Source organism: Pristis pectinata, chromosome 4 (assembly GCF_009764475.1).
Source record: "Pristis pectinata isolate sPriPec2 chromosome 4, sPriPec2.1.pri, whole genome shotgun sequence".
Classification (NCBI taxonomy): domain Eukaryota; kingdom Metazoa; phylum Chordata; class Chondrichthyes; order Rhinopristiformes; family Pristidae; genus Pristis; species Pristis pectinata.
In genome coordinates, this window is record NC_067408.1 from 111,635,357 (window position 1) to 111,909,308 (window position 273,952).

At 43.0% G+C, this 273,952-nt stretch overlaps 3 protein-coding genes across 6 annotated transcripts; all 3 read right to left on the bottom strand.

Annotated features, from left to right (window-relative positions):
• Nucleotides 1-15,124: 15,124 nt before the first annotated feature.
• LOC127569394 (amyloid-beta precursor protein-like) lies at nt 15,125-160,593 on the bottom strand. 4 transcript variants are annotated; one of them, XM_052013995.1, is made up of 17 exons: nt 160,319-160,589; nt 110,829-110,999; nt 86,201-86,330; nt 77,125-77,237; nt 74,832-75,022; nt 62,427-62,602; nt 55,070-55,237; nt 42,589-42,722; nt 42,307-42,381; nt 41,837-41,995; nt 40,198-40,326; nt 37,287-37,386; nt 29,700-29,921; nt 25,039-25,092; nt 24,535-24,635; nt 19,969-20,115; nt 15,125-16,234 (listed from the first exon to the last, which is right to left on the bottom strand). In XM_052013995.1, the coding sequence occupies exons 1-17, from the start codon at nt 160,400-160,402 to the stop codon at nt 16,133-16,135; spliced, it is 2,256 nt and encodes a 751-aa protein (XP_051869955.1). In that variant the 5' UTR covers nt 160,403-160,589; the 3' UTR covers nt 15,125-16,132. The 4 variants fall into 4 exon arrangements, with proteins under 4 accessions (XP_051869955.1, XP_051869956.1, XP_051869957.1 ...); XM_052013996.1 differs by lacking the exon at nt 25,039-25,092 and having other exon boundaries at nt 160,319-160,590; XM_052013997.1 differs by lacking the exon at nt 55,070-55,237.
• An 18,985-nt stretch (nt 160,594-179,578) lies between these two features.
• cyyr1 (cysteine/tyrosine-rich 1) lies at nt 179,579-205,821 on the bottom strand. Its single transcript, XM_052014493.1, has 4 exons — nt 205,815-205,821; nt 201,609-201,711; nt 183,514-183,671; nt 179,579-179,812 (listed from the first exon to the last, which is right to left on the bottom strand). Exons 1-4 carry the CDS (start codon nt 205,819-205,821, stop codon nt 179,676-179,678), a joined length of 405 nt encoding a protein of 134 aa, XP_051870453.1. The 3' UTR covers nt 179,579-179,675.
• Nucleotides 205,822-224,790: 18,969 nt separating this feature from the next.
• adamts1 (ADAM metallopeptidase with thrombospondin type 1 motif, 1) lies at nt 224,791-236,231 on the bottom strand. Its single transcript, XM_052013992.1, has 9 exons — nt 235,460-236,231; nt 234,565-234,990; nt 234,223-234,355; nt 232,983-233,150; nt 232,005-232,291; nt 230,771-230,957; nt 229,736-229,914; nt 228,189-228,364; nt 224,791-227,325 (listed from the first exon to the last, which is right to left on the bottom strand). Exons 1-9 carry the CDS (start codon nt 235,961-235,963, stop codon nt 226,587-226,589), a joined length of 2,799 nt encoding a protein of 932 aa, XP_051869952.1. The 5' UTR covers nt 235,964-236,231; the 3' UTR covers nt 224,791-226,586.
• Between the last annotated feature and the right edge of the window lie 37,721 nt (nt 236,232-273,952).

A 273,952-nucleotide genomic window follows, 5' to 3' on the forward strand; every position in this document is an offset into this window, starting at 1 on the left:
GTTGGTCACGGCTAGAATTAACTTCTGCCTGAGCAAGGACCTGGACCTGCTGCAATTTGCCTACTGCTACAACAGGTCTACAGGAGACACAATCTCACTGGCTCTCCATTCTGCTTTGGAGCAACTAGACAACAGCAAAACATATGTCAGGCTGCTGTTTATGGATTACAGCTCGGCATTCAACACCACCATTCCCTCAGTACTAATCAACAAACTTCAAAACCTGAGCCTCTGTACCTCCCTCTGCAACTGGATCCTCGACTTCCTTGTCAGGAGACCTCAGTCAGCGCGGATTGGTAGTAACATCTCCTCCTTGCTGACAATCAACACAGGCGCACCTCACGGATGCGTGCTTAGCCCACTGCTCTACTCTCATGACTGTGTGGCTAAGCACAGCTCAAACGCCATCTATAAATTCACCAATAACACCACTGTTGTTGGCAGAGTCTCAGATGGTGATGAGGAGGCGTACAGGAGTGAGATAGATCGGCTGGTTGAGTGGTGTCGCAATAACAACCTTGCACTCAACATCAGCAAGACCAGGAAATTAATTGTGGACCTCAGGAAGGGGAAGTCGGGAGAACACACACCAGTCTCTCATTGAGGGGTCAGCGGTGGAAAGGGTGAGCAGCTTCAAGTTCCTGGGCGTCAATATCTCAGAGGATCTTTCTTGGGCCCAACACATTGATGCAATCATGGAAGAAGGCATGCCAACAGCTCTATTTCATTAGGAGTTTGAGGAGATTTGCTACGTCACCAAAGACCCTTGCAAATTATGACAAATGTAGGGTGGAGAGCCTTCTGATCGGTTGCATCACCGCCTGGTATGGAGGTTCCAATGCACAGGATCACAAGAGGCTGCAGAGGGTTGTAGACTCAGCCGGCTCCACCACAGACACAATGCTCCCTGCCATCGAGGACATCTTCAAGAGGCGGTGCCTCAAGAAAGCGACATCCATCATTAAGGACCCTCACCACCCAGGACATGCCTCATCATATGTTACTACCATTGGGGAGTAGGTAACGGGAGCCTGAAGACCCACACTCAATGATTCAGAAACAGCTCCTTCCCCTCCACCATCAGATTTCTAAACAGTCCATGACCCCATGAACACTACCTCGTTATTCCTCTTTTGCACTATTTATTTATTTTTGTAACTTATAGTAATTTTTATGTCTTTGTCTTGCACTGTACTGCTGCCACAAAACAACACACTTCATGACATATGTCAGTGATAATAAGGCTGATTCTGACTCCTCTAGACAAGGTAATACTGAAGAGAGACACAAGACACTGCAGGTGCCAGAATCTGGAGCAACAAACAATCTGCTGGAGGAACTCAGCAGGTCAAGCAGCATCTGTGAGGGGGAAAGGGACTGTTGAAGTCTTGGGTCGAAATCCTACATCAGGACCAGATTCCAGTATCTGTAGTCTCTTCTGTCTCTGTAAAATCAGCTAATGTATTGGTGATATTAGGGAATTCTCCTGCTCAACATACTCAATGATTCAGGAACAGCAGAGGGTTGTAGACTCAGCCAGCTTCATCACGGGCACAACCCTCCCTACCATCGAGGACATCTTCAAGAGGTGGGTCCTCAAGAAGGCAGCATCCATCACTAAGGACCCTCACCACCCAGGACATGCCCTCTTCTTGTTACTACCATCAGGGAGGAGGTACAGGAGCCTGAAGACCCACACTCAACGATTCAGGAACAGCTTCTTCCCCTCCACCATCAGATTTCTGAACGGTACATGAACCCATGAACACTACCTTGTTTATTCTTTTTTCTGCACTATTATTTATTTTTGTAATTTATAGATTTTTATGTCTCACACTGTACTTGCTGCTGCAAAAACAACAAATTTCACGTTGTATGTCAGTGATAATAAATCTGATTCTGATTCTGCTCCTCCTCAGAATAAGGAGGGACCTTCTGAGTTCACAGAGAACAGGCAGAGCTTGGCTTAATGTATGATCCAAGAGATGGGATCTCCAGCTGGAGGTAGTTGATGGAGGGTTTCGAGCTGAAAACGTCGACAATTCCTCCCCCACAACATTCCCACCAAGTTCCTCCAGCAGATTGTTTGAAGGTGATATTAAGCTGCCTTTACCAACAACTACAGTCCAATAAGATGATTCCTTATTAAGCATTTTCCTTTTTAACTCAGCCTCTCCTCCCCTCCCCTCCCCTCCTCTCCTCTACTCCCCTCCTCTACCATCTCCCCTCCCCTCCCCTCCCCTCCTCTCCTCCACTCCCCTCCTCTACCATCTCCCCTCCCCTCCCCCTCCCCCTCCTCTCCTCCCCTCCCCTCCTTTCCCATCTTCCCTCCCCTCCCCTCCCTTCTCCTCCTCTCCTCCCCTCCCCCTCCTCTCCTCCCCTCCTCTCCCATCTCCCCTCCCCTCCCTTCCCCTCCTCTCCTCCCCTCCCCCTCCTCTCCTCCCCTCCTCTCCCATCTCCCCTCCCCTCCCCTCCCTTCCCCTCCTCTCCTCCCCTCCCCCTCCTCTCCTCCCCTCCTCTCCCATCTCCCCTCCCTTCCCCTCCTCTCCTCCCCTCCCCTCCCCTCCCCTCTCCTCTCCTCCCTTCCCTTCCCCTCCCCTCTCCTCATTGCTCAGTTTGCAAGTACACCCGTGATGTACCAAAGAAGGTCTTTACCTCCAGTCCTGATGCAGGGTTTCAACGTCAATAGTTCCTCTCCCCCCACAGATGCTGCTCGACCCGCTGAGTTCCTCTAGCAGATTGTTTGTTGCTCCAGATTCCAGCATCTACAGTCTCTTGTGTCTCCAAGGTCCTTACTTCGTCCCTGAGCCTGCACTGGGTTAGAGATTCCCTGTCGGAATATCTTGGTTTAGGGATGGGACAGGGAAGGGGTGCTGTTGGTTGGGAGGGGCAAAGGTTAGGTAGTGGGTATGGTTTTAGATATATATAGGGTTGGTGTGGTGGGGCAGTGAGATGAGATGGTCTCGACTTTACAACCTACCTTGTTGTGACCTTGCACCTTATTGTCTACCTGCAATGCACCTCCCTGTAGCTGCGACACTTTGTATTCTGTTATTGTTTTCACCCTGTACTACCTCAATACACTGTGTAATGTACGATCGGTGTGCAAGACAAGTTTTTCACTGTAGCTCAGTACAAGTGACAATAATAAACCAATACCAATACCAAGTAGTGCAGCTGCCCCACAGCTCTGGCAATCCAAGTTTGACCCCGACCTCTGCGTGGAGTCTGCACGTTCTCTCTGTGGCGGCTTGGGTTTCCTTCGGCTGTTCCCGGTTTCCTCCCACGTCCCAAAGACTTGCAGATTGGTGGGTTAATTGGCCGCTGTAAATTACCCCTCAACGTGGGTAACTAGCTACGAGAAATCAAAGGGGGAGTTAATGGATCTGCGGGAAGAGAAAGAATCAATTCCAAGGGAACAGAGAAGTAAAAAAAAAGGGATGGGGGAAATGAGAGTACTGAGAGCTGGCATAGACCTGACGGACTGAATGGAAGTGTTGTCGTAATAATTCACAGGATGTAGATAGCAACGCCAGCATTTATTGTCCACCTAATTGTTCCTGAAGTAAAAGCCACAGTAGGGACATCAATTCCTATCCTCAAGGGCACAATCAAGTATTGTCATGGTCCCCATTACCTTGATTCAAGATTCATTTTATTGCTTGAATTTAAGTTCCCCAGCTGTCAAGGTGGAATTTGAACTCATGTCTGCAGATCAATGCCTGAAGCTCTCCTTACTAGTCCAGTAACTTATACCACTGTGCTACTGCACCTAGAACATAGAACATTACAGCACAGTACAGGTCCTTTGGCCCACAATGTTGTGCTGACATTTTATCCTGCTCTAAGAACTATCTAACCCTTCCCTCCCATATACCCCTCCATTTTTCTATCGTTCATGTGCCTACCTAAGTCTCTTAAATGTCCCTAATGTATCTGCCCCCACAACCTCTGCTGGCAGTGTGTTCCACACACCTACCACTTTCTGTGTAAAAAAACTTACCCCGGACATCCCCCTTATATCTTCCTCCGATCACCTTAAAATTATGTCCCCTCGTGTTAGCCATTGTCGCACTGGGAAAAAATCTCTGACTGTCCACTCGATCTATACTGGTTATCATCTTGGTACACCTCTATCAGTCACGTCTCATCCTCCTCCTCTCCAAAGAGAAAAGCCCTAGCTCGCTCAACCTATCCTCATAAGACATGCTCTCTAATCCAGGCAGCATCCTGGTAAACCTCCTCTGCACTCTCCACTGTTCATCACAATGTCATCAGACTTAGAGTCATAGGGAGCCATAGAACAATACAGTACGGATACAGGCCCTTTGGCCCAACCAGTCCATGCCAACCACAGTGCCCACCCAGCTAGTCCCAATTTCCTGTGTTCAGCGCATATCTCTCCAAGCCCCGCCCCTCCACGTACCTATTTTGTACATTTGTTTTCGCCTCCACCTTCCTCAACACTCCTCAACACTAATTCCTCCCCACGTAACACTATTACAGCGCCAATGACCCGGGTTCAATTGCATCCGCTGTCTGTAAGGAGTTTGTACGTTCTCCCCGTGTCTGCGTGGGTTTCCTCCGGGTGCTCCGGTTTCCTCCCACATTCCAAAGACGTACAGGTTAGGAAGTTGTGGCCATGCTATGTTGGTGCCGGAAGCGTGGTGACACTTGTGGGCTGCCCCCAGAACACTCTATGCTAAAGATGCATTTCACTGTGTGTTTCGATATACACGTGACTAATAAAGAGATCTTTATCTTATCTCATGTACTGTCGTCAACTAATCTAAAACTGGAAAATGCTGGCAAAAATCCACAGGTCAGGCCACATCTGTGGAAAGAGAAAGAGTTCATGTTTCAGACCAAAGCCCCTTTGCTCAAACAGATTGCCACGGGGGTCTTTGCATGTCGGGGAAGGCGAGGGGAGTGTTGGTAATTGGCTGATAGCAAGGCTGGAGAGAAGGAGTTGGCAAGAATTCCAGCTTCAGGCTGCAAGTCATTCAGGGGCACCAGTGACTCTCAAGGCTTGCACAGACAAGGAGGCTGACAGACACATACATCGACACATCGACACATGGAGTGTAGCAGAGCAAGAAGATAGTCATTTCTCCAGGGTAATTAGGAAGGGGTAGTAATTACTGGCCTTGCCTATGACACCTGGGTCCTGTGAATTAAAAACAGAATTAAATGCTGCTATCTTCAGTCACTTCACAAAGAAATTGTGAGCTCCTAGTGTTTCAGCAAGACTCCCACAACTTGAGCAGAACCACTAGACCCCCCCACCAAGTTAAGATATCTTTATTAGTCACGTGTACATCGAAACACACAGTGAAATGCACCTTTTGCGTAGAGTGTTCTGGGTGCAGCCCGCAAGTGTCGCCACGCTTCCGTTGCCAACATAGCATGTGCCCACAACTTCCTAACCCGTACGTCTTTGGAATGTGGGAGGAAACCAGAGCACCCGAAGGAAACCCACGCAGACACGGGGAGAACGTGCAAACCCCTTACAGACAGCGGCTGGAATTGAACTCGGGTCGCTGGCAGTTCTCAGTGGGCTTTCAGACAATGCTACCTGACTCTAAAGTGCTGGGGTCAACCAAAGTCAAAGTCAAATTTATTGTCTTATGCACAAGTCTATGTGTGCACAGGTGCAATGAAAAACTTGCAGCAGCATCTCAGGCACACAGCACCAGATAAGCAACATTCACAAGAAAAATATAAATTAAACACAATTTTTACAAGGAAGAACACAATAAAACAAAAAAAATCCATCATAGTGCAAAAGTGGTCATAGTGTTGCTACACTGAGGTAGTGATTAGGGTTGTGCAGGCTGATTCAAGAACCGAATGGTGGGTGTGGGACTTCAGGCTTCTGTACCTCCTGGCCCGATGGTAGCTGCGAGACGATGGCATGGCCCGGATGGTGGGGATCTTGATGATGGATGTTGCCTTCTTGAGGAAGCACCTCCTGTAGATACTACTGATGGTGGGGAGGGATGTGCCCGTGATGTATTGGGCAGACTCCACTACTCTCTGCAGCTTCTTACACTACTGTGCATTCGAACTGCCGTACCAGACCATGATGCAACCAGTCAGGATGCCAAATTCCACCAGTCTGTGTTACATAGAACATAGAACGTTACAGCACAGTACAGGCCCTTTGGCCCACAATGTTGTGCCGATATTTTATCCTGCTCTAAGATCTATCTAACCCTTCCCTCCCACATAGCCCCCCCAATTTCTCTATCATTCATGTGTCTAAGAGTCTCTTAAATATCCCTAATGTATCTGCCCCCATAACCTCTGCAGACAGTGCGTTCCATGCACCCACCACTGTCTGTGTAAAAAACTTACCCCGACGTCCCTCTTATACCTTCCTCCAATCACCTTAAAATTATGTCCCCTCATGTTAGCCATTGTCACCCTGGGAAAAAGTCTCTGACTGTCCACTCAATCTATGCCTCTTATCATCTTGTACACCTCTATCAAGTCACCTCTCATCCTCCTCCTCTCCAAAGAAAAAAGCCCGAGGTCGCTCAACCTATTAGTTAGCTGACTGCAGTAAATAAAAATCAAAAAACACCAGAGATGTCAGAAACCTGAAATGAAAACAGACACTGCTGGGAAATCTCAGCAGGTCAGGAAAGTGAAAACAGTCAACATCTCAGGTCCGGAAAACTGCATCAATCTGTTTGAACAAAGGGGCTTTGATCTGAAACATGAACTGTTTCTCTTTCCACAGATGTGGCCTGACCTGTGGACTTTCGCCAGCATTTTCCAGATTTAGATTAGTTGATTACAATACATGGGGAGGAACTGGGTTTGGGGAGTGTTGGGGAAGGTTGAGGCGAGAACATAACTCCTGCACTAGAAAGAGAGGGAACTTGAAAGTACAGCCAATGTTTGGAACTTGGCATTGCATTCTTCTTTCAAGCCACTGTTGGAGGGGGAAGGAAGAACAAACATGTGCCAGTGTCCATTGGGGGATCAGGGTGGACTAGTCAGCAGCTTTCAGTTCCTGGGTGTTACAATATCAGATCACCAGTCCTGGGCCCAGCACAGTGATACAATCACAAGGAAGGTGCACCAGTGTCTTTACTTTCCTAGAAGGTTAAGGAGGTTTGGCTTGTCATTGAACGCGACAAACCTCTACAAATGTACTGTGGAAAGTATCCTGACTGGTTTTCATCATGGTCTGGTACGGCAATTCGAATGTGCAGGATAGGCAGCAATACCTCTGGCAACGATTATTCTCAACACTGGTGCCCCACATGCTGCGCCCTCAGCCCTCTACTCTACTCCCTGTACACTCACGACGGTGTGGCCAGATTCTGCTCTAATTCCATCTACAAGTTTGCAGATGATACCACCGTTATAGGCCGTATCTCAAACAGCAATGAGTCGGACTACAGGAAGGAGATAGAGAGCTCAGTGGAATGGTGTCATGACAACAACCTTTCCCTCAATGTCAAAAAAACTAAAGAGCTGGTCATTGACTTCAGGAAAGGGGGCGGTGTACATGCACCTGTCTACATCAATGGTGCTGAGGTTGAGAGGGTTGACAGTTTCAAGTTCCTGGAGTGAACATCACCAACAGCCTGTCCTGGGTCAAATCACGTAGAAGCCACGGCCAAGAAAGCTCACCAGTGCCTCTACTTCCTCAGGAGGCTAAAGAAATTTGGTTTGTCCCCTTTGACTCTCACTAAACTTTTACCGATGCACCAATAGAAAGCATCCTATCTGGATGTATCATGACTTGGTACGGCAACTGCTCTGCCCAGGACCACAAGAAGCTGCAGAGAGTTGTGGACACAGCCCAGCGCATCACGGACACCAGCCTCCCTTCCTTGGACACAGTCTTTACCTCTCGTTGCCTTTGTGTAGCAGCCAGCATAATCAAAGACCCCACCCACCCGGGACATTCTCTCTTCTCTCCTCTTCCATCGGGTAGAATATACAGGAGCCTGAGGGCACGTACCACCAGACTTAAGGACAACTTCTACCCCACTGTGATAAGACTATTGAACGGTTCCCTTATACAGTGAGGTGGTCTATGACCTCACGATCTACCTTGTTGTGACCTTGCACCTTATTGCACTGCACTTTCTCTGTAGCTGTGACACTTTACTCTGTACTGTTACTGTTCTTACCCTGTACTACCTCAATGCACTCTGTACTAACTCAATGTAATTGCACTGTGTAATGAATTGACCTGTACGATCAGTTTGTAAGACAAGCTTTTCGCTGTACCTCGGTACAAGTGACAATAATAAACCAATACCAAAAATCTGCTCAATACATCACAGGCACATCCCTCCCCACCATCAGTAGTACCTACAGGAGGCACTACCTCAAGAAGGCAACATCCATCTAGCCCATGCCATCTTCTCGCAGCTACCATCGGGCAGGTGATACAGAAGTCTAAAGTCCCACACCACCAGGTTCAAGAACAGCTACTTCCCTTCAACCATTCGGTTCTTGAACCAACCAGCACAACCCTAATCACTTCAGTTTAAGCACTACTATGCACTATAATGAACCTTTCTTTTTGTTCTAATTTACTTCTTTCTTGTAAAAATTGTGTGTAATGTATATTTTTCTTGTGAATGCTGCTTATCTGGTGCTATGTGCCTGTGATGCTGCTGCAAGTAAGTTGTTCATTGCACCTGTGGATACATGGACTTGTGCAGATGACATAAAATTGACTGGTGACTTACTGCCTGCACTTGGGGTGAAAAATAGAGAGGGGAAGAGAGTGGACAGTGGAGCAGAGGCCTCAGACACAAGCTGGGATCTCTCAGGGTTTGTTTGAAGGTGGAAACTGTGCTCTTAAATCTCCAGTTTATTCAAGGTCACAGCACTCACAGACCTGTGGTCCACTGTGGAAACATTTTTCAATTCAGAGCAGGAAGGACTGTTTGCCATGCAAGGCTCATTCAGGCGATACCGGACAGGCACCGCGGGTGTACTTGCTCCGACTAATTTCACGGTACGTTAACCACAATCACTGCGGGAACTCTGACCTGAACCTCTGTTCTGTGCACACAGGACCAGTTTTCATAGAATCATAGAACAGTACAGCACAATACAGGCCCTTCGGCCCACAATTTTTGTGCTGACCTTTAAACCTCACCTAAGACTATCTAACCCTTCCTCCCACATATCCCTCTATTTTAAATTCCTCCATATGCTTATCTAGTAATCTCTTGAATTTGACCAGTGTACCTGCCTCCACCACCGCCCCAGGCAGCGCATTCCATGCCCCAACCACTCTCTGGGTAAAAACCTTCCTCTGATATCTCCCTTGAACTTCCCACCCATTACTTTAAAGCCATTGGGTGCCCTGCGAAAGAGGCGCTGGCTGTCCACTCTATCTATTCCTCTTAATATTTTGTACACCTCTATCAATGTCTCCCTTCATCCTCCTTCTCTCCAAAGAGTAAAGCTCTAGCTCCCTTAGCCTCTCCTCATAATGCATACTCTCTAAACCAGGCAGCATCTTGGTAAATCTCCTCTGCACCCTTTCCACGCTTCCACACCCTTCCTAGAATGAGGCGACCAGAACTGGAGTTTTTGTCCTGTAAGCCGGCTGTCCCCAATCTGGGATCCATGAACCCACCTCCATGGATGCAAGAAGTTACAGGGATATGCGAAGTTTCAATAATATCGAGCTAATTGGAAAGTTCACAAAAAAAAGGTAAAAATAAATGAAAATATAATTCTGTTGCACTGGCCATAAGGCTAGCATTTGGGACACTTCCAGCTCCTGAAAAGGAACAGCCTAAAACATCACCAGGTATTATTGGAAATGGAACTGGAATTGGTTTATTATTGTCACCTGTACCACAATACAGTGAAAAGCTTTTGTTTGTGTGCCATCCAGACAGATCATTCCATACTTTGAGGTAGTAAAAAGAAAAACAGAATGCATAATATAGTGTTACAGTGCAGGTAGAGAAATAAAGTGCAAGGGCCACGACGAGGTAGATTGGGAGATCAAGAGTTCATCTTTTAGCGTATGAGACGTCCGTTCAAGAGCCTCATAACAGCAGGATAGGAACTGTCCTTGAACCTGGTGGTACATGCCTTCAAGCTTTTGTATCTTCTGTGTGGGGCATGTAGCTTACTCATTGATCAGTCACGTTTTCCCACTGTTTCACTATAGGCGTTATTTTCCCACAAGTGCCCATCCAATTCCCATTTGGAAGCCCTGATTAATCCCGTTTCCAGCACCCCTTTCCAGATCCTGACCACTCTCTGCACAAAAAGGTTTTATCCCACATAAATCTTTCCTTCAAAAAGGTTGGGAATCACTGCCTCAGGTGACGTTACATATTTCATCATGGCGTTTTGAGTTCATAACCCTGTCCCACCGTAACTAATATCTGTAGAGGGCCTTCCTCACTCTGAAATCGCCTTCCATCAAGTTCAGAGGTAGTGAATGGAATGATCCTGGTCAGAGATTTCAAATCTCAACTAGGTCAGCTTTTCACCCTGGTTGATGCTTCACCACCCAACGAGTGTTCACAAAGGAGAGAACGCATTAAATGTGGCATTCGGAGGGGAGTCACTGGTAGTAGGACACCCAGCCTCTGACCTATTGTAATTACAATTCAGATTGTGATTTTCACTTGATTCACGGTGAGTGTATGCCACTCAGAACAGTAGGAGACCTGGTTGGATCCCAGTGGTTAATCTTCTAAAAAATGTATTGGATGATTATAATACATTGAATCTGTTACTGGTTTTAGAACAGATCTCCTGCCTGAAACCTAATGCAGACTCATCTCCAACTGGCAGCATCTGCCCACAGTCCTTCACCCCTCCTCGGTCCACTAATCATCCATTAGCCCCTGTTTCACACCCCCCCCCCCTTTATACCAGCTATCGTCTCTCTTCACTCTCAGTCCTGATGCAGGGTTTTGACCCAACACATCGATAATTCCTCTCCCCCCCCACAGATGCTGCTCAACCTGCTGAGTTCCTCCAGCGCTCTGTGTGTTGCTCCAGATTCCAGCATCTTTCGTCTTTAAAGCTCCTCCTTCATTCACATCTCCAAATGCCACATCAGTATCTTTGAAACCGTTTGTATTGAGAAACTTTTTTTTAAAAGACAAACTAAAAATGGTGGGAATGCAGAGGAAGGGTGGAGAAACGGGTGGAGAAGCGGTTCCAGGTTCGGGTCGGAGAGTCTTCATCAGTTGCAACTCCCAATAAAGAGGCATTGGTCACAATGGAGTTATAGCCCTGCAGAAATTGGCGGTGTCAACAACCACAAGACCGGGGACTATGGCAGGCAGGAGAATAAAATCATAAAATATAGTTTTTAAAGGATTAACTATTAGGAAGCTTTGCATCATCGACTTTCACGGATGGACTGAGGTGATCTCTGTAGCACTGTTGCTAATTTGCTCTGAAGTTAATGGAAGAGTTTAATGAAATGGCTTGGGATAGAGTTACTGGACTGGATACTGCCTGGAGTCAAACAAATCCCTCCCCCGCAAGGATCTGGATGAACCTTTGCCTGGAATAGACTTTCATTCACTCTTTCAAGTTCTGCCACTTGGCACATGTGCTGCATCTGATCAGAGTGGTGGGGCTTGGCTCTGACAAGCAGCCAAATGTCTCTGGAGCAAAACTTTGCAGCTGACACCCGAGCCAGAGAGAGGCAAGTTCTTCCCCTGGATTGCTGACCGCCAAAGTCTAGGACTTCACAATCCTGAGGTTGAGTTTAGTTGGTCTCATCCCACAACCCACCCAACCCCATCAGCACAGCTCCAGAACATTGCATCTTGCGTCTTCGTCATTTCCACTCCTCCCCAAACTGCCAAAAATAATCCCTGCATTTGTACAGAGCCTTTGATAACCTTGGGATGACTCAAGATTTAACCAAATCAATTCCAAGTGCCACCACTGAGCAGATTTTTAATTCTCCCTTAATCCTTTGTACAAAGCCAGTGATGGTGGCTGCACTTTGAGCCCTCGTCAGACACACTCATTTTGCATCTCTCCATTGAATGAACTTCCTCTATCTGTACTTTTGGTTCTCCTTCAGTATCACACTAACACAGACACCACCCACAATCATCACACGCTGCACCCCCGCCACAAACAACAATCCTTGATGCGAAACACACTAGATGAAACGCACTTGGAGGTCAGTTAGCTAACGCAAATATAGAATCCTAGAACTTTCATCTGTTGCACACAATACGCTTCAGACATAGCAAACTATCTGCTGGAGGAACTCAGCGGGTCAAGCAGCATCTGTAGGGGGGAAAAGAATTGCCGATGGCTGTGTCTCACCACTCCTCCCTCTCCTCTGTATACTGTCCAACACGGTAGTGTAACAGTTAGCGTAACACTATTACAGCGCCAGCTACCCGGGTTCAATTCCGGCCACTGTCTGTAAGGAGTTTGTACATTCTCCCCGTGTCTGCGTGGGTTTCCTCTGGGTGCTCCGGTTTCCTCCCACATTCCAAAAGACGTACAGGTTAGGAGCTGTGGGTATGCTATGTTGGCGCCGGAAGTGTGGTGACACTTGCAGGCTGCCCCCAGCACATTCTCAGTAACGCAAAAAGATGCATTTCACTGTGTTTCGATGCACATGTGACTAATAAATATCTTATCTTATCCTCCTGCTCCATACTCAGTCCTGATGTAGGGTTTCAACCCAAAATGTTGACAATTTCTTTCCCTCCACAGATGCCGCTCAACCCACTGAGTTCCTCCTGTAGATTGCAGCATCTGCAGTCTCTCCTGTCTCCATGCTTTGATGGTTTTGGACACAGCCCAGCACATCACAGAAGCCAGCCTCCCCTCCATGGACTCTGTCTATATCTCTTACTGCCTCAGTAAAGCAGCCAACATAATCAAAGACCTCACCCACCCTGGACGTTCTCTCTTCTCCCCTCTCCCATTGGGCAGAAGATACAAAAGCCTGAAAGCACGTACCCCCAGGCTCAAGGGCAGCTTCTATCTGCTATTATAAGACTACTGAATGGTGCCCTGGTACGATAACATGGACTCTTGACCTCACAATCTACCTCGTTATGGCCTTGCACCTTATTGTCTGCCTGCGCTGCACTCTCTGTAACACTTTATTCTGCATTCTGTTATTGCTTTTCCCTTGTACTACCTCAATGCACTGATATGATGAAATGATCTGCATGGATGGCAGGCAAAACAAAGTTTTTCACTGTACCTCAGTACATGTGACAATAATAAACCAATTTATTACTTATTCTGCTTGGGAAATGGTAAGCTACAGTGCTGAAGTTTCAACTTTTCTTCTGCCCCCCCCCCCCCCCAACCATTTATAAAGATGACATGGATGCTAGCACACAAGGTGTGGTTACTAAGTTTGTCGATGACAAAAAGTAAGGTTAACAAGTGGGGGTGACACAGTGGCACAGCTGGTAGACTTGCTACCTCACAGTTCCAGAGATCCAGCTTCTATCCTGACCTCAGATGCTGCAAGTGTGGAGTTTGCACATTCTCCCTGTGACTGTGGACTGCAGGAGCTGGGAGCTGAGGCAAAAACAAACTGCTGGAGGAACCAGTCTGCTGCCTGACCCGCTGAGTTCCTCCAGCAATTTGCTTTCTGCTCTCTGTGACGGTGTGGGAGTTTGCATGTTCTGCTTGTGATTGCGTAGGTTTCCTCCAAGTGCTCCAGTTTCCTCCCACGTCCCACAGGTGGGCTAATTGGCCGCTGCAAGTTGCCCCTAACGTACAGGGGACTGGTAGAATCTGGGGGAAAGTGCAAAAGGCTAATATTTAGGTACGACAAGTAATTAGGAAAGCTAACAATGCCATTGCTCATCGATGGAGGAACTGGAAACTATAGTAGGGAGGTTATGTTTCAGTTCCATAGGGCATTGATGAGAGTTGATGAGATCACATGGAGTACTTATTTAAAGAATGTTAATGCATTGGATGTAGTTCAGAGGTTTATAAGACTGATACTTGGAATGCACAGGTCATCATAGAGGCAAGGTTGCATAGGTTAGTCCTGTATACATTGGGAGTTTTGCAGCACCAGAGGAGACTTGCTTGAAACATACAGGACCTTGAAGAGTCTAACTGGGAAGATGTGCAGAGGATGGTTCCTCTTGTGGGAGAATCTAGAATTAGGGGTAACATTAAAAATGAGTGGCCCATTTAAAACAGAATTTCTCTTCCTCTCAATCTTTGGAATTCTCTTTCTCAAGGGGCCATGGAAGTAGGATCTTTGAATATTTTTCAAGCAAAGACCAAATGATTTTTTTTTAAAATGAGTTTGGGAGTGAAAGATTACCCTGGGCACAGTTGAGGTTACAATCAAATCAGCTACTATCTTATTAAATGATGGAGCAGGTCTGAGTGGCCTGTTTATGCTCCGGGTTCATAGGTATTCTCCTATGCAAGATTTTTAAATCGATATAATGGAGAGCGAGATTAGAACCTGGCCTTTCACTCCACTCCACTCCAACTGATGGGCTGCTGTTGAGGCCAGAAGTGAAAATTTGTCCAGTCTGAATGCAGCCAGTTGATGGAATGGGACCTGTTGCTAACACATGCTTGATAGGGTAAAGATTTAGAAGAGACTCGAGGGGCATCTTTCTCCACAAAGCAGGTGGTGGGTATATGGAACGAGCTGCCAGAGGAAGGTACAATCGCAAAGTTTAAGAGGTAGTTAGACAGGTTCGTGGAAAGAAAAGGTTCAGAGGGACAGGTAACAGCTTCTTCCCCATTGCTATTACACTTCTGAATCAATCACCTTTCACATCCCCTTCCTGGTGGTGCTGCCACATTCTCGGTCTCTTAATTCTACCTTCCTTGGTTATTCCATTATTGTTACTTTAGTTTTTCTTTTTGCACTACAATCCGTGCACCATTCTGTTGTTTGGCACTTGCTGTATTTATCATTACCATACTGTTTACTGTGAACTTCACGCGAGCAAGGAATTTCATTGCATCTTGGTGTATATGACAAACTAAACTAACAAATGCAGGCAAATGGGACTAGCTCGGAATGATACCTTGATCGACATTCGTCCAAAGGGCCTGTTTCCATGCTGTGTAACTGTTTAACATCAGCATGATGCACAAGTTGTTCACAAAAGAACTATTCAAGCTAGGGTTCATTAAGAATCGTGTTAAATTTATTTATGTAATACATTGTAGAAAGCCATTCTTAAAGCTACATCTGTACAACCCATCTTAGCACTGAGAGCACATCTCAGTATATACATCTGTTTCAAGCATGACCCCATGAAGGTGATTCCTCTGCCATGGGAGTATGCAAGTTACAGGGACTCACTAATACAGTTACATTCAGAAAAAAGAATTGAAGGTTAACATGGGTAAAAGATCCTTAAGTGAATGACATTGAAAATGGCACACTAACCACAGGCACAGGATCCAGCCATTTCCTTTATTCTGTAGCTCACAGACACTGTACAGCATCAAAGAAGGGTCAGCTCAACAGCAGTTCTCTTGCAAAGAAAAAAAATGTTCCGATGTATTACCTGGAATATTCATCAACACTAACACTACAATTTACTGCATAGTAAGCCTGCTTTTTCTCATCTCGCTGTCATTTTTCACCCCAGCCCACCCTCCCAGAGTAAAATGAAAAGAAAATACCAAACCAGCATGGTATCTGCTCACTGGCGAAGCAGCTTTAAATAGACCAAGACAGAAGCACCTACACAATCCCTACCCCTCGCATCATTCAGCACAAATATGTTAAAAGCATGTCGCAATTTAAAAAGGACTTCATAATCTGCACAAAATCACAAGATTACAATACAACCTGCTAACAAACTACATGATAAATAGCAATCGGGTAGGAGACACATCATGCACTAGGGTACAGAGAAATCCTAACAATTCACAAAAAACATTCATTAATAATCATGTAGTGAAACAGTTAAAATGCTCATCAAGAATACACATTTTGATTCTTAATTTTCGCTTCTTCCAGTTCAGGCATCTACTTGTGTTACAGCACAGCTGTTCAAAAAAGGCGAGGACGAGCAGAGTAATGATACACTGAGTGTCTCAGGCAAACTGGACACCACACGGTAGGGGCTATCATATGCTGTCCAGCTTGGGAGATCAGACTACTGTTTAGGACGAGCACTCTTTAGTTTTGCATCTGTTCAAAGAACTTGTAGGTGGGGTTCTCGTACCCATTCTGCTGCATCTTTGAGAGGTGGCGCTCCTCTGGAGTTACAGCAGCGTCAACCTGCAGAGAGGAGAGAGAGGTTGCTGAGAGTACAAAATATAATTTGGGATATTGTGTTCAGTTTTGGTCACCCTGCTATAGGAAGGATGCTACTAAGCTAGAAAGAGTGCAGGAAAGATTTATGGGGACATTGCCGGGACTCGAGGGACTGGGTTATTGAGAGAGATTGAGCAGGTTGGGACTTTATTCATTGGAGAGTAGGAGAATGAGGGGTCATCTTAGTCAGGTGCACAAAATCATGAGGGGCAGATAGGGTCAATGTACTTGGTCCTTTTTCCCTAGGGTTGGGGAATCTAGAACCTGAGGGTATAGGTTTAGGTGAGGGCAGAGAGATTTAATAGGAACCTGAGGGGCAACATTTTCACCCAGAGTGTGGCCAGTATATGGAACAAGCTGCCAGAGGAAGTGGTTGAGGCAGGTACATTAACAACATTTAAAAGACACTTGGACAGATACATGGATAGGAAAGGTTTAGATGGGTATGGACCAAATGCAGGAAAATGGGACTAATTTAGATGGGCATCTTGGTCAGCATGGATGAGTTGGGCTGAAGGGCCCGTTTCCATGCTGTATGACCAAGACTAATTGCATGATACATCAATTTAGCCCTAGTGGAAATAGATTGAAGCCTGGCCTAGTTTCTCATTTTATAGTTACTTTGCTTATTGCTTCCTGATATTTCCAATCCAGTCAACAGAAACTGCACCAAGTACAAGAATGACAGTAAAGTGCACTCCCAAACTCAGTGTCCAAGATACTGAGCAGCTCCCCTATCTTTTCGATTTGTCCAACACCTTTCCTGAAAGTACCAAGTCTAGCTTGGATTTAGCTCTACTGCTGACTGTCTCCTTCATTATCCTGCTCCAGTAACCACTCTCACAGAGCGAGAACATTCAATGACAGACCATGAAGGGATCACAATCTCCAATAGGTCAGGGCATAGAATGGAAAAGTTGGGATGTTATCTTGCAAAACACTGGTTAGACTGCATGGGGAGTACTGTGCTGTTCTGGTCACCACACTATAGGAAGGATGTGGTTGCGTTGGAGAGAGTGCAGAGGAGATTGGAGGACTTTAGTTATGAGGAGAGATTCAATCGGCTGGGTTTGTTTTCCCTGGAGTGAAGGAGGCCAAGGTGTGACCGGATATAGAAAATCATGAGGCGCAAAAACAAGGTAGATGGTCAGAATCTTTATCTGTTGGTAGGGGTATCAAAAACAAGAGGGCATAGGTTTAAGGTGAGATGAAGGAGTTTTAAAGGAGATAAGGATTTTTTTTAAATACACAGAGTGGAACATGCTGCTGGAGGTGGTGGTGGAATTAGATACAATCGCTGTTTAAGAGGCATTTTGACGGGCACTTGAATAGGCAAGGAATAAGGATATGGTGCTAACACAAGTAAATGAAATTAGTATAGATGGGAAAAAGGTCAGTATGGATGTAGTGGCTGAAGGGCCCATTTCTGTGCTGTATGATTCTAGTACGTGGTTGTCTGGGTTCTTTCTAAAGCATGGGTTGTACTTCCAGCAAGAATAATTGGACAAAACTGAGCCAACACTGACAAAGCAGGCAACCGTAGGACATAGAACAATATAGCACAGGAAAAGACCCTTTAGACAATGATGTTTGTGCCAACCATGATGCCAATCCTTCTGTACCCCAAGATCCCTCATACATCATCTTCCCATTTACTGTATACTTTCCTTGAACTCCCAAAGTGCAACACCTCACTTGTTCAGATTAAACTCCATCTGCCATTTCTCGGCCCACATTTCTAACTGGTCCATGTCCTGCTGAAGCTTTTGACAACCTTCCTCACTATCAACAACTCCTGCAATTTTAGTGTGATTTTACTAATCAGCCCACCTACATCTTTGTCCAGATGTTTTCTATATATCACAAACAGGGGTCCCAGCACTGGTTCCTGCAGAACACCACTGCTCAGAGACCTCTGGTTAGAATAACACCCCTCCACCGCTATCTCTGACCAAGGGCATCGATTCCCATTGAACACTTCCAACCTAATAATGGACTCATTTAAGATTAACACTAACACAGAATACAGTAATTGACCAATGCTGAAACCAAGGGGCTTGTTCAGGCTCCTTCACAGGGAAAGCCTGTGGGTTAACAAGTGAGATAATGTCAATCTGATAACTCCTTCCCCCAACGCCCAAGCACACTTGTTGTCAAAAAGTATTCATGGAGACTTCTGTGGGTTTGGCATTAATATAAAGAGACAACATTAAGGCAAGGGACAGGGGATTTGGGCAATTATGTTAAAGCTTTCTAGTGCTCAGTTAAAGGCTTCTGTGCATTGGTGGCTTTTTTGAAGAAAAATCTTGCAGTAAACTAATTTCTATGAAAGATCCAAACACAATATAAAAATATTAGAACAATGTCACTACATAGTGCACCACAGTTATTAGCAGCTATAACAACACATTCTAAACCTCTGCTGCTGTTGTGTATTTGGATAGAGCACTGAACTTCTAAATGATGTGTCGGATATGTATTCACTTATTCATGCTTCTTACAGAATCCCCAGAGATACTTGTTAATAATATGAAAAATGTATTGCTTGGTTCTGCACTTAATCACATTGAAAGAGCCATGGTAGAATCCCTGCTCTGAATACGGGTGTCTGACTTCAGTTGAGATGGTAGTAAGGGGAGAGTGTAACTGACAGGACTGGGTTCAAGTAGAGGGCTCTGGTCATGAATAGGAATGAGAAAATGTTAACTGTTAAAAGTCCAAGTCCTTCCACCTCATTTCTACCAGCACAGAAAGGTGCAGCTAGAAGATGTGCTGCCTCACAGCTCCAGTGCCCTGGGTTCAATCTGAACTTCTGGAGGAGTCTGTTTTGAGTTTGCATGTTCTCCCTGTGACTGTGTGATCCCTCCTCCTATGTCCCAAGATGCTGGTTGGTAGGTTGGTTGGTTGGTTTGGGAACAAGCAGGGAAATGGGATTGATCTGAGCTGGCATGGACTCGATGGGCCAAATGGCTTCCTTCTATGTTAAAATCTGGCGACTTGGGTGAACATAACAGATCTATCAAGTCAAATGACCAGTTTTTACACTGTATCCTAACACAGTCATGTATGGTGGCCAAGATAGGTCACACCATGCCCTAAGTGTGATGCCTTGCTGAGTTACTATTTAGGCATGCACTTGAAAAATGGTGCAAGGTACTGGAGAATTTCTAGCAGACATGAAAACGTCACAGCAAGTAATCGAAGGAAGGATGCAACCCTAGGAAACTAGAGACTTAGCTAATTGTTCCTCGACTTTGAGACCAGTGCTTGGTTAGCTACTGAAACACATTCACTTCCCTCAAGAATGACCCCTGCTGTAAGACTCAGCCGTAAATGGGGGTGACAATTTGTGACTAATTCCCACATTTAATGCGCTCGGCACTGTTTGCTAACCCTGTACTGCAGTTCTGCATCGAGAACCCTGGAAGCAGCGAGAATGATGATCCGAGCTGCTACGAGTGATGAAAATTGCCAGAACAAATCACTTGCACGACGCACAAGAAAAATGTTCACTAGGTCCAGCATCAGACAGAATGATAGCTCAGCGATAAATCAAAACCATTGGTGGCGGGGGGAGGGGGGGGGGGTGGTGGAGAAGAAAATTGCTGATAGAAAAAAAAAGGGAAAGTGAATATAAAGAGCAAGATTCCAGTGATTCCAGTGCTTCTTTGGGCTTAAGTGGCTGATTAATTACTTACCTCAACAACCCCATGATGGATGGATGTATACTGCTTCTTTTTCAGCATCACCAGAGTGATGACAATCACCGTTGCTATGACAACACCTCCAACCATGAGACCAATGATAGCTCCTTTATTTGATCCAACATCCTCTGGGAAAAACACCTACAAAGAAACACATAAATATAACCCAAAACCCAACACTTCCTGCATACCATTCATGAGACTGTGACTTACCTCACAGAACTGTAACCAGAGAAATCTGTGTCGCATCTTACAGCGAAGAAAGGATCTTATAATCCCTGCATGTGTGCCATCCGTGTACTGAAAACGTAGCCCTTTATATCATTAGCAAAACAGCTGCTCGGCTATGTTTCATTAAGCTTCAAACATACAAGGTACTTAATCCTTTGAGAATTGTTGTGACATTTCACAAAACCCATATGACTGCAATTTATTTGAAAAGTACTGTGCATTTGCAAACATTTCTTAAAACTGCCTAGAAATTTAAATTGCTGTAATGTAGACAGGCAGAGGTATTTTTTTTAAAGTGGAAGTACTCTCACTGAAAAGCAATGTGTTCTGGAAGACACGCCCAACTATGACTGATTGACAGTTAGGTTGACATTGAAAGGGGCAATCTTCCGAAATAATTTAAATTGACACAATAACCAGATTACATTTATTCCTGATTGCATCAATTAAATTAGCATCTCTAGGTCTTAAGAAAAAGGCATGCAATCATGCCCATTCTGAATTCTTGGCAGTCTGTTTAATAATTAAAATTTAACATAGGGGGCTGTGTTTGGTGCCAGTAAACAGTTTAAAAAGCATCCAGCTCTCCAAACCAGAACAGCCACACTTAAGGGCTCTGGGAGACAACACCTTTACCTGCTACAAACTCATTCCTTTAAAATTAAAACAATGATGCAAGTGGAAAATGTCCATTTTAAGGCTACTTTTTTTTCTTTAAGCCACATCTAAATTCCAACAACTAGTGCATGTATAGCACCTTTCATGTAGTTCTTATGAAAGAGGGGGAGTGGGAAAGAGAATTGAAAAAGACAGGTAACTGGAAGCTCAGGGAGGGCGAGGGCCTGGTGATGGCATCACACTGAAAGCGACGGAAAACTATGATGATTGTCAAATGTGGAGCACAACGGGATGGAAGGCAAAGACAAGGGGAGCACTATTGTTTTGGATAAGTGTGGGCAATGGAATAAATAGAACATAGAACAGTACAGCGCAGAACAGGCCCTTTGGCCCACAATGCTGTGCTAACATAGCTAATCCCTCCTACCCAGATCCCTCCTGGATATAGTTGAGAGCTGTCAGCTGGTCAATGAGATACTATGCTTAGAGGAACACTTAGTGTTGAAGGCAAGTCTTCTGAACAGATACGTTGTTGCTGGAGAAACTGGGAGAATGTAATGGAATCCTTACAGGAATTGGGGGGACGGGAGGTGTAGTCAAGGTAGTTGTGGGAACCTGGATTTGCTGGTTGCTAACTATCCTGAGATGGCGATAGAGAAGTCAATGAAGAGAAAAGTCAGAGATGGACCATGTGAAAATGAGGGCAGGCTGGAAGTTGGCAGAAGTGAAGAAATTTTCAAGTTCTATGCGCGAGCAGGAAGCAGCACAAATACAGTCATTAATACATTGGAAAGGAAGTTAGGGAGGTGGACTGAAACAATCACTGCTGCACATATCCCAGAGACAGGTCCTACATGGGCTCCCATACCTGCGGCTTGAAGGAGGTGGGCTGGAGGTAAAGGAGTTGTTCAGTGGAGGTGGAGAAGTGGACGCCATGCTCAAAATTAACCCATTGGTACCAGAAAATGTCAAAGTGACAGAGAGCATCATATTATCACAGATTTAAGTGGCATCTGGACAAGGGGACAAAGAACAGAATCACGGTAAGAAGAAATCAGTACTGTGGAGCAAGAATAGAATCGAGGGACGTTCCTGCTTGGGGTTCTTGAGGAGGAGGTAGAAGAGGCCTGAGGTGGTCAGTGTCAAACTGGCAGTTAGAAATGATTAGATTTAGAAAGGACAAGAAACCAAACTATTCTGGATGCATCAGCAATTCTGCAGACAGGAGAAAGTTTCCAGTCTTGGGTGAAGACTCCCAGCCAAAGAAATAGGCACAGAGGTGAAGACAGAAGAAGAGCTCAACACCATTTGGGTTTGGAACTCATTCAGATGGGGCTGATGCTGTGGCCTCTGCTGAGGATTAATTGTTTGGGCTGAGAGGGGAAGATCAGAAGGGGAAGTGAAAACATGGCAAGGATAAGACTAGGGTGGGCGATGGGGTTAGAAGAAAGTAGAGGGAGAGAAAGATCCAGAGAACTTTTACAGTTGGAGAGTTGAATTTTGCGATCTTTGATGCCTGAAAGCAAAGATTTATTGAAGCATCAAATGCAAAGGGTAAGTGGGACTTTCTCTCCACAGATACTGAGTGACCTGGTGAGCATCTGCAGCATTCCCCTCTATTTCAGACTTCTACCAACAGCAGTGCTTCGTCTCTCAATTCCCACATTTTGTTCCTCTTTCATCTGGTCCCCATTCGTTTTCCCTACCTGCACTTACTTCACTCCTGCTTTCAGCCAGCCAGCACTTGTATCATTCAGTCTCTCATCATCTCCACCCTATCACAGATGGTCCCCTTGTTTTGGAATTGATCAATTGGTTTATTACTGTCACATGTACCGAAGTACAGTGGAAGAACTTGTCTTGCATACCGTTCATGCAGATCAATTCACTACAACAGTGCATTGAGGTAGTACAAGGTATAACAATAACAGAATGCAGAGTGAAGTGTCATAGCTACAGAGAAAGTGCAGTGCAGGTAGATAATAAGGTGCAAGGTCATGAGGTAGATTGTGAAGTCAAGAGTCCATCTTATCGTACAAGGGAGTCGTTCAATAGTCTTATAATAGCAGGATAGAAGCTGTCCTTGAGCCTGGTGGTACGTGCTTTCAGGCTTTTGTATCTTCTGCCTGATGGGAGGGGAAAAGAGAGAATGTCCGGGGTGGGTGGTGTCTTTGATTATGCTGGCTGCTTTACCGAGGCAGCACGAAGTGTAAACAGATTTCATGGAGGGGAGGCTGGTTTCCGTGATGCGTTGAGCTGTGTCCACAACTCTCTGCAGTTTCTTGTGGTCCTGGGCAGAGCAGTTGCCGTACCAAGCCATGATACATCCAGATAGGATGCTTTCTATGGTGCATCAGTAAAAGTTGGTGAGAGTCAAGGGGGACATGCCAAATTTCTTCAGCCTCCTGAGCTTTCTTTACCGTGGCATCTACGTGGTTGGACCAGGACAGGCTTTTGGTGATGTTCACTCCTAGGAACTTGAAGCTCTCAACCTCAGCACCATTGCTGTACTGTTTTCTCCACCCTCCCTCACCAATTCTCTACAACATAGATTTTTGATTAAAAAGATACTTTTCCTAGCTATGATTAACAGTCATCAGCCTAAAACATTAACTGTTCTCTCCACAGATCCTGCCCGACCTGCTGGGTATTTCCAGCATTTTCAGTTCAATTTCTATTAGTTGAACCTAATCATAAGCTCACCTTACATAACTTTCCAGCAGGACTGACGTTATTAACTTCTGTTGCTCCATGAAGAACGAAGACCAAACATGACTCTCACCCCCAGAATTATCTCCCAGACAGTTGCATTGACCATATTAAGATAGACAATAGATTTGATCCTGGGGCACTCCGGCTTAGTATTAAACAACATGACAACGAATTTACACACTAAACAAGGAGCTTCCAAGCTTTATATCATTCTGCTTATGTATTCTTAAGTTTAGTGGAGGGGAATGTTCATCAATGATTGCACATTGTTCAATTCCACAACAGTGATGGTGTTGGGGAATTCAAAGATCCTGACAATGTATGCCTGCGTCACAGTCTAAGGAGACTTGGAGGTGATGGTTTTTCTTTTAAAAACAGCACTGCTGGAGGTGGCAAGGAAGGAACTTTGAGTTACTGCAGTGCTTCTGCAGAGCAGCAACGAGAGTGCTCCCAGGTTCACTGGCTGGGACATCGATCAAATTGACCATTTTGTCCAGAATGGTATTGAGCTTCACAAGTTACTACATCCACCATGGTACATAATCCATCACCACACTATGTGTGATGGTTGTACAGTTCTCTCATTAATCTGCATATATCACAAACTGACTTGAGTTGGTGTTCTAAGTATCCATCTACTACAAGGCTGAAATAGATTTGTAGTTGAAACCACAATTTTCCAAACCTCTAGCTCACAGCACTGAAGAGATCAAGGAACAGGGAATAAAACCATCAGAAGCAGGGTGCTCGAGCTTCATGCTGATATCTCCAGAGTTACAAGTGACACAGTGGCTGGCTAATATCCACAGTGGTGAGAATGAGAACAGAATGTGTATGATTCATAAAATGGTGAAGACATTTAGTTCGCCTGCCGTCTTGCACTGACAATGCTATTTCAGGACTAAGCTGGCATAATTTGATGCATCCCTTAAAACTTGTTAAATTACTTGTAATATCTTATAAATATTTCACTAACATCCATGTTATAAACTTACTCACCAGCTTCTGATGGTGTACCTCATACCCAGAGTCCTGCCGGAATTCAGTTTCCATCTTTACTTCAGCGATTTCCTCGGTCTTAATGCCAGTGAGTCCAGAACCTGAGTAATAATACAGAGCCATTAAGGACCTTTTTCCTCCAAAGAAAGCCCGATACAGATTCTGTAGGCAAGTTACTTATCAACCAATGGATGCTACGACTGGCCTCAATTCCAAGGCTCGGAGGAGAAAACGATTTGTCAAGCTAAGCAGTGTTCAAACTAGAGGGTGCAAGAGGCAGGCAAGGGATGTGGCAAGGGCAAGAGATGCAGAAATCCAAGAGAGAAGACCCAGAGATAACCCACTTTTTGGCTGATACCACCATACCAAGAATTTCTTCCAACTTAATTGGGCATTTCATCCTTGTTATCAAGAGCAGACTATGCAGTTTATAAGTAGAACCAAAAGGAGAAAAGTATTCTGATAAACCACACAAAATTAGTCAAAAGCCAAGCCAATGGATACCTGGTCGTGTGGTAAGTCCTCTGTCTGGTGCTGGCCTTGCGTCAACTGGTTCAACTGGGCATGGTTATTGAGAAATAGAAACAAAAAAGCAAGTAAAAAAATCAGCAATTGGCGAGGGAGACAAATTAGCAGCAACAAATGGAAGCAGGAGCAGCGTATTAAAGGCCTTTCCAACAACCACAAGTCAAAAATCTTCGACAATCCAAACAGGTGGAATCGTGATGTGGCCAAAAGACTGGAACCATTAACTGGTTCAGTACCTGCATCAGTGTTATTCTCTCACATACCTTCGTAATCCAAAGGACAGAACAACATAAACCAGACTCTCCAGTTAAACTTGCACCCATGTTGATTATTAATAGAAAAAAAAGTCACTTATTTGTTTCTTGGTTTAAAAATTAGTTGGTAGTTCCAAATATAAAATTTCACCACAAATGTAGTCTACAAGAGTTTATATATAAAAATACAGCAAGAGCATTAAAAAGCGAGAATCATGACATTTTAGGAATTGCTGTTGTCATATGTAGAGGGGGTGGCGGAATCAAACTTCAGTATTCTACAGGAAGCTGGACATGCAGGAGAAGGGAATTCATTTATAGAAATGACAGGGCAAAGTTCTTAAACAGCTTGTGCATGTGCAAAGAAATGAAAGCCTCCAACCATGGAGTTGGATTCTATGATGATAGAACAATACAGCATAGGAACAGGCCCTTTGGCCCACATAGTTGTGCCAAACTAATTATGCTAATAATACTTAATTGAACTAATTCCCTTCTGCCTGCACATGGTCCATATCCCTCCAACCTATGCATATTAAATGCTTATCCAAGAGCCTAAGCACCCCTATTGTACCTGCATCCAACACCATTCCTGGCAGTGCATCCCAGGCACCCACCACTCTATGTAAAAAAAAACTTGCCCCACATACCTCCTTTGAACTTTCCCCCTCTTACCTTAAATACATGCCTTCTGAACTACAGAAAATAGATTCTTGACACTGGTTTTGGGGAGAGTTGGTGGGGAGTGTGGGAGGAGGGATGTGAGTGTACTGGTAGGAAAACTAATCAGAAGGCAGAGTACAGAAATCCAGATTAAGCATGTTTAATTGAGGTGCAGATACTTAGTATTGCTTTAGGGTGTATCAGCTAAGCTGAAATAAAACGTATAAACCAGGCAAAATTTTAAAAATAAAAAAGTAGGAAAATTCAGGGTCATTGATTGCAAGGTCTGCACAATATTCTGGCCTCGGTGAGCAGAGGAACTGATGAGGGCTGAGGAAACAGTCTCAGTTCGAGGAGGAGGGGTACCTGCCAGTAACCCACATCATAACAAGTATATTAACACATTCTTCACCTTCCATTCTATCATGGAAGACGCTGTGCTTTGTGAGCAGCTTAGATCTGATATGCAAAGTAGCAGCCATTACTTCTGGAAAATACTGCAGTTTACTTGCATTTTTAACCCTCAACGGAAACACTACCTTTAAACTCCCTTCTGCTTTAAACCATGCTTGCTCTTAGTGGGAAAAAAACTATGCTGTGAGATTCTGGCCAAAAGCAAGCATCAGCATTTGGTAGCCCTCCCAATGACTGTGTGATGCTGTGCCAGCACCCTGCAATCGCCTTCCATTATCACGGCCAGCTGCCAATCCTTACACATTGCGGCACTGCATTGCTGCTGAGCAATCTGTTCGAGTGGAAGTGGAGGAGCGTAATCACTTTGCCGAGGGCCGTAATAATAGGAGGGAACAAAAGCCTGGAACCAAGTAAGGGCAACATGAAAAAACACGTTCCATGTTAATTCATTCATTTTTAATTATTTTCTGAGCTCAAAGAGAAGGAAGATGGAGGCAGGGAGTGATCAGATGGGACAGCATCTGGTAGCTCTTGTCCCATCTGATCATTCCCTGCCACCATCTTCCTTCTCTTTGTATTTGTAGATCTTTTTAATGGAAATAGAATCACATCCACTATCAATGTGACTCAATTTCCATCAAAGAAATCTACAGTTCTTCCCACTTTAGGGAGTGCCAGCATCAAGGATTCAGTCCAGTTCATGCAGGGTAAAGCTCCCTCTTTTCTCCCTCAACAATGTGCACATGTCCAAACGTATTGTCACGCTGACATTGTAAAACTTTGCATTCATTTCCATATCTGCCAGTCTGCCATTTGTGTCATGCCAGTGTGTCATGTAGGGCCAGACTGAGTCAATGTTGAGAGTCACATCACAGAATGAGTCCATTTGGCCCACTGTTTGTATGCCAGCTGCAAGACTGCTAATCCACCTTTGGTCCACCTGCCAGTATTTAGACTGCACACTGGTCAGTTATAGCACCACCTTCATCCAAATCCCCTCTAATCATTCTATCCATTGCTTTAAATCTAAGAGGCCAAAACTCCAGGACAACACTCATCAGATCCAACCCGAAACATCGACTGTTTCTCTTCCCATAGAAGCAGCCTGACATGCTGAGTATTTCTAGCATTTTCTGTTTTCGTTTTAGATTTCCAGCATCTGCAGTTTTTTTTTGATTTTCACTTTCTAAAACTCCAGGCATTGGATTAAGTTTCACCAATGACAGCCCTCGTATAATCCTGACAGAGTGGACTTTAACTCCATCAGTTCGAGGTGCACTTGAACTGAGAGTCCCGAGGCAAAAGATTAGTCTAACCTACTGCCACTCACTTTCACACTTAACTGCTACAAATATTTTTTCTTTTAAAATTTACTGAATTAGACAACTGCTTTCTTTCTTTCACACTGAATCTCACTTGACAGCATGTTTAACTGCGCAACTGAAAATGATTAAAATGACAAAAGTATTAGACTGGCAATCAAATTTTCAGAAGCTAATTATGCTTATTAGAGCAGAAAGGGCTGGGTTGCATATCACACTGTTAATAATAATTAGGTTCAAGTTTTAAGCACTTTTTTTTTGCTGTAGGTTCCTTTGCCTCATCTGTGCAGCCTTTTTTTAAGCTGTTTGTTGCAGTTAGGCACACAGGTAGATTAGATCTATTCAATTTAATTCAATTCAACATATCCTGCAAACCGGGGCATCGTTTCCATTTAGCTAACAGAGATAAAACAGAACTGCATATTCAATGAGGGAGAGTGAAACAAGTAGTGAACAAAAATACAGTTCCAGTGAGAATAAGACATACTTTCTTCAGCTCCTTCCACTTTTATGGAAAGGAATTCCAGAGTTTTGGGCTTTGGCAAGCTGAAGCGACCAAATATGGGAACGACTGAGAGGCCAGAATTGGAAGAATGCAGATGTATTGGAGGGTTATAGGGCTGGTGGTTATTAGAGGGGTATGGAGGGGCATTGTCATGTGGCCATTTGGGAAAAAAAACCTCTTGAATAAATGGGCGAAAGGTTAACTGCAAGACCATATGAAGTACAAACTACCAAATTTCTAATCACTAGATTGATTAGCTGATCTTGGTTGAAGGACTGCAATTAGACCTAGCACTTCCAGGCTGGAATCATAGAATCATGCAGCAGTACAGCACAATACAGGCCCTTCGGCCCACAATGTTGTGCCGACCTTTAAACCTCGCCTAAGACTATCTAACCCCTTCCTCCCACATATCCCTCTATTTTAAATTCTTCCATATGCTTATCTAGTAATCTCTTGAATTTGACCAATGTACCTGCCTTCACCACCACCCCAGGCAGCACATTCCATGCCCCAACTACTCTCTGGGTAAAAAACCTCCCTCTGATATCTCCCTTGAACTTCCCACCCATTACTTTAAAGCCATGCCCTCTTGTATTGAGCATTGGTGCCCTGGGAAAGAGGCGCTGGCTCTCCACTCTATCTATTCCTCTTAATATTTTGTACACCTCTATCATGTCTCCTCTCATTCTCCTTCTCTCCAAAGAGTAAAGCTCTAGCTCCTCCAGGTGCTCTGGTTTCCTCTCACATTGCAAAGACGTACGGGTAGGTTAATTGGGTTTAAAAAGGGCGGCGCGGACTCATTGGGCCGGAAGGGCCTGTTACCACGCTGTAAATAAAATTTAAATTAATTTAATAGGGAACGACATGGAGAAAGAAACGATTCAGGACTCCCAACCAAGTGGCCTTTGCCCACTCATCCCAGAATAAAGTGTGCTTTAAAGTCTAGCAGTTTCTAAGAGAAGAGGGAGAGGAGCAAGAAATCTGCTTTGGGCCATGAACAGAAGGGACAGCTCTTGTATTGGTTTGTGGAGAAATTTAAAATAAAAAAAATACAAAGCACCAACTCCTGCAAATGGAACTATGAAGAAACATGTGCCAGATTCAGATAATATTTTCCTAAAATTAATTTTACACCATATTTCCTGAAGGTCAAAAGAGACGAGCAATTACAGAGTCGTTCTTCCAACACCAAAGGAAATTCTTATCCAGTTTACTGCTACTCGATTACTTTGGGAACAAAACAACCATTTCCCCCTGTCAGTGGTTTAATTATGATATTAAAATGTTATTTTCTACCAATATGAAATGCACACAGTTAAATAAGTAAACCATTTCAAATGCAGTCACCAATACCTTATCCTAGCAAAATTATAAAGCACATCACTTCAGTTTAACTACCTGAAACACTGCATTTCTGCTCCCAACTATTCTCTCCTACATCAGTGTTCAGTTCCTGCTCCCTTATTGAGCCATTACCTTCATTCTCTGTGTTGGCAGGGATGGAGTCAATAACAAATGGGTGTGGAGGTTGAAGGTCATCCAGACTGAACTCCCCGTCATCCGGTAGAAGTTCTATTGTTGTTTTTGTCTCGGAGAGAGAAGGGACCAGGGCATCGTTGCCATAGCTAATTCGTGTGTCACTGACCGAGTTTGCCATCATGTCATCCATGTAGCTTCGTTCCTTCTGCAGTAGTTCATCTGTAGTAACATAAGACATGGCTTTGGAATGTTGCGATAGCAATGACTCAACAATACCATCTGCGTGCAGAAGATTCTTCGCTATTTAATTTCAAAGTAAGTTGCTTCAAACATTACCAGTTTTAATAAATGGGGGAGGGAATAAGGAATAAGCAATGTTTCAACTTTATTTGTCGAGACTTCTCTGTGGCAGAACTACATTTTACATCCGAGTCACCGACAGCAATTCTGCTCAACAATATTGCTGTTTTTTGGGCTAAGGGCAGCAGAGTAAAAGATCTTGCAGATCTATAACTTTCATTTAGTATTGGGAAGACCAAAGCCATCACAACCTCCATTCCCCAGCTACCAACTCTATCATTATCTCTGTAACCTCTTCTATCCATCTCTCTGAAACGACCACGTGATACAGTTGAGTTTTGGACCATACATCTATGTAATCACAAGGACTGTCTATTTTCACCACCACTAATACTGCCTTACTGTCTTTATCTCACCCAAATCCCTATTTCTGCCACATCTAGGTTTGACCAATCCAAACCACAACTGTCTACTTCCAGTAGAGTCAAGGTCATCCAAAGTTCTGATGTCTGTGCCTTGCTTAAGATTCACTGTCGGACTTGAACAGGACCTTGTTAAGCAATGCCTCAGTTTTAAAATCTTCATCTTTGTTTTCAAATCAGTGATTTTGCTCTACAATCTCCTCCTGCTGTAAACTGTTCGTAGATTTGAGCTTCTTAAATTATCTCACCTATGCTCGGCCCCAGATTTAATCATTCCACTAGTGGTGGCTGTGCCTTCAACCACCAAGCCTCTCAGCACTGCAATTCCCTCCCCATCTCTCTGCCTCATTTTCCTCCTTTAAGATGCTCTTTAAAAATTACATTCCTGTCCAAGCTTTTGGACATTAACCCCAAGATGTGATGTGGTTCAATAATTTTGTCAGAAAGTACAGTGGCACAGCTAGAGTCCTGATCCACAGCTCCAGCAGCCCAGGTTCTGGTGCGGAGTCTGCACGTTTTCCCCGTGACTGCGAGACTTCCTGAGTGCTTCGGTTTCCTCCCATATCCCAAAGTCTCGTGGATTGATAGGCTAATTGGTCACTGCAAACCATCCATAGTGTAGGTGGGTGGTAAAATGCGAGAATAGGTTACAGGGAAAATTGGTAGGGGAATGGGATTTCTCCGAGGTCCAGCACAGACCCAATGGACCAAATGCCTTGCCCCATGTGATAAGGAATATGGAAACCTGCAAAACACCTCAATTGTTATTGCAATTTTACGCAGTTATAAAAATGGAAGCTGTTACTGTTGCAGTCTCTACTCTAATTGTAGAAAAAGTCTGCAGAAGGAAAGATTTAAAACAAAACTAATCACATGAGAGTTGTGCGATAGGGTGATCTCTCCCAGGATATTAATAAGCCAACATTTACTGCTTTCAAAGGAAATTCAATCAGCTGAAGGTGTGACCAACCAATTACAGCAGAAGGCTCAACATTAAAAATAAGGGTGCTTCTTGGTCAGAAGCAAAGGAACTGTTGGTCTGTGTATCACATGGTCTCCGAACCTGATTCAATAAAACATTCAGGCTCTTATTTCCCACTACTATCCAGAGGCAATCTGCTGGAACATGTGCTATGTACATGTCACATGAGAGCATTAAAATTTGACTCAGCAGCTAATTGTTAAATGAGTAACCCGTTGATGCTCATTGTGAAGTGACATTCAAACCCAAAGGTGCGCAAACATCATAGAACTGTTCACTTATCAGAAATGTCAGGATGAGAATTAATAAATTGGAAAACAAATGCAAGGTCAGAGTGGAAAAAAAATTGGATGTTCACAATGTACCCACGTCAATGAGTCAGAAGCCACAGACTCCCATACATCAACCAGCTGTCACTACACAGTACAGAAAAGAGGCAGCATGCATTGCCAAAGTGTGGTGTCTCACATGAGATGCTAAGTATTATATTGGTCTGCTGGATACAGAGCCAACATTTATGATGGATCTTTCATCAAAATTGGGAAAAGTTAGAAATGAGAAGTGTTATACAGAAATGGGGTTGGGGGGAGGGAATGAAGAGGAAGGCCAGGAGATTGAATGAGATGTGCCAGTAGTTCTGTCTGAAAGTGGGTGCTGAGGATGTACCGTACATGTGTAAATTGAAATCTGGAATTCTAGACAAGGACAAAAATAAGATACCTGAGATACACATCTCACTGATTTTTTTCCCCCTATTTTGACTATTCTTTCCTCCCTTGTCCAGTCTCTTCCCACTTACATCCGTAGGACTTTGGGCATCCTTTACCACTAACTATTTCCAACTTCTTCATACTTGCAGCCTAATTTTCATATTGAACATCCAGTCAGTCCCTCTGCTCTTTCATCTTAGACCAGGATTGTCTGAGGGCCCTTTGCTTCTTCCTTGAACAGAGGATCAATCAGTGCTCCTCCATCTCCTACTTCTTTCACCTGGAACTTCTCACGATGAACAAGTTCTCCTTTAGCTGTGCTACTAAAGCTGTACTAACTTCTTGCAAATCAGATGTGTGGCTGAAGGAACCCATATGGATTCCTTCTGAAGAACCCATATGGGGGCTATGAGGGAGGTAAGGGTTAGATAGATCTTAGAGCAGGATAAAATATCTGCACAACATTGTGGGCCGAAGGGCCTGTACTGTGCTGTGATGTTCTATGTGCTGTGGAGTTCTATGTTCTATGGACACAAAGTAAGCCTGTCTCTCTCAGGGATGTGTGGAACATTCCTTGTTTCAGTCCTACTCTTATTCTAGTTCATTGGTGCTCTTGAGACACAAGAGACTGCAGATGCTGGAATCTGGAGCAAAAAAAACCAGTCCAGATGAAGGTTCTCGACCTAAAACGTTGACTGTCCATTTCCCTCCACAGATGCTGTCCGACCCACTGAGTCCCTCCAGCAGTTTGTTTTTTTTGCACTGGTGCTGCTACCTGCTCTCATACAGGAGTTGAAAGTTTAATTACTTTTGTTGCCATTTCCATCCTGCTCCAGTGGTTCAGCTTTGACTCCTACCTCGACCTATTCTATCTTATTATCCACATCAAGGGCAAAGACTCCCACAACTACCCTGACTGCACTACCTCTCTCTCTGCTTTCCTGCAAGGACTCCATTCCATTCTCCCAGTTCCACTGGTCCTGTCACATCACCTTCCAAGTCAGTGCTACCGACACGTGGCTTTCCCCCTCCTCCCACAGTTAACAGAGCTTTCAACTACATTTATTCCATTTTCTCCATGTCTGCTCTCACCCTTCTCTCATCCCACCTGGAAGAATAGAGCTTCTGTAGTCCTCACCAACTTCCATATTCTATCGACTGTCCTCTGTAATTATTGACACCTCCAATAAGATACGCCCATCAGATACCTTCACTCCCCTCTCCTCCCATCATTCTAAATGGCAGTTTCCTCCACTATGTTCTGATCCACTCACCCAGCTGCAGAGAAAGCAGCAATTTTGTTTGTATTACTTTCTGCATTTGGTACACATGTAGATTCCTCTACAGTGGCAAAAAAAAAATCATAGGTGGGATGTCTACTTTGCAGGATACCTCTGCTCTGTCTGCAAGTGTGATTCTGAGCTTTCACTTGCCTGTCACTTTAAAACATCCCCACTCCCAATCTGTCCTGTCTTTGGCCTCCTACACTGTGCTAATAAAGCATGAACAGAACCTCATCTGACCTGGCTCATTACAGACCTCAGAAGTCAACACCAAATTCAACAACTTCAGGTGATCAGCCCACATTTTCAGCAGTTTGCCTTTCCCCCTCTCTCCTCTTTTGTTGTTTCAGATTTCACTTGTCCTTTCCATCTTACAACTTCTCCAGATACATCTTTCACTTCAACTGGCAACAGCTTTTATCCTTCAATCTCACCTAGCCTACAGCTTCCCTTCTGTCCTCTCCACCCATGCGCCTTTCATGGAACAGCATAGCACAGGAACAGGCCCTTCAACTCAAAGTTGTGCCGAACTAATTAATCTAATGACACTTAATCCCTTCTGCCTGCATATGGTCCATATCTCTCCATCCTATGCACATTCATGTGGCTATCTAAGAGCCTTGTAAACACTATATATCTGCCTCCACTGTCACTCCTGGTAGTGCATTCCAGGCACCCACTGCTCTATGAAAAAAAACACTTGCCTTGCACACCTCCTTTGAGCTTTCCCCCTCACCTTAAAAGCATGCCCTCTAGTATTAAGACTTTTTGACCCTGGGAAAAAGATACCGGATGTCCACTAATCTATGCCTCTCATAATTTTATAAACTTCTATCAGGTCTCCCTTCAGTCTCCAATGTTCCATAGAAAATAACCCAAATTTATTCAAACTCTCCTTATAGCACATGCACTCTAATCCAGGCAGCACCCTGGTAAACCTCTTCTGCACCTTCTCCATAGTCTCCACATCCTTCCTATAATGGGGCAACCAGAAATGAATGCAGTGCTCCAGAGGCAGCCTAACCAGTTTTATAAAGCTGCAACATAACTTCCTGACTCTTGAACTCAATGCCTCGACTAATAAAGGAGGCATGCCATATTCCTTCCCTTGTACCTTAAAACTTGCTTCATTTTTAACTTTTACCAGCTCTGATGAAGGATCAAAATGTTAATCCAGTTCTTCTCTTCACAAACACTGCCTCACTTGCCAAGTATTTTGACCATTTTCTGTTTTTACTACTATGTGCAAATTGCCCATATTTCCCTGCCCAAGTATACAATGACAGCTCAACTTCAGAAGTAGTTTCATAAAAATGTTTTGGAAATTCCTGAAATATGAATGGAGTTTACATAAAGCAAGCCCTTTCCTTTCAGACTGGATTTACTATAATCAAATGAATGATTTTGGGTTAGGGAATTATTGATTTTTTTCAATTTCAGATAAATACCTGAATGAAGCCGATTACCTAGAGCTGGTTTACTTTCAGATCCTTTCAGGGCAGTAATTGAGAGAAACTTATCCAAAACTCAGCATTGATTGGTCTTTAAGAGCATCATTGTTATCTGGCCAGTCTGAGTTGACATAGCTATTTGTGATTCTGTAGACAGCAACCAACTCCAAAAAGCAGATCTTTGGAAAAGTATCCTGGTTAGACTCTGTTCACTGTGTTAAATCAGAAAGAAAACCTCATGGGTTTTGGACTTTTGAATTACATCTAGATATTCTTCTGAAGACACTTACAACATTGTAATTGCAAAGGGAAATGTAGTAAGCTCACTGCAGCAATCTCTCCACTGAGACTTTTCTTAGTACAGCACTAAGTTCAAAGCAGAATTATTTTCAACATTTCAGGCTTAGTTTAGAATGCGATGTCGGTGCTGCAGGCAACAATTAGTTTATCCCATCACAGCTAGCACTCATCTGCACAATGATAAGGTGGTGTTTCAAAATACTAAGCAATAATAATGGCATTGTAAATTTAACACACAAATTACAATCATGAAAAATTCAGCACATTTGACTTTTGAAAAATTTAATACATTTACCTGTATTTAAAATACAAGCTTCACTTTGTGTTCTGTCACATTATTGGTGCAAAGCCATATTCAAAGTGAAGAGGCATTTAATAAAGTGCAATAAATGCTCACGCAATTTTTGCAGCAAGCCAAGAAATGGGGCAATGTGCTCATGGAAGCCAAATGTCTAGCGTCTTAAAGACTTGGCAGAAGCCACCGAGTTTGTTCCATTTGGTAACCTTATTAATTTTACTTAATGTTCCTTTAAAAGGATTTTATTTATTGATTGGATCTGCCATTTTGGCTTCGATTTAATGTGGCACTAAACTTAAATCGATGCAATGCTGAAGTTTTTTTTTTATTAGGTTTAACTAGGCTTCTAAATATTCTTTCCTCTAACTTTCTCTTCCTGTATCCACTGATTCAGGATCTTGTTGAGGTGGCAAACATCAGCAGCTCTCTATTGCCCAAGTGGACATTCCATACACAAAGGCTTAACATTGGAACCAGCTGTTCAACTTTGGAGAATACTAGCGAACCAATCCTGACCCCACCCAATCAATAGTACACATTTTCAGCCAGGACCATTGAACAATGACTAGGAGGACTGGCTTGGTTTTTCTTCTCCTTAACCCAGGCATTTCCAAATCAGTTAATTCTCCCAAACTGCCCTGAGACATCAGCGATCAGCATGGACTGGGGAGTAAACCTGGGGTTTTCTGGCTTGCTGACATAATTGACAATTTTCCTTCTTTTTGGTCTACCCAGATAGTCCTGATTGTGGATAGGCAGGAGGCAGAAGCAGGCTACACCAGGCTGGAACATTTCAAGGCTGGAAATTGTGGATGAAAGATCTTCTGAGAAAATTAGATCTGTGACTGTTTAAGAGACAATAGCCTGATTTCAGTGATGGAGTCATGGTCCAGAGGGAAGTACGAAGTGCTGTTCTGAGAGTTATGTTCCACCTCGGTGCCAGCAGTTTGCTAGGTCACAATAGCATCACCCTTGGTGGATTCGTTGACAATATCAGGGTTTCTTTGCTAAAATCTGTATTGGACCTGCAATTTTAATTGTCCATCCCACTCTGACCTATCTGTGGACTCCTGCATTGTTGTGATCCCTGCACAGTTATACAAAAGCCCAGCTTATGCTAAAGGAACATCACCTCAGTCTCCTCCTCAGCACAGTGTAGCCTTCCAGACTCAATACTGAATTCTGCAACTTTGGGCAACTTGCTTTCTCTGTATCAGAAGTGGACAGTTCTGCTGCAAGTTATTCATCTGTAATATTGTTTGTTTTTCCTCTCTCCGCCACCAGGGCCTGATCTGCCTGACGTTTCTTAGAGCTCTACATTTTGCAGATTCTACATTCTTTTTTTCTCTTGCCTCATTTCAGATTTTACATTCATAGTCATACAGCATGGAAACGGGCCCTTCAGCCCATCTCGTCCATGTGGACCAAGCCCATCTGAGCCAGTGCCATTTGCTCGCATTTGGCCCATATCCCTCTAGGCCTTTCCTATCCACATGCCTGTCGTTTTTTTTTTTAAATGTTGTTAATTGATTGTTCATGCTTTGTTCATGTTCTTTCTCTTTCCAACTGCCCACATTAACATCAACCAGAGGACTTCATCTACCACTTACCCTCCACTCTGGCCTCATCTCACAGATATCTCCTTTGTCCTATCCATCCCTCCACAAGCCTCTCTGCAATTTAAAACCAAATCGTTTCCTCTCTCTGATCAAGGGTCTTTGATATGAAACTTTAACTGCTTCTCTTTCTACAGATGCTACCCATGTATCCACAGATGCTGCCTGACCTGCTGAGTGTTTCCAGCATTATCTAGTTTTGCTGTATTTCAACAAACATACCAACTTCATCCTGGATCTCTTCCGCAACTGATGGAACCTTGTAAAGCAGCGAGAGGCTCTGGTTCATGCGCTCGTCAATCACATGCAGGTGAGTCATTACCTATAAAGGAAAGGTGAAAGGTGGAAATTTTTGTCTGGATACCACAGGGCAGATGGAAACACTTGTTCTCATTATTGAGAAACACCTTTACTAGGAAAGTGGAAAGCACACAGTAGGATCCAAGTGTCACTTGTGAATGCAATGATTTAGAAACCATCTTCAACTCCAGATGACTACAATGATAATAGTAATAGAGGCAGTAATCTGATGGTAAAAAAAAAAATCCCCCGAGAAAGATTGATAACAACATGACGAATTTAAGTTTGAGGGCAATGTGGTTAGGTCCAAAACTAGGATCTTAAATGCAAACAAAACCAATTGAGGCATGAAAGATAAACCAGTCAGGTAGATTGGGAAATTAATGGAACCAAATGCTGGAGCCCCCAGAACTGTTGGCCTACAGATTAGGGATTTAAAAAGTGTTTGCAGAGAGAGAGTGATGAATTGGTTTTGATCTTCCAAACCTTCATGCATGTTAAGAAATCTCTATGAACTGCAAGGTAGCCAATTACTCTTAGTTTTAAAATTAAAAGCACGAGGGATCAGGAATTTTGGCCAATTAGCCCAATAAGTAGCAGGTGAAATACTAAAATATATTATCAGCAACATGGCAATAGGTTATGTGGAAAATCACAATGATCTTAGAAAGCATCAACAGTTTCATGAAAGGGTAATTACATTTGACAAATTTGAGTTTGATGATGTTTCTAGCAAGGTAGACAAGGGGAAAATGAGTAGATATAGTACATTTACATTTTAGGAAGAGAAAAGGAGCTACATAAAAGATTAGGATTCCTAGGACTAGAAATTGAAATTAGCAACATTAGCTGAAATTTAGGCAAGTTTAGAAAACAGTAGGAATAAACAGGAGGTTTTTAAGATGGCAGGATGCAATCAGTGAAGTGCCACATGGATCACTGCCACAATCTCTAGAATTTACAATTTAATGCTCTGAATTAATGATTTAAATAAGAGGACCCAACGTACTGCATTGAAATATGCTGACAATATGCTAGGTGGGAAAGTAAACCATTAAGGGAATGTGAAGAGGTTGCAAAGAGTACTTAAGATTGGATAAGTGGGGAGATAGAAAAGAAAGTGGGGAAATGTGAAATTATACACTTTGGCAGGAAGAATGGAAAAGCAGATGTCTTTTGAAAAAAGGCACTAGACTAGTAAATGCTGGAATTCAGAGATACTTGGGGTGCTTTAAATAAATTACAGAAAATTAATATGCATATACAATAGGCATTGTGAAGACACATGGTACGTTAGCCATTGTTGCGAGGGGGTTCAAATTATGCAGTGACAGAAATTATACATAAATTAGATGCAGTGAGCAGACCACTCAACCCCTTGGCTTTGGCAAGAACACATTTTGTCTTCTTATCCAAGGATACACTTACCTCAGAGGAGACACTTCTAAACTGTAAAAACTGATGAGCTTAAGTCAGCAAATGTTTATCCTGTGCCATAACTGTTCAGGCTACCACCAATTTTATGGAATTTTTTAGTATCAGAACAGTAGACATTTCAGAACAAATTAGACTAAAAAGTCACTTGTTCTATTTCTTTATAAAGTGAAAACAGCTTTATATATTTCCTGTCACCACCATAGTTTGCATTGTCTAAAAGCAACAATCTATGTTACAATAGAAATCATTGGGTGAAATCCAAGGTAGACATAAAATGTACCACAAAATGTTCAATCACTGCACTCAGGGTAGCCCACTGCTGCTGTCATTATATTCCCTCGTTTTATCCTTTTGGTACCACAGCTTTTCTAAGAGGAGATGCCACAATTGATTTTCAAGATAATAAAAGCCTATGAATGCATTAGAAGACACAAGCAGTTTTCAAACTATCCATATCATGAACTTGCCCATAGCTGGGTACCGATGTGTCTTAAATTCGCTTATCAACTCTCTCTCTCCCCCCCAACATTTCCGATTCACAAATGAGTGACCCTAGGTTGCTCAACTAGTGGTCTTACAGCATGGAAACAGGCTCTTCAGCCCAACTGGTCCATGCTGACCAAGATGCCCACCCATTTGCCCGCATTTGGTCCATTTCCTGCTAAACCTTTCCTATCTAATGTACCCGTTCCAAGTACCCTTTAAATGTTGTTAATGTATCTGCTTCAACCATTTCCTCTGGCAGTTCATTCCATATATGAATCACCCTCTGGGTGAAAAAATTGCCTCTCAAGTTCCTAGTAAATTTCTCCCCTCTCACCTTAAACCTACAGTGTCTTTTAGAAGTTTTTATTTTACCTGCCTCAACCACTTCTTCTGGCAGCTCATTCTAAATAAATACCACCCTTTCTGTAACAAAAAAAAATTGCCTCTGAAGTTCCTATCAAATCTCTCCCCTCTCACCTTAAACCATGCCTTCTAAGTTCTTGATTCTTCAACCCTGGGAAAAAGACTGCACGCATTCACCTTATCTAAGCCCCTCATGATTTTGTACACCTCTAAGGTCACCTCTCATTCTCCTACCTCCAATGGGAAAAAAAATCTCTCTATCATCAACTCTTTGGCAGTTCCACTTGCAAAAAGGGAATGGTGAAGGAGAGGGAAAAGACCAAAATATATCTGATCAAAAACTTCAGACCTTGACCAAGCCAATGAAAATCTTGTTTGGATAACATACCCTGTGAAAGTAATTCTTTCGGTCTTGTATATCACAAGTTAACCTGGAACTTAATTACTGCACAATTTTCTTCAACTGGCTTAAAGTCAGAATCTGCAAAGGAGGTTTAACTGTGGTATCCACAACATCACTCAGCTACATTTACAATCGGGCTCTTACTTGCGATTTGATCTGAGCGGCCTTCTCAGGATCGACCACACGGACGTGGTCAAAGTGTTTCAGGGTGTGCTGTCTGTCTTTTTGCTCAGCACGGCTATACTTCTTCAGCGCATTAAGGACATGTCGGGGCTAGAATGAAACAGAGGAGTTATTTCAGTTGGATTTTCTTTTGCTGCTGAAAACCTTGCACAAATTAGCACAAGATAAAAGCTTTAAGTGAAACCCATATTCAAGAGAATGCATTTGATTCTTTTAAATAAAGTCATTACTCAGTTTAAACCAGGCCTTTAACATTTAATGAAGTAGAATCTGATGCAGATTTCACAGAATTCAACTAACCGCAGTTACCCACTACACTTCGTCTCCCAGGCACATACGAGCTCAAATCAGTCATTTCTATTTTACACTCGGCACTTCTTGGGCTGAAGAGAATCAATTTCAGGAATGTATAGTTCACAAACCCAACCAAGTAAATCCCACCCTTTCCCCAAGGGTATGCACAGAAGGGCAAATTGACCAGCCTCAAATTCCTGAAATACCAAAAAGAAAAGCCTGAGATGGGTCAGGATTGAGAATAAAATGAAAACATTTGGTTAGTAGCCTTGGCTTTAAAAAGGTGTCTATGAATTGATATTCTCCTTCACCTGTCAAGTTACTCAGATCTTCCTCCTCCACTTCAAAAGCGTTATTTCTGAAGCAATGGACAGGAGCCACAATCTGAAACAGCTACCACTCTGCTAACCAGGAAATCAATGAGCTTGGTCCGCAATAACCGGACCTCTCCGGTCCTTACCCTGGGCCGCAAGTCTGAACCTTCCAATGACATCTTTTTCTCAGGAGAGTTGGAACTAGACCAAGAATGCATAAAGAAAGTACAGGGACTATCCTACAGATTTGTGATAGTGTAGCTGATTACCTGCACCGTTCCTTAAAAATCAGAGCACTGGACAGACCATACGGCCCACGATGCTGTACCATTCTTGATGCCATTTTATGCCAAATGTCCTCCTCCTGTGTATCATCCATATCCATGTGTCTATCTAAATGCCTATTAAACTCCACCAAACTGCCTGTTTCCACCACTACCCCGGTAACCCATTCTGGGCACCTACTGCTCTCTGCATGAAAAAAAAACTTGCCCCTCACATTGCCTTTAAACTTCCCACCTCACTTTAAAAGCATGTCCTCTGGTGTTTGATATTTCAACCCTGGGGAAAAGATTCCAACTCTTTATTCAATCTATGCCTCTCATAATTTTAAAAACCTCTATCACTTCTCCCCTCAGCCTCTGACGCTCCAGGGAGAATAACCCAAGTTTGTCCAACCTTTCCTTATAACACATACCCTCTAATCCAGGCAACATCCTGGTAAACCTCTTCTGCACCCTTTCCACATCCTTCCTATAACAGGGTGACCAGAACCAGGGTGATCATACATTTAAAAAAGAGGCAGGTTATCTTACTAAGCTAATACAAACTTCTAAATAGCAGTGACATTTTATTAATTCTTTTAAGATTATATTCCAGAAAGTACAAGTCAAAGGCTTCAATTCTCTAGAACTTGGTGCCCTTGGCTGTCTCCAGCAATATGCCAGTTCCTATTGGACAGTTTTGCTCTCTCCATAGAGTTCCACACTTACCCGTGGAGGGTCCGCCTGGAGTGCAGCGAGGTAATTCTCCAGTGCAATACGACGTCTATCATTCAGCATGGCCTCCACTCTTGCCATGTGGGTTTCTACCAACTGCTGTCTCTCGCTTGCTGCTTCCTGCTCTAGCGATTCCACCATCTCCTGGAAGCGCTTGAATATCACAAGAGGTTCCCAATAAAATAAATGTCAATGACTTCCAATTTTTAATTCGAGGGGTTGTAAACTGCAGGCAGCAATTTACAGTAACAGCCCAGGCTGCAAGCTTTAACGTACAAAGGTGCAATTGTGTCGTGCCGGTTTCTAATACACATATGCAGAATAAATCTCAGCGATTTAAAGTATTAAAACAAGTCATGCATTTAATTCTCTTTCAAAGACGAACTCCATGCTTTAAAAGAAAAGCAATGCCTATTCAAACAGATGAACTCTGCAGCAAGGAGAAGGAAAAGACACACATTTACCTGAATGACAGCTTTTTTGTCAGCTTTGGGCAGATTCTTTGCTTGACGTTCAGCTTCTTCCCATTCCCTCATTATCTAAAAAGCAATAATGCATTTAGAAAAAGTTTGCAATTTCCACTTCTCAAAATTTAAAACTAGACATCCTTTAAGAGGGCTTGAGTACACATTCGTCTGTGCAAGCACACTGGACGTAGTTAATACAAACATGCTAAAATTGGTGACATCAACTAAACCCAATATGCACCATTAATAAATCGCAGATTACAAAGCAAAATACACTACCTTCGACATACGTTCTCGATGCTTGGCTTCCAACCTCTCCTTGGCCTTCTGGAAATAAGCATGCTCGTTCTCATCACCAGGGGTTTCGAGATATTTGTCAACAGCATCTGGAGTGCTGGCAGCTGTTGTGGGGACTAAAGGCAAAGGTGACAAAGAAATGTCTTCACCCAGAAGTGTTCCGACCCTATAAAACCCAAGCTGAAAGCCCAACTCAATCCAGAGTCTTAATACCAGTATCATATATTGGGGGGCTCTTACACTTGTCATTCTGCAATACAAGGAACAAATTTCCTTTGATCTATATTCAAGTTCCTCAAGAAGAAATTTTGCAGTATTTCTTTGACCAGTTTGGTTATGGTTTGGTGCTCCATTGGGGCATCCGTTTCTCCTTAGCTCCAAATATACCATTATATTAATTCCAGCACATACATACGCAGTGTTGAAAGGGACACACGGCTCCCTTTCCCAGGAATTCTTTATCTCCCTCAGTTCTGTCTAATCCTTTTATAGTGTAATTCTCCTTTAAGATCATTTTATTGCTTTCCTTGGTAACACTGACATGGTGGTCAAAAAGCACGCCATTCTGACCCATTTTGTTATGAAGGATTAAAATAATTTTGTGTCCTCTAATAAAGTCAGCGTTCCATACATTATCTAAAGCTTGCACTTAGTAGGTGCATCTGGTATTAATTTTAGCTCTCCTCCAAAACTTGCACTGATTTAAGTTTATTTGCATGCTTATTGCCTGCAATTCAAACTACCGACACGTAGTGTTAAATTATTAGCTCAATTTACTGTGAATTCACATTGAAAAGGTCTTTTTGTTTGGAACTGTCAAAATCTTTCCAAAAACCCATATCAAAGATTGCCATTCACCACACTATCACAAAGTTCAAAACGTGTGATGTTCACATATGCCTCCATCGAAACTCGCAAGCAATTTCCCATTCTTATGATACAAATATTTCACACATGAATAGCATTCACATCAGCTCCCAGCCTCACTAAAAACACGAGTTTCTCTTTCAGCACACATGCACATATATTATCCAGACAGGAGTGCAAAGGGAAGTGGAAGCATCCACCACATGGCTTAGTTTGAATGCAAGGTGCAGAGTAATATTATCTCTTTGATCAATATACTTGCATCCTATACTCGGGGAATTTACAGCTCTGCAGAGCCCACCTTCAGAAGAGCAAAGCTTCAGGCTAGGTTCAACATTAAAAGCACAGCATCAATGCAGACTGCTGTTTGTGGGAAAATAAATGACGACTGGCAGATACTGCAAAAAAAAAGTCACCTCACGGCTTTAGCTGATGATCTGACCCGAAGCAAAACACATATTCTGATCTGAGAAAAAGGCAGATTGTACACATATTTTGGAAGTTAGATAGGCTGATAAGGTTATATGTTCCATGAGACAGTGAATCTATCATTGCTTTTGCTGAAGTACATTACTTTTGCTACGTTGCTTCCCTTTTGCAGACCATAAAATAAATATTTGGTATCCAAACTGCCTGTTAGACCCAACATCTTCTGGAATTAGTGCAGCTTTAGTCCATTAAAAAATGGAAGATTTGTAATCTTAATAACCCCTTACAATAATGACAAAAAAAAAGGGCATGTTAAAAAATTGAAAGAATTAGGTATTGTTTATCTCCCCCCTCCACGACGAACAAGATTAGAAATCAAATGAGAATGAGCTATAAACGTAAAGTGGGTTGAGGAAAAGACAAGATGCTAAACATCTCTGGAATACTGATCCTTGCCAAGGAACCGAGCCAACAGCAAAGGAACCAGTCAACTACAAAAAGGTAACTGAAGTGTGACGTGGGGGAAAGAAACAAAGAACGCATGTACATCCCACGTGACAAGCCTAATCTCTATGATTCAAGAACGTTTTCAGTAAAACATTTTCAGGCATTCCACTTGGGCAGGGATGCGAAACAATGCTAGCTTCTACAAATCTACCATTAATGGCAGCTTAGAATTCCTAGGGGGAACAAAAAAGGAAAAATCCTGCAGGTATTTTTCAAGGAGACAGTACCAATCCTGCAGAAGAACAGAGAAGTTTTGTAGATGTCCAGGTAAGCAAATAATCGGGATCATGCAAGAACAAAATGTAGACAAAATAAATTTTAGATAAGGAATTTATAGAAAGAGGCACTGAGGCTTGAAAAATCGAGAGAAAAAGAAAATGGACCCAGTAGAGAATGAGTGTCAGGGCATATCAAGGGATGAATAAAGGAAAGGGAGCATATGGTAGGTATAGAGAACTGAAAACAGGCAAGACCTTTCAGAAGTATAGAAAGAAAAGTATAAATGTATAGAAAGAGGGCAAAACAAGGGGCACAAAATATCACCTGGCCAAGATCAAGGATAAACCCAATGCATTTTAGAAGTACATTATGGGAGAGAGGGTGAGAATATGGCCCATTATGAACCAATGTGTCTGTGTACATGGACCCAGAAGGCATAGGTGAGGTCTTAAATAGTTCTCATCTGTATTCACTGAGGATGTTGGAGAATTCTTAGAAATTTGGGGGCAGAGGGGGTGGGTGTGGGAAAAAGAAAGGTTAAATGCCACAATACATGACAAAGGAGGTACTAAATGTCTTAGCAGGCTTGAAGGTGGATAATTCCTCAGCAGGTGATGAGATCTACTTTACGCTGCAATGGGAGGTAAGGGAAGAGATTGCTGGGCCCTGAAAGGGGTTTTTAAACCTTGCAGACCAGAGGTGAGATACCAGATGACAGGAGGACAGTCATACCAGAGGGATGGAGAGTGTCACTTATGACTAGAGACTGGGTAAGCTTTTTTCCCTTTGTGTGGAGGTGCCAGATTGTGGTATACAAAATTACAAAGGACAGAGATAGGATAGATAGTAGGAAACCTTTCTCCAGAGCAAAAGTGTCTAAAGCTAAAGGGCATAGGTTTAAAGTAAGGAGTAAGAGGATTAGAGGGGATCTGAGGAGGAAATTTTTCCACTCAGAATGGTTGTGGTTTGGAACACACAGCCCCAGTGGGTGGTGGAGCCAGGTACTCTCATAACATTTAAGTATCTAGATGAGCACATGAATCACCAAGGTGTGGAAGGCTAAGACCAAGTGCCGGTAAATGGGATTAGTACAGATGGCCACATGACGGCTGGCAGAACGTGACAGACTGAAGGGCCCGTTTCTGTGCTATGTTACTATGACACAATGGCTGGCATTGCATACTGGTTTTCAAATGAAATTTTAAAACCTCAACTGGGCCAATGTTTCTTAGCTTTTTCATAAACCCTACCTGCTAGCAGGCCTATTTTTTCTGACATCATATTCCCAAAATTAATTTGAATGCTGCACTCTGAGCCTTTGAAGCTGCAAAGTGTTTGAAGCTGTAATGGAGACAAATCACCGTCTCAGGTCAGTTATAAATTTGAACATCTGCCAAAAATCTGAGATCGAGATTAAACATATCTATCGTTTGGGATATTTGTCTGCAGAACCTCTTTCCCTTCTAGGAAAGAAAAAGGAAACCAAATTTCACCTCAGAGAAAAACTGTGTAGTGAACCTTGAGGCAAAATTGTCTCATACCATTTGATTTACAAACTAAATAACTGGGCTTGGAGATAACATTACACGACTTACTCAATACCTTTAGCAATATGCAGGCTTATTTGTTTTTTTTAAGTCACTTGAGCTCTCTTGCCCCCGAAACAAATTTGGGTCTGGTGCTTTCCTTCAACACCAGAAAACCAGGGGTAAAGGGGGATCTATTGGCCACATTCTGGATTGTTTACATTTAATGGCACATTCCTACTGTGCATGAGTGCACTTTGTTGTGACAGCTTCGTTCAGTAAAATATGGAACTTTGTTATTTGCTAGTCAATTCTATCAATCACAACTTGTATGGATGAGTCATTGAGTCAGAGTTATACAGCACAGAAACAGGCCCTTGGGCCAATCTGGTCCATGCCAACCAAGATGCCCCATCCAAGCCTGTCCCATTTGCCAGCATTTGGCCCTTAGCCTTCTGAACCTTTCCAATCCATGTACCTGTCCAACTCTCTTTTAAATGTTGTTATTATACCTGCCTCAACCACTTCCTCTGGCAGCTCAATCCACATAGATAGTACCATTTATGTAAAAAAAAGTTGCCCTTCAAGTTCATTTAAGTCTTTCCCCTCTCACCTTAAACCTATGCCCTCTAGTTCTCAATTCGCCAACACTGGGAAAATGACAGAGTACATTCACCCTATCAATGACCTTCATGAGTTATGGTAGACTGGAATATATTGTATCACTTCTCCATTATGCTTCCAACAACCATGGTGTTATATGGACCCATTGTCAAAGACAAATGAAGAATAGCTCTACTGCATGGACAGGGCATTGCATGCAAGTGTTTCTCAACACATACACATTCATGCACACACTTGCACGAGAGGGCCAAGGGTTAGAGGAAATATTGAAGGACATTCTCAAAAGGCGCTTTGAAGAATTATAGCATCCTCAATGACCTGTGCAAATCCTGAGCTCATGGTTGCTTAAAATGGAGAAGAACATTGCTCTGTGATTGAGAAACTCAAGAACATGTGTCAAATAAATAGTAGAGGAGAGAGCCAAGTACCTCGTTACCCACATTGGGCTTCATCAGCCACCTCTTTACCCAGAGGGACTGTCTAATGAGAATGTGCAACATATTTAAGGACCATACTGGTAATAAACCTTATCTGAAGAGTATTGTTTATCTTCTAAAGATAACGCTCAAAATTAAGAGTCATTTATAAGGAGATTTTAAATCATGAAGCAGGCATACTATGAAACCCATGCATTAAACACTTAAATATTTAAATTTATTTGCATTTAGTGATGTGGCTAAAACTAGCAGTGGTGCATTTTTGTTCACATCTCATTCCTGTTGCCAAAGAAACTGAATGAGGTTGTTGAGTAATTTCCAGAGACTAAGGAGGCAACCATTTAGTTTGGGAACAGTCAAGTAGATAAATTGGGTAGGGGTAGGTTTCCTTTCTTGAAGAACACTAGTTGGACTTTTTAAAAAATATATTGATATATTTATTTTAAAGAGGTCAAACTAGAATAAGATCCAAATTATTAATTCAATATCACAACCATTGTAGAAAGGACAACATGATGGTGCATTCGTTAGTGTTGCTGCCTCACAGCTCTAGGGACCTGGAATAAGCATAGCAAATTTTCACAAGGTAAGAATAGGGTAAGGCAAAAAACTAAAACAAAATGGCAATGTATAGATGTTGTAATGTTCAACAACAGTCTTTAGATGTAACTTGATTAAAAACTGACCATTCACTATCAAATGAAGTACCGAAAATATCCAAAACAAAAACACTGGAAGACTGGAAGAAGATAAGTGGTCAATGTTTTAAGTCAGAGACCTTTCATCAGAAAATATCTGAACTTTGAGGGAGAATTGGGTAGTAGGTACAGGACGAAGAACTTGGATCTGCCACAAGTTGCCAATTTTAAGGCTACACTAAAGTTATTGAGCAACAGGTACAAACTGTCTAGTTACACACTAGCAACATGCAACCCAAAGAGTGCCAGAGGTGCCCAGTCCTCAGTGAGAATTAGTTAGCTGCACAAGGTCACTTTATTCTGGTTTAGTCGTTATCGTAACATTGAAATTTCTTCTAAGCCAGCCGAGATGCTTACTTTATCTGGACCGCAGGAAAGGATGAACAATTTGGGTTTAGTATTATTTGAACCACTATGTAAAATGGATTCGAAAACTTGGCTTGTTAAATGTACAATTGTACATCTTTGAAGATTCCAAATGAACTGTATTTTGGATTCAGCCAATTTTCCTCATTTGAAAAAAAACTCTGCATTCCTGTATTTAAATGCATATTTTACTACTCTGTGATGGTTTAATACCCACTGTGAATGGAACTATCTAGCAAGATAATGTCAGCAGTTGAAATTATATTAAAAGGGGATTTAAAATACTGCATGCATTCTTAAGTATAGTAGCTGAGTATCAGCTACAAGTGTATTGGGATTCTTAAGGTCAATCTCTAATGGGGTTTACAAGTGATTAAAGATTAATTGCGATGAATAGAACTAACTATGGGTTAACTGTAACTGTTCAGTTAAATGTTTTTTGTGTTTTGGTGCTTGGATCTTCAATATTTTTAATGCATTCATTTTTAATCAATTTTTAAATTATAGCACAGGATTGTGGAACAGTAACATCATATTTGCAAAGTGGACGGGTTTCTAATCAATGACGTGATCAGTACACAGACTGGGAAGAGCAGCAGACCACGGATTGATCCCAGACTCTTAGAGGCAGCTGTGTGGGGATGGCAGCAGAACTACAGCCAGGCAGGATCTGGGTACAATTGAATAAATGAGTGGAAGTGAATGATAGGATTCATTGGACAATAGAGAAAAGAATCACCGGAAGAGGACGCAGATGAATAAAACTAAACATGGACGTATCTAACGACGGCCGCAGAGAATGCCAGTGGTATGTTAGATGAGGGCTGCTCCTGTATTCTATATATCCAGGGCAGAAACTGGGCAAATATCAAAAGACAAAGTTTCCTGTGAAGAAAAGCAGCAATGATAATATGTTGAATGATGCAGACTAATTTAGGGTCTCTCAAATTTGAAGGTTAATCACTAGATGTTAATGAATTAAGGAAAATGCATCTCAAGCTTATTGGAGTATGTCAACACAAGTGGAAAAATGATCAAGTCAAAGGAAGACTTGTACGATTAAGCCAAGGCTCTAACTGCTATAAATACAATGGGCACACATTGGAAATGACCCTGTATCCTTGACTTCTCCACATTAGCATTTTGATATCAGACACTTCTTTCTGAAAGTGAAGTCTTCTACTGACTGTTCAAGTGAAGGTTAGTTCGCTACATCTACATATATGTAGATTAAGTATTTTAGCTGGGTCATGTTATGTCCTTGAATGGACAGATTAACATATTCACTCAGTGCTGCCTAAAGAATCAAGTTACTTTAAAATGTTATAGTTTGAGCACTGAGACACACTTTGAAACCACCAAAATGTGGCGCTACTTTGGGGGGAAAAAAAAGTCGGTGGCCCATTTTCCCAGTAGCCTTATGTTCAAGTGACTGGGGTACGAGAGCAGGGACATGGAACAAGTAGTCTAATATTGCAAGCCCAATATCACAAGTTTCCAAATGCACTTTCTATTGTCAATGTTGCACCTTTGCTCACGTCATCTGTCATTACTACAGCATGAAATCTTCATTTCTCAACCACTACCCATACTGTCACTCTTAAGATTTTAACCTGGTTTATATAAGGGAATGGTAGCATCATGGTTAAGTTATCACACTAGCAGCCAGAGTTCTGGACCATGAGCAGGCTGGAGAATTTAAATTCAAGAACTGAATTTGGAGATGAAAAAACAAGTCCTAGTAAGAGTAAACATGATTTTCATTAAAAACTGAAGTCTTTCAGGGAAAGAAATCTGTAATCTTTAGCCAATCTGGTTGCTTGGGCAAGAGGCAATTAGGGAAGGACAATAAATGCCAATGATATCCACATTCAATGGACAAATAAAGTTCTCATCTGTCCAGAAAGCCAGGTTCACACAAGTTAATGCCAAACAGGATTCGAGCAACAAGTAGATATTCATCTCTTCACAAATGGATCACTTCAGGACTGTTTCATAAATATCAATTACATTAACTAATACATCCCTTTGGAAATTTCTTCCATTTCAAAAGCACTGAAGGGACAATCTACTGTAAAGCAATATTCTTTCAAGCCTGCAGTTTTCCTCATATGATCAGAAATGAGATTTGTAACAAAAAAAACATTGGGCTCAATTCTGGCACAAGACAGCCACAGTGGTTTCCAAGTAGCGATATATCCCTAGCCTGACAAAGGAGCCAAAAAAAGGGATGGACAAGCTGCCACGGTAACTGGAATTCTGATGTTATAGCAACACACACAAAATGTGCTGGAGGAACTCAGCAGGTCAGGCAGCATCTATGGAGAGAAATGAACAGTCGACATTTCGGGTCGAGACCTTCCATCAGGACGAAAAGGGCAGAAACCAGACTAAGGTAGTTGGGTGAGGAGCACACACTTATGTTATAGGACCCATTTTGCATTACTGCAATTTTCAGAATTTCTGGTGATTTTACCTTGACACATTATCAATAAGGTTACTATCAGATTAAATTCAGCTCAAAATAATTAAAATTCCCCATCACAACTCACATGGAATAAGGAAAGAATTCTCAACAAAAAAAAGAGCTTTATTAACAAGGAAACCAACACACACACACACACACACACACACACACACACACACACACACACACACACACACACAGAGGCAAGGGCTGGAATGTCTCATTTACAAACAGGACAATGCTTTAAGGGCTCCTTTGTTTGCATGAGGGAGAGTAGCTCGGGGCAGGAATTAGCTCTTCTAAATAGTATACATAACAACCCTTCTGCTGAAACACTTGATAGGGAAGAGGCCAGGACTGACATGGGGAAAAAGATCAAGGAAACATATGGTATAGATCAAACCCAGCAGGGATTTGAGAAAAATCAGACAGGGGGAATGTTAATTTAGTACATTAATAGTACTAGTATTCAAAAAATTCTATCGGGCAAGAAATATTACAGATTTGTCAGAGTGAGGTGACACTCACTATAAATGTTAACGTACTCGCTCTTAGTGCAGAAAATTTAAGAAATGTTGGGTTGCACTTAGTTCTGTGTCACTGAATTATTAATCAGATAGCTTTCGAACAAAGAGAAAGCATGTGTGGGTTTGTGAGAGAATTAAGTATCCAATTCAGTTGATATTTTGGCCCCAGTCATGCTACAGAGTAATAAGATATGAGGCAGTGAAGGGAATCATCTGAGTACAAGGACCTGCAATCTGTCACAATTTCGATGCCTAAGAATGCAAATTCAGCTGAAAATGCTTTGGCCCACAGTGTTTGTGGATGGAAGTGAAATACCTGCACACATACAAACGTGAACAGCCTCCAATCTTCTCTCCTTTTGCTCCCATTCAAGATGTTTCTCCCCCTGGCCGACGATTCTTAACGCTAAGATATTAGACTCTTTAAAGAAACATACCTTTATATTTTCAATGTTCTCTTATTGAGCAGAAGTGAAAACACACCCAGCATGGGAACAGTAGGATGGTTACATTCAGGTAAAGTGTTTATCTTTTGTCAAATAATGCTATTGGATTGATACATCTGATTTTAAATTTGTACCTAATTAACATCTGCATAGGGCAATTTCCTATTGACTTTGGTGTGCTGTAGTACTGCACTCTGCAACACTTTGGATACATCCTTGCAAAGGATTCACGTAAATTTTTTGCTCTTTTCCAGATCTAGTAATGACCCAATTTCAAAAATTAGGAAGATTAGCAAGATCCGACAGCAACGTGATCTCAGTATCTTGTGAATTATCTATTTACCCCCTCTCCTACATGTGGAAACATTTAAATGGGAGACTTCTGTGGACGTGGAAGCATTGAATGCATTTAGAAGATTAGTCCTTGAAGTTAACTGGTCCACCCAGCCAGACTTAATGAGCCAACAACACACATTACATGTTGCCAAGCTCAAAGAGAAATGTCACGAAAGCAGAAGTAATCCTGAGTGATAGAGCAAATGGCCACATACACAACAATCACTGATTAAGAATTAATCTTAGTAAGTGATACTTTAGATTCTCAAAAAATTTGTGTGATCCTGCAGTGAGGGCAACGGTTTTTTAAAAAAAAGTGGGTGGTAGATATATGGAACCAGCTGCCAGAGGAAGTAGTTGAGGCAGGTACATTAGATACATTTAAATATGTGGACAGGTATATGGATGACGAGAGCTTAGAGGTACATGGGTCGAGTGCTGGGAAATGGGATTAGCTTGAATATACATCTTGGTTGGCATGGATACACAAGGGCCAAAGGGCTTTTTTTCTGTGCTGTAGAACTCTGTGACTATGTCAATAAAAAGGTAGCATACACCTGCTTGTGGTTCTGTAACCCTTGAAGTTCATAAATATGAATAGTTTACCTTGTATATAATTACCTAACAGCACACGTGCTTTCTACTTTCTAAACAGGCAGGCCATCTCGTGCAGCCTTCTGGCAACAACTTATTTTAGTCATGGAGTTGTACAGCACTGGAACAGGCCATTCGGCCCACCATCAACCATTTGAGTGAGCTGACTAATTGTCATGGATTGTACAAATTCACTGGGGCAGTCAGCAACTCCAACGTGAAATTTAAAGCTTGAAGCTTATAAAAGATAAACATTCAGATATTTCACACAGAAAGTGCACATTATTCAAAATGACTCTAAGGAAGACCATTAACACTGATGTCAGGAATTATTTCTTTTAAAATTAGTTCAACATTTATAGATAGATAGATCCACGTCATGTTGATAAATCTGTAATATTCAGGAAATTTAGAAGTTAGACAAGCATTGAGAAAAAAGATCAGCTAGCAAACTCTGTACTTTGCATTTGAAGGCATGTCAGTTTAAATTTACCAAAAAAAAAAATCACCTTTTCAAATTCTGTACTTTTAAGTTCTTAAGAGTGATTATATTTTTCTAGGGTAAAATGACCGATGACAGTCTCCAAGAGAAATGGAAAAGGCACCAATTATTATGCTCAAATCGTCAGGGCAATGAAACTCCATCAAACACTTAAGCCTGGACTCTAGAAAGTGTGATTTCCCAAGAGGTCCTTTATCAAATCATAATTTTCAAATTTCCACCCTTTGGAATTAATTCACACTCACCTTTAATTGAATGGGGACTTTTAGCTAAACAGATGGAAGTCTCTACCCCAGCACACACTCAAAATGAAATTGCTAAGCTTAAAAAAACATTGGGCTAAAATTTGCATCAACATTGAGGGTCATCATTATAAAGGAGGAACAACTCTCAGGAACCTGAGTTTCTCAAATGCACAGTTAAAATGTGGAAATTCAGAAATTGGTGTTATACCATCTCCTGTTGTCCCTTAGGGGCAACTGCTGCGGTCTTTGCTAAGAAGTTAGAATCAGGTTAATTCAAGAGATTTTCAACTTTGAAGAAAACCATTCTTGCTGTAAAAACACACTGAAAATGTTATTCTTTTTTAGAAATCTAATTTTAAAACAAAGCACCAACAATTACTGAATAACCTCTCAGGCCTTGAAAATTGCACGTGTATGTGGAATGGCAGGCCTTTAGAATAAGTATTTGAAGATATTTGCGTTTTTAAGCTTTGATAATTCAGCTTCTACCTCAGTGTTCCAACTTTATTTCACCCTCTGCAAACAAAGTCAAAAATGAATCATTTTTGTTCCCATTGAAGCCCTTCTGTAAACACTGCAAACAAAGTCAAAAGGTTTTTGCCATCTGCATTGTTCCATCAGTATTCTTCAGTCTGACTGGCTACTCACCCAGCTTGGTGAATTCACTGCTCCCAGATGCCACATACCTGGTACCACTTTGTAACTGACTTCAAAAGGGAAAACTAATGAGACAGACATTGCTGAACCTTTGTTGAAAGATTTCTCCTCTGTTAGCAGTGGAATGCTGACTGCAGAATCTGGATCAGATTCAGAAGGCTATACCTGCACTATTGGGACTGTGCAGTTTAAAACCAAAATGTTAGATATTCATTTCCTACAATAATTTGTTTGACGATCATCAACATTTTCAAATTAAGAAATTTAAAAAAACATGTTTGTGGTTATATTTTTAAAGAAACTGGAAGAAACTGAGATGCACCAATATAACACTTAAAAGGCTGGTAAATTAATATCCGCTGTTACTGTGTTTTTGAAACAGTGGAAAACAGGAAAGGATTTAATGAAGCTGTCGTGCTAGTGCTGAAAGTCAGACTGTGTTATCCATACCAAATCTTTTACTGTGGCAATAGGACTGTAATATGTGCTTCAAAGCAGCACAGAAATGTTCAGCAGTTTACAAGAGTATAATTTCACCTAATCACTTATGTACATTTGTGAGGTTTGCATTGCAATTTCCTTTTGTCTCTTCACATTCCAAATTCTATCCAGCTGGTCATCTAATCAAAGCTAGTTGCTACAATTGCACTTAGCTTTTCAAGCAGAGTTAAGCTCTCCCAAGTACTTTGAAGAGTATGCATACATATCAAATCTCAATGCACAACATGTTAAGGAAATGGAGAAAATCTTTAGCAACCTAGTAATAATTTGACAAGTTCCAAGCCTAAGCAAGCAGAGAGTTTTGAAGCATGTAAGCCAAGTTAGGACAGACAGAAAGCAGTTAGTGCACAGCAATTAAATGGGTTAAGAAGAAAACAGCTTGTGTAAATTTCACTGCAGGAATTAACTTGGCAAGTTGCAGCACTTGCCCTACAGCTAGACAGCAGAGAGACTGGTTGAGGCTTTCAGTGCTGAGCGACACAGAAAGACTGCAATCAGCTGGAGGTTTCACTTACTGACGCTGTTACAGACGGACAAACAGTACTCCTTGGAGTCAAAATTGTTTCTGTTCCCTCCGCAGCCTCCATAAATGAACTGTGCACATTTTCCTTCACTGATGTCAAAGTACCATCGAGGCATCATAGCATGGCAAGGCCCAGTTTCCGCTTGCTCAGAACAAACTTCTGAATGTGAAAGATGCGAGGATTTTAATCAGGAGAGGAAAACAAATTTACAAGAAAAACTTTGCTTTAAGCCCAGAGCAAATCAAGTGAATTTGCTTTAGAAACCTTGATAACTCAATTCTATTTCAGATACCTTTGATATCTTAGTAGCTTTGAATCATTGATTGAAACCCTTGTAAAATAGAGTGCTTTAAGTTCACTAACAGTTTGGTTCAGTGGCCAATCGAATGGATAATGCTGTGTAAAGAAAGTCTCCTTTGAAGTCACAACTGGAATGAATGGTTCAATGGGTTAGAACACAATGAATTTCTGTGCCCTGGGTTTTGCAATGGTTTCACTTAAAAAGATTTTGGACTTATCTACTCATCTAGATTAGGAGACGGCTACAAAGAATTGTGTGATGTTAAATTAGCAGTTTTACTAAACTGGGCATTAGCTGACTAATAATTTCCCTGCTTTGTGGTAGTGCCCGACTACTGCAAAAAGGAACCAGACTGATGATTTGTTGGTAAGGAGAAAATAAATGCACGGCACCACTATTCTGCTAGCACAACTTATAATTTTCTTCTCTCCCCCCCAACTCCCGAAGTCACATGAGATTAGAAGTTCTTGTCAGGGTATAGAAGCATTGTTTTTCCTCTTTCATTTATGAGATGTGGGGCTTCGTGGCAAGGCCAGGAATTCTCGACTGTACTTAATTACCCCCAGGAAAGGGGGGCGGGGGTGGGGGGAACTGCATTTTTGAACTGCTACAGTCCTTGAGTACAGGCTGAGAGCTTGGAGGTGCTGTCAAAATAGTCTTGGCAACTACCTGCAATGCCTTATATGAATGTCACACAACGCAGCCATACATGTGGGGCTGTGGAGGGATTAAAATTTTGGGGTGTTGGATGGGTTGCTGATCAAGTCTTTATTCTAGTCCATAATGCATTGCTAAAATGATCATCCTTCCTGTCACCCAGATAGTGAACATCTAAAGATCATTCACAGCTGTATGACCACAGCCCATCTGGGAATAAGAAAATTAAATCCTGGATGACAGCATTCCTTATTCTTGGCTGGAATCAGCTTATCCTCACTTGCTGCCTAGATGAGTAGCTCATTTACCAGCAAGACTGCTGCATCAACTATCAAGACTTGGGTAGAAAATTCATGGCACTCACTAATACATTTATCATTTCTTCAGATTTACCAAATTAAACTGGAAGAACCAACTTTGAAAGTTACTGAGGTTTACTTCTAGTAAATTCTTACATGGTTCATATACTTAATGGCTCAAATAATTACATGCTGCATCTCAAAGCATCGAGGATGTTTATTTGACTGCACAAATCCCTCCAAATCTATTACAAGGCTTTGTTTTGGCAGAGCAATGCGATTTTCCTGTTGGTACTAGTTTAAAAACTGAATGCCCAGCTGCCTTAGAGCCAGTGAGCAAGTTAATGAGTTTTGCTGAAGTGTTTCAGCAAGAATGTCACGTTCCTTTCCCATCAGATATAGTCTGCCGTCGGCTCTACTCCTGTAAAACAAACGTACCAGGTTTGCCGACAAGTGAGCAGAAGGCTCTGGCAAGTGAAAGGTAAGCCGGGGGCAATGTCATTAACAGGCCTATTCATGCAGGTCTGCGAGTACCAAAGTGTTAAGACAATATTCGACTATGATGCTGCCCCTTCAGAGCTACACAAACTCAAGTTCTGATCCATTCATATGATCTAATGCTTAAGGTTATGGAATCTGTTGATTTATTTCTCACAAATATTGTTCTCCCCCACCATCCGCCCCCCCTCCCAATTTTCTGAGGAGGTAACCCACTCCAGCACCATGGCAACACTTCGTTTGCCTGTCATGTGCTCTGGTTGTCGTGTGATTCTGGAAAGCACCACATTAAATGCAAGTCTTAAAACCTTGCACAAGATTATCTTACACTTACGTAGGGAGGCTGGTAACTATCCTTAAAAATGTATTATTACACGGTACTTTCAATAGGTTATCAAATTAGGAGAAAAAAATTTGTCACCTTGCAAACAGCTTGGAGGTATTGAAATTGGTTACTGTACAACTACTCCATACTGACTAAAACCTTTTAAACAAGTAGATTGATAACAGAACTCAGTTTTTCCAATGTGCAAGGAGTTTGTACGTTCTCCCCGTGTCTGTGTGGGTTTCCTCCCACAATCCAAAGACGTACAGGTTAGGAGCTGTGGACATGCTATGTTGGTGCCAGAAGAGTGGCGACACTTGCGGGCTGCTCCCAGTACTTTCTCAGTAACGCAAAAAGACGCGTTTCACTGTGTGTTTCGATGTATGTGACTAATAAATATCTTATCTTCACATCAAGCAGTGTATTTAATTCTAAGGGCAACTTCACAGATGGACAAACTGAACCAAAGGCAGGTAGTTTTTTTTTTCCATCTGTTTCCTTCTTTTTAAATGTTTAAAAATAATTTTGGACCTAGCTCAGTAGTTTAAACATTAAATGTGGAGGAGTAGAATTCCATCTTGTTGCTTTGGAGATTACCATCTTAAAACTGTTAATTTTAAAATTCAAAGTATGATGCAATCTGATTTGTGGTTGTCCTTAATACATTTTGCTCAAAAACAGCAATAGCAGGGAGAGGCAAAGGAAGGCTGCAGAGCCTGCTGTACATGCTCAATAAATTTTAGTGCTGCTGCCTGCCACCAGCTGGAGTTTTAATAGTTATTCCACTTAGAGAAGCTTTATGAGCAACTGCACAAGAAGCTGGAAATTTCATCAGGTCAGGGGCTTGTAAAGGTCATTTTAACAATGGAAAAAAAAAATCAGTGTCCAGATGTACTTTCATCTTGTTGTGCAGCTTTTAATTGTAGCTTCAATTGCAATATGCACTGTTCAAGGGATTCAACAATTCAGTGGAGACTTCCAGCCAACAATATCCAGAACTGAGCAAAAATCCATCCTTTCCTGCTGCAGAATGCATTTCTTTTTTATGCTTTGTTTTTCATGTTTATACCTTCAGTTATTTCGGTTAGAAGTCTGTTGTAAACAGTGAAATTACTAACATTCCGCTGATCTTCGCAAGGCCTCAGATCGAATGCATGGAGAATTTAAACACAACCACCAGAAATGAGATCAAGTGCTTTCTCAAATCATTGTACAAGCCAAATAATAACACATCTAGCTATCCATTTTATTTGACATCATTAGCCACGTGATGCATGTGGGTTGGGTTGGTGCATTTGAAGCACTGAACGCATTTTAAAAGGGAACAAAAAAGATAACATTGCAAACAGCTAAACACAAGCTTTGAAAACTGCTCACTGATGTATGAAATTTGCTCCAACTGTGCTTATTGACATCCATTCCATTACAAAAGCTTATTGATAGAAACTAAATGGTCAAATGCTGAATGAGGAAATTACATTCTTGGTATTAAAGGTTAAAAACTCAGTGTAATCTGACTTGACACATAGTGCATCGTGTCCAAAGGGCAAACAGAGCAAAGCCACGGCATGGTGAATGGTTTATAGTCTAAATTTAATCCAAAGCTGAAATTTGTTATTCTGCCATTTCATAGAATCTTATAGAATGGGAGAAAGCCACCATTTGGTGCAGGTGTTCTCCTGCGGTTCTATGAGAGCTCTTCAACTTCATTGGACACTAGCTCATCCTACACACCCTAACTAATCCATTAAAAAGATCCTATTTCCATCGATGCATTCCAGATTTTGATAATTCATAAAGGAAATTTTCATTTTCCCCTCTGGTGGTACTAGCCAATTATTTTGAAATCTTTGTCTCCTGATTATTGATCTACTTAGCAAAGGAGATGGTTTTAAATTGCATCATAATTCTGAAAACACTGATTAGGTCTTGCTCGTAATCCTCTCTGCTATGAGAGAAACAAGCTGAGCTTTGCCAATCTCTCCAGAAAATAGAAATCCCTCACCCATGGTACACAACCTTTGTACCTGGTCCTCGGCCCAACAGCTGTCCTGCTTGTGGTGCCCGGAATTGTATGCAAAACTCCAGCTGCAGCCTAACCCAAATGTTTAGCATGATCTCACGTCTTTGTAATCAAAGATCTAACAAAACTAGGTTGTTCGCAATGAGGAAGATGCAGATCGTTGATCACTCGGGCAGAAAAATTGCAAATGGAATTTAATCCAGACATGTGCAAGATGATGCATTTGAACAGGTACAAGACAAGAGAATATACAATATATAGCAGAATATTAATGTGTTTGGAGGAACAAAGGGATCTTGAAGTATATATACATAGATTAAGGATAGAAGAATCAATTAATAGGGTTCTTAATAGGGGCAAAGTGTAGAATATAAGCAGCGAGGTTATGCTAGAACTGTATGCAACAGCAGGTAGGTTAATTGGTCACTAAAATCACCGTGTGTGTGGTGGAATGTGGGGAGAATAAAAATGGGTTATGGTATGATTGGTGTAGATGGGTGCTTGATGGCTGGCATGGACACCATGGGTGGAAGGGCCTATTTCTATGCTGTGTATCTATGTATGGTGGAACGTATTCTGACTGGTTGCATCACAGCCTGGTAATGGGACCGCCAATGCACAGGAACACAAGAGTGGTGGACTCAGCCCATTCCATCATGAGTACAGCTCTCCCTACCAGAGGACATCTACAAGAGAATGTCTCAGGAAGACGACATCCATCATCAAGGATCCTCACCATCCAGGCCACACCCTCTTCTTGATGCTGCCATCAGGCAGGAGGTACAGAAGCCTGAAGACCCACACCTCAAGGTTCAACAACAGCTTCTTCCCCACTGCCATCAGGTTCTTGAATTGACCTGAAAAATCTTAACACTGCCCTGGACTATACATTTTTCTCTGTTAATCTTACACTAGTATCATTTATTTTGCACACGTTATGTATAATTTGTTAAGTTTATATTAACTTGTTTGTCTTTGTCTTGTGATGTACTGTGCTGCCGCTGCAAAAAGCTAATTTTCATGGCATTTGTACCCTGGGTATGTATGCCTAGGACAACAATAAACTTGAAAGTTCTCTGTAAATTACCCACATGCTTTCATCACCATCTTCCCAACTTGCTCTGCCACCTTCAAGTATTTTGGAATTCATCAGAAGTATCGTTTCATTCACTAAAATAACTATTACTCTCTTTCATACTGGCTCATCATCAGCGAAGGAACAGGTTGCTTTAGTCATTGTAATTTGGCATGTGATGTTTAAAACAAACCTATATTCCACCACAAACTAGTGCCTCATGGAAAGAAATAGGACAAGACTCACCAGTAAGCAGTTGCTGGAAATACAGTCCAAATTAGCACACTGTTTAGCCTGTAATCACCAACTTCCTGAAAATAGCTGCATCAAGTCAGTTCAAGTTCCTCTCCTCATTTCTCTAGTATTTTGCTCACAACAGTGGAGTCTGAGCAAAACCTCAGACTGAGCCGCTGTGAGGCATTACACCGATAAATCCATCTGTCCAACTCGAGATGACAGCCCCTTACACATCCCTAATCAACAAATAAATCAGAATAATTCTTAAAAAAAAGTGACTAATTACATTGCAAATTTTAAATAGTCAAGAACCAGTGTAGGGGATTAACAGTTCTTTGAAGCCTGAAAGGATAAATCCCATACCCTACCAGGGCCAAGTCAGATGCAGACAGGAGAACCAGATCTGCATTCAGCCTTAAGAGAACCATACAGGCCAGCAACAGTAAATATTTTTAAACATTTAACTGAGCCTCTAGCCAGGAAAGTACAGGATAGCTTCTAGCTGCACTTTGAAACCACATGCATATACTTCATCTCCACTCTCCTCAATAACCAAAGATGTCATTAAGCTGGAAAGACTGCAAAGAAGTTTTAAGAGAATGTTGCCAAGACTCAAGGGCCAAGGGCCTGAGTTATACGGAGAAGTTGGGCGGCTAGGACTTTATTCCTTGGAGTGTAGGAGACTGAGGAGTGTTTAAAATCATGAGGGGCATAGATAGGGCAAGTTCACTCAGTGTTTTTCCCCAGGGTTGGGGAATCAAGAACTAGAGGTGTATAGGTTTAAGGTGAAAGGGGAAAGATTTAAAGGGGACCAGAGGGGAAACTTCTTCATGCAGAGGTGGTATGTATATGGAATGAGCTGTCAAAGGAAGTGGTAGAGGCAGGTACAATAACAGTTAAAAAAAAACATTTGGACAGGTATATGGATAGGAAAGATTTAGAAGGATATGGGCCAAATGCTGGCAAGTGGGACTAGCTTAGACAAGTTGGGCTGAAGGGCCTGTTTCCGAGCTATGACTTATCTGAACTTGTATTGTGAAAGCCCTTATCCCCACCATCAGGATCACCCAAGATTTACCAACTACCAGCAATATAGTGACAGACATTTAAATAGTCCTTGTAGTTAGCTGCTGGGGGAGATCCTCCCCACCATCCCCACCTGCCTGCCTGATGCAAGTCAAGTCCTGATTCCAATATTGGGTACCCTTTGGAATACCTTGCACTGGTGCAAGACTTTTACTGGTTAGTGCAAAACAGAGCACCAGGAAACAAATAGATTATGACATCAGAGTATTTAGTTTCTCAGAATAGCCCGAGGATGAGAACCCTGCAAATCAACTATTTAAATTCAATCTGCTATGAACTATACATAGACACAATCCGAATGTCACGAGTGAAACATAACCAAAGATATCTCACTACTTCTTCAGTTCTAATGGTATTCTGAAGCTGGCCAAGTTAAGTTAGCCAGTTGTCTGTTAAATATACCTCATTTAAACTTGCCCCAAACAGATCTATGGCTCTTCCAGATTGTATTCTATTAAGAATGCTGAAACACAAAATATTAATTAGACATTCAAAATCCACAATAACCTCAATGTCAGAAACAGGCATCGTTCAACAAAACATGACTACTTCCAACATTTCCCCTTATTCACTTCTAAATAGTCCATTTTGAAAGAGTGCAATGGTAAGGAAGAATGTTGTACTTAACTGCAAGAAAACTGCCACTCCTGCCCCCTTGTTCCAAGCTGAACTCCACTGTTGATAGATTTCAGTGGATGGCAAACTTCAATGAGCAAACTCTTAACCAGTACCATCATTCTGCATTACCAATGCATTTAAAACCATCTAAACCAATTCAACCTTGTTACAAAACTGAGTGCGTTTAAAACTTTACATACAGTGACTACATTAGTATTGTCAAGATTACCTCTCACAACTTCTTCAATTGCCTCTGTGGTGGTAGTGGTGCTACTGGTTGTATGCTCGGTAGGATCTTCATACTGATCCTCAACTTCGACGTCATCAAGGTCATCATCGTCTTCATCATCAATATCACTTTCCTCCTCTTCCTCCTCTATAGGCTGCTCTTCAACAACTTTATCACTGAAATTAAGTATGGAAGTGTTATTGAAGGTGGAGCTTTGTATCAATATACATTTGTGGTATGAATGCAAAGTCTCTGGATAATCTAAAAGGCAACTTCTCAGAAAAAGCTACTGAACACAAACTTCTACAGATACTGTTGAAAGTATCCTGACTGATTGCATCATGGTCTAGTACAGCAATTTAAATGCACAGGAATGCAAGAAGCTGGCACATCCCTCCCCATCATTAGTAGTATCTACAAGGCAACATCCAAAGATCCCCACCATCCTGGCCACTCCAGCTTCTTGCAACTACCATCAAGCAGGAGGTTCAGAAGCCTGAAGTCCCACCACCAGAGTCAAGAACAGCTACTTCCCTTCAACCATTTGGTTCTTGAACCAACTGGCAAAACCCTAATCACTACCTCAGTATAGCAACACTGACTACTTTGATCATTTTTGCACTACAATGGACTTTTTTTGTTCAAATTGTCTTTTTTTGTATAATTTATGATTAATTTATGTTTTTATGCAGCTTATATGATGCAGCAGCATCACAGGCATGTAGCAAGTAAGTTTTTCATTGCACCCATGCATACATGTACTTGTGCAGATGACAATAAACTTGATTTTGGCAAGAGTGAAGATTAGGTCCAGGAAGAAATTTGCAGGTTGCGGTATTCTTGTGCACATGTTGCCCGTTACCATCCTTGGCAATCGACGTTGTGGGTTGGGAGACATTGTTGAAGAAGCTTTGACAAGCTGCCATCTTGTGGATGGTGTAGAATGCAGTCCTGGCTCCTGGAGTGAAATGTTTAAGGCAGGATTGGGTGCAAATTATTTGGGTTAATTTGTCCTTGTTGTTGAGATGGTAAATATAGAGGATTCCATATTGTTCTCCTAATGTGGACTTTTTAGGCAGTGGAATGAATCCAAGTTAGGGGGTGATTCACTCACCACAGGATTCCCAACCTCTGACTGATTCTTGCAGCCACAATATGTGTGCAGCTGATCCAGTTAGTTTTCTGATTAATGGTGACATCCCCTCAGGATGCTGTTGGTGGAGGAGGCAACAGTGGCTGTACTAGTGAATATCAAGAGAGGAGCCCTAGATTTGTTCTTCTTTGTTCATAGTTTGGTTCTTGTGTGGTGCCAATATTACTCATTACTTATCAACCAAGTCCAGATGCGTCCGAAGGATGGATAGATACTCATTACATGAGGAATTAAAATTGAACAAATCAATGCAGTTATCAGAAAACTTCCCATTTCTCACTCAGTGACAGAAACAGTGATTAGATAGTTGGAGCTGGGCCTAGAAACTGGTCTGAGGAACTCCTGTGGACATGCCCAGGGCCGAAATGATTCACAACTGCAACTTACCTGTTTGCTAGGCTATAAACTTCTCCTAAATTTCCATTAATAATAGAAGTAGGTCACTTAGTCCCTTGAGTCTGTGCCTCTATTCACTAAGATCATACTTGGCTACGACCTAACTTCTTTGCCCTAAATCCCTGAATATCTTTTTGTTTTGAACATCTTGATCCAAACAGCAATGAGGTTTACACCTAAGCATCAGTAATGAGGTTATTGGTGAGTAAATACCACTTAATAACACCACCGATCACTTCGTTGAAGATTGAGAATATATTGATGGGCAATAATTGGCCATGAGATACGACTTCTTTTGCTGAAGTAACATACCTGGCCAGCTCTGATCTACTGTTGTACTTCACATACCCACCAAAATGCAGAATTAGAATGAGCATGTTTAATTTTTATTTTTAAAAGTGTACTTCAAGGATGAGTACAGTATATAGACAGACATCTAATGTGCACAAAATAGATAAATGACCAGGAATTCCATTTAAGTGTGCAATACATCCACATTTGTTGATAATACAAAGCTAGCTGGGTGCAAGGAGGATGCAGAGAAGCTTCAAGGGGATATAGACAGGTGAAATGAATGGGCAAAGACAAGAAAAATTGAATGTTGTGGGGATAACCCCCCAGAAATAGAGTACTTTTTAAATAGTAGAGATTGAAAGATGTTCAGACACAGGTGTCCTTGTACACAAACCACAAAGTTAACATGCAGGTACAGCAAGTAATTGGGAAGCTAAATGGCATAATTGCAAGAGGATTTCAGTGCAAGTGTAGAAAGTAAAGGAAAAGTCCCCCATGACCTTACTGAATGGCAGAACAGGTACTTTAAATACCCATGTATGCAGTCATACAAAGAGGGGCCAAATGGCATTTTCCTGCCTCTATTTTGATTTAAAACATACCTTTTTAATATGCTCAACTTTTCCTCTTAAGGCAACCTCTTCATCTTGGGAATAAACCTAGTGAGCATTCTCTAGGAAATGCCACCGGTGCAAGTATATGCCTTCCAATTAAGACCAGAACTGCATGCAAAATCCCAGGTGGTCTCACCAACACCTTGGAGAGTTGTGGATAAACGTCACTATTTTTATATTCCTTCTCTTGCAATAAAGGCCAACACTATTTGCTCTCTGAATCATCTTGCTGTACCTGCTGCTAATGTACAAGGATACTTCGATCTCTTTGAAAAGCAACATTCTGTAGTCTCTCTCCATTTGAACAATCTTCTGCTGTGCTATTCTTCCAACCAAAAGAGATATACTCACATTTCCCCACATTAAACTCCATCTGTAAAATTTTTATCCAATCTCTACCTTTCCAAACTCCTTTACAAATTCTGCATCCTCTTCATAACATGCATTTAAGCTGACCCTTCCTTTGTATGTTTGTAATTGCTTTTAAGTTTAAGACTTAGTTTCAAACCTAAAGTTACTCACTCAAGCTGAGTATAAAATGATTGGATTTTGTCCCTTCATTAAAGCCAAGGATAGTTTTTAAACAGTTGAGGTCCTAGCATGATCCTTCTGCTACCCTACTTGTTATAATTTGCCAACTTCAAAATGACCATTTCATCTTTATCCTGACTCATCTATTGTAATGCTTGCCAATCTTCTATCCATGCTAATACATTACCTCAACACCATGAATTTTTTGTTTAAATCTTGAATATTTATATGGCACTTTGTCTATTGAAAACCCAAATACACTGAATCTACTCATTCCCCTCTATCCACTTAGTATATTACATCTTTTTCTTTCCATAAAGCAATGTTAAATCTGCTCAGTTATATTATGCGTTTCTACTACTACTTTAATAATGGAATCCTGCAATGACAGAAATTAGGGTAACTGGACCATGATCTCCTGCTCTCTCTTCCCACCCCCACCTCCAAATAGGCAGGATATATTTGTAATTTTACAATCCACTGGGAAGTTTACAGAATCCAGGGAATTTTGGAAAATTGTAAACAATACACTGCAGCTAATTCTTTCAAAATGCAAGGATGCAGGCCATTAGATCCACGAGAGCCAAGTTCTATTAATTTCCCTAGCCCTGATTCTCCTGGGGATAGTGATTGTTTTAAATTCCTCCCCACCTTTTGACTAACATCAGCACCGTTTACTTTAACTACTACTGTGAAAATCAATACAAAATGTTTGTACGAAGTCTCTGCCATTTCCTTTTTCCCCCATTAATTTCCCAGTCTCATTCTCTAAGGGACTAATGTTTAGCTGCTCTATTTTTAAACACGGACAAGTTCTTGTTTTTATATTCCTAGCTAGTTTACTCTTATTACAAAAAAAAGAAAATTAAGTCATCATTTTTTGGCTTCCAAAATTTTCTCAGTCTTCTGGCCAACCATCTACCTTTACAATATTGTCTTTTCTTTCAATGTGATCCCATATTTAATTCCTTAGTTGGCCATCTGTCAGTACCAACTTCCCCCGATGCCCCCTGCCAATGGTATAATACTTGAGAATTATGAGATATTTCCTTAAATATCCTACATTGCTTTTTGTTTAATCTATTTCTCAGTTCACTTTAGCTGACTCTTCCTTCTTACGTTTGAAACTACTTTTAAGTTTAAGACTTCAGCTTCAGACCAAAAGTTACTTGCTCAAACTGAATGCGAAATAGGATTTGTGATCATTCTTTCCTAAAGGACACTTACTTCATGATCCTTAATTAATCTTTCAATCTCTACTATTTAAAAAGTACTCAATATTTCTGGGGGGTTATAAGAAGTTGTCCCAAGTACATTCCAAGAACTTGTCCTCAAGACTACTTTTGCAAATTTGATCAATCCATATTTTTTCCAAGAAGGGCTTGAATGGGCACATGAATGAGGGGAAAATAGAAGGATATTGGCATTCTGTAGGCAGGAGGGAATAGCTATGTTGGCACAACGTTGTGGGCCAAAGGGCCTGTTCTGTGCTATACTGTTCTGTGTTCATATGAAAATTAAAGTTGCCATGATTAAAAGTTTTTTTTCCCCTGTAAACCCCTTCTTGAATTAAACTGTTCTACAAGTTACAGCTCCATTAGGAGGTTTCCAATGACACCATCCTACTTCTGCCCAACACCTTAAGTATGACTGCCCCATGGATCAGTTAACTTTCTCTAACCCCAGTGCAGTTCAGGGTCTGAAACCAGAACTCCAACTCATCAGTTCTGGGAGGAATGTCCTCAAGCTGCAAAACTCACCACTGCCAAGACAAAAACAGAACGCTGGCAGAACTCAGTGGGCGGGCAGGTGTGGCTGTAGAGGATCACAGTGGTCTCCATTAACTCCCAGATCTCATAAGATATATGCCACCTGCTCTGTAATGTCTGTCAAAACTTGTAAATTTGTTTTGAACAGGCTTATAATTTATTGCAATTGATCTAATTAATCTGGTTTTAAACTACTAATTTTAGTAATTTTCTCTGCTCTGAATTGAAAGGTCTTGGATAAGAAACATCAATTCTTTTACTACAGACACTGCCTGACCTGCTGGGTGTTTCCAGCATTTTGTTTTTATTTTAAAAAAAAACTAATTTTCAGCATCCTGTATATTACCTTCCTGTGATTTCCTCAACCCCTCCCAATATTTCAAATTAAGTAGCAGCTTCTTAGTAATTCAAAACCCTCAGTTAAACAACACCCAGCACAGCTCTTCTTTCCATCCCCAATGATGAAAATCAAAAAGCTACAGATGCTGAAAGTTTGAAACATAAATGCTGGAAACACTCATCAGGTCAGGCAGAACTGTGGAAAGAGAACAGTGAACATTCAGTTCAATAACCATTTGTCAGAATTAGAAAAGAGGTATACAAGTCAGTCTTCCCATTTAATGTACTTCAGATAGTCTGTCAAATCCCACATCTGCATTTGCTGCAAGTGTGCTCAGATGAAATGTTCTCACTGTGTTCACGTCGAGGCCAGTGGGGGGGGGGGTGGGGGGGTGGGCGGTACCTAACGGCACTCGAGGCCGGGGGGGGGGGGGCGTGGGGGGCATACATGCAGCACTCGAGCCCAGGGTTTGTGGGGGGGGGGGGGGGGGGGGGGGGGGGGGGGGGGGGGGGGGGGGGGGGGGGGGGGGGGGGGGGGGGGGGGGGGGGGGGGGGGGGGGGGGGGGGGGGGGGGGGGGGGGGGGGGGGGGGGGGGGGGGGGGGGGGGGGGGGGGGGGGGGGGGGGGGGGGGGGGGGGGGGGGGGGGGGGGGGGGGGGGGGGGGGGGGGGGGGGGGGGGGGGGGGGGGGGGGGGGGGTTGAGGCCAGGGGGGGGGGGGGGAGGGGAGGGTGGTTAAAATTCACATTCCCAAAGCTTTTCTCCCCAAGATCAAGGATTAGGCTGTTAGTCTGATTCCAGTGTTCAGCTCCATCTGCAACCATTTGCAAGCAAAGTGGGAGATTTAATATCCACCCAGATTGGATATGAATTCCCAATTATAACACCCCAACCGTGCGTTAATTAGATTTTCAAGAAAATCAAAACGTGCAGATGCTGGAAATCTGAAACAAACAGAAAATAAATATTTTTCAATTTCTTGTGGGGGTTCTTGCCATTCACAAAATACTACACAGGCAAAGCTCAATGAGCCAGTAACTGAGCTTCACCCCATTAGAGATGGTTCCTTTATTCTGCCCAGCTCACCTACTGAAAACTAACTCGCTTTCTTTTTCCCAGGTCTGACGAAGTGTCCTGGACCAGAAGCATTAACTGTTGCCTGATCTTCCAGCATCTCCAGCATGTTTGTTTTTCAAATATTCAATGGGTTCGACGCTGGCATCAAGTTTAATTACCCTTCCAGACAACCAAAACTCTAGAGAAATCCAATAATAACCTACCATTTTGAAAACTAAAATAAGAGCAGACTTTTTCTTGTCCCAACCCTACAATTCTGTTAATTAGTGGAATCACCATCTGGCAAGGTAGAGGGTCTCCCACAAATCATGTGTATTTTCATAATATAAAGAATTGACACAACCCTACTTCAGGCAACCACTGGCCCAATTTGATTTAAAAAAATGAGGAATATGGTTGATTTCCTATTTATGGAAGAATTGCTTTGCATTATTCAGACATGAAAAGAACTACTACCTCAATGTAATTGAAGTACATTATCAAATCCATCCAAAAGCTTACACACATTGATATGTTCAAAACATTGAGTCTTGGATGGCAGCTCTAATTTAATTACCCAACAGCTACACAGCAGTAGAAGATGGCAGTAACAGCACAGAGTGCTTCAAATATAGCAAGACTCCATACATAGGCATTTAATTAACTAGTAATTGTTTTACGTACTATTTTTTAAAATTGCATTATTTTAAATGAAGTCTGTTTAAGGAAGTAAATCACTTTAGATTATTGCAAATGCAAATGATATTCTTTCCATAGATAAAATAAATTATGCAGCATGAAAAGTACACATTATTCCAAGGCTGCGAATAGTTTTATTGCCCTGTAATGAGTGCATTTGCATCAGACATGTTCTGGAATACTATATTGGATTGGTGCCAGTCTGCCACAAGGTCAGTTTCCACAGACACGACCTGCGAACACAATTACCGCATTGCTATTTGCGATTTAATGCGTTGTGCTAATTACATCCTCTGCACACATAATAATTTTAGGTCATTGGTATGATCCCACAAAGATATGAAAGGAACAAAAAGCTACTTCAAGAAAAAAAATTAAGTAGCCCTTGAAACAATTCTATGCCAATATCCCTTCTCAGGTGGGCATAAACCATCTCAAAGCATTATTTCAAAGAAGAGCAAAGGAGTTCTTTAATCAATTAAGATCCCTAAAAAGGATTATCTGCTCATTAACCAGAGTACTCAGATTTAAGGCGATTGAACACAAGCATGTGACTTGCAGATCAGCGAGTTGTGTTCCAGAATGCAGTACCTGAAAACAAAGGAGATTCAACTACAACTTTAGAGAGTCCAAGTGTAACACAGCATGGAAACAGGACCTTTGGTCCAACTCGTCCATGCCGACCTAGATGCCCATCAAAGCTAGTCCCACTTGCCCATGTTTGGCCCATAACCATCTAAACCTTTCCTTCCAAGGAAAAAAATTGGATGGATAATTTTATTTTATTATACAGGGCTTTGAGGAAAGAGCAAAGAATGGACTTATGGAGAACTCCGAAGAGCCATTAAAGGCACTGACCAAATGGCAGCCTTCTGTACTGTATCATTCTGTGATTCTATTGTATTGCAGTTTGCAGGAACTTGCTGTCTTCAAAACAGCTGCTGTGGTTACTGTATTACCAAATGAAATGCAAAGTATTTCATTAGCTGTAGTGCATTCTGGCATACACAGGTCATAAAGATGCTATAATAATGAAAGATGTGCATTTATATAATTGGCTCTTGTAATAGGCAAACTAACAGTTAAAGATTTCCATTCATTATTCTTGTCTGGTAATCTCTTCTGGACTCTGTTTGGATCAGTGTGGGAGCAGGAGATTTATAACATGTGCAGACTATCACAGACATGCTTCGACTGGCTTTAATGCAAACATAACAGTAGAATCCCCTGTGATTTGGGAGCAGCTTTTTGCCACTAGAGGAGGATGACCCAGTGATGACCTTCCCCATGGCAGACAGCAGGAAGGTCTCCTCTGCAGTCATCACAACTCGATGTGTCTTTCTTCATAAAGTCATGCTTACAGCACCTCTCAAGTCCTCTGGTATACCCTTCTCTTCCTATATATGGGAGACGAGGCTGCGATTGTGTGATTGAAGTTTCCCTCTACCAACTTTCAGACATACTATCTGCCCTCAAGGCTCCGTTTTTCAGGTGACACATGATCTTTGACCTCTTGCTTGTCAGGAGTGATGGCAAAGTTGGACTGGATAGTTTGTTGTGGGATGGAATTATGGGTGCTGATGGCAAGGACAGAGTCATGGTTGAGGAGATCCAAGTTTTCCCTCCAGTGAGCACTACCTCCCTTGATAAATTCACCTCAGTTCTTGGTTCTTGAGCAGGGTGTTTGGGCAGCAGATGGCCTGAAGAAACTTCACGTCATGGTCATCAGCAAGTTGCTGGACACCATCTGTTCTTTACATCACGGGTATTCTGTTGGACCTCAGCCTTTGGGTGCCTGCAGAGCTGCTGCTCTTCCACTGAGGTGTGCTGGAATTTCCAATCTGTGAACATCATGCATTTGCACTTGATTAGTTCCTGGCTCTCCTGGTTTTTCTGATCAAAAACCAGTCCTGGTATTTTCTGATAGAGAAGCCAAGAGCATCTTCACAGATGCAAATTAGGGTGGACTTCAGGGAAACCAAAATACTGTAGATGCACTGCAGCTCTTGATGGTTGAGGGTCAAGTTTCTGTAGGTGTTAGCTGAGGAGATATCTCTGTGGCATGCTTTGAACATTGATTTTCTCACAACAGTGTTTCTGTTGCTGCCATGGTTCTGGGGCTAGACCGAGAGCAGACCGGAGAAGGTAGTGGTCAATGCAAAAGGCACCAGTACCCATCACAACCCAGGTATCTTGCTAGGATGATGATACAACTTACAGGTTCCCATGCTTGGATCAGGGATAACACTATGAAGATGTGATCATCTCCCTGATAAAACAGGCTATTGGTTATGAGATTGTACTCCAAATGTTTTGTCAGGAGGACATCTCTATCGGAGGTCTTTCCATACTTCCTCCTTGCCAATTGCATCTTGTCAGAGAATTGTGTCTTTTCTAACCCTAACAATGAAGTGACCCAGGAGGATCAGTCTGTCTGCAATGTGGGCCAGTAATTTTTCCAGGATTGAAGCCCTTGTCCTTCTTGGGCAGATGTGTAGCTGCTATAGTTGGGATGTATGCATGGATGACTGTAGCATGCAGGTTCCAGATTAGAGCAAGACACAGGATCATGAGACATTAGTTTATTCCATTGGGGAAGTTGCTGAGACACCAGACTAGCTCATTCATGACAGCAGAGCTCACCCTATGAAAATGGCACACCTCCTTAACCAGACAGTTCCAATGGGCAGGTCTTGTCATTTGCAAGTGTGATACCAGACTCCCAACACACTGCTCCAAAGCTCTGTCAAAGCAGGGGATTACCGGGTAACCAGAGGAAGAGATACAAGGATGTTCTCAAAGCTTCCTTGATAATAAAAGTGTTACATTTCCAGTCACCTTTGGGAATCTCTGGCCTACAATTGCTCATATGGAGAAGCAGCTTTCTGGATGGCTTTCAGAACTGAGTTCATTTGTCAGGAGAGCACAGATGTGAAGGAACAGACCAACCACACAAAAAATACACACCACTTGCCCCATCAAGCACCTCCTGCATAACCTGTGGCAGAGCCTACAGGTACCACAATGGCCTGTCACTTCACAGCTGACAGACTTGGAGTAGAAGCAAATGAGCCTCAAACCTCAGAGACTGGTTGAGAAAATGACCAACAATAACCTGCTATTACTATTCCAAGTTTTACAACCTGATGACCAGATTAAGATCAAGATCCAGGTAAACAATGAAGTCAATGCCAGCATGTTCTTTGATACTTCAAATACAATGACAGATGGTCTGAATATTTCAACAGCAAGTCCCTTCAGGCCTCAATACACTATTAATTATTCAGGAATTAATAAGGCACCAGACAACTGACATTTCAATGACTTCTCACTTGTGGCAAGATCAATACACGAGTCATATAACCACAATGTCAGAGCTCAGCTGATTCCAGGCAGAGCAAGAATGGGAATGTTACAAATAACCTCAGCATCTTGGTGTTAGAAAAGGGTAGGGAGAAGGGGAAAACAGAAGCAGGATCAGCTTGAGGTTTGTACCCACTGAGGACAAAATCAAACTTGGCTTTGACAGATCCTGACAGAATAATCTGTCACAAATGAATTACTGGAAGCCACCACTTGGAATTGTCCCTTGGTGAGAACTACAAATGAAAAGCAAGTTACCAAGATCAACAAGTTAGTATTGGTGACTGGTATAAAGTTTTCTAATCATTAAGAGTGCTGGTTTGAAATTGATCACATTTGGCTGCAATAAGATTTCCATTTCAATGGAGGCCTTCACCATCAGAAGATCTGGTTTAATATTAGCATTGATTCTATGAGGAATGTCGCCACATCCGAGTTGCTAGTGACAATGTGCCCAGCAAGCAGATCCCATTTACTTACGAGGACAAAATTTGTTAAGTCACTGGCGGACGATAGTAATGAAATGGCTTACAATTCAGTCTTGGAGCAGAACATCTGTTGAGTGGTTGTTGAAGAACAGAGTTCCCCTTTGAGAAAAGGATGTACATAACCATAAACAGCATCCATGCTTGCATTGACACAATGCTTTACAAGTACTTTACCAAGTCAAATTGCAATGTAGCAACAAGTTAGATATCAGCAGTGTTTTGTAATAAAGGATATGATGACGACCTATTTGAGGTGCTGCCTGAAGGATATACAATCAGTTAGAACACAAGAGACAATGACTTTGCTCTTCTTGAAATGGTACCATAGATTGACCAACGAAGCAAAAAGGAACCCAATTTCATGTCATTAAAAAAAAATCTGATGCTGCAGCACTTTCCCATTACTGGAGTGGAATGTCATCTTAGATTTGTGTTCAAGTATCTGAAGTGGGATTTAAACCTGCAAACTTTAAATCCAGCAAATGTTACCACTGAGCTATGGTTAAATTAGCTAAGTTATCTTGGAAGACTTTCAGGGCCAATGGCTAAACATAGAAGGATGACCAGACAAAAGGATACAATCATTTAGTCTGAAAAGGATGTGGATTAATTACGAAGCTGAACAATGAAAAAAAATCAATTAGCTTCGGAAATATTCATACAGCTATGATACTACAAAGGCCTCATTATTTGGAAAAAGTTTTTGCCAAGAAGGGCACGCTCAAACTGATGTAAAATTAATGATGTATCATTACTTATTTCAAAAGCACTTTAATTTTCAATGCATGCTTTTGTGACCAACAATAAAAAGTAAATGAGATTTTAAAAGAAAGGTTTTATCAAATTGAAGGAGAATGCTCACTAATTATTATTTCTTTTAAAACAGCTAATGTATGGTGACAGTTTTGTTTCCAAGTTGATGAACACGAGTAACGAGGTAGTTTTGTTCTCTTACTGCTAATTCACCACTCTCCTTGATGGACCTGGTAACTTACACAATTAATTTTAACATGGAATGTTAAGAGTTCACTTAAAGGATCACTGCAATCAAATCTGAATATGTTCAATCTAAATATTCACCTGTGTGTTAAGGTCACTAATTTTATGTTCCTAACATGGATGCCAGTTGTAATTGGGACTTCCTGGATCAGACACCAACACAAGATGCATTGCTCAAATGACCTGAGGGGTTAGCATTTTCTTTTTCAGCAGCTCACACTATCTAAATATTGATAGCTTGGCAAAGCTTCAGTTAATAGAACATTTGGATTAAAATGCTTTTAAATCCTTGCCAAGTATGTAAAAATGTAAACAGGCAGCAATGCACCGATAGAACTATAACCCAAATTGAACTGATTAGATATCATTAACCATAACTGGAGCATTCATCAAGGTCTCAACAATCACCAATAGCAGACAAACTTTAAAGAAATATTGTATGAGAAGTTTTATATTCAACAAATTATGACGGTGCCCAGTTTTGGATGTTATTAACAACTTTGCTTTAGGATTGCAGACAGCATTATGCACATTCTAATACATTAAGGCAAATGGATTGCACTTACTGGCTTCATTTAGAGCATACTGATAAAAAACAAATATGATATTGATGGAATTTGTAATGTGTAAAACTTATTTATCACCTTTGATATTCTCAGTGCATTAAGCATCCAAAAAAATCATTAAATTGTGGCAACACAGCCTTACCCGCCTTCTGCATAATCTGCATCATCGCCTCCCCACCAGACATCTGAATCCTCTTCATCCAAGTCCGAGTCAACCTTATCGTTCTCTTCTGGAATGGGGCAGCAAACAAATTCTACTCCTCGAAATTCGTCAATTCCACAAGGCAGCAGCATACCATAGTCATGGAGGTTCATGATCTTGTCACCACAGGTCTGGAAAAGCACAAAGGATTAAAGCTGGGCAAACTCGCATAGCTTCTGTGGACCTTAACAGGTCCTTGTCTAGGTTAGAGGTTTTTTCTGAAGTGACCTTGATTCAGTTCAGAAGGTAAAAATGCAACAGCTTTTTAAAGCAATCTTTTTCCTCAGTAGATCCATTATGTTCAAGTGGTCACAATACCTGATTTTCCAGGGATATACCAAGATAAGCAATTTCCTTTGAGCCATGTAAAATAATATTTAGTACACAAGACAAATTAAGCCATATGAAAATAAAGAGGAACATTTATAAACCCAAGAAACTGTGGGCAGAATGGAGTGAAAGGTGGGCGAGGAAAGGAATGGCACTCTTTACAAAGATTACTGCTGTTCAAAACGGACATAGTGGAGCAGTGTAATCACGATAGCACTACTCAGAGGAGGACAATTCTGTAATAGTGGAAGTCCCAACTGTCCAAAAGGCAGTCAAGTTACTGGACAACCAGATACAAAGAAATAATGCAAATTTATGTTATAACAAGTACATCTGAACACCCTTCCCTCCATCCACATCCCACCAGCAAATATCATAAATAATTAAATAATGCTGAGATAATGGTAGCTTTGTCAGGCTAGAGAACTGACTGGCAGAACTTAAAAACTTAACAATTAGGAGCATTTCTCCTCCAGTGAATTAATTTAAGCAAATTGAAGTTCAATTGTGTTGCTTTACACAACCTGAAGATTTCTGATAACAAACTTTCATGGTTTGGTATAATTATCTGTGGGGAATGGGGCTACGTGAAGGGTGGTGTGGGAGCTGCAGAAAGGTAACCTTCAGCCAATGGATATTATTCGTATGGAATAGTTCTGTACCAGTGAGCTTGCCAGTACACTGGCCTATTAAAACTCATCCCTGGAGATCTAAGCCTAAGTCTGGAAAGAGGCAGTTCAACTACTTGAAGGATTGATTGTGAAGCTGAAGTAACAAGGAGAACTCGGTACCATTAATTCTCACACAAAACTTCTGATCTCATCTAGCTCTGGGGAAAACAGAAAATTGACGCAATGTAGTGTTCATGATGGGGGGGGGGGGGGGGGGGGGGGTGGGGGTGAAAGTAAATGAACAGTAGAAATCCCCAGCAATTAAATGCAACAACATTGGCAGAAACCCCAGTGGTTATACTTTTTGGAGGGAGTGTGGCAACCAACTTCAAGGGTTCATGAACAGCAGGAGCAAAGGCCTGCCCCAACTTGTCCCAATTACAATGACACATAGTATGGGCAAGGAAGAGCTTATGAGGAGAATGGAAAGCACTGAGCATGCTGCAATGGCTCAAACCAAGGAACATGCTTCCATTCACCATACAGTGAGATTTTCAGACTGTCAGGCATTGAAGTAGGTAACAGAATGGATATATTCTATTGGAATGGAAAAGTGGAGGCTATAAGTAGGCTGAACATCATCTCATAGAAATGTTAACAGATGTGGAAATAGAGTAGCTATCACCAGGGCATACGGGAAACCGATGAGGCAAAGAATACAGGAAGTCCCCAAATTACGAACGTCCGACTTATGAACCAACCTTTGTGGTCCCCGGGCCAAGTGCGCATGTGCGGCCGGGATCCTTGGTCCAAGTGCGCACGCGTGGACACTGTTCCGAGTTACACACAAAAAAATCGGGTTACGAACAGTCTCAAAAACGGAACCCGTTCATTACTCGGGGACTTCCTGTAATTGTAAATTCACCCCAACCAATATAAAAAAAGCCTGAGCACAACTATAAGGAGACATTTTCTTTGCCCCCTTCACAGCCACACACCTACATACTTTCCACAAATACCATGGGCATTAAAACCAGTTTGAGAACAACAACAGAATTCAAGGGGCTGAAAAAAGATAGTCCTCATTAAGTGCAGAAAAAAATTACAAAGAACTACTTTGGCACTTAAGATGTCATTGCTCTGCCAAAATTTCATTCACAACATAAATACATTCCTAAAAAATACAAAAGCTACATTTAGAATAACTGGCTGTTGAAGGGATAAGGAATTTAAATCACTAGCTGCAGACAAACATTTGCTTAGTCACGGGAGAACCTTTCAGTAAAGTGTACCTCTTTCGCGACAGTGTGCCAATACAGATGGCTCTCACAGGTGTCCATCTTCTCCCGATGTAGAAACTTGCACTTGTCAGGAACAAGGAGGGCATCACTTACGAATTCACCAACTGTGGGACAGCAGAAAGGACAGCTTTAGTAGCAAAGTGTGTGCAACAGCAGATAACAAGTACCAAAAGTTAGCTTCACAATGGAGTCCTGCAACAAAGGAATTCAACATCAAAAATCAGGGCACCAAACTATTACCAAGCTCTTTTCCCATACACCAGTGGGTATAACACAAAATACTTCCCACACTTAAAAATAAGTTCACTCCAAAGATTTTGCATCTGACCAACTAGGATTAAATAGGGCCATGTGGTATTCAATGTAGTGAAGATTGAGAGCAGGTGGATTATATCAAGCCCAACATTCAGGCAGGTGGATTATATCAAGTCAAAACTTTATAAAGAACTGCATATCTGTTTCCTCCCTTAGTCATTGAGGTTTTTGTTTGCAAGTATTTAACTGCAAATATCGATACTGGAAAACTAACCAACCCCAAATAATTGAAGGGGTTAAAATGTCTACAGTATGAAATTTCAGATAGCCCTTACTGCCACCACAATCAGATTGTTACCCAAATATAGGTACTGAAATAGGTCACATGCAAAATCTCTCATAACTGAATACTGCTCAGTTATGACTGATCTTAGATTAAATAGTTGCCATTTAGTTACAATTGGGGCAAAACATTACTACAAGGGAAAAGCTACTCCCATTAATCATAAATCATGCAATTCCACAACCCCTCAACCAACCCATGGACTTCAAACCAAGAAATGTTGTTTTGAATTTATATTGCTGTCAGTGGAGTGTAAAACAAGAGCACGGTGAAATGGAGATGATTATATGAGAGAACACCAAACATCTGTGGGCCAAAAGACCTTTGCAACATTGTGGGCTGAAGGGCCTGTACTGTGCTGTAGTGTTTTATCTCAATGGGCCAAAATACAGGACCTGTTAAATTGACCCAAAAACTTGATCCACATTTTTGTTACCTCTGGCCTTGGCTTTCCCAATGCACTTTTCCAGACAGCCTCCCTCACTTTCTACCCTCTAAATCAGAGATTACTCAAAACTCTACTGCCCATGTCCTAACTCTCACAATCCTACTCAGCCATTAAATGTGAAATGCTATGCATACTCAAAGGAAAAATTAAGAAATTTTTACTTTTTTATTACAAGTTAGTGTTTCTTGGTTTAAAGAGTATTTTATGGCCTTGAAGACCCTGACAGACACCAGTCAACAAGCCAACAAACGATTAGTTGACCATGTGATGAAGGCCAGTGTGTGAAAGTGCACTCCAAAATAATTCAGGACCTTGAGAGGAGCAGAGTACAGGCTTACAAGCATTAATCTTGGCATTCAGTGTGCTGCAAGCACAAATCTGTTCAAATTTGCAGACCTAATGAAGAAAAGTGGCTCAAAACCACAGAATCTACAGGTTGGATGAAGGGTTTGGGGGAAAAAAGTCACAGGAAGTCATTAAAACAATCCTGTCCTTTACATACCATTTAAGTATTTATTTACACAGGTACCTAAAAACCAAATGACTCATTTCTTCACTCTACTAGTCCAAACATATAATCCTCTATGAGAATGCACTGAAAACATTCCAGAAAAATCCTTAAATCATAGTGGATCTTGGGAGGTATGGAGGTCAGCTGTTCTACATTGCCAGCAGCACGGTTAACACATCATTATCAAAATAACATTATTAACCTAAAATGTCCTAGGCTCTCTAGGCTCATTTCAGTGTTTGGCACAGCTGTCATCAGATTTACAATGCACAGACTTTTTATAAAAACTATACTGTTTGATGTGGGTCTGCAAATTTCAACTTTCAAAATGGCTAGAAAAGATTTTGCAGCGAATGTCAGGGTCGTGTATGTAAATACACAAACAAGAGCCTTTTATTCACTTTTATTCCCAATCTTTATCCCTGATTATCACTTTTCTCATTTCTGCCAAACATTAAAAAGACAGTGGCAAGTCAAAACCCAAAAACTGCATGAAGTTGATATGTTAACAACTCCCATTAACTGAATTGCAGAAATAATTTACCACACCTTTGGAAGGAAGCTTGAATGTGCACTCAACGATCAACTAGAACAAAAGGCCATCAATTATATCAGCCAAAAATTTGAATTGTGACCAGCATAGGAATTCGGAGAAGCAGTAGATCACTCAGCCCCTCAATCCTGCTCTGCTGTTCAATGAGATCATTGTTGATCTTACTGTAAGCTTATCCCCACATTCCTACCTTCTCCTGATAACCTTTCACCTCCTTTATTATCAAGGATCTATCTGCCTCTTCCTTAAAAATATTCAAAGACGCCACAGCTGCTGTCCTTTGGATACTCCTCGGGTGGTGGGGGAGGGGGGGGGGTTGAAAAGGAGGGAGAAATCATCTCACTTGTCTTAAATGGTCAACCCCTTATTTTTAAAACAGTGACCCTTGTTCTAGATTCTCCCAAAAGAGAAAACATCTTCTGCACCCTAAGATCCTAAGGGATCTTATGTTTCGATCAAATCTCTTCTAAACTTTAGCAGATAGAAGCCTAGCATGTACAACTCTTCATCAAAGAAAACCTACACATTCCAGGCATCATTCTAATTCATGCCCAATATCAAGTAAACAAACTGCCACACTATACTGCTGGAAAAATAGCATTGCATGTACACATTCTGCTCAAGCAGGGTTATCGTTATAAGGTCGTTAGGCATACTGACTTTATATCAGTAGCACATTGTTTGTGATGGTGCTGGATGAGGTTTGGATGTGAAGGCAAGAGAATGGTAAATTAGGAAAATAAAGTTACAATGTATCTCAATTTTGTCACATTAGCTTAATAGCATTGTTGTCTACAGTCCTTAAATAACCATTGGCACACTTTCTAAGTATGGTACTTCTACCCATTTGGGAAGGGACTAAATACAACACGTGCATATCATGTAAAAAAATAAATCTGCAGTAATTATGTTCACCTGGCTACAAGAGGAAATAAAATCAAAATCTGAATGATGAATTTTAGCTATTTAGGGAGGCTAGATTAAAGGACAGAAGCAGATCAGCTACAATATAGAAAAATAAACTCAGAATGAAGATACAAAAATGTCACCTGCTTAAGTTTTTGAGGGTAAAAAGCACCTGCAGCACTCTAAACATGCTGCTGCTACACTCAGCCTTGTTTGATCCCAATACAGGGGATGTAAAAGGGCTCTCTCCCTAGCAACAATATCCTTCATTGAGCAGCAAAGTAGCAGAAGCCATTTGCACACACATGCATGGCAGCTAAGACAATCGATAGTTCATGGAAATGAGATCAGATCTTTCATGAATGGGTTAATTTGACAATGGAACTTGTTTTAGTAGATTTCGAATATGGGGTTGTACAGAGATTACTATTTAAAATTGCTCAAAACTATTTCCAAGTTATCTCAGTGACTGAGGAAAAAATTTGGAGAGAGATCAACATAAAATGCAGGTCAAAATGGCTCTCAACTCCCTCAAAAATAACTCAAGGTTAAAACAAGCAACACATGCAAAATGGTGTTTCAATCAGGCACACCACATACACCACATTGACCTAGACGAGTCATCTCAGCCAAGCACCACCGACTCCCTGTAGCTTCTACTTAAATCCTTTGATAATCTCCTAACTGCGAAGGAATTCTTGCAGTACTTAGTTGAAAGGCTTACTTTAACAGATTAGTGACTAAAGGTGGCAATGAAGGCCTGAAACTTGTGCTCAGTGGAAATATTTTTGCTGCAGGTTAATTTTACAGAGCAAAGGGGATGTCAAGTTTGTCAAATTAAGGCCATGATGGGAGGCTGTGGTAAGGAGAAGGGGGGGAAGCAGGAAAAGGAGGGAGGTTCTGGAACAGATGGGCTTGGAGAAGAAACAGTTCCCAGCCAGAATGTAGCATTTTTCTGCTTAAAAATTTGTTCTACATTTTGAAGGAAATAGTCTAATAGCACACTTTTCTCAAGCATTGCGAAGTCATTCAGCAAGGAATAAAAGCCATGAAAACCTCTTTATCCAATCAAGTTTACACAGCCTCTAATTAATTTTTAAATAGATGCTATAGAGCTAAACAAAAGGCCCCGAGGATGCGATGTTTACTCTTTTGTTTAGTCAGGTTGCATACAAATGATGAATTTGTAGGTTGGAGTGGGGGGAGGCGTTGTGGAAGCTGGTGACAAAGAAACATGGCAAAAGGAATGGAACGTGACAGCCACGTGATAGAAAGAGTGCAAAGAAGATTCATAAGGATGTTACTGAGGGCTTGAGTTACAAGGAGAGATTGGATAGGGTAGGGCTTTTTTCCATGCAGTGTAGCAGGCTGAGGGTTGACCTTATAGTGGTATACAAAATTATGAGAGACATAGGTCATGGTCACAGTTTTTCTCCCAGTGTAGGGGAGTCTACAACTAGACAGTATAGGTGTAAGGTGAGAGGAGAAAGTTTTAAAAGGACCCAAGGGGCAAGTTTCTCTCCCACAGAGGGTGGTGAGCGCGTGGAACAAGCTGCCAGAGGAAGTGATTGAGGCAGTTACAAATACAACATTCAAAGGGCATTTGGACAGGTACATGGCTAGGAAAGGTTGAGGGATAAGAGTCCCTCTGAAAGGGAAAGAAAAATCAGCCACTATTGAATGGCAGAGCAGACCCGATGGGCTGAATGGCCTAATTCTGCTCCTATATCTTATGGCCCAAATGCAGGCAAAATGGGACTAGCTCAGGTAGGTAAATTGGTCGGCATGAACAAGTGGGGCCAAAGGGCCTGTTTCCATTCTGTATAACTATGATTATAATGACTTTAGAATCAGGTTTATTATCACTGACATGTGTCATGAAATTTGATGTTTGTGGCAGCAGTACAGTGCAAGACAAAGACATAAAAATTACTATAAGTTACAAAAATAAATAAATAGTGCTAAAGAGGAAAAACAAGGTAGTGTTAATGGACTGTTCAGAAATCTGATGGCAGAGGGGAAGAAGCTGTTGCTGAAATGTTGAGTGTGGGTCTTCAGGCTCCTGTACCTCCTCCCTGATGGTACTGACGTGAAGAGGGCATGTCCCGGTGGTGAGGGTCCTTAATGTGGATGTGGAAGGGTCAGATGTGGAGGCTTTAGAGAGGGTGCAGAGGAGATTTACCAGGATGCTGCCTGGATTGGAGAGCATGTCTTATGAGGATAGGTTGAGTGAGTTAGGGCTTTTCTCTTTGAAGAGGAGGAGGATGAGAGGTGACTTGATAGAGGTGTACAAGATAAGAGGCATAGATCAAGTGGGCAGTCAGAGACTTTTTCCCCAGGGTGGAAATGGCTAACACGAGGGGGCATAATTTTAAGGTGACTGGAGGAAGGTAGAAGGGGGATGTCAGAGGCAAGTTTTATATATATATACATATACATACATATATATATACATATACATACATATATATATAGACACACACACACACACACACACACACACACACACACACACACAGAGTGGTGGGTGCGTGGAATGCATGGCCGGCAGAGGTTGTGGGAGCAGATACATTAGGGACATTTAAGAGACTCTTAGCCACATGAATGATAGGGAAATGAAGGGCTATGTGGGAAGGAATATGGATAGACCTTAGAGCAGGATAAAATGTTGGCACAACATTGTGGACTGAAGGGCCTGTACTGTGCTGTAATTTTCTATGTTCTAATGTTGACATCTCGATCAACCTGCAGCCCAATTTGATACAACTGCTACATTGGATTGCATTATGGGCAGAACCCAAGGTGTAGCCTGGGAACGTGGTTTTCACATCCAAGCTATGCCATCCAAAAACAACAGTGCTGAACAAACAATAAAGTGTTGGCAGTGGCACAGCAGCTAACTTGTGCCTCACAGCTAACTTGTGCCTCACAGCTCCAGCAACCCGGGTTCAAATCTCAACCTTGGGTGCTCTCCATATGACTGCTTGAGCTTCCTCCAGGTTCTCCCTCATCCCAAAGATGTGCTGGTTGGTAGGCTAATTAGCCACTGTAAAATGCCCCTAGAGTAGTGTATGTGGATGATGTGAGAATCAGGGTGGAGTTGATGGGCACATAAAAGAGAAAAGTTAATAGGAAAATAAGTGGGGATATGGGATTAATAGAGAGCTGGCATTGACCTGATGGGTTGAATGACCTCCAATATTGCAAGAAAATATGAACATTATACAGGTCAGAGAATACGTTTTGAGGGCTTACACTATATTATGTACCTATGAATTTACGTTACAACAAACCAATTGGTCAATGTTTCCTATGCTATTTAAGTATGATAATTTGTCTCAAGAAAAACAACACAAAGAATTGTGCTGGCTGTGAAAGAGATGGTCCTAAAACGTTATTTATTTTACCTCTTAAAACCATATTCAACAAGGCCAGGGGGTCAGGCGTTTTAAGGTACCACAGGTCACTTGGTACCCACCACAGATCACAGAGAGCTCTAGCTATTTCTGTGGGAAGAGCTGCATCACTACTGGCATATCCTTTCCAGGGTAGAAACCATCAGTGCAAATGACAACTCTGGTTAGCTGTGGAAGCTGTGCAGCATATGGGGGGTGGGGGGGGGGGGGTGGTGTGTGTGTGTGGACTATATGCACCACATTCACACACACTCTCAACAGCTCACTTTGATAAGTAGTTGCATGCAAATGCAATTATGAAATTAAGAAATCAAAGCAAGCTGAAAGCACAAAATGAAGCTGGAAGAGTGTGTTCAATTAATTGGCTTCAGTGGAATATTTCAAAATCTTAATTGTTTATGCAACCAGATGTTGAGATGCAGTTCTGATTTTGGATATAAATTATGCTCAAAATTACACAAGTTCCAAGATTTTTAACATATAGCCAATTTTTTTTCACATCACGCTAGCAAATTTAAAATGCATTTTATAATCATCTGCAAAATAATTTTTTTTGAAAAGGAAAACATTAATAAGTAATGGTGCAGTTTTGATTGAGACAACTCAAAACTGGCTTATTACAATTTTTACTGAAAATTACATTAAAACATGACACGGAAGCACAGAACAATACAATTTAGCTAAAATACACGCCTTCAAAATATGTCTCTTTGCATCCAGAAGAACTAGCTCAAATATGAGAGCAAAAGAATACAAATAGAGGAACTTCACAATGCTGATTAATATGACCCTAGGGCCTGGCTAGCTTCAAGCACAATGCTTTTTGCAAGCCAGCACAATAGAACATGGAAGCTCAATTTGCATTGGATGGAAACTGTGCTTGCACTTCCACAACCTAGTCTGGCTCAAGCATTCTGGACCAAAAACATTCTGAGAAAAGCTAGCACATAGCTTCAGAGATGATGCAGAACAAAATCTGCAAGGACAGTATCATAAGATGCATGATTATATCCATCAGAATGAACAGGCTGGTGACCTAATCAAGGTCTGAACTAGCTGAGAAAAATTAGGGGCAGTGTGGTGGGAGGAGGAAAGAAACAGAAAAGAGGGGCTCTGGACCCTAAATTGGTCTTTTATTTGCCTTGTATATTCTATATTGGATGACAGAAGACTTGAGAGAAATGGTAGAACCTCCAGAATTACATTTAGGCAAAACAAAATCTTCCTGTGTTGTCCATTTCCTAAATTTGAATTCTTTAATATCTTTTTTTCAGAGGGTATCTTTAAGAGGGGATCAGTTTTGGTTGCACATTTTTCACTACTTTGGTAGACAGGGTGGATTTTTATTATTGCCTCAAAGTACAGCAATTAATAAATGTTTATACACGAGCTCAACATTAAACATTGACACAAGAAGGTGCAACTCTCAATTACGACATAGGAAATGAGGTTTGCAGATAGAATGCTGTATGCCAAATGTGATCCAGAAATGATCTTTGATCTACACTTGGGTGTTTCTCCTTGTTGTTCACTCTCTCAACTACTACTGCTCCCACCCTGGATTCTTGATACCTGATATTTAAATATTATGACTGCAGGAGCGGCACTATGCTTTATGACAAAGGCTGAGTTGTGTTGGAGCTTAGTCACTAAGCTCCAACGTAACTCAGCTTTCCCAGATTCTTTTATTCAAGAGGTGCAGAGGGATATTACAACACTTCTCCTTCAATGCTTGTACATTCCACTACCTAAAAAAAATCCACTGAATTTTTGTATCCCCATGGTATGGTTATCAGGCAGTAGTACTACTTGTCAGGAATCTACTCTAAGTCCTCTTGCAGGCTCTCAAGGGAACCTGAAGGTACCAGAGTGTAAAGCTGAAAGCTCACAGAGGATTGAAACTCAAGTTGTTGCTTGTGGACAGGCAACCTAATAAGGATAATGATCTGAAGAGAAAGCCTTATTCAATTCCTCCCACAACAATTACTCTTACGAGTTGTTTTCCCTGCTATTATGTACCAACAAGTTCAGCTGAGTCATAAGGAATCCAAGCTTTATGAAAACCAACATAGCCTCTTTGGAATTTTATGGAATGGACTGACGCTCTTTAATGAGGCAGGGAAGAACTCCATGTCAGCGAGAAACAGCGGGATGCAGGGAGGAAAGAGGAAGAACTGATCGCCATAGGGTTTACAAGAGGGCTGAGAACAGGAACAGGGAGTGGCCATGTGACTAACAGCTTGACATAGGGATGGATCTTGGAGAACTGAGATTAGTGTAATGGAAGCCAGGTTTACATCCAGTAGGTAAAAGGTAAAGCTCAACAGAAATGAAATACTAGTACAAGAAACATTACAGAAAAAATACACACAAGGCTTCTTGAGATCGAAGATAAAGAATTAAAAACTTTTAAAGAATTATAGAAACTTAATTTAACAAGTGGTGCTCCATATTATTTTGCTGATTTCAGCTGAAGACTGTGCAAGACCTAATCAGGTCATGTTTTATTGGGGTTGAATGTTCAAGGCATACATTTTGATTTAAATGTTACTATAAGAATGCAATTTTATAAATGTACATGATTATAATCAATTGCATGATTAAGGTCCTTGAAGCAAACGAGAGGAGCACATACCTAAACATCTGTAAGGAACCACAATGTGAGGGTGGCCTTTACATTGCTTACGGCCCTTCTTGCACCAATTCTGGATTGTGACAGGTTGGTTAGCCTCAACAACATTGGTGATCTGCAAATCTGGATAAACCTAGGAGACACAAAAAAATAAATTTGAAAAGACAAGCTTAAAAAATCCACAGGCCTGATTCAGCTAATATGTTTCAGTCTCAACGTTTGTATTTCTGAACTGTTGAATCTGCAGTTTTCATTGTCATTGAATCCTTTACATCATGCTGGCTTTTGACATGCTTGGAAGCAGTTCTGATCTTAAGCTCAAATTGTCAGTGACAAGTGTTCTTTTGGCAGAGTTGGTTTGGTTGGCTAGGTACATCTGAAGATCTATGGAACTAAACACACACACACACATATATATATATATATATATATATATTTTCTGTGAAAGATTATGTATTCTAGTTAATTTACTAAAAATAAAATACAATCATGTTCAGCGGTGTCATAATTATGTGGTTTCAGGTCATATTATAATAAGGTCACCTTAGATTCAATTTAAAATAGAAAAAAGGTTATTGAAGTAATAAATTTCCAACCTAAACATCTTTAGCAGGCTTTGTAAATCAAATTACCCTATTAAATGTACTGGAGACAGATATAAATGAAAACATAGAAACTGCTCATTGGTCTATCAAGTGACCCAACTAATAATCATACTGTCCTATTCATATTCTATGTCATATTAAACACTTCCATTAAATAATCTATGATAAAGCCACATTTGTGATACAGGATTTTACAAGGTAGCTACCCTAAACATGGATACCTTACTCTATGCTGATTTTATTTCTGTTAAGATTGTGATTTTAAATTTCTATCCTCAATTGCCTTGCCTACATAAGAGCAAGAAATGAGCAAACAACCTGCTCTGCCGTTCAATAATGGCCGATTTGATCATTGACCGATTTCCTGTCCAATTTTCATAACTTTTAACTACTCTGTCCAAATTTCTCTTTCAGCTTTTAAGCATACCTCAAAACTCAACATCCAGTTGTCGGGATACATAATTCTAAAGATTCACAGACCACAAAATAGGAAAATCCTCATTGTACTTGAGTCAGAGTCATGCAGCACAGAGACAGGGCTTTTCGCCCAATGAGTCCATGCCAACAGATTTTTAGTTGGCCACTTATGCTCGGACTCTGGTTCTAAACATAATTCATAAAAAGCGTGCATCGTCACAGCATGTAAACTATCAAGACCATCATAATCTTATGTTTGGATGCTGTCATCACTCAGACATTTAAATTCTGAAGAATACAGGTCCATTCTGCTCAGTCCTTCTGCATAACTGCTCCATTACTAGTTAAAAGAATCAATCATTATTTTCCTTGGATAAGGCCTCAAATCGGGTCACTCTTTAACCATTCCCAAACTGTTTATAACTGTAATCTCATGTTTGCAGATGTTGTTTAGTGAATCTGCACTGCATGTTTTCTACAATTTATCAAGTACTCTTTGTCATCTCATTTCATGGACAAATTTAACCTTGCCTGGTTTTGCACTTGATGCCTAACTAAAATTTGGAGGATTCCAACTTGTCTAGTTTTTATTTTAAAAAGAGAAAGATTTGAGACCAACAGGTTTTATTTCTACCATTAATTACCTGTATGTGATCCCCCATGCTGGAAATGCTTGACCTTTTTGCTTCTGAGACTCTCTTCCTGTATTATAAAAATCCTCAGGAGTCTCTGAAGAATCATTTACCCAATCATATGCATCAGCTTGTGCCTATGCTATCAATCCATACTGTGTATGCTTGGCACACACAAATCTGCCTGTGCTGAACTCTGGTTACCAGTTTGAGACTCCAAATCAGTGCCTGAATGTTTCCTAAATCTGACTAGGATCATGGGCACAGAATAACTAGGAAATATAAACTGAGAGAGCGTGGTACAGAATGGAGGAGATCTGGCTACATGGAACGATCAAAGTCACCAACATGTGAGCAAAAGCTCAGAACCAACAGGGTTGAGGTCAAGACTGGAGATTCAAATTAATTGGGAGAGTGGGGCCCTACTGCTCCAGACTTGGAGGGCCAAACAGTGGGTGTCTGCAGCAAAGGGCGAGGAATGCAGTCCCTTGCCAAATTCTGGACACACATGCACCAAGGCTAACCAAAATATTTCTTGCAGAACTCAAAAAACTTTTCTTGCAGACCACAGGAAGGCCGAAGAGCCTGCTTGGGAAACCCTACTCAAAGCCAATTCAAATATTATCACTGGTGGAGTTTCTTCCTTTCCAAAATAGCTTGCTTTAAACAGTAAACTACATCTTTGCCAAACTGTGCTCGAATTCAATCCAAATTTGGTACATTCTTCAATGCACCCCTCCCCCCAGCATGGTTTTCCATCAGCAATATTTTTCACCCGCTTCAGCCCAAAAGAATTTTGCATGTGTGTAGCAAGAATGCTCCTTCAGGAGGTAACAGCAAAAGTTCACTTTTTAAAGCTTTTAGGCTCAAGGACTTTTGAACATTTGGTTCTAAGCCCATTTTCTTTCTTTAATTGGTTCATGGGGTTTGCAGCTTTACAAGACATCAGGAGGCTGGGTCAGGATGAGCATGAGTTAAGAGTCCTCTACTCCTTCCACAAGCTGAAGCACACCATCACAAACATATTATACACTAAATCCCAGCTTCCGACTGATTTACTCTACGTGGATCTATGTACTCAACATCAAATGTGTATTATCAAATCACGGAACATTACAGCACAGTACAGGCCCTTTGGCCCACAATGTCATGGCCCACATTTTATCCTGCTCCAGATCCATCTAACCCTTCCCTCCCACCTTTTCTATTGTTCATGTGCCTATCTAAGAGTCTCTTAAATGTCCCTAATGTACCTGCCCCCGCCACCTCTGCCGGCAGTGTGTTCCACGCACCCACCATTCTTTAAAACAAAACTTACCTCTGACATCCTCCCCAACAACTTTCTCCAATCACCTTAAAATTATGCCCCCTCATGTCAGCCATTTTTGCCCTGGGGAAAAACCTGACTGTCCAGTTGATCTATGCCTTTTATCTTGTACACCTCTGTCAAGTCACCTCTCATCCTCCTTCGCTCCAAAGAGAAAAGCCCGAGCTTGCCCAACCTATCCTAAGACATGCTCTCCAATCCAGGCAGCATCCTGGTAAAATCTCCTCTGCATCCTCACTAAAGCTTCCACATCATTCCCATAATGAGGTGGCCAGAACCTGAACACAATATTCTAAGTGTTGTCTAACCAGAGTTTTATATAGCTGCAAGATTACCTCGCGGCTCTTGCACTCCAGTACCCCGACTAATGAAGGCCAACACACCAACGCCTTCTTAACAACTGAATCAACTTGCGCGGGCAACCTTGAGGGATCTATGGATGTGCACACTAACATCCCTGTTCCCTCCCACACTGCTTAGAGTCCTGCCATTAACCTTGTATTCTGCTTTCAAATTTGATCTTCCAAAGTGCATCCACTTCACACTCTTCTGGGTTGAACTCCATCTGCCAATTCTCAGCCCAGCTCTGCATCCTACCAATGTCCTGTGTAGCCTACAGCAACCTTCTACACTATCCCAACACCACCAACCTTCCTGTCCATCTGCAAACTTACTAACCCACCCTTCCACATCTTCATTCCAAGTCATTTATAAAATCACAAAAAGCAGGGGTCCCAGAACTGATCCCTGCAGAACACACTGGTCACCATCTACAACCACTCTGTATTCGATGGGCGAGCCAATTTTGAATCCACACAGCCAAGTTTCCCTGGATCCCATGCCTCCTGACTTTTTGAATGAGCCTTCCATGAGGAATGGCCACAGGAGTAGTGCCAGATGATTAGAGGGTGGAAAATATTTTAACTTTGTTTAAGGTAGTTGGGATAACCCTGGGAATTACAGGCCAGTGAGTCTTACTTCAGTGGTGGGCAAATTACTGGAGATGCTTTACTTATCAAATGCTTTACTAAAATCCATGTACACCACATCCACTGCTCTACCTTCATCAATGTGCTTTGACACATCCTCAAAGAATTCAATCAGGCTTGTGAGGCATGACCTGCCCCTCACAAAGCCATGCTGACTGTCCCTAATCAGCCTATGCTTCTCCAAATGCCCATAAATCCTGTTGCTAAGAATCTTCTCCAGTAATTTGCCCACCACTGAAGTAAGACTCACTGGCCTGTAATTCCCAGGGTTATCCCAACTCCCTTAAACAAAGTTAAAATATTTGCCACCCTCTAATCATCTGGCACTACTCCTGTGGCCAGTGAAGACACAAAGATCATCGCCAAAAGCGCAGCAATCTCTTTCATCTCTTCCCGTAATAACCTTGGATACATCCTGTCCCGGCCCCGATGACTTATCTATCCTAATGTTTTTCAAAAGAAATACAGGTCCTCCCAGGTTACAAACACCCGACTTATGGACACCCTGTACGTAAGAATGAGCACTTGGGAGACCAGTGGGACGGACGGGAATTGTCATGCAGGGCATCAGGTACCTTCTCTCCCCACCGCCCCCTCCCCCGAGCTACAAATCGGGGGCTGGATCGAGTGGAGCTGGAAGTTTTGAGGAGAGTCACTCGCTGTCTCTTCCTGCGCCTGCTCGCTCCCCACCCCCCCCAATCACAGCCATTTCTGACTTATGAACAGTGCAGGTTACAAACAGTTCTCAGGAAGGGAAACCTGTCATAACCTGACTGCCTATATCAATGATGTTGTGTATCTGGAGCAGCTTGTATGTTTCAGCAATGACACAAAGCCTGCATGTCACTGCAGGTTGCATCAGTGCTAACAGCCCTTGTGGTAACCACATCTACTTTTGTTATCCACAGGAAGTCCATGCCCCATTCCTCGAGAATAATGAGGACTTGGTGAAATGCAGCCTTTCTACTTTCCATCATCGTAGCTTCTAGTACTTAATTATTCCAAATTACAGAGGGACACATTCTGGCCACTGGAAACCCAAGTAACATATACCAAGCTCATTTTGGGTAGAGCTCATAGGCCTAAAGCAATTCTTATTCCACTACACCAGGACAGATTTTAACCTGATTTGCAAGAGGCGATTAGAAAATGTTACACTAATATTCCATCAAATCCTCACCACAATCACAATAATAAGAGAACAGAATGACTATGATACAGTACTCTATTTTACAGATACCCAAAATTATGAAATCTTTAATCTTTGTGACATTAAAATATCTTGCATTTAGCAGACTTTCGACCCAAAATGTTGACAATTCCATTCTTCACAGATGCTGCTGAGTTCTCCCAGCAGATCGTTTGCTGTTACTTTTTTAAAAAATTCTACTTAGGACATCAAAGCTTCAGTCAAAAGGAGGGCATTTTAAATGTACCAACCATTGTGCTGGTGGGAAATTAAGCAGCAAATTAACACAATAAGATCCCACAATGAGACTATCAGATAATCTACTGTCACGGCTTGGTTGAAAACTAATGTGGACTAGAACACAGAGGATTCATCTTCTGATGGAAGGGTAGAGAACCGAAATGCTAACTTGTTTCTCTCTGCAGATACTGCCCAACTTATTTCCAGCATTTTCTGTTCTTATTTCCAAACTCCAGCATATGTAGTACTTTGCTTTTGGACTTGTTGCCTCAGTTTAAAGAATACAACTTCTTTGAAAATGCAACACATCCTATTATTGCAATGGAATATCTAGCTAGATTGGCTTCATTGCACAATGGATGAACATTAAATATTTGTTCAGAATAAGGGTTTTATTTAGTTGTTTGATTTCTGCAGATGAAAAAGATTTCTTTAAAATAAAGTCTAAAATATAGTTCACGGTACATAGAAAAATACTGCAAAGGAACAGGTTCTTGGGCTCGCTATGTCTGTGCTGACCACAATGCCAATTTAAACTACACATCTGCCTACATATTGTCTGTATCTTTCCATTCCCTGCCAGCTTGTGTGCCTAAATGCCTCATACGTTGCTTTCACCACCTCACCTGACAATGCATTCCAGATACCACCACTCTGTTAAAAAAAAATTGCCTTATAAATCTCCTTCGAACTTTCCCCATCTCACTTTAGATCTATCCCCTTTATATTTGACATTTCCACTCTGGGGAAAAAGACTGACTAGCTATCCTACCTATGCCACTGACAATTTTATAAACTTCTATCAGGAGGTTCCTCAGCCTCTGATGCTCCAGAGAAAACAATCCAAGTTTGTCCAACCTCTCCTTACTGTAATGTGAGCCAGAACTGCACACAATACTTCAAATGTGGCTTAACCAACGTTTCATACAGCTGCAACATGACTTCCCAACTTTTATACTCAATGCCCCAATTGATGAAGGCAAGCATTCCATGCACCTTCTTTACCACCCTATTTACTTGCGTTGGCACTTTCAGGGAACTATGGACTTGCACCCCATATCAATAGTCCTCAGGGTTCTGTCATTTACTGCATACTTTCCAGGTTACAATGTCACGTTTCTTTCTGAGCCTCATGTTCATAATGAAAATTAAATCTGGAGAAGGAGTCCACAGTAGGAATGGTAGTTCAAATAATTTTACAGCCAGCAACAGTTCTCCACATTTGGTTTTGACATGAGAGGTGGCTATTTGGCATGTTGAACCCATGCCAGATCAGAGCAATCTCATTCCCCCAGTAATTTTCCAGGTAACCCATTTTATTCCCATTCCCATCAATCTTGCCAGATTAAACCACTCACTGCACACTCGAGGCAATTTACAGTGGACAATTTAACCTACCAACCCGTATATCTTTGGAAGGAAACTAGAGCACCTGGAGAAGCAGCACACAGTCACAGGGAGAATGTGCAAGCTCCAAACAGACAGCACCAGAGGTCAGGATTGAACAAGGGTAGCTAGGGCTGTGAGGCAGTGGCTCCAATAGCTGTCTCACTGTGCTGTCTTGGAGACCTTTCAAATTACAATACTACCAGCAAGAGACTTGCCTGGGCATCCGACATACAACGGGTGGAGTCAAGTTTGTACCTGGAATCCAACAGCAGCCTTCACTCTGCTCCAGGACATGACTAGGCACTCCCTTTGATGAGTGTAGCTATGCTGGGGTTCCAGGAAGGTTGGCAACCGTACCAATGCCACACAGAACCATTGACATCCCCAACAGTGATTATGTTTCAATACTAAAAGTGTGAAGAGCTTTGCATGTTTTGAGATTGTGGAAGGGTATACATAAATGCACGTCTTTATGTAGATAGAATTCTAACCTTGCAGTCTGTGACTAAATGGCTTGTTTACAGATCAAAATCAGAATTTTCAAACAAGCGTATTTCTCAAATAATTGCCTACAAGAGCATCATAGGGCCGGAAGAGCTAAGACGTACAGCGTTGCTCTTTGCTCATGAGAGTCTAGCATTCTCCTCATAACATCCAAAATACTGGTCACTCAGCTATTTTATAACATTAAGATATAAAATATTAAAATGTACTAGTTGCAGCTGAAGTCAGACCATACTCTATCTTGCACTGCTTGCTTAAACTGAATGTGGAAGAATAACCCTGATGTAGTCGATGTTTGCCGAAGCAAGGCTTAAATAGGCTCAACTCAAGCAAAGCAAAATGCAGAACTGAGCTTAATACACAATCTAAAATAACTTCAAATGGAGACGGGTGCTGATGATTTTGCAATGTTTAATTCCCTTCACAACTCACCAAATGAAGCAGTCCATGTCATCATGCAGCAAGACCTACACAACATTCAGGCTTAGTATAATAAGTGGCAAGTATTATTTGTATCGAACAGCCATGCAATGACCATCTTCAACAAGACAGTCTAACATCCATCTGTAAAATACAATGGCATTACCACTGCTGATGCCCTCACCATCAATATCCTGGGGGTCAGCTCTGACCAGGAACTCAACTGTATCCATCCACATAAATACTCTAACTGCAATAGGTTGAGTACCCTGTGGTAAGTAACTCACTCCGTTAACCCCAAAGCCTTTCTACCATCTACAAATGAGGAGTGTAATGGAATACTTTCCTCTTGCTTGGACAAATCCAGTTCCAACAAATTCATCCAGGATAAAGCAGCCTGCCTGAGTGGCACTTTATCAACCACTCTAATCATTCATCCCTCCAGCTCCCAAACAGAGTCTGCAGTGTGTATCATCTACAAAATTCACTACTCTGGCAGCACCTCCCAAATCGGCTATCACTGCCATGAAGGGCAGCAGACACTTGAGAACACTACCTGCAGATTGCCCTCCTAATCCTAATTTGGGAATGAGTTGCTCATCACCTTTTGGTTTAAATCCTGGAGCTCCCTCCCCAGTAGCCCTGTGAGAGTAGCTCCATAAGAACTGAAGCAATTTGAGGTGGCTGCACACCAGTACCTTGAGGGGATTAGGGATGGGTAATAACCGCTGCTCTTGCCAATGATCTCCAATTACTGAATATAAAAATCATCCTGACCAGTGAACTAGGCCACTGAAGTTAATTTTGATGCAGTTCTATTAAAATTAAATTTCCAATAATTCCCCAGGCACTGTGAGCAAGCCCAACCAGCTCAAATACACACAAAGGATAAACTGATGAATCTCAAAGTGCTGAGCTGAAGTGATCTGGCATCTTGGCCACAATTTAAGATTGCGCATTCAGGTTAAAAATGTTAATGTGGGTTTTTAAATCTGCCTTTAAACCATGTAAATCCTCTAGGATTAATTACACAGTCGCCTATCAGCATCTGCAAAAGTCATCTTTTCTGCATATTCTGGAAATATTTCTGTTTATCAGGCTATTTCACTGTGAGAAGCAGTAACATATGAACAAGGACAGCTCTGATCATCTACTGGCCCTCCCCATGGATGAGGAATAGGTACTGCTGCAAATTTAACAGAAGAACCACAGAGGGTAGAAATGGTATGTACTGTGTGGGGGTAGTGGAGGACTTCAAAATCCCTACGTAGTTGGCAGAATCCTGCAAGGGCACAGCTGGTGGACTCATTCTGTGGCTCTCAGTGAGAGATTATGGAAAACCTGCCTTCATCCTGAATCTGTGGTAGATATGTCAGCCCATCAAACCACTGGCAGGGACTATCTACCCTTAACACATAGTGAACTTCTATATGTTATGTATCATGACCATCATGCTGAAGGATTTGGATTGAGAACACATCTAGCAGCTCAAAAGTGAACATCCATGAGGTAGCTGTGGACCACAAGCAGTACAGTATTCTGCCACACCCCATCATAAAGGGTACTAGTACAATACTATACTAGAATCCTGCCACTACCATTACAACTGTGCCAGGGTATCAACCTTAGTTCAACAAAGAATGTAGTAGACATCACCAAGCAACCCCTTTAAGGACAGACTGGATCAAAGCTCCACAACCTTGGCACACCCAGTTGTGAATATTCATGGCGAATTAAACAAATATGGGGAGGGAGGTGATTTAAGTTCCACAAGCTCTAAGTTTTTATTCAAGTCACATGCAACCCTGACTTGGTAATACATTACAATCAAAACTGAAACTCCTTATCCAACACCACTGTGGGAGCTTCCTCCCAACATGGACTAGCTATTTGCTTTGTCACCAATACACACATTCCACAAGATTATAAAGCAGAATAGGGCTCAGCATGCAAAGGTAAAAAAGACTAAAGCAACCATCTTGAAGCAGAAATGATACATCTCTATGAGGGAAATAGACAGTCGAGGTTTCAGGTCGAGACCCTTCATCTGGAAAGCCCAAAGGGTCTTGACCAGAAATGTCGACTGTTTATTTCCCTCCACAGATGCTGCCTGACCTGCTGAGTTCCTCCAGCAATTTGGTTTTTGCGCCAGATTCCAGCATCTGCAATCCCTTGCATTTCCATCTCTGCTTTCTCCTGTCCAAAGCAATGTAGAAGCTGCACTCTAGCGGTACAATTTGGCTCATAATTTTAAGTAACAACTGAGTGCAAAGGAGGCAACAAATGCTATGGGCTCATGAGTCAAAGGACAGGAACAAGATGTCCATGATGATCAAATACCTGTCCACAGTAATTAAATTTACAAGCGCTTGGTCCATAGCCTTCTACATCATGCTGTTTCAAGTACTCATCCAGATAGATTTTCTTTTAAAATGTTGTGCAAGAAGCTGCCTCCACCACCTCGTCAGGCAGGGCATTCCAGACTGCAACCACCCTCTGGGTGAATCCCCCCCCCCACCAAGATCCCCTCTAAACAATCCCAATCCCAGCCTATCCTCAAATGAAACATTTTGTGCAAGGTAACATCCTGGTGAATCTCCTCTGCACCCTCTCCAGTGCAATCACATCCTTCTAAAAAAAAGTGACAACTAGAACAGCACACACTAACCCAGCTGTCACTTAACAAAAGTTTACCATGACCTCCATGCTGTTATATTCCATGGCTCAGCATCCCATATACTTTCTTCACCACCTTGTCTACCTGTGCTGCCACCTTTAGGGACCTACAGACTTGTATTCCAAAATCCCTCAGTTCCTACTTCCTAGGGCCCTACCATTCATGTTGTACGCACTACGTTTATTAGACCTCCCAAAGTGCATCACCTAACAATTACTGGGATCACGTTCCATCTGCCATTGCTCTGCCCAATTCACCATCTGATCAACATTGTTCTGTAGCCCAAGACTATGCTCAATTTCCCACCTGCAGTGCTTTCCATGCCTTTAGTCAAGCTGGAACACTAACACCTTATGGAAATGCCAGTTTGTTGATCCACCAAAAACAAATACAATTAGGTCAATTACTAACCCAGTTTGCTCTCAACTAAGGTACTGGAAGGTGATGCCAACAGTGCTATCAAAATAGCATTTGTTCTCCAATAACTTGCTTACCAATAGTTTTTGCCAGGACCACTCTGCTCTGGACTTCATTACGCCTAACTTGCATCAAATGGCTAAATTCCAAACACAAGGTGACAATGACTACCCTTTACATCAAAGTGGCATTTGACCAAGTGTGGCATCAGGGAGCCAGTTAAAATGGAATCCAGAGGTAACCATGGGAAAACAATCCACTGATTGGATATCCAGCAGAAAGGAAAATGTCTGAATGTTGGTAACAACGCACCTCAGCCCCAGAACATCATCCTAAGGCAGCAGATCCCCAAAACCAATCATCTTCAATGATTTTATCAATAACCATTCCTCCAAAGCAGTCAGAAGTGATGTGGTTCACTGATGATTGCTTAATGTTCATTTCCATTTGTAGCTCCTCAGATAATGAAGCAGTTTGTGCCTGAATGGAGTGAGATCTGGACAACATTTTATGCCTAGGCTCCACAGTGGAAAAAAAAATGGTGGAAACAGCAAGCAAGTCAGGGATCAATGGAGAATATTCAGGACAAGCATTTCACGAGTATGTTTTATGGTGAGGTTAGCAGAATGGACAGACAATTTAACTGTCTAGTAGGAAGAATATATTTTGAAAGAAAAAACTTAAAGAATGAGAGATTAAACAAACAGAAATCACTGGAAGTTGCAATAAAGCAAATACATTAAAATGTGTGCAAAGATACATGTAGCCACAAAGAGACCAGAATTACAGTACCTCTGGTAAAAAAAAATAGGAGCATAGAATCCAAGAGCAAAAAAAGCAAAAATGATTTTATACCAAATGCTGGTTTAGGGCAGTCTTGTGAACCCATTAAAATTTATTCAGAACACAGGTTCACACTGTTGATTCACAAAGATAGGGAGGACCAATTTACACTTATACAGCACTTAAAATAGAAATAAAAATAAAAAGTAGAATAAAAGTGTTAGTAAACAAAATTTTCAGCATCATACAAAGAAACTTAGGACAGATAACTAAGTGCTTGCTGAAGAGATAGCTTTAAAGGGGCAACTTAGGAGAATGAAAAGAATAGGAGGCATTTAAATAGGGGATTCCAGAGTTAGAAGCCAAGGCAACCGAAGATTCAAAATTGTTGATCCACAGGAGACTTGAATTGGAACAGAGATCCTAGGATTTCCATTGAAGCAATTTCCATTGAAGGAGATTGAAGCAATTTCCATTGAAGGAGAAATGAAAGCAAGAAAGAAAACAAGATCTCAAAATGGAGGCACTGCTGGACCAAAAAACCAATATAGGTTAATGAGCACAGTTACCATTTCCAATGAAGAGAAGACCACTAGGACAGGCTTTTTTTTTGAATTATGGGTTTTGATAGAACATAGAATTGCAAACATCAATTTATGATTCACATTAAGGGTGGAATAAGGGTCTAAATTTCTTAGTGAAACAATTTGTTGATGCATGAAGTCCTTTGTTTTAAGAAATATGAATATTCAGAATCTAAATCATTCACTTTCTTTGAAGGGAGAAAGAGAGGAGAGAAATAGGAGAAAGCCAATCAGGAATATTGCAGCATTCAATAAAATCATGGCTGATCCAATCTGGGTCACTCATTCCCCATACCTCTTCACAAATATTTACACCACAAGGTAGTCAATCTCCACCATGAATATATTCAATGATTTCACCTTTACAACTCTCTGGCATATAGAATTCCAGAGTCTCAATGCTCAGAAGAAATTCCTCCTCATCTCAGATTTAAATGGCCAACTCATTTTGAAACCATGCCCCCTAGTTCCAGAAAACACACGAGAGGAAACATCGTCTCAGTATCCACCCTGGCAACCCCCTCACACTTCTCATCATCACCTCTTGTTCTTCCAAATTCCAATGAGTACAGGCCAACCTGCACAACGTTTCTTCATGTCAACCCCTTCCACTTTCCCTTCCAGTAGAGGTGAAGAACAGGACAGTGGGATTATATATGGGTTGTTCTAGCAAACGACCAGCTAACAGGATGAATGGGTTCCTTGTGTAGAAATATTTTGTTTCCGAGTCAAGATATCCATGACTCCCAAAATTGTATGATACAGGAGACAGCAAATTGGTGCTGAATCTCTGATAGCAACTATCCAATTAGTCCCAGTTTCCAGCTCTCTCCACAAGAATAAATTTTATTTTCCTTCCAAGAATTTATCTACCTTTTTGATTTAAATTTAATTTAAATCTGTATCCTGTATTCTATAACCCAGTGTTCCAAATTGCAACCAGTTGTTAGGGATGAAAGTTTCATGTACTCTTGCCTCTTTTGCTAAGCACCTCAAATTTGTATCCACTGGTTATCAACCCAAGAGCCACTACAAAAGTGTTTCCCTTTTTACTCAATATAAACCCTTCATGATTTTTAGACACTTTCATCAAATCCTCCTTCGCCTTTGCTCCAAGATTGTTCAAGCCTATTTATGTAATGTAATACATCATCCTTGGAACCTTCCCAGTAAAGTCTTCACATCCTTCCTAAAGTGGAATGCCCAAAATTGTACACAATACTCCAGCCAGGGAAAAGTGTTCTTAACACAACTTCCAGCCTTTTGAACTCAATTCCTGCTAGGATCAAAAAGACCAATTTGCTTTTCAATCTGTTTTGCTACCTTCAGAGATTTATTTTGCAGAAACACCCCTCAGCTTGTATTATCCCCATTCTCAATAAAAGACACGTCCTCACTCGTTTCCACAGGATTTCTGCTTGGATCTATAGCCTACCCTCATCTTCAAGAGCTATTATCCTTTTTACAATTTCTCCACGTTTAGAATCATTATGACATAGGAGGATCCATTCAACCTAGACTCTGTGTTGGCTCCGTGTGGAGAAATCTGTTCAGTCTAATTCCCCTGCTCCTCCTTCACAGCCCTGCAAATTATCTGGTGTCCAACCAATTTACTTTTGAAGGCTCTGGCACATACAAGCAGAACATTACAGATCATATACAAAAAGGCATTCTTCACATTTACCTGCATCTTTTGCCTAACACTTTGAATCTGTCCCTCAGTCCTCAAATCAACTTCACTTAAGGGATTTTAAACTCATCTTCTTGGACATTTCCATCAAATCATCTCTCAACTTTTTGTTCCAAAGAAAATTAACCCCTTCTTAGACTTATTTCAGTTTTCTCCAGTCTAACCCTGCAGCTGAAATCTCTTATCCAAATAACCATTCTAGTAAATTTCTTCTGGGACGTCTCTACTATATTAAAACCCTTCCTAAAAATGTGGTGGCTATAATTGTATATTATACCACAGTTTCGAATCAGAATCCGGTTTATTATCTCTGACTTGTATGTCAAGAAATTTGTTGTTTTGCAGCAGCAGTACAGCACAAAGACATAAAATTACTGTAATTACAAAATAAGTGTTCATGGGCCATTTAGAAATCTGATGGCGGAAGGGAAGAAGCTGCTCCTAAATTGTTGAATGTGGGTCTTCAGGCTCCTGTACCTCTGCCCCGCTGGTAGTAATAAGAGAGCATGGTGAGGGTCCTTAGTGATGGGATGTACTGCCTCTTGAAGATGTCCTCAATGGTGGGCAGAGTTGTGCCTGTGATGGAGCTGGCCGAGTCTACAACCCTCAGCAGCCTCTTGCTATCAGAGTTTTACTGAGGTTCAACATTCCTTCCCTGCATGCGTACCCTATTTCTTATGAGTTTAGCCAATTACTTATTTTCAAAACAGGAGCGCCTCAGGTTTTTGCTCTGATCCATTACAGCACCAGGTTGAGAAAGGGATAATGGTTAGACTGTGTCTTGGTACAGAGCATCATGTATTCTCATCCAGGCTAGAAGTAACAAAAGCTCTTTTAAGTCACGCCACAATAATTAAGACAAACTAAAATTCAATAAGTATTAATAACCAATGCATTTGTAAAGTGCCTATTTCTCCATCAGCTGCCCTTTGAGTGATGCACAAGGACACATTAGCAACATTGCATTTCCACCCATAGCAATGATAGATGAAAGCACAGCAGCTTCATTTATGCAATGATTCTGCAGAAGATGAGTCTAGGCAATTTCCATCCAATTCCAAATAGTTTTCATTATGCAGCATTAAAATGCCTTGAATTCAAGCACAAATCTTATTAAATGTCAGCGTGGATGGTAGTGAAGGCAAGGGAAATGAGTCATGTTGTTGGCACTTTCTCCCCCAATGAAAAATTAGTTTGCTAACACTTACATCAGCATTTACTTCAGCACAGTGATAATTTTTTTTCTCTTAATTACCAGGGGGAACATGTTCCAATTTGGTTCAATGAAGCGTTTGCTCCCAAGATTTTGATGACAAACAAACTACAGAACAGACAACAAAGTGCATTTTCTCTAAGCAATTAGACAGATGTGGGATCCAACTTGATCCCAAATCTGTGCAATGATCCTTTTACAGAATTGCCAAGAGGAATGCAAGGAACTAAAATTTTCAGTCTTTGGAGACTTACTTTTTCCTTACAAGTGAGAATAATACTTTTTGTTTTGGTGAACAAAACTGAAGTCAATGGAATTGGCCACAACACTCCAATAGCTAGTCACATTTAAGAAAGAAAACTGCAGGATTTAGCAGCTTTCCAAAAACTACCACCAGCTAAGGCAGAGGATAGAACTGCTCAAGGTACTGACAACCCTATTACTTTCAGTCTTTCTGCTTAGGATTGGGGCTTCTCATTGATGATTCTAATGTTCAACTCTATTTACAACTCCTATGGAAATGAAGCAGTTCACATTACCCTGCAAGTGGATGTATATAATATTCGAATTTGACAGGCAATATTCATGCCATACCCAAGTTCCCCAAAAAATATTCAATGACCATTTCCTTCAATCACAATGTTCCCCTCCAAGTCATTTGCATTTGACTTGGGCTTACTTTGCCATTTCTTCAATATCATACTTAGAATCCAGGAACATCTCAACACAACATTACAGAAAAACTTACCAGTGAGCAAAGTGCTTCAAGGCCACCCACCACCTTTCAGTAACTACAGGTGGGTAGTGAACTGGGTCTTGCCAGCTTTGCTCTCATTCCAGGGACATAGGCAGGCCATCCATCCCCAACAGTAACAAAATATTTAAGTTATATCATTTACATTCCAATTGGTAATGTTTTGGCTCTGCCAGCAGATGACAACCCACGATTGCTGCCTTCAGAGTTCTGGCTGGTGAAGCTAATGTGAACAGAGAAAGGGATTCTGTTTACACAAGTACGTAAACTCAGTCTATTTCAAAAATAAACTTTATTCATAATTTTAAAATACACAAAAGAATAAACGGTGCAAAACTCTTTACATTCATGGTCAACAGATTCAATAGTGTTACCTTTTTCAAACCATAGCACTATTGCCACTCATGCGGCCCACTGGGATGATACACCATTTTGGTATTGGTATATTATTGTCACTTGTACCGAGGTACAGCGGAAAAACTTGTCTTGCATACCGATCGTACAGGTCAATTCATTGCACAGTGCAGTTACATTGAGTTAATACAGAGTCCATTGATGTAGTACAGGTAAAAACAATAGCAGTACAGAGTAAAGTGTCACAGTTACAGGGAAAGTGCAGTGCAATAAAGGTGCAAGGTCACAGCAAGGTAGATCGTGAGGTCAGAGTCCATCTCGTTGTATAAGGGAACTGTTCAATAGCCTTATCACAGTGGGATAGAAGCTATCCTTAAGTCTGGTGGTATGTGCCCTCAGGATCCTGTATCTTCTACCTGATTGAAGAGGAATGACCCAGGTGGGTGGGGTCTTTGATTATGCTGGCTGCTTCGCCAAGACAACGAGAGGTAAAGAGTTAGAGCAGAATCTGGCCACGCAATCATGAGTGTATAGGGAGTAGAGGGTTGAGGATGCAGCCTCGTGGGGCATTGGTGTTGAGAATAATTGTGCCAGAGGTATTGCTGCCTATCCTCACTGATTACGGTCTGTTGGTTAGAAAGTCAAGGATCCAGTTTCAGAGAGTCCAAGGAGGGGAGGCTGGTGTCCATGACGTGCTGGGCTGTGTCCACAACTCTCTGCAGTTTCTTGCGGTCCTGGGCAGAGCAGTTGCCGTACCAAGCCATGATGCATCCAGATAGGATGCTTTCTATGGAGCATCGATAAAAGTTGGTGAGTGTCAAAGGTGACAAACCGAATTTCTTTAGCCTCCTGAGGAAGTAGAGGCACTGGTGAGCTTTCTTGGCCATAGCTTCGACGCGATTTCACCAGTACAGGCTGCTGGTGATGTTCACCCCTAGGAACTTGAAGCTCTCAATCCTCTTGACCTCAGCACCATTGATGTAGACAGGTGCATGTACAATGCCCCCTTTCCTGAATTCAATGACCAGCTCTTTTGTTTTGTTGACATTCAGCGAAAGGTTGTTGTCATGACACCATTCCACTAAGCTCTCTACCTCCTTCCTGTACTCCAACTCATCGCTGTTGGAGATACGGCCTACAACTGTGATGTCATCTGTAAACTTGTAGATGGAGTTAGAGCAGAATCTGACCACGCAATCATGAGTGTATAGGGAGTAGAGGGTTGAGGATGCAGCCTCGTGGGGCATTGGTGTTGAGAATAATTGTGCCAGAGGTATTGCTGCCTATCCTCACTGATTACGGTCTGTTGGTTAGAAAGTCAAGGATCCAGTTACAGAGGGAGGTGTTGAGTCCTAGGTCTCGGAGTTTGGTGACAAGTTTGCTTGGGATTATAGTATTGAAGGCAGAGCTGTAGTCAATAAACAACTTCAATATTTAAGGGGTTTCCCACCTGACTTAGCCTCTCCATGTGCAGTAGCTGAAGGCGCCTAGACTGTGGTTCTTCCCCACAGAGCCTTTGCGTTGGCTGCAGTGAGCTTCAATGTGTCCCTCAGCACGTCCTCCAGCAGTCTGGAATGTGCCAGTCACCAAATTCATTCACACACTTGTATATTCATCAGGTAATCCCTGCTTTTGTCTTGCAGTGCTACAGAGTTCCTGAGAGCACTTTATTCTGCTTAGTACAATGAAGCACCATTTATATACTGGCTGCACTAAATTCTTAAAATATCATTCAAGCACTTGGATAGGTAGATGGAGGGATGGGGCTTAGAGGGATATGGGCCAAATGCAGGAATTTGGGTCTAGTTGGGTGGGCACCATGGACTGGTTGGTCCGAAGGGCCTGTATCTGTGCTGTATTGCTCTATGACTTTAAACATATGATTGGTAAAGTTGTGTGCACCGAGGATGGGAAAAAAAAGGAACAAAATTCTATATCAAAACACAAGCGGCAGGTTAGTAAATCAACTACAGGTAGACCAGTCAACTTTCACAATAAAACAACTATTCTTGGGGGATTTGACGTGGAGGCAAAACTGAAATTTCATGGTTACCTGGATGGTCAGAAGTCTAAGCTCTGATGATCTCTCAAAAATAGCTTTGTTAGATAAGCACCCATTTTTCCACATGACCATAAAGCCCTGTTGTGTCAATACAGCAGCAGCACAATACAGGCCCTTTGGCCCACCATGTTGTGCTGACCTTCAAACCACTCCTAAGACTACCTATCCCCTTCCTCCCACATATCCCTATCTCAAATTCCTCCATATGCTAATCTAACAATCTGTGGTCCAAAACACTCCATGAATTCTTAGGAGCACCAATGGCATGGTATGGATATAGAATCCAAGGCCAACAGTTATTTTGCTCATTCCTAATTGCCTTCCTAAACTCAGCAGCTTGCTTGTCCATTTAAGGGCAATTTGAATTAAATTTTAAAAATAAACATGTTATGAACAGCAGCGGCACACTCTAAGTCTTGATACCCATTGCATCTTTTTACCTATGCAAAATGACATTGAATTAGCTTGTTCCAGCAGATCACAAGTACCTCATGTTTTTTTTACATTAACAGATTTTCCATCACGGTCATAAATTGGTTAAAATCATTGATCTGATCATGTGAAATGCTAGGTCACATCTTAATTAGGGTCACTCCTAAATAATAACTTATTGTCTGTACACTTTACTGTGAAGCATTCTCATCACTGGAGAGATAAGTAAACAATGAAATGAATGCTTGTAATTCTGCCAGTGAGAATGGACAAGACCCTGGATGCACAGTTCCAGAACAATTAATCATATCTTTGCATTCACAGGATGATTAAACACTTTTGCTTACTGCTGCTTGATACTGAAACAAATAGAACAAAAAACACTTGCCATTTTTATATGCTGAAATATTCATTGAGACTCTACCAAGCAACAAAAAAATGTTTGATTAGTATAATCTAGTTAAGGAAAAATATCAAAGAGCAACAGTTTATCCCAGTGGTGACAAGTGCTATGACTGGAATTCTTCTGTCAAAACAAGTTTATTCTAGTAAAATACACTTTCATAGGATTTAAGTAATAATAATTTTTCACAGAAGCTCAAATTTAAACAATTAAATGTTGAATACACATTGGGTTTGATTGTTTGAAACATTGTGTTTTATATTTTCAATTAATGTTCAGCAAAATCTGGTAATTTCAACCATTGAAAAATACTTCAGTCATTAAGATGCATCAACTTTTGATCTGTATAGGTACACCTAAATCAACATAATGACATCATGTGCTCACATCCACAAACTACACAGTGAAGCTTTTCCATGATTTGAAATCTATTTAGCCTGATGTTAGAGGAATACCCTGCATCTTGATAAAGGATGGTCTTCAGTTTGCTTTGTTAAAAAAAACAGGTGGGAATGGATTTTGTTGTTCATGCTGGTGCTTTATTCAACGTGCACTGGAGTGAGCCCACACCACCATTTCCAGGAAATGGGGTAAGCACTGAAAATAACCCCGGTCACAATGACTTGCTGTTATGTTTTTAAATATCAAGGCTGTTGGCTGCTTGGTTGAATACAAGAGACTACACAAAACTTCTGCTAGGTGACACAGCCTCTGGAAAAAAATCTCGGCACATAATTTGGGCTTAATCATTTTCTTTCATAGAACTGGGTCCAGTTTTGGTATTTTGCCTGCACTTTTAATTCTTTTTTTCCACCTCCACACCATAGTCCAGCATCCCACGTAGTAATGATTCATCATCTAACTGCACATTTTGAAAATCATGTGCAATATCCCTAAGACAAAGTATAAATTCTGCATGATTGCCATTTATTATCACTATCAAGTGGATTCAGTTAAATAATTAAGTTTTTTTTCACATAAACCTTAAGGGGCCATTGTTTTGTTTCTCATCAATTAAAACAAAATCAAAAATTCAAGCCTGAGATGCAAAGTGACAACCAAACTATCCAAGTGCAAGTTTCAATTTGGTCAAGGCATAGTTTTCCAGCAGAATAGTGAAAAATAGTACGCCTCAAATCAGTGGCATGGTTGGGTAAACAAAGCCCATAGCATTACTGTTGCACAATGAAAGCCACACATCCACATCACCTTCGTACAGTACCCGATGTAGGCCTGACCTAAAAAGAGATTAGGCAGCGGAATGTGATGGGAGGAATTAGAGAGGGAAAGATAAAGAAAATCATTTTATGTTCTCAGTTATACTGAGTAACCCATACTGGAAAGCACGTAAGTATGGATGGAAGGTGAGAAGTGAAAACAGAATGAATAGTGTTGTGATGCCTTGTGTCCAAATATCCTATTGCCATTTCTTCTTTTGGTCTACACTGTATTGTTGAAATCAGAAGCTGCCTAAAATTAGGAATCTGTTCCTCAACTACAGCCAGTGGTCAAGAGGTTCTAAATCACTTTTTAGTTTTCGCTTTAAAACATGGATTAGTGTTGACACTTTATTTGTTAACATCTGGATAATTTTTTTTGTATATACACCTACTGCCAGAAATTGGCAGAACCAGACAGCATGCACAATGTATTCTTTTTGAAGAACAGCATCACAGTGTGACATTAAAGAGCTTTCAGGAACCATTAATCATCACTTCGAATGAGGTATTTAAAAATCACCTTGCTGCTACATTTTCATGACCACAAATCTGAGTTGGTTCAGAGATGGCAATAGGGTTACAGCACTCTACTGCAATAAGTTTAACTTCAAAACAGAAATCCATTTGATCTTTTTGCATACCATGCTATTGATTTTGCACAGAATGGAACATGGCCTGCAGGTTCCCAGCCAAGTCGCACAACAGCCTGACTTGGAAATACGTCATCAGTCCTTCACAATCGTCGCTGCATTGAAATCCTAGAGCTCCCCTGAAAACCCTCAAGAGGATGCAGTAAAAATTCTCAAGGATGTTGTTGGGACTGAGGCCTAGAATTATAAGAAGACTAGGACTGTTTTCCCTGGAGTGTAGGAGGCCAAAGGGTGACCCTACAGAGGTTTATTAAATCATAACGGGTATAGATAAGGTAGATGGTCACAGTCTTTTTCCCAGGGTAGGGGAGTCTAAAACTAGAGGGCACAGATTTAAGGTGAGAGGGGAAAGATTTAAAGGGGATGTGAGGGGCAAGTTTTTCCCACACAAAGGGTGGTGGGTACATGGAACGAGCTGCCAAAGCAAGTGGTAGAGGGTACAATTACAAGGTTTAAAAAGATACTTGGACAGGTACAAGATGGGAAAGGCTGAGCGGGAAATGGGCCAAATGCAGGCAAATGGGACTAGCTCAGGAAGGCACCTTAGCATGGATGAGTTGGGCCAAAGGGCCCGTTTCTGTGCTATACAAGTCTATGACTAACATGATTGTGCAAACGTCTCGCCACCACCTTCAAGAGCAATTGGGATAGGCAATAAATGCTGGCTTTACCAGCAAAGCTTGCATCACAAAAATCAGTTACTCAGCTCATTCTACTCTGCCAGCTAACTCCATTTACCCACCTTAGTTTTTTCCAAGTTTAAAAAAAATGATCAAATTTCAGCTGTATAATTTAGGTATTCTGGCACTTTTACTCACGAATTACAAAGTTATGGGCTCAAAACCCAGGAATACAGACATAAAAGAAATCTGCATTGACACTCCTGCATAGCATTGGTCATAACATTAAAACCCAACATACCTGTTCTGAACCCAGTGTTATCAGATTCAGGTCAGGTAGCAAGGCTCTACATTGATGGAGTGCTGCACTTGCAGAGGTGCCACCTTTCATAAACTAGGGGCCTTTCACAGGTACATAATAGTTCCATGGCATCATTCATAGAGGTTCCACTGGTTCCCTGGCCAGTATCTTTCAATGGCAAACAGATCAACTCAGCAGGTACAGCAGCACTTGTGGAATACTAGAAGCACTGTGGAAAGAGAAACGGTTCATGTTTCAGGTCCGGGACACTTCATTACAATGCTGTTTCTCTTTCCACAGAGAGCTTCTAGTATTTTTGTTTTTCAGATCTCCAGCGTCAGCAGATTCCTCCCCTTCCCTGCTTTGAAACTTAAACTCCAGCCTTAACAACATTCCGGAGAAAAGTTGCATATTTCCCTCGAGTGAAGCGGTTTTATCGATACTGCCCTTGAAGAGCTTAGCTCTAATTTTGTTATAGTCCTTGTCCTAGACTTATCTTCAATAACCTCTGAAAATTAGTTCCATCTATCCTGCCATCCCCCATAATCATCTTAAACACTTCAATTAGTTGACTGCTAAATCTTATATGGTCAAAAGGATTACAAAGCCAGTCAGTAATATCATACTGCATTCTAAATAGTGTCTAACTGGAGCTATATATAACCATCATTCCATCCTAGCTTTATCTTAGGGATAAAGGCCAACCTTTCACTTGCCCGTTAAATTTTTTTTTGTCTCTCTCGATACATTTTTCCTCACGCTTCCCAGCTTCCATGCACTCTGATTTCTTTCCAGAGCAACTAGCGTCTTAATGCCAATATAGAGCAACGTGCAGGTGTGTCCATTATAAAAAGTGTAATGTTGGGTTTTAGCCTAGAGGACAGGCTCTGTGTGGAAGTGAGAAGAGTTGTTTATCCTGGGAAACTATTTTCCCCAAGCATCCCAGAGAATTTTAACAGCAGGGCTTCTTTGTCTTGAAGGACAGGTTGAAGGCCAGAAGCCTACAAATGCAGATGAAGATACAGATGGAGATTGATCATGGGTGGAATGGGGGTGGGGGTGGGAGGAATAAAACAGGTGGTACCCAAGTGGGGCACCAAGGATCAAGAATCATTATTAAAGGATTTGTGCAGCTAAGTAATTTGATCCTGATGCTCTGTAGCAATATTTAGAAGTTAGAGAATTATCGTAGTCCTCCCAAAGCGCAAAATATGCAATAGATTAAATTTCAACAAGTCAGACGGGCAAATATGTCCTTAAGGAAAACACAAGTGGAGAAGTAGACCGATTCCAAGTTAATAAGACAATAGGCAAGGCAGATAAAAAGAAAAGAGATGAAAAAAAACGAGATGCTTGAGCACCTTGTTTTTTTCCCCCATCTAGATTCCAGCATCTGCAGTCCTTTGTTTCTCTAAAAAGAGGAATTTTTGCAGGATAGTTTGGATATAATTTATACACTTACATGAAGCACAAAAAATAATGAACTGCAAGTTGAGACATGAAGGTACTGAGATACTGATACAAATGTGGCCTCTGAAACATGACCAGCACTAGTGCATGGCCAGGTGAGAATGGAGTACACAAATGTGTGCACAAAAATAGGTCTGATGGATTGATGAGAAATGATAGGACAATTAAATACAATCAAAGCAACACACAAGTGAAACATATGGAAAGAACTAGCTAATTCAAGGTAGCAGGTTGCTAATTAGTATCTGCTCTGAGTCACCAGCACAATGCGAGTAGACAGACAAAAAGAGTTGCTCAGTTGGACAAGGATGATTGTGGAAAATTATAATGTACTCATCATGGGGGACTTGAACGTCCCACAGGTAAAACATGCAGATGAGGACAGACCTTAAGGGAAGAGTAAGAAAACAAATGCACGGAGGCAGTCAGGGATTGCTTCCTCACGCAATAGAAGGCAGCAACAATATCAGAGCAATCAAGCTGCTTGGTGACTCATCTACTAAGACATCAGAACACAATATAGCAAGGATTCTTCAACTGCAGTTCCCAAATGAGTGGGAAGTTCAAGGGTGATATCAGAGGAAGGTTTTTTACCCAGAGAGTTGTTGGGGCATGGAATGCGCTGCCTGGGGCGGTGGTGGGGGCAGGTAAATTGGTCAAATTCAAGAGATTACTAGATAGGCATATGGAAGAATTTAAAATAGAGGGATATGTGGGAGGAAGGGGTTAGATAGTCTTAGGTGAGGTTTAAAGGTCAGCACAATACTGTGGGCCAAAGGGCCTGTATTGTGCTGTACTGTTCTATGATTTTATGAAATCTGGGGCCTCCGTCACTTAAAACCAGATATGTGGAAACAATGATGCCTGTAATTTACCCTCCAAGTCAAACACTATCCTAATGTTGAAATATGCCAGTCTTTCCTTCATTGTCACTGGGTCTAACTTCTACAACTTGCCACCTAGCAGCAATGTGAGAGCACTTTCACCCTACAGCATGCAGTAGTTTAAGGCAGTAGTCCATGATTGCAGGATGAACTGAGATAACATACCCCAAGGATTAGAAGATAAAATGGTAGCCACATGATTCCTTTCTTCAAATTCTACATAATTATGAAAATACTAGTTTGTTGAAAAGCATTAAGCGTTTGCCACATTATACTTTCCCAATGCGTAATTTCACTACCTCAACACACCCCATTTGCACAATAAAGTCACAAGACATCTTCATAGCAAGGCATCAGAGCAGGATGAACAACAGCTGAAAAACCCTTTGTCGGCGGTGCACCTACCTCTTGACAGTATCGCAATATTCCTTCTTTTGTGCCAAAGCAGCTGTTTGTTCCAGAAGGATCAGAGACCCATTTGCCTGTCTGTACATTCACGTGCATGTTCAGCTTGCCACAGAACATGGCAATTTGGGGTTCTGCTGCCAACAATCCAGCACCTCCATCAGTTGGAACCTGGTAAACAGAATGATATTAATTACTAAACAAGCAGTTAAAAAAAACCCTGCAGAATCAGAGGGTCTTTCAAAGTGACATACAAAAGAAATGACATGCTTTGTTAAAAATACCAAATTTGAATACAGATCCAATTTGCAACCAAAAAAAGTAAAGGAGCAGGTCAATAAGCGAGGCAATCTGTTGCTTTAAAAAAATACCCTGAAGCTTTGTTGCAAATCTGCAATCCAATTTATTTAAAGACACAGGAGACTGCAGATGCTGGAATCTGGGGCAATATAAAGTGCTGGAGGAACTCAGGTCAGGCATATCTGGAATGCTGAAGGGTCTCTGCTCGAAACGTCAACTGTCCATTTCCCTTCCATAGATGTTGTCTGACTTGCTGAGATCTTCCAGCACTTTGATTGTTGCTCCAAATTTATGAGTGAATGCTCCTGTTGCGAAAAAAGGGACAACTTCTGTGCTAAGAATGCTGAATAAACCTTGCTTAAAAAACATAACATTAAATAAAAGACACTACAAAGGTGGTCATCATTTGGCCACTATGACCGAGCTTTTTCAACAATAATCAAGTTGGTTTCATCTTCCTGCTTTCAAGCATTTATACAGACCTCTTCTAAAAGACAATTAAACTGATTTTCATTTATGTTGAGGTGAAAAGTGAGAGTTTAAAAGTTTCCTCAGGTCACTTCTGTTTGTTTATCCTTTGGTTATCAACCACTGGGAAGTGGGTCTCTTTAAAACATTAGCAACACATTATATAGACAAAGTATGGCCACATAATTTCACTGTCACAGAAGTTACCTTTATTTTATCCACTGCCCTCCCCCTATCTTCTCTGCCTATCTCGACAAACTTGTTTCTTTCTCAATTCTAAGAGTCTCAGACCTGAAATATTGTTTACCTTTCTACAGGCTCTGCCTGACCTGCAGATTTTTCCCCAGCATTTTGTTCTTTTCTCAGCATTTTAAGGGTGTCTTAATTTTAAAGATCTATCAAAAGCTCAGGAGGACCATCCCATTTTCTCTAGTTCTAGTCACTTAACCAATCTGATTTGTCATCTCCAGAATCATTCAAGTAAACATTAAAAATTGAATATTTCCTAAAAATATCCATACATGTACAAAACAAAATGCAAAAATAAGTTACAGCCCCATTCACTCTGACAAATTTCTGGTCGTAAACAATACAAAACCTTTTTATGTCGTGCAATAACACGTAGCATTTTAGTGACCTGTTTAATCTCTGCCCCAACCCTTTCACCAAGTACTTCTAAGCAACGGCTTATAGATCTTGTTTCTTATACCAACTTAAAAATTAAATCATTTGGTTGGCATTACCCCTTATTCTCCTACCAAAATGCATCACCATGCTTTCCTGGCTATAATTTAAATCTGCCAATCACTGTCCTCTACAGATTTATCATCACTAAAGTTTTATGCCATTGGCATCTTTCAAAATTGTGCTGTGTCCACAAATAATGTAGATATAAAACACCAGTGCTCCTGGTATTTGCAAGTGTACATCTCCCTTCAGTCTGGGAAAAACAACCAACGATTCATCACAAACCTGTTTTCAATCTAGCTCGTTTTATGCTCCCACTAGCAACTTCCCCCACTTATGGTTCTAAAATCAGTTACCATTATATGTGAAGGTTTATTAAATGCCTTTTGAACATTATGTAAACAAAACTGCAGCCCCCCCATGATAACAACTGAGGCAAGAGTGTCAAATGCAATCTGCTCTTTTCATCAATGTTGCTTCTTTTAGCAGTCCACACTTGATCAAGAGGCCATCACGATTTTCTCTCCGCTTATTTTCTAAAAGTTTTCCCACCTCCTTTAAGACAACACCTCCATATTGATCAGATTCATCTTTCAGTCATCCTCTGGAACTAACACTGTATAATGTTCAAGATTACTCCTCATACCACTGAACTGTGGCTATAGAAGGTACCTCTGCCGTAGTGCTTGCAAATTCAAATTTTAAAGTGAGGAAGGTTATGGACACCCTGCCTTCTCTAAATTCCAAGGTTATTTAAATTGGAACAACCTTTCTTCTTTTGTATCTCAATTCAAAAAGGGAATTACATCACTGTAGATCTACATCTTATCTTGTGGCAGTTACCTGGAAATGGGGAGCAAATCCCCAGACAAACTACTTAATCACTGTGAAATTGGAGTCCTTGACCACAGCACCTTCAGCTGGATAATGCATTAAAAGGAGCTATTATAATACCTGATATGTGACTCTTCAAAGCAAAGTACATCATCACTTTTCTAAACATAGTTTCACAATGATTTCTCAACTTGGCAGCTTCCATGATTGCTTGCCATTGAGACTTATACTCAATGGCACATCACACTTCCTTGCTTTGAAGTTTTGCCTGTTGATGTCTAATGATGACAATTAAACTTGAAGTTTTAATCCCAAAAGCATTAAAGCATCTCCAGAATCACTATGAAAAAGCATTCTTGATAATTCACCTACTCAGAAGGTACCGTGAGGGTATTTGACCCTGAATCTCTCAAGAATTCATCGGATGTTGCCACACATTTTAAATAATCACTGCACAGGATATGCACTGGCTGCTTTCCATGTTGCCATTCCCCAGCTCAGGGACAGCTTAATTGAGATTCTAACTGAAATAAATTAGCTCAGGACTCAAACCTTGTGCTTTCACACTCTGAATGACTCAGGAGCCTGTAGTACATCAGGAAGTGTTCCAGGAAGGGTTGCACAAGGCTGGAGTAACATTTAGAAAATGACTTCAAAGTTTGTAAGCCATCTTGTGACCTTTTCAAAGAGTGGATTTATTTTAAAGATACTTCCACTGAATTTGTAAATATAGATGGACATGATGAAAACAGTTTAGTTTGTCAGATTTACAGGCAGAAGTGGGTTTGATTAGCCACTTATTCAGGATCCTAACATGTAACATTGATATCCAGGGCAGCATGGAACACCCTACTTAAATTCAGCTGCCTACAGAAATTCATATCCATCTTATGCTTCTTCTGATGGCCTGCCAGCTGTCATGGGTCTACAACAATCATTCTCAAAGACTGGCATCAAACCAGGGTCTGCCTCAACATTTTCCTCAATCTTTCTTGCTGCAACGTTGCATCTCAGCTCCAATAAACCTCCCAAGGAACAGAGCTAATTTTTAGACTTAAACAGAAGCTGTTCAACCTATGGCATCTATATTACAGAATCGAGGTTACCTAAACCTCGGTAGTCAAGCTGGAGTATGCAAGCTGCACCTTCATTTATGAGGTCCGAGCCATCATGACACTTAAACTGAAGTACGAGGATGGGCCTTATACTCACATCTGCAAGACAATGGTCCTCATCAACCTACTGCACCACACTTCCAACCAACAAAAGGTTATGGCAAAACCCTGGAAAACACCAACCATATCTGAACAGGAACCTCCCCATGAAGGCAGACATCCATGCTGAAATTTACCACCATCTCAATACACCAGCATAGCCTTTGGTCAATTAAGGATATTAACATTGTATACTTTCCCTTTGCACTGAGACATCTAAAACTTCAAGTTTTTAAGAAGACTGTACAGCATAGGAACAGACACTTCAGCCCACGATATTGTGCCAAAAAATGTTTTTACTAACATTTCACTTGAAGAACATTCATTTATGACTCCAGGTACAAAAGACTCCCAGTAGATTGCATTGATGGGTCCTGATGAAGGGTCTCAGCCCAAAATGTCAACTGTTCATTTCCCTCAATGAATGCTGCCTGAGCCACTGAGTTTCTCCAGCATTTTGTGTGTGTTGCAATAGATTGCATTGCCTAACTCAAATCTCACCATGACTGTATAACAAATCTATCATAATATGGGTCCATACCTGTTTTCAGGATCAGAGAGACAGATTTTGGTTAAGTAAACATGGGGAACTCTACAGATGCTCTGCAGTAGTACAGCTCAGCACATGGCAGAGACCTCACAATGCATGGTTCCTTAAACAGGGTACAGAACAGAGAGTCATGTATTAAGATTAAAGCATCTTTCATTGCACACTCCCTCAGGATTGTGTCACTCTGCTGTATAGGCCAAGCAAATGGTGCTCAAGTTTCATACCAGCATCTTTATTCAAGGAGCTTTTAATTTTGCCCAAGCAACAGACTAATGATGCCAGAGGCAACATTTTCCTTTAGTCCAAGTTGCCACTCCCCTCTCTAATGATAGGTAGAAAGCTGAAGCATGCCACAGCTGTTCACAGGAGGGTAGCTGGGATCACTTTGGCAGGTTTAACACAGGTCCAACAGAGAAGCAGCTCAAATTACCAGCACAAGAAATTCTGCAGATGCTGGAATTTGGAGCAATGAGATTCAAAGCATTTTCCTCCCCACATTCCCCACCACCACCAATTTGAATTATGTAACTATCAAAATCCAAGATCACAGAGGAAACTCATCACAATTCTTTATGGAGTTATAGCATCATAGACAATGGCTTGTCATTTGTAATAGACTTGTCAAAAGCAACTGCTTAGGCAGTCCCTCAGGGAGGAGGATGAACTTATAGTCACTCCAGTTTTGAGGTGACTGATGAATTCTTTGAGTGATCTTCAGTATCGGCACAGGAGGGAGAGATGGCGTTCAATCTTCCTCACATCAACCCTCTTCATCTAAGAAAGACTTAGAAAGAAAGAACCTTGCAGCCTAATGGCATGAATATTGACTTCTCCCACTTTAGGTAATCCCCACCCCACCTTCCCCACCACGCTTCTTCTCTTCTTCGCTTTCCTAGCCTTTCTTCCCCCTCTTCTTACCTTTGACCCATCCCCCGGTGGATCTGCTCTCTCCTCCTCCCCCACACCTGCCTACCACTATCTCTTACCTGCATTTACCTATCACCACCTTGTGTCCACTCCACCTCCCCTCTTTTGTCCACCTATCACTGCACTGCTTTTCCCTCCTATATACTGGGCTTCCCCTTATCGCATCTTCAGTCCTGAAGAAGGGTCCTGACCCACAACATTGACCGCCTGCTTTTCTCCAGAGATGCTGCCTGGCCTGCTGAGTTCCTCCAGCAACATAGTGTTTTTCATCTAGATTCCAGCATCTGCAGTTAGAAAGAATACAAAGAAATGGAGGCAACTCATGGCACAGAAAGATCTAATTAATCCAATTCTTGTCTCCCATCACTTAATGTGTATCTTCTTCAATTGGCTGGGTGTGACGTGGGGTTGTCATCCACTTCCTTTCCCCACCCCTCGAGGATCTGCATAGACATGGTGGCCTGAAAAACTTGTTTCTGTGCTCAGGTGCATGGCATGGAAACAGGCCATTCAGCCTACCATTTTCACACCAACCAGTGGACACCCATTCACACTAATTCCATCTCCCAGCACTTGGCCCATACCTTTCTATGCCCAAGCGATTCAAGAACTCATCTGGAGACTTGTCTGCTGTCAGCAACACCACTTCTGCCACTCTCTCGGGCAGTGCATTCCAAGTACTTTGAAATAAAAATTAAATGGATGAGACAGGATCTGCCGTTAACAAAGCCACATTGGCCGTTTCTGACTAGACCCCGTTGTTCCAAGTGATAGTTTTGGAGAATGTGCTGAAAGACTAAAGTCAAAGTTGAGTTTATTGTCATATGCACAAGTACATGTATGCACAGGTGCAGTGAAAAACTTACTTGATGTTGTGCGCCTGTGATGCTGCTGGCAAGTAAGTTTTTCATTGCACCTGTGCGTACATGTACTTGTGCATTTGACAATAAGCTTGACTTTGACGAGTCTAGTCCTTTAGCATTTTGTCCTCTAACTTCCCGACTACTGATGTTAGGCTCACATATCTATAATTACCAGGCTTTTCCCTGCTGCCCTTCTTGAAAAAGGGAATCACTTTTGCTACCCAACAGGAACCTCATTCGTTGTCAGTGAGAATTAAAAAAAAATCTCAATTAAAGCCCCAGCAATCTCTTTCCTTGCCTCCAACGGGAGCCTGGGATAGGTCCCATTCAGCACTGGGGAGTTATCCACCATAAGCCCGCTAAGGTAGAGTATATCCTCCACTTATCGAGACTTGCATGATACTTCAGTCTTCTCCTTTGCCAAATTCTCCAACTACAAAGTTAGTTTGCTTAGTGGATATCGATGAAAAGTATTTAGGATCACTCCTATACCTTCTAGCTCCCATACACAGATTGCTGTTGTCCTTAATGGGCCCTACTTATTCTTTTGCCCTTAATATACTTATAGAACACCTTTAGATTAACCTTAATCTTGTCTGCCAGTGATATTTTGTGAGCCCTCTTCGCCTTCCTAATTTTCTTTTCAAGCACCTTCCTGTACTTTTTGTACTCCTGACAACCCTCACGTGTCTTCAGATGCCCATACCTGCCAAATGTTTCCTTTTCTTCCCCCTCCCCCCCCCTTATCCAACCCTCAATAACTTATGATGTCTAGGGTTCCCTGAACTGGTTACTCCTGGTTTTTACTTTTACAAGAACACGTTGGCCATTTCTCCTTTGAATGCTTCCCACTGTGCAGACATTGACTAGACTGCAACTAGATGCTCCCAGTCAACCTTAGTCCAGTCCCATCTTATTCTAATGAAATTGGTCTTCCCCCAATTTAAGATGTTTATTTCCAATCCATTCCAATCTTTTACCATAACCACTTTGAAATATATGGAGTTATGGTCACTATTCCAAAAATGCTCCCTCCACCAGGTCATCTTCCCCTCCCTTCAGGGATCGTTCTATCCGCAACTCCCAGGTCTGCTCATCCCTCCCCACCAATCCCTCTCCAGGCACTTAACCCTGCAACTGTCCCAGATGTTACACCTGCTCCTACACCTCCTCCCTTACTACCATTTAGGGCCCTAAACGATCCTTTCCACGTGATACATATCCACCAGTGTCATTTTTTGCATCTGGTGCTCCCAGTGCAGGCTCCTCTATATCAGTGACACCTGACGCGGATTGGGGGAAAAAGAAAACGCTTCGTCAGCACCTTCACTCTGTCCACTGTTACAGCCAGGATCTCCCGGTGGCCAGCCATTTTAATTCCACTTCCCATTCCCACTCCCACACTCACGTGTCTGTCCACAGCCTCCTCTACTATCATATTGAGACTAGATGCAGATTAGGGGAACACCACCTTTTATTCCATCTTGGTAGTCTCCAACCTGACAGCGTTAACATCCATTTCTCTAATTTCCAGTAACCACTCCCCTATGTTCCTCCCCCCCCTTGTTTTCCCTCATTTCTCTGGCCCCATTACCCCCTTCTCTTTCCCCTCACCCACCCTCACGACCTGCCCCTCACCCACACCTTCCACCTTCTGATTCCCCACCTCCTTCCCTTTATTCCCTGGTCTACCGTCCTCTCCTATCAGATTCCACCTTCAGCCCTTTACCTCTTTCACTTATCACCTCCCAGCTTCTCACATCATTCCCACTCCCCCCCCCACCCCTCACCTGGATTCACCTCTCACCTGCCAGCTTGTGCTCCTCCCCCCTCCTCTTTACTCTGGCTTCTGCCCTTTTTCTTTCCAGCCTTGGTGAAGGGTCGCGGCCTGAAACGCTGACTGTTCATTTCCCTCCATAGACGTTGCCTGACCCGCTGAGTTCCTCCAGCATTTTCTGTGTTACTCCAGAGTTCCAGCATCTGCAGTCTTTCTTGTGACTCCCTCCACTTGACCAGCTCCATTCCAGGGTTCAGTAGTGCTCCTTCCTTTGTTGGTCTACTTACATACTGTGTCAAAACGTTCTCTTGAACACATCTCAAAAATTCAGCTCCCCTTGAGCCTTTTATGAGAAGGCAATCCCAGTTAATATTTAGTAAATTAAGATCCCCTAGTACTACAACCCTATTTTTTTGTGCATCTGATACCTGCCTACCTGTTTCTCTCATCTCTTGTTGACTGTTGGGGTGGGTGGGCTGTAATACATCCCCAGCAAAGTGACAACACCCTGTTCCCTAATCTCTAACCATATGAACGTTTGAGGAGCCTTCTAGGATATCCTCTCAATACTGAAGTAATACAGACATTGACAAATAGTGCAATGCCATCTCTTTTACTTCCCCACTGTTTCACCTGAATATACCTCAGGATACTCAGTTGCCAGTCCCACCTCTCCTTCAACCAAGTCTCAGTGACGGCAACAATAAATGTCATTTCCCCGTGCAAACTACAGCTTTGAGTTCATCTACCTTACTGGTTAGACCCCCTGCATTAAAATAGATGCAATTCAGCTTTGAATTCCCCTGATGTGCACTTGCCTACTGGGCTTACTAGTCATTTCCTCTCTAGATGATTATACCTAGCCATCCAATCATCTGAGCTCCATTCCACTGCCAACTCTGCTAGTGCTGTGAGGGTAGGTTTAAACAAACCTCAAGGATAGAGACACAAGAGATTGCAGATGCCGTAAGAGAGCGCAAAAAAAACCCAAACTGCTAGAGAAACTCAGTGGGTCAGGCAGCATTTGTGGAAGCAAAGGGATAGTCAACATGTTAGGCTGAAACCCTGCAGCAGGACCAGGAGTGTAGAGAGAAGATAGCCAGATTAGAGAAGTGAAAAGGAGGGGAGAGGTTGGGGCTGGTAGGTGATGGGTGGAACCAGGTGAGTCAGGAGACAGTGGCTGGTGGATGATAGGTAGAGACAGTTAAGAGGATCTACAACCTATTGGTATGAACATTGAACTTTCTAATTTTAGCTAATCCACACCACCTGTGCTTTCTCTCTTTCTGATCCACCCAATGTACCCCTGGTCACCCAGTTTCATTCCCCTCCACCTGGTTCCATCTACCTATCGCATACACTTCTTGTTCCAATTTCCTCCCCCCAACCAGTTCAATGTGCCCCCATCCCTCCCTTATCTGGTTCCACATCACCTTTCTTGCATCAGATTCCAGCATCCGCATTCTCGAGTCTCCACTTATCACCTTCCAGCCTGTCTCTACTGCTACTCTCCCCTTCCCCCCACCACGCTCAATCTGCCTGCTTTATTGCCTCTTGTTACTACCCATCACCTGCTTCCAATTCCACTTCTCCCCCTCCTGCCCATCATCCCCCTCCTCACCTAGTTCCATGCATCACAAGCAAGCCAGTCTTATCCCTCCCTCTCACCTCTTTATACTGCCCATCTCCCCTCTCCAAGCTCAGTATAGATGCAGGGTCTCAACCCCAAATGTCGACCATCTCTCTGCATTCACTGATGCTGCCTGACATCCTAAGTTCCCCTCAAGGATGTTAGTCCTGTCCTGTTTGTACAGAGCCCACCTTCCCCAGAAACTGTCCCAGTGATTCAGGAACCCAAAGCCTATCTCCCCCCCCCCCCCCCCCCCCCGCACCATCCCTTCAGCTACACATTCATCTGACCTATCCTACCACTACTATACTCACATGATTCTGTGACAAGAATCTAAATGTCACATACAGAAAACAAAGCTTGTGGATAAGTTACAAAAAAATGCCTCATGTAATTCTTTCAACTCAAGGGGTGGAGGCTATAGTACAAATGTACAGAACTGATGCAATACTGACCCAATTGTACTACACCCAATTCTGAGCAATATGTCTCAAGTTGAATGTATTGGGTTTAGATGGTTATAGCACAAATTTAATCAGAATGCCAGGACTGAAAGAATTAAATGATCAGGGATTACTCAGAATAGGAAGTTTAGTCTGTTGATGGTTGTTGAGATATTGAATGGAACTAAGATTTCATTGAAGCAGTTTTCACTGATGGGAGGTTTAATAGATCTTTCATTGTAGTAGAAAGAAAGTGAGTAGATAAGATTAGATCATGGGTGATCTGTATTTTAATTATATGTTGGAACATGCTTAAGACATTGAATACTGATATAGCACCTTTCAGTTTTAATTTGATAATATTTTGTCATACAATGAAGTGTGGTCAGTATAGCAACACTGAAATCAATGGTGTGTTGTCTTGTACTCCCAACAAATAACATTACTACACCAGGAGTAACCATTCAGTACAGAAGATAACCTTTCAGACTGAAAAATGTAGCTTCTCCTGTCTTTTAGTGTGCAGCTAAAACTAGAGGATTTTAAAAGAACCTGTGAATATTAAATCCAATGACTTAACCAGAATTTGGATTTTGGTGGCACATGATAGCAAGCTGGGCTGAGAAATGGAATTATAGTTGAAAAAAAATTCATCCCAGAGGCTAGTTTACCCAAACCCATCTTCAAAGAATACAGCGATGTATAGGACTTATCCATTTAGTTCCACTGCCACTTGTTTAACAACCTTATAGACTTTGATGAATCAAATTTGTACAAGATGGATGATGAATTCATGAAATGCATGCATGGTGCTTTTCTAGAAAATGTTCAGGAACCAATGAGAGAAAACACTACTTTAGATCTTTTGTTGTCATGAAGATTTTATGAAAGATAGAATTTGACAGATTAAGTGATGTATTTCAGTGCAAAACAAAAGAAGGCTTTAAACTTTAGCAAAAGGGAACTATGAACATGAGAGGATAGTTTGCTGTAGTGATTGGGAAACACATTGAAAAGGTATGGTGGACAGCAAAAGTTAGTATTTAAAGAAATAATGCACAAATTGAAAAAAGATTCTCCAAGGCACAAAAAAATCCAAAAGGAAAAGTGATTCCACTTTGGCTGACAAGAAAAAAAGTGTCAAATCCAAGGAAGATGCTTGTTAAGTTGCCAAGAAGAGTAAAGGTACATAGAAAAGGAAAAGACTTGAAGGCAATTATGGTCCTCCTACAGACAGAGGAAATATAATGGGGAAATAATGAAATGGTAGAGGAATTAAATGATTACTTTGCATCCATCTTCATGGAAGAGACAAAACCTGTCAGTAATCTTGGAGAATTTGGTGAGGATGAGGAAATGAAGGAATAATTATTTAAAACAATGAGAAATTGGAAGCTGACAAATCCCAGGGACCCCATAATTTGCATCAAGGTTTTGAAAGTGGTTTAAGAAATAATAGGTGCTCTACTTATCATCATCTAAATTTCTAGAGATTCTGGAATGGTTGCTGTGGATTGGAGGGTAGAAAATTTGCACCCACTGTTTAAGAGGAGACAAAAAACAGGGATCTACCGACCTGTTAGCCTGATGTCAGTGGTAGGGAAAATGCTGGAATCTTTAATAAAAGAATGCAATAACAGGACATCTTAGAGAAAAAAAATTAGGATTGAGCAAAGCCAACATGAACTTAAAGAAAATTGGTATTGGTTTATTATTGTCACTTGTACTGAGGTACAGCGAAAAACTTGTCTTGCATACCATTTGTACAGATCAATTCATTACAGTGCATTGAGGTAGTACAGGGTAAAAATAACAGAATACAGAGTAAAGTGTCACAGCTACAGGGAAGTGCAGTGCAGGTAGGCAACACGGTGCAAGGTCAAACAAGGTAGATTGTGAGGTCAAGAGTCCATCTCATCGTTCAAGGGAACCATTCAATAGTCGTATCACCGTGGGGTAGAAGCTGTCCTTGAGCCTGGTGGTACATGTCCTTAGGCTCCTTATCTTCTGCCTGATGGGAGAGGGGAGAAGACCCGGGTGGGTGGGGTCGTTGATTACGCTGGCTGCTTCACCAAGGCAGCAAGAGGTATAGACAAATGTTTGACTAATCTGCTGGAGTTCTTGGAGGATGAGACTAGTTGAATAAGATTTCTTTATTAGTCACATGGACATCAAAACACAGTGAAATTCACCTTTTGCATAGTGTTCTGGGGGCAGCCCACAAGTGTTGCCACGCTTCTGACGCCAACATAGCATGCCCACAACTTTCTAACCCATACATCTTTGGGATGTGGGAGGAAACCAGAGGACCTGGAGGAAACCCATGTTGACATGGGGAGAATGTAGAGACTCCTTACAGACAGCAGCTGGAATTGAACCTGGGTCACTGGTGCTGTCACAGCATTACACTAACTGCTACAGAACCAATGGATGTGGTGTATTTGGATTTTTGGAAGTTGTTCAGTCGGGTCTCAAACAAGGAGGTGGATTATTGAGATTAGAGTACATTGAAATGGGGGTAATATACAGAACTGATTGAGAATTGACAACCAGATGGAATAAATTGATCATTCTCAGATTGGCAGAGTTTGGTGCTTGGATTCCAGCTTTTAACAATCTATATCACCAATTTGGTGAGGGGACAAACAGTTCCAAGTTCGCTGAAGATACTAAGCTATGTGGGACGGTGTACAGAAGAGAATGCAAAGAGGCTTTAAGGGGATATGGACAAGCTGAGTGGGCAAGAACACGACAGATGGAATGTGGAAAAATGTGAAGTTATCCACCTTGGTGCACGAGAGAACAGAGTATTGGGTATTGTTGATGTTCAAAGAGACCCAGGTGTGCTTGTACACATCACAAAAAGGCAAATATTAAGGTACAACAAGCAACTTGGAGGGCAAATGGTACATTAAGCTTTATTATAAGATTTGAATACAAAGAGTAAATCTTACTGCAATTGCATGGGACCTTGATGAAGACCTACCTAGAGTATCGTTGAAAGTTTTGGTCACCTTAAAAAAAAATGTACTTGTATAGTGGGAGTGCAGAAAAGATTCAAAAGATTGGTTCCATGGATGGCAGGTTTGCCACGAGGAGATTGGGACCACATCCTCTAGTTTGTAAGACTAAGAGATGGAAACATTCAAAATTTAAGGGTAGACTGCATTGAAGATGGAGAAGAGTTTCAAGATAAGGGATATGCTGTTCAGGTCTGACTTGAAAAATTACTTCACTCCAAGGATGGCGAGCCTTTGGAATTCTCTATGTCCAAGGGATCTGGACGTTTAGTCATTGTGTTCATTCAAAAATAGATTGATCGATGTCTGGCCCTTAAGGGAATTGAGGAATGTGTGGATAGCACTGGAAAATACTGCTGAGGTAGATCAGCCACAATTATAATGAATGGTAGAGCAGGCTTGAATGGTTAGATGACCTACTTTCTCTCTTATTTCTTATTCTTTTCTCTAAAGGTTTTCCCTTTCAAACTATTTTCTTATTTGAAAGTTATTATCGAATCCATAGATACTTCATTCCAGATAATCTAAACTCATTGAGAAAAATGATTTTTTTCTAATTTGCCATTTCAGTTAAAATTACACAAAACTGCTGCCAGGAAGTACTAAATAGCCAGTCAAGGACAAAATACCTGCAATCCCCTAGTCATTGTATGATAAATAAACTCTTCTGCTGGCATTTGTTTAGCAGTTTCTAGGAGATCGGTATTTAACACAGCTAAATTAGGCTCTTTCATCCTGGTGGCAAGGTCAGGTCTATTTTTTTTATTCTTGGCTACAATGCTCAATCATACAAGGAGCTCAACTTAGAACAGTAAGCTTCAGAAGCCAGCACAAATGAAGTTCTGCTGAAAGGTTACAAGTCATTGTAATCTTTAACTACATGAAAATAGATCTCTTAAAAGTGCTGTTCTGGTCAGCTCAATACTTTTTCCATTATTCTGAAGTACAACCAAACCTCTGAAATTTGGTCCTTTGATGATCTGCAAGAAAAGAATGTAAACACCTACAGCATGTCATTAAACATCAGAATTCTTAGTTATGTCTTTCCTTGAATATCCTTGGGCAGATACATTTTAGATGCATGTTTACAGGATGGTACCTTTTTGTATTGTTTTTAAAAAGAATTTCACAACATTTTAGTTTTGATTTAATCCTTTCTGGGAAGTTGTTAAAAACAAATGAGTGATCTCCTTCCTTCCTAAAAGACACGTAGCTGCTCCTATGACTGCCCTACTCCTCATGGACATTCCAGTATTTTATAACTGCATCCAAGGACAAGTCAGGACTTGCAGCCATGGGAATCCTGATCAGTTAGGTTCTGTGTGAAAGTCTAGGTTCTGAGCTTGGAGGTGGGGGGGGGGGGGGGGGTGGGGGGGGGGTGGGGGGGGGGTGGGGGGGGGGGTGGGGGGGGGGGTGGGGGGGGGGGTGGGGGGGGGGGGGGGTGGGGGGGGGGGTGGGGGGGGGTGGGGGGGAGGTGGGGGGGAGGTGGGGGGGAGGTGGGGGGGAGGTGGGGGGGAGGTGGGGGGGGGTGGGGGGGGTGGTGGAGGAAAGCAGAAGGAATCAACTTGTAGTATTTTTGCAATCAGCTAACTTTGCCGTCAACAGAACACAAATCAAGCAGACTTGGTAATACTAAACATTTGAAACAATGAATTAACACAATGAAAGGAATAAAATTTGGACCAGTTAAATTTGGATCAGATATACTAATTTAGCCATGAAAATGAGATGCACAATCTCACTGTAAACAGTCTTCACCAAGTCAGCTGTCTTATCTCAGTGATCAATACAATGGATTTTTCTAATCAGCAAGCCACACAATGCTATGATTTATTTATTATATTCAGGCCTAGAGTAAAATACCAGCAACTTATGATTTCCCAACAGACAAGTCAAAGCAGCTGCCCTGTGCCAAGTATGCCCCTTATTCAAGGTTTTCATATTCATTTTACAGCACAGAATAAATAATTGGTAATGAAATTACATAATTACAGTTGTATTCACTCATGCCTATCGGGGGGAAAAAAGTGAACAAGCAGGCAAACAGCCAATTATGGGATTTCTCTCTGCCACATACGACTACTATCAAACATGACCTTATCTCTTAGGCGTCACCATTGGTGTCAGTAGTCTGGGCTACAATGGGGCAAAGCATAGGGGATCCTGCTTGATTTCACTATTCAGTTATCTTCTCTGTTAAAACTTAGGGAGTTGAGGGAATGGACTTGGCTGCGAATAAAACACAGCGTCAAGACTGACAAAAGTCTCGTCATGGTTTACAAATCAGAAGATGGCTGGTGTTGTTAGGAACACCGAAAAGGGCATCTATGGGGATAAAGATAGTTTTAAATTCTTTTCTATAAAGAACATGGATAAAGGACTGATTCTCTCTTGTAGGTCAGCTACTTACAAGGGATTATGAGCTTCTGTAGCTTTAATGCAATATTCAGAACTACAGCACACCCACAGTAACCATGTGGACTGCTATTTTCAGCAAGCAATAAATCAGTGCTTTACTAAGCCAGTGATTTAAATCTTATGAAGCTTTGCTGCATATGGGAGGCATACAAAGGGAAAGGGAAAACATGCAACTCATGGTTGGCAGGTAACATTAGTGGCTCTTCTCTGACCCATCTCCCCAATACAGTAATCAATAGTTAAGCTTTTATTACTGTGCAGATCGAAGCCATACTCAACATTTCCTATCCTACTTTAGATGCAGATGACCACTACAGTATCTTATTCCATTCAAGAATGTTTAATGAACACTTGACTCCTACTTAAATAGGACATCAACCCCTTCCCCCTATGCTCTTCCAGCAGCTCCTACTATATATTAATCATTAGCAGGAACCCTGCCTGATAACTCCAATGTGCTTATCAAGAGGAAGTGAGACTATAGAGTCACAAGCTCAGTCACATCAGGTAAAATACCCAAGCACAAGGCATCAATCTTGTAATCATTCTGGTCCATATGGTTAGTGCTCCATCAGGGAGCACCTACATAGGCAAAACTAAACTACTTCACACTGACATCTATCTCTGTCCACTTCACCACAGAGACTACAACGGCAATGGTAGATGCCAGTTCAAATTGAACTAACAAAACAATTGACAAAAGATGAAAGACTGTCAGTAGCACAGGACTAATTTGAAAAATACCCAATTAAAAATAGATCATCAATAATACAAAACCTTAAGGGGTCTACTGATGAGGAAGCTTTCCTGGATCTCAGTATGAAGACCGACATAGAACCATTTATGCAATCGACAAAGGGCTGTCAGTGCCACAGGACTAATGTGAATATACCCAATTAAAAACAGGCCACTACTAATATACAGGGAGTTTTTAAAGGAGATCTTCTAATAATTGTCATGAGGCACTTCACTTACATCTCAGCTTAAATACCTTTATTTTACAACATAATTGTATGGCCGAGATCAAGTAAATATAGTTACTAGAAACAATTAGAGGTTTTATTAGCTCCATATTTACTTAAAGGTTCAGTTCTAACATCTTCCAGCATTGGCTAAAGGTTCACCCTTTCACTCATCACAAATGCTGCCAGAAAAACACGTTGCTGATATTTTCTTATTTTGTGACAAAGATCATATCCAGAAAGGGAGGGAACAGGGAGAATTTTTTCTAAAGCAACTGAAGGTCGTCTTCAACGCTTACTGCATTACGGGCTGGAGTTTACATCCTGCACACACTGACTGCGGCATATATAAAACAGAATGCTAATGAATGGAGCACTGGTATTTTGGAACTGAGTGTCATACAGCAGCTGAAAGCAATTGCCCCAAGGCACCCTGTTTCCTCATTCTATAATCACGCCTCTTTTTTTTAAAGAAAGGTTGCACAGTGCCAGCAGAATTCATGTCATTTGATCCTTGCTGTTTGTGCACAAAGGTTCTTGCAGTGTTTGCATTAAACCTAATCCCATGAGAAAAATGATTGAGGGAGTAGGATTTCATTTAATAAAAATGTAGCCAGCTTAAAACTGAAGGAAAGCCCACACCCATTCACGACCTTCTCTACAGAGGGGACAATACTGGAAGAAAATTACAAAAGCTCATGAGCAGTAAACTTTACAAATTAACAACATGGTTTTATGGATAAGGATTTTAGGGATAAGAATTCTCCCCCCCCCCCCCCCCCCCCCCCCCCCCCCCGCCCCCAGTCTAGGTCAGTGGCCTAGACTGGAAAAAAAAATGGTTTTGGCCACTAAAAGGCAACAGAAAGATGTACTATAAAAATAAATACAACTGATATCTATTCTTGGGCAGTCCTTCAGGATCACTAATAGCATGCTTTCAGGTTTGTGGGCTCTGAAGTGACTGACAAGACCTATACAGGATGCTCAGACCCTGCAAAAGAACAGTAAAACTTAAAGGCAGGCAGTCGAGTTGACTGGGTTCCTGCATGTTCCTTGTCTGTGGCCTTCGTGTGCTCTTAGAGCTTGTCTTCCTGGATGCTTCTCAGTCACTGAGCAGTTCTAAGTTGGCAAGGATGTTATCTTGCTTCCCTACAGAGCAAGAGCATGTGTGTGAATGTATAAACTCCATGTGTGGTTAAACTGTGAGTAGGCATCCAGTTCCAGATAGTTGGAGTAGCTGGTGTGTAAAAAGGAATCACACAGACATCTTCCACTTCAAGCTAACTAATCTCTTTTGAATAAGGACAAAAGATTCACGTTTTAAAAGTGTGCTTATCTGACCCAGAATGGAATGTGGTTAATTTACAATGTCACAGAAAAGTTACATAAGGCTCTCAGTTTGACAACAGTAACCAAGTTTGTTGGGGCATCAGATAAGGTAATGACAGAGCTATGTATATCCTCAGGGATGACTTCAAATTTTTTAAAAAAAGAATTATTGCATAGTTTAGGGCAGTTTGCATCTATTGTATTGGATTAGTTTAACTCATTACAGCAGGAGTTTAGCTGGTCAGGTCAGCCACCTGGACAAATTGGAGGCACTGGCTGTAGTCCCAGGTATAAAAGATCCCTTTAGGTTATTTGAAGAGTTATTCCTATATTAACACAATTCCTATCATTCTATGCACTCACCAACCACTTTTTGCCAAATTGATCTGACCACATAACTCATTGTCTTTCGTAATTGGTTTATTGTCATGTGTACCAAGATACAATGAAAAAAGTTTTTCACTGTATCTTGGTATCCGTGACAATTTTGTCCAGTGATACAAACTTGGTACAGTGCCATCCAGATTATTTCATAGACAAGTACATTAAGGTAGTACAAAAGGGAAATACCAATGCAGAATATAGTGTTACAGTTACAGAAAAAGTGCAGTGCAGGTGGGCAAATAAGGTGCAAGGGCTGCAAGTCAGGTGGATTGAGAGATCAACAGTTCATCTTTATTGAACAAGAGATCTGTTCAGAAGTCTTATGATAGCAGCTTTCCTTGAGCCTGGTGGTCACATTTAAGCTTTTTTATCTTCTGCCTGTTGGAAGGGGGGTGCGGTGCAGTAGAGGGGAGAATGACTGAGGGTGGGAGGGGTCTTTGATTATGCTGGCTGCTATTTGTGGAACTGTTTAAATTGAATGCTGTGTTGCCCAACACTACAACAGGGAGCACTACACTTTAAGACTACTTCACTGGCTGTGAAGCCTTTGGGACTTCAAGATTGTGGAAAGTGTTATGTAATTCTTAAATCTATCTGTACTCCATTTGGAGGAAGGCTTTGGTGACGTGGTCCTTGTAGTGTGTTGTTCACAGCATGGCCTATCCGGGTAAGTAATTTCTCTGAAGAGCCGCAGCAAGAATAAGAATCGAATGGGAACTAAACGGAAAGGGAAAGGCGGCAAGCACTTTGTGATGGTGAACAAGACTAAATTGGATTGACGAGATTTTATTTCATGGTGAACTAGGAAGTGAGTAAGAGTTCCTACTCAATACTATTCATTGAGAGGAAATGTCACTGTCATCAATGATACACTTAGGTCTTGATGCTTGCTGACATGTTCTTGTGCGATCCAAAAACATATGGAATAGGCTGAAGCCACATGTCTGTCAAGACTGTTCTGCCATTAAGATCAGATTAAGCATAATCTTATCAGCCTCAATGCTATTTTCCTACCTGCACCCCATAACTCCCCTATAAACCAAATGTCTGTGGACCTTGGCCTTAAAGAGATTCAAAATTTTAGCTTCCACAGCTGTGGTAAATTCCAAATGTTGTCTTAATAAATTCCTCCTCACATCCACCTTAAATGGGTGACCTCTTGCTCATGAGAAACAGCTGCTTCAATCAGGTACAAAGGAGACTATAACCCACCAACCTACAGTTACAACCAGGGTAAAATTGGCGTGCTTATCAACATCTGTCAAAGATCTTACTGCTGAAATTTGAACATCATCGTTCACAAGAAACTTCCACACTTTTTGAAGCCTTACCTCAGACAAATTACAAGGAGAAGCAATTCCAGAAAGGGTGAAATTAAGCAGTTAAATGGTATTTCCACATTTCAGACCAAGTCTGCATTAAGTCATCTGCCCTAAAACTATGAAATAGACAGGCTATTTTTAATTATTTAGGGGATGAGGTGGGGTAGGCAGGAATTTTATTACTTCAATGGCCCCTTTTTAAAAACAACCCCATCCTGCTTCCTCATGGCTTTGCGTGAGGCAAGATAGAAGTAATCCTCCAATCACAAAATATGGCACAGACTGTCTTTTCCAGCTTCAACACCTTCACATATTCATTTCTGCATAGATGCACATCAACCAAGTGCCACCACTAGAATCTCAGCATCAAAAACTACCACTTGGCACATTATACAATACACAAAGTGTTGGAGGAACTTGGGTCAGGCAGCATCCATAGAGGGAAATAAACAGTCAACGTTTCAGGCTGAGACCCTTCATCAGAACTGGAGAGGAAGAGGGTAGAAGCCAGAATAAGAAGGTGGAGAGAGGGGAGAAGCACACGCAGGCAGGGGATAGGCGAGTTCAGGTGATAGGTGAGAGCAATACGCACAAGTGCTGGAGGAACTCAGCATGTCAGGCAGCATCTGTGGAGGGCACATTGTGTGTTCGTTCAGGCCCTTTCAAAGATTGATTGACCTTCTTTCTTCCTTGCAATTTTTTTCCTTCAAGTGTATATCAAAATCTACTTCTAATACCATTTCAGGTAATGCATTCCAGATTGCAACCCACTAAAATTTTCATTCCTCAAATGTTGGTTACTTGAATTTACATCTTTTGCATATTGCTCTTGCTAGTTAAACAGCCCCCTAAAATTGCTAAAATTCCAAATTCCTTCCCTTTTGCAAACAAGGCTCAGTATTAGTCTTCACTCGTTTTAAGAAAACTGGACTCATTAAAACACAACTTGTTTAGCCAGAAATGAGCCCAAATCCTATTATTCGATCCAAGTAATACTTCTAAAAACAGGATGAAGCATTCACTTATAGGACTAACTGCTATACCATAGACCTATTAAGCCAAAACCATGCATGCAAAGTGATGTCAGGAATATTCAGACTTGAAGATAGAAAAATTTTAAATGGTCAATTAAGCCCACACTGTTAATGTGTATACAGCCAGTTGTGCAGTTGGTTTACTGGTGACAAACAAATAATCTGTAAATAATGAGTGTCTAACTTTGAGTCAGCCACTGAGTTAGAGACAGGCCTAAGTGCATGTCTGCACTCACAGCAAGCAATCTATTGTGCAACCAAATGAGATGTCACTATTTGCCTGTTATAGTGCTTAAAATAGCACAGTTGTTCTGGCCTTGTCCATCAACACCACCTGGGATGAAATTTTCCAAAATTAGCTGGATTTTTTCAAACTTTCAATGCTTTCAGCCACATTACTTTGTAAAGGGCAGGCACGGTAGTGTAGTGGTTAGCATGACGCTATTACAGCGCCAGCGACCCAGATTCAATTCCCACCGCTGTCTGTAAGGAGTTTATACGTTCTCCCTGTGTCTGTGTGGGTTTCTTCCAGGTGCTCCGGTTTCCTCCGGGTGCTCCGGTTTCCTCCCACATTCCAAAGACGTACGGGTTAGGAAGTTGTGGGCATGCTATGTTGACGCCGGAAGTGTGGCGACACTTGCGGGCTGCCCCCAGAACACTCTACACAAAAGATGCATTTGTTTTTTGATGTACATGTGACTAATAAAGATTTATCTCATCTTATCAATGTGAGAAGATTAGTTAGCAATGCAAGGAATTCAATTTCTATGAAGTTCGATGCCATCTTTATTTTTCCTACCAGAATCACTCCCGAATGGCAGCTCCACAATTTGGACAAAATTATTCAGAAGGATCTGTCAGCATGTTGGCAGCCAAGCACAGCTTGCATCTGAATTATTAATAAGTTTTCCTGCAAAACCTTAACTTCAAGTTTTCTAATTGGTCCTGGTACTGCTCTTAATTCTCAACAAGTGAAATCAGGTTGAAGCACATTTCCCACATTTACCCATTACCTCAGTTTTCCATGGTTTTGAAGTGCAGAAGTCCAAAGAGTACTTCATCTTTCAATTAAGTACATAAGCCTTCTGGGGTCAGCATTTTAGCTATTTCAAGCAAATGATTCTGCTATCCCCATTTACATTCCTTCTTGACCTCCCGCACCCCCCCCACCCAAAATCCCACAACCACCCTCGTCTTGCATTATTTGCTTCTACCTTTTCATCTCACCTGCCTTCCCACCTTTCTCTGCATCTCAAGAATGGTTTTTAATCTCAATTTTCTTCTTTCCATTGAAACACTGAGACAGAAGAGACTGCAGATGCTGGAACCTAGAGCAAGCAAACAATCTGCTGGAGGAACTCAGCAGGTCAAGCAGTATCTGTTGGGGGAAGAGAAACTGTTGATGTTTCTGATCGAAACTGGGGGGGGTTGGTGGTGTTGAAGAGAGATAGATTATGTACTGGGCATCTTTCCTTTCCACTACCAGATCTGATTCAGGTGTTTCAACAATTCCTTTTCCTTTCCTCCCACAGATACTGCTCAACCTGCTGAGCTCCTCCAGCAGATTGATTGTTGCTCCCCAAACATTTTTGCTCTTATGGATGCAGCCTTTTTGCATTTTTGATTTTAGTATCCTACTGCTTTCCTTTAGTGATAGAGATTGAGGAACCATCAATTTTTGAACTTCCTCCATCAATAACTGATATAGTCCACTTACCAGGAGTGGGTGGAATTTCTAGCAAGGAAATTCAGATCTTCCCAAAATTAATGCCATTTAGAATAATGTGCACACCCAATTTCCATTAGCGCAAGGTATGACCAGTTCTTTTAGCTATGATCTTGCTTTTCCTGAGATTAGGAATTAGGTTTTTTTAAGCACATTGATGAATTTTGCAGAATTCAGCATGGCTTAGTGTGTAGTTATTCAGTTTAAGATAATAAACATCTTTGCCCTTGGTTTGGGACAAATGCAAACAACAGCAATAGCTTTGAGCTGTATGGCTTGTTCAATGCCTGCAGTCCTGAAAGATCTCTTTCAATTGGAATGCCTGGCATGATATATTCTGTAAATAGCAATTTAAAATCAACCTTGCATCCTAGTCAAGGCTTTGGTGACAGAATTGTAAATCAGAATGACTTACAGAAACCAACAGTTCAAAGAAAGCAATTTGAAATCTCTTGATCATAAGATTGAAACTTACCATAAAGGGAACAGCTCAGGGGACTTCTATTGCTGTCGTCAGGGAGAGCCAGTGCAATGTGTTCTGAATGCAAGTGATACAATACATTGGCATCAGAAAGTGTAGGAGTGCAGATATGCTCTTTCTACACTTTCAAATTTGCAGTGACTGCTTTGGGAGGCACAGCTTGCTGCAAAATCATAAGTGTAGTGCAAGGGGACAGAAAAATATGTAGCTGCTGGACTACTGTCATTATCTTGTTACTAGCAGAGATCAGGAAGGACCTTGCTCACTTCATCTCAGGAGTTGTGACTTGAGACCAGAAAAAAAAGTGACAGGAACGAGTACTGGCCATGAGCTACACACAAAAACTTGCCCTTCTTAAATGTGAAAGGTAGCAACATGCGACCAAGACCTGTATCTTTTACCCACCTTGAAAGAATCAACAGCCCCCTTGAAACTACAAATCAGAGATTGGTGTGGATGCAGTGTCCAAAGACTGTAGTACACAAGTTGATCCCATTAAGCTTATCAACACAAGCTACTGATTACAGTGGCATCAAACATTTCTTCTAAAATGACTTGCCTGAAAAGCAGTGGAAAGTGACAGTGCAAGTAATGCAAATGAAATATGCAGGAACTGACAGAGCAACTCTGGTAATATTTGTTTAGCTGGTACATGTCAGCTGAGGTTCTACAATGAGCATCAGCAATCCCAGAGAACTAGGCTCTAGGGTGCTGAAGGCACGTCATAATAAATAAATATCGATGAACATTCCAACTATCCCCAAGCTTCTTGTGTCACAGTAGGCAAAAAAAGGGAAATCCCACTTTAAACACTAATGTGGTTAGTGGAGTCTCAGACCAAAAACTGTGGCATGCATATTAATAATTCCATTTAGAACAGGACAACACAGTTGACATTAGTCACATGGAATCAGGCTGAAAATGTAATAATACACGCTAGAAGAGAGAAGGGTAGATTGAGTACTAAAGGGGTGGAGGGAACTATGAACTGTTGTATATAAGAATGCATCAGTAAAAGTCAGAGCATGCAGATGAATTACTGGCTCATACCACTAAAGGCATAAAACATTCCTCTACTCCTTAAGATTAATTTCTTTACTGATAATTTATTGACTGTTTATTTCCCTCCACCGATGCTGCTGAGTTGCTCCAGCACTTTGAGCGTGTTGCTCCAGATTCCAACATCTGCAGTCTCTCATGTCTTAATTTATTTTGGTTGTTTTAAAGTATGGTACAGGTTCAGCTCAAAAAAAATAATTTTCTACATTAACTGGTATTCAATCCAGTAGAGAAGGCTTGGAAAAAGTTGCTAATTGAAAGCCTCCTTTCAATAAATCACTTAATTTAGACCTTCCACAAATTAAAAAAAGTTGCTTCCACAACCACCACAGGGATTACTAAGTGAATCAAAGGCAGTTTGCTGTTGACGTGGCACAAATGCCCTTCCACTTAATTAATCACCTTCCAGAGTCAAGGCCATCGAGGGGTCATTCAGGCCTTGCACGGGTCAAACATCACACACTAGTTTATTATCCCTACACTTCATTACTACCATAAACAATAACACTTCAGCTTCACTTTTCCTACAACTGAAAAGACATTTTGGAAGGCAGAAACTGCAATTCTCGGCAGGAAAAGCAAGCCTGTGGTAGCCACTTAATTCTCCAGACACTTTGCACACTGCTGGTGATTGTCAACAGCTGCAGGGACCAAGGTCCTCTCATCGCTAAAGATTTATGTTAAAAGCAGGGAAATGACACATAACCAAGAGTGCCACATTTACATGGTTTCCAGAGAGCCAAAAACATGCAACTCTTCTGACTAAATCCGCAAAGGAAGATCAGTAACATATTGGAGACAAACACTTGTAGGTGGCGTAGAATTGTGTCTTTTACAATACATGGATAGATATGGCTTAGAGAGATATGGGCCAAATGGGACTAGCTCAGATAGAACATAGAACAGTACAGCACAAGAACAGGTCCTTCAGCCCATGGCACCTAGGTCAGTATGGACAAGTTGGACCCGTTTCCATGCTGTACAAGTCTACAACCCTAATGTATCAATTGCTCTTCAGCCAAATAGGCAGTGTAATACAAGGCAAACGTTCAGCTAGCCACTGCTTTGTTAAAGGGTGCTGGTTATTCTTACCAGTTTGTCACAATAGCAGTTTGGTAAACAATGGGAGATTGACAAACAGCAAAAACATGATTTGTTAGCTATTTGGTACCACAATTTTAAAATGTTAATTTGGTTAATAACGGTTGATAAACATTACTGAAGAACTGTTATGACACAGGTTCACCAATGTCATGATAGTCACTGAACATCCAGTGTAATAGTAGGCATCAAAAGTAATGATAATTTGCTATCATTTGAAATATTTGATGTACTATTTTGAAAACTGCACGTTCTTCCTTCAAGTGAAGGCGCCTTCTGGTTAAAGCAATGCTTTAATTTCAAGATGCAACTCCTTACATCAGAAAACTGCAGAGAGATGGTGACAACTTCAATAAATGTGGTGCTACAGATAAATTAGTGCAATCTAAAACATCAAATTAATCAGGATAAATCAAGAGTTTAATCAACAAAACAAACTGTCAGTAAACAAGCTTTGCACAATTAAACTTTAAACAAAGATGCTTAACATGTAGATTGGCAGCATTTAATTACAACCTTCAGGTCACAAACTACAAGCACACAAGATGATATTTCTTCCTGTGTTCTTGAAGTCCACACCATATGTGGAAGGAAGAATTATAGGAGAAAGCCAATACATGAAGAACCAAAAATGTACTGCAGATAATTATTCCAATTAGCCCAAAAATTCACGTTGTGTAAAAAAAAGGTCACACTATGTTTTTCCAGACAGGAGAAATATCTACAAGTTTAGCTTCTTCACACTTGAAAAATTCTTCCAGGATGTTTTGGGATTAACCGACACTTACAGTCCAAGATAACAGATCCAAAAGCACAGTGTTATACTTCCCAAAGTGATCCTTTTAAGATATGAAACCCAAGTCCAATTGTTCAAATGGACAATGCAAAACAAAAACAGATGCTAAAAAAAAAATCTTGGTTTCCTGACAGCTTTAGCAAAAACCATACATTGTTGTTGCTGCAAGATCCTGCTGTGTACAAACTAACTACTTCTGGCTACACTTCTCATATAGCTCCAAACCACACAAATACACATCTTTCTTCTTCTACCTTAATTCAACTGAGTACTGATTGCAGTCAAATGCAAAACAAAACAGTATTTAATAGAAATAGAAAACTTTGTTCCACATATCATGGTGCAGCAAACTCGAGTACCTGAGTAGCCTACCACTGCTTCTAATCTGTATGTTTGTATATCATAGTTAAGAGCAAGAGCATAGTATTCCTGCTCATATGAAACAGACTTGAGCCATTCACTTGGAGTGTCGAAAAGAAAACGAGCTCCCCTATCTACAGCCAAGGGTGATACAGGACCAGTTTAAAAAAAATGAAAGAACACTAGTAAAACATCAGGATACCATGCTTCTGCATCCCCAGCAACATGTAAAAGACATTTTATCCATAGGCCATGCATGTTTACACAGCAGTGTTGCAGACATCTCATCCTGCAGCCAAACCTGGCAACTGTTTTGTAATGCCAATCAATTATAAACCAGATATCACTTACCTTCTCCAAAAACATCTTTCACATTTAGCATTTTAGGACCCATTTGACTGACAGCACATACTGCATCTGAACTGTTAAAACAAATCTCCCTCAGGAAACTGAGATGAGCGCATTAGATCTGCAATGCATCACAGTTACTTCATTTTGGAAGGGGTGCAATTTGAACATTACCCTCTGAATTTCAACAGACTAATGTTACAAATTAAACTCATTCAAGCCAATGGTGACAGTCAATGTAAACTCAATAAATTTTTCATGTTGGTAGTTAGGGAGAGTAGATTTACTTATTGACATTTCTACCTACAGATGCAAAGAACACTTCTTCAAAAGTGGGGCCCATATGCAACACTTGGTTCTTAGCCCACAACACAATTCTACTGCACGACATTGCTTATTTAGTTCACCTGGTCTCATTTTCATGCAAGGAGGTTTTGTGAAAAGGGTTGCTTGTGCTCACCCTCCTTTTGCTGGGCGAACCCCATAAGTAGAAACAGCTGAAGAATGCAAATGAATGGGAACACCAAGCTTATTTTCAGGGGTGCTCCATGGTACTTTACTCTGCCATATAACCTACAAATACAAGAAGAGATGAAACACATGAAAAAGGTAAATGGCCCACAGCCACAGCACAAGATTGTGTGCCAGCTTTTGTGCCGTGTCACTCATTCCCTTCCAGGGCAACACTCCAATGGTCTGAATATCCCATTAATGAGGTGAAAAACAATACTTTCTTCAATTTTAATGGTTGAAAATGTTTGGGAAAGAAAAACTGTATTGAACCAGATTCCCTCTGCAGCCCAACTACCACTCAATCCAAAATCTGGTTTAAAAAACTATTAAAAATGGACACAATAAAGGACTGAAATACAGCAAGGCAATATACAGTATTGTTCAGGATAGGAGAAGATGCACCTCATCTTACTTGTGCTGGATCAATGCCTGATGATTAGTTGCACTCCCTTTCCTCCACCCGCACCCCCCCCCCTTTTTCCCCAAAAACTACCATTACAGCTTTAGTGTGAGAGTTTTGAAGGAAAGAAAATAAGATTTAAAAAGCATACATCTAGGAAACAAAAAATTTTAAATGCAGAGTTCATTCAGTCCAAGGTAACTAATACAAAAGTGCAACACATGCTTTAAGAATTTAATAATGATCTTTTATATTATCCCCACTTCAAAATTTTAAAGCCATGTTCAAATTACAGCTTTAGAAGAACCAGTAATCGCGAGGCAAACACACTACTCCTACAGTATGAAATTTAACAGCACAGCAAGCCATCTATTTCAGAAGCCAGAGATAATTTTTTTCTTACATACACAATTTCCATTTACTTTGTATAACCTTCTACTTCCAGACTGAACATGTGATTTAGGAGAATCAGTTTCTTCCTGTGACAGGAAGTTTAAATGTGAGAAAGTCCAATACTTGTCTTAAAGAAAGGCAATTATATAGACAAGAGGGGCAAGTAGGCTGACAGATTGAAAAACCATATAAAAATGGTTATGACCATGGATTGCAGTGGCAGACATTTAAAGAATTATTTCACTCCATAGAAAAAGTGATCTTTCAATGGCTATCCAAAAGGAGGATCACTCAAACTGAAAGAAAAGGCTTATAAAACAAAGAATGATTGGCAACTTTCAGAAACCAGCAAAAAATAAAAAAATTATTGATGTGGAGACAATATAGAAATGAGTGTAAACTAGCAAGAAATATACAAGCAGAGGGATATTCAACATTAAAAACAAGAGGATAGCAAAAGTAAATGTTGGTTCCTTAGCAAATGGGTCAGGGGAACTAATACATAGGGAAATAAGGAAATGGCAGATCATTAAACATCTCATATGTTAGGTCTTCAAAACAGAAGCTATTAACAGCAAACTAAACATAATAGGTAATCATGAGGCAAAAAAGAATGAGGAACTCAAATTGATTAATTTTCCTGGAGAAGTACCATGCAAAAACTAATGGGACTAAGGGCTAACAAAATCACTGACTAGTTAGCAACAACTTAGATTTCTGGGAAAACTGGGTGCAGTGATCTGTTCGGAAGGAAACAGAACACAGGGAGCCACAAGCCTGTAAGCATAATATCAGTCATCAGGAAAAATGAGTTTATATCTTATTGATGCACACAAGATTCTGAGGAGGATTGACAGAGCAAATGCCAAGATTTTTCCCTGGTTGGGGCATCTAGGATCTGGGGCACGTCTCAGAGGGTCTTCAGAATCTCTACCTCAAGGAGGTTGTTATTGAATATATTCAAGGCAAGAGATTGATACACATTTGAACTATAGAGTCAATGGGTATGCTGAGCAAGTTGGAAAGTGGCACTAAGGACAAGATTGGATCAGCTTAGGATTTCAATGAATGGTGGAGCAGGCTCATTAGGCCCATTTGCCAACCTCTGCTCCTGTTGGCAATGAATTTGTCCTGAATTCAAGGCCCAAAACCCAGTAAGAGCTGAAGTAGCTACTTAGCTGGAGAAGTGATAAAGCTGCTGCAATACAGGAGGGAGAAAAAAAAAAGGGAAGTATAGCTTGTATCAACAAAATACCAAATTCATTGTTATAGTACAGTAGCCTTATAAAATTTGGCATAATTTTTAGATGAGAATATGGTGTTTGGCAAATCAGAGGATGCAATTAGCAGAATAGACAAGGAAACAAACCACTGGATGAAGCATGTCAGAATTTTCAAAAGGCATCACATAAAATGTTAATGCACAAAATTGAGGCTTGCAGGATTGGGATAAATAATAGCATGACTTATTGCTTAAAAGGATAAACGGGTCATTTTCAGGTTGCCAGATTGTCAAATTTGCTGTGAGGAAGCCGAGATGGACAAGGTGGCAGACTGAGTAAAAATGTGGAAAAACTAAAGCTTGCATTTTGATAGAAAAACTGATTGAACTTCAGAAACTAAAAAATGATAAAGGGATCATGAGACAAAGGTGATAAACTTGCAGCTACACTAAACAATTGGGGAGATAAATTACACACTGCCCTTTATTGCAAGGGGGTTGGGGAAGAAAACAAAGACAATCTTACTGAGATCGTAGAGTTTTGGACAGACTTAATTTGGAATACTGTGCTCTGGTTTGGTCTCTGTACCTTAGAATCTATTTACCTTAGAGGCAGGGCAGTTTAATTTCACAAGACTGATTGCTTCTGGGAGGAAGGGGTTGCAGACTGATTTATATGCACTGGAATTTAGATGAATGACAAGTGATCTTACTGAGACAAAAGATTCTGGGGAGACCAACAGGGTGGATTCCTCTAGCTGGAGAAACTAGAATTAGAGGGCGTTGTCTCAGGACAAAGGATCCTCAACTTTTGACTGATGCAAGTGGAAATTTCCTTTACACAGGTTGATATCACTACTTCAAAGGACTGGATGCACAGTTGTTGAATATGTTTGAGACAACACTTAGATTTTTAATATATTAAGAGAGTCAGGATATGGCGATTGGGCGAGAAAATAGATGCATCATGTTATTAAGCAAGGGAGCAAGCTCAGAGAGCCTCATGTTTTTATTTCTTACGCTCTAATTCATTTGGAGCACTCTTTCTAGGGAAAGAAAAGAAAAATATTGAAGGCTAACTAGAGCTCCCACCTTTGATCTCTTCCATATACTCCATGACAATATGGGAATTGTATTTTACTCATTGATGGTGCCATACTTCATACTGAAGGATTGCCTAATATTCTTTGTATAGCCTTTGTAAATTAATATTTATGTTTTCTTCCAATATGCTCTCTCAGATTAATCCCATCAGGCCCATTCTCCTGCAACATATTTTCTTTTAAGTGCCCATCAACTCCCTCCTAATTCCACGACCTAATTGCCATTTACTGTGGCCAATTAACCTACCAGCATGCCTTTTCTGATGTGGGAGGAACCATGCAGGAAGAGCATGTAAACTCCATGCACATAGCACCCATGGTCAACATTGAACCCAAGCTGCTCAAGCTGCGTGTCAGCAGGACTAACTGCTGTGTAATTGTGCTGCCTGGATATGAAAGTGCTGAAATTTCAGATATGTCAGCTGAAATCAGAGGAAACAAAGCCTGTCAAGAGATGGTCAGACCTTTTACTCTCATTAACTCTATTGCCTTTCATTAAAGATCATTCTCCTGTACCATCAAATTTTCATTTCATAAGCAAATATTACATGTTCTCCTAAAGTGGATAAACCTTCCATTTCCCAAACTTATTAATTAGGTCATGAGCTTATGCATTTCCCTTCTTCTCCGACCAGCTCCCCCCCCCCCCACAAAAAACTTTGGTTACCAGTTCAGTTTATTCATTGTACATCCAAAAAGCTGAGCTTTGAAGAACCAAAGAAATGTTAATTGATTTATCAAAGAAAATTTCCTTAAAAGGGTAAACTCCAAATTTGAATTTTAAATTCTCATTTCAAGATCTGACCTCTTTCACCTGCTCATTCCATTTTGTTTGATTAGTTTGACAATCAAAACCCAGTGAAGCAAGAAAAAAGTCACATGAAAAATGCTCAAACTCAAGTATACAGCAATTTTTTTTAAAGAAACAAAGTATAAAACAATGCTAGTCATTCAGAATTCTCCATCTACAACTTGGCTTTTGATTAGGAGTGCAACAGATCTTTCCATGACAGTGTCAGTACAGTTCAAACACAAAGAATCATTATTTCAACTGTTTTTCTCTCAGGTAGAAAGCATAAATTAAGCAAGTTCACTTTTGGGGTTTAAAGTAAAATATTGTCATAGACTTTACAAAATATGCATCCAAGTACTGAGCTTTCTACACAAATGAAAATTTTAAAAAATACATAGAAGTTACTAGTTTTGTCCAATGTTAGAGTGAGGTATTGAGGCTTTGGTTCAAGAGGCTTTGGTGAAAAGAGGCAAAGGCAAGTCTCTGGTAAGTTCCTTCTTTTGCTTTGGTGTTTCCTTTAGTGCCAGACCAGAGCAGTGAGAATGGCTCCAGGGTCAGTGGTGTGTTCAGCTTGTGAGATGTGAGAGTTCTGGGAGACATCCAGTCTCCCTGATAACTACATCTGCATGAGATGCACCCTGATGCAGCTCCTTACAGACCACGTTAAGGAACTGGAGCTGCAGCTGGATGACCTTCGGCTCCAACGGGATAACGAGGAGTACATAGATAAGAGCTACATAGAGACAGTCACTCCTAAGCTGCAGGAGGCAGGTAGCTGGGTGACTGTCATGAAAAGGACAGAATAGGCAGGTGGTGCATAGTACCCCTGGGGGGGGGGGGGGGGGGGGGGGGGGAGACAACCTACCGGGGGAAAGCTGCAGTGACCAGGTCTCTAGCACTGAGCCTGGTCATGTGGTGCAGAAAGGAAGAGGGGAGAAGAGGATGGTAGTGATAGGGCATTCCATAGTAAGGGGGGCAGACAAGAGGTTCTGCAGACATGAAAGAGACTCCCGGATGGTATGTTGCCTCCAGGGTGCCAGGGTCAGGGACATCTCAGTTCAGGTCCACAGCATTCTGAAGGGGGGAGGGTGAACAGCCAGAGGTCATGGTATATATTGGTACCAATGACGTAGGTAGGAAAAGATATGAGGTCCTGAAGAGGGAATATAGGGAGTTAGGTAGGAAGCTGAAAAGCAGGACCTCAAAGGTAGTAATCTCTGGATTGCTGCCTGTGCCACGTGCCAGTGAGAGCAAGAATAGGATGATATGGCAGATGAATGTGTGGCTAAGGAATTGGTGCAGAGGGCAGGGTTTCAGATTTGTTGATCATTGGGATCTCTTCTGGGGAAGGTATGACCTGTACAAAAGGGAAAGGTTACACCTGAACTGGAGGGGGACCAATATTCTTGTGGGCAGGTTCGTGAGAACTGTTGGGGAGGGTTTAAACTAGTTTGGCAGGGGGATGGGAACCAGAGCGATAGGTCAGAGGTTGGTTCATTTAGTGTACAAGTAGATGCAGAGTGACTAAGGAAGGATAGGCAGTCGAAAGGACAAAATTGCGGTCAGTTGGATGGGCTAAAGTGCGTTTACTTTAATACAAGAAGTATCAGGAACAAGGCTGATGGATTTAGAGCATGGGTAAGTACATGGAACTATGATATGGTGGCCATTACAGAGACTTGGCTGTTGCAAGGGTAGGAATGGCTGCTGGATATTCCGGGGTTTAGATGTTTCAAAAGGCAAAAGGATGGACATAAAAAAGGTAGGGGAGTGGCTTTGCCGATCAGGGACAGTGTCACAGCTGTAGAAAGGAAGGATGTCCTGGAAGGATCATCTACTGAGTCAGTGTGGGTGGAAGCCAGAACCAGGAAGGGAGCAATCACTCTATTGGGAGTATTCTATAAACTCCCACCCCCCCAATAGCAACAGAGACACTGAGGAGCAGATCGGGAGGCAGACTTTGGAGAGGTGCAAAAACAGGTTTGTCGTCATGGGTGATTTCAACTTCCCAATGTTGATTGGCACCTCCTTAGTGTAAAGGGAACAGATGGGGCCGGGTTTGTTAAGGAGTGTCCAGGAAGAATTCCTGATGGTATCTGGACAGGCCATTCTGGACCTGGTACTAGGCAATGAGCCTGATCAGGTTTCAGATCTCTCAGTGGGAGAGCATTTTGGAGATAGTATCATAACTCCTTAACCTTTACCATCACCTTGGAGAGGGATTGGAGCAGACAACATGGGAAGTATTTAACTGGGGCGGGGGGGGGGGGGGGTGGTGGTGGTGGTGGTGGGAGGAATTGTGATGCTATTAGGCAGGAATTGGGAGTGTAAATTGGGAACAGATGTTCCTGGGGAAGTGCACAGCAGAAATGTGGAGGTTGTTCAGGAAGTACTTGCATGGGGTTCTGGATAGGTTTGTCCCATTGAGGCAGGAAAAGGATGGTAGAGTGAAGGAACAGTGGTTGACACGAGATGTAGAATATCTTGTCAAGAGGAAGAAAGAAGCTTACCAGAGGTTTAGAAAGCATGTATCACACAAGGCTCTGGAGAGTTGCAAGGTAGCCAGGAGGGAGCTTAAGAATGGACTTAGGAGACCTAGAAGGGGGCATGAGAAGGCCTTGGCGAGTAGGATCAAGGAAAACCCCAAGGCGTTCTACACGTATGTGAAGAATAGGAGGATGACTTGAGTGAGGGTAGGATCAATCAGGAATAAAGGAGGAAACATGTGCCTGGAGTCGGAAGAGGTAGGGGAGGTCCTTAATGAATACTTTGCTTCAGTATTCACCAGAGAGGGAGACCTTGACGTTTGTGAGGATGGTGTAAGACAGGCTGATATGCTAGGGTATGTCGATGCGAGGGAAGAGGATGTGCTGGAACTTTTGAAAAACATTAGGATAGATAAGTCACCGGGGCCGGATGGGATATATCCAAGGTTATTACAGGAAGCAAGGGAAGAGATTGCTGCACCTTTGATAATGATCTTTGCGTCCTCACTGGCCGCAGGAGTAGTGCCAGATGATTGGAGGGTGGCAAATGTTTGTCCTTTGTTTAAGAAAGGAAGTAGGGATAACCCTGGGAATTACAGACCAGTGAGTCTTACTTCAGTGGTGGATAAATTACTGGAGAAGATTCTTAAGAGACAGGATTTTGAGCATTTGGAGAAGCAAAGGCTGATTAGGGACAGTCAGCGTGGCTTTGTGAGGAGCAGGTCGTGTCTCATGAGCCTGATTGAATTCTTGGAGGCTGTGACAAAGCACATTGATGAAGGTTGAGCAGTGGATGTGGTGTACATGGATTTTAGTACGGCTTTTGATAGGGTTTCTCACGTAAGGCTCATTCAGAAAGTCAGGAGGTATGGGAACCTATCACTTGGCTGTGTGGATTCAGAATTGGTTTGCTCATCGAAGACAGAGGGTGGTGGTAGATGGAGCGTATTCTGCCTGGAGGTCAGTGACCAGTGGTGTTCTGCAGGGATCTGTTCTGGGACCCCTGCTCCTTGTGATTTTTATAAATGACTTGGATGAGGATGTGGAAGGGTGGGTTAGTAAGTTTGCTGATGATACAAAGGTTGGTGGTGTTGTAGATAGTGTAGAAGGTTGCTGTAGGTTACAACAGGACATTGATAAAATGCAGAGCTGGGCCGAGAAGTGGCAGATGGAGTTCAATCCAGAAGAGTGTGAAGTGATACACTTCAGGAGATCGAATTTGAAGGCAGAATACAAGGTTAATGGCAGGACTCTTAGCAGTGCAGAGGAACAGAGACATCTTCGGGTCCACGTCCATAGATCCCTCAAGGTTGTCGCGCAGGTTGATTAGGGTTGTTAAGGCGGCGTATGGTGTGTTGGCCTTCATTAGTCGGGGTATCGAGTTCAAGAGCCACGAGGTGATGTTGCAGCTCTACAGAACTCTGGTCAGACCACACTTGGAGTAGTGTGTTCAGTTCTGGTTCCCTCATTATAGGAAGGATGTGAAAGCTTTAGAGGGGGTGCAGGGGAGATTTACCACAATTGGAGAGCATGTCTTATGAATATAGGTTGAGTGAGCTAGGGCTTTTCTCTTTGGAGAGGAGGATGAGAGGTGACTTGATAGAGGTGTACAAGATGATAAGAGGCATAGATTGAGTGGACAGTCAGAGACTTTTCCCCCCAAGGTGACAATGGCTAACACATAATTTTAAGGTGATTGGAGGAAGATACAAGGGGGAATGTCAGGGGTAAGTTGTTTTTTTTAAACAGAATGGTGGGTGTGTGGAACGCACTGCCAGAGGTTGTGGGGGCAGGTATCCCATTTGCTAGCTGCACATTACAACAGGCCACCTAATGGAGGACATTTTCTTCAGCTCCAATCACATCAAGCAATGTCCTGAGAGTTGCTTCTGACAAAGGTTTCATATTTAAACATGGTTACTTTGGAATACAGCTAGGTTGTAAAAAGAGGAAGTCAAGCAAAAGCACTCTGCCAGTGAGTACATTCTGTTCTAGCTCCCAGACAATAGCTTAAGTTAAAAACAATTTAAACTTACTGCAGTGATTCAGGAAATCAACAGAGACACTGACATGCAACTGTAACACGAAAATGTTAATTATGAAGACTATATCCAATTTGCATAATTTAAGACAAATACCTATTTTTTGCTACAGACACGCAAAGGGTCCTGGTAAAAGTCAACTCCAATAAGTCTAACCCAGTTATAGTAGCCTCTTCCAGAGATCCATATAAAAATTTGTAAGTTCTCCCCGTGACTGCGTGGGTTTCCTCCGGGTGCTCCAGTTTCCTCCCACATTCCAAAGACGTATGGGTTAGGAAGTTGTCGGGATGCTATGTTAGCACCAGAAGTGTGGTGACACTTGTGGGCTGCCCCCAAAACACTATGCAAAAGAGGCATTTCACTGTGTGTTTCAATGTACGTGACTAATAAAGATATCTTAAAATGTAGTTAGTCTACTTGGGCTTTTAACAATTGATAACCTGTATTTTGATCTACCTGCCCCTAAATCAATATTCCTGTCTACTTAGAATTAGTTTCATAATATTTACACAATGGTAACATTGTATTGTTACAAAGGAAAATTTTGTTTGGGGTCAAGATTCCAATTCCTATTAAAAGACACACACATTCTCCACCACCACCTACTCCCACCCATGCCTTTCTTTTGCAATCAGCACACAGCCTCAGATTAAATGCCACAATGGCATTCTTAATTGACTATTAAAACAAGGCAGCACATAGCACCTTCCTCACTAATTTTTCCAACACTGTGGGGAAAGCAGTTTGAAATCAGATTTTTCAAAGGAATAACAATGGTAAATATATTATGCAAACATGGTAGGAAGGAAAACTTTGCTTTTATGGATAGTGGAACCCAAAATGGAAGCATCAGATGAATACAATAATTCTGAAGCAATCTGACAACCTTGTGTATTACTGACCTAACAAATATGATAAGAAAGATGGGATCCTGGGACCGAATTCTCAATGTCAGACAGGTTATCCAAGGATTGAGGTGGGGTAGAAAGGTGATGAAGATGTTCATTTCTAATACCCAGCTCAAGAGTAGGATCCTGGAGGTTTAATTAGCTAATGATTCAAATGGCAGCTCTATAAAAATAGCAGTGTCTATTTTTTGATATTTCTCTCCTGCCAGCTATAACAAAACTACCCCCCCTCCCCCCCCCCATCAAATAATGAATTATAAATGTTACTAGTGTAACACCAAGCTTTACAGAATGGCAATCCAATAAATCAAATGCATACAAGCCCAGCAAATATCTCAACACAATTCACCAATTTACTTATCCACATTCAGTAATGCAACATCCAAAATGGCCTAGGACATTTAAGTGTACTAATCAGCTTTATAACAACCTAGACAAGAAATTCTGCAGATGCTGGAATCTGGAGCAATATTCAAAAAGTGCTGGAGGAACTCAGCAGGTCAGGCAGCATCCATGGAGGGAAATAAACAGTGGACATTTCGGGCCGAGACCCTTCATCAGGACTGGAAAGGAAGAGGGCAGAAACCAGAATAAGGTGGTGGGGGGAGGGGGAGGAGGAGGAATACACACAGGCAGGTGATAGGTGAGTCCAGGTGAGGGGGGGGGGGGGAGGTAGGAGGGTGGGAGAGAGCGAGAAGATGTAATAAGCTGAGAGGTGATAGGTAGAAGAGGCAAAGGGCTGAAGAAGGAATCCAGTAGGAGAGGGCAGTGGACTGTGGAATAAAGGATGGGGGGAAGGAGAGGAGATCATCAAGGTGGGGAAAGGGAGCCACAAGAATAAGGGAAGACAAAAGGAGTTGGGGGGAGGTGGGAAAGAAAGAAGGGATGGGGTTACCGGAAGTTACAGAAATCTACATTGAGGCCATCAGGTTGGAGACTCCCAAGATGGAATATACCCAATTGTTCCTATGGATGCAGCTACTTCAATCAACAACATAACAATATTGTTACTGTATTAAGAGTTTAGTGGGGAATTTGCTATTGAAATTTACAACCAAAATCCTTCTTCACTGTCAAGAATTCAAAAGCCCTCCTTAAGCATTATAAACACAGTCTGCTGTACTTTTATTTTGAACAGCATTTAAAATTAGCTCAAAGTTTTGAGAATATGATCCTGACATTCAGAACCTAAATTGGTCTGAAACACTGATGGAGAAGGGGCTAAAAATACTTAAAGATGTATTGAGTTGAAATTAAATCAACACTTCTCAGGTTAAATACATTTATAAAGCATATCAAATATAGTAAAACAGAACTCCAAGGTTTCCTAATACTTATTAAAAATATTAAAGTACTGTACACAGTGAACAATTTGTCTGCTGAGAAGAGATAACTGTCTCTCTCATATCATTGTTGTAATTTAGAATCTAAAATGGTCTACCAATTTGACAAAATAGCTGAATATTCCTTGCAATAATAGGGAAAATTTTTGGGGTGGGGGGGGGGTGGTTGGATGATGACGCTCATCTACAAAGAGTGTATTTTCATGCATGTAATCTGATCCAAAAATATATTTTTTTCCCCCTAGAGGCTGACCAACTTTTGTTAATAGGGCCTCGTGATACATGCACACTGGAGGATAGCCCCATTTTTAAAACAGACTATTTGCAGATTAGCTTGGTTACTGTTAGTACCATGCTCCAGTACAAGTTTTTCACTGTACCTCAGTACAAGCGACAATAATAAACCAATAGCAATACCAATTATTAATGGCAAGAATAGTAACAGCTTGGAAAAATCTTGTTGGCATGGACTCTCAGAAAAAAGTTTTAAAATAATTGCCAGATGTAACTGCTCAGTGTAAACCAGTGCATAAAACTGAACTAAAATGCTGTTTAAAATTATCACCTAATCAATAGTACTTGATTTATCTTGCCTTCTATTCCAGCCTTGGTGATGTACTGCACCATTGTATCCTTGACCCTTCTCTTGTGTTTTACCAATAGAAACTGCGATTGGACAATGCTCATTTTGTCTGGTTACCACATTATCCGATGGTTTTCACTACCACCTGCCAATTCTTTTCAGAAATAAACCATGCAACCAGGATAAATTCAGCTTATTCTGCAATGAACTACATAAAATTACATTAGAAAAGGTGAACAACAATCCCACTGGGCATGAAAATGAATTCTTTCACTGGAAGTCACTCCCAGAAAATATCTACAATGCAGACTAGCAATAACCAATCAATAATTAATGCAGGCCTGTGCCACATCCAGAGATAATTTACAGGAAAGAAAGCTGAGCAAGGAGACAGGCCACAAGAAATGTAGTAACACAAGTCGACCATGAAGGGTTCCACAATTCTATTAGACCATGGCTAATCTAACCTGCAATGTAATGATTCTGCAGCAAGACAACCGATTTTTCCTTTAAAAAATTGGTATCATTTTGCACCAGTTTCTACCGTACACGAGCAATCGCACGAATGATACCCAGTGGAAAAACATGCATGTGCATTCAAATGCTGGGCTCTCTGCTCTCTTCTCTAAATCCTTTTTTTATTCAACCACTGGACTCAAAAGAGGAACGTTCTAGAATAAATTGATTTTTTCCCAACAATGGGGAAGACTAGTCACTTCCTGTTGCCTCATCATTCACGAAGATCAAGGTGGTACCTCTGACCTGAATAACTGCATTTTTCTAGATCCTTAAAGTGGTAGGAAAGAAAAACTAAACTAACAAGGAGTCTTCAATATTATCTAGTAAGAAGGTGTAACCTTGAGTTCCTGGCACTGGCAACAGCATGTGGCTAAACTCTTGCCAGCGTAATCCATTTCTCAATGTATATTTTCGAATTACACAAAAGACATGAAAGAGAAGGAACAAGATCTTCCTAAAAGTAAGAATTTTTGATCAGATCTATTTGCACCACCTAAGTGGATAGTGAATTACATTATACATGACCTGAGAATTGTGCAATCTCAACAGACTAATATTTGGAAGAGAAAGAATCTGGTTATCTCCCAAGTCATAAATTATAAATTGAAAATCATACAGGATGCATTAAATAGCAGTACTAACACTACAGGGCAAATGAAGGTTTTATTAGTAACAGAAGGGAGTGCCACTTCAAACAGGGCAAGCAGTGAAACAAATTCAGAATGCATTAAGATCTTCACCAAACATTGTGAAAGCAAGTGGTATTAACTTGCTTACATGATTTAAACACTAGACACAGATCATAATGCATGGGTCACACATTCCTCCATTCCAGCCTTGCTCTTTCAAATCAAGAGTTACTTTAAGGAAAGTGGTTTTGCTGAAAATTCATACTGTATGAACATACTATTTAGCAGGCAGCCATTCAGCCCCTCAAGTTTGCTCTACCATTTAATAAAATTCCACTTTAAAAATATTCATGACTTCAACCACCCTTGTAAACAAGTGAGCTCTATAGATTCATACCACCAAATGGGCAACCTCCTTCCCACCACCACCACCCCCCCCCCCCCACCCAAGAGTGACCCACTAGATCTAGATGCTTTCACAAGAGCAACCATCACCATTCAGTCCCTCAGGATCTTGTACACTTCAATCACTTATAAACTCCAGCAGATACAAGCTTAACATGTCCAAACGCATATCCCCACAAAACAATCCACTACTCCAGGTAGTGGTCTCAAATATTCTCTGAACTGCTTCCTTAAATAAGGAGACCAATTTTGCACACAGTATCCAGATTTAGTGTCAACAGTACCCAATAACTGAAGCACAACCTCCCTACTTTTGTATTCAGTTCCCCAAGTAATAAACAATTGCTGCCAGACTCCATGATGAATTTGCCAACTTTCAGTAATTTGCTATTTTTGTCTGTATCAGAACAGACCATTTCTGCCAGTCACCCACCTGTGATTTTAGCTCAGTTTTTCTTTCCATTAGTGGGCACATCCCACATCCTTGTTATTAATAACACACAGGGTGATAAAGCAGCTTTAATGCAGCAGTTAGAAGCAGATTTAAACCAAAAACTCGTTTTCCCTTTCTCAGTTCTGACAAAGGGTTTCAGACTTGAAACGTTAACTGTTTCTCTTTCCACAGATGCTGCCTGACCTACTGAGTGCTTCCACCATTTTTTTGTTTTTGAGATTTCTAGCATCTAGTTTTTTTTGCAATTTTCAACAATAGCACTCTACTGGTTTTCCCAACTACTTGCAGCAACCGTATACTAGCCACTTGCAAATCATTTACTAGGATACCCAGATTCCACTGCATCTCAGAGCTTCAATCTCTCACCATTTAAGTAAACTAAATAATTCTTTATTTTTTCTGCCAAAATGGACAATTGAACTGATGAGGATTCCCAGATGCAAAGTGTGAACAGTTTCTCTTTCCACAGATGCTGCCTGACCTGGTGAGATTTTCCAGCATCTTTTGTTTTTATTTCTGCTTTCCTACCATCTCTGTGTCACTCAAGAGGATGATAAAGAACTTCCTCAAATAATTAATTTGCAAAAACTGTTTCTTTTCCTTTGGTAATCCACCAGGATTAAAAATGGCTTGCTTCCACTGATTTTGTGGGTTCTGAGGTGACTGCCAAGACCAATGGAGGAACCACAATTTTTTCCATAAATGGGGCAGGAACACAGGGTAGACAAGCAAGTTCTGTGAGATGGTGTGGTCCCTCTGCCATTTACACAGCTCTTGTGTGTGCTCCCAATGCATGGCCTAGAGGTTCTCAATACCATCCCAAATGCTCTTTCACCTTGAATGGCCATGGGCCAGGGATTTCCAAGAGTCAGTAAGGGCATTTCCTTGAGGCTTTGAACACATTTTTGAATCTTTTCTTCTATCCATCTGGTCACCTCTTCCTGCAACCACACCAATTAAAAACACAAAACTTTTCATCCTGATGGCAGCAGTTACAAATACTTCCAAATGCATTTTGAACAAACATCTGAAAATTCACAGCCAACCAACATTTTAACAGTGCACCAGTCTTCTCCCTACTGATGCATACTTAGCTGCTGACAATTAGTGAGCAGATTTATCTACACTTTGTGATAGGGATAGAAAGGGTAATGGTACAGAAAAAGCAGCTTGACTAAATAAAGATTCTGGAAATATTAAGTTAATTCACTTGGGTGGGAAGAGGAAAAGGCACAATGGTACTTAATTGTTAGAATAAAGGCCCTGAGTGCCTTCATGTAACAGAAGGCAGAGCAAATGATTGAGGCAAATGGAATGTTGGCCTTTACTGCAAGAAGAATGGCAAACAAAAGTAGAGAAGGCTTACTGGCATAAATACAGCACTTGGGCAAGACCACATCTGGAACACCCCATTAAGTTTCAGTCTGAGTTAAAGTAGGATATACTTGTCTTGTTGGCAGTGCAGCAAAGGTTCACTAAATGATTTCCTGGGATGAGAGAAAATTGAACAAATTGGTGTTTAGAAGAACAAGATGATTTCAATGAAACAAGATTGTGCGTCTTGCACAACAGACGATGCAAGAATGTTTTCTTGGTGGAGGAATCTAGAAGTATAGGACACAAGGATAAGGATCTTGCATCTGAGACAACTTTAATGCAGTGTGAGACTGGAATTTGGAATGCACTGCCTGAAGATGTGGTGGAGGCAGGTTCCAAAGTGGCCCTCAAGAGGGAATTGGATAAATATATGCAGAGGAAAAACATGCAAGGCCATGGACAAGAGGTTGAGGGATGGAACTACTAAGTTGCTCTTCTAGAGAGCAGTGTGGGCACAGCGAATCAAATAGCTTCCTTCTCTGCTATAACTATTCAATGATTCTACAAGAGGGCACAAGAAATTTCTTTGAGAGTTGTGAAGCTGTGGTATTCTCTAAAGAGCTGTGAGTGTTGAATCAAGGTGCAGGTAGATGACATTCTTCACTGAAGGGTTATTGGCTCTGAACAGGTAAATGGAGTTGAGGTAAACAATTAGATCAGCGTGATTTTATTGCCTGATAAAGCAGACAAGCATTCATGTGCCTGTTATGTTCGATAAACACTTTGAAAACCAGACTTGACAATCATAATTCCATGCTTTGTATGCAGCAGGAGGGGACATGGTTGGCAAACAGCATAAGGCCAAAGTCACAAATACAACACACAACAGGATAGCTAATAGTTCAAACATTATGCAAACCCATGCATCAAGCTGAACTCATAATCAATCATGTTCTTTTAGGAAAGTGTTGTACTGCCACTTGAAAAACCATGGCAAGGAGACTTTTCTAGACTTTTAATGTTCCAATTCCAAATAGATTACAATAGATCTTGGTTATTTTGTTGGAGGAACTTGATAATGCAGTCCAGCAACTTTAGAATTGCATGACAACATAATGGAGATACTATTCTCGGTTGCTACAACAGTACACCTCATTGGATATCACCCTGTGCCTCTTCACACGTGGTCATCCTAAATAGCAGGACAGCAACACCTAACTAAACCTAAGCCAAGGTTTTCAATATCTGATATGAAGCTACAGAAAAGGAAGTGAAGAAAGAGGCATATTGTCCCACATTGGTCACTTGAACTTAATTCTTTGTAGCATTACAAATACAGTATAATTGTTTTCATGGGGAACTTGGGGGAAAATAAACACTTCAAAAGACATCACTTTGGTTGTTCTTTCTGTACATTTTACTTCACCCATGGGGGTGAAGTACACTTTGAATCCATGTCACGCAACTGAGTGGCAAAGTGATTTTACCCAAACTATGACCATACTGTACAGTGGTCTCTACCAGATGTAGTTTACAGCCAAAATAAGAACAACCTCCTGACTAGTAAAAGGGACCCAGTGGCTGCTCCAGATTTTTATAATTTTATTCAAATGGATTTGTTTAGTCTGTCAGGAAGGGTTCCTGAGGACTAAAGAAATCCAAATATATAATTTGGATTTAGCTGCCTCATGGATATGATTTGAAGCCCCTCAGAGATTCAAAAACATTTCTCATGCTATTGACGAAGTCCAATTTTTTTTCCTGCATTTAGATTCGATTCTCCCCACCAACCCCCCCCCCCCAATTAATTCCTCTCATGTTTTATCCTCCCCACTCCAAGTCTGCAGCTCAGATTGGCTACAAGGCACACAAGAACTAAACCCATTTCAGTCAAGCTGCAGTTCATTTCTAAGTTGGAAGGTCGTGTGAATTCACTTCAGAGAGCTGAGCACAAATCTAGGTTGACACTCCAGTGTAAGAGACACAGTCTTTCTGATGAGATATTAAATCAAATCTCCATTTGTCCTCCCAGGTGCACACAAATGATCCCAAGGCACTATTTTTCAGAAGCAGGGGAGTAATCCCTGTCCAGTATTTATACTTTAATCAAAATTACTAAAGGCTGATTATTTGATCCCAAGGAAAACACATGGATGTTTTCATTGTTGTGCACTGATCGACTGATACATTTCCTATGTTAAAACAATAAATACACTTCAAATGTATTTCATTGGCTGTAAAACAAATTGAATCTTTTTCAGATGGTCAAATAGCTATGAGCAAATTTCTTGATAGCTAATGTACCAAGCACCACCACCGAGGGAAGTTTTTCAACAGCATCTCTAAGATGGTATCAAGACCAAAGGGGCCATAACTATATGACCCCTTGAACCTGCACCAATATTCAGAAGTTCATGTCTAGTCTGATTGTGCCCTTAGCTCCCATTTCCCCAAACCCTGTTTAGAGCAGGAAGTTCACAACCATCAGAAGAAAAATTTCTTTATTGACACCACCCCCGGGGGCAGAGAATTCCAGACGCACTCTCAGACAAGAAATTTCCATGCACCTCAGTTTCAAATGTCTGGCTCTTTATTTTGTAGTTGTGTCCCCTCGTTAGTGACTCTCCCACTGGTGAAAACACCTCAAACATCTACCCTGTCAAGCCCCCTATGACCTTACATGTTTGAATAAGGTCACCTTTCATTCTCCTAAACTCCAAGGAACACAGGCCCAAATTGCCCAGCCTCTCTTAATAGGACATCTCTCTCATCTCAGGAATTAGCCTGGTAAATCTCCTTTGGACTGCCTCCAACATTATTATATTCCTTTAAGATAAGCAAAATTATACCAAGTATTTCAGGTATATCTTCACCAACACCCTGTACAACTGTAACAAAACCTCCTTATTCTTAAATGCAAACCCTTCGCAAAAAAGGCCAACGTGCCTTTTGCCTTTTTAAAACTACTCATTGGACCTGCCTAACTTTTTGTAGTTCAGATACAAGAACACCCATATCCCTCAGAACTTCACTCATTTACAGTCTCTCTCCATTCCACCTTTTGATTCCTCTCACCAAAGTGCATGACTTCACATTAAACTCCATTTGCCAAATTTTTGATTCAATCTACCATTGTAGAATCACATGTCCTCATCATAACTTGCCCTTACACCTACCCCCAGTTCTGAGGGTGACTGGCTCGAAAAGTTGACTGGTTTTTCTTTTCACAGACGCTACTTGATGAACTGAGTTTTTTTTTGCTTTTTAAACTCCAGATTCCAGCATCTGCAGTTTATTTTTGTCTCTGTATCTGCCATGTCAAGCCCCCTCAGAATCTTATGTTCCAATATGATCACTTTCTTCTTTTGAACTCTCAAGTACAAGCCCAACCTCCTCAGAGTTATCTCTCTTCATCCCAGGAATGCAAATCACTTTCAGTAAGGAGACCAAAACCAAGAGCGGTACCCTGGCTGTAGTCTTATCACTGCCCTGAACAGTCGTAGTAAGACTTTATACACACCAACCACTTTGCAATTAATGCCAACAATCCTCTCCTTCCTAACTGCTTGCTGTATCTGCAAGCTAATCTGCTGAGTTACATATGTAATGACTTTCTGTTCAGCAGAATTCCAGTCTCTCTCCCTTCAATGAGAATCAAAACGAACTGCACGTGCTGCAAATCTTAAACAGAAAGTGCTGATAAACTCAGGTTAGGATGCACCTGTGGACAGAGAAACAGTCAATGAATCAACCTGGAACATTGACCATTTCTCCCTCCATTCAAACCTCCCAAGGTGGATAACCTCACATTTCACCACAGCATACGCCAACCTTGATAGTATGCCCCAACTTTACCATTTTCCGATTCACAAGAAAGACAGAATAGTAGCTTGAAGAATCTTTGCTCTACAAGTTTTTATGCAAGAAAGGGGAAGATTCTGATATTTTAGAAATTCAAATCAAAAAGCAATCAAAATCAGCAATGTAATTGGGTTGATTTGTTAGTTGTTTTGCGACTATGATCAAAATCACTGATGTACGTGACCTTACAGTTGTACAGCCTCAAGAATGTTTGATACAAAGCGTCAGAGTCACAGAAATTAAATAGGCCCTTTGACCCAACCATTCACATGTCCATCTAAGCTAGTCCCAGTTGCTCATGTTTGGCCCATATTCCTCTAAACCTTTTCTATCCACGTACCTGTCCAACTGTCTTTTAAATGTTGTTATTCCAACTCCTCAACCATTTCCTCTGGCAGCTCATTCCATATACAGACCACCCTCTGGGCTGCCCCTCAAGTTCGTCTTAAATCTCTCCCCTTAAAGCAATGTCTTCTAGTTCTTGATTTCCCCAACCCAGGGGGGGGGGCAGGAGAAGACTATGCGTTTGCCCTATCTATGCCCCTCATGATTTATTCAGCTCTACAAGATCACCCCTCATTCTCCTATGCTTCACTGAATAAAAGTCCTAGCCTGTTCAACCTCTCTAGTCCTTCCCTAATGGTTTAGGCCAAAATCAAAAACAGACCAATTCTTTTGTGAAACATACCAATTTATTTGCTGGAGTCGCTTGTGGGAAAGGGTGGGGGTCAAGAGGGTGATATGGTGGTTGAAAAGGGCACCCCAGTATTATTGCACTACTGGTTCTGGTTGTGTGGAAAGGGGAAAAAATCCTCATACTGAAAAATACAAATACGAGTGCCGGGCAAGAACAGACCTGTGCATAGCGGTCAGTATTCAGAAGCAGAAATCACATCCAAGACAGACTTTCAATTACATAATACTTATTGTGTCCCTTTCAGAATGACTAAGTACTTTACAGACATGAAGCACTTGCGAAGCCTGTAGTGCAGGAGATATTAACCAATTTGTACACAACCAGTCCCCACAAATATCGTTGATAATAAGCATGTAATCTGTTGTTTGGGTAGGACACCACACTGTTCTTCTTTGAAATAATTCTATGAGATTGTTTACATTCACCTGAGAGTTCAAATGGGGCTTCAGTTTAACATCACATCTGAAAAATAGCATCTCTGACGGTATGGCACTGAAGTGTCAGTCTGAATTTTTGTACTCAGGTCCCTGGAGTGAGGCAAGGTGAGATTACCAAGTAAGGCAGTCATGCTGGTAGAGATATGGCAACTACACCAAGACTAGGTCAAATCTGTGAACATTCTTGGCTTGTATGGTGATTATTTAATCAAAATGATACACAAGGCAAATATACAAGCTTTTAAATTACAGCAAATATTGTGTTTCCAAATGAAAGTGTTACACTTCTAGGGTGAGGGGAAGAGTCAACAGTGAAAACAGCACACAGGTGGTCTCCAAGGTGAAGCCAGCACCCATCTTTATGTAAACAGTACAAGTCATCAGTGAATAGCCTTATCCACCCTAACCCGAAATAAAAATGAATTAGAAGGTGACAAAATGCCATTGTCTATAAATAAGATGGGTATAATGATTGCTGTTTTCTACAATCCAATCCTAACCAACCCAAGGCTTGAAACTGCAGAAAGCTCACTGGAATCAGTCCACTCCCAGGATTTATTACAAGAACTGCAGCCATTTGAAAAAATCCTGCAACAACGACCCACCCAAGTTGATTTCCTCATAGATACATCTAACATCATCCAACTTTAATGCTTCAGGCATTTTTAAAAGAAATATCATGCGAGATCTTTACAAGAATGTAGCAAAAGGTACATTCATTTCGTATGACTTTATTACAGTCCATATTAACCTTGATAACTCAGCCCTATCACAAAGTAATATTTCCACAATTAAAGCCATATTCAATATCAAAACTGTACAGACCAAAGGATGAACAAAAAAAAGAAATGACAACTGATTACAGTGATTTAGATCATCCTCATCACTGAAATACAAGCTCCCTTTTGGTATTCACCATAACATGGGGAAACTTAAATGCCATACGCCCAATTTATAATTATTGAAATGTAATAGCCCCAGCTTGAAACAAACTGCAAAACTCAGAGGTTACTAACCCACCATTTACAAAAATCAATATACTGCAAATACAAAAATATTTCCCCAATGATAATTGCACATTTTATTAAATGGATGTCAAACGGAAGCTTCTCATATTACAGCAACACACTAGGCAATCTGAGAAATGTAAATAAAATGGGACGAAAGGATAAGGAACAAGAGCAAAACCCAGACAGATAGAAGAATGGGAAAACAGCCAAAAATACGCGACAGAGCTCAGACATAAATAATAAACCTGATAAACTCAATGAAAAAAATAATGACCTCGAATTTTAAGAAATGCAGGGAAGGAAAAATAAATAATCAGAGTTAAATAAAAATGTGGGAGATAGTATGTAGAAATATCTTGCTCTATACAAAGTCAAGATTCATACAGGTTAAGTCTCTCAATTTCATTTTGTAGGCAGATTTTATTTCTACTGATTTCTTTACCCTTTCCTTCTCGTATACTTCCACCTTATACATATGTAGCAATGACAACGCATGCATTCTTAAGTGCAACAAATTCCTTTGCATGCTACAAAGTGAAAAAGCTGAAATCTCCTGAAAAATCGTTTTACATTTGCTTATGATAAAAATATTACTCAAGACCCTGATGCACAGAACCAGGCAGGGGATGTTTGCGCACTGCAGAGGCGCCATCTTTTAAGGGGCAACCACCTGATTTAATAGATTAAAAATGGGAGTGGGGCGGAGGAGCTGTGGGGAAGAGAGAAATAAAGGTACGACATGGGGGCAAAAAAAAGGCATGAATAGAGGGAAAGGGGGACAGAAGGGGGCAAATCTTCCCGCTGCAGAGCATCTAAACACACGCTCAGACGAAGAGAAGCTGAAAGAAGCCAAACAAAGAACACGCAGGAACCGGGACCGCAAATAAATCAGGAAGGAGGGCAGGCATGGGGAGGGAGTTATTGGGAACTCGCAACTAAGCTTCCCAATCTCAGGGGGTAAGGTTCCCCTTGATCCCAGGTCCGCGCAGGTTTGTTTATCGCACCCACCCCCCTCCCCCAGAGCGTCAGACATCTCTCAGCAAGCCCCCCACCCCCTGACAGCCGCTCAGCCTCCACCCTCCTCAGGGTAGCTCCGTTTATAATCCCACCACTCAGACAGGCGCCCCCTTCTCGACCCTGCCACTGAGATCCAAGGCCGGCGAGCCCATCTCCCCTTCCACAAGACAACCATATCTCCCGCACGCTCCCCCAAACACCACAACCTCCTCGCAGGAGGAATCCCCAACCCCGCCCCCCCACCCCGAGACCCCAGCTCAAGACAGTGACCGCACCCTCAACATCAGAGGCACTCCACCCCTATCTTGCTCAAAGCCCCTTCCCCTCAAAGGCATCCCCTCCCAAGCCTGGGATGGTGTCCCCCAAACCTCAGGACGTACCCCACCACCGGGAGTCCACGGCAGTCCTCCCCTCCCTCAGTGGGACACAACCCTGGTACCTCTCTCGGGACAGTGCCCACCCCACCACTACCACGGACACCAAGGACAGTACCCTCTCTCCCCCAGACCCAGCCCAGGACAGTGACCCCACCCCTCAGGAGACACCCCACTCCCTGCCCTCACACCACCAGGAGCCCCCTCCCCAAGATGCACCCCCAGCTCAAGACGTTGACCCCCCCCCACTCAAAGGCATCCCCCTACCCTTAACACCCCAGGAACGTGATTTCTCCTCCCCCCCCCCCCCATCCCAAGAAGGAACCCAAACCCGTTCCCAATCATCGGGAGCCCCAGGATAGAACGCCCTCCCCTCGAAGGCATTGCCTTCACCCCCGAGACCCAAGCAGCACGGCTCACCCCTCCCCACGGGGCCCCCTGCCCAAGACAGTGACATTCCCTCCTCTCCCCCCCGGGACCCAACAACCACCCCATTCCCCCCCCCCCCCATTGGGGGAAAGGGACCCCACCCCTTCCTTCAGAAGGACCTAAATACCTACTCCCCCATTGGGACCCCAGCCCAGGAAAGTAACCCCTCCCCAGAGAGGGACCCAACCCCCTTCTTCCCCTCCCCCCCCCCAAACACACACACATTCCCTCTACCCGCAGCCTGGGATAGAGACCCCCTCCCACCACTTCCCTGAGAGGGAACCCCCTCTTCCACTCCCACCAGACCAGGACAGCTCACCCCCCCCCCCCCCGGGACCCCAGCCCAGAGGGATCCAACACTCACCCCCCCATCCCACCCTCGGGAGCCGAGGATAAGCACCCCCTACCACCTCCACCCCACCCGTGGGACCCCACCACCTTTCCCAGGGAGCCCAGCGCAGGACAGCAGCACCTCACCCCCCGCCCCAGCCGGACGTCGCGTCGGTCGGCGGGCGCCGTTACCTCCAGAGCCCGGCAGAGCGGGGCGAGGACGAGAGCCACCGCCGCCAGCAGCATCCTCAGGCGGCCCGGTAAGTGCGGGATCATGGCCGCGTCGGGTGTGTTCTTGTGGCCTGGGAGGTGGGGGATGTCTGGTGGTGCCGGCGGTCCTTGTAATGAAGAGGACGGACTGTAATTCCACGCCGCCTCGGACGGCTCCCTAACTCGGTGACTGGAAGCGAAGGAGGGGGGTGAAGCGCGTTTTGTGCGGCACCTGCACCCGCCCCTCCCCGACTCCCCGCCCCTGCTTGGGTCCCGCCCAGCTCCCGCTCCCGCTCCGGCCCGGCACCGCCACCTAGCGCTGAAGCCACAAGGCCGGGAAGCGCGCAGCGCAGCGCACCGTCCCCGCCCGACCTCCCGCCGTCTGTGCCAGCGGCGGGGGCCCGAGAGCGCTGCTGCACTGCAGCGGCCGCTTCCCGCCTCCGCACCGTTTCCATAGCGACCTGCAGCGCCGCCCCCCGGCTGGGAGGAGGTACTGCAGCTCATTCCCGCCTGGCCGACGCGGCTGGGAAGACAACTGCAGCGCCGGCCGGCTCGGAGGAGTCACTGCGTCTGCCTCCAGCCAGCTGTCACACACCTCACTTGAAGTGCGCCTGCAGCGCCCCTAGCTTGGAGGTGTCTGTATAACGAGCCAACCATGCCAGCCAGCGTGGGGGAGTAGGAGGTCACATATGACTTGCAGGGCCACGTTACAAAAATACTGGAAAATATGTGCATATACTACCAAAGCCACCGTTTACATTTTCCAGCATTTTCTGGCCTTGTTCCAACGTGTGTGCGTTGATGCAAGCAGTATAAATCAGATTAAATGAGAGAGAACAATATATGCTTTTTTGAAGGCAGACGTTCTCAAACTGTACAATAGTGTCTGTTCCAACATTGCGTCAAGGTTATCAATAAGAAATAGGAAAAGTATAGGTCACTCATTGACTTCAACAAGACTATGGCTGATGCTCTCCCTCTGTATCAATTTCCTGCCCTATCCCTTAATACCTTGATTTCCCCTAATATACATAAATCGATTGACCTTTGTTCTGATTGCAGTGACTGAGCCCCCCAGAGTACTTTGGGGTGCAGAATTCTAAAGAGTCATAGATAGAGTCATAGAGTCAACTGGTCCATGCCAACCAAGATTCCCATCCAAGCGAGTTGCATTTGCCCGCATTTGGCCCAATAGCCTTCTAAACCTTTCCTATCCATGTACCTGTCCAACTGTCTTTTAAAAGTTGTAATTGTACCTGCCTCAACCACTTCCTCTGGGAGCTCATTCCATATACATACCAACCTCTGTGTAAAAAAAGTTGCCCCTCAAGTTCCTGCTAAAGCTTTCCCCTCTCACCCTAGTTCTCTAGTTCTTGATTCCTCAACCCTGAGAAAAAGACTGAGTAGATTCATGCTACCTACACTCCTCATGATTTTATACACCATCACTATTCTTTGAGGGAAGAAATTTCACCTCATTTCCGTGGTGAACGGCTGACCCCTTATTTTGAGACTGACTCCTAGTTAAAGGCTCCTTAGGGGAAACATGATCCCCATGTCAACTCTCTTGAGCCCTCTATGAATTTTGTATGTTTCAAAGGATTCACCTCTCTTTCTAAACTTGTTCCACCGTGTGTGCCTTCTGGATTGCTGCCCAGCCCACTCAGTCTCTCACTGTATGATGGACTTGCCATTCCAGGAATCAATCTGGTGATTCTTTACTGTATTTCCTTTACAGCAGATATGACATTTTTTGGGTCAGAAGATCATAACTGTGCCTCATGAAGATTCCTTCGATGGTGGGGAGGGATGTGTCCATGATGTATTGGTCAGAGTCCACTACTCTCACGTTCCTGTGCATTCGAATTGCCATACCAGACCATGATAAAAGCAGTCTGGATACTTTCAACAGTACATCTGCGGAATTTTGTTAAAGTGTTCGGTGACATGTCGAACATCCTTAAACTTCTAAGAAAGCAGAGACATTGGCATGCCTTCCCTGTGATTGCATCTATGTGCTGCGCCCAGGACAGGTCTTCCGATACGTTAACACCCAGAAATTTAAAGTCCACTCATTCACATAGCTGTTTTCCTTTCAAGTAATTATCATGTTCCCTTTTGATTGCTACAGTTAGTATCTCTCTCCCCACCACCACCCCCCACCCCCAGCAGAGCACACTAGATCTTAATCACTCCGCATATGAAAAATTCATTTCCTTATGTCAGTTTTGGTCCTTTTGCCAATCTCCATCATTCTATGCTCTAGTTTTTGAACGCTCCAATGGACACAGTATCTCTCGATCTACTTTGTTTTTACCCTTCATGTTTTTTTTGCAGTTATGTGGCCAAAAATGTGTCATTGTCTGTCTTGAATGCACTCATTGACTACAATCCTCTGGGACAGAAACTTCCAAAATCTGCAACGTCTGGTGAAAGAACTCTTATTACCGACCTATTATCTTGAGACTATGCCCACTAATTGTGTATGTTACAGTCTTAGAAAACAGACTGTCAGCACCTACAAGGACAATCCTTACAGAACCTTACATGCCATGGATACTGTAGTGATAACCACAGCTGATCAGTCAAGAGTTGATCTCTTGAGGCTGCGCTGCACAATTTCCAACTTTCTCATCCGCCCCATACGGAGACTGAAACCACACACTCTGCTCCAGATGTGCTCTAACCAGAGTTGTGTAACATTTCAACAAAATTTCCTTACTTTTGTAGTTCATCCCTCTTGCAGTAAACCCTCTTTTGTCCCTATCCCTCTACATTTCTTGATCCAAGCACTTCAACATTTACCAGTTGTTCACTGTTTAAAATGTGTTCTATTTTCCTGTCCTTCCTACTAATGTGAATAACCTCACATTTGCCTGCATTGTACTCCATCCATCACCAAGTTGCTCATGGTATAAACGTGTACCACCATATAGTGCCGGGCTATTATATGTGTATGTACTTTATTGAAAAGTAAACTGAGGAGACTAGGGAGAACCCTCATTCATTCACCTTTTTACCAAGTATGAGAGCCAATATATTCCAATAGACCAGGATACAACATTCAGCATGGATTTGTAAAGACAAGATAATGCTATATAAGTTTATTTACCAGTCTGAGGAAATTGTAATGTGTAGCTGGGACAAATGCTGTTTAGAAGAATTATCATCACAATCATATGAATACCATATGAAGACCACTATCATCCTGGTACCTAAGAAAAACAAGGTAACATGCCTTAATGCCTACCACCTGGTGGCTCTGGCATTCACCATCATGAAGTGCTTCGAGAGGCTGGTCACGCCATGCATCAACTCCAGCCTACCAGACAACCTTAACCCACTGCAATTCACCTGCCGTCGAAACAGGTCTACAGTGGACTCCATCTCCCTGGCTCATCTCTGGAGCACCTGGAGAGTAAAATGTTAGTCTATTGTTTATTGACTACAGCTCTGCCTTCAATACTATAATTCCAAGCAAACTCATCTCCAAACTCCTAAACCTGGGACTCAACACCTCCCTCTGCAACTGGATCCTTAACTTCCTGACCAACATTTTGCAATCAGTGAGGATAGGCAGCAACACCTCCGCCACAGTTATCCTCAAACCTGGCGCCCCACAAGGCACGGTAGTGTAGCGCTTAGCATAACACTTTACAGCGCCAGCGACCCGGGTTCAATTCCAGCCACTGTCCGTAAGGAGTTTGTACGCTTTCCCTGTGTCTGCGTGGGTTCCCTCCAGGTGCTCCGGTTTCCTCCCACATTCCAAAGACGTACAGGTTAGGAAGTTGTGGGCATGCTATGTTGTCGCCAGAAGCGTGGCGACACTTGCGGGCTGCCCCCAGAACACTCTACACAAAAGATGCATTTCACTGTGTGTTTCGACGTACATGTGACTAATAAAGATATCTTATCTTCTCTTATCTTAGCCCCCTACTCTACTCCCTATACACTCATGACTGCATGGCCAGATTTTGCTCTAACTCCATCTACAAGTTTGCAGATGATAACACTTTAGTGGGCCATATCTCAAATAATGATGAATCAGAGTACAGGAAGGAGATAGAGAGCCTAGTGACATGGTGTCATGACAACAACCTTTCCCTCAATGTCAGCAAAACAAAAGAGCTGGTCATTGACTTCAGGAAAGGGGGTGGTGTACATGCACCTGTCTACTTCAATGGTGCTGAGGTTGAGAGGGTTGACAGCTTCAAGTTCCTAGGAGTGAACATCACCAATAGCTTGTCCTGGTCCAACCACGTAGACGCCACGGCCAGGAAAGCTCACCAGCACCTCTGCTTCCTCAGGAGGCTAAAGAAATTTGGCATGTCCCCATTGATCCTCACCAATTTTTACTGATGCACCATAGAAAGCATCTTATCCAGATGCACCACAGCTTGGTATGGCAACTGCTCTGCCCCGACTGCGAGGAACTGTAGAGTGTTGTGGACGCAGCCCAGCGCATGACAAAAACCAGCCTCCCCTCCATGGACTCTGTCTACATTTCTCACTGCCTCAGTAAAGCAGCCAGCATAATCAAAAATCCCACCCAGCCCGTACATTCTCTCTTCTCCCCCCTCCCATCGAGCACAAGATACAAAAGCCTGAAAGCACGTACCACCAGGCTCAAGGACGGCTTCTATCCTGCTGTTATAAGACTGTTGAATGGTTCCCTAATATGATAAAATGGACTCTTGACCTCATAATCTACCTCATTATGACCTTGCACCTTACTGTCTACCTGCACTGCACTTTCTTTGTAACTGTAACACTTTATTCTGCACTCTGTTATTGTTTTACCTTGTACTACCTCAATGCACTGTTGTAATGAATTGATCTGTATGATCGGTATGCAAGACAAGTTTTTCACTGTACCTCGGTGCATGTGACTATAATAAACCAATTTACCAATAAACCAATTATCAGAGTCACTTGATATGGTGTTGGTAATTGGTAATTGGTTTATTATTGTCACGTGGACAATGAAAAGCTTTGTTTACATGGCATCCTGGCAGATCATTCCATACGTAATTACATTGAGGTACATAGAACATTACAGCACATTACAGGCCCTTCAGACTACATTATTGTGCCGACATTTTATCCTCCTCTAATATAGTAAAAAGTTACATCATAGATTTGCTCCATAGGTTAGAACTGTAAAATACTGAGGGCCATTAAACCCATTTATGTCCATTCCCATTATTTATAGACTCCTACACCTTGTTCCTTGGCAACTCCCTGAAACTAAACCAGACTATTCACCACATTGAGTCACATTTCACCCTCAGATGAGCTTTGGATCTCTTATAATGCACTATCACTAAGATTGCCTATTTCACCTATGCCATATTGTCTGAGTCTGACCTCTCGTCAGCCTATCTGCCACTAAAACCCTCATCCAATACCCGTGTTAGCTTTGAACTTGACTCGCTTAAGCTTGAGATAAGGAGAGACTGGATAGGCTGGGGCTTTTTTCTTCCATGGAGCTGAGGGGTGACCTCACAGAAGCATGTAAAATCATGAGGGGCATAGATAAGGTGGATGGTCCGAGTGATTTTCCCAGGGGCTAGAGGGCGTAGGTGTAAGGTGTGAGGGGAAAGATTTCGTATTTACTCTCCCTATGTTCTCTACATCTACGTCTTATCTTCTGACAACGGTGGTTGTTGAAGAAGCCCTTGCTCATGTTTCACCTTATGGCTTGCGGAACTGAACTTTAAGAACCATTCCGGAACTTGGAGTTTGGGACTTTGTCACACACACACACGAAGAGTTTAGTTTTGGGGTTAACGTTCGAGGTTTAACATTTTTGAATTCTAACATACTAACCTTTTTACTTTTATTTTACATATTATCATAAGTAGTGATTAATAAAATAGTTTTTAACACTGAATCATGCTCAATGTGTTTCTTTTGTTGCTGGTTTGTGACAAAATTGGGGGCTCGTCCGGGAAAGATTTAAGAGGGACCACTTTTTCGTACAGAGGGTTGGTGGGTATGTGAAGTGAGCTGTCAGAGGAAGTGATAGAGGCAGGTACAATTATGGTGTTTAAAAGACATTGTTCAGGAACATGGATAGGAAGAGATTAGAGGGATTCGGGCCAAACGCATGCAAATGGGACTAGCTGAGGTAGACAATTTGGTCGGCATGGACAAGTTGGGTCAAAGGCCCTGTTTCCATGCTGAAGATAAGACGTAGACGTAGAGAAACATAGAGAGAGTAAATACGAAATCCAGATGTTCCACGATGGAACCCAAACGACACTTCAGTGTTTACTCGGTAGTGACTTCCTCACCCCGAAAAGCATCCGAACCGTGGTCGTCCACACATAAATACCTGTTTCCTTCTACAGGTCAGCAACAAAGTGAACTCCATGCATTGTTTTCCGTGCATAACTCTATGACTCTGTTCTAAAGTTGGGAAACTGGTAATGTTGACTGAGGAAGAAATATTGGATAGGAGAGCAGGGTGAATTCATCTGATCCTTGAAACAGCACTGTAAGTTCTTCCATACCCAACTAAGTGAATACATTGCAGCTTGTTTAATGTTTGATCTGAAAAAGTCCAGCAGATTCTTGTTATTACTTCTGAGCGTCAGCCCTGATGTTTGTACTCAAGCTTCTCAGGTGGAACTTGAGCCCATGCCATTCTGAAAGAGGTAGAAATACCACCAGTCAAGTCGCAATTGACCCAGCTTTTCACTACTTTTTACTAGGATGGTTCAGGAGTTGAGAGGTTTCAGCTGAGAGGAGAGATCAGAGGAGCTGGGTTGTTCTCAGAGTAGAAAACTGAGTGAAATGCACCACAAAAACAGGCCCTTCAGCCCACTGAGTTTGTGCTGATCTTGAAACACCCATTTGTACACTAATCCTACCCTAACCCATTTTATCTTCCCCACATTTCCACCAACTCCCCGCCACCCACCACTTCTGCCCCCTTCAGCTTCCACCACTCCTCTACACACTTCAGTGCAATTTACAGCGCCAATCGACCTACCAGCCCCCAAATGTTTGGGATGTCGGAGGAAACTGGAGCAGCCAGAGGAAACCCACATGGTCACAGGGGGCACATGGCAAACTCCACACAGACAGAACCCGAGGTCAGGGTTGAACTTGGGCTGCTGGAGCAGCGGGGCAGCTGTTCTGCTAGCTGTGCCACTGTGCTGCCATTTATGTTAAGGATAGATATGTGAATGTGCAGAAAAATGTTGTTGCCAAGAAATTGAAACCACCCTCTTTGAATGCAATAAATATTCGCTGTGTGTAGCACCAACATCCGCTCTTGATTTCCTGAAAATATGTAAAATTCATCAAAAATATTCTAAGAGTAGTGCTATGCCATTTTGCATGCAGATTCCTGCACTAAAACAGGACCTGTGTGGTTCCCATTGAGATCCGTATTCAGAAGTCACAGTGCCACGTTATTCCTGACCACTGGAAAGTGAGTCAGAGTTTAAAGAAGATACAAGGGACTGCAGATGCTGAAACCTGGAGCAAAGAACAAACTGTTGGAGGAAGCGGGTCAGGCAGCATCTGTGGAGGGAAATGGACAGTCGATGTTTCAGGTTGAGACCCTTCACCTGGTATTGGTTTATTATTGTCACTTGTACTGAGGTACAGTGAAAAACTTGTCTTGCATACCGATCATACAGATCAATTCATTACACAGTGCAGTTACATTGAGTTAGTGCAGAGTGCGTTGAGGTAGTACAGGTAAAAACAATAACAGTACAGAGTAAAGTGTCACAGCTACAGAGGAAGTGCAGTGCAGGTCGACAATAAGGTGCAAGGTCACAACAAGGTAGATGGTGAGGTCAAGAGTCCATCTCATCATATAAGGGAACCGTTCAATAGTCTTATCACAGTGGGGTAGAAGCTGTCCTCGAGCCTGGTGGTACGTGCCCTCAGGCTCCTGTATCTTCTACCTGATGGAAGAGGAGAGAGGAGAGAATGACTCAGGTGGGTGGGGTCTTTGATTATGCTGGCTGCTTCACCAAGGCAGCGAGAGGTAAAGACGGATAGAGGACCGAGACACGGGACTGACAGAGGGGAGATAGCCAGTATAAAGAGGTGAAGGGAAGGAGTGATGCAAGCAATAGGTGGATCCAGGTGAGGAGGGAGCAGTTTGCTACTCCAGATTTCAGCATCTGCAGTCTTTTGTGTCTCCATTTTGCTGCTCCACTGCAGTCTCTTCAAGGTGCGCCCTCTCTTCAATGGGAGTTCTGTGAGGCCTTCTCTCACCGCTCCCCCTCTGTGATCTCTGCTACTCTTCAGCTCTTTGTGCTCTTGTCCCACGCTTTCCCTTCACCTCTTTCTACCAGCTATTTCCCCTCTATCTTTCAGTCCAGATGAAGGGTCTTAATCCGAAACGTCGACTGTCCATTTCCCTCCACAGATGCTGCCTGACCCGCTGAGTTCCTCCAGTAGTTTGTTTTTTTTTGCTCCAGTGTTTAAAGAATATCTCCGCACAGCAGCAGGAAGAGACTGCCATGGGGGTGAGGTGAAAATGTCAGCAAGTGGATACATAGCACTCTCCAGCATATATGGGACCTCTCCGCACACACTCAATGAACTGGCCTGGTTGCCTCCCATAGTGTAAGTGGCACTGTGGGCTGGTCGAGGAGCTAGTGACCACTTCATACAACTCACAATATATTTTAAAAAGTGATCAGTGAGGGGAGCTTCAGTGAATTAGTTAACGTTGGCTGTTGAAAAGTGAGCAAAGTGTTCCTAGTTTTTATTTGAGTTATAAATATTGATTCAGAAGCTGATCGATCCATTACAGGCAGAGACTTTAATGAAGAACATTTTCAGTATGTTCCCCTGCAGAACTATAATCCTCACCTGGGGCAGCTCTAGACGTGTTGGAGAAAGAACACTATGGTCACATATCAAAGTGTTCAATTGCCAATAGTTGTTGCCAACTATACTAATCAATCATTCCTACTTGGGAAGGAATGGTTAAAGATTCAGTGTAAAGATATTGTCAATGTTCACAAATACGTGTACAACTACAGTGTAATACATATTAATATATTGCACATACATACTAGAGGGCATAGCTTTAAGGTGAGAGGGGAACATTTGAAGGGGATGTGCAGGGCGAGATTTTTACTCAGAGAGTGGTGGGTGCTTGGAATGCACTGCCAGGAATGGTATTGGAAGCAGATATGATAGTGGTATTCAAGAGGCTTTTAGATAGGCACATGAATATGCAGGGAATGGAGAGATATGGATCATGTGCAGGTAATAGTTCCAATTTGGCATCACAATCAGCATGGATATTGTGGGCCGAAGGGCCTTTTCCTGCACTGCATTGTTCTATGTTCTATATTCATGTAGGGTCACAGCTGGAGACATTACTGTCCGAGTATGAGGATATCCTCAAGCTAATATTTTTGATATATTCATTCAAGGGCTTTGTAGGCTGAGCCAGCATTTAATTGCCCACCCCTAATTGCCCTTGAAACGGCAGTGGTTAGTGCTTTCTTGAGCTGCTGCAGTCCTTCAGGTGTGGGTGTACCCACAAAGCTGTTAGGGAGAGAGTACCAGCATTTTGACCCAGCGATGGTGAAGGAGCAGCGATATATTTCCAAGTCAGGATGGTGTGTGGCTTGGGAGGACAACTTCCAGGTGGTGGCGGTCCATGATTTTGCTGCCCTTGTCCTTGTTGGTAGAGGTGGTGGGTCTGGAAGCTGCTGTCTAAGGAGTCTTGGTGAGTTAGAACATAGAACAGTACAGCACAGAACAGGCCCTTCGGCCCACAATGTTGTGCCAACATAGCTATTCCCTCCTACCTACAGAATGCCTATATCCCTCTATTTTCCTCTCACTCATGTGCCCATCCAAACCCCTCTTAAAAGCCCCCAATGAGTTTGCCTCCACCACCCTATCAGGCAACGCATTCCAGGCATCCACCACTCTTTCAGTAAAAAATGTACCCCTCATGTCTGTTCTGAACCTACCCCCTCTCACCTTAAATGCATGCCCCCTGGGATTGGATCACTCAATAATGGGAAAAATATATTGCTTGTCCACCCTGTCTATGCCCCTCATACTTTTATACACCTCCAACAGATCACCCCTCAGCCTCCACCGCTCCAGAGAAAAGAGCCCAAGTTTGTCCAGCCTCTCCTGATAGCACCTGCCCTCTAATCCAGGCAGCATCCTAGTAAATCTCCTCTGCACCCTCTCTAAAGCCTCGACATCCTTCCTATAGTGAGATGACCGGAATTGCACGCAATACTCTAAATGCAGCCTAACCAGAGTTCTATAGAGATGCATCATAACTTCTTCACTCCTATACTCAATACCCCGATTAATAAATGCAAGCATTCCATAAGCCTTCTTAACCACCCTATCTACCTGTGTAACCACTTTCAATGAGTCATGGACTTGCACCCCATGGTCTCTCTGCTCTTCATCACTGTTAAGGGTCTTGCCCTTAAGAGTGTACTGCCTCTTGACATTAGTCCTACCAGGCTGCAACACCTGCAGTGCATCTTGTAGATGGTACAAACTGCTGCTACTGTGTGTTGGTGGTGGAGTGAGTGAATGGATGTGGATGGGGTGCCTATCAAGTGGCCTGCTCTGTCCTGTATGGTGTCGAGCTTCTTGAGTGTTGTTGGAAGATGCACTCATCCAGGCAAGTGGCGCGTGTTCCATCACACTCCTGACTTGAGACTTGTAGATGGTAGACAGGCCTTGGGGAGTTAGGAGGTGAGTTACTTGCTGCAGGATTCCCAGTCTCTGACTTGCTCTTGTAGCCACATTGTGTATATGGCCACCACAGTTCGCCAAGCCAGGTGTCAAGCCAGTATATTGAAGGTCACACCCTGGTCTCTCCTCCCTAGGGATTGAAATTGAGAAAGAATTGGCCAAGCTCAAGAACATAGGGTCCTTGTTACAGCAGCCTATAGGGATTGGACAATTCCCAAAGGTGGATAGAACAGTAAGTCTATATGGTGTCTACTGAAGAGATGTTAAATCAAATCTTTTAATGATGAGTGATACACTGCTCGAAGAACCCAGGACCTTTATACTGAACTTACTGGGGCAGTAAAGTGATGCAGCTGGGGGAGATGTTGCCTTGTAGCTCCAGTGACCTGGTTTCGATCCTGACTTCCGGTGATATCTGTGTGTGGAGTTTGCATGTTCTCCCTGTGACTGCGTGGGCTCCTCCAGGTGCTGTGGTTTCTACCTGCATCCCAAAAATGGGCGTCTTGGTAGGCTAATTGGCCACTGTAAACTGCCTCAAGCTGTAGCTGAGTGGTGGAGTCTGGAGTGAAAATAAGCCCAGGAGAGGCACCTCGTAGGCATGGATGAGTTGGGCTTAAGGGCCTGTTTCTGTGCTGTATGCCACTATGACTGTTTATAAAGCTGGACCTTTCAATGCATTCACCCACCCAAATGTTGATAAGGAAAGTTAGTATTTCCTCAGAGAGGCCAGACAGTTTGGGACTGTATCAGGACTGACCCGAAACATCGACAGTTCCTTTCCGCCACGGATGTTATCTGACCCGCTGAGTTCCTCCAGCAGATTGTGTGTTGCTCCAGATTCCAGCATCTGCAGTCTCTTGTGCCTCCACGGCTGAAGTTAATTTTTTCATTGGTTCAGTTTCTGCAATTTGTGCACTAGGCTGTTGATTTTGTGAGACATAGGATAATAGTAACTTAAGAATTAACGTCAGCACATTATCGTTCTCAGATTTAGAAAAAGATTTGACTCTAGACCTTATGCTCTGCACAGTTATTATCTTTAGCCTTGTAAGACTAGCATTTGATTTTAGCTAAATCTGTGTGAAAATGTCTTCGTGCAGGTGGCAAGGACAAGGTGAATGTTGGGGCGGCTGCTGATCCCAGGATTGAGGGGAGGCTTAAACCTGTGTTCCTGCCTTGTATTTATCATCTACTCTTTGTTTTAATTTTGCTTTGTCTCTTGTTATGTCAAAAATACAGAGGTAAAGTCATTAAGAGGTGCAGCAGACTTCAGTTTGCACTACAATCTTTGCACCATGCTGCTGTTTTGCGCTTGTCTCTGTATCTATTGCTGTATTTATTATTCCCATGTATATTGTTTACTCTGTTAGTTTCACACAGGCAAGAATTTCATTCGATCCTTGTGGGTGTGACAATAAACTAATCTGAATCGGGGGAAGTGCACGGTTGTACATCAGTAAGGCTGACGAGTCGAGGGAAGGCATGACAAATGGTTGTGCAGTTCAGTGCATGTCTGTATATCCCTGTACGTCCTGGGACAGGCTAATAAAGTGATTAAGGGGGCACACAGATGACTTGCCTTTATCAAATTAAAAACATGGAATATAAGAACAGCTTGTGGAATGTAAATAGGCTAGCAGAGAGGGGCATTGCCGGAACGTGGTGACTCGTTGCAAGCTGCTCTCTGCAGATCCACTCATTATTTCTATTATAGTCATTCTACTCTTTTAAATATAAATTCTATGCCTCTAAGAATTACTAATAATGTTCTTTTAAATTTTCTTACATGTCTGGCGATCTTCCGACATCCAGGAGTGACTGATCTACCGAGTCCCATATAGGAACGACCAGCAAGGCCGAGAACAAGCCCGTTCACGTAGATCACCAGGCTCAAGGACAGCGTCTATCCCACTGTTATAAGACTATTGAACGGACCCCTAGTACGATAAGATGGACTCTTGACTTCACAATCTACCTTGTTATGGCCTTGCACCTTGTTGTCTGCCTGAACTGCACTTTCTCTGTAACTGTTACACTTTATTCTACATTCTGTATTGTTTTATCTTGTACTATCTCAATGCACTGTGTAATGAATTGATCTGTATGAACGGTATGCAAAACAGGTTTTTAACTGTACCTCAGTACAAGCGACAATAATAAACCAATTCCAATTCCAATTATAATCCTATCTGGATGCATCACGGCTTGGTATGGCAAGTGCTCTGCCCCGACCGCGAGACACTGCAGAGAGTTGTGCACACAGCTCAGTGCATCACGGAAACCAGCCTCCCCTCCATGGACACTGTCTACACTTCTCGCTGCCTCGGTAAAGCAGCCAACGTAATCAAAGACCCCACCCACCCCTGGCATTCTCTCTTCTCCCCCCTCTCATTGGGCAGAAGATACAAAAGCCTGAAAGCACGTACCACTAGGCTCAATGACAGCTTCTATCCCACTATTGAATGGTCTCCTAGTACAATAAGATGGACTCTTGACCTCACAATCTATCTCGTCACGGCCTTGCACCTTATTGTCCAGCTGCACAGCACTTTCTCTGTGGCTGTGACACTTTACTCTGCATTCTGTATTGTTTTACCCTGTACTACCTCAATGCACTGTGTAATGAATTGACCTGTATGATCGGTATGCAAGACAAGTTTTTCACTGTACCTCGGTACAAGTGACTGTAACAAACCAATTCCAATTCCAAAAGGTTGGCATGTACATGGTGGGCTGAAGGACCTGCTTCTATGCTGTATGAACCCTAATAGCTTAACATCACATACTGTAGCCAACCATAACATAATGTGGGTAAAACCCCAGAGCAGGAAGCATATCTCTCTTGCCAAGTAACTCAATCTATCAAGTCCTAATTAGTGTACTTGTTGACTTTGACAGAGTCTGCAGGGGCGGGAGCTGCTAGATTGCAATTCTGGGTAACCATAGCTGCAGACAATGAACTACCTGCAATGTGGAATCCAATACAGATGAAATATCTTGTATAAGAGATTCCTGTTTTTGTTAATGTGAAGCCTGTTGTGATTCTAGTTCCCCACTACTAGACATTTTATCAGTAAACATTTCAAAGCTGGCATCATTAAGCCTGATGATAATTGATCTCCACATGGTATACATTGAAAGGGCAAGAAATTGCCTGCTGCTATTATACTGAGTGTATTGGCATTTGGCAGTACTAATGGTTGTTTTCTTGTGTGTTTACTCTTTTGCAACATGCAGATATCATTTTGTATACGTTCCAGTCCAGTGAATCTCATCGGTGTGCTTCACTGTTAATGGAAGACTGGCCATGCAGCACCAGTGAGGTATGCATTGATTCCAAGATAGCCTGATTGCTCACGTGAGTCCAGTAATCACCATTCTGGCTGACTGATGTGCTCATCAGTAGCATCGCTCAAGCAGTCTTTCTGTTTTTGTCATTCATGCATTATAGAGTGATTCTCTGAAAGACAAGTTATGAACTTGTTTGGTAGATGCTATTCAAGTATCACCTCCTTTTTATTACTTGCAATGATAACAACTCTGCATTTGGTAAGTATCCTCTTTGAAACAGCAGAGGTTATATTACTTTCTTTTTCAATCTTTTTGTTAATTTTCAAATTAATAAACGTAACAATAGTAATTATACACATCATACAAAGAGATCGGGATTACAGTAATAACAGTTAACATATACAGACACAAGGAGTAAGATATATAATCTGAACCTCCCAATCTCTTGATAACTGAACATGAAAAAGATTTAAAAAGAAATTTGATTATATGAAAAAAAACCCAAAATTAAAACAAACTAACAAAACCAAAAACAAAGATAATAAACAAAAACTAACCAAGAACTAAACAAAAGCTGGGCTGTCGTATTCCTTCGGTTAAAAGCATTATTATGTCATTAACTCCGCTCCTCTATATTCGAATAGAAAGTTATTGAAAAGGATTCGGAAAAGGTCAGCTCACATCATATGGAAATGATGAATAAATGGGCTCCAAATTTCTTCAAATTTAACCGAAGGATCAACAGTACCACTCCTACTTTTTTCTAAGTTTAAACATGTTATAGTTCGAGAAAACCATTGGAATGTAGTAGGAGGTTTAGGATCGTTCAGTTATATTACTATTCATTCCTTAACAAGGGGGTTGAAGGAGTCTTTAATTTCTGTCTGTCATGGATCACACAGAGGGTGGAGGGTAGATTGAAGGAGCTGCCAGAGGAAGTGGCAGAGATGGATACAAAAACAACATTTAAAAGAGAAACGAAAGGACTGCCGATGCTGGAATCTAGATGAAAAAACACGATGATGCTGGAGGAACTCAGCAGGCCAGGCAGCATCCGTGGAGAAAAGCAGGTGGTCAACATTTCGGGTCAGGACCCTTCTTCAGGACTGAAGATAGGAAAAGGGAAAGCCCAATATATCGGAGGGAAAAGCAGAGCAGTGATAGGTGGACAAAATAGGGGAGGCGGGGTGGGCACAGGGAGGTGATAGGTAGATGCAGGTAAGAGATAGTGATAGGCAGGTGCGGGAGAGGAGGGGAGAGCAGATCCACCGGGGGATGGGTCAAAGGGAAGGAGGCAGGTGGCATGGGGGGAGGGGAGGAAATGGAGAGAGAAAAAATGGCAAGGAGAAAAAAGATAGGCTTGGAAAGGGAAGAAAAGAAAACAAGAGGCATGGTGGGGGAGGAGGGTGTTGGTTTACAAAGTGGGAGAATTCAATGTTCATGCCGTTAGGCTGCAAAGTCCCAAGACGGAAAATAAGGTGTTGTTCCTCCAGTTTGCGTTTGGACTTCTCTCGGCAGTGGAGGAGGCCGAGGACTGATGGAGTGGGAGGGGGAGTTGAAGTGACTGGGGAGATGCAGACCATTTAAAGGACACTTGGACAGGTACATGGATAGGTACATGAGGGATATGGGCTGAACAAGGGCAAATGGGACTAGCATAGATGGGCATCTTGGTCGGCATGGAAGAGTTGGGCTGAGGGGCCTCTCTCCATGCTCTATTACTCAATGACTCTATGACACACAGTAGCAGTCTTGCCTCTAAGAACAAATATCTTGGTTGACACTCTAATAATGTGAGAATAAGGGAATGCTGCATTGTTGAAGGTGTTGTTTTCTGAAAGAGCTTAAACGTGAGCCTGTGTTTTCTTAAATTGGATTGAAAGATCTTCTGACACTATTTTGAAGAACAATGGAGTTCAACCTGATGTCCTGGCCAATTTTTACCCCTCAATGCAGACCGTCTGATTATTGTCACATTTCTGGTTGTTGGAGTATCTACAGATTGTGCGCATTGGCTGCAATGTTTCCCTGAAGTAGACAAAAGAGACTGCAGATGCTAGAATCTAGATCAATAGTAGAACACTGGAAGAACTCAGCAGGTTAAGCAGCATCTGTGGAGGCAAGATGTAAGTCAACGTTTCGGGTTGAGACCCTGCATCGGGATTGAGGGGAGAAGAGGAAAGACTACCAGTCTATAGCAGTACGTAGGGTGGGGGTGGGACAGTGGCTGGTAGATGATAGGTGGAACCAAATGGGGAGGGAATGATGGGCAGATGGTATCAGGTGGGGGAGGGTTAGAGGGGATGGGAAAGGTGAAGAAAGGGAGAAGAAAACTGGGTGGACGGGTGAGTGTGTGGAAGAAGCATGCAGTGTGTGTGGGTTAATTGAAATCGGAAAATTCAATGTTCACACCACTGGGTTGTGAGCTACCCAAGTGGAATATGTGATGTTCTTCCAACTTGTATTTGAACATAGAACAGTACAGCGCAATAGAGGCTCTTCAGCCCACAATGTTGTGCCGACCTTTAAACCTCGCCTAATACTATCTAACCCCTTCCTCCCACATATCCCTCTGTTTTAAATTCCTCCATATGCTTATCCAGTGATCTCTTGAATTTGACCAATGTACCTGCCTCCACCACAGCCCCAGGCAGCACATTCCATGCACCAACCCATCAGCCCGAAACGTTGACTATCCCTTTGCCTCCACAGATGCTGCTTGACCCACTGTTTTCCTCCAGCAGATTGTTTCTTTTGACCTTTCAGACCATTTGCCCAGGAGTGCCATTTCCTCAGCTAGCCCTCATGTAAACATAGGGGTGTAGGAGAAGGCCATTCGGACCTTCGATTCTGTGCTTCCATTTAATACGATCATGGGTGATCGTCTAGCTCAATACTATTTTCTCGTTTTTTCTCCCTTGACACCTTTTATCTCTAGACATATATTTACCTTCTCAAATAAATTCAGTGACTTGGCCTCCACTGCTTTCTGTGGGTAGAGAATTTCACAGAAGTTTCTCCTTATTTCAGTGGTAAGTGAGGCCATGACCTCTTTGTTCAAACCCCTTGATAAGGGGAAACATCCTCCCTGCATCGAGACTGTGTGGCCCTGTCAGTACTTTGGATGCTTCAGTGAGAGCCACTTGTTTTTCTAAACTCTGGTGAATATTGGTCTAGTTGATCCAAGCTCTTCCCATTCAGCAATCTTTCCGTTCCAGGAATCAGTCTGGTGGACTTTCACTATATTCCCTCCTTAGGTAAGGAGAACAAAACTCCACATAGTACTCCAAGTGTGGTCTCACCAAGGGCCTGTAGTAAGACATTCTTGCTCCTGTCTCTGAACATGTTGTTATGAAGGCCATCTTACCATTTGTCTTCTTAATTCTTAGCTTCACCTACAAAAATGCTTTCAGAACACCCAGGTTTCTTTGTACAGCAACACTTTCCAATCTCGCACCATTCAAATATCCTGCCTTCCTGTTTTTTATCTACCAGAGTATATAGCTTCATATTTGTCTCTGTTATTACTCCATCTCTCATATATTGGCCACTTACTGAGTTTACCTAAATTGGCTCTGTGTGTCCTGGTCACAACTCATAATCCCACTCGTTGGCATCATCTGACCTACAGTACTACTTTAACAGCTTCTATGTTGGCCAGTTTTCTTCCTGTCACCTGTTACTACATTCCTGTCAGTAAGGGTGAGATGGGAAATAGATGCAACGAAGGAAACCACCACATTCATTGTGAAATGAATTAACCAATTTAATGTTTGATTTGAAATGACAAGTTGAGAATCATTCACGTGATTTAAAGGACAGAGAGTTAGGAAACCCAATCCCTTGGTATCACTTTTGAGATCCAACAAGTATGCATTGAAATTGGATTATAAATACAGATGCATTAATCACAGATGTAATAGTAATTAACAAACTCTATTTAGTGTTTGTCTCTTGATAATATTATAGAGCATAGAACATAATACAGCACAGGAACAGGCTCTTTGGCCCATGATGTCCGTGCCGACCATGATGCCAATTCAAACAGCACATGTGGCTGCACTTGGTCTATACCCCTCCATTCCCTGTTATTAGTTAGTTATAACTAGGGGTTGAAATTTTCCAATTTTTTTTCCTCAGTTCATTTTGGAAGCACAGTTCACTTTTTATTAGTGTTCAGCACAAACAGGTACTTTTGGTTATTAAAACAGTTGAAAAGCATCAGTCACAACTGAATTAAAGTCGGTGATAGAACAAATGCTGGCTGATTCACACTTTACCTTAATTATTCCAGACAAAATATTTTTACTTTCTGTAACCACCAGTACTTGTTTCTTTGCCCCATTTCTGCCTGTGCTTTTACCCTTACATCCTTCCACACTCCAGTCTTGCTGCTGACCAGAACATCCCACACACACAGATTGATCCCACAACTTTCCTAATGCAAAATCAATAAAAATATAAATTCTGCGCAGTTGATAATTTGTTTGCTGCCATAGAATTTTATCAGTGGGAATAAAGAACAATGATTTCCAAGGTTGCCTTAGGGGTGTTTCTTCACTTTTTAAATTGGTTGAAACCAAAAAATTCAAAGTCTAGTTATCAGAAAGGTTCATTAATTCCTAGATTCATAATTTTTCTCTATTAATGGATAAGCTATAACATTCATGTTTCTATAAGTACGTTCTTTGTTACTTTCCTTGGGAAGTATTATTTACCCATAAATAGGTCCTATAGCTATCACTGTATCTTTCATGTGTCTATATATACACAGGTCTAGTTGTTAACTTGGGATCACATTAAAGTTCTCCTCAGACTATGTGGTTGTTCTGCAATCATTTTCACATTTCTTTTTGTTGCAACTTCTTTGATAAAGACAATAGGAATAAAAACCCTTCAGAAAATTCAGCCTGTTTTATTTTAGTCCAACTCCCTCTTCATCTTTACATTTATTGGAACGAGCCATCACTCCAAATCACTTGCCAAAGAACTCGGTTGCAGCTTTCCTTCGTGGTAGCCCTGTATGTGCTTCTCTGAAGCTTGAATATTTGGAGAAGTTAGTAAGTGCATAATTTACTATGGGCATATAACCACGGTATTAAATCCAATAACATTAATAAAAATCCCATTCTTTCTAGTCAATAGTATCACAGGAAAGGAATTGCTTAAAGAGCTGAGGATGTAATTACCATTCAGGCACAGAGCTAGAATAAGTCAAAGGGATGACGGTGCTTTCCTTATTGCAGCCTGAGGCACTCTCATTTATTATAGAGCAGTGTATTTACAATCAGCATCCAATTCTCAGCGTTTAATAACATCGATTGAGAATTTATTTTCTTGAGCTTCCTGGGTAAGGTGGGGGCGGGGTATACTCCAGGGAAGCTGGAGGCGTGGGAGTATAAGGTGGGGGTGGATCCGCAGTATAATCCATCTCTTGGTTGTGTCTGTAAGGCGGAGGAGGAGAGACTGGAAAGAAACAAAAAGAGAAATAAAAGCAAATAAACTGAATGGTCAGCCATCAAAATTCCTGAAAGAGCTGACAGCAATATTAAAGGAAAAAGTCTACTCTTTTTCCTTTAATATCCCTATATCTACTTATTCAAGTATATACAGGGATCAAAACTGATTTAATAAATATTTAGGTAGCACACATGATGTTCCCAGACATGAATTGTAGCACATTTTAACTGAGTGATCAAGGAATGATTTTTCTTGCATTTGTGGCATGAAAGAAACTTCTCTTGCTGATGTTACCCAGATGGATGAGTTCGTCCAGTTTTTGAGATACACACAAGAAGTTGGAGGAACTCAGCGGGCCAGGCAGCATCTGTGGAGGGAAATGGACAGTCGAGGATTCTGCATCAGACCCTTCATCTGGACTGAAAGATAGAAAGGAGATAGCCAGTGTAAAGAGGTGAGGGGAAGGGGTGTGGCAGGAGCTGGCAAGTGATGGGTGGATCTGGGTGTGGAGGGGTGATAGGCAGATGGGGGAGGGAGGGGTAGAGATAGCGACAGAGGCTGGGAGGTGATAGGTGGAGACACCAAAGGGCTGCAGATGATGGAATCTGATAGGACAGGACAGTGGAGCATGGAATCAAGTACTGGAGGTGGGGAGGGCAGATGGGAACAGTAGAGGAGGGGACCCGGTGGGAGGAGTGTGTGGCTGACGGGCAGATGGAGTGGGTGGAGGAGGGGAAAGAAACAGGGTGATGGGGGTCTGGGGCGGGTGTAGGAGGAACTGGGTAGATCAGGAGGAGAGAGAAAAGGGACAGAGAAGGAGCAGGTTGCCTGAAGTTGGAGAATTCAATGTTCATGCTGTTGGGTTGTAGACTACCGAGGTAGAATATAGGGTGCGGTTCCTCACTTTCCAGAATAATAGCTGATGAGATGATTGGTAATAGCTACTCTTAATCCTTTAGCAACAATTAGATCTGTGCTTCTGCCACACCATTACCTTTGGACGATGTATCTGCCACTTGATATAAAAAAGGGATAATTATCTAGAAATTAAGGAGGCAGTTCTCTGGATGGTGCCTGCTTTGTTTCTGGCCTCTGCTAACTTAGCTGAGGCTCCAAAAAAGGATGCAACAATTAGTTTTTATGTCCTTAGGTATGTGAAGGAATGGAAAATTATTACGTGTGTCTCCAGATCAACACTTGTGCAGGAAATTGTGTGTGTGTGTGTGTGTGTGTGTTTGTGTGTGTGTGCGTGTGTCTGTGTGCATGTCTGTGAATGCCAATTACATATAGGATGACATTTAGCAGTAATTTCCTCATTGAATCAAACCTGCCTTCCAATTTTCATTGACGAGCCTTTTACACACAGTTTGGCCACCTGAAAGGCTTCCTGATGTCCATCAACAAGTCGTCTCCTTCAGAGGAGGACTGGTAATAAGTGGTTTGATTTTGGAGGATGAGCTACATCCAATTTTTGATGAGGACTGGCATTGAATAACAATGGCAAATGAGCTTAGGACCACTATTCCCCTCTAAGAGTACCTGAACTTTTGTTGGAAGCCACCAATTTCATAGCCAAATGCTTTTTAGATGGAGGGATGTGGCCTGATCTTTTGGGGTCGATTAGTGAAACCCTCACAAAATCCAAGAAGAACTCTTGTGTTTGGTGAACATCTGCCAGAGACCAAATGCCACACTTAAGTTTCAAAAGCGTGTGAATTTACTGGAAAGCTATCCGATTTCATTTCTTTTCCTCACCTTGCAATCTTTTCTCTCTCTACGGGCAAATCAAAGATGTGCTGATGTTGACTGGAATTTTCTTATCTGCAATTCAACTATGGCTATTCTTATTGCTATCATGTTTCCCACAGAGAGCAAATATCTTATAGGGATGGGACTGGTTAAACATCTGGAACCACAACAACTTGCATTTATTTAGCGCCTCAGAGAATTAGTGAGTGAAACTCTGTGAGTTGCCAGTAAAAATAAGTAAACATACACTGTATATAAAAATGACAAATTGCTGATCAAAATCTCTTTTTTAATACTGCCAAATAAATGTTATAAAACAGAAAATATCGGAAATACGCAGCAGATCAGGGAGAGAAAAACAGAGTTAATACTTGTTCTGATAAAAGATCATCAACCTGAATCGTTAACTCTGTTCCTTGCTCCGTGGATTCTGCCTGACCTGCTGAGTGTTTCCAGCATTTGCTCTGTTTTATTTCAGATTTCTAGCATCGGCAGAGATAATATTGCATACAGGTCTCAAAAAAATTCCGGTACGCACAGTTGTGTCAGAAATCAGATAAATTATGTGTTGGTGTTGTTAGAAATAACTAAATTTATTAATTTATTCTCCATTGAGAGTCTGAGATGTGAAATGGCAGAATGACAGTGACAGAAGGGGATGTTGACTCAGAAGGAATGAAGCAATGTCATAAGAAATTAATGAAGAGAGACTGAGATTGAAAACTATAGACAAAAGGGACAGAACAACACTTCAAAGATAAATGCTTGGGCAGATAAGAGACATGAATATCCAAAGGGGAAAATTCACACTGAAAGAATTGATATATTGTGAAATGATTAGAGATTGTGAAACTGTGGATAAATAGATAGTGAGAAATGTACAATGATCAGTCAAGAGATTATAAGATAAAGAAAGGTAGATAGAAAGATGAAATCAAGCAGAGTCCCCGTCAGGTTTAACAGCCTGCAAGTTTGGTTTAAATAATATTTCGATTTTGATATCTGTCACTTTTAATAGTAATTTCATCATCGCACATTTAAATGGATTTATGTTTTTACCGTTCACTTGCAGAATTAATAAGGTTTCTGTTAGGCTGGCAACTCAACATGAATAAATAAAGAAGTGTTGAAATAGAGTGCAAGGCACAAGGATGGAAGAAGCCAAAGGTGACATCACGGAAACCAGCCTCCCCTCCACAGACTCTGTCCACACTTCTCGCTGCCTCGGTAAAGCAGCCAACGTAATCAAAGACCCCACCCACCACGGACATTCTCTCTTCTCCCCCCTCCTATCGGGTAGAAGATACAAAAGCCTGAAAGCACGTACTCAAGGCTCAAGGACAGAGTCTATCCCGCTGTTTTAAGACTATTGAATGGTCCCCTAGTACAATAAGATAGACTCTTGACCTCACAATCTACCCTGTTATGGCCTTGCACCTACCTGCACTGCACTTTCTCTGTAGCTGTGACACTCTGCGTTCTGTATTGTTTTACCCTGTACTACCTCAATGCACTGTTGTAATGAATTGATCTGTATGAACAGTATGCAAGACAAGTTCACTGTACATGTGGCAATAATAAACCAATTTTCAATGTAACCAGAAAGGTGGGGATCTGAACAGTCAGAATCAAAGTGGGTAGCTTTCTTCCAGAAATTAATATTTTGCAATAAATGAATGAGTAATTTTGCAATTGTACCATGGTTTGGAGAAACAGGTAACACTGGACCTAAAGCTTCCCACCACTGGAGTCCTCTCTAGGCCTGTTGTAGGTTGATTCATGGAATTGATTGCATTGTTGTAGTATCACATCATGTCAGGATGACAGGAGGTTAGCTAGGTGGAACTACTTCTACATTCCAAAAATGGAGAAACAGGTAGAGAGGTGGTGATTTTGGGAAGGATTGGATAGATAAAGAGAACCCGACTTAATAAACGATATTTCAAGCCAATCCTTACCATTGAATCGACTGACAGTATTGAGATGCGATCCCTGTAGCACACCCACACGTGCGTTCCAACCGTTATTCATACACATACAGATGCAAATGGCAATTCCAGCAATGACACCCATGAGAAAGACGATTCCAAACACCACACCTGCTATTGCTGTGCCTCTGTAAAAGGAAAGAGTATTTTTCACAAGAAGGAGATGTAATTGTAGATGCATAAGCATTGATAAATATAAAACCAGCAACTTTAATAACAATTGCGGTTGGTGATTTAGTTTGAATAGAGTTTCGCAGATTTCCTCATTTGTCCAGCTTGTTAAATTTATTTTAAACTGTACCTCGGTACATGTGACAATAATGAACCAATTACCAATTAAAATTTCTTCACAGTTTAATGCTTACAGAGGGTGTTGTACTAAATAATCTAGAACCAAAAAAGGATTCCAGGTTTAGTTTGTGGTTTGTCCCAAATTATTTAATTTCAGCTGGAGCTACAGTAGGATTACAATAATAAGAATAAACATTCCAGCCTAAAATCAATTAGGATTCTCTCTCCTGTTTGTTTTCTCATGAACTTCTGCAAGAAAGTGCATATGTGGACATTAGGTCAGGTGACACAATAACATCCCAACTGAATGAATAATACTCACCACCTATCTCACTTCTAAAGTTTGACCAATGGAATTAAATTTGAGTAAAAATCCTTGCTTTCACAAGAAGAGAAAACACATCAAATCAACACATGCGCATCTCAAGGATGCGCGCTTAGCCCACTGCTTTATTCTCTCTACGTTCATGACTGTGCGGCTAAGCACAGCTCAAACACCATCTATAAATTCACCGATGCAGTTGGTAGAATCTCAGATGGCGATGAGGAGGCGTACAGCAGTGAGGTAGATTGGTTGGTCGAGTGGTGTTGCTACAACCTCGTACTCAACGTCAGCAAGACCAAGGAGTTCATTGTGGACTTCAGGAAGGGGAAGTCGGGAGAACACACACCAGTCCTCATTGAGGGGTCAGAGGTGGAAAGGGTGAGCAGCTTCAAGTTCCTGGGTGTCAACATCTCGGAGGATCTCTCCTGGGCCCAACACATTGATGCAATCATGAAGAAGGCACACCAGCAGCTCTAGTTCATTAGGATTTTGAGGAGATTCAGTATATCACCAAAGACTCTTACAAATTTCTACAGATGTACGGTGGAGAGCATTCTGACTGGTTGCATCAACTGCCTGGTATGGAGGCTCCAATGCACATGATCGCAAGAGGCTGCAGAGGGTTGTAGACTCAGCCAGCTCCATCACGGTCACAACCCTCCCCACCATCTAGGACATCTTCCAGAGGCAGTGCCTCAAGGTGGCGGCATCCATCATCAAGGACCCTCACCATCTGGGACATGCCCTCTTCACGTTACTACCATCAGGGAAGAGGTACAGGAGCCTGAATACCCACCCTCAACGATTCAGAAACAGTTTCTTCCCCTTCACTATCAGATTTCTGAACGGTCCATGAACCCATGAACACTACCTCGTTATTCCTTTTTTTTGCACTATTTATTTATTTTTGTAATTTATAGTAATTTTATCCTTGCACTGTACTGCTGCCACAAAACAACAAATTTCACGTCATATAAGTAAGTGATAATAAATCTGATTCTCAATAAAATTGATTAATGATACATTCCTATTCTTCTCGGGGGAAAAAAGGCTTTGACAAATGAAATATGAGGGATAATCCCACAATTTCTTAGTAAATGATTAATCTGTGGTTTCTTAACTGGCATTAACTTCTGAGTTCAAGTTTTAAAGATGTTTAGTTCCTTTCCCCAACTTACAATGACTGGATCTCAACCAAACTCAGCTAAGAGGCCTGATCTTAATTAGAGCTGAAAGGCAGAGACAGTGATAGCTTGACATCAGTTGCAGGAAAGTTGCTAGAAGGGTTAATTAGAAATGCTCTATTTTACTATCTTGACAAGGAAGGAAAGCACAGCACTCAGTTACAAGGCACCTTCCATTACTCAAAATGCCTCAAAACACTTTAGAAATGCGGTTAGTGTTACAAATAAAAAAAAATCATAAATTTGTCATCACATTGCATGTGGTAGTCTTTTTAGCCTTTGTGGTCGAGGGAAAAGTATTCACAAAGACACGGGAAGAATTCTTCTTCGAAGTTGTGCCGTAGGGTCTTTTAAATACTCAAGTGAGGAGATAGGACCCAAGTTTAATATATATCCAAAAGATTGCACTTCTGGTAGTTTAGTGTTGCCTCAGTAGTGGACAAGAGTTTCAGCTTAGATTAAGTCTTTGGAGTGGGTCTAGATTTTGGAATCTCCTGAAACAGAGGAAGGATACTGTCAAATGAGCTACAACTGATACTATAATTAGGGTGTAGACACAAGAGACTACAGATGCTAGAATCTGGAGCAACAAACAATCTGCTGGAGGAACTCAGCGGGTCGAGCAGCATCTGTAGTGGGGGGAAGGAACAGTCAAGGTTTCAAGACCGATGCAGGGTTCCAACCCAAGACATCGACAATTCCTTCTCCCCCACAGATGCTGCTCGACCTGCTAAGTTCCTCCAGCAGATTGTTCGTTGCACTATAATTAGGGTCATGCAGATAGCTTCTGGAGAAGGTCATGTCTAACCAACATGGCTGAATATTTTGAAGAGAACTTATTGACATCTGAAGGAAATCTCAAATAGATAAGTTTTTCAACATAGTTTAAAATTAATTAATCATTTGACCAACTTATTGGTTAAGTACTGTACAATACCTCCTGATAGAAGTTTATAAAATCATAAGAGGCATAGATAGAGTGGACGGCCGGTATCTTTTTCCCAGGGTCGTAATGTCTAATACTAGAGGATATGCATTTAAGCTGGAAGGGGGCAAGTTCAAAGGAGATGTGCGGGGCAAGTTTTTTTTACACACAGAGTGGTGGGTGCCCGGAATGCGCTTCCAGTAGTGGTAGTGGAGGCAGATACGATAGAGGCATTCAAGAGGCTCTTAGATAGGCTCACGAATGTGCAGAGAATGGAGGGATATGGACCATATGCAGGCAGAAGTGATTAGTTTAACTCAGCGCTATTAGCTTAATTAGTTCAGCAAAACATCGTGGGCTGAAGGGCCTCTTCCTGTGCTGTACTGTTCTATGTTCCATGTACCACATTTTACAACCAGATTCAGCCCTGGAAAATAGTTGATGTGTTAAACTGTGAGTGTGCTTGAATCTGAGACGGCTTAACTTAGAAGAGAGAGTGGCATGGCAGCTGTTGAAACAAGGGAAGGTTTAGGATTTGCATCTGGAAACTCACGAGGCATAGCAAAGGAAGCCATGCTTCATTTAAGGAACCAATTCAGACAAAATTAAGAAATGGGAATGAAAAACACAATGATGTTGGAGGAACTCAGTAGGCCAGGCAGCATCCGTCGAGAAAAGCAGGCAGTCAGCGTTTCAGGTCAGGACCCTTCTTCATGGTTAGGGTACTTCAGTCCTGACTTGAAACGTTCACCACCTGCTTTTCTCCACGGATGCTGCCTGGCCTGCTGAGTTCCTCCAGCATCATCGTGTTTTTCATCTGGATTCCAGTATCTGCAGTCCTTTGTTTCTGTGAAAAAATGTGATGTGAACACCTTATCAACCATTGTTAGTCCATAATAAAATACATACCCTTGATGCAACTCCTGATATCTCCTGAAGGTTATTATAATTTGGGCAAACAGCACTACCAAACGGACCCACACATCACCTCCACAAATACTCCCTACTTTCACTCCCATTCTACTATCCCTTCTTCCCTCTGTTCCTATATTCTCATTTTCCTTCCTGTACATTCTCGTGTTCTCATATTCACTTGAGCTGATTTTTTAAAAAAAATGAAAATGATCTGAATACGTTTATGTTCCAAAAATTATTTTGCCTACCATTAATACTTACTGGGAGAATTCACAGTTAACTGTCTTACCCACCCTCTGGTGGCTAAATTGTGTAATTGCAATTACAGATCAGTCGATCTGGGGTTGGGAAAATTTAGGGCAATGAGCAGGTAATTTGAGCACGTAATCCTTATCAGACCTAAGAAAAGGCAGACAGCTCATTCCATTGGTGTAAATAAACATCTGTGAACTCACTGATAGCTCAATTGGTGAGCTTGCCAAAAAGTTAATTAATATTTCAAGAGTAGACCATTAAGCCCCTTGAGCCTGCTCTGAATTCATGACTGATCTTCTACATCCTTTGACTACTTTAGTATCCAGAAATTGATCTATCTCCACTTTAACTCAATAACTGAATTAACACCATGCACTGGGGAGCCATCTGAGTAAATAGACCCACAGCCTCCGTTAACACTGTTGGTCAGGTTCAAGAATTAACAGGAAATTAAACAGAAAATCAAAAGCATTGTAGATGCTGGAAATCTGAAATAAAAAACAGAAAATGCTGGAAACACTCAAGCAGATGCTGCCTGATCTTCTGAGTGTTTCCATTGTTTTCAAGAATTAACAGGTGCCAGTGACAAGCTTTTGCCATGACGTGGAGACATGAGACTACAGACGCTGGAATCTGGAGCAACACACAATCTGCTGGAGGAACTCAGCGGGTCAGGCAGCATCTGTAGAGGGAAATGGACAGTCGACGTTTCAGGTCGAGACCCTTCACCTGGACTGGTCAACCCACTTTCCTGCCTTTATTCTATTGTCTCCCTTAGTATCCAGAAATCCATCTATCTCCATTGTAAATGAACTCAAAACTAAACCTCCACATTGTCTCGGGAAATTGGAAATTGTTTTATTGATACAGTGAAAAGCTTTTGTTTTGCGTGCCACCCATACAGATCATGCTGTACGTAAGTACATCAAGATTTCCAGAGTCCTCACCCTCACTTCATTTCAGTCCTAAATGGCTGACCCCTTATTCTGAGTCTCTGAACCCTGATTCTAGATTCCTCAGCCAGGGGAAATATCCTTCCCACATCCAACCTATCAAGCCCTGTCAGAATCTTGTGTTTCAATGAAATCACCTCTCATTCTTCTGAACTCTAGAGAACCAAGGCTTCGCCTAATCAACTTCTCTTCATATCAGATCTGAGATCTCCGGAGCCAACCTGGTGAACCTTCACCGCACTCCCTCAATGGCAACTGTATCCTCTTTAAGGAAATCAGCATTTACTAATTGGTATTATAGTACTCCAGGTGCAGTCTCACCAAATCCCTATATAAATGTAGTATGACATTTTTACTTTTATACTGAAATCTTCTCGCAACAATCCTCTCTTGAAGAGCTGAGGGGTAAGTTCTTCCAAACGTAGGGTGGTGGTTATCTGGAATGAACTGACAAAGGAGTTACTGGAGGCAGATACAGTTACAGTGCTTCAAAGGCATTTGTCCAGGTACTTAGATAGGAAAGGGATAGAGAGACACCCAGAGGGAGTGCAAGCACATGTGATTAGTGTAGATAGGGATCATTGTTGGCATGGATGAAGTGGGTTGAAAGGGCCCATTTCTGTGTTGTACAATTCCATGATTCAAAGGCCAACACACCATTTGATTTCCTAACTGCCTATAGCACCCGAGGTTAGCTTTCAAGCACACCCAGGTCTCTTTGAACACGCTGCTGGAGGAACTCAGCAGGTCAGGCAGCATCTGTGGAGGCAGAGGGATGTTTGACGTTTTGAGTGGAGACCTTGCATCTGGACTGCAGTTTCTCAGTTTCCCTCTCCAGAGGTGCTGCCTGATCTGCTGAGTATTTCCAACATTCTGTTTTTATTGGAGGTAGGTGGTTAGACTCCAGAAAATTAGTGAATTTGAGTCAATGATATATTAAATCGAGACTTGGTGGGCCATTTCAATTCACATTCTTTGAAAGAGCAAGAACTTAGAGGTGCTTCACAGAAGCATTGTCAAAATATAGAACATCAGGCATGGTAGTGTAGCAGTTAGCGTAACGCTATTACAGCGCCAGTGACCGGGGTTCAATTCCCACTGCTGTCTGTAAGGAGTTTGTACATTCTCTCTGTGTCTGCGTAGGTTTCCTCCGGGTGCTGTGGTTTCCTCCCATATTCCAAAGACGTACGGGTTAGGAAGTTGTGGGCATACTATGTTGGTGCCGGTGTCACGAACCAGCAACAAAAGAAACACACTGAGCATGATTCAGTGTTAAAAACTATTTTATTAATTACTACTTATGATGATACGTAAAATAAGAGTAAAAATGTTAGTATGTTAGAATTCAAAAATGTTAAACCTCGAATGTTAACCCCAAAACTAAACTCTTCGTGTGTGTGTGTGTGTGTGACAAAGTCCCAAACTCCAAGTTCCGGAATGGTTCTTAAAGTTCAGTTCCGCAAGTCATAAGGTGAAACATGAGCAAGGGCTTCTTCAACAACCACCGTTGTCTGAAGATAAGACGTAGATGTAGAGAACATAGAGAGAGTACATACGAAATCCAAATGTTCCACGATGGAACCCAAACAACACTCCAGTGTTTATTCGGTAGTGACTTCCTCACCCCGAAAAGCATCCGAATCGTGGTCATCCACACAAATACCTGTTTCCTTCTACAGGTCAGCAACAAAGTGAACTCCACCGGATTACTTCCAACTTCCATACATGGATTTCAGTGGCAGACACAGTTATTGTTTCTCATCCATCGATAGAGAAAACTAGCAGGCTGGTGTCTCTCTCCCTTCTCTCTCTCTCCTTCTTCTTCTTCTTCTTCTTCAACAACGTCATTACGTCCTTTATCTTCTATTGACGTAAGCACGCCCCACACACACATACACACACACTCTATCTTAAAGGGACTTTCACTGAGTCCGTAACACCGGAAGCGTGGCGATGCTTGCAGGCTGCCCGCAGAACACTACGCAAAGATGCATTTCACTGTGTGTTTCGATGTACATGTGACTAATAAAGAAATCTAATCTTATCTTATCGTACCTTATCGAACAATACAGCACAGAACAGGCCCTTTGGCCCACAATATGTTTGATATTGAACCACTCAAAGAGGACAGATGAATGTTTGGTCAAAGGATTGGATTTAAAGGATCATTTTAATAGAGGAAGGAGAAGTACAGAGCTTGAGAAGTTCTGGGAGGGATTTCTGGAGCCTTTATCAGTGAAGGTACAGTTATCAGTAAAAGCCAGATTAAAGGCCAGAGCTGGAAAAATTCAGGTATGTTGTGAGGTTATCTGGAGCCAGTTACAGAAATATGGTGGGACTTAAAAGCAAGGAGGAGAGTTTTAAAATCAAAATGTCGCTTAGCAGAGTTACAATACCGATGAACAAGGCGGCTATACAAGATTGTGTTGTTGTTATACTTTAATGCCAAATCCCAACTTCAATTTTCACTCGCAGGACATCACAAGTGGTTAAGAGCAAAACAAACTCCTAAATATAAAGCATCTCAGACAAGGGTACTTCTATTTGTATACGTACACATCAAAAATGGCATTTAGCCAGACACAGTGTGCCTAAATGTACTTTTTGTTTAAGTATGCTAGTAACTTTGTTAATACTCACCGCCGTTCCATTCCAGTGACGGATTACTGACAAATTCATTATCAACTCTGAAGACAGGCTGCCTAAAATCCTTTTGCCACTTTACCTTGGTACATAAATCTAAGGTTGGACATTAACAGTGGAGAAGTATTTCTGATTCTAGCTTTTAAATGAGTAAAACTGCAAAGTGCAGATCAGGACAGCACGAAACACAGTATTGCTTGCTGATAAGTTCAGTGGGAGTGCGGATATTTAAAATAGGGACCGACCGGAAATAACACGTTATTATAACAATTATGCCTCCCAGCACGGAGTACTTTTAAACATTTCCCATAATGAGTAATCATCCTTACAGGATGGACAATAAGGTTCAGAATTAATTAGTGGAACATGAGAGCAGGAGCAAGAGAAGAAAAGCTATTCATCCCATGGGGCTTGTCCTGAGTTTGAGCTCCCTTTTCAGAGGAAGTTTTGTGTACCGTTTCTATGGCAACAAATAACAAACTTGTCTATTTGTCACCATAAAGCAGATGGTGGTGACGGTGGCACGGTGTAAAGCAATAGGAAGCTTCAGGATCAACACACAAAGGTGCTGGAGGAGCTCAGCGGGTCAGGCAGCATCTATGGAGGGAAACAGACAGTCGACGTTTCAGGTTGGGGCTCTTCATCTGGACTGGAAAGAGGGGAGATAGCCTGTATAAAAGGGTGGGGGAGGTGAAGGGGTGGAGCAAGAGCTGGCAGGTGATAGGTGGATCCAGGTGAGGGGGGGGTGTGAGAGGCAGGTGAGGGAGGGGGAGAGTGGGAATAGTGTCAGAAGCTGGGAGGTGACAGGTGGAAGTAACAAAGGGCTGAAGAAGATGATAGGAGAGGCCTCAGAATGCTGATTGACAAGAGCCTGTGGTTGTTTTAAGGAGGACTTGAATCATTAGTATAGTCTATTGGTCGGCATGGATGAATCGGGCTGAAGGGCCTGTTTCCTTGCTGTATAACTCCATGACTCGATTCTCCATTTTGTTGCCATTTCCCATGTCAAAGCCACCCCTTCACTTCACATCCATCCAGATTTCACAGTGGTCACATTAAACACCTGTGAAGCAAATAACCAATTAACCAAATTCCCTCCATTCCAAACTCCAGTCAACACTTTTTGTTCCCAGGGGTTGCTCTTTGACTCGACTATGCAGTTTGATGATCTAATTCCCACCTGCTCCCCACCCTGGAAAAACCTGGATAACAGCTTAAATACTGAAGTACACGACCATATAACTTGAAGAGCATACAGCACAATGTAAAGGTACTCATTAAGCAGAACCAGGCCAAGGGGAGAAACCATTTACAGGATGGGATGTTGCTGGCCACCCATATCTTCCTTGCTAGACAGTTAAGAGTTAACCACACTGCAGCTTATGTGGAGTCACATCTAGGCCGGATTAGATCCCTAGTTACCCTGGAGTGAAGGAGACGGAGGGGTGACCTTATAGAGGTTTATGAAATCATGAGGGGCATAGATAAGGTGGATGGTCACAGTCCTTTTCCCAGGGTAGGGGAGTCTAAAACCAGAGGGCACGGGTTTAAAGTGAGAGGGGAAAGATTTAAAGAGGACCTGAGAGCCAAGTTTTTCTACACAGAGGGTGGTGAGTATATGGAACGAGCTGCCAGAGGAAGTGGTTGAGGCAGGTACAATTACAACATTTAAAAGACATTTGGACAGGTGTATGTATAGGAAAGGTTTAGAGGGATATGGGCCAAATGCAGGCAAATGGGACTAGCTCAGGAAGACACTTTGGTTGGCATGGATGAGTTGGGCTGAAGGGCTTGTTTCCATGCTGTATAACTCAATGACCATGAGTTGGGTCCTTGCGTGGTCACCAATACTGACAGTGCATTTTTAATTCCAGAATTTATTTTATTAACTAAATTTAATTCCTCAGATATCTTGGTGGGACCATTTACTTCTGGATAATTCATCCAGACTGTAGATTGTAATTCTTGTAGTTTGACCGCCATGTTAGGAGAAGTAGGGTCAGACAATTTCTACATAACAAGGAGAGAAGTAACAGTATGTAAACTCGAGATGAGAGCAGATTTGCCTTTCAGGCAGCAAAGTTTGTTCATGGAGTCGAAGCGAGGTGACTGAAGGATATGTAACCTACTTGCTTCAACCACGATGGATAACTTTACCTTTGTTGCTACCCGAGTTTTCTTAAGAAAGTGACATCACAAGGGAATGACCTGGGCTAGCTACAGCAGGCATTGGAAAGGTTCCACATGCGCCATCTCTGTAAAATCCACCAAATTCACAGCAAGGATGAGCAAACAGCTACTTTCCTAAACTATCAGGTTCTTGAATCAACCTGACAATACTAATCCTACCTCAGCAATGGAACACTATGGACCACCTCTTGCACCCTATAGACTTGTCTATGATTTGTGTTTTCTTTGGGCACTAATGGATTGTTTTGCACAGTCGTTTCTTCACTGTCTTGTATAATTTATGTTCTGTGTGTAACCACACGGTAGTGTAGCGGTTAGCATAACACTATTACAGCGCCAGCGACCTGGGTTCAATTCTGGCCGCTGTCTGTAAGGAGTTTGTACGTTCTCTCCCCGTGTCTGTGTGGGTTTCTTCCGGGTGCTCCGGTTTCCTCCCACATTCCAAAGGCGTACGGGTTAGGAAGTTGTGGGCATGCTATGTTGGCGCCAGAAGCATGGCGACACTTGCGGGCTGCCCCCAGAACACTCTATGCAAAAAGGTGCATTTCACTGTGTGTTTCGATGTACATGTGACTAACAAAGATATCAGATAAGACATCCTTATTAGTCACATGTACATCGGTACATCGAAACACACAGTCTTGTCTGATTCTACGTGTCTGTGATGCTGCTGGAAGCAAATTTTTCATTGTACCTGTACCTCACTGTACTCGTGCACATGACAATAAACTCGACTTGACCTGAACCAATGCCAGCATTCCCTCCCACTCCAATATCCCTAGCAATGAGGCGCTAATTATGTTCAGGCAGTCACATTGGGCAGGCTACATCAGAAACACTCTACTCCAAGCTCTGTCATTGGAAGAGATTACCAGGTCGACAGAGGAAAAGATTAAAGGATGTGCTCAAAGCCTCTTTGAAGGAAAGCCACAGTGCCACTGAATCCCTGGTCCATGACCACTGAAAGCAGAGAAGGAACCTTCAGGGTGGTTTGAGAACCTCGAGTCCATGCATCAGGAGCACACACAAGCCTTGTGTACGCAGCAGAAGGAGCACACTGCCTCACAAACTATCCTGCCAACCACTTCCTTCCCCATCTGCAGAAGACCCAGCAGTTCCCATACTGGCCTCAGACTGGCTTTGAAAACGAGGATGGACACAAAACAGAAGAAACAGAGCCATTTGGTTCTTGGACATTTAATAAGATCGTGGGCTGCTCTGATTGCTGGCATCAGCTTCACGCTCTTGCCTAATCCCCATAACTCTTATAGAACGTAGAACTGTACAACATAGAACAGGTTCGTTAGCCCAACATGTCCAAAGTCCTTGTGTCCAGGCAGATGGGACTAGCTCACTGGGCAACACAGTCAGCATGGATCAAGCTAGGCCAAAGGGCCTGTTTCTGTGCTGTATGACTGTGCTGACCATGATGCCAATTTAAACTGGTCCCATCTGCCTGCACATGGTCCATATTCCTCATTCCCTGTCTGTCTAAGTACATCTAAAATGTTAATATCTTATCTGCTTCCACCACCTCCTCTGGCAGCACGTTCCAGGCACCTACCATGCTCTGTGTAACAAAAAAAACTTGCCCCACAAATCTCCTTTAAACTTTCCCCCTTGCCCTCTAGTATTTGACATTTCCACCTCTTAATACCTCTACAGTCCTGAAATCTGTCTATCTGGATACACAATGACTCAGCCTCCCTATCTCAGAAGAAGAGAATTCCAAATATTCCCAGCCTGCTAAGAAATTCCTTCTCTCCTCAGTTGTAAGTGAGCATCTTTGTATCCTGTACAACACACACAAAAAAAGTGCTGGAGGAACTCAGCAGGTCAGGCAGCATCTGTGGAGGGAAATAAACAGTCGGCGTTTCGGGCCGAGACCCTTCATCAGGACTGGAAAGGAAGAGGGCAGAAGCCAGAATAAGAAGGTGAGGGGATGGTGTGTGTTGCTCCAGATTCCAAAATCTGCAGAACGTCTTGTGTCTCTGTATCCTGAAACTGGGCACCCGAGTTCTTGATATCCTGGAAACATCCCATCATCATCTAACTTGTCAAACACCCTCAGAAACTTATATTTTTTTGAAATGTGGAAGCAGTAAAAAAAGAATTGGCATCAACCTCTTGGGTGCTGTGTTATCTATTGCAGTGGGTATTATTCTTCTGTGGAACACAGGCAGCCTGGTTAGGTAGGACCCCATGCTGAAAGAGACCTTGTTAACATTAGATGATGATTTGTGTGCAGGAGCAAGATCCCTCTTTGACTTCATCTTTTTTTATGGTGTGACCGTAAAGATGTTCATCACGTTTATTCTTTCGGAAGCTGCCCAAGAGTAAAATTCAAATTGGACCTGTAGTTAATCATTGTGGACCTTCAAACCTCCTGTGCTCATGTAGAGATTGAAAGACTGCAGATCTGTCAATATGACATTAGAGTCTGCAAGTTAAATGGATAATGCGTTCCATTTAAAAGGCTAAAGTCCCCATCAATTGTAAACAAGATATTAAATAGGTTATCACAATGTTAATTAAGCTATAATTTCTGCTCATAAAGCATTTTTAAGTGGCTTTGCAAATGATTTAGTGCTTCGATGCAATATTACCATATCTCTCAGAAATCTATCAGAACAAGTTAGGTAATTAATTCTTCTGAACTATTGAGGGTTTTATGCAAATATAAACAGGCTACATTTTGAACACAGTTATATCTCGTAAACAAATGTGAATTGAATGACCAATTATTCTGTCTTTGGCCAAACATTTCAGGAAGTAGCACTGGGTGGGACGCCAGAGATGTCTGCTTGCTTTTTTTCTGTTGTAAAGGATTCACAGACATTCATAACCAGAATTACTGCACTAACAAACAATTTAAAGCAAAGATTACCATTCACATCCACAACCTGCAAACCTTGCATATTCCGGTGATCCATTCACTAAATCACATAAGCCCACATCTGCACAATCACAATCGCACACAATTTATTGAAGTGCACCAGTATAGCAGTGCACAACCACAACGACACACAAACATTTAACCTCTCAGGAATGCAACTAACATGCCCAACCATCCAAACACAGCTAATCAAACAGATGGCCTGTCATACATCTGGCCACTCAAACACATGGTCAATTAAACATGCACGACTTAAATACAAGCTACTCAAAACAGAATGCAAACGCAGAATAGTCTCTTCCATATTCAGCGATTCAGGAACAGCTCCTTCTCCTCAGACGTCAGATTTCTGAATGGTCCATGAGCCCATGAACACTACCTCCTTATTCCTTTCTTTTGCACTATTTATTTATTTTGAAATTTTTTGTAACTTATTATAACAATAATGATGAGTCAGAGTACAGGAGGGAGATAGAGAGCATAGTGTCATGACAACAACCTTTCCCTTAATGTCAGCAAAATAAAACAGCTGGTCACTGACTTCAGGAAGGTGTGCGGTGGACAAGCTCCTGTTTACATCAACGGTGCTGAGGACAAGATGGTTGAAAGCTTCAAGTTCCTCGGAGTGAACATCACCAATAGCCTGTCCTGGTCCAACCAGGTAGACGCCATGGCCAAGAAAACTCATCAGTGCCTCTACTTTCTCAGAAGGCTAAAGAAATTTGGCATGTCCCCATCGACCCTCACCAATTTTTATTGATACACCATAGAAAGCATCCTATCCAGATGCATCACGGCTTGATATGGCAACTGCTCTGCCCATGACTGCAAGAAACTGCAGAGAGTTGTGGACACAGCTCAGCACATCACGGAAACCAGCCTCCCTTCCATGGACTCTGTCTGTACTTCTTGCTGTCTTGGTAAAGCAGCCAGCATAATCAAAGACCCCACCCAAACCAGACATTCTCTCTTCTCCCCCCTCCCATCAGGCAGAAGATAGAAAAACCTGAAAGCATGTACCACCAGGCTCAAGGACAGCTTCTATCCCGCTGTTATAAGACTATTGAACGGTCCCCTAGTACAATAAGATGTACCTCATTATGACCTTACACCTTATTGTCTACCCTGCACTGCACTTTCTCTGTAACTGTAACATTTTATCCTACGTTCCATTATTGTTTTACCTTGTACTACCTCAATGCGCAGTGTAATGAATTGATCTGTACGAACGGTATGCAAGACAAGTTTTTCACTGTACCTCAGTACATGTTACAATAATAAACCAATTTACCAGTTTTTAATGTCTGCTGCCACAAAACAACCAATTTCACGTCATATAAGTCAGTGATAATAAACCTGATTCTGATTCTTCCAAACAGCGGCTCTCACACGTCATGCTCATTATTACCATTCACTGAGTAAACTGCCAATGGAAGGATCCTTAACTTTGGTGAATGGACACATGAAGTCATCAAACACACTGTCACACGGTTACATAAGCAATTAAACCTTTCACACTCAATACAAATATTCAAATGTATATTTATTCGTTCATATAGCTGGATATGATACCAGGCACACACAAAGCCACTTAAGCGAACAACCAGTCTACCAAATATTCAACCATTCATGTAATATTCAAATACTCAACCAATACAAAGCAAATTAAAATCCCAACCAACCCAAAATCAGTCAACAAAACACTCAAATGAATCATGCAAATTCAAGCTACTTCATCACATGAAGACTTCTCACTTACGTAATTGCATAAAACATAAACCAGAATCACTCAGACTTAAAACCACTTAATCACACCACGATTCAGCAACATAGTAATCAAATACACTCAAGCACAAGCAGCTTAAGCACATGTCCCACATTAACTCATGTATAGATACTGAAATATGCAAAACTACACTAATGCACCAAATCACTTAGCCAAATGACCATGCAATCTCTCTTGTATTACACACACGATCACACAATTAATTAATATCTATAGCTACATTCACATAAGCAGTTACTCAGAAAAGCAATGACTTCGAATCAAAAAGACGAGGCTGGGTGTAAGTTATGTGCAATAAAAGATTATTTATCATGGCATGATGTAGTAGCACTCTGAAGGAAACATGACTCCATCTATATCCCACTTTGATTGCATGAAGAACAATGGTCTGGAGTTTACAGCATGCAGCAAAATGATACCACCTACCACTGTCAGTGAAGGAAGCTACCCCTGAAGATCAAGTGATGTCCGTGGAGTGGATTTATGGACACATATGAGCAAGTTTCCACACTGTATCAACTGAATGATTCTATGACACTAAAGGAACCTTTGGGGATTTTTGCCATCATACGTTGAGATGCCAATGACGTTATCAAATTCTTATACAAAAAAAGCAGGAAGTAAAAAAACATTAATCTTTTAACAACTTTTAATTTTTCTTAAGATGGGTGAAATAAACATTGGAACATGCGCATGAGATGATGGTTGATGTTAAAATATCAAATGCAACCTTTTAAAAAATGAAAGGAATTCTATTTCAAAAACCAGGGGATTTTGAAATAATTTTCTGGGAATCAATCACCACACATTCAAAATTATATTGTCAAGTTCAGAGAGATTGCTAAGCAGTAATTATGGCTATCATGCTGTTGAATAACTCAGCTAAAACTCATTCAGCAAGGCGTGACATTTGGGGGTTTGTTTACAGTCAGGATGGCTTGCACACCAGCAACCCAGGTTCAAATCCGGCCACTGTCTGTAAGGAGTTTGTATGTTCTCCCCGTGTCTGCATGGGTTTCCTCCGGGTGCTCTGGTTTCCTCCCACATTCCAAAGACGTACATGTTAGGAAGTTGTGGGCATGCTATGTTGGCGCCAGAAGCGTGACGTCACTTGTGGGCTGCCCCCTGAACACACCGCAAAAAGATGTATTTCACTGTGTGTTTCGATGTACATGTGATGAATAAAGATATCTTATCTTATCCTATATAGTTTGAAATTCTCATCCCTTTACTGACCACACTGGATATTGAAGCAATTGTATTCCCTGAGGAGGGGAGGTTGCAGTAACTACCAGATATCCATGCTTAACTGCGTATTGGGTTACTCTGGAGTTGTTGTTAGATTATACAGTTGAGGCATCGATAGCATCATCATTATTCCTGTCACAGATTCTAGACTCCGGTTGCCAATTATTGATTGCAGGCAGACCAACCAGCAAGTAAATGCCCTAAATAATTCCACACATTCTGCTTGGAGCTGCTCTTCACCAACAGCAGACACTTAGTCAACAACTACAGCTGCTGATTGTAATTCTGTGAAACTCAAATGAATAGCCAATCATTGTCAAAAGATCCGATGACAGAACAGATCAATCTGAATAGATTTTTGCTTTTGAAATCAATGGCTATCACTATACTTGCTATCATGTGATTTAGTTAGTATTTCAAAAAAAAACTAATCAAATTAAAAAACTGGATTCAGTGTCAGATTAAAACTTAGGATAATAAATCAGCATTTATATAAAGCAAAGAATAAACAGCTGGAGGAACTGAGTTCCTCAAGCAGTTTGTTTCTTTGTTTCAGATTCCAGCATCTACGATCTCATGTATCAGCAGTTATATAAAGTTTGCAGGGCTGCATAGATTCTGTGAGAAGTTCCAATGTGTCTCAGTTTAAAAAGACTAGTCCCCTAAGTTATAACTGAACTGAGCAACATACTTCCACAACCAGCTTAACCAGTGGGCAATAGAGTTTAGCATGAATACTTTGCTTTCACATTCTACACTTCTGTTTGTAAAGCCAAGAATTCCATATACTTCTAAACTTGCCAGACCATCCTTGGTGATTTTTTTTGTGAACCTTCTCTTCCTGAACCCTTTTAAAAAGTGCACTACTTGGTTTAAATCACCTCTCCTCACTCTCTTTCAAATGCATTACTTCACACATCCCTGCGTTAAATTTGACCGTGTTCACCAATCCGTCTCTTGGTCCCTTGAAGTCTGCTGCTATCCCCATAACTAGTTCAGAAAGCTGCACAGCTATAAAGAATAGAAAGAAGACCAACCCTTTTCGGAAAGTTGATCTGTCAAAAATGCCTCAGTGTTACCTACACCATCTGGACACGGTACAACCTTCAGGACTCAACAATGAGTTCCACAGTGATAGAGAACTCACCTTTACTGTTCGTACCAGAACTGTCCACTTCTATTGTAGGTTGTCCATCTGTAATATTGACTCAGTCTTTCTTCCTCCACCAGCACAGCCTGACTTGCTGGGTATTTCCTTCAGCTCTCCATTTCACCACCTTCACCTGCCCCTTTGTGTTCCCTCTCTCTAAAAGTTTTTTTTTTACACAGAGAGTGGTGGGTGCATGGAACGCACTGCCGGCAGAGGTTGTGGGGGCAGATACATTAGGGACATTCAAGAGACTCTTAGATAGACACATGAATGATAGAGAAATGGGGGGCTATGTGGGAGGGAAGGGTTAGATAGATCTCAGAGCAGGATAAAATGTCGGCACAACATTGTGGGCTGAAGGGCCTGTACTGTGCTTAATGTTCTATGTTCTATTTAACTTGCCCCATTAACATCAACCAGCTAGTTTCATCAACAACTTATCACTATGGCAACCCTGGTCTCACCCAACCAGAGATGGTCCCTTTGCCTCACTCATTCCCTCCCCAGCCCTCTCTGCAATTTAAAACTAATGTTCTCTCACCTAAGCTAGTCCAATTTGCCCGCATTTGGCCCATATCCCTCTAAACCTTTCCTATCCATAGACTTATCCAAATCTCTTTTATGGGCGGCACGGTAGCGTAGCGGTTAGCGCGACGCTATTACAGCACCAGCAATCGGGGTTCGATTCCCATTGCTGTCTGTAAGGAGTTTGTACGTTCTCCCCGTGTCTGCGTGGGTTTCCTCCAGGTGCTCTGGTTTCCTCCCATATTCCAAAGACGGACGGGTAGGTTAATTTGGGTTTAAAATAGGTGGCGCGGACTCGTTGGGCCGGAAGGGCCTGTTACCACGCTGGAAATAAAATTTAAAATTTAAAGTTAAACTGTTGTTATTGTACCTGCCTCAACAACTTCCTCTGGCAGCTCGTTCCAGATACACATCACCCTTTGTGTGAAGAAGTTGCTCCACAAGTCCCTTTTAAATCTTTCCCCACTTACCTTAAACCTATGGCCTCTGGTTTTTGGTTCCCTGAACATTGTGGATAACTCTTGCGCTTTTAAGGACTTTAGTTATTATTCCCCTAATCTAACATGTTCCAGTAAAACAGTTTCTGAGTGCCTCATCTTATAATAAACACTCGAATCCTCATCTTATTCTTTCTCACCTTCCCTAAATCCCATTCAATCTATGAATGCTGTGCACATCAGCATGCTGGTTGCGCTTGGCAGTCACATAAAGTCAGGGGGAATCACAATGATATCCAACGAGCATCTTCTTTACAAAATGACTTGGGTGGTCACACTTACGATAGGATGCTTCCAATGTAGGCATAGTATGAGCAGCAGTATGCAGGGGTACCTCTGCAGCAGTAGGAAGATATGCAGTCTTCACATTGTGCACAATAATTCGCTGAATAATAAAAAAACATATTATTAAAACATGTAAATTACAGATCCCCAACATCTCAGAACATTAAAATACTAATAAAGCCATTCAGCCTCACTTTGTTCATTTAGAACATAGAACAATTACAGCACAATTCAGGCCCTTCGGCCCACAAAGCTGTGCCGAACATGTCCCTACCCTAGAAATTACTAGGCTTACCCATAGCCCTCTATTTTACTCAGCTCCATATACCGATCTAACAGTCTCTTGAAAGACCCTAATGTATCAGCCTCCACCACCATTTCCGGCAGCCCATTCCACGCACAAATTATAAATTTACTTTATAAGGAAACCATCCCATCCTGCTCATCGAAGTTAAAACACAAGAGACCATTCTAGCTGTGCTAGCTCTTTGGCCCTGTTCCCTCCCCAAAGCCCAGCTTCCCTCAGCATCTCTAATTATTCAGCCTAAGACACGTACTGGCCTTTGTTTCAACCTACTGCATCTCCATCTCACCTCTCCAACTTTTTCAAAATAGTGACCCTTCCCCACTGAATCCCCAGGTACAGGAGATGCTACATCCCAGTGGGAGAGCTAGTAGCACTGCTGCCTCAATCTTGATCTCCGGCGCTGTCTGTGTGGAGTTTGCACCCACTCTTTGCACCTGTGTGAGTTTCCCCTGGGTGCTCCAGCGTCATCCCAAGGATGTGCGGGTTAGTAGGTTGATTAGTCACTGTAAATTGGCCCTGGTGTGTAGCTGAGTGGGGGATTCTGGGGGGGTGGTGGTGGGGGGGAGTTTATGAGAACGTGGGGAGAATAAAATGGGATTAATGTAGGATTGGTGTAAATGGGTGATTGATGGTCGGCACAGACTCAGTGGGCTGAAGGGCCTGTTTCCGTGTTGTATCTTTCTGTGGCTCTGAGTCTAAAATCATCTCAAATCTCTTTATAATTTTAACACTTTCCACTAAACCACCTCTCAGCCTTCCCCGTTTGTCTGGAATTATTTCCATTATGTACTGGGGGCCACTCACCACCTGAATAAAGTGGAGCCCAAATGTTCACATTAACCTCTTTCGTATACTCATGTGTCTCATCACCATTCCTCAACCTGTTCTTATAAAAGTACAACTTTATAAAACATCAGTTCAGCCACAGCCAGAGCACTGCGTGCAGTTCTGGTCACCACACTGCAGGAAGGAGGTGACTGCACTGGAGAGGGTGCCGAGGGGATTCACCAGGGTGTTGCCTGGGACGAAGTGTTTCACTTATGGGGAGAGACTGGAGAGGCTGGGTCTGTTTTCCTTGGAGTGGAGGAGGTTGAAGCTTTACAAAACTCTAGTTAGACCACACTTAGAGTACTGTGTTCAGTTCTGGTCGCCGCATTATAGGAAGGATGTGGAGGCGTTGGAGAGGGTGCAGAGGAGATTTACCAGGATGCTGCCTGGATTAGAGCGTATGGAATATGAGGAGAGGCTTAAGGTGCTAGGGCTTTATTCACTGGAAAGGAGGAGGATGAGAGGAGACATGATAGAGGTATATAAAATATCAAGAGGAATAGATAGACAGTCAGTGCCTCCTTCCCAGGGCACCAATGCTCAAGATGACAGGGCATGGCTTTAAGGTTATGGGGGGGAGGTTCAGGGGAGATGTCAGGGGGAGGTTTTTCACCCAGAGAGTAGTTGGTGCATGGAATGCACAGCCTGGGGTGGTGGTGGAGGCAGATACATTGGACAGGTTCACGAGTTTGTTGGATAGGCACATGGAGGAATGTGAGATAGAGGGATATGCGGGAGGAAAGGGTTAGATAGTGTGAGGGTGGTTTGATGGATGGCACAACATGGTGGGCCGAAGGGCCTGTTTTATGCTGTATGGTTCTATGGTTCACTGAGCAGTATTGAATGCACTAAATGATTCTGCCTCTTCTGGCAAATATTTTGCACTTGTAACGTCTGTGATCATAAGACATACGAATTATGAAAGAGGAACAGGAGCTGACCAGTCAGCCCCTTCAGGATGCTCCGCCATTCGATGAGATCCTAGCTCACCCAATTTTAGTCTCAACGGCACTTTCCCACTCCCTACACCTCTTCACTCCCTTGTAGCTTAAGTGTCTGTCAATCTCCCCCTTGAATATTTTCAATGATTCCGCCTTCACAGATCTTTGGGTAGAAGTTCCAAAGATTCATCATCCTCTGAGAGAAGAAATCCCTTCTCATCTCTGTCTCAAATGGGTGACCCCTTATTCTGAGACTGTGCCCCATAGTTCTAGATATTCCCACTAGGGAAAACATCTTCTCAGCATCCACTCTGTCAACTGCCATTGTCAACCCCCTCATAATCTTATGTCTCAGCAAGACCGCCCAAATGAACCTTCTCTGCACTGCCTTCAGTGCAAGTACAGTCTTCATAAACCATGGAGACTAAAACTGGGTCCCATATCCAGGTACAGTCTCGCCAGCACTCTGTAAAGGTGAATCAAAACCTCCCTTCTTTTATACTCTATACCCTTTGCAATAAATACCAACAGAGCACGTACCACCAGACTCAAGGACAGTTTCTATCCCGCTGATATCAGACTCTTGATTGGACCTCTTCCTCGCTAAAAGATTAACTCTCAAACACTAAAAAATGAACTCTGATCTCCCAATCTACCTTGTTGTAGCTCTTGCACTTTATTTGTCTGCCTGCATTGCACTTTCTCTGTAACTGCAACACTATATTCTGCATTCTGGTTTTCTTTTTACTACCTCAATGTACTTAGGTATGGAATAATCTGACTGGATGGTAAGCAAAAAGCTTTTCACTGTACCTCGGTACACGTGACAATAATAAACCAATTACCAATGCCAATACTGATCCGGACATTTCATTAACCTTCCTAATTCCTTACTGTATGCTAACTTCTTCTGTTTCATACACCTGGAACCCCAGATCCCTTTAGGGTCATGGAGTATTCAGTCATATTCAGTATTCAGGCAGGGAAACAGGCCCTTTGGCCCACTCTGTTGGTGCTAACCATCAAGTTCCTATCTGGACTAATCCCATTCTCCAGCACATTGCATTTAGCCTTCAAAGCCCAAGGTGCTTCAATTGTTCATCTAACTTCTTAACTGTTGTGGAAGTACCTGCTTCTACTGCCCCCTTAGGCAGTGCATTCAAGAATTCAACCACTCTATAGGGGAGAAAATACTTCCACAAGTCCCCTCTAAATCTCCCAGCCCTTACCTTATACTTATCACCTCTGGTCATAGCCATCTCTGCTAAGGAGGTTTCCTACTATATGCCCTATCTATGCACTTCATACAACTCAATCAACTCCTCATCAGCCTCCGCCGTTCCAAGGAAAACAAATCCAGTCTATCCGGCAACAAACAAGACGCTGGAGGAATTCAGCGGGTCAGGCAGTGTCTGTGGAGGGAATTGGACAGTTGATGTTTTGTGTCGAGACCCTTCATCAGGACTGGAAAGATAGAAGGGAGATAGTTAGTATAAAGAGGTGAGGGGAAGGGGTGGGGGTAGAGCTGGCAGGCGATGGGTGGACCCAGGTGAGGAGGGGTGATAGGCAGATGGAGGAGAGGAGAGTGGGAATAGGGACAGAGGCTGGGAGGTGACAAAGGGCCGCAGATGGTGGAATCTGACAGGAGAGGAAGGTGGGGCGTGGAACCGAGTGAGGGAGGTGGGGAGGGCAGACGGGAACAGTGAGGGGAGGGGACCCAGTAGAATGGCAGATGGAGTGGATGGAGGAGGGGAAAGGAACAGGGGGAGGGAGGGAGGGAGGGAGAGGGGGAGGGAGGGAGGAGGTGGGGAGGTGGGGAGGGAGGGGGGGAGGTGGGGAGGGAGGGAGGGGGTGGGGGGGGAGGGCTAGAGTGAGTGCATGAAGACCAGAAGGAGGGAGAGCAGGCGGAGAATTCAATGTCGATGCCGTCGGGTTGTAGACGACCCAGGCGGAATATGAGGTGCTGCTCCTGTAGTTTGCGCTTAGCCTCGACCTGGCAGTGGAGGAGGCCCAGCTCGGTGTGGAGACGGGGAGGAGAGTTAAAATAACTAGGGTAAGGCCAAATGCAATCCAGAGGAACAACACCTCACAGTCACATCTTCATCTTACAACCTCTTGTAATCTCACTTTGCATCGTCAATGTTCCTTCAAAGTGAACGACCTCTCACTTTCTCACATCTTATTCCATCTGCCAACTTCTTGCCATTCGCTGCACCTTTCCGGCCTCTTTATTGCTGCTTCCCAACTGGCGAACCCCCACCCATCACCCGGGTTCAATTTCCTCGCTTTCACTTAAAGCATCCTTCCAGCGTCAGTCTTCACAAATATCATGTTGTTTGTAACTTATCTCTTTATGGTCTGAATCTTTCCAAGTAGTTCTCCTCTTCCCCCAACCAAAATCATTTCAGGCTAACATAATTTCTGAAATTAAGCAGTACAGTGACTTAAAGAAACAGTTTGTTTCTCACACTGAAACACAGTGAAAAGATAAGCGAGGAAGTAACTGATTCTGCGACTCCTTAAGATGTCCATCCAGGATGAATTGCAAACTCCTTTCCTCCTCAGGTATATAAAAAAAGTTATCGAGTTGGTCAGGCAAGTCGAATGTCCCAGCGCACGCTGCCAGCAGATGTTCTCGCCAGTAATCCCATCTGAGACCCAAAGGACGCTCCAGTGTCTAACACCTGGGTCTGATCATTGCCTCCTCTGTAACCATCTTTTGTGACCGCCTTAAAAGCGTAAGTTTTAAATTTGTTTTCCTTATTTCGGATGTCGAGCTCGGTTTTCCATAAGCTGAGTTCACAACGTCGGTTGCCTTTTGCTCTTTGTTTACCCCGTGGTCTCCGTGTCCCGGGTATTCAATGAGCAAACGTGCTGTCTTCTCAGGTTACAACGTTGTGGGTGGGGGAAGCAGGTTGTGTTTGGTGACGCTCACTCAAACCAAAGCGCTTGGACAAGGGGAAGGAACAACTAGAGCCTTAAACTCTGCCGAAAATGATTAAAATACTTCGCTTCCCCACCTCCCCCATTCCCAATCTTAAACCTCCCATTTATCAGGTATTGGTTCCTTTTCTAAATTGCAGAATGAACTTCAACAAATTGTGTCAATGCAAGGAAGAATGGTGCAAAAGTATTATTGACTTTTTATTAATGTCAAAAATCAGCAGGTATATTCATTTGGCAAACTCATTGGGGGCTTTTAAGAGGGGCTTGGATGGGCACATGAATGAGAGGAAAATGGAGGGATATGGACATTCTGTAGGTAGGAGGGATTAGCTGTGTCGGCACAACATTGTGGGCCGAAGGGCCTGTTCTGTGCTGTACTGTTCTATGTTCTATATCATTAAAATTGATAAACTGGTAAATTGTTTTATTATTATCACATGTACTGAGGTACAGCGAAAAACTTTGTTGTCTGCCATCCATACAGATCATTTCATTACAACAGTGCATTGAGGTAGTACAAGGGAAAATATTGGTACCTTTTTCATACTTAAGTTATCATACTACTTAATTTCATTGAATAAATTATATTTGTCTGCAATTGTTAATATAGATCATAGAACAAAGAACAGTACAACACAGAACAGGCCCTTCCAATTTAAACAGCACATCTGTCAGCACTAGGTCCATATCCCTCCACTCCAAGCCTGTTCATGTGTCTGTCTCAATGCCTCTTAAACATTGCTGTAGCATCTGCTTCCACCACTTCCTCTGGCTGCGCGTTCCAGACACCTACCACTCTCTGTGTAAAAAAAACTTGCCCGGTAAATCTTCTTTAAACTTTCCCCCTCTCACCTTAAAGCTACGGTCTCTAGTATTTGACATTTCCACCCCAGAAAAGGCTCTGACTGTCTACTCTATCTACGCCTCTCGTCATTTTATATACTAGTGTAACGGTTAGCGTGACACTTTACAGCGCCAGCGACCCAGGTTCAATTCCGGCCACTGGCTGTAAGGAGTCTGTACGTTCTCCCCGTGTCTGCGTGGGTTTCCTCCGGGTGCTCTGGTTTCCTCCCACCTTCCAAAGACTACGGGTTAGGAAGTTGTGGGCATGTTATGTCGGCGCCGGAAGCGTGGTGACACTTACGGGCTGCCCCCAGAACACTCTATGCAAAAGATGCATTTCACTGTGTGTTTCGATGTACATGTGACTAATAAAGAAACCTGATCTTATCTTACTTCCATCAGGTTTCTCCTCCACCTCTGATGTTCCAGAGAAAACAATCCAAGTCTGTCCAACCCCTCTTAATAGCTAATACTCTCTAATCCAGGCAACATCCTGGTGAACCTCCTCTGCACCCTCTCCAAAGACTCCATATCCTTCCTGTAATGTGTCGACCAGAACTGCACACTGCATAAAGGGAAAATATTGGGAAAGACTCTGTCCGAAAACAAATGATTTATGAATGGACTGACGCTAAATGATGCTTTAAGCTCAATCTGAAAAATAGAAACACAAGAGACTGCTTTTGCCTCTGCAGATGCTGCCTGACCCACTGAGTTCCTCTGGCAGTTTGTTTTATGCTCCAAGTGATAGGTGGGTTAGAAATCAGTAAAGGGGTATAGAAAGTATACATATCTGGGGTAAATGCATCAGCTATGTAAGAAACATTACATATCTGTTGATAACAGGGTTGTAGCTCCTGCTGAGAAGTGGCTGTGGTTCTTTTGCAGCCTTCACTCTACAGGGAAGATCAAGGAGTGAGCTGGGTGGTACCAGATCAGATTCAGATAAGATTTCTTCATTGGTCACATGTACATCGAAACACACAGTGAAATGCATCTTTTACGTAGAGTGTTCTGGGGGCAGCCCGCAAGTGTCACCACACTTCCGGCGCCGACATAGCATGCCCACAATTTCCTAACCTGTACGTCTTTGGAACGTGGGAGGAAACCAGAGCACCCGGAGGAAACCAGCACAGACCCGGGGAGAACGTACAAACTCCCTACAGACAGCGGGCAGAATTGAACCCGGGTCGTGGGGGCATCTGGCTTTACTTCCTCTCACACCGCTCACTTTCAGCTTGATCCAGCCCCTGGGAGCAGGTCCTACCAGCCTGCCAACTGCCCCTTACCAACGGGACATGCTAACCCCAGGGGACCTCTGCGTCATCCATCCCACCTCCTGATGGTCCCTGACCCAGCTCGCGTGCGCTGATTCATACACATGCTTCTCCCTCATGCCATTACTGTTGCCTTTCTGCCAACCCTCTCTTCTCTTTGCAGACCAGGCACAGTGTTAAGAGGTGTCAAGTCAACTCAGGTTTATTGCCATGTGCACAAGTACAGTGAGGTACAGGTATAATGAACAACTTGGTTGCAGTAGCATCACGGGCACATAGGAGTAATCAGGTCAGTGCTGATAGTTTGCGCTAAATTAATCTGCTGGAGCCTAATATTGTAGAATATACCATTTCTGCAAAATTACAATTTAGGTAGGGCCTTAATCTTTCTACAAGTGACAAAGCTCCAGTGCAAATGTCTCCAGGTCTCTAATCAATAACCTGCTCTTTTGAAATGCCAAGATGTTCAATAAGGTTCAACCCCTACAATGGCACAGCTGGTAGAGCTGCTGCCTTATTGTTCAATCCTGACATCTGGTATTGGTATTGGTATTGGTTTATTATTGTCACTTGTACTGCGGTACAGTGAAAAACTTGTCTTGCACGCTGTTTGTACAGGTCAATTCATTGAGGTGGTACAGGGTAAAAACAATAACAGGGCTGTCAGTGTGGAGTTTGCACGTCTTCCCTATGAACGCATGGGTTACCTGTGGGTGTTCCGGTTTCCTCCCACGTCCCAAAAATGTACGGGCTGGTAGGATTAGTTGGCCGCTGTAGATTGCCCCCAGTGTTGTGGGTGAATGGTAGAATCTGGGGGGGGGGGTGGAGTTGATGGGAATGTGGGGAGAAGTAAAATGGGATGACTGGAGGATTAATGGAAAATGGGTGCTTAAATGGTCGGTACAGACTCAGTGGGCTGAAGGGTCAGTTTCTGTGCTGTATGATCTGTGACCAAAGCTGCCCCAGAGTATAAGGTGGAGAGAACTGTCAGGAGCAGAGAATGGTAAAAAAAACCTAAGCAATACACAGACACTAGACTCCCCTGAACAGCAAGCTGAAAATGGGTTACCTTTGTATTATGTTTTTGATATAGTTAGCTGTGGTTCTTTAACTGTGGCTAATGGAATTTGCTCTTCAATTCTATGCACATTTGTTTCCTCACATTTACAGTTCAGAAATATGATCAGGAATGAGATGTTGACAGACCAAGTGCCACCAACGTTCAGGATGTGTCTGTGTGCCTGGAGACTGAATCACTGTAAATTAATGTAAACACAGAAGGTTGTGTGGGCCCAGCACCCATTCACACTCGTGGTTGCAAAGAGATGGTTTTCTTTCAGTTTGGCTATTCTGAGACACACCATGACGCTTTTCTTAAAGGGCACTAGCGCTAATTTTTGTTGATTTTTTAAAAAATGTCATTTCTTGTGTTAATTAAGATGAGAGATATTAGCATTAGAGTTTTTCCCACTTTAGAACATAGAACATAGAACATTACAGCACAGTACAGGCCCTTCGGCCCACAACGTTGTGCCGTCATTTTATCCTGCTCTAATATCTGTTTAACACTTTCCTCCCAGATGTTAACCCTTTGCTCCCATTTCTCTATCATTCATGTGTCTATCTAAGTCTCTTAAATGTCCCTAATGTATCTGCCCCCACAACCTCCGCCGACAGTGCGTTCCACGCACCCACCACTCTCAGTGTAAAAAACTTACCCCTGACATCCCCCTTATATCTTCCTCCCTTAAAATTATGCCCCTCATGTTAGCCATTTTTGCCCTGGGAAAAAGTCTCTGACTGTCCACTCGATCTATGCCTTTTATCATCTTGTACACCTCTATCAAGTCTCCTCTCATCCTCCTTCTCTCCAAAGAGAAAAGCCCGAGCTCGCTCAACCTTTAGTTATAGAGTATAAGCAGTGAATGCCGAGATGTCAGGGACTGTAAAGCCACTTGTGGTATGAAACACTCTCTACCAAGCTGTTTTGATCTAATTTCAGGAGATACCTCTCTAGATAGTGATAGTGTAATACAGCACAGATACATACCCACTGGATCTGCTAGCCAGTTGCACTGATCCTACACTAATCCTATTGTATTCTCTCCACAATGCTGTCAACTGCCCCTGAGATACTACCTCTCATCTACACATGATGGGGGGTGGTTTGCACGGTTGAACATATCCTGATTGGTTGCATCATAAGATATAGGAGCAGAATTAGGCCATTCGGCCCATCGAGTCTGCTCCGCCATTCGATCATGGCTGATTTATTTTTCCCTCTCAAACCCCACTCTCCTGCCTTCTCCCCGTAACCTTTGACGATCCTACTAATCAAAACCTCTCAACCTCTGCTTTAAATACACCCAATGACTTGGCCTCCACAGCCATCTGTGACAATGAATTCCACAGATTCACCACCTTGTGGCTAAAGAATTTCCTCATCTTCTCTGTAAAAGAGACTCTTAGATAGCCACATGAATGATAAAGAAATGGGACCAAAGGGTTAACATCTGGGAGGGAAGGGTTGGGTAGATATTAGAGCAGGATAAAATGTCAGCACAACATTGTGGGCTGAAGGGCCTGTACTGTGCCCTCTGGTCCTAAACTCTCCCACTACTGGAAACATCCTCTCCACATCCACTCCATCCGGGCCTTTCAATATTCAGTAGGTTTCAATGAGATCCCTCTTCATTCTTCTAAACTCCAGCGAGTACAGGCCCAGACCCATCAAACACTCCTTATACTTTAACCCTTGTATTCCCAGGATCATTCTCGTAAACCTCCTCTGGACCCTCTCCAATGCCAGCAAATCCTTCCTTAGAAATGGGGCCCAAAACTGCTCACAATACTCCAACTGTGGTCTGACCAACGCCTCATAAAGCCTCAGCCTTACATCCTAGCTTTTATATTCTAGTCCTCTCAAAATGAATGCGAACATTGCATTTGCCTTCCTTACTACCGACTCAACCTGCAAGTTAACCTTTAGGGAATCCTGCACTGGACTCCCAAGTCCCTTTGCACGTCCAATTTTTGAATTCGCTCCCCGTTTAGAAAATAGTCTACCCCAAAGTGCATGATCATACACTTCCCTACGTTGTATTCCACCTGCCACTTCTTTGCCCATTCTCCCAACCTGTCCAAGTCCTTCTGCAGACTCCCTGCTTCCTCAGCACTACCTGCCCCTCCACCTAGCTTTGTATCATCTGCAAACTTGGCCACAAAGCCATCAATTCCGTCATCCAGATCATTAACATATAATCTGAAAAATAGCAGAGCCAACACTGACCCCTGAGGAAAACCACTAGTCACCAGCTGCCAACCAGAAAAGTCCTTCATGGGAACAGCCCTCCCCACCATTGACAGCATCTACAGGAGGTGCTGCCTCAAGAAGGTGGCATCTATCATCAAGGATCCCCATCATCTGGGTCATGCTCTTCTTTCACTGCTAACTTCGGGCAGTAGATGCAGAAGCCTGAAGTCCCTCACCATCAGGTTCAGGAACAGCTACTTTCCTACAACCATCAGGCTCTTGAACCGACCCGCACAACCCTAACCCAGTGCAGAGGTTCATCTGTTCACCAACCACCCCTGGGCTTGTTGATCTATATTCTCTCCCTGTTCGGCAATCCCTGATTTCAAAATTTCTCCATTGCCTCATCCCTCCTTATCTGACAAATACTGACACAGGCCCTTCGGCCCACCAAATCCATGCCAACCATCAACCACCTATTTACACTAATCCCTCACTAACCCATTTTATTCTCCTCGAGTTTCTATCAGTGCCCCCTCCTCCCCAGATCCAACCACTCATCCACACACTGGGGGCAATTTACGGTGGCCAATTAACCTACCAACCTGCACGTCTTTGGGATGCGGGAGGAAACCGGAGCACCCGGAGGAAACCCTCACAAGGAGAATGTGCAAACTCCACACAGACAGCACAGGAGGTCAAGATTGAACCGGGGTCTCTAAACCTGCGTCACTCTATCTCTCGATCTCCTCCAAGATGGCTGCACTTCTTCATTGCCCCAGTGTTTAACTGCTTCACCTTTACCCTCAACTGCCAAGACTCTTTACCCTGGAATTCCCTCTTTTGAATTCTCTTGCTTCATTTAAGGCACTCCTTAAACCTTTTTTAACCAATCTTTTAGTCACCTGTCCTAATATCTCTTGTAGGTTAGTGATATTTTGTCTCACAGTCTGGGTCATTTTGTTACAGTAAGAGAGCTATGTCATTGTAAGTTGTTGTTGAGGTCGTAGGTTAATTGGCTACTATAAAGTGTAGCGGTTAGCGTAACGCTATTACAGCGCCAGCGACCCGGCTTCAATTCCGGCTGCTGTCTGTAAGGAGTTTGTACGTTCTCCCTGTGTCTGCATGGGTTTCTTCCGGATGCTCCGGTTTCCTCCCACATTCCAAAGACGTACGGGTTAGGAAGCTGTGGGCATGCAACGTTGGTGCCGGAAGCGTGGTGACACTTGTGGGCTGCCCCCAGAACACTCTTCGCAAAAGATGCATTTCACTGTGTGTTTCGACATACATGTGAATAATAAAGAAACCTTAACTATTCCTATCCATGTACATGTCTAAATGTCCTTTAAATGTTGATAATGTATCTGCCTCTACCACTTCCTCTGGCAGCTCGTTCCATTGATGCTCTGTGTAAAGTGGTACGATATGGAATTTTCTGTTTTATTTCCAATTTCCAGCATCTGCAGTTTTTTAAAATTTTCATTCAAGTACTAAGGTTAGTTGTCCGCAGTCAGGTAGCAGTTAGGGCAATACTTCGGCTTCAGGACGTGTGAGCTGTGGAGAAGGGGAAACGTTCTCTGCTCCCCTGATCACCAACCAGTTACTCCTGGAACAAGGGAAGAGCGATTGCTGGAATGCAGCCTATTCAATCTTGTCAAGGTGCCGATGGACTGATGATCTTGGACTGAGCTACCATGACCATGTGAAATGCTCTTCCAAAAGGCAATGCTACAAACAGCCGTGATCTTCTCAGGTAACCCATGCCCCGCTTTCCTTCCCTACTTCTACCCGTCCACCTTGTTCTCCCTCCCTTTGTTCACCTGTTCCCTTCCTCCCACCACCCCGCACCTGGAGTAAGAGTCCTGAAATGTCGACCAGAGAGCTCAGGGAACAATCACTGGGATCAAATGTATGTGTGCGCATGGGGGAAGGGTGACCTGGGTGCTAGGTAACCAAGGTATTGTCTCTGCAGACATGAGCCTGCAGTGCCAGGGGCAATGGTCACGTGATGGGGTCGACCTGGACAGAGGGTTGACCCAGGTCAGGAAGGAGAGAAGTGACCAGGGTATAACAGAGTGAGCACACCAATGGTGAGGTCTCTTGGATTGGGGCTCACCACAGGTTAGGTTGTGACTGACGCTGTGGGCTGATCGGAACGGGGAGCTCCAGTTAAATGGGCTCAGGCACGCTCCTGAGATAAGTACCTCTTGTTGTAACTTAGCAACTAAGTGTATTTCTGTCGGATCTGCGAACAATCCTGCTTAACTTTGGCACAACAGTGAACCTGGGTCACTGGTGCTGTAATAGCATTACACTAACTGCTACACTACCGTGCTCTGAATCTAAAAGTTTAGAAGGATAAGGGCCAAATATAGAGAAATGGGACTAGTTTGGATGGGAATCTTGTTTGGCATGGACCCATTTGGCTGAAGGGCCTGTTTCTGTGCTGTGTGACTCTATAACCCTACTGGAAACACTCAGTAGGTCAGGCAGCTTCTGTGGAGAGAGAAGCAGTTAACGTTACTGACTCCTGCTGTGTGTTTCCAGTATTTTCTGTTTTTTTTTATTAACTTAGTTTTGATCTGAACTGAAGATAAGTGGCCAAAGGATCAAAGAGGGATTGATGGGCATGTTACAAGTTGCTGGGTACAGGGGAATGAGACTGATGGGGATCAGGATCAGAATTAGATCTAGAATCAGAATCAGGTTTATTGTCATTGAATTATACGACACAAAATTTGTTGTTTTGCAGTAGCCGTACAGTGCAAAGAAATAAAATTACCATTCTTCACAAAACTAAATGAATAGTGCCAAAAAAAAGGAATAATGAGGTAGTGTTTATGGGTTCATGGACCGTTCGGAAATCTGATGGCGGAGGGGCAGAAGCCATTTCTGAATTGTAGACTGTGCATCTTCAGGCTCCTGTACCTCCTCCCTTATGGTAGTAATGAGAAGAGGGCATGTCCCGGATGGTGAGGGTCCTTAATGATGAATGCCGCCTTCTTGAGGCGCCGCCTCTTGAAGATGTTCTTGATGGTGGGGAGGGTTGTTTCTGTGATGGAGCTGGCTGAGTCTACAACCCTCTGCAGCCTCTTTCGATCCTGCACATTGGAGCCTCCATACCAGGCGGTGATGCAACCAGTCAGAATGCTGTCCACCGTACATCTATAGAAATTTGCAAGAATCTTTGGTGACATACCAAATCTCCTCAAACTCCTAACGAAGTAGAGATGCTGGTGTGCTTGTTAGTGATTGGATCAGTATGTTGGGCCCAGGAGAGATCCTCTGAGATGTTGATGCCCAGGAACTTGAAGCTGCTCACCCTTTCCACTTCTGACCCCTCAATGAGGACTGGTGTGTGTTCTCCTGACTTCCCCTTCCTGAAATCCATAATCAGTTCCTTGGTCTTGCTGACGTTGAGTGTGAGGTTGTTGTTGAGACACCACTCAACCAGCCGATCTATCTCACTCCTGTACACCTCCTCATCCCCATCTGAGATTCTGCCAACAGCAATGGTGTCAGCGGAGAATTTATAGATGGCGTTTGAGCTGTACTTAGCCACACAGTCATGAGTGTAGAGAAAGTAGAGCAGTGGGCTAAGCACGCATCCTTGAGGTGCGCCTGTGTTGATTGCCAGCGAAGAGGAGATGTTACTAGTGATCCACACTGACTGTGGTCTCCCGATAAGGAAGTCGAAGATCCAGGTACAGAGGCCCAGGTTTTGAAGTCTGGTGATTAGTACTGAGGGAATGATGGTATTGAACACCGAGCTGTAATCGATAAACAGCAGCCTGACGTATGTTTTGCTATTGTCTAAGATTGTTCTACCTGGAGCTAGCATTGACCCATTGGGCTGCTTCTGTGCTGTAATAAATAGTGAACAGCCAGTTGACTTTGCAGAGAAACCGAAAAATCATTAAAAACAATAAGTTAAACTATTATAAAGCAAGTCAGGTCCAGGAAAAGCAAAACAAATAAGAAAATGAAGCAATTCAAATCTTCAGAGTTGAGCATAACCACAGGACTCAAGCCCACAGGACTCAAGCAGTGAGTTAGGCTTCCTCAGTGAACTACTGAGGAACTGCTGCATTGTCAAAGGTGGAGAGACTGGAGACTGCAGCTGCTGGGATCTGGAGCAAAAATCAAACTGCTGGACGAACTCAGTGGGCCGAACAGCTTCTGCGGAGGGAAATGGACAGTAGGCATTTCAGGTCGAGACCCCTGTGACTGCATTGGTATCCTTCAGGTGCTCCAGTTTCCTCCTGCAAGACATGTGGGTTGGGAGGTTAAATGGCTGCTGTAAATTGCCTCCTGTGTAGGTGAGTGGTTTGGGGAAGTTGATGTGAATGTGGGGAGAGCAAAAAGTAAGGTGAATGTAGGATTGGCGTACATGGGTGGTTGACGGTCAGTGTAGACTGTTTCTGGTTCTGTTTCTGTGCTGGATGATTTAATGACTTCAGTGTCCCAGTAAATTAATGGGAAAGATTTTGCTCATCTAATACTGGGATATTGGACAAGCAGCCTGACGAGTGACTTATGATAAGATATCTTTATTAGTCTCATGTACATCGAAACACACAGTGAAATGCATCTTTTGCATAAGGTGTTCTAGGGGCAGCCCGCAAGTGCTGCCACACTTCCGGCGCCAACATAGCATGCCCACAACTTCCTAACCCATACGTCTTTGGAATGTGGGAGGAAACCGGAGCACCCGGAGGAAACCCACGCAGACACGGGGAGAACGTACAAACTCCTTACAGGCAGCGGCCGGAATTGAACCCGAGTCGCTGGCGCTGTAATGGCGTTACACTAACCGCTACATTACCGTACCTACTCTATGAACCAGTGAACTTCTTACTTTAAAGGAGAGCAGGGGAGGGGTGGGACTTTAACAGGACATAACAGTTGGGCTGGAGACAGGTATTTAGCTAAATTCAGACAAAATTATAGTGCAATTACAATCTGATTCAAAGGCACTAATTTCCAGGGTTAATGATGATATGTTCAGCTGTGTGTAAATAAACTCGAGTCACTTTGATTATTGGCACAGGCAAGTGGACAATGAAGACGCACTTAATTGAAAATTGTATGCAAGTGAATTTCTTTAAGGATGAATTTAACTTCCGTTTGCATTTAATGTGTTTCCTGGGAAGCCTGGCCCCTGAAAGGAGATCTGAAGGGGTTCATCTTCCATGTTAAAACCTCTCGCACATTGCCTGTGGCCGAGAGGTGCTGAGGTAATTCCTTAACAATCCTTCAATGAAATCCCCTTCAATCAGCCTTTCTCCTGGCACCCTACACCTCCCATCATCCCTGCAATCCAATTTCATCCCCCAACATCAAAATTTCCCCTCAGGATATAGGGATGTCCCTTTAGAACTGATATGAGGAGGAATTTCTTCAGCCAGAGGGCGGTGAATCTGTGGAACTCGTTGCCACAGAGGGCTGTGGAGGCCAAGTCATTGGGTGTATTTAAGGTGGAGATTGATAGGTTCTTCATTGGTAAGGGGTTAAGGGTTATGGGGAGGTGGGAGAATGGGGTTGAGAAAAAAAGCAATGATTGAATGGTCGAGCTGTCTCAGTGGGATGAATGGTCTAATTCTTCACCTGTATCTCATGGTCTTATGGTCTTATAACCATCCACCCATGTGCTCCCCATCTCAAATCAATATTGCCCCTCCCCTCCACTCCCCCTCTCCACTCAACCCAGGTCGACACCGTTCAATACCTCGTCAATTTCTCTGCCCGCTTGGCTGGCAGGTAAGAATGGAGAAGTCAACCTGAAGTTTAGTCCTGTTTTTAAATACCCAGCTTACCAGGACTTTTGCAATTCTTGCTCCCAGTTTTTCAAGGCTAATTCCTTCAAATCGTGCAATTCTTGCAATCAGTGAATTGTCCAGGAGAGGGAGCTCCTGCATCGATTCTGTGATTGGAACATGGATATTTGCATGAATTTATTTAAGGTTTCCCCGTAAGAAACAGAACATCTTTATTTCATTTTATTTCTTCCCTGCCTACATGAGTCTCTTTATCCTGGACAAGAACAGCTAATTGTATCTTGGCTATTTTCAAACCTGGTGCCCACGTAATCTCCCACATTGGACGATGCATGTACTCTCCAAAGCAGGAGAATTTCAGATTACATGGTTTAAAAGAGAGTGAATATCAAAGAAGCTTTCATTTGTAGTAGTATCTGTGCCACCTCCTCTCTGTTCAGTATTACACTTGAAAAATATGACACCTTCACTTTCCATTAGACTAAAAAGAATTCCACATTGAATTAATATTTGCATAATTGATTAAAATAAATGGATAAATAACACTGTTTCTGTTCTTTGAATTGGCAACTTCTTTCCAGATGAGCTAACTTATATCTGGGTACAGTTTTGTGAATGTCCCGAACCCCATCCTTACCTCAAAGGAGTATTATTGCCAAGTTACAGGCTATTTTACATGTAAACCATCAGAATTCAAATACACCGGAATGTAAGAAGCGGCAGAGAGTAGTGGGCTCTGCCCAGTACATCACGGGCACATCCCTCCTCACCATTGGTAGTAGCTACAGGGAGCACTGCCTCAAGGCAACATCCACCGAAGATCCCCACCATCCAGGCTGTGCCATCTTCTCACAGCTACCATCAGGCAGGAGGTACAGAAGCCTGAAGTCCCACACCACCAGGTTCAGGAACAGCTACTTCCCTTCAACCATTTGGTTCTTGAACCAACCAGCACAATCCTAATCACTACTTCAGTATAGCAACACGATGACCACTTTGCACTTTGTTTTTTTTGTTTTTTTTGTCCTAATTATGTTCTTTCTTGTATAATTTACATTTGATTTATTTTTTTGTGTGAAAGTTGTGTCTCTAATGATATGTGCCTGCAGCAGTTAGCGTAACACTATTACAGCGCCAGCGACCCGGGTTCAATTCCTGACACTGTCTGTAAGGAGTTTGTATGTTCTCCCCGTGTCTGCGTGGGTTTCCTCCGGGTGCTCCAGTTTCCTCCCACATTCCAAAGACATATGGGTTAGGAAGTTGTGGGCATGCTATGTTGGCACCACTTGTGGGCTGCCCCCAGAACACTTTACGCAAAAGATGCATTTCACTTTGTGGTTCGGTGTACATGTGACTAAAGAAATCTTATCTTATGTTGCTGCTAGTAAGTTTTTTATTGCACCTGTACATACGTGTACTTGTGTATATGACAATAAACTCGACCTGACTTGACTTGAGAGTAATATAATTGAGTTGTCATCCAGTATTTCTAGTGTTGTCCCAATTTTAAGTTCCCACTCCTGTCTGCTGCAAAGTAACAGTGCCACAGATTAATTCTGTTAAAATGTGTTTACTAGCAGTATACTGCAGGAGAATTCTCCTCAAACTCTCATGTAGAGTCTTTATCAGAGGTCTCCACAGTCCAAAGCAGCAGACAATAATTTATACAGATATTGTCATGCATACTTAATGAATTTGGCTCCACAAGTTTCAGTCAGACCTCAGAGAACCAAAGACAGACATTGCACCTATTGTCCAACATAACTGAGTTATAATCAAGAGATTCAAAGACAGGTCTCACCCTCATTGTTTAAAACAACCTTCCTCCAGTCTGTTTATTACAGCCACCACCCTTATCGTCTAGTATATTGGCCTGCCACCAAGGTCCCGGACACAGCAATTAACACCTTATCCATTGAATCAGCAGCTTGCATGCTCTTGTTTGCCAGGTATTTTTTCTATCAACAATAGGTATGGTTACAGTTTTTAACCCTTTACTTCCTCACTAGAACTAATCACCAACATTGACCTCTGGATCTGTACCCAAGCCCGATGTCAGTGACCGCAGAGGATGGGGTGGGGTTTATCCTTTATCTGTGCTTTCACAAGATATTATTAAACAGATGCATTTTGTTTCTAATTTAGTTTCAGCCTCTGACTCTCACCAGCAAGGCCAGCATTTATTGCACGTCCCTAACTGCTCTTGAGGAGTTGGTGGTGAGCCTCCTTCTTGAATCACGACATTACTTCTGCTCACCTCAGCTTCCATAACTTGCCCAGGATCTGCCCTCCGTGAATCTACCTTCGCGATTTTGAACTGGCCATGAAAACATCCTCAACCCTCTTCTTGGAACCCTTCCCAATACATCGATAACCTTTCAAAGGCAGCATTCTTAGGTTTGAACAGGCCAGGGTGAGATTTTCCCTGGTGACTTTTTGGAACAGTAACATGGACCGCCAGATTCACAGACAGCTTCTATCCTGCTGTTATCAGACACTTGAACGGACGTCTCATATGCTAAAGATGAACTCTTGATCTGCCAATCTCCCTCACTGTGGCCCTTGCACTTTATTTGTCTGCCTGCACTGCACTTGCTCTGTAACTGCAATGTACTCTGCATTCTGTTTTTTGTTTGGCATGATCTGTCTGGCTGGCATGCAAATGTTTTTAACTGTATCTCGGTACCTGTGACAATAATAAACCAATTGCCAACGCATTTGTGCATGTTTCTCCTACTGGATAATCCTGGCGAGGTGCTCTGGGTTCTTAATTCATTTCTCACCAATTGAAGAAAATGAGGGAAAAAATCAGTTGGGAACACTGCTACACACTAACCTCTCCTTCAACATTAAGACAAGGTGCCACAACCTCTAATTTACAAAAAGCGAAAGGAGGACTGATGGATGTATTTTTATAGGAAATCAAAGCTGTGGTGACGAGAGGATGGCTGGGCTGGGGAGAGGGCTGGTGGGGGGGGGGGGGGATGATTAGCGGCTTAGAAGTGACCACCCAACATTATTTTATTCCTTTACCCTCCATACAAGGACAAAGCGTGGTTGGAAGAAAAGAGCTTGTAGGACTGAGTTATAGAGGACTTTATTCATTGGAACGTAGAAGAATGGGGGTGAATGGAGGTGTATAAAATCATAAGGGGCATCAATAGGGTGAATGCACAGAGTCTTTTTCCCAGGAGTGGGGAATCAAGAACTAGGCGGCGTAGGTCTAAGGTGAGAGGGGAAAGATTTAATAGGAACCTGGGGGCAACTTTTTCACCCAGAGGGTGGTCAGTAAATGGAACGAGCTGCCAGAGCAAGGGGTTGAGGTGGGTACACTAACAACATTTAAAAGTCACTTGGACAAGTACATGGATAGGAAAGGTTTAGAGGGATGTGGATCAAATGCAGACAAATGGAACTAGCTTAGATGGGCATGGACGAGTTGGGCCAAAGGGCCTGCTTCCATGCTGTATGACTCTGTGACTCTAACTTACAGCAAAGTTAAAATTAGTGGGATGTACTTGGCTCTGATTGAGATCTTTTATGTTACAGCAGTTTCATAGCGCAGGGCTAAACCCAGCATAGATCACCATTCATGGTGATTATGGGTGGACTGACCTTTACCTTGCTGAGGCCAGACGTCAACTCTCGGACACATCTTCTGATCCCTGAACCTGGACCCCACCAAGGAGCATCAGGCCATTGTCTCCCACACTATCACTGACATCATCACCTCTGGAGATCTCCCCTCCACAGCCTCCAACCTCATAGTTCCCCTACCTCGCACTGCCCATTTCTACCTCCTACCCAAGATCCACAAACCCAACTGCCCTGGTAGGCCATTGGTTCTGCCCCACTGAACTCGTGTCCTCATATCTTGACTCTATTTTGTCCCCCTTGGTCCAGTCCCTTCCCACCTACGTCCGTGACACTTCATATGCCCTCCATCACTTCAATGAATTTCAGTTCCCCGGCCCTGACCGCCTCATTTTCACTATGGATGTGGAGTCCCTTTACACTTCCATCCCCCATCAGGAGGGCCTTCAGTCTCTCTGCTTCTTTCTTGACAACAGACCCAACCAGTTCCCCTCCACCGCCACCCTCCTCCATCTGGCAGAACTGGCTCTCACCCTCAACAACTTCTCTTTCCGCTCCTCCCGCTTTCTCCAAACCAAAGGTGTAGCCATGGGCACTCACATGTGCCCCAGCTGTGCCGGCCTCTTTGTCGGCTACATGGAACAGTCCATGTTCCAAGCCTACACCGGTAACGTCCCCCAACTCTTTCTCCGCTACACTGATGACTGTATTGGGGCTGCTTCCTGCACCCGTGCTGAGCTCATCGGTTTCATCAACTTCTTGCCACCAACTTCCACCCTGCCCTCAGGTTCACTTGGTCCATGTCCAACACCTCTCTCCCCTTTCTGCATCTCTGTCTCCATCTCTGGAGACAGATCAACCACAGACATCTTCTACAAACCCACTGACTCCCACAGTTACCTTGACTACACCTCTTCCCACCCTGTCACTTGTAAGGATGCCATCCCCTTCTCCCAGTTCCTCCACCACATCTGTTCCCATGATGAAGCTTTCCGTTCTAGGACATTGGAGATGTCCTCCTTTTTCGGTAACTGGGGTTTCCCTTCCATCACCATCAATGCTGCCCTCACCCGCATCTCCTCCATTTCCCGCACGTCTGCCCTCACCCCCTCCTCCCCGCCGACATGACAGGGTTCCCCTTGTCCTCACCTACCACCCCACGAGCCTCCGCATCCAACACATCATTCTCCACAACTTCCGCCATCTCCAACGGGACCCCATCACCAGGCACATCTTCCCCTCCCTCCCTCTCTCCACTTTCCACAGGGATCGCTCTCTCCGCGACTCCCTTGGCCACTCGTCCCTCCCCACTGATGGCCCTCCCAGCACTTATCCCTGCAACCGCGCTAAGTGTTACACCTGCCCCTACACCTGCTCCCTCACCACCATTCAGGGCCCTAGATAGTCCTTCCAAGTGAGGCAGCACCTCACCTGTGAATCTGAGGGTGTTATTTATTGCATCCGGTGCTCCCGGTGCAGTCTCCTGTACATCAGTGAGACCCGACGCAGATTGGGTGACCGCTCCATCGAGCATCTTCGCTCCACCTGCCGCAAAAACAAGGATCTCCAAGTGGCCACCCATTTTAATTCCACGTCCCACTCCCATACTGACACGTCGATCCACGGCCTCCTGCACTGCCACCTTGAGGCCAGACACAGGTTGGAGGAACAACACCTCATATTCCACCTTGGGAGTCTCCAACCTGACGACCCCAACATCGATTTCTCTAACTTCCAGTAACTCCTCCCCTCTCACCCCCCCCCCCCCCCCCCCCCCCCCCCCCCCCCCCCCCCCCCCGAGTCTTCCCTCATTCCTGTGGCCCCCTCACCCCTTCCCTTTCTCCTCCCCCGCCCTCATGACCTGCCCATCTATTCCCAACCTCCTTCCCTTTTTTCCAAGGTTCTCCTGCCCTCTTCCTATGGAAAGACTTCTTCTCCCAGAGGGTTGTGAATTTGGTGGAATGCACTGCCTCAGAGGGCAGCAGAGGCCAATTCTCTGGGCACTTTCAAGAAGGAGCTAGATAGGTTTCAAGAAGGAGCTAGATAGATACACTTCACTGCATGTTTAGATGTACATGTGACCAATAAAGATATCTTAATTCAGAAAATATGGGAGTTGACAAAGGGAGATGCAGAGATGCAGAAGCCGGTGTTGGTTCTGTGGAGTTTGAGCACTAGTCCAGAACTAGAGGGCACAGCTTTAAGGTGAGAGGGGAAGAAACTTAAAAGAGATCCAAGGGGTTAGTTTTTCCCCCACACAGGAGGGTGGTATCTGGAACAAGTTGCCAGAGGATGTGGTGGAGGCAGATACAATTATAATGTTTAAAAGGCATTTGGACAGGTACATAGAGGCACACAGGCCTAAAGTGGGCATCTGGGATTAGCATAGAAAGGCCTCATGGTTGGCATGGACGAGGTGGGCCAAAATATTTCTGTGCTGTACGAGAGTGAGAGGAAAGGTTGACCGACCGTGAGAGGGAGTATGTTTGAGTGCAGCCGAGAGCCAAAACTGGCAGCGTTCGGAGTGTGTCAGAAGGTCTACTGACAGGGGTTTTCAGTGCATGAGGCTGCACAAAGATAGCTCTTCTGAAGAGGTGGGTTGCTGTATAACCCCCATCCTCTGGGATATCACATAGGAATGTGAAGGCTTGGAAGTGTGAAAATTGTTTGAAAACTTCCCTCTGGCCAAGACAGTAACCGGTCTAGTGAAACACAATTTCCTCTTAACACTTCAGGATTGTGTTTTTCCCCTCAGAGTCAAACAGCACAGATAAAGGCCCTGAGGTCCACTGAGTCTACCATCCATTTACACCAACCTCATTTGAATTCTCCACCTTCCCATCAGTTACCCTCTGGATTCTACAAGTCACAGTAGGGGCAATTTACAGGGGCTAAATAACTTATCAACTTGCATATCATTGGGAGATGGGAGGAGACCAGAGCACCTGGGAGTGTGGGGGGGGGGGGCGGGAGAGAAGAAGGGGGGGTATATGCACAGACACAGCACCAGAGGTCACCATTACACCTGGGTCACTGAAGTGGAGGCAGCTGCTCTACCAACTGTGCCTCTGTGGTGAACTCCAATCTACTTTCCCTCTTCTCCTCAACCCCCAAATGTGTCTCAAGAGTTCTATTTTGACATACAAGGCTGGATATTGTGATGGAAGGATTAACCTTTGACAGCAAGAAGACAGACTTAAAAGGTTAACTAGGCAAAACAGTTAATATTCTGCATTGGTCTTCATGGAACACTGCTGATGAGATGAATCTTCTGGTCAATTTACTCTTACGGTGGGAGATTTCTCTTTTCAAGTAACATAAGCTGGGTCTTTAATCTAATAACGAAGTTATAGAAATCAAGTTTCACCACTCATCATCCACCACACAGTCACACAGTAAAAACAAGACAAAAATTATGTCACTCACTTTTATTACCTCCTGTTGACACATTATACTGTATAAATAGTCTATTCTTGTTAAATGTCCTTTGTTTCTTTTTTTTTAAAAAAAGCGATAACTTAAAGATTATATTATACAAAGCTTTAAAAAAATAAATAAGTTTTTGAAATCTGTACAAAATGGTAAATCCTTCACAGAAGGAATTTAAATACTTTTACTTATAAAGTACACCTTGCTGGTCTTGGTGCTAGTTTAATATTTACATTCTTCATGTAACTCTGCGGATTTCAAATTGGTAGCGTTGTAATAATAGCAGCCTGTGTATAGCATAGTTTAAGCTGTTTTATTTCATAAATCTCACCCTTCATTTCTGAGGTAGGTGGGGACTGACGTGGTCACAAGCCAAGAGGATGATCAGTACCAGGCTACGTGCCAGGAGCTTAGGATGTTGTTGGACAAAATCTTGCAGCAAGGTTATCAATAAGAGAATTTCCCCCACTTCCAATCCAATTTCACCCCTTCCTGAAGGGACTGATCCACATTAGGTTGGATCTTGCTCTCCATTCTTCGTTCTATCTGAGCTTGCCAGCCTTTTATTACCAATCCCTGATTGCCCCAGAGGTGGTGGTGGTGAGCTGTCTTCTTGACCCGCTGCGGTCCATCCACAGTGCTGTTAGGGAAGGATTTCGACCCAACGACAATGAGGGAACAGTATTATGTTTCCAAGTCAGGATGGCACATGGCATCCTGTCCTCTCACTCCCAACAATGGGCAGCAGTGAGGATTCAGACTCATTCAACCCCAGCCTAGAACACAAGAACAAATGCGGAGCCCTAACCAGTGCCCTGCCTACGTTTCAGCACGTGAATGAAACTAATCAGATTTTCCTTACTTTAAACTCTCCCCCCCCCCCCCCCCCCCAACAAGGTTTTATACCCACCCTTTTACCTTTCCGTATTCCACCCCATAAAGCTGCCTACTCTTGTTCACACGAGGAACAAAGCCAGGAATTGGCCACACCACAGCCAAGTCAAACTGAATCTGGGTACAATCGATTCCTTAATCCTACAATCCCAAACCAGAATCTGGGCTACAGTGACTCCTTCCCCACATGGCCTGGGAACACAATGTAGAATCACCCAGTCTGAAAGACAGCAGGACACAGGTCAAAGGGCACAAAGAATCAGCGACAACCCGACTTCTTTAGCTGCCAATTGATGGCAGAACAATCAACCGATATCTACTTAATTAATTAGTACCAACGGCAATATTAGGTATTATTCGCTAGCGGAGTGAATGAACACCAAGTACAATGCCCAGTGGTGTAAGGATTCAACCCTCAATAGCACTCTGAACAGGAATATTTAGAAATAAACCTAAAACACAAGGTCAGTTGTGATTTCTAGGGACCATTTCCCTCACAGAGTAACATTCCAGAGGAAAAGATCTTGGGTTTTCTTGTAACAAAAGGTGATACTTATGAATTGGGGAATTACATGCTTACCTAAGAGCGATTACAAACCTCTGATTTCACTGTCAACAGTGAAATATATCCAAATACTAATGAGACTACTTGACATGAGAGATAAACAATGCTAGCATTGAGTTCCTCAATCTACCCCCACCCCTCCCCAAAATATTATCTACCTACCGGTCTGTTATGACTAAATCAAACATTCATTGTCAAAGGGAAATATGGGTTGGATGACTATCATGTTTTGTCACATGACAATGGATTGGGACACCCTTTCAGTGCATTTATGTTTAACATAAATCTTATCTGAATTGTCTCTCCACTGATATTGGTTCCTTAAGTACAAGCCCGTACGGTGCAGAGGCCGATCAAGTGTTTTGGCTTCTTCGAAGCGTTGCAGCTTTCGAGTGGACGTACCTGCCCGTCACGCATGACGCACTTCAGAGACCTTTTCCTGAAGCCCTTCCCACATGTCTTGGAGCAGGCCGACCACTCGCCCAACAGCCACCTCGGACAGGGCACATCTGCGCACAGCCGCAGGTCATCGGGCTTCAGCTCTTTCATGCAGTCGCTGGCTGGCATCCCGTAGTTGTCCGTGCACTCCACCGACCGGCGCTGCAATCCTAGCCCACAGGTCTTGGAACACTCCCCCCATTCTCCGATCACCCACTCCGAGGTCACTGTCTCTTTGATGGCATTGAAAGACAGCTTCTTGGGGTTGGACTTAGTCGGGAGCTGCTGCAAGTTTTTCTTCACAAAGAATGTAAATTTGATCCGTGGGCGCAGCGAGTCCCCCACTGAGAGTACCTCGACAACCAAGGGCTCCTTGAGGGCACCAAAGCTGCGAATTCTTTCTAATGACACAGAGGAGCCGGTGTATCTCAAGTTGGTGCCATGGTATGAAATGTCCTGCTCCAGGGTGGACAAAGTGTAGTCTCCATTCAGGAGATAGGTGCCATCAAGATTCTTCAGTGCCAGATAGCTCCCATCGTGCCTTGCACCTCGAAGACTACGCTGCTTAATGTCTATGTTGGTTGCTCCTGCGGGGACGGTGACAACTTCTTGGTATCCAGGTCTGCAGAAAGGAAAGAAGGTCAGCTTAATCCAATGGCTTTCATTTGCAAAGTAATTTCTCAGCTCTCCTCATCCAACATTTACCCATTTTGTTCAAACTCTACCCTCACCTCAACGTTTTGTTTCTAAGGCAGGGGTTTCACAAACATCATGGCACACATGTAGCTAAATTGGTCACAGATGCATCTTACAGCTGATGGACAGTGAACCAAAAACCAAGTACAAAGTGTTGGGAGCACTCAGCAGTTCCGACAGCACCCACGGAAAGAGAAACAGTTAACATTTCAGGTTTGAGACCCTTCATTAAAGCTGGTGAAAGGCCCTGGACCTGAACTGTTAACTGCCTTTCTCCACAGATGTTGCCTGACCTGCAGAGCAACCCACACGTACTTCCTGGGAGTAATTACTTAAAAGGTTGCCAGCGACAAGAACCCTTATCAATTTTTCCCCCTTTCTCTGGCTCATTTTCGACTGAAATACAGAGAGCTATCGTCTCAGAGGGCAGGCAAATATTTGTGCTTCACCATTTACCAGCAGCAGCCCCAAATAATGCAGCTGAGGGAGGTGGAACATCAAACTAGGCTTAAAAATCTTACAGGAACAAGTCCAATGCAATATGTCAATAGTTCTAATTCTGAGCCAACACAGCAGTTTCAACAGGGGTCTTGCTGTAGAGTGTGTAAACACTAAAATGCAGTTAAAAGTGCTCTACAGTCAGGACGCCTGGGATACACTTGCCAAAAAAAAATCAAACCATACCAGTGCATCACAAGTACTAAAAGCTTAAAGAGGCATCCAAATTATTTTCCAAGATTAAACTAATAAAGAATTTAAAATCAGGTCTAACAAAGGAGGAGCTCTTACTTTGAACGGTCAAGCGAGCCAGTGATCTTCTTGCAAGTTAAACCTTTGCCTTTGCACACACCGCACTTGTCAAACTTCTTGTTGGAACCGATGACTCTGTCACAACCAGCCTTGACGCACTGTCCTTGGACGCAGACGGAGGTGGTGTCTGGGCTACATGGAGTGCCATCAGCGACCTGTGAAGGAAGGGAGTACACTGCTTTACAACAAATAACATGGCAGAGAAAAGCAGCATCAGACCTGTGCAAGGGAATTACTCATAGAACTGTGCTGTACTGTTCTATGTCTGATGATAGCTGCAGTAATATACAGATTCCTTTTGACCTGGCTTTCTCCCTCCCATTCATTTTCAGGAAGTGGGCTTCGTTGGCAAGGCCAGCATTTACTAGTCCATTTCAGAGAGCAATGGGCCAAATGGGGCAAGGATATTTCACCCCCCCCCCCCACCTTAAGGTAATTAATCAGTGAAGCACATTCTTATAATAACCATGGTCATCATAACTGATACAGAAACACATTTACAGAACTTTAACTTCCCTAGAAGTTCCATGCTGGACAGTATCAGATTATCACTATCTATTTTGTAACTGCATTCTTGTGGGTGCTTAATTGCATTTTAACGATAGAAACTAATGTGAAAAGTGTTGCCTTTTGGTAATTTAAAGAAGAGCAGGACTTGTACAGTAAGTGGCAGGGCTCTGGAGTGTGTTGCAGAACAGAGACCAAGAGGTGCAGTTCTGGTTGCCTAGCTATAGGAAGGATATTACTAACCTGGAGAGATTCATAAAAGGATGTTACTGAGACTGGAGGACTTGAGTTGTAAGGAGAGACAGAATAGGCTGGGCTTTTTACCCCTGGAGCGTGGGAGGCTGAGGTCTGACCTTATGGAGGTTTATAGAAATCATGAGACCATAGATAGGGTGAATGGTCAGTTTTTTGCCCCTAGGGTAGGGGAGTCTAAAACTAGAGGGCACAAGTTTAAGGTGAGAGGGGAAAGATTTAAAGGGGACCTGAGGGGCAACTTTTCCCCATACAGAGGGTAATGGGTATATGGATTGAGCTGCCACGGGAAGTGGCAGAGACGAGTACAATTACAATGTTTAAAAGACATTTACACAGGTGCATGGATAGAAAATGTCAAGGGATATGGGCCAAATGCAGGCAAATGGGACTTGCTCAGGTTGGTACTTTGGTCAGCATGGATGTTGGGCCGAAGGGTCTGTTTCATGCTGTAAAACTATCAAATGGGAATAGTGAATAGTAATTTTAGTGAGGTAATCAGTCCATGGACAGGCACTCTCCTTCTGTGCTCACTAGTCTGCGATTCCCAATCCATTAAAAATTGAATGGAATTCACAGGTGGAAAAAACCTTCATACTCACAATACTTTAAAGAAGTGACAAACTCTGGACTTGTGTAAAGGTGACAGGATTCTCTCCCGCTGTTCTCAAGTTAACCACGACCCTACAGCCCTTCACAGATCTGGCTTAAAAACCAAGTCAGCTGGGCAGAACCAAACAGATGGGATTTCCATCTGGAAGACCTACCTTGGGCTGAAGCACAAAGTAGTATCCTGTGCCCTTTGCTCGGCAAATGAGCTTGCACCGATCCTTGGGAGAGACGCCAGCATATTTTGGGATCCATTCGACAGCGGGCATTCCCCCGAAGGCAGTGGACTTCGAGAAGTCATTGTGTGCCTCACACTGCTCTTCACGGAATGTTTTGCCTGTGTTTTAAGATAAGATATCTTTATTAGTCACATGTACATTGAAACACACAGTGAAATGCATCTTTTGTGTAGTGTTCTGGGGGCAGCCCGCAAGTGTCGCCATGTTTCTGGCACCAACATAGCATGCCCACAACTCCCTAACCCATACAATAGAAACAAAACGAGTTTAAGAATGAGAATCCGGTTTACTAAGCACTGACATGTCATAAAACAGTACAGCACAATACAGGTCCTTCTGCCTACAATGTTGTGCCGACCTTTAAACCTCACCTAAGACTATCTATCCCCTTCCTCCCACATATCCCTCGATTTTAAATTCCTCCATATGCCTATCTAGTAATTTGTTGAATATGACCAATGTACCTGCCTCCACCACTGCCCCAGGCAGCACATTCCAGGCCCCAACCACTCTCTGGGTAAAAAACCTTCCTCTGATATCTCCCTTGAACTTCCCACCCATTACTTTAAAGCCATGTCCTCTTGTATTGAACATTGGTGCCCTGGGAAAGAGTCGCTGGCTGTCCACTATCTATTCCTCTTAATATTTTGTACACCTCTATCATGTCTCCTCTTATGTCTCCAAAGAGTAAAGCCCTAGCTCCCCTAGTCTTTCCTCATAATGCATACTCTCTAATCCAGGCAGCATCCTGGTAAATCTCCTCTGCACCCTTTCCAACGCTTCCACATTGGAAGACACACACAGTCAGCTATGTTGAAATGATCCAGTTGGTTCAAGGTTAAATAAGGAAGCTGACACTTTCAAAGGCTAAAATGCCAGTACAGCAGAGAAGGAGAAGCCACTCATGCAGAATGACTAACTGCACTACAGCAAGTAAACTTGTCTGGGTCTTACCGTTATTATACGGGCAGTCCATGGTGTTGCAGGATCTGTACTGCACCCTCTTCCCCTCGCAATACTTCCCACCGTTCCTCGGGACAGGATTCTCGCAGTGCCTGAACGAGTACTGCACCCCTCCGCCACACGTGCGTGAACATTCACCCCAGGAACCCCACACGCCCCAGCCCCCGTGCACTGGAGTCTATAACAATAAATAAATAAAATTAGTGAATAAGAGCAAAGCTGGTAACAGAGTTAAATATACAACAGTTCTTTTCAACTGTATTTTCTCCCTATTATTCTACCCTCTTAAAGAATACAGGTCCTATGAAGCCACAAACTCTCTCAGAACCCATCACACAGCGGTACAGTGGGTAGAGCTGCTGCCTCACAGCTCCAGTGACCTGGGTTCGATCCTGATCTCCGGTGGTGTCTGGGTGCAGTTTGCCCATGTGGGATTCCAGCGCCCCGACCCCCCCACCCCCCACCCCCCCCCCCCCCCCCCCCCCCCCCCCCCCCCAAGACACACTGGTAGGTAGTCAGCCACTGGAAATTACCCCTAGTGTGCAGCAGGGGAACTGGACAGAGTTGATGGGCATTTGAGGGAAGGAGGGGGGAAATAAGTGGGGAAATGAAATTTGTTTCTGAGAGCTGACACAGACTCAATGGACTGAATGGCCTCCTTCTAGGTCATAAGAAAATCTGACAATCAGATGACTGTATTTCACTTAGAACAAGCACAAAAAAAAAGCAGAGTTCCTTAATGAACCTTAGCCAGAAGGCCAGAGAAAGAATTTTTACTGATATCAAACTAGGTAATACTTAAACCCACAGCTGCCAGACTTCAGCTCCTCCCCAGGATTCATTCCCAAGAACTGCTCACAAGCCAGAAATGTGGCTGCTTGCCAATATATTTACATAAAAACACAGGCCAACCAAGGGCAATGCGTGGTTAAACCAGGGCATTCAACTCACCCAGGCCTTTCTGCGAGATGCAATGATATTGCTGGGTTCCCACATGGCTGGAGATGTCGGCAGCCACACACAGCAGCCGGCAAATCCCTCCCGCCGGTCTCCCAAACACTTGATTGTATGTACGGGCTGTACACATACAATACAAGGGAGGACCTGTACTTGCACCTCACACTGGGGCAATTTAGCTTCAGAGCTATGGAAGAGAGGTGCTAAGTAACTAAAGCAAGCAGGGTTGTGCGTACCTTGGGGGGAACCAAAGCAAGGAGGTACTTACATTATAGTCCTTCACGCTTGACTGGTTGACGCATTTCCCCTCGATACACCACTTCCCTTCTCCGCACCTGGTCCCGTCAGCCCAGGGGAAGTGCTTGGTTTGGCAGATGAGCATCCCACCAGACATGCCTGTGCACCAGAGCAGCGAGCAAGTGTTCCCAGCATCTGGACACAGCCTGGAGTCCTCTCCAAAGGTCAACTGGCACTGACGATCTGCGTCATAGGTGGTCCCTGGCAACCCCCGGGGAAGCTGGAGGGGCTTCTGGGGCTTGTCCAGCAGGCACTCTCCTGTAGAGATGCAAATGCAACCATTACCTTATGATAACAGCTCAACATGTTTTGAACATTTTAAAAGTTGTACTCAAAATGATAAAATCAGCTAAATAGAAATAAAGTGCAAATTGAATTAGAGAGTATCAACTAAATTAATAATAAGTCACATGTACATTGAAACACACAGTGAAATGAGCCTTTTGCGTGTATTCTGGGGGGCAGCCTGCAAGTGTTGCCACGCTTCTGGCGCCAACATAGCATGCCCACAACTTCCTAACCTGTACGTTTGGATTGTGGGAGGAAACCAGAGCACCCGGAGCAAACTCACGGGGAGAATGTACAAACTCCTTACAGACAGCAGCCGGAATTGAACCTGGGTCACTGGCACTGTAATAGTGTTATGCTAACCACTATACTACCATGCCTGTTAAATTAAGAAATTACACTGGAGCAACTTAAAGAGTAAATTAGTGAATTAACAATTTTTAAAAAAGTTAAGAAAAAGAGGCATTGATACTATTAGAAATTGCAACATGTTTGGACTTGTTAAAAATTGCATTATTGTTTGTGTTGGTTCCTTGGATAATTTATTTTTCCTTATTCATTAATGATTATGTTTGTAGTAATCATTGGTGTATATTTAGATCAGTAGCCAATAAAAAAAACTGCCTGGAGAACAAACTTAATTTGGGCCAAAGCCTCTTACCGTGCCCATTGTCCAAGAAGGAAGTAATCATGTAAGCACTGCAGACAGACCAGGGTTGGTTCCGATCCAAGTTGGAGAGAGTGGATGCCATCATGTGGGAATTCCTAGTCTGACGAACAGTGTGGAGACACTGACGTGCGTCATCGTGGGGCATGTTGAACACGTGACCTAAATGGTTGAAGAGAGAGAAAAAAAATCAGATGATGTAAATGTTTGATGTTATACTTGGACTGATGCCAGATTAGCCACATGTATCCGATGCATCTATCTTAATGTCAGCGATACCTCATTTAACACTGCACTCACCTATGATGTGAATTTCTCCAGATTTGTCACCATCAACAACATCCAACAGTACAGCACAGGAACAGGCCCTTCAGCCCACCATGTCTGTGCTGAACTTGATGCCAAATTAAACTAACCCCTCCTGCCTGCACACAATCCATATCTGCCTATAGCATAATGCCATTAGTGCCAGCAATCCGGGTTCAATTCCCGCCGCTGTCTGTAAGGAGTTTGTACGTTCTCCCCGTGTCTGCATGGGTTTCCTCCGGGTGCTCTGGTTTCCTCCCACATTTCAAAGACATACGGGTTAGGAAGTTATGGGCATGCTATGTTGGTGCCGGAAGTGTGGCGACACTTGTGGGCTGCCCCCAGAACACTACGCAAAAGATGCATTTCACTGTGTGTTTCAATGTACATGTGACTAAATGACATCTTAAATGCCACCATCATACCTGCCCCCACCACCAACCCTGGCAGCACATTCCAGGCACCCACCACTCCCCCTTTAAACTCTTCCCTCCAGAAGTGGTTTATTATTGGAATTGGTTCATTTTTGTCACATGTTCTGAGGTACAGTGTAAAAATAAACTTGTCTTGCATACCGATCTTCTCACCTTAAGGCTATGCTCGCGAGTACCTGAATCAACTAAATGTATACTGAGTTGTGCTGTAGGTTTTCTATGTTTCTACAGCCTAATAATTTCTAAGGTAGGGACATGTTCTGCACAGCTTTGTGTGAATTGTGCTGTAGGTTTTCTATGTTTCTATACGGATTACCAGAAGTTTGCAACGTATTCCAACACAGTTCAGTGTTGAACACAATTGAGTTGATTATCCCTAGACAGTATAACCGGCGGCCAAAAATCAGGAATTAAAGGGCAGCTCCCCTCGCTGTAGGGATGGTTGCAGAGCAAGTAGGGGGCGGGGTAGAAATGAAAGGGGCGGGAACACTCACCCAATTCATGCGCCGCAGTGAAGGAAGCTTGCAGGCCGTCATCTTCAATGACCGAGCAGCTTCTGCCGGGATCACAGATCGTTCCAACATCGGCCATCCCCAGCGTATCGCACGTCTGGGCTCCACACAGATCCTGGAATGGGGAGGAACAAGAGGGGGGCAGTTAGCCAACCAGTGGGAGTAAAACTACAGGTGTTGGCACACTCCCTTACCAAAGGACTCAGAAAATAAAAAAAACATATGATTTTTCAAAGATGCTTTGAAAGAGCGTCTCTGGGCGCCAAGAGAGGGAGACAGGACGCGGATACTAATGGGTTAGCGTGGGTAGGAACTTGGACTTACGGTTCTGGTGAAGAGGATTGCGGTGTCGAAGTGCTCGGGGTGGCGGTCACTGGGGATGTTGTGTTGCCTTTGCCAGCTGCAGAAGTTCCTCAGGGTCAGGGCAGCGTTGGGGGAGACCTCGGGACCTTTCTCTTTCTCGTAGACCACCAGGATCTTCACCACCACCAGGTTGACAGAGTTCTTGATGCTGGGATGCTTGTACAGCTTGGCGGCCACCGACATCAGGGTCAGGAGGTAGTGCTTGAGGCCGGCGCCGTGGAACTCCGCCATGGACGCGTCCGCCACCAGCAAGGTCTCCACATAGCGAGGGGACGAGATGAATCTCTTGGCTCGGCGATGCCCGGCCGCCGCTGGTGGGGCGGGGTCTCCCTCCGGTCCCGGCCGCTGGGACTCGCCGCTGTCCGGGGCTGCCTTCCCATCACTGACCTAATTCAACAAAAGCAATTAGAACCTCGCATCTAAACGCAGGGACCCGGGATGGAGTGCAATCCCCCCGTCATAGCGAGAACTTCGGGCGCCGTCCGCAGTGGCGCAGCGGGTAGAGCCGCTGACTCAAAGCGCCGGCCGCCCCGAGTTCGATCCCCACCTTGGCTGCTGAGGGAGTTTGCACGTTACTCCCTACCCCTGAGAGAGGGGAGCAAGTGGGGGGTGGGAGATACAGAGCGCGTCGAGCAGCATCTGTGGGGGGATGATTTGAATTGAGATCGAATGTACAGATTACAGGGAAATAAAAATGCTCAGCAGGTCGGGCAGCCTCTGTGGAGGCAGAAATGTGGAGGTGTTGGGCAGAAACAGTCCCCAATGTGGGATGTTAATGGACAGAAACAGTCCCCAGTGTGGGATGGAGTTGATGGGCCGAATTCCCCTCCCAAGTTGAAAGCAGCCGCCAGCTCACCCCGCACTTGGAGCCGGCGGAGGGTCCCAGGGTCGTCCTCCGGAGCAGGTGCTCCCCCGTGCGCCCAAGGGTGCTCCGGTTGCTGGGTTGGATGTGGTACTGGTGTCCGGAGACCACGAAGGCGCCCAGGAGACCGCGGCAGAGACTGAGGGCTGCTACGGAGCCGGGCAGCGAGTTGACCGTGCCGGTGTAGAAGCAGTGACTCAGGTCGGCGGTGTCTTCTCCTCCCTCCTCCTCCTCCTCTTCCTTCTTCTCGGCCCTGCCCAGTCTCTGGAGGGTGAGGCCGGGCGCCAGGAAGCTCCGGTCCGCCGTCAGCTCCAAGGTGAACTTCTGCCCGAAGGCTCGGAGCCAGTAGGAGACCTTCTCGCCCAACTCCGGGGCTCCATCTGTCTGCGCCCCGCCGCTCACCCGCCGCGGGTAGACCAGGCTCTCCTCCGGAGCTCCCGGTGTAGCCCCAGCGGGGCTGAGAACCGCCAGTACCGGCAGCAGAACCAGGCAGAACATCTTCAACAGATCCACAATCCCCAGAACTCTGCAGCTGCCGTCTCTCAACTTTTCAGTTGCAAACAAAAACTTTTCTATTGCAAAAACTTTCCTTCGATTTCAAAAGTCCCCCAGCAAAAAAAAAATAAACGCAGTTTCTCTCCCAGAGATTGGATTCGAAATAAATAATCGGTAGGATCACAGTTCTGGATTGTCGGGTCTGATTTTCCTGTAGCCGGGTGCACAGATTTGGTTTGGTTGTTCTCGCTTTCACAGCGCCGTTGGTTTTTTACGCGCCTTGGTTTCTGCCGCTCTCTGCGCTGCCGGCGCCCCTTTTATACACCCGCGAGTTCGCTTCCCGAGGCAGCCCCTCGCCGGGGCCCCCGCCCTCTCCTTTCCCCATCGCTGTTTGCAACCTATCCCGAGCCAGTGCGTAAGCGAGGGTTGGAGTCTTCCAGCTGGCTGGGAGCCGACTACTCCCCGGGGCATCGGAAAGTTAACCGAGTAACAACTCTCACTCTTTCTCTCCTTTATTCGGTGCAGCCCCGATTCGGATTATGTAACCCTTGTTACAGACACAACGCATGTTGGCCCTCCTTGCATGGGGTGAAATCCTGCGTAAAAATTTCAGGGGACAAAAAGAAACTTTCTTTGTCCAAACTACACAGCTTTCATTAAATTCAACCCAATCCCCAAACAAAACTAATGTGAACGCGAATCCCTACCGCTGTCTAAATCATCCCGTTTCAAGCCCTTTCAACAATCGCGTTTCCCTGTAACCGCCATTAACCGCTTAAAAAGTGTCCAGATTGAAAACTCTGAGACCAGCAGTTCTGTGCCTGTTAAGGCGGACTCGGTGAATGCAGCTTTGCAAGAAAATCTCGCTGGTTCTTGTTAGAGGACAAATAGTTGAGAATTGCTTTAAGAGCATTGCCAAGGCCCAGTGTGACACTCACAAAGAGAATGCTTCAATGAAAAGTTCTTATAAACCATTTAAAATATTACGAGACTTAAAATGCAGATACCAAGCTCCCATCTGCTTCAGAATGATATTCAGTTGTAGTAATTTTTCCTCCACCTTAAGAAAAAATCTCCCCGAATCTGGTCCCGAATCAAAAACAAAAGTAATTGAACATCTGCACTAAAGCCTCACTTTGTTTTCCAAAGACTAACTCCATGGGGCAAAACTTTCCTAAAACAAAATGGTAACAAGTTTCTAATCTAAAACAATATTTTTTAAGGGATCATTTAGTTAAAGAATTTTATTGTTGAATCTCAGTTTAATTATTGCACAAGCAAAGATTAAACTAGATTTATTCTGGCTTGATTCAATATCTTTTAATTCCAAATTTAATTAAAAAGAATTACATGTGTGGTTCAAGATGATCCGTGTCCTTCGACTACTTTGGATCTCGGAGCGACCCTGTTTAAACTGGCAAGTTTACCCTGATCTCTCCATCCCAGAACTTGCCCGATTGTGAACGGCCTCAGTTTTCTAACACCAGCAGTCCTTTCAACAACAGGTCAGGTGGCTGTGAAACAAATCACAGTTTGTTCAGTTTTGGATTAGTGAGTCCTTACTCGGGGCTCTGCACTATAAGTTATTTTTTCCATTTTAAGCCTTAATATCAAAGGATCCACTATTTTACAGTGGAACCGTGGTGACATTCTGAAAATATTAACAAATCTAAATATACTAGCTTGAAATTATCTCAAAGTAAACCTTCCTCCCAGTCGGAATGTCCATCGACAGATGTAACTGTTACATGAGAGGCGGTCATATTCTCTCCGCGGCTCTCCCTGAAGTTAAACTCAGAGGCAACTCACAGAACCGACAGCAGATGGCGGCTCTTAACCGTACATTGACTCCCCCATCCCCGCGTCAATTTTTTAACCAACTTGTGATGTTGAGGCAGAGCGCAAGGGAAGGGTTCTAGGTCAACAGACAGAAATCCAGCCGCTTTCATGGTGCCAGTGCGAGCAAACAGGTTAGATCTGACATCCACTTTCATCCGTCGTTTGAAAGCCAGAGTTCACACTTTACAGCGACGTTATCTAATTTGCTGGAACCCTTAGAGGTGATTAATTTATCATATTCAGGGAACCTCTTCACCTTTTATAAAGTTGCATTTTGCTTACCCTTGCAGCTTTTAGTTTACACAGAACATAAAACAGAACAGCACAGAACAGGCCCTTCGGCCAACAATGTTGTGCCGACATAGCTATTCCCTCCTACCTACAGAATGTCCATATCCCTCCATTTTCCTCTCATTCATGTGCCCATCCAAGCCCCTCTTAAAATCCCCCAATGAATTTGTCTCCACCACCCCATCAGGCAACGCATTCCAGGCATCCACTACTCTCTGAGTAAAAAACTTACCCCTCACGTCTGTTCTGAACCTACCCCCTCTCACCTTAAATGCATGCCCTCTGGTGCTGGATCGCTCAGTAATGGGAAAAAGATATTGCTTGGCCACCCTATCGATGCCCCTCATCATTTTATACACCTCCAACAGATTTGTTGAAGATTATTGGGGATTTGATTTTTTTTGCTACATTCACAAAGGCAGCTGGTAATACAACCATATGGCACAGACACAGGCACTTTGGCCCATCAAATCCCTGGCCATCGAGCACCCATCCACAAACATTCTCACCCACACACGAGGGACAATCTGCATCAGTCCCAACCTGCTCAGGGGTGGGAGGTAACCAGGGCACCCCGGGGGAAAACCCACGCGGTCACAGGGGGAACGTGCAAATTCCACACAGGTAGCACCCGATAGCTTGAACAGGCCCCGAATTTGGAAGCTGGTTCAATTATTCTCAAGTACTTAAGAGTATTAGACACACACACACATACGCACACACACATACAAACACACACATACACACACACATACAGAGAAACACACACACACACACACACACAGAAACACACACATGTACACACACAACGCTCACACATACACACAAACACACACACATGCACACACGCACACACTCATAGACACACACTCACACAAATGCACACACACACAAATACACACATACGCACACACAAATGCCCACACACTCACGCGCACACACACACACACACACACACACACACACACACACACACACACACACACACAAAAACAGCGAGGGGTGGTGGATCTGAGCTCACATCAAGATAGGAAAGTTTCGGGGGGTATGGGCCAAACACCGGCAAGTGGGACATGCTCAGGTAGGCAACCTTGGTCGGCATGGACGAGTTGGGCCGAAGGGCCTGCTTCTGTGCTGTGTGACTCCATGACTCTGATTCCTCTCATTGAGTTGAGTTGTCCTGACGTTCGCTATGGCAAGACTCTTGATGGATTCCAAGGGATTTGTAAAGTATGAGGAGATATCAGGAAGGAGGAGGTTTCTTCTAGTTCTTTGCACACACTTTAGCCCTCACTAAATGTGTGAATGGGAGGCAGTGGAATTAGTTCGTGGGGGATGATGTCGCTGGCATGATCACCATCCCAAAATACCCCCAAGGGTAGTTATGAGTCAACCTCTGCCGCAAAACAAGTTTCACTACATATGTCAGTGATAATAAACCTGATTCTGATTCTCACATTAAACCTATATCCTCTAGTTCTTGATTCCCCAATCCTGGACTGTTTGCTGCAGTGGATACTTAGGTCGGGCAGAAACATGAATTGGAACTGGGATCTTACAGAGCGGGGAAGAGTGGCTGCTTTCCCCCATCTCTGCCTTGATTTCTTATGACCAACTGTTCTTTTTATTGAAGAGTTTTGTTTCATATACAAAAGTGCTGCTTCATTTTGGATTCCTTCATATATTCTTTGCATTGGTTAAAACTTACCAGTAAGCTAACAAAAGTGGAGAGGGAAATATTTTTGAAATGTCATGGGTTGTACCAAATGCCACAGAGTTCTGAAGTATTGTAGGTGATAAATAACTCTGGGTTAAATGTTAGTACTAGGATTATCAATACACGTGATATTTCCAGAGCAGGGAAACTCCTGTGTCCATGTGCTGAACAATACTCCTTGCACTAATTTTACCAATATAAAGCACCAACTGAATATTTTGCTTCACAGGTGAGGAGGAGAGGTTCTTCTGTTTTCTTCACAATTGTCCTCCTTAACTCACTCCCCAGATCTCAGTGAAGAACCAGTTCTCTGGTGGTAGCTGGAGGGGCAGGAGGTACAGAAGCCTGAAGCCCCACACCACCAGGTTCAAGAACAGCTGTTTCCCTTCAACCATTCGGTTCTTGAACCAACCGGCACCACCCTAATCAACACTACAGCTTAGCAACAGTATGACCTCTTTGCACTACAATGGACTTTTTTTTGTTCTAATTGTGTTTTTCTCTTGTAAAAATTGTGTATAATTTATGATTAATTTATGTTGTTGTTGTGAATTTTGTGTATTTAATGCTCTGTGCCTGTGATGCTGCTGCAAGTAAGTTTTTCATTGCACCTGTGCACATGTGCTTGTGCATTTGACAATAAACTCGACTTTGAGTTTGCGCTTTATGAGTGCATCATTACAGCAGTCTTATCAGCAAATTCCAGAGCCCATTGATTGAAGCTTCTACAGTGCAACATTGGAGTCCAACAAGTACACCCAGTCTATCACTTAAAATCAAGCACATGAGTAAAATAAAATAATAAAACCCAGTTACTAAACATAGAACATAGAAGAGTACAGCACAGGAACAGGCCATTTGTCCCACCATGTCTGTCCTGACCATGATGCCAATTTAACTAATCATATCTTCCTGCAAATGGTCCAAATCCCTCCACTCCCTGCCTGTTCATGTGCCTGTCTGAATACCTCTTAACTGTTGCAAAGTGTGTTTGCTTTCACCACCTCCCCTGGCAACCTGTCCTAGGCACCCACCACTTTCTGTGTAAAAAACGCCTCACATTTCTCCTTTAAACCTTCCCCCTCTCACCTTAAACCTATGCCCTCTAGTACTTGAGGAAAAGACTCTGACTGTATAATCTATCTATGCCTCCCATAATTTTATAAACTTCTATCAAAGTTCCAACTCATTAAAATCTCCCAGGTATTTGTATTGGTTTATTATTGCCACTTGTACAGTATTGTTGTTTCATAAGTATAACCCACTTAAACCTTTAAATAGGTTCCAGGAAGTAACTGATCTCTGTGTACCTATTATTTACATATCTGAACCATTTGATTATATCCCAGCCTGTAATTCCGAGAACAATAAATAATCTGCTGGAGGAACTCAGTAGGTTGAGCAGCATCTGTGGGAGGAAAGGAATTGTTGACGTTTTGGCTCGGTTTTCAACCTGAAATGTCAGCAATTTCTCTCCTCCTACAGATGCTGCTTGACCCGCTGAGTTCCTCCAGCAGATTGTTTGTTGCTGTGATTCTGAGATATCCTTGATTTAACATCTGCAGTTAGAGATCAAATGGAAGTTTGTATGGTCCACCAGGTGGCAGTAGACGACCAGATTCCAGCTGTGAATCACCAGTCACCACGACTGCAATGACTAACACCAGGGGTTTCACATCTGGGAGCCAACCTTCATTGTCCAAACACTTTGGACCAGTTTTGATGTTTCGATGACTAGTTTACCAAACTCATTTATGCTGTAACAGTGACGTGAAATCCCAACATGATTCCTGAGAATTTGTGTTCAGTTCTTAAAAAGAAGCTGGTTTCAGCAAAAGTGACCACGGATGTCAGATTTCTGTAACCACTGGCTAAGGATGGAATTTCCCCATCACCATGCTTACTAGGTCTGAATCCAGACCCACTGCAGGGAGACAATGTTTCCAGTAATGGCCTTCTTGTTAGTTTATTATTGTCACATGTACCACGATACAGTGAAACGCCTTTCTTTGTGTGTATCCAGACAGATCATGCCAAACATAATTACATTGAGGTAGTAAAAAGAAAAACAGAATGCAGAATATAGTGTTACAGTTACAGAGAAAGTGCAGTGCAGGTAGGCAAGTAAAGTACAAAGGCCAGGATGAGCTAAATTGGGATTTTTAGCATCTGAGAGGTCCGTTTAAGAATCTGATAACAGAGGGCTAGAAGCTGTCCTTGACTCTGGTTGTACGTGCCTTCAGGCTTTTGTACTTCTACCCGATGGGAGGGGGAGAAGAGGGAATGTCCAGGGTGCGAGGGGTCTTGATTATGAGATTGTCTCCAACATATTTTGTGGAGTGGATGCCAGCATTGTCACTGTCCTGGAACAGCTTGGTGAGTTGATCAGCTGGTCCTGGAGTGCCTGTCTTCAGTACTACAGCTGGGATGCTGTCTGATCCCACAATCTTTGCCCTGTCCAGCGCACTCAGCCACTTAGTGGAGCTTCTGTGATGACAAGGACCTCAGGAGGAAGCAGAGAAGGACCACCTAACCACGACCCGGGTCATTCTCTCTTCTCTCCTCTCCCATCGGGCAGAAGATACAGGAGCCTGAGGGCACGTATCACCGGGCTCAAGGACAGCTTCTACCCCATGGTGATAAGACTATTGAATGGTTCCTTTATACGATGAGATGGACTCTGACCTCACGATCTACCTTGTTGTGACCTTGCACCTTATTGCACTGCACTTCCTCTGTAGCTGTGACACTTTACTCTGTACTGTTATTGTTTTTACCTGTACTACATCAATGCACTCTGTACTAACTCTATGTAACTGCACTGTGTAATGAATTGATCTGTACGATTGGTATGCAAGACAAGTTTTTCATGGTACCTCGGTACAACTGACAATAATAAACAAATACCAATACCAATACCAGTATTTGGCAACTCTGGTTGAACATGGTTGTGAATGCTTCAACCTTGTCTTTCAGACCCATATTCTGGGTCCCACCATCAGTGAGGGTGGGAATATTTTTAAAGCCGTCTCCTGTTTGTTGTTTAATTGTCCACTGGCATTCACGGTTAGATGTGATAAGACCGCAGAGCTTCAATCTGATTGGTTGGCTGTGAGGTTAGTTACTCTGTCTACCGCATGCTGGTTTTGCTGTTCAGCACACACGTAACCCTGTGCTGCAATGGTGCATCTGTAAAAATCAGTGAGGGTCATCAGGGACATGCCGAATTTCCTTAGCCTTCTGAGGAAGTAGAGATACTGGTGTGCTTTCTTGGCCATAGCATCTACGTGACTGGACCAGGACAAATTGTTGGTGATATTTATCTCACAGTTGTGTTAAGCTGTTCAGGGAAACCAAGGTGGGTAATAATTGCTGGTCTCACAATCAACACAACATTTCAAGATGGAGTTGGGAAACCTCGAGGCTGAGAGTAGAGCTGCTGTCTCACAGCTCCAGTGACCCTGGTTCGATCCTGACCTCTGGTGCTGTCTGTGTGGAGCTTGCATGTTCTCTCTGGGATGGTGTGGGCTTCCCCAGGTGCTCCGGTTTCCTCCCACATCCCAAAGACGTTCAGGCTGGTAGGTTAATTAGCTGCTCTAAGTTCCCCCCGACGGAGGTGGGTGACCGGAGAATCAGTGGGAGGTGACAGAAATGTGAGAGAGGATGGTTTATGGGGGAATAAGTGGGGGAATGCGAATACTCTGAGAGCAGGCAGGGAGTTGATGGGCTGAATGGCCTCATTCTATGTTGTGAGGAAATATGAATAGGATGAAATTCTGTTGCCTGTAGAGTGGCAGGAGTTTGAAATGGTTGGGATTTGGAGGGGTACACACGTGTCCCGATGCAGGGTCTCGACCCGAAACATCGACATCCACCTCTTACCTCCACAGATGCTGCTCGACCTGCTGAGTTTTGTATCTTTAATGTTGTGTGGGCATCCATGGACTCCAGTGTGTTTTTGATGGTTACTGCAGTTTCCGGGCTGCCCCCAGAACACTCTACGCAAAAAGATGTATTTCACTGTGTGTTTCGATGTACATGTGACCAATAAAGATATCTTATCTTTTCCACCATAGAACATAGAACACTACAGCACAGTACAGGCCCTTCAGCCCACAATGTTGTGCCAACATTTTATCCTACTCCAAGATCTATCTAACCCTTCCCTCCCACATAGCCCCCCCATTTCTCTATCATTCATGTGTCTATCTAAGAGTCTCTTAAATGTCCCTAATGTATCTGCCTCCACAACCTCTGCAGGCAGTGTGTTCCATGCACCCAACATTCTCTGTGTAAAAAACCTAACCCTGCCATCCCCCTTGTACCTTCCTCCAATCACCTTGAAATTGTGCCCCCTCATGTTAGCCATTGTCACCCTGGGAAAAAGTCTCTGACTGTCCACTCGATCTATGCCTCTTATCATCTTGTACACCTCTATCAAATCACCTCTCATCCTCCTTCTCTCCAAAGAGAAAAGCCCAAGCTCACTCAACCTATCCTCGTAAGACATGCTCTCCAATCCAATGTCTCTTAAACACAGTGATTGTATCTGATTCCACCACATCCTCTGGCAGTGAGTTCCAGAGATCAACCACTCTCTGTGTAAAACACCTTCCCCTCAGAGCCCCTTTAAAACTCCTTCCCCTCGCCTTAAACCGATGCCCCTACCATAGGGAATAGATTTTAACTATCCACCCTATCTGTGCCTCCCATGATTTGATATACCTCCATCAGTTCACCCCTCAGCCTCCTTCACTCCAGGGAAAACAAGTCCAGCCTGTCCATTCTCTCCCCATAACTAAAGTCCTCCAGTCCTGGTGAACCTCCTCTGCACTCTCTCCAGCATAATCACATCCTTCCTGTAGTGTGGTGACCAGAACTGCACACAATCGTCCAAGTGCAGTCCCAACTCTTGTACTCTGTGCCCCGACTGATGAAGGCAAGAATGCCATATGGAGACACAAGAGACTGCAGATGCTGGAATCTAGCGCTCTGCTTTGCCTACTTAACGGCATTACTATTGCCAACTCCTGGTTCTTGAACCAACCGCCACAACCCTAATCACTAGAGTTTAGCAACACTGTGACCACTTTGCGCTAAAATTGATTTTTCTTTGTTCTAATTGTGTTTGTTTTCTTGTAAACATTGTGTTTAATTTATGCTTAATTTATGTTTTTCTTGTGAATGCTGCTTATCTGATGCTCGGTGCCTGTGATGCTGCTGTAAGTTTTTCATTGCACCTGCGCACACATGTACTTGTGCACATGACTTTGACTTTGATCAACATCCTAGGGGTCACCATTGACTAGAAACTCAGCTAGACCAGCCACGTGTATGTGGTGACTGTAAAACAGGTCAGAGGCTGTGTGTCCTGTGGAGGGTGACTCACCAAACTCCTCAAAGCCTATCCACCGTCTACAAGGCACAAGTCAGGAGTGCAATGGAACACTCTCCACTTGCCTGGATGAGTGCCGCTTCAACAGGGAGGGTGACAGAATCTTTTCCCCAGGGTAGAAATGTCAAATACGAGAGGACATGCATTTAAGGTGAGAAGGGAAAGTTTAAAGGAGATGTGCGTGGCAAGTATTTTACACAGGGAGTGGCGGGTGCCTGGAACGGGCTGCCAGGGGTGGGGGTGGAGGCAGATACGAAAGTGGTGTTTAAGATGCTGTCAGATAGACACATGAATATGCAGGGAGTGGAGGGATGTGGATCACGTGCAGGCAGAAGAGACTTAGTTTAATTCAGAATCGTGTTTGGCACAGACATGGTGGGCCGAAGGGCCTGTTCCTGTGCTATACTCTTCCATGTTCTGTGTTCTAATAACTGTCAATAAGCTCGACACCATCCAGGACAAAGCAGCCTGCTTAATTAGCACCCCATCTACCACGAAGGCACGGTAGTGTAGCGGTTAGCGTAATGCTATTACATCGCCAGCGACCCGGGTTCAATTCTGGCCAATGTCTGTAAGGAGTTTGTACGCTCTCCCCGTGTCTGCGTGGGTTTCCTCCGGGTGCTCCGGTTTCCTCCCACATTCCAAAGACGTATGGGTTAGGAAGTTGTGGGCATGCTATGTTGGCGCCGGAAGCGTGGCGACACTTGCGGGCTGCCCCCAGAACACTCTACGCAAAAGATGCATTTCACTGTGTGTTTCGGTGTACATGTGACTAACAAAGAAATCTTATTTTACCCTACACGTTCCCTCCCTCCAGCACCAGCACACAGGGGCTGCAGTGTGTACCATCTCCTGCAGTTACTGGCCCAGGCTACTCTGACAGCACCTCCCAAACTGTGACCTCTACCACCGAGAAGGGCAAGAGCATCAGGTGCAGGGGAACGCCACCACCTGCAGGTTACCCTCCAAGTCTCACATCATCCTGACTATCGCCGGTCCCTCATTGTGACCAGGTCGAAATCCTGGAACTCGTTGCCCAACAGCGCGGTGGGAGTACTGTCAACAGAAGGACTGCAGCAGTTCAAGAAGGCAATTCACCACCACCTTCTCAAGGCTAATTTACGGACTGGTAATGCTGGACTTGCCAGTGATACCCAGATCCTGAAAAACAAAGTAAGGTCATTCCCACCTACATCGGGATACCCTGCGTGCTCTCCACCATTTTAACAACTTTCACTTCCCCGGCCCCCACTGCCTCAGGCTTCACCATAGACATCCAGTCCCATCGCACTTCCACCTCCCCCCCTCACCACCCGTCCCCCCGGTGTCTTGTTTGTTGCTCCTGATTTAGTGCCGGCAGAGGTATCTTCACAGACGGGCGTTGGTGACCCAGTGTTGTGGTTGCCCTGGATCAGCTGAGGGAACAGAGAGCTGTGCCTGAATCATGGCCCTCCTGTTATCACACCGGCCAGAGCTCACACCAGCTCAGCCATGAGCACAGGGAGAAATCACTGGGTGATTACCATTGACCCGAAACGTCAACTGTCTCTCTCTGCACAGATGCTGCTTGGTCAGAGAGTCACTGTGAGAACACAGCATGGAAACAGGCTTCTCAGCCCACTGAGTCCGTGCCGACCGTCGATCATCCATTTACATCCTACATTAATCCAATTTTTATTCTCCCCACATTCCCATCAACTTCCCCCCAGATTCTACCCCTCACCTACACACGGGGGGCAATTTAGAGCAGCCAATTAACTATTACAGCGCCAGCGACCCGGGTTCAATTCTGGCCACTGTCTGTAAGGAGTTTGTACATTCTCCCCGTGTTTGCGTGGGTTCCCTCCGGGCTCTCCGGTTTCCTCCCACATTCCTAAGACGTACGGGTTAGGAAGTTGTGGGCATGCTACGTTGGCGCCGGAAGCATGGTGACACTTGTGGGCTGCCCCCAGCACACTCTACCCAAAAAGATGTGTTTCACTGTGTGTTTCGATGTACATGTGACTAAGAAAGATATCTTATCTTATCTTAGATTTTTGCATAGAAGGGGAATTAAGTGTTATGGGGAAAAGGCAGGTAGGTGGATCTGAGTCCATGGCCAGATCAGCCAGGATCTTATTGAATGGCGGAGCAGGCTCGACGGGCCAGATGGCCGACTCCTGCTCCTATTTATTATGGTCTTTTGAAAATCAATGACAGAATGCAGAATAAAGTGTTACAGTTACAGAAAAAGTGCAGTGCAGGCAGACAATAAGGGGCAAGGCCATGCCGAGGTAGATTGTGAGGTAAAGAGTCCACCTTACTGTACAAGAGGTCCGTTCAATAGTCTTATAACAGCGGGATAGAAGCTGTCCTTGAGCCTGGTGGTACGTGCTTTCAGGCTTTTGTATCTTCTGCCTGATGGGAGGAGGGAGAAGAGAGAATGTCCGGGGTGAGTGGGGTCTTTGATTATGCTGGCTGCTTTACTGAGTCAGTTAGAAGTGTAGACAGACAAACCTGGAAGACCTGGAGTGGAATCAGTTGGATGGAAGGTAATCTGAGGAAAGTGGGGGGGGCAGCCCACCTAACTTTTAAAGAAATAAAGCAGGCGTTCTTTTGTCTCCCCCCTCCCATCGGGCAGAAGATACAACAGCCTGAAAGCACGTACCACCAGGCTCAAGGACAGCTTCTATCCCACAGTTATAAGACTATTGAACAGTTCCCTAGTACAATAAGATGGGCTCTTGACCTCACAATCTACCTTGTTATGACCTTGTTGGCACCGGAAGCGCGGCAACACTTGCGGGCTACCCCCAGAACACTACGCAAAAGATGCATTTTGCTGTGTGTTTCGATGTACATGTGACTAATTAAGATATCTAATTATTACTGTCTGCCTGCACTGCACTTTCTCTGTAATTGTAACACTTTATTCTGCATTCTGTTATTGTTTTCCATTGTACTACCTTGATGTACTGATGTGATGAAATGATCTGTATGCATGGCATGCAAAACAACGTTTTTCACTGTACCTCAGTAGCTGTGACAATAATAAACCAATTTACCAACTGACCAATTTCAAGAGAGGAAATAGATTTTTGATAAGTAGAGTGAGTAAAAGGTTACCTGGAGTACTAAGAATATGGAATTGAGTGTACGAAATGGTGGAGCAGGATTGAGGTTACGTTAGTGGCCTACTCCCGCTCCTAGTTGGTATGTTTGTATGTTCATAATGAGTGTCTTGTTTGGCTACATGAGAGGGCATTTCAGAGTGAACCGCATTGATACATATCTGCAGTCAGGTATGGCTCAGGATACCGGTGAGCTGGTGACAATCCAGGAGTTTCATGGTCACTGGCACTAACACCAACATTATTTTAAACAGGTTACTTCAATAGAACGTAGTTTCTGAATTTCAGCTTCTCGTCAATTTTGAGAGGGCAAATAGGGATGGATGATGAATGCTGGCCTTGCCAGAGATGCCCTCATCCTGGGAATAAGGTCTCTGTTCCCACCTGATTGGTGGCATTGGGGCTCCAGAACTTTAGCTGAATGACAGAGGCACTGTGATACTGTCCCCTTGATTGGTGATGGGGAAAGATCGGTCAATCAATCAAACCATCTACATCTTCACCTGACGGAGAGTCAACAGCAAGTGCGAGGCAGTTGAAGATGGTCAAAGGGGAGCTGGAGGGTGAAAGCCAAGAATCGGCCAGTAATGTTTCAGTGCTGAAGACCAATGCCTTCCGCGGGACACACGAGGTAGTCACTGCCCGTTGGTTTCTTAGTTGGGAGCAAACAATTTCATGGTGTTTGGCGTTGCTGAAGAATGAGTGTCTGGGAACGGGCTGGACGGGAACCAGGAAGCTCGATCAACCTGGCAACGTCTGCTGCTGTTGTGGGCAAGAAGAACAGTGTAAAACAAAATAAATAATATCATACGTGACAGAAGACAGGCAAGGAGCAGAGCTTTTGAAACAAAATGCGTGGGATAATTGATGGTTATGTGACCTGAATATTAGGAAAAGCAGTGAAAGAACATCTTTGTTAACAAGCCTCCAACAGTAAGAAGTGATTATCATGAAAGTGGTATTTTCCTTTTTGTTTTATAAGTCCTGAGTGGTTATTTTTCTTGATTCCTGTGTCATTTTCATAAAGCACAATTTAGTTCTAACACACACACACACACACACACACACACACACACACACACACACACACACACACACACACACACACACACACACACACACACACACAAAATGCTGGAGGAACTCAACAGGTCAGGCAGCATCTATGGAGGGAAATAAACAGGCGATGTTTCGGGTCGAGAATTCTAATATTGTTTGTACTTTTCTTTCATTCTGAGGACCGGTGAATCTTTAATTCTGTTCTTTGTTCCAACCTCCTGCTGGCCATATCCACCAGGTTGTCTTCACACACACAGACACCCACACAGACACATGAATGACATGCATTTTTAGCAGAGCAGGCTCTAGAGTAATGGCAAAGTCCAATTTTACCTCTGATGCTTTCTGAGAACCAAGCACTATTAAAGACTGTGGAGGGAAATGGACAGTAGACATTTTGGGTCTTCTCTGGATGAAGGATCTTGACCTGAAATGTTGACTGTCCATTTCCCTCCAGCAGATTGTTTGTTGCTCCAGATTCCAGCATCTGGAGTCTCTCGTGTCTCCACTGTTAAAGACTGCCTTACACTTTCTCTGGAGCGTCGGAGGCTGAGGGGAGACAGGATAGAAGTTTTATAAAATTAAACGATGCCTTGTTAGGGTAGGCATCCAGCATCTTTCTCCCAGGGTAGAAATGTCAAATACTAGAGGACATGAATTTAAGGTAAGAGGGGGAAAGTTTAAAGGGGACATGTGGGGCAAGTTTTTTACACAGAGAGTGGTGGGTGCCTGGAACGGTATGGTGGTGGAGGCAGATACAATAGTGGCAATTAAGGGGCTTTTAGATGGACACATGAAAATCCACGGAATGGAGGGATCATGTGCAGGCAGAAAGGATTAGTTTAATTTGGTATCACGCTTGGCACAGACATTGAGGGCTGAAGGGCCTTTTCCTGTGCTGTACTGTTCTATGTTCTATGTACACCAGAAGTTTTGGCAGCTAGTGGTAGCTGATTTTCCCCTTCAGTCTCAAAACTGGACGTTAAGGGAATTAAGGGGTACAGGTCTTCCCCAGGTTATGAACGTCCGACTTAAGGACAATCCGAAAGTATGGTGGAGTGTTTGGGAGACCGGTGGGATGGATTTGCCAGCTGATGTGGGGCTGCAGATGACTGTCCTTGACACCAGCTAGAACTCTGCCACATCGAACCCAAGAAGAATACATTCTAGTTAACATGTTGATGTCCATTTTGTGAATCCCATCCAGAGACTCACTGCCCAGGCCAGCAGCGGTCTCCTTTATAAAACTGTCAATAGCATTTAAAACCTCATCTGTAGTAAAAGTCTTTTAAAAGAACGTTATTATTAGACAGAAACAGGACTGGGCTAAATTTGTTCACATCTAAATTTGTTAATATCAGCTGCATTATTAAGTGAGATTTAAACTGCTTCCCAAGACTATCTATCCCTATGGGACAACCCACCTCTGCAGGCATCTTCTGCTGCCTGGCAACTCAGTTCTCAGCCGCATTTCTGACTTATGAACTGTTCGGGTTATGCAGTTAGAGTCACAGAATCACACAGCGTGGAAACAGGCCCTTTGGCCCAACTGGTCCATGCTGACCAAGATGCCCCATCCAAGCTAGTCCCATTTGCCAGTGTTTGGCCCATAACCTTCTAAACCTTTCTAATCCATGTACCTGTCCAACTGTCTTTTAAAAGTTGTTATTGTACCTGCTCAACCACGTCCTCTGGCAGCTCATTCCTCATACACACCACCCTTTGTGTGAAAAGGTTGCCCCTCAAGTTCCTATTACATCTCTCCCCTCTCACCTTAAACCAAAGCCCTCTAGTTCTTGATTCCCCAACCCTGGGAAAAAGACTGAGTGCTTTCACCCTACCTATTCCCTTAATAATTTTATACACCTCTATAAGGTCACCTCTCAGTCTCCTACACTCCAAGGAATAAGGTCCTAGCCTGTCCAACCTTTCCCTATAACTCAGTTTCTCAAGTCCTGGCAACATCCTTGTAAGTTCTCAGGAACGGAACCCTGCCGTAACCTGGGGATGGCCTGTATGGGGATAATGCAGGAAAATGGAACAGAGGTGGAAGACCAGAAATGACCCTGATGAATGGTGGAGTAGGCTCAAGGGCCAGACAGCCCACTCCTGCTCCTAATTCAAAGTCAAAGTCGAGTTTATTGTCATATGCACAAGTACATGTGTGCACAGGTGCAATAAATACTTACTTGCAGCAGCTTCACAGGCACATAGCATTAGAGGCACAACATTCACAAGAAAAACATAAGTTAAACATAAATTATACAAGAAAGAACGCAATTCAAACAAAAAGAGAACAAAGTGTATTATAGTGCAAAGTGGTCAAAGTGGTCATATTTTGCTAAACTGTAGTGATTAGGGTTGTGCAGTTTGGTTCAAGAACCAAATGGTTGAAGGGAAGTAGCTGTTCTTGAACTTGGTGGTGTGGGACTTCAGGCTACTGTATCTCCTGCTGAATGGTAGCTGTGAGAAGATGGCACAGCCCGGATGGTGGGGTTTTTTGATGACGGATGTTGCCTTCTTGAGGCAGCAGCTCCTGTAGATACCGCTGATGGTGGGGAGAGATATGCCCGTGATGTATTGAGCTGAATCCACTACTCTCTGCAGCTTCTTATGTTCCTGCGCATTTAAGATTTTAAGATTTCTTTATTAGTCACACATACATCGAAACACACAGTGAAATGCATCTTTTGCATAGAGTGTTCTGGGGGCAGGCCGCAAGTGTCGCCATGCTTCTGGCACCAACATAGCATGCCCACAACTTCCTAGCCCGTACGTCTCTGGAATGTGGGAGGAAACCGGAGCACCCGGAGGAAACCCATGCAGACACGGGGAGAACGTACAAACTCCTTACAGACAGCGGCTGGAATTGAACCCGGGTCGCTGACGCTGTAATAGCATTACGCTAACCGCTACATATTTGAATTGCCGTACCAGACCATGATGCAGCCAGTCAGAATACTTTCAACGGTACATCTGTAGAAGTTTGTTAGACAAGCTGAACCTCCTTAACCTTTTAAGAAAGTAAAGACACTAGTTTTCCTTCCTTGTGATTGCATCTAATTCTAATGTTCTGCTGTTATATAATTCAACATGCAGAGACTGAGCAGCAGACACTAGAATCGAAGGTTGCTCCAAAAATCAGTTCCCTGGTCACTCTCACCACAGGGTCACAGAAACCCGTAATGAATAAGATTCTGAGCAAATGTTTAGAAATAAGTGGTAAACACAAGGGACTGCAGATGCTGGTATCTGGAGCAAAAAACAAACTGCTGGAGGAACTTAGTGGGTTGAGCAGCATCTGTGGGAGGAAAGGGATGGTCAATGTTTTGGGTCAAGGCTCTGTGCAGGGTCTCGACCTGAAACATTGAACGTCCCTCTATCTCCACAGAAGGACCTTGATCTGGGTAAGTGGACCGAGGAATGGCAAAGTGAGTTTAATTCAGATAAGTGCGAGGTATTGCATTTTGGAAAGACAAATTAGGGTAGGATATTCATAGTCAACGGTAGGGCCCTGGGGAGTATTGCAGAACAAGAGGGACCTAGGAGCACAAGTACATGGTTCTCCAAAAATGGCGTTGCAGGTAGACAGGGTGGTGAAGAAGGCTTTTGGCATGGTGGCCTTCATCAGTCAGAGAACTGAGTACACAAGTTTGTATGTAATGTTGCAATTGTACAAGATGCTGTTGAGGCTGCATTTGGAATATTGTGTTCAGTTTTGGTCACCCTGCTGTAGGAAAGATTTCATTAAGCTGGAAAGAGTGCAGAGGAGATTTACAAGGATGTTACCAGGACTTGAGGGACTGAGTTATGGAGAGAGGTTGAGCACGTTTGGATTTTTTTTCATTGGCATGTAGAAGGATGAGGGGTGACCTTATAGAGGTGTATAAAATCATGAGGGGCATAGATAGGGTGAATGTGCACAGTCTTTTACCCAGGGCTGGGGAATGAAGAACTAGAGGGCATGGGTTTAAGGTGAGAAGGGAGAGATTTAATAGGAACCTGAGGGGCAACCTTTTCACCCAGATGGTAGTCAGTATATGGAACAAGCTGCCAGAAGAAGTGGTTGAGGCAGGTACATTAACAACATTTAAAAGACACTTGAATAGGTACATGGATAGGAAAGGTTCAGAGGGCTATGGGTCAAATGTGGGCAACTGGGACAAGCTTAGATGGGAATCTTGCTTGGCATGGACCAGTTGGGCCGAAGGGCCTGTTTCTGTGCTGTGTGACTTTGTGACTTTATGCTGCCTGACCCCCTGAGTTCCTCCAGCAATTTGTTTTTTTGCTGGAAATAAATAGTGTTCCCTGAATGTAGCAACATGCCAGAAGCAGGCACTTGGAATGAATTTGATTAAGATGATAAGATTTCTTTATTAGCCACATGTACATCGAAACACACAGTGAAATGCATCTTTTTGTGTAGCGTGATCTGGGGGCAGCCCCCAAGTGTCACCACACTTCCAGCGCCAACATAGCATGCCCACAACTTCCTAACCTGTATGTCTTTGGAATGTGGGAGGAAACCGGAGCACCCGGAGGAAACCCACGCAGACATGGGGAGAACGTACAAACTCCTTACAGATAGCGGCTGGAATTGAACCCGGGTCGCTGGTGCTGTAAAGTGTTACGCTAACTGCTACACTACTGTGCCTGCCTGTCAGAATTTTCTGACAAAAAGATTTTGTTTTGCCTTCAGATTGCTTTCTGAAAACTTAAGCAAAAAGTAGCCAGCCCTGGCTGATGCAACTTGTAGAGAAAGTACTCGGGAGTCTGTAAAGATTGTCTGGCAGAGAGGAGCAGTTGAATGTGTGACGACCTTAAATGGGACAAGTTACAGGTGGATTTGATGTTAACTGAAGTTTGGCATCAAAAGGAAAGGAAAATGAGAAAAACAGGGAAGATATTCTGGAGCAACACACAAAGTGCTGGAGGAATTCAGCAGGTCAGGCAGCATCTATGGGGGGAAATAGACAGTCAACGTTTCGGGTCAAGACCCTTCATCTGGACGAGATAGAAATAGCTGATATAAAGAGGTGGAAGGAAGGGGTGGAGCAAGAGCTGGTCGGTGATAAGTGGATCCAGGTGAGGGAGGGTGATGGGCAGATGGGGGAGGAGGGAGAGTGGGATTGACGTCAGAAGCTGGGAGGTGATAGGTGGAAGTGACAAAGGGCTGAAAAAGATGGGAATCTGATAGGAGAGGAAGTTGGAGCATGGGATAAAGGGAGGGAAGTTGGGAGGGGAACCGGTGGGAGGAGTGTGTGTGTGTGATGGGCAGATAGAGGGGGTGGGCGAGGGGGAAAGTGATAAGGGTGATGGGGGCCAGGTGGATCAGAAGGAGGGAGAAGGGATGGGGGGTGTGTGGTTATTAGAAGTTTAAGAATTCAATGTTCATGCCTTCAAGTTGGAGATTGCCCCGGCAGAATATGAGGTGCTGTTCCTCTAATTTGTGTTTAGCCTCAACCCGGCAGTAGAGGAGGCCGTGGACAGACATGTCAGGGTGGGAACATGAAGTGGAATTAAGATGGCCGGCCTCCAGGAGATCCTGGCTGGTGTGGCAGACGGAGCGAAGGTGGTCAGCGAAGTGATCCCCCAATCTGCGTTCAGTCTCACTGATGTAGAGGAGGCTGCACTGGGAGGGAAGATACTCTACAAATTTTGTAAAGTATGTGGGGGAATCTAGACTTAATGAAGGCAAAACTTTGGCTTTTCCTGAGATGGTTATCTCAGTTTTAATATGCAAGAAAAGAATGGGTTGTATGCTGAAAATAACCATGTACTTAAAAACCCATTCTGAAGTGATGTGATACCTGCCTCAGCCACCATTATACAAGAAAATAGGATCAGGGGTAGGCCTCAAGCCTCCCCTGCCATTCAATATGAACATGGCTGATCTGCCCCAGCCATGAACTTCCCTTCTGGGCCAGTAACCCATTGCCCTCAAATCCCCAATTTGTCAAAAATATATCCACCTCCTCTTTAATAGGGCAGGCACGGTAGTGTAGCGGTTAGAGTAATGCTATTACAATGCCAGCGACCCCAGTTCAATTCCCGCTGCTGTCTGTAATGAGTTTGTACGTTCTCCCTGTGTCTGCGTGGGTTTCCTCCGGGTGCTCCACTTTCCTCCCACATTCCAAAGACGTACGGGTTAGGAAGTTGTGGACATGCTATGTTGGCGCCGGAAGCGTGGCGACACTTGCGGGCTGCCCCCAGAACTCTCTACGCAAAAGATGCATTTCACTGTGTGTTTCGATGTACATGTGACCAATAAAGATATCTTATCTTATCTTATCTTATCTTATCTTATCTTATCTTATCTTATCTAAATATCCTTCATTAACTAACCTCCACAACTCTCTGGGGGAGAGAATTCGAGAGATTCATGAGAAGATGTTCCTGTGCATTTCAGGTTTAAAAGACTGTCCCCTAATCTTGTAACTATGTAAACACACAAAGCGCTGGAGGAACTCAACAGGTCAGGCAGCATCTGTGGAGGGAAATGGACAGTCGATATTTTGGGCTGAGACCCTTAATCTGGAGTGGAGTCTTGCCCCGAAATGTCGACCATCCCGTTCCCTCCACAGATGCTGCCTGACCCACTGAGTTCCTCCAGCACTTTGTGTCTGTTGCTCCAGATTCCAGCATCTGCAGTCTCTTGTGTCTCCTTGTAACTATGTCCCGTTGTTCAAGATTCTCCCACTAGTGAAGACATCTCAACATCTACCTTATCATGCCTAATAAGGATTTTGTCTGTTTCAATAAAATCACCCCTCAGTCATAAAGAATGTGATCAGAAATGACTTGGGAACCATCAGATGTGAAGTGATCCCCTTTGTCCTCGCTGGTATCCATAATGGCAGTTACTTTTCAGTCTGTTAGAAAGAGTATGGTATCATGGACAGTATCACAGACCTGCAAAATACAGCAAGCATAAAGGCTGAAGAACCTAGGTCATATTTTAGAGAACAGACATTAAAGAACACCAGTGTTTTGACAAATTAAGAGGGTATTACTATTGGTTCACTTGTACCGAGGTACAGTGAAAAACTTGTCTTGCATACCGCTCGTACAGATCAATTCATTACATAGTGCATTGAGGTAGTACAGGGTAAAAACAATAACAGAATACAAAGTAAAGCGTTACAGATACAGAAGAAGTGCAGTGCAGGTAGACAATAAGGTGCAAGTTCATTACAAGGTAGGTTGTGAGGTCAAGAGTCCATCTCATCATATAAGGGATCCATTCAATAGTCTTATCACAGTGGGATAGAAGCTGTCCTTGAGTCTGGTGGCATATACCCTCAGGCTCCTTATCTTCTGCCTGATGGGAGAGGGGAGAAGAGAGAATCACCTGGGTGGGTTGGGTCTTTGATTATTCTGGCTGCTTCATCAAGGCAGTGAGAGGTATAGCCAGAGTCCGTGGAGGGGAGGCTGGTTTCCGTGATGTGCTGGGCTATGTCCACAACTCTCTGCAGTTTCTTGCGGTCCTGGGCAGATTAGTTGCCATACCAAGCCGTGATGCATCCAGATAGGATGCTTTCTATGGTGCATTGATAAAAATTGGTGAGTGTCAAAGGGGACATACCGAATTTCTTTAGCCTCCTGAGGAAGTAGAGGTGCTGGTAAGCTTTCTTGGCCGTGGTGTCTACGTGATTGTACCAGGACAGGCTATTGGTGATGTTCACTCCTAGGAACTTGAAGCTCTCAACCCTCTCAACCTCAGCAGCATTGATGTAGACAGGTGCATGTACACTGCCCCCTTTCCTGAAGTCAATGACCAGCTCTTTTGTTTTGCAGACATTGAGGGAAAGGTTGTTTTCATGACGCCATGTCACTAAGCTCTATATTTCCTTCCTGTACTCCGACTCATCATTATTTGAGGTACGGCCCACTACGGTGGTATCATCTGCAAACTTGTAGATGGAGTTAGAGCAGAATCTGGCCACACAGCCATGAGTATATAGTGAGTAGAGTAGAGGGCTGAGGACGCAGCCTTGTGGGGCACCAGTGTTGAGAATAATCGTGCTGGAGGTGTTGCTGCCTGTCCTCACTGATTGCGGTCTGTTGGTCAGAAAGTCAAGGATCCAGTTGCAGAGGGAGGTGTTGAGTGCCAGGCCTCGGAGTTTGGTAATGAGTTTGCTTGGAATTATAGTATTGAAGGCAGAGCTGTAGTCAATAAACAATAGTTTAATGTAGGTGTCTTTACTGTCCAGATGCTCCAGAGCTGAGTGTAGGGCCAGGGAGATGGCATCCACTGTAGACCTGTTCCAGCGGTGGGTCGAGGTTTTCCAGGAGGCTGGAGTTGATGTGTGCCCTGACCAGCCTCTTGAAGCACTTTGTGATGGTGGATGTGAGAGTCACCACTCGGTAGTCATTGAGGCATGTTACCTTGTTTTTCTTTGGTACTGGGATGGTAGTGGTCTTCTTAAAACAAATGGGAACCTCAGATTGAAGCAGGGAGAGGTTAAGTATGTCCGCAAATACTTCTGCCAGCTGATCAGCACAAGATCTGAGCACGTGGCCAGGGAAACCATCTGGGCCAGATGGTTTCCTCGGGTTCACTCTCCAGAAGACTGGTCTCACGTCCTCAAAGATGACCACAGGTTCAGTTGCATTGGAGGCTGTCAGGGTGGGTGGTGACAATCCACTTTCTTTCTGTTCAAAATGCGCATAGAATGCGTTAAGCTTATCGGGAAGGGATGTGCTGTTGTTGACTATGCTGCCTGACTTTGTTTTGTAGCCTGTTATGGCACGTAAGCCCTGCTACAACTGATGGCTGGTCTGTGACTCTATTTTGAACTGGTATTGTCTCTTGGCATCTCTGAGAACTTTCCGGAGGTCGTATCTTGATTTCTTGTAAAGGTCAGGGTCACCTGATTGGAATGCAGCTGCCCTTGACTTCAGTAGGGAGTGGATTTCCTGGTTCATCCGTGGTTTCCGGTTTGGGAACACCCTTATTGTCCTCTTTGGTACACAGTCCTCCACACACTTGCTGATAAAGTCTGTGATGGTGGTGGCATACTCTTCAAGGCTGGCAGCTGAGTCTTTGAACATGGACCAGTCCACTGACTCAAAGCAGTCACATAGAAGCTCATCTGTTTCCTCAGACCAGCACTGTATGACTTTCCGCATTGGATCCTCCCATTTCAGTTTCCGTTTGCATGCACGGAGAAGGAGCACAGCCTGGTGGTCTGATTTCCCAAAGTGAGTGCGAGGGGTGGCTCGGAAGGCATCTTTCATGGTTGTATAGCAATGATCAAGGGTGTTAGGGCCCCTGGTGGGACAGGAGACGTTCTGGTAGTACTTTGGTAACACACTCTTGAGGTTGGCCTGGTTGAAGTAACCTGCGATAATGAAGAGGGCCTCAGGGTATCCTGTCTCAAGGTTGTTGACCATGGAGTATAGCTCATTGAGTGCAGGCTTCATGTCCGTCTGGGGTGGGATGTAGACTGCCATCAGGAGAGCTGAAGTGGCAGGTAGTATGGTTGACACTTCACCGTTAGATATTCCAGGCTGGGTGAGCAGGAACTTGTCAGGACTGTCACGTCCGAGCACCACGAGTTATTGATTAAGAAGCAGACCCCCTCCACCTCTAACTTTGCCTGAGGATGCTGTACGGTCCATTCGGGTTGTATGGCTCAGTCAGGTGAAGCAGGTGTAAGTCACGTTTTGGTGAGACATAGCACACAGCAGTCCCTCAGTTCTCTTTGGTAGGTCAGTCTTGCCCTTAGTTCATCAACTTTGTTCTCAATGGCCTGGACATTAGCTGTGCTTTGGGACTGTGCTCAGATAGTAAAATAAGTATGATAGTGATGTTTAAGAGGCTGTTAGACACATGAATATGCAGGGAATGGAGGGATATGGATCACGTGCAAGCAGATGAATTAATCTGGCATCATGGTCAGCACAGACATTGTGGGCCGAAGGGCCTGTTCCTGTGCTGCACTGTTCTATGTTTAATGTTCTATGTCATATTTCAGTGTTAAAAACCCTTGTCCAAAAAATCGCAGCCAAGTCCTGTTAATGTGCTGTTAATTTACTTGTGGTTGATACTCTTGTAATAGCATTTCAAGGAATTTTCATGAACTTGTGGACAAGTACAATGTATTTAGCAACCATAGCAGCAACCATCACAGAGGATCCCAAGACGTTGTCACAAGGGGTTTCATGTGTCAATGAGAATGCTTCACAATGAACTGGTACTTACTTTGATAATGTCCATAGATCATTGCTGTATTAGTTTTGTTGTTGAAACTGGTAAATTGGTTTATTATTGTCACATGCACTGAGGTACAGTGAAAAACTTTATTTTGCATGCCATCCATACAGATCATTTCTTCACATCAGTGCATTGAGGTAGTACAAGGGAAAACAATAACAGAACGCAGAATAAAGTGTCACAGTTACAGAGAAAGTGCAGTGCAGGCAGACAATAAGGTGCAAGGCCATAACGAGGTAGATTGTGAGGTCAAGAGCCCACCTTATCGTATAGGGAACCGTTCAATAGTCTTATAACAGCGGGATAGTAGCTGTCCTTGAGCCTGCAGTAGGTTTAGCAGAATTTCACCCACGCAAATATAGTAGATGGATTGTGATTGCTCAAACTGCCTTTTGGTAATATTGCATATGTTAAACTGCAAACTGGACAGTATCACTTGCTCGCAGTGGGAAAATATTGATTTTACCTGTGCAACAACTGCAATGGGAAGTTAAGATCTGCACAACATGGAAGCAAAAGAAAGGTTCCGTTGTAAAAGTTGAACACTGGGCTAATGAACTGAATTTGCCACTGGCAATCTTCCAGAAAAGGCATCCAACAAAAGCTCATGATTGTGGTAATGTTTAATATATTTAAATGCAAAAAATAAAGTCAGTATCTTTTTCCTTTTATTCAATGTTCCAATAAGCAAAATCAACATCCAGAAATACTTAAAACAAGCTTCATGAAATATCCAGAAGTTATTACTGCTTCAAAAGGAAAGACAAAATTGAAACTGAATGATAGATTTCAGATCAAGTTCCTGTCGGGTAGGATGATTTATTTGTACACGACAGTATGTATATTTTAAGCAGCTGAGGACAGACTATTGATTGGAACTTCATTGTTCAGTATCAAATTCTTCTTTTCCTTTTGATATATTAATAATTTTTGGCTGTTCTTCAGCAAGGATGATGTTTGCAACTTACAGGGGTCTGTAAAGAACGTGTCCTGGGATTTTTGTATCAGAATGTATTTGTCCTGTTAGTTCTTTTAAGCAATGCTTCCTGTTACAGCTGTGACAGCAAAATTATATTCCAGTGCTAAAAATACAAATTTGGAGATGCCCGTATCATCTTGGCAATATAATAACTGCTGGAGGAACTCAGTGGGTCAGGCACCATCTGTGGAGGCAGAGCGATGGTCGACGTTTCCTACAGCACTTTGTTCTGCTCCAGGTTCCAGTATCTGCAGTCTCTTATGTCTTCATTGAGGCAAAAATTTGTTATCGGCACCTGTTGGTTCTTGAAAATGATGGAAACACTCAGAAGATCAGGCAGCATCTGCTTGAGCACTTCCAGCGTTTTCTGTTTTTATTTCAGATTTCCAGCATCTGCAATATTTTCTGATTTTCATTTCCTGTTAATTCTCGAACCTAACCAACAGTGTTAACTGAGGCTGTGGGTCTATTTATTCAGATGGCTCCACAGTGTATAGATTGTTGTTGAAATGGTGAGTTTATTTCTAAGCATATGATGCATGTGTGTACCGTGAATGTGTATACAGTAGTGCAGCGGTTAGTGTAACACTATTAACAGCACCAGTGACCCGGGTTCAATTCCGGCCGCTGTCTGTAAGGAGCTTGTATGTTCTCCCCGTGTCTGCGTGGGTTTCCTCAGGGTGTTCCGGTTTCATCCCACATTCCAAAGACGTACAGGTTAGGAAGTTGTGGGCATGCTATGTTGGCTCCGGAAGTGTGGCGACACTTGCGGGCTGACCCCAGAATGCTCTGTGCAAAAGAGGCATTTCACTGTGTGTTTTGATGTACATGTGACGAATAAAGATATCTTATCTTAATATGTGTGTGAGTAATAAACTGCTCCAAAAGCAGTGTTACTTAAATTCCTCAGGTACTGGCCTTGCCTCCTGTGTGTGATGTGTTTCAAATGGCCAGTCAACAGTCCCTGAAGCCTCCAGACACAGAGGAAGCAGAGTTTTATCTCACTCTCTGATAATGAAATGTTTGGTTTTGTTTAATAATGAAGTCAATAGAATTGAACGTGCAGAGGTGGGTCATTGGTGACGTGGTAGTGCAGCTGGCAGAGCCTCTGCCTCACAGCTCCAGAGACTCAGGTTCGATCCTGACCTCAGGTGCTGTGGGTTTCCCCCGGTTGCTCCGGTTGCCTCCCACGTCCCAAAGGCATGCAGGTTGGTAGGTTAATTGGCTGTAAATTGCCCCTAGTGTGTAGGTGAGTGGTGGAATCTGGGAGCAGTTGATTGGAATCCGGGGAGAATAAAATGGGATTGATGTAAATCGATGAAGACCTGGTGGGCCAAGGTGCCTGACTCTGTGTTCAGTGACTGTCTAACGTACGTCCAGCCTCAGCCAACACACACGTCTTGGACATGACCAAAAGTAAATGTCATTTCCACAATGCCGGACTGCGATGAACAGTGACTTGTGTGTGGAGCTGAAATCAAAACTTCAAGTGTATAAACTCAGCAGATCCTGTACTTGAGAGCACTGCGGGGTTCTGCTCTTGAGATGTTGCTCTCAATAGGACAGATATCACACTTGTTGCTGTTAATTCAACTGTTCAGTGTAGAAAATTCTCAGCTGTCCTGAGGCAGCATGAACCTGGATTAACCCGTCCAAACTAGGACCAATTGCTGTTTATGTTTTAATGTTCCAAGAAAGGGACCTAATGTGTGTAATCTTTGTTTAAGTGAGTCACTAACACAATGAAGGAGAATGGTAATTAATGTCTTTGAGTCCCCAGCAGATCTGGACCATAAGACCATAAGATATTGGAGCAGAATTAGGCCATTCAGCCCATCGAGTCTGCTCCGCCATTCATTCATGGCGGATTTATGTTTTCAACCCCACTCTCCCACCGTCTCCCCATAACCCTTAACCCCCTTACCAATCAATAACCTATCAATCTCCGCCTTAAATGCACCCAATGGCTTGGCCTCCACTGTGACAACAAATTCCACAGGTTCACCACCTTCTGGATGAAGAAATTCCTCTTCATCTCAGTTTTAAAGGGACATCCCTTTTTTCTGAGGCTGTGCCCTTGGATCCTAGACTCTCCTGCTAATGGAAATATCATCTCCACATCCACTCTGTCCAGGCCTTTCAGTATCTGGTAGGTTTCAATGAGATCCTCTTCATCCTTCTGATCTCCAGAGTTGGTATTGGTATTGGTTCAGGCCCAGAGACATCAAACACTCCTTATATGTTAAGACTTTCATTCCCAGGATCATTCTTGTGAATCTTCTCTCGACTCTCTCCAGGGCCAGCACATCTTTCTTTACATACTAGGCCCAAAATTGCTCACAAAATTCCAAATGCGGCCCGACCAATGCCTAATAAAGCCTCAGCAGTACATCCTTGCTTTTGTATTCTAGTCCTCTCGAAATGAATGCAGACATTGCATTTGCCTTTTTTAGCTACCAACTCAACCTGCAAGTTAACCTTAAGGGAATCCTGAACTAGGACTCCCAGGTGCCTTTGCACCTCCGATTCCAGAATTCTTTCCCCATTTAGAAAATAGTCTACGCCTTTACTCTTCCTTGCAAAGTGCATAATCTTGGGAGATCTCTTGATTTGCATTTTAGCCATCAAATGATTGGATAAATGCTGCTGACTGGTACATTCCAAGGTGAGGAGTATGTGCTGAGGGACAACCTCTCCTCGTCCAATGATGAAGCCCTGACAGTGAGTAGAGGATGCAGGCAGAGGAAGAGAATATAATGGAAATGATGTAGAGCAGGAACGGGTGTGGGAAGCAGTCAGCTCATGGGATCAGGACGGAGCCCATTGCCCCCCAGCTCTGGGAGACCGGGAGCAGTGCAGAGACCCACACCCCATCTCTGGTAGACTGGGAGACTGGGAGCAGTGCAGAGATCCACCCCCAGCTCTGGGAGACCGGGAGACCGGGAGCAGTTCAGACACCCACACCCCAGCTCTGGGAGACCGGGGGCAGCGCAGACCTCACCCCAGCTCTGGGAGACCTGATGCCTGAACAAAGGAAGCTGGGGGAGCGACGGGCAAAGGGAATATATCTCTGATAGGGTGAGACCAAGTAAGTTCATGGGGGCAGTTACAAGCACATTAAATTGGTAAATATATTAGTAAATTGGTTTATTACTGTCACATGTACTGAGGCATAATGAAAAACGTTTTTTTGCATGCCATCTCTACAGATCATTTCATCACATCAGTGCATTGACGTAGTACAAGGGAAAAACAATAACAGAATGCAGAATAAAGTGTTACAGTTACAGAGAAAGTACAGTGCAAGCATGGTCATAACGAGGTAGGTTGTGAGGTCAAGAGTCCATCTTATCATACATTAAGCTTTGTCTGTGCAATGCATTGTGAATGGTGAGTCTATGGGACATATGAGTAGTGTCACTTTAATTCATCGTCTCATTTCCCCTCCGACCTATCTGTCAGTGGCCTCCTGCACTGTTACAGTGAGGCCCAACACAAGCCTGAGGAACAGCACCTCATTTTCCAGCTGGGCACATTGCAGCCTTCTGGACTCAATATCGAATTCTCCAACCTTAGGTAACTTGTTCTTTCCTCTGGATTCAGAACTGGCCATTTCTGTCTGTCAACACTTCTACTCGGCTTTTCTTTTCCTATCCGTAGATGCTGCCTGACCTGCTGTTTCCAACCTTTTCTACTTTTATTCCGGTTGTAATAGTGACGGAACAAACAGGTCAGCCGGGAAGAATGTTGGAGGAGGCTGTGTCCCTCTATTGCCGAGCATCTCTGACCCTAACTCATGGAGGTGAGATATTCCGGGGTTTGGGAATACCATTGCTAATGGAAGGTTTGCATCCATGAAGAATTGTTGGCATGATTTATACCTGGTCCAATAAGATAGTTTCTTAACACCTCCTGATCCCTGAAGTGGTGTGTGGATCCCTGACCTCAGCTCCATGCAATATCTTGGGTTTGGGTCAGGTTGGGTCTGTATTCTGATCCGATGTTCGGGTCAGGTCAGATCTGGATGTGCTGTGCTTGCTTGGCTAATAGAGCATCGAAAAGTACAGCATGGGAGCAGGCCCTTCAGCCCACCATGTCTGTGTCAACCATGATGCTACTCTAACTAATTCCATCTGCCTGCATATGGTCTCTATCCTTCTATTCCCTGCCTGTTCATGTACCTGTCTAAATGCCTCTTAAATGGCACGGTAATGTAGCAGTTAGCATAACACTATTACAGCGCCAGCGACCCGGGTTCAATTCCAGCCGCTGTCTGTAAGGAGTTTGTACGTTCTCCCCGTTTCTGTGTGGGTTTCCTCTGGGTGCTCCGGTTTCCTCCCACATTCCAAAGACGTACGGCTTAGGAAGTTGTGGGCGTGCTATGTTGGCGCTGGAAGCGTGGCGACACTTCCGGGCTGCCCCCAGAACACTCTACACAAAAAAGATGCATTTCAGTGTGTGTTTCGATGTACATGTGACTAATAAAGAAATCTTAAAAATTTTGCTATTGTAGCTGCCTCTACCACATCCCCTGGCAGCGTGCTCCATACACCTACCACTCTCTGTGTAAAGAACTTGCCTTGCACATCTCCTTTAAACTTTCCCTCTCTCGCCTTTAAAATATGCCCTCTTGTATTTGACATTTCCACTCTGGGAAAAAGACACTGACTGTCTACTCTGTCTATGCCTGTTATAATTTTATAAACTTTTATCAGGTTGCTTCTCAGCCTCCAACGCTCCAGAGAAAAGAACTCAAGTTTGTCCAACCTCTACTTTTAGCTGATATACTCCAATCCAAGTAACATCCTCGTGAACCTCTTCTGCCCCCTCTCCAAAGCCTCCACATCCCTCCTGTAATGCAGTGACCAGAGGAAACAGTCCGAGTTTGCCCAACTTCTCTTTGTAGCTAATACCCTCTCACTGATGCAACATCTTGGTGTAGCTCTTCTGGTAAACTGGCACCCTCTCCAAAGATTGCACATCCTCCCTGTAATGCAGTGACCAGAACTGCACACAGTACTCCAAATGTGTTCTAACCAAAGTTTTTTTTCAGCTGCAACATGACTTCCTGACTTTTATATTAAACTGATGAAGGCCAGCATGCTGTACACCTTCTTTACCACCTTATTCATATGTTGCCACTTTCAAGGAACGATGGACTTACACCCCAAGATCACTCCCGGTTTTACCCAGGTCAGGATGACTTGTTTAGTTTTACCATATGCGTCCTCTGTTCTTGCTCAATAGCAATGCATGCGTAGCACAGAAAATTGCTTCTGCAAATGCCTCTGAGTTGGGTTGGAAAGAAATGATAGACCCTTGTGCTCAGATTTGGGTTGGATTGGCTGTGGTTGAATTCGGCTTGGATTGGCTGTGGTTGGGTCAGGCTTGGATTGGCTGTGGTTGGGTCAGGCTTGGATTGGCTGTGGATGGGTCAGGCTTGGATTGGCTGTGGTTGGATTGGGCTTGGATTGGCTGTGGGTGGGTCAGGCTTGGATTGGCTGTGGTCGGATTAGGCTTGGATTGGTTGTGGGTGGGTCAGGTTTGGATTGGCTGTGGTTGGATTGGGCTTGGATTGGCTGTGGATGGGTCAGACTTGGATTGGCTGTGGTCGGATTGGGCTTGGATTGGCTGTGGGTGGGTCAGGCTTGGATTGGCTGTGGTTGTACCAGGCTTGAATTGGCCACAGGATCAGGTCAGGTTTGGATGAGCCATGGTTGGGCAGAGCTCGATTGGTATTGGGTTCAGGTCAGGCTTTGATTGGCTACGGGGCTGGGCTAGGATTGTGTTGGCCAGGATCACCTTGGCTTCAGCTTGGGCTTTAGTTTTATCCCCAGGAAGATCCCATCAATAGTCTGCACATTCCGTGATCCTCAACTTTCACCTCGTGATTTCTAACTTGCCAACCTCGCTGCCTATCTCCCACAGTCCCAACCTCACTCCTCCCTGCCATAATAATGGAATGACACTTGAGTGGCAAGGCAGACACATGGAAGATTGGGTGAATTAAAAACAGCTTAATTAGCTTTCAGGAAAAGGTCCTCAGGATAGAAGAAATGGAGATAAAACATTGATGGAAAGTGGGCCAATGAGTTGTAGGGGAAGGATTCTGACCTCTGACCCCCTTGCAGTTAGGGGATCAACAGTCTATATCCTCTTGACCAGGGAATTTGAAGTGGGAAGAGTTGTAAGTGTGTAGAATTACTTAAGTGTGGCTGCTTTCAGAGCTTGTTCATAGAACATAGGACATAGAATACTACAGCACAGTACAGGCCCTTCGGTCCACAATGTTGTGCCGACATCTTATCCTGCTCCAAGATCTATCTAACCCTTCCCTCCCACATAGCCCCCCCATTTCTCTATCATTCATGTGGCTAAGAGTCTCTTAAATGTCCCTAATGTATCTGCCCCCACAACCTCTGCAGGCAGTGCGTTCCACACACCCACCACTCTCTGTGTAAAAAACTTACTCCTGACATCCCCCTTATACCTTCCTCCAATCACCTTAAAATTATGGCCCCTCGTGTTAGCCATTGTCACATTAGGAAAAAGTCTCTGACTGTCCACTCGATCTATGTCCCTTATCATCTTGTACACCATGTCTCCCATGTGTACAGAAAGCACCAAAAGATGGCGCTGGGTATTAGCAAGCTGTCCTCAGGCATTCCCTGACCTGAGACCCTCCAGAAGATAAGCGATTTCAATGCCAGAGCGGGAAGGGGCACAGACCTTTGGAAAGGTGCGACTGGCTGGGAAGGAGAAGGTAAAGTGATCTCTTCCTCCTGGTAAGTGCTTAGAACAGGGTCTTGCCATAGCCAATAACTTGTTTCATCAGAGACACTAGTACATAACCTCATATAAAATCCTCAGTCCAGGAACTGGCACTTGTTAGTTTACATCGTTGTGTGAGTGAGAGACCGCAAGGATGTCTGTGTAGCTTACACCATGACAGGGCCGATGATTGCAGGAACTAGTGCACGAGCTCTGCTCTGTCATAGATTAGATACTAGATATTTATTAGTCACATGTACATCGAAACACACAATGAAATGCATCTTTGCATAGAGTGTTCTGGGGGCAGCCCGCAAGTGTCGCCACGCTTCCAGCGCCAACATAGCATGCCCGCAACTTCCTAACTCGTACGTCTTTGGAATGTGAGAGGAAACTGGAGCATCCGGAGGAAACCCACGCAGACACGGGGAGAACGTACAAACCCCTTACAGACAGTGGCCAGATTTGAACCTGGGTCGCTGGCGCTGTAAAACATTATGCTAACCGCTACACTACCATGCCTGCCTAGTTTATGTTTTCCTTGTGAATGCTGCTTATCTGATGCTATGTGCCTGTGATGCTGCTGCAAGTTTTTCATTGCACCTGTGAATACATGTACTTGTGCATTTGACTTTAGAGGGATATGGGCCAAATGTGGGCAAATGGGACAAGCCTAGGTGGGCACCTTGGTCAGCATGGATGACTTGGGCTGAAGTGCCTGTTTCTGTGCTGCATAGCCCTATGACTCCATGACTCTATCAATAGTAGTGGCTTTTCTCTCTTTCAGAGCTGTCACCAAGCCAGGACACAACAGAAGAAGATGTGATTTAGACCTAAAGAACTTTGTGCAGGACTGTGGCAGCCTGGTGGTGCAACACTTTGTGCCGTTGTCTCCCATCTCCAGGAGTGCAGGTTTGATCCTGACCTCAGGTTCATGCGTGGAGTTTGCACCTTTTCCCTGCGACCTGCTCTGGTTTCCTGCCATATCCCAAAGACGTGGAAGGATTAATTGGCTGCTGTAAATGACCTTATGGTGGGTTAACGGCAAAAAGAATGAAAGGGCAGCTGATGGGCATGTGTGAGAGAACAGGTTGCATGGGTACAGGGGAATACGGAGAGAGGAAATGGGACTGACGGGATCCTTCTGCTGGGAATTGACATGGACACAGTGGGCCAATGGGCCTTGTGTAAGTGGTTATCATTTAAGGAAAAAAATGTTAGTTTAGCCCAATATTTATATCTTTATCAACAAGATTAAAACAGGGCAGCAGAGTGACACCACTGGTAGAGCTGGTGCCTCATAGTTGCAGTGATGTTGGTTCGATCCTGACATCCAGTGTTGTCTGTGTGGAGCGTGCATGCTCTCCCTGTGATTGCATGGGCTTCCTCTGTGCGCTCCGGTTGCCTCCCACATCCTAAAGACGTGCGGTTTGGTAGGTTAATTGGCCGCTGTAAATTGCCCCTGGCGTACAGATAAGTGGGACTCTGGGAAGGAATTTATGGGAATGAGGGAAATATAAAATTGGATCAGAGTAAAACAGAGGCACAAGAGAGACTGCAGATGCTGGAAATCTGGAGCAACACACAAAGCGCTGGAGGAACTCAGCAGATCAGGCAGCGTCTGTGGAGGGTAACGGGCAGTCGATGTTTCGGATTGAGACCCTTCATCAGGACTCATCAGAGTAAAATAGGTGTCTGATAGTTGGCTGAAGTGTGAATTGAGTTGAATGCCCCAGAGGTCACCCTCAATTGCTTATGATTTATGTTAGTGGTCTGGAGGAGGGTGCAGAGCGTAAGGTATCCAAGAGCACCAGTGAACGAATATAGATGGGAGAGTATGTTACGATGAAGATATTTGGAGTCTACAATAAGATATAGATAGGTTGAACGAATTGTCGAAAACTTGGCAAATGTTGCTTAATGTGGGAGAGTGTGAGGTTATGCACTATGGTAAGAAGAATCTAAAGGCAGGCGTTTATCTAAAGGCAGAAAGATTTCAGATCAGCAAGGTACAGAGGGATCTAAATGTTCTTGTGCATGACTCACAAAAAGCTAGGCAGGTTGCAGATGACACAAAGGTCGGTGGTGTTGTGGATAGCGTAGAGGATTGTCGAAGATTGCAGAGGGACGTTGATAGGAGATGCAGAGCTGGGCTGAGAAATGGCAGATGGAGTTCAATCCGGAGAAGTGTGAGGTGGTACACTTTGGAAGGACAAACTCCAAGGCAGAGTACAAAGTTAATGGCAGGATTCTGGGTAGTGTGGAGGAGCAGAGGGATCTGGGGGTCCATATCCACAGATCCCTGAAAGTTGCCTCACAGGTGGATAGGGTAGTTAGTAAAGCTTATGGGGTGTTAGCTTTCATAAGTCGAGGGATTGAGTTTAAGAGCCACGAGGTAATGATACAGCTCTACAAAACTCTGGTTAGACCACACTTGGAGTACTGTGTCCAGTTCTGGTTGCCTCATTATAGGAGGGATGTGGAAGCATTGGAAAGGGTGCAGAGGAGATTTACCAGGATGCTGGCCTGGTTTAGAGAGCATGCATTGTGAGGAGAGACTAAGGGCTTTACTCTTTGGAGAGAAGGAGGATGAGAGGAGACATGATAGAGATGTACAAAATACTAAGAGGAATAGATAGAGTGGACAGCCAGCGCCTCTTTCCCAGGGCACCAATGCTCAATACAAGAGGGCATGGCTTTAAAGTAATGGGTGGGAAGTTCAAGGGAGATATCAGAGGAAAGTTTTTTACCCAGAGAGTGGTTGGGGCATGGAATGCGCTGCCTGGGGCGGTAGTAGAGGCAGGTACATTGGTCAAATTCAAGAGATTACTAGATAAGCATACAGAGGAATTCAAAACAGAGGGATATGTAGGAGGAAGATGTTAGATAGTCTTAGGCGAGGTTTAAAGTTCGGCACAACATTGTGGGCCGAAGGGCCTGTATTGTGCTGTACTGTTCTATGTTCTATGTTCTACGTTCAGCAAATGGAAAGCAAATAGCACATCAGCCTTTATTGCAAGGGTGGCGGGGTTTAGAAGCTGGGAAGTAATTGAACAGGATATTGGTGAGGTCACAGCTGGAGTATCGTGCACAGTTTTGGTCACCATCTTTAAGAAAGGCTACACTAGTGTTGGAGGCATTCCAAAAGAGATTCATAAGGCTAACTCCTGGGATGAGAGGGTTTCCCAATCACAAGCAGATAAAAAACGTAGATCTGTATTCTTTGGAGTTTAGAAGAATGAGGGGTGATCTTATTGAAACATAAGATCCTGAGGGATCATGACAGAGTAGATGCTGAGATGCTTCCACTAGTGGGAGAATCTCGAATGGGGGGACAGAGTACAAGACAAAAGGGTAGTCATTTAAGACTGAGGTGTGTAGGACCTTCTTTGAGAGAGCAGTGAATCTCTGGAATTCTCTGCCCTGGAAGGGTTGTGGAGGTCAGATCATTGGAGGTATTTAAAAGGAGGTTGACAACTACAGTGGACTTGGTTTTTTGTTCTAATTGTGTTCTTTCTTGTAAAAATTGTGTATAATTTATGTTTAATTTATATTTTTCTTGTGAAATTTGTGTATCTGATGCTATGTGCCTGTGATGCTGCTGCAAGTAACACTTTCATTGCACCTGTGCACACATGTGCATATGACAATAAACTCATCAAAGATCCCCACCATCCGGGCCATGACATCTTCTCGCAGCTGCCATCGGGCAGGAGGTACAGAAGCCTGAAGTCCCATACCACCAAGTTCAAGAACAACTATTTGCCTTCAACCATTTGGTTCTTGAACCAACCTGCACAACCCTAATCACTGCCTCAGTAGAGCAACACTATGACTGCTTTGCACTAAAATGGACTTCTTTTTGTTCTGTGCTCTTTCTTGTGAAAATTGTGTATAATTTAAGTTTGTTATGTATTTCTTGTGAATGCTGCTTATCTGATGCTATGTGCCTGTGATGCTGCTGCAAGTAAGTTTTCCATTGCACCTATGCATACATGGACTTGTGCATTGGACATGAAACTCGACTTTGACTAAATTTTTGAAAGATCAAGGAAGTGTATATTATGTGGAACTAGTACAGGAGAGGAGTTGGGGCCCGGGCAGTTCTGCCAATGATCACACTGAATGCGGAGCAGGCTTGAGGGGTGAGGTGCCAACTTTTGCTCCTATATCTCTAAGTTCTTATGTATGACTCTGTAAATCTAAGAGAAAGCAGAGTAGCTGGTTATCTGCCTCCTTGTGGGATCTCACTGTGTGCTAATTAGTAGCTTCATCTCCCTACATCAAAAGTACTTCATTGATTGCAGTTTTTCCCCGGAGGTATCCCAAGCCTCTGAAAGGAATTAGACTCTTCCAAGAAGTGCTCCAGTGGGCTGGTGAACCATCATCACAAAAACCTTACTGCTTGATCATTTATCTGAGAGTTGTCCACCCTTGCAAGGGCTAACTGGCTTCTGTCTTTTTCCACACTGCAAGAGCAGCCACAGTTCCAAATAAAAAAAACATTGGATGTGAAGCACTTGTGGCATCTCAAATTTGCGGAAGGCACCGACTAAAACTTATTAGTTGGGGGACTGAGTTAGAGAGGTAATGCTGCAGCTCTATTGGTCTCTGGTTAGACCATGCTTGGAATATTGTGTTCATTTCTGGTTGCCACTTCATAGGAAGAATGTGGAGAGGGTACAGAGGAGATTTACCGGGATGCTGCCTGGATTAGAGAACGTGGCTTATGAGGAGAGGTTGAGTGAGTTAGGGCTTTTCTTTTTGGAGCGATGGAGGATGATAGGTGACTTGATAGAGGTATATAAGATTATGAGGGGTGTAGACAAAGTGGACAGCCACCACCTTTTTCCCAGGGCAGTAATGACCAATATCAGAGGATATCTGTTCAAGGTGAGTGGAGGAAAGTTTAGGGGAGATGTCAGAGGTAGTTTTTTTACACAGAGAGTGGTGCCTGGAATGCACTGCCAGTGGTAGTGGTAGAGGCTGATAGAACAGGGTCATTTAAGAGACTCTTAGATAGGCACATGGATGAAAGAAAAATAGAGGGTTATGGGAGGTGAAGCAGAGAGGGGGACAGATTTTGCATGTGGATATAGGTTGGCACAACTTTGTGGGCCGAAGGGCCCATACTGTGCTGTACTGTTCTGTATTCTATGTTCTAAATAGAAATACTTCCTTCAGTTTCCTCGCTGAATCAAATTGCATGAGGTTTCTGCATTCATTTGCAGTACACTTGCTTTCTGGTCCATATTGCAGGCAGACATTCAGAAGAAAATCTAGGGGATCGCAACTATCTTCTAATTTCCATTATCCACTCAGGGAGATGGGTGTAATCTAAACTAGGAGATGCTGGAAGTCCTAACTGTGAAGGTGTACGCTTGCTTGCATGCATGCACACACCACACATACAAGCAAGATATAGTTTGAAAGATTTGTCATTGCTGCTTCCCTTGAACTTAATTAAATTATTTTTTTCTTTTTATCCCTGTGCTTATGAGATAAGAGTGTGTGTGGAATGTATGAAATCTCAGGGTTGAAACTGAATACTGAAATAATCTCTTAAATTCAACCATTAAACACCAAATTAAATTGTGAGACTGTAGTATTGCATTTGGGAATATATAATTTGCACACATAAAAAAAAGATGAATTTTGGCATTAGTTCCACATACAACAATGATTAATGTTACAGTATATTACAGAATATCACTGCTGGGCTTAAAATAATTGATAAAAAATGTCTTTGACATGATTAATATGCGTTATACAACTGTTACATTTTTGAAACAAGTATTAGAGTGGATTTGACATCCTGTCTCAGTCAATTATTTTTTTTAAAAGATAAGTGCAGCTTATCTCATGAAGAATACAAACAGCAAAGTAACTGCATGAGGAAAGAGCAAATCACAATAGTACACAAAGCAACCAGTGCTGTACATTACGTAAACATACACATATTTTTTTAAAAAAGTGAAATTTCACAAGTGTGATGCATAAATTAAACACAATTGTAAAATAGGACACAACAGCAAATTCTTTTTTTTCCAAAAAAAAACTTGCATGATTGGTGTTCTCCAAATTAAATAACAATAAATAAAACTGTTACATTAAATTCACACACCAGTTGTACAAATACAAATAAATTATTTCAGTGCTGTGCCTCAGGAATTTTTCCACAATTTAAATGGAATGATTTTTTTCCCCCTCTTTGTGGAGACCCTATTGAAATCTTCTCACAGCAGAAATACTTTTCCTTCTTTCCTAGGCTGCTAAATTCAAAAGGGATTTGTTAAACCACTGCAGAGCAAATTTGGATTACTTTTGATTCCTCTAGTCCAGCTATGAAAACAATTAGGGGTGGGACACAAAAGTCCAGAATAACACCACCCATCCATTGCTCCTCAAGAGCACACACTGAGATACCAGAAAACATCTCCTGGGAATCATTTAGAACTAAAATAAAAACCAGATAACACTGGAAACACTCAGCAGGACAGGCAGTGTCTGTGGAAAGGGGAACAGAATGAACATTTCAGGTTGAAGACCCTTTGTTCTTTGACCTGAGATATTAAGCATATAAGATGATGAGAGGCATTGATCGTGTGGATA

Excerpts from the sequence above, each read along its gene's own strand:
- LOC127569394 (XM_052013995.1), bottom strand. The coding sequence starts at position 160,402 with ATGATCCCGCACTTACCGGGCCGCCTGAGGATGCTGCTGGCGGCGGTG. Across the intron at positions 25,093-29,699 it reads TGCCAACACAGAGAATGAAG|TTGAACCAGTTGACGCAAGG; the intron begins GTAATGGCTCAA and ends AACCATGCCCAG. Across the intron at positions 20,116-24,534 it reads AGGTACACCATCAGAAGCTG|GTGTTTTTCCCAGAGGATGT; the intron begins GTGAGTAAGTTT and ends GTTTCTTTGTAG.
- adamts1 (XM_052013992.1), bottom strand. The coding sequence starts at position 235,963 with ATGTTCTGCCTGGTTCTGCTGCCGGTACTGGCGGTTCTCAGCCCCGCT. Across the intron at positions 230,958-232,004 it reads CAAGCGTGAAGGACTATAAT|ACTCCAGTGCACGGGGGCTG; the intron begins GTAAGTACCTCC and ends TTATTGTTATAG. Across the intron at positions 229,915-230,770 it reads GGACTGCCCGTATAATAACG|GCAAAACATTCCGTGAAGAG; the intron begins GTAAGACCCAGA and ends CTTAAAACACAG.
- cyyr1 (XM_052014493.1), bottom strand. Across the intron at positions 183,672-201,608 it reads TACATTGGAAGCATCCTATC|AGGCACAGCAATAGCAGGTG; the intron begins GTAAGTGTGACC and ends TTCCTTTTACAG. Across the intron at positions 179,813-183,513 it reads TACTGTCAGTCGATTCAATG|TCTCTCCTCCTCCGCCTTAC; the intron begins GTAAGGATTGGC and ends GTTTCTTTCCAG.